The sequence below is a fragment of the Lepidochelys olivacea genome, assembly GCF_965140295.1.
Source record: "Lepidochelys olivacea isolate rLepOli2 genome assembly, chromosome: 1".
NCBI lineage: Eukaryota > Metazoa > Chordata > Testudines > Cheloniidae > Lepidochelys > Lepidochelys olivacea.
The window spans coordinates 193,949,388-194,232,824 of NC_140411.1; the positions used below are offsets into that span (position 1 = coordinate 193,949,388).

Here is a 283,437-nt window from a genome sequence, read left to right on the forward strand (position 1 = left end):
TCTTCTTGGGGAGCTGGAGTAGCGGGGTTCAGTGGAGCGCACGCTGCCATCGATTTAGCAGGTCTTTACTAGACCCATTAAATCAACACCCGCCGCATTGATTGCAGCAGCATCAATCTCCCCAGTAGTGAAGACAGACAAGCCCTTATTAGCGTCTACAACATACACATCAAAATATACTACACTAATACATACACTAATCAAAATCAGCAAGGTTCCCCATCGGAGTTTCTCTGTCAATGTCCAGAGCTCCTTTGTGTTGCTGGGACACCATTCTTAGCTCAGATAAATCTGCAGTGAAGTCAATAATCAATAAGCCCAGTAAACCTAATAAAAACTGCCAGAAGTGGAGGACATTTGAAAAAGCAGCACCTTAAACCTGGTGACCAAAACGGTAACATTTAAGATGACCAACATTGATTTTGAAGGCGAGGAAGGATAATGATTTAATTCTTAAAATTTCCTTTGGAAAGAAACTGATTCTACTCAGACAACTAGGTAATTGTAACCATTTTCACCATAAATACAGGGAATAAATTAATGATCTAAATCCTCTGTATGTCCTAGCTACAAAAAATTGGTTGTGGTCTAAATATTCCATTACTGGAGTTTTAAAACATTTCACCTGCAAATAGGAAGTTCAGATTCAGCCCAGAGTAATGGCACCTAAATGTAGATATTCTGATGACTACAAAGTGAATTTTTTGGTTTCGGTCTATTTCCTATTGAACAAGCAAACACGTTACAAAAACCCACTACCCCAAACAGTAAGTGGTAACATTGCTCGCGGGAGGAGAAAGGCCAAGGATTGAGTGGGAAACAGGATGACTCCTCATTTCGCTTTGAATATCAGATGTGTGACAAAATGTGAAACCCTGAACATTTTTAATAGGCCACAAAGCCAATTTGAAACTTTAAGTGATCCGCTGATCATCAATAATACTTAGCCCTGGTCTACACTACGAGTTTAGGTCGAATTTAGCAGCATTAAATCGATTTAACCCTGCACCCGTCCACACAACAAAGCCATTTTTGTTGACTGAATGGGCTCTTAAAATCAATTTCTGTACTCCTCCCCAACAAGGGGATTAGTGCTGAAATCAACATCGCAGGGTCGAATTTGGGTTAGTGTGGATGCAATTTGACGGTATTGGTCTCCAGGAGCTATCCCACAGTGCTCCATTGTGACAGCACTCTCAACTCGGATGCACTGGCCAGATAGACAGGAAAAGTCCCGCGAACTTTTGAATTTCATTTCCTGTTTGGCCAGCGTGGCAAACTGATCAGCACAGGTGACCATGCAGATGTCATCAGCAGAGGTGACATGGAATTGCAAAAGAGCTCCAGCATGGACCGAACAGGAGGTACTGGATCTGATCGCTATGTGGGGAGACGAATCCGTGCTATCAGAACTCCGTTCCAGAAGACGAGATGCCAAAATATTTGAAAAAAATCTCCAAGGGCATGAAGGACAGAGGCTATAACAGGGAGTAGCAGTGCCACATGAAACTTAAGGAACTTAGGAAAGCCTACCAAAAACCCCAAGAGGCAAAGGACCGCTTGGGGTCAGAGCCCCAGACATGCCGCTTCTATGATGAGCTGCATGCAATTCTAGGGGGTGCCCCTACAGCTACCCCACACCTGTACTTGGACTCCTGCAAGGGAGTCTCAAGCAACAGGGATGAGGATTTTGGGGATGAGAAAGATGATGAGGAGGGGGAGGTTGAAGATTGCTTGCTGGTGTACGCTGAGAAACCATTCTCCCCGACAGCCAGGAACTGTTCATCACCCTGAAGCCAATACCCTCCCAACCCAGGCTCCCAGACCTTGAAGGCGGAGTGAGTGTACCTTTGTAAATATAATACACGGTTTAAAGGCAAGCGTGTTTAATGATTAATTTGCCCTGAAGCCTTGGGATGCCTTCGTGGCCATTACAGCTCCTGGGAAAGTCTGTTAACATGTCTGGGGATGGAGCAGAAATCTTCCAGGGATATCTCAATGAAGCTGTCCTAGAGGTACGCCCAAAGCCTTTGCAAAAGGTTTCTGGGGAGGGCAGCCTTATTGCGTCCTCCATGGTAGGACACCTTACCATGGCAGGCCAGTAGCACGTAATCGGGAATCATTGCACAACAGAGCATGGCAGTGTTTGGTCTCAGGGTTTGCAGGCATTCAAGCAACATCCATTCTTTATCTCTCTGTGTTATCCTCAGGAGAGTGATATCATTCATGGTCACCTGGTTGAAATAGAGGAATTTTATTAAGGGGACATTCAGAGGTGGCCGTTCCTGCTGGGATGTTTGCCTGTGGCTGAAAAGAAATCCTCCCCGCCGTTAGCCATGAGGTGGGGAGGGAGGGGCGAAGCGATCATCCCAGAGAATTGGGTGTGTGGGAAAGTGAAAAAAACACTCGCAATGAAATGTTCTCTGAGCTCATGCAGTCCACTCAAACTAAAAGAGCTCAGCAGAATGCGTGGAGCAGACAAAGGCAGAGTCCAGGAAAGCACAAAATGAACGCGAGGACAGGAGGGACGCGTGAGAGGACAAGTGCGGGAGCAATAGGAGAGGCGGCAGCATGATGAAAGGAGGCAGGAAGCAATGCTGAGGCTACTGGAGGATCAAACGGATATGCTCCAGCATATAGTTGAGGTGCAGAAAAGCCACAGACTGCCACTGCAGCCCCTGTGTAATCAACCACCCTCCTCCCCAAGTTCCAAAGCCCCCTCACACAGACGCCCAAGAACGCAAGGGGTGGGGGGGAAGGAGCCTCCGGGCACCCAGCCACTTCACCCCAGAGGACTGCCCAAGCAATAGAAGGCTGGCATTCAATAAGTTTTGAAGTGCAGTGTGGCCTTGTCCTTCCCTCCTCCACCACCCCTCCCAGGCTACCTTGGCAGTTATCCCCCTATTTGTGTGACGAATTAATAAAGAATGCATGAATTTGAAACAACAATGACTTTATTGCCTCTGCAAGCGGTGATCGAAGGGCGGAGGGGAGAGCGGTTGGCTTACAGGGAAGTAGAGTGAACCAAGGGGGTAGGTTTTCATCAAGGAGAAACAAATAGAACTGTCACACCATAGCCTGGTCAGCCATGAAACTGGTTTTCAAAGCTTCTCTGATGCGCAGCACACCCTGCTGTGCTCTTCTAACCACCCTGGTGTCTGGCTACATGTAATCAGCGGCCAGGTGATTTGCCTCAACTTCCCACCCTGATATAAACATCTCCCCCTTACTCTCACAGATACTGTGGAGCACACAGCAAGCAGTAACAACAATGGGAATATTGGTTTCGCTGAGGTCTAACCGAATCAGTAAACTGCGCTAACGCACTTTTAAACGTCTAAATGCACATTCTACCACCATTCTGCAGTTGCTCAGCCTATAGTTGAACAGGTCCTGACTACTGTCCAGGGTGCCGGTGTATGGCTTTATGAGCCATGGCATTAAGGGGTAGGCTGTGTCCCAAGGATAACTATAGGCATTTCAAGATCCCCAATGGTTATTTTCTGGTCTGGAAAGTAAATCCCTTGCTGCAGCTGTTCATACAGACCAGAGTTCTTGAAGATGTGAGCATGATGTACCTTTCCCGGCCATCCCAAGCTGATGTTGGTGAAATGTCCCTTGTGATCCACCAGTGCTTGCAGCACCATTGAAAAGTACCCCTTTCAGTTCATGTACTGGCTGCCTTGGCGATCTGGTCCTAAGATAGGGATATGGGTTCTGTCTATCGCCCCACCACAGTTAGGGAATCCCATTGCAGCAAAACCATCCACTATGACCTGCACGTTTCCCAGAGTCACTACCCTTGATAGCAGCAGCAGCTCAGTGATTGTGTTGGCTACTTGGATCACAGCAGCCCCCACAGTAGATTTGCCCACTCCAATTGATTCCTGACTGACCAGTAGCTGTCTGGCGTTGCAAGCTTCCAGAGGGCTATTGCCACTCACTTGTGAACCGTGAGGGCTGCTCTCATCTTGGTATTCTTGCACTTCAGGGCAGGGGAAAGCAAGTCACAAAGTTCCATGAAAGTGCCCTTACGCATGCAAAAGTTTTGCAGCCACTGGGAATCATCCCAGACCTGCAACACTATGCGGTCCCACCAGCCTGTGTTTGTTTCACGGGCCCAGAATTGGTGTTCCATGGCATGAGCCTGCCCCATTGCCACCAGGATGGCCAAATTGCTGGGGCCTGTGCTTTGAGAGAAGTCTGTGTCCATGTCCTCATCGCTCTCGTCACCGCGCTGCTGTTGCCTCCTCGCCTGCTTTTGCAGGTTCTGGTTCTGCACATACTGCATGATAATGCGCAAGATGTTTACAATGCTCATAACTGCCACAGTGATCTGAGCGGGCTCCATGCTTGCCGTGGCATGGCGTCTGCAGAAGAGCAGGACAGCAGAGTTGCAGGGGTAGCAGTGGTTAGATGACCAGTGTTGCAGACCTACTGCACCATCTGCTGCCAGGACACAACAGCTGAGCAGGCTGCACGCTTGCCATGGTATGGCGAGACAAGAGCAGCTGAGCAGTTGCAGCAGAATCGGCCCTGCAAGACCACCAGGAGAGCAGAATGGCAGCAGAAGCGGTGGATGAGGATGGTCATATAGAGGACCTCCGAGGTGGATTCATAGCATTGGGAGAGCAGGAGAGCAGAGTGGCAGCGGAAGCGGTTGTTCGATTACGACAGTTTGCAGACCTACTACACTGTCTGCTGAAAGCAGTATGGCTCCCGCAAGGAAAAAAGGCGTAAAACGATTGTCTGCTGTTGCTTTCACAGAGGGAGAGGCGACTGATGACATGTACCCAAAGCCACCCATGACAATGTTTTTGCCCCATCAGGCAATGGTAGCTTAACCCAGCATTCCAATGGGCGGCAGAGACTGCGGGAACTGTGGCATAGCTACCCACAGTGCAATGCTCCGAAAGTCGACGCTAGCCTCGGTACTGTGGACACACTCCGCTGACTTAATGCGCTTAGTGGGGACAAACACAATCGACTGTATAAAATCGCTTTCTAAAAAATCAACTTCTATAAATTTGACCTAATTTTGTAGTGTAGACATGCCCTTAGACTAAGGAAACTTTGAATGCTTCATATAACATCATGTGAGATAGAAAGCAGAGATATGGGGGTTACTGTATGGAAAATAAGATTAACAAGTACTGGGCTGTTACACTTGAATCTGCACACAGAATTTAAATCATTAGATTTCTTGTACAGCAAGCTGGATCCAATTAGTATGCTACATGCTCTTAAGTTATACTTTGTATCTGGCAATGAATGGGACAGGGAGATTAATATAAAGAAATGACAAAGTACAAATTGAAATCATTGTGAAAGCAGGTGAATTACGTTTGATATAGAGAATAGGAAGGTACCCCCGCACCTACAATAGGTCAAATAATGATTTTTTTTTTAAACTCACTGACATCAGTTAACTTATTTTTTAAAAAATGCATAAGATTAGTGTCAGCATACAATATTTCTACAAAGATAGCAAAAATAATTTGGGCAGGTGGTCATTAAAAATATTCATTGTCTTGGTGATTATAAAGGAAGATGGAGAAACAGATGCCACAGACAAGTAGCCCATAGCATACAGAGGCATTACTCAGTGAGATTAGAATCACACCAGAACATGTGAGTGGTAAACTTCATGGTAAAACAGAGCATCCATCCAAGCCAGGAGTTTGCAGAACCCATTGAAACACATCCTTATCAGCAGCTTGTAAATCTCTCTGGTACCAGGAATCCTTCAGCAGGCAGCCTCTCTCCACAGTAATTTTTTTTCCTTTAGGCATCCCACCATTATTTTCAGTGGGATAGCCTTAGCATGAGTATCAAATATAAATAAGGTGCCAACTTTTTCTTCACCATGTCCTCCCATGCTGCTTTGACTCATCTATGCATGTGCAACTGTGGTATGTAACCTATCATTGAAACCAGCGTCTGTACCACATGGCTAGATGATAGCTAATGTAACACTTTTTTTTTTTTTTTTTAAAAAGGGTCCAGAGGCAATTCTGGCAATTACAGACTAGTAAGCTTTATTTCAGTACTAAATAAACTGGTTGAAACTCTAAGAAAGCGCAGAATTATCAGACATAGTTGAACATGATTTACTGGGGAAGAGTCAACATGGATTCTGTAAGGGGAAAATCATGCCTCATTCATCTATTAGAATTCTTTGAGGAGGTCAAACGAACAAGGGCAATCCACTGAATACACTTGGACTTTCAAAAAGCCTTTAATCAGGTCCCCCACCAAAGACTCTTAACCAAAGTAGGCAGTGATGGGATAAGAGGGAAGATCCTCCAATGGATCAGTAACTGATGGAAAGATAGGAAACAAACGGTACAAATAAAATGGTCAGTTTTCACACTGAAGAGAAATAAATAGCAGCGTCCCCCAGGAATCTGTATTGGGACCAGTGCAAGATAGAAAAAGAGGTAAACAGCGAGGTGACAATACAGAATTACTTGAGAGTTAAATCCAAAACCAACTGCGAAGAGTTACAAAGGGAATCTCACAAAATGGCAGCTAAATTCAATGTTGATGAATGTAATGCACATGGAAATCATCATCCCAACGATACAAACAATATAATAGGGTCTAAATTAGCCATTACCATTCAATAAAGTGATCTTGGAGGTATCGTGGATAGTTCTGTGAAAACATTCACTCAATGTACAGGAACAGTCAAAAAAGCTAACAATGTTAGGAAACGGATCAATAAGAGGACAGTAAATATCATGTCATTCTATAAAGCCACGGTACAACCACCCCAGGAATACCGCATGCAGTTCTGGTCGCCCCATCTCAAGAAAAGATATTAGAAATGGAAAAGGTACAGAGAAGGGCAACTGTCAAGGTTCCTCCCCCACTCTGAACTCTAGGGTACAGATGTAGGGACCTGCATGAAAAACCTCCTAAGCTTATCTTTACCAGCTTAGGTCAAAACTTCCCCAAGGTACAAAATATTCCACCCTTTGTCCTTGGATTGGCCGCTACCATCACCAAACTAATACTGGTTACTGGAGAAGAGCTGTTTGGACATGTCTTTCCCCCCAAAATACTTCCCAAAACCTTGCACCCCACTTTCTGGACAAGGTTTGGTAAAAAGCCTCACCAATTTGCCTAGGTGACTACAGACCCAGACCCTTGGATCTTAAGAACAATGAACAATCCTCCCAACACTTGCACCCCCCCTTTCCTGGGAAATGTTGGATAAAAAGCCTCACCAATTTGCATAGGTGACCACAGACCCAAACCCTTGGATCTGAGAACAATGAAAAAGCATTCAGTTTTCTTACAAGACGACTTTTAATAAAAATAGAAGTAAATAGAAATAAAGAAATCCCCCCTGTAAAATCAGGATGGTAGATACCTTACAGGGTAATTAGATTCAAAACATAGAGAACCCCTCTAGGCAAAACCTTAAGTTACAAAAAAGATACACAGACAGAAATAGTTATTCTATTCAGCACAGTTCTTTTCTCAGCCATTTAAAGAAATCATAATCTAACACATACCTAGCTAGATTACTTACTAAAAGTTCTAAGACTCCATTCCTGGTCTATCCCCGGCAAAGACAGAATATAGACAGACACACAAACCCTTTGTTTCTCTCCCTCCTCCCAGCTTTTGAAAGTATCTTGTCTCCTCACTGGTCATTTTGGTCAGGTGCCAGCGAGGTTACCTTTAGCTTCTTAACCCTTTACAAGTGAGAGGAGCTTTCCCCTGGCCAGGAGGGATTTCAAACGGGTTTACCCTTCCCTTTATATTTATGACAGCAACAAAAATTATTAGGCAACTGATGAAATAACTACCATATGAGGAAAGATTAAAGACTGGGGCTGTTCAGCTTGGATAAAAGATGGGGGGGGGTATGGGGAGATAAGATAGATGTCTATAAAACCACGAAAGGTGTGGAGTAAAAAAAAATGCATGTATCCAACCTTTTTATTTAAAGCAGTCTTTATTTCATCTCTCCTGTTCAATTTGAAATCTATAAGGCTTGTATTATTTTGTATACTGCTGAGAACAACCCACACAAACCCCACTTCACAGGAAGACATTCAGAAGTCCCTATATCCCTGCTGAAGTAATAGTAAAACCTCCATGTTAAAAATGTTAGGGATTTGATAATCAAGTGAGATTCTTCTGAATAGCTTGCCCCTGTAGTGGCTTGGGTCTCAGTTTACCATACTGGAGCAGTTTACCATTTGAATTAAATGAAACCAGTAAACGCCAAATGATTTTGCTTATGGTTGAGGTGTAACATTGCTCTAGTTTGGTAATCAATTTCAGGCTCCCATCTAGATATGCTCATCTTGTAATTCATACACATAGACAAGGGTTCATTTTTGGATCAGTAGGTCAGCAACTTGTGAAATGTAATCCACACATGATCCAGCTACTGAGGTAATTTATATTCTCAGGAGATACATCTGACTGCCCACCTTTTGGTTTCAGTTGTAAATTGTTCAGGTTTGTAATTTATCATGTAGCTTAGGTTTGCTGTCTATTGAGTTGTTCTGGTTACTAATTAAGTGTTCCATTCAAGGGCAAGAATGAGTCAGCCATGGCCTTTCTTCCCTTTTCATTTTTAAACACACATGCTAAGATACCTTCCACCCCTATGTAACAAGAAATCAAAAGGGAGAAAACCAGATAAATTGAAGTATGGTCAAAATGGTTACCTCACCCAGGGCAAATGCATCCAGCTGTCTTTTCTAGTGTTCCCACAAATGTAAATACTATGGAAAGGTAGTTACACCTAATAAAAGCCATTCCTGGAATGGATATTAGCCATACTTGTAAATGGGACAAAGTCACGGAGTTGTTGCAAAAAAAAGTCAAAAGCATCACAAACAGAGATGGGTGAACTGACTGGTTGAGTAGGCTTTCATGATACACAAATAACCTATTCTATAAATAGGAAGCTCCACAAATGTTGAAAAATAAGTATTATTTCCTGATGTGCCAAGATAAAGAAGGGCATATAGCTTTTGAAAGAAGCGTAATTGTGTATGTAAATTTCTGCAGGACATTAGGGAGAGATATTGGGCAACTCCCGCTTCCTTGCTTCACTCTGCCTTAATAGGATAAAATATATTCACAGATGCAGACATATCTAAATCTTTCAATGTAAGTGACACACAACTCTTACAGAATACAATAGTAGAGATCAACCTCAGGACCCTAGAACAATGACCATGTGATTACTTTTCATCTGGCATAATGAGCTTAGAAAGACATTTGTAGAACTGAAATTTCAGTTTTTAGTTATTCTGAGCAACTCAAAATCAGACTTGCTCATCACTATCCCAGGCACGAAGGATATGAAAATATTGTGCAGTTGTTTTATGGCTTAATATCAATACTAAAACTCCATTTTATATTTGAAGCCAGGTTTATTATGCTGCATTTTCCCCCATTCTGTTTCTAGGGGCATTAGTTTAATTGAACATTTCAGGTACATACTTGGGGTAGGAAGGCTCCGACAGAAGTTTCAGAACTCAGAAATGGAAAAATGTTAAAGCATAAAGCACAATATTTTAGGATGTCAAAAGGAATTTAAAAATTAAGTTGTACTGTACAGTTCTAATAGTAGCAAACATTAACCCTTGGCACAAATGTAAGAAAGGTAAACATATTTCAGTACAAAATAGTGTAGGAAACTTTTTAAAAAAAAAAGTCACAGGAAATCAAGGTGAGGGAAAGTTTTCCAACAAACAGCAGCATTTTCTTCACATTTTCTATCATTTGTGCAAATGCAGCATTAAGAAAACACCTTTATTTACAAAACAGAGGTAAGGAGACAGAAGTTAAAGCTCCACTTCCTTTCTTTTGTGACCTTTGCATCCTTCCAGATTCAGCAGTGTTCCATTGCCATAAAAAAAAAATGAGGTTTTGGTTAATCACAGAAGAGATCTGAGTGTTAAGCTCATGCATTAGTGCTAACATGCAACTCATGCTAGGGTTGTCAGCTTGTCAATTAAATCATCAACAGTGTACACAAGAAGTTTCATGTCATCCTTCTCACTCATTCGGTGCTGACCAACTTTGCGGAGGATCACATCCACATCTGTGCTGACAACATGATCTGCAATTTGCATGGATACCTGCCATGGGACATCTTCATCCTTCATGCCATGGATAAGTTTTATAGGGCAGGTTATAGGAATAGGATTGCTCAAGAGACAGTGGTTTTCTGCTTCTTTAATGAACTCGTACGACAAACAATAAAACCCCTCCTCGTTGTGTTTTGTTGGCAGCTTCCATTCACCCTTTTCTTCTATTTCTTTTTGGACCTATTTAGAAAAGAAAAGGCAAAAGAATATTCCAGACAAGTGCGATTCACTATTAAAGAAGGCAACCAGACCCCTTAACTCTGTTTTTAGCACATTACTAAGAGCAAAAAAACCCAAAAAACCTCAAACTCTTACAAACTTATCCTTACCAGTTGAGGTCAGAAGGAGGAAGAGGGGTGTATTTGACCCATTCCTGTAACCCCCCTGACATTTGCAGGAGGGAAACACCCACAGTGAGCCTCAGAAGCCGATCTGTATCTCCCTCCCACAAACTTCAGCTATTCAAGGCTCTCACACAGCAGGCCTCTCAGCCATTACCCAGCCAAAAGACTCAGCAGCTCCCTACAACCGGTTTTAGTCCTGGTGAAGTCAACCAAGGCTCTGAAGAGTTCACTAACTGTCAATGAGTGAAATACTCATGGGGAATAGGGGTTTTTCCACTCACTGGCCTCCAAAGGCTTGCCATGAGCTCTCTCCTCTATCACACCTCAGGAGCTCCACAGAAAGGGAGAGGTGGAAATATTACCTGATCTGCTTTCCCCCATCCGAAGACCCCTGCACCCTCCAATCTCAACTGACTTCCCCCAAGTCTCCAGAGGCTCAGGGTTTCATTCCTTTGGAACTCCCAAAGAAATCACCAAGGAAGGGGACCCAATGAAGACGGGGGGGCTACCAGTGCGGGGGAGGGGAGAGAGAGATGATCCGAGGCCTTCCTTCCTTCCTGGGGAAATTCTTTGAGCATGCAGGAGTTAAGGCTCACAAAAAGAGAGACACATTTAGGAAGCCCATCAAAACCAAACCCTCCCACCCCAAAGCTTTTTGGTGGACATTCCTTCCCTCCACCCTTGAGGTCAGGTTATATTATAAGGTATCGCTAGCAAGAGCCAAAAAGCTACTATGCTGGAGTTCTGCACTCAGATGAATACTTCAATAATTACTGTGTCAAATTTGGAGCCCAAATCCAGTTGGTTTCAAATTATGCAGAAAAATCCTACTTCAACCCCATATCTAACCTACCAAATTTAAGTCAGATTCAACTGAAAGTTCATTTGCAACCTTAAAAGTAGTTGTCACAACTGTACCTGTATTCCCACTCTGTGCTCCAGCAAGGACACACATTTTAGTCTCCCAGACCCTCAGCTGTTACCTCTCTTCCGTTGAGAGACCCGTATCTCTTGCTCCTGATAGGGGTATGTCCAGGCTGCACAGCTCCCTGCCTACACTGTGAATTCCCCAGAAAGACAGACTACTTAAACAGGCCTGTGTCTGTGCTTTGCTTTTTCAGAGGCTATAAACAGTGTAATTGCCACAGTTACAAGTTACCACACAGCTTTTTCCTAAGCATGCACATTTACTCTTAAGATGAAAGCATTACAGAAGACCTACTAAAACAATAAAACCTACACGCAGGCTAATAAGCTTACCAGAGATCACCTCCAACTCCAACGAGGGCTCTGGTAAGCTATCGGTCCTTGAAACCCCACCAGAGGGTGTGTGGTTTCAAGTTCAGACAAGCTTTTACTCTGAACAAGCACCCATAGGCATATACCTTTCTTTCACTTGTGTCTTCAGAGACCATGAATAATCAATCAGACAATGGGTCTCCCCTCAGGGCACAGCTTCAAAAAGGTTGGGATAGGAACCTGCATTCACCTCCCCGCAGGTACTTCCTAGCGAACCCATTTAACTTGGTTTGTCCCAAAAGTTCCTTTTTGTCTGGCATATCGTTTGAAATAGTCCTTTGAAGCTTATTACACTTCTCCAGGGTTTACACTGGCCCCATATTCTTCCCCAAGAGATGTCATGTACAATCCCACAATAATACATCAATTTTGCATTCATGACACAAAGGATTCCAAAGCTATTTCAACTTAACACTGTAAGATCTTCCAAAGATATTGCAGGAAATTGCCCTATCTGTCACAGTAGTGTTGGTATATGAAGTTACTTTCTAGCCTTTGACATAGAATAGCTACACTTACCTCACTCTTTCCCTCCCCAACTCTTTGCTCAATCATCCTGCCTGTCATTCAGACCCATATCCCAGAAGTCATTTGACTCAGACTTCTCTCTAGGTCCTCAGTCAGGCTCTCCCTTTAGATCTTTCTGCACAAGATCTTTAAAAAACAACCTTCGTATCCATCCACGAAACTAAGACTTATCCAAGCCCTAATCATCTCACGTCTCAATTACTACAACATTCTTCCCTTTGGCCTTGACAAATGCCATTTTTCCCCATTCATATCCACTCAGAATGCTTCTTCAAATATCATTTTCTTAGTCTGCTGCTTTGACCACATCACCACTCTATCACCACTCTTTTCCCATGCCCCTGCACCGACCTCCCAGTTCCTTTTCTCTATCAAATATGAGCTACGTCTTCACTTTCAAGGCTCTTCACTGCTTATCTCCACCCTACTTATCTCTCATTCACTATTGAAATGTCAATTCCTGCCTCTGTTCAGTCCATGTTACCAGCCTCAATGGGCCACTTGTTAAATTTTCAAACCAGCATCTTTTTGCTTTCTCCTTTGCTGCTCCTAATATATGGGAGGTGCTCCTGGTAAAAAGTGCAGAGCTACCTACCTCTTATCCCCCTTCATAACCCTCCTCAGAACTCTTTGCCGTGATGCCTACAAAATCCTGACAATAGTTAGATTGCTGGTGTGATGAGACCACTGCCTATTATGCTGACCAATACTGTCTTTGTACTCCATCCATCCGATGTCTCTTTTTCTTATACTTAGATTTTAAGTTGCTTGGGGCAGGAATTATCTTTTTGTTTTGTGTTTGTACTGTGCCTAACACAACGAGTCCCTGGTCCACAATTAAGGCTCCTATATACGGTGGTTGTAACAAGTCTTCATTTTAACTAATTCTGACAATTTCACTCAGAAATTTCACTATTTTGCAGGCTGTTCACTCATCAACTCTTACAGTCCATTTAACCATACGACACAAAATGAAAACTTCTCGTAAAGGGATTTCACACCAGCAAGTTTTCAAAATTTGCAAAAACAGAACATTTAAAGCCATTAGCATTTACCTCAAGGGGAAGTTGTTTAAAAGTTGTTACAAGATAGTCTGCAGCTACAGCTACTCCGACTAAAGCAGCCACCTTTTCTGGACGAGCTATTGCTGCATGAAGCATAAGCCATCCACCTAAGCTGGATCCCACTAGAATCTTAAAATAAAATTTGAAAAAAAAACAAGAAAAAGTCAGTGATTTTTTTAATCTAAAATTTACTGTTTTTTTTTTTAATTAAACCAAAATATTTTCAGTTTTGTTTAGCTACTTAACCCTGGGGCATAATCTTGCTGCCCTTACCCAGCAGAACTGCTGTCATTTCCAGTGGGAATTTTGCCCGAGTAAGCATCACAAGATCTGGCTTTTAACTACTGTTTTTTGTTCGGTGGGGCAAGTTATTGATTTTTCAGACTGACCCACTGTAAACAAAATGAGAACTGAAATGTAGTTGAGTGTCAAGTACTTTACTTTTTATTTTTCCAGCTGTGGAAGTGCTTTAACATTTGATGTTTCTTTCTTCTCATTAATAAAAGTCAGACAAACACCACACAAAACAAGTTTTAACACATTACAATAGTTCTAATATTCGCTCTGAGCTACATTAGAATTACTTAGTAGAACTCCCTCATTAATTTAAACTGAGCTGTATGTAGTATTTGAAAGCGACCATTGCCATGGTATCTATGCAATGGACAGCTTAACACTGACTTCTTGACTTTATTCTGTTTTGAACTAAAATGGTTTCTCCTCAAATTGTTTCATTACCTAACCTACTTTATTTTACATTTAGTGTTGTTCTACAATGTTATGTCCATTGCTATTAGCTTGTTGATCAGCACCTCCATCCCTGTGTAAGGTACTTCATGACTTACATGTTTTTGTTCCATTTGAAACAACTCAAACCAGAAATGAGTATAAAGGTAATTCTTTTTTTTTTTTTTTTATAGAAGATCATTCACAAGGACCGTTAAACTGTATTTCTGGCTATGTAATGCTTTAACTTGGGAGAACAGTTTCTGCTATATTTAAAAATAAAATATAACCTGTGGTCCATCTGTGAGTTCATCCAGTACAGACAAAACATCCTTCCTCCACTTTCCAACCGTACACTCTTGAAGATTACCATCCGAACTTCCACATCCTGTATAATCAAATCTGCAAGTTAACAGTCGAGATAAAAATTTAATATTACTTACAAAACAAGCTGCATCAGACAGTACCTACACAGAACAGGAACAATACTCTTGACTATTAATCAGAATTAAACAATTGCAATAAAGACAACATACCTCATAATCATCGAGGTTTGCAGAAATTTCAGTTGAGAGAGAAAGTTACTCTTAGACGTCAAATCATATACATAGGGATTTGCGAGCACGAGACAACTAGGAGATGCAGTGCACCCATGCACTAAACTAGCTCATTAAATCTGCAAATCCAAATTTAACCCGGACATATGGACAGGACTGTCCTTGAAGAACGAGCCAAAGACGTACATGATTTTTTCATGGCAAGCGTCTCCTTCATATACTATACATGGTTCATAAATGTGTTGTCAAGTACTGAGACTGTACATCCTTATTACATTCTGTACCTTCTTAAAACAATGTTTCATCTGTACTATGCAACTCCTTTCACTAGTATACTCCTTTAAACCCACTCAAGATACTTGACCAATAGACACTAATCAGTATTCATAAGATTTAGCAGTGGAGACATCACAAATAGCATTCTATACAAGAGCTAAAACGAGAGCTCTGTTCTAAGGCCCAAATCCCGGGGCTCCAAGCAGAAGTCCACCAACACAGGATAGAGTTTAAGCATGCAGTAATTATTTAATTTATATGTATTAACCATAATATAAGTGAAGATTTCCAATTTCAAAGATTTTTCATTTTTATTCTGATACTCTATTTCATGAAGCATATCACTCAGGTTAGAACAGAGATAATTACAATTTCAATGAGTCATGCAAGTGTGCTGAAAAATTCATTTTACTGATTTAAATAACCTCTGCATAGAAAAGATGAACATATCTCCGAAACAGATTGGCAGTGACACCATCACAAGAAGCAGATGTTCTCTTATATTGCATGCTTTCAATCAAAATCTAACAGGCTGAAGTGGGGGAAGAATTTTCAGCATCTTAGACGTATTTTCACAGAATTCCTCATTTCTGGCTGCCATACTATAATACATGCTAGTTTCTCTAACCAATCTTCTTGACTGTACCTTACAAAGGCATGACCGAGAGATTTGCAGAAGTCCTCGAGTGCAACTGCTTTCTGCCCATTCATATTTGAATTAAGGCCTGGGAGGAAGACAACACCTGGGTTCTTGCCTTTTATCTTATTATAAGCTAGATTTGGACGATCAGGTCGACTAAGGAAACTGATTGATGACTTCTGTCTGCAAGCTTTAGAAAAAACAAAAAAAAGACATTTTATAAAGAAAATCATCATCAGAAATACTTAAGTACTTGCGGTAAGATACCAGAAAACATTAGAAATCATCTTGAAACAAAATATTTTAGTTTAAGTAAAACAGTCAATCACAACACAGCTTGGCAATTATGTTCAATACTATCTATTTGGACAATTTCAAATCTTCAGGGACCCCCCAGCTATCCGGATGAAAAAAGCAAGATGATATTCAAGTCATTCAATACTAACAGTTTCACTCTAATCAGAAACGTGATTGACTAACCCTTGCCAGTTTTTAAAAGGGTTTGCACACAACTGAACGTTACTGAATCTTGATTTGTTAATGATGTTAATTTCATATTTCCTCAATAAATTTAAACTAACCGGATAACTAAAGTTATTTATTTGTGCTTCCTTTTTATTTGCCTCTCTGCTATTCTGAAGTAGGTTTTTCAAAATTAATCTTAAGAAGTGAAGTTATTATTTACATGGTACCATAGGTGTGGAACAAGCTACAATCAAAGGCAATCAATCCTCCACAGAGAACTAAAAACCCAGACCATCTCCTGCCCAGAGTCCCACTGTAATCAATGTTAAACAGAATGGGGATCGGTTGGGAGGAGGTGAGAACAATGAAACAAGCTTTGAAATTTTCCAGCATAAGAAAACCAATACATGCAAGTAACATTACTGTACGGAGAGCCCAACAGAAATTCAATAAATAAAAGGTTAGTCAAACTTTAGTAGCGCAACAAACATCATCCCAGTAATGCCAACTTAGTCTGGAGACTACTGCTAGTTATTTTGTTCCTTTTCAATTGATTCTTCAATATTAATGGGGCAATCAGAAATCTGTATGGTAAAAGCTTTTTTTCCAAGACTCATAACTCCATCCTAAATTGGTGCTACTTATACAGTCTCAACAGTATGTATCAACGAGGAAAAAAATCAAACACATTTTCCTCTTTTTTCAGCTTACTAATCAGAAAAACCTAGAAGTCTTAGAATTTCATGTATTGGAGTCTTGAACACCATGTTCTCAAGTTGCCCAATTTAAAAAAAACAAAAAAACAACAAAAACCTTAGAACTGACACTTGGTCTTCCTGTCACTTGTAGGTGTACAGACACTACTCTTTGAAACAACAGGCTTGAGAGTGGATACCAGTGGGTTTTCATTGCTGAGTAAAGCTCCTGTGAAATGTCGTTTTCTAAATTTGCTATTCAGTTCTTCATCCACATAACATAGGCTTCTATATCATATAAAAGAAGAAGCTGAAGGTGTGAAATTCTAGCATCTGAAAACAAGACACAAAATCTCTTTTACAAACGGGTAAGCATTGTTTTTAAAAAATTTTTTTTTTTAGTTTAAATTAAATACAAATTCACTTTCTAAAAATAAAGCTATTTAAAATTAAATCTGAAATTGACAACCTATATTAAGGCCTAAACTTATTAAAATAACTTAAAATCATTTAAATTAAATACAAAAAAATTGTATTCAGCAGCACATGTTTGCTGCTGAAGTTTTAAAGAAAGTCAAACCACTGAACTGGTGGAAGTCACTGGCTAAGCACCTGGAATCAGCGTTTGTTGAAGGGCTAAACCAGCTTTTGACAGCGGTAGCCTCTTCTACCACTATAGAGACAATATGTTCTTCATTTCAATATATCCAATTAGTTCAGTTCAATGACTAGTTCCTTCATATAATTTAAAATAAAATAAATAAAAAAAAATCAACTGGGAGTTGAAAAAACAGCAATGCTTGTTTTCCTCTTTCAATCTATGCATAAAACTAGTCGTAGATCTCGTTCTCTTATTAATTTTAAAATCTTGAAGGACATGTGGAGACCTGGAACAATAAGTTCCATTTCACCAAATTTAAATAACACTTGCTTTGCTTAATAAACATATTCATTTTAAATTAAAACCTGTTGTGATAAACTTTTTTCTTATCCATCGTTCATCGTTTTCTAACATCATAAAGCTAAAAATTAACAAGTTCTATATAACTGCTTAAATGAGCGCATACAGATAGTATGCAAAAAAAAATCAAGTTTAGTATAATGGTTATATTTAGGTGTAAATCAATGTGTTTGAATGGTTATCAATCAATGGAAAAAACCCAACCTTTTTATATGAAAAATAGATAAAATGTATAAATATAAAATGCTATTAAAATCAAATGACTTAAATCAAGGTTTCTTGCTTGCTGATTTAAAGAATAATTTTCTTTTTTTCTTTTAAATCACAGCTCTGCAAACTAAGATCTGTGATTTAAAATCAATCCACCCAGCTTGAAGAAAAAAAATCATGTAAAAAGTTATAGAAAGTCTTCAGGCAACATTGCTGCTTGCTCTGCTACAGTTGTATTTGATATTTGAGTCTGGCAAGGCCTAAAGCTATCCTGTGATTTATGGCTCAATCATAAAATGATTAATTTGGCAAAAGCAGCTTTTAGACGTTGCTAGAAATATGACCCCTCTGCAAAGTCTGATCAACCATGAGAGTCTGTGCTGATGAGGTAACAACTGTGATTAGGAGTTATTGTTTCATTATCTTTTCACACGTTATCTTGCTAGATACTTTTAGCAAAGGAGATCTATGGAAACTCTAGACATTCTCCTCTCTACCATCTGAGGTTCAGTAAAGGTCTTATTAAGCCAACTCACTTTTTTAAATCTCCTCTGGACTCAGTTACTTCAGTTCCAAAACCCCCTGTCACTACTAAATCATTTAATAACATCAATGGAGACACTATCTAGTTATTATACTACATGCTAAAATGACAGTCGCCTGTCTAGGCCGTTTACATAATTGATACAACAAAGATTGCCTGCATCATTTCCCGCCACTGGGCTTTTGATAGTGGCGGGTCTGCTTTGTGCGATCAGAAACCAAGTTTGGTGGACCCTTTCTATCACTATGAAAGTCTCAATGGCCAGAAAAAATGCTTGCTATGTATTAATACCACTACTTTTTAAGCTAGATCCCTGAGTTGAGGGGTTTTACTTCAATCAATGTGTATTACAACCTCATGCCTTCTCTTCTGATTCCTCATATGAATTGAGCATGCTCAATGCTGGTCATTTTTCACATTCTCCTTTGTAATTTTAATATTCTGTATCAGTAAAGAACACAATTCAGATCCTTGGACTCATTGGGAGCATTAAATTTTGAGCAGTGATAGCCAAACACCTCATTTCAAATCCTTAAACCTTTCTAGAACCAACAATGAGCTGCTTGTAATTGACTATTCCATCTCATGGCACCTTAGCTAAGTTAACTGTATCTAATGGAAATAACTGTTCAATTACGTTAATTAAGTACAAATACTGACACACAAAATGATTAATTTCAAATTTAAAAAAAGTATACCCCTCTACTAGCAACACTGTAGTTAGACAGCCAACCTCTGAAAGGCAAGTTCAAGTACATTTATTGCTGTATGATAACTTCAGTCAGAGAATGAAATCCATCACTTATTTAAGAAGTTACAACAGCAGTTTTTTCTTGATTTAATTTCAAAATTAATAAAATGAAGCTCAGAAAAGCTTCAATGAAAAGACAGAATTGCCACAAGGGCTTTCTAAAAACTAAAATCCTTTATCATAAAAATGTTTCGGTATAAAAGGCTGGCTGAATATTAGAGAATACTCAAGTGGTACAAACCGTCCCCAATGTTGAGAGATAGCACAGATGTACCAGTAAGTAAACAACAGTATGCTCCCATAAACTCACTGCCATTAGGCAATTTCAGTAAGTTGACAAAATTTGCTGACTCAAAATGAAATGGTTATTTTGGGTGAAAATTTTACCAGATTAATCACAGATTAAAAGGCAAAGTTAGTTTCTGGAGATACTGAAGAGTACATACCACTAACATCCTGAAAATATTTTGAAGTCACTGTCATACTTAGAGGAATCAACTTGTTGCCAAACAATTTTAAACTCAGACTGAAGCCAGTCTTCCCCATGAAGTCTCTTAATACAGTAGTTATCTTAATAACAATAAAACAATATTTTCAAGAGTCCCACTGCAGCTAGATAAAGCATCCTCCAAGTAATACTGTAGAAGATATTTCAATAAGCTTCTCCGTTTAGCAGAAAGAACCAATCCCAAACACAAGGAAAGTAACTGTTTGAATTGCTGTTTAGAAGATGATCAAGTTACCAGTTAAATATAAAAGGCTTATGATTAATAGGTAGGGGAAAATTTCAGAGATTTAAAGCCAAATTTTCATGTCCTGTTCACTCAAAAGTGAGTGGAAACAAAAACAAAAAAATGTCAATTTTTAAGTTCAAGAAATGCATTCTAATAAAGGGAACGCTCCCTAGGCCACAGGAATAGGTGTATTCTAAAGGAAGCAAATTTACTCCTGATGGGAGAAGCTTCCTGTGCAGCTCTAACCCCTCTGGTTATTACTGGACATGGCAATGTTGAGTGAAATGGGGCTGTAGCATGGAGACTAGGGGTAGTTGCAAGAAACTTAAGGATCCCCGCTCCAAAATGGTGATAAATCATGGACTTAACATTGCGTGTCTAGATATTGCAACAAAGATGAAAAAAGTGACAGACAGTTAAGAACGGGGATCTGGTTCTGATACCATTTTATTAAGTCATAATGACTCCATTACTAGGTATCCCAACCCTATATAATGGGAAGAATAGTTACTTTTCAGCAACTGCTGAAATACTGACACAAAGAAACTGGTTCAAGACTGAGCTTCACCCATAAAAGCAAGGAAACTGAGTGATCAGTTCCTCAATGTCATTTAAATATAGTTCTCTAGTTTCAATGCCATCTTTAGAAAGCCCTTATCATGTACCTAAGATGACATGATGGACTATAATGATTCCTTGGAGCCTTTATTTATTGTACAGAACCAGGATGAAACCAGCATTTTAGCTGGAGTTGTTAGATTGATCTTTCAGATAAAGATGACCACATTTGTCATGTCAGCTAAAAAGCCTAAGCAAAAGTATCTGGTTTTCTCTCTCCACATACCATAAGAGCAAGAAACCAGTTATCAACAAGGATATGTGACAGAGGAGATACCGAATGCTGTACGTCTGAACTGAAGGCTGCATCTGGAATAACATGTGAAAATGCATAGCACAAAAGGCTACCAAATTTACATGTCATTTCTGTCCAGTAGGATTCTGATAATTTATCATTCCTGCCCTCCTCCAAGCTTTTAAGATGAACACTACCACTATGAACAATGCTGCTTAAAATTCATGGTATGCAATGAAGAGTACTTTTAACATAAGTATCTCTCTGTTGTGGTTGTCTTTTTTCCCTGTCTGTTTTATTCTATTTCTGCTTGGAGGACTCCAGCGAGAAACTGCTGAATTGGAATTCATTTGCAAATTGGATACTATTAATTTAGGCTTAAATAGAGACTGGGAGTGGCTAAGTCATTATGCAAGGTAACTTATTTCCCCTTGTTTTTTTCTACCCCCCCCCCCGACTTTCTGGTTAAACTTGGATTTATGCTGGAAATGGCCCACCCTGATTATCATGCACATTGTAAGGAGAGTGGTCACTTTGGATAAGCTATTACCAGCAGGAGAGTGAGTTTGCGTGTGTGGTTTTTGGAGGGGGGCTGCGGGGGTGAGAAAACCTGGATTTGTGCTGGAAATGGCCCACCTTGATTATCATATGCATTTTAAAGAGAGTGGTCACTTTGGATGGGCTATTACCAGCAGGAGAGTGAGTTTGTGTGGGGGGGCGGAGGGTGAGAAAACCTGGATTTCTGCTGGAAATGGCCCAACTTGATGATCACTTTAGATAAGCTATTACCAGCAGGACAGTGGGGTGGGAGGAGGTATTGTTTCATAGTCTCTGTGTATATAATGTCTTCTGCAGTTTCCACAGTATGCATCCGATGAAGTGAGCTGTAGCTCACGAAAGCTCATGCTCAAATAAATTGGTTAGTCTCTAAGGTGCCACAAGTACTCCTTTTCTTTTTGCGAATACAGACTAACACAGCTGTTACTCTGAAACCTGATAAATTTAATCTGTCAGAAGTGCATTTGCTTGGAAAAGAGTATACGGACACAATTTCTAATGACCATCTGCTAAAGAGGTACAGATTCCTCACTGTGTGATTTGGGGGATTTTTGCCCATGCAGACACACAAGTTGTTCTTATAGTTCATGTTGTCCCACTACCCACAAGTTACTGAGGTTTGAAAATTTCCATGGTCTTGCACATATTAGAACAGTTAAATTGGAGGGCCTAGTTAGGGTAGGACAAATCATCTACATCAGGGGTTTCCTCAACCTTTTTCCTTCTGAGCCCCCGCAACATGCTATGAAAACTCCAGGGCCCAGCGGGTGGAAGGGCAGGCTTGGGGCTTTAGTGCTAGCCACTGGGCAAGGGGGCCCTCGGCATAGTTGATTTCTACTTTGGAAGGGAGCAAGACCTGCCAGGGCTTGGGCCAGCTCTGCACAGCAGGGCCTGGGGAGGGAGCATCACCTTCACTCCCAGATTCACCTCAGCCCACCTTGTCTGGGTTGTAGGGGGCATGCATCCACAAATTATAACTTGGAGGGGGAAGAGGGGGGAGCACTCAGCTCAAAAAGTTTGAAAACCAATCATGGTGCAGGGAGAGGAAAAGCTAGGGGCAGTATGCAGGCACGGGGGTAGCTCAGGGTGCATTCAGGGAGTAGCTAGGGGCTATGTGCTGGGAAGGTTGCGGTCACTGCTCCACAAGGGCTCTGGCCACCCTAGAGCCGTGTCCCCCCACCTGGGCAGCTCTTACTGGCTGCAGGAGCAGCTCCCAACCCCCTTTGACTGAGAAGCAGCCACAACCCTGGGCAGCAGCAGGAGACGACAGGGGAGCGCTGTGGCTGCCCACCCTATGGCACTGCCCCGCACTGCCTGGCTCCCCACCTCCAACCTGGCCAGGAAGCAGGGCCTGTGGGGGAGGAAGGGTGGTGGGGAGTAGAGATAGGGGTGTGGAACTGCCCCAGGACTACTCTGCTCTGGGGCTGCAGTTTGGGGGGCGGGGGGCAACATCCCTGGTACCTACCCCTCAACTCCCCTGATGGGCTTGGGGCTTATACCCCACAGGGCATCAGGACTCAGAGCTAGTAGATCCCCTGAACCTGACTCTCAGTCCCATAACGGGCCACATACCCCCAGTTGAGAACCACTGATTTCCACTACATAATTATAAACCAAGTCAGATTTTTATTGGTGTATTGAACACAATAAATAATTGTTAGTTTAGTTAGAGGAACACATACAGGCACACTAATTCAAGATGGCCACACAAGGCTTTTCACTTTTGAAAACACAGACTAGGCTGAAGGCTTCAGTGCCATTAAGCTTGATGCAAATTTATGGCTGAATTAGTTTTACACATTGGAGAGATTAAGAAAATGCTCATATACTGTATACTTCAAAAGACCTCATGGGTTTCTATAATATTTAAAATTAAATCCACTTTTTAGCAGCTTTTCAGTTGTCAACGAAGCAAAGTCATTTGGGAACATTTCCCCTCCTATATATGATCTGTGAAATGCTAAGGTGAGTCTGAACCTTTTGACATATTAGCTCAGATTCTTAAAGCTATATCATAAGCACTATATAATATTGACACATTAATAATTTCCAGTGACCAACCTTTCACTAATGAAAAACAAATGCATACCCAAATAAAATCTGCTGGGCCTCTATAATATTAATTCAAGGTTGACCTAGTGATGTAGTTCAGTAGATACAGAAATGCTAGGCATTAAAACAAGTGGACCTTGACAGTATCACACCACAGAACTGTCCTGCAGCAACTAAGATCTAGCCTCCTGTTACCCTAAAGGCTATGTTCACAACATCTCCTTTTTACTTACATGTGTGCACAATTATAACTTGCAACAGATACACTATGTTGATAAGTAAGACAGTAAATATTGACCATTGCTCTTTAAAGCTGCTATAGTACTTTGAAGCAAAAAGTTAGTCATGTTTGAAGAATTGTTTTTTTAAAAAGGTTACTATCACAATGAAAAGCAAAAAAACCTTTTATACTTTTTCAGTTCGCACAGTGCATTTAACAGCATTGTCTGTAGTCTGGTATATTATCTTGTTCTGTAGTCGAAGGGGTTGTTTGCACACCAAAGAATTAAAAAGAAGAGACAGTACAAGCTAAAAAAAAAAAAAGAAAAAAATCTAATGCTATTCTGGGCAGACAGAGAACCTAAAAGCAATGTTCCTCCCTCCATCAATTTTTTTTTAAATTGGCCCTGAACCTACAATCTGATCCACCCAAGCAGGCAGATGCCTGAAAATTTGGAAAGCTAATCTGGGTTTATCAATTTCTGTACAGCAACTTCTATGTTCTCAATAACTCATTCAACTCAGCACAAACATAGAAGAAAAAAAAAAAAGATCTTTGGGATACAAAACACTGTTCATGGTAAACAGCTTTGAATATATATAGTTACCACACCTTGAGCCCTTTTTGTCATGACTCCTCCCCTTTACTTTTCCTGACAAATAGTATGAGATGACAACACATGAACCATGTAGTTCATACTTTATATATGGCTTTTATAAGTGCTTCAAATTATACAAACCAAAGTAGAAATGACTGCAATTCAAAGGTGAAAAGTGGTAAACAGTCAGTATATAGCACAAACACTTATCTATGGGAAAGGAGTGTATAAAACAGGGGAGAGGAAAGGAAAGAATTTTGGCCAAAGGAACATTCCTGTCCTCTTCCACTCCTTGTCCATACAGTGCTGGAAAAAGTGCACCACTTTAACTATACTGGTATGGTTTAGCAGTATAAGTGGGGATGCAGTTACCTCAGTACAAAACGTGTTTGTATTGGTATTGATAGTACCATGTGGAAAGGGGAATAACTACCAGTAAAAGAAATAAATTTGTTCACAGTTACTGTACATTTTGTAGCTCCAGTTTAAGTGGTATATAACAAATTATTCAAAAATCAAAGTTCTCTACAGCCTCTATATCTAACAGACTCACAGACTGATATTGCTAAACTGGTTCAGAACTCCGATTCTGCTGAAACAATATGGCTGGATTGCACAGACTAAATTATATTTCAACCGCTTTCAGAAACAGTTATACAGGTAACACTCTACTGATGGGTTTCAGAGTAGCAACCATGTTAGTCTGTATTCGCAAAAAGAAAAGGAGTACTTAATAAATTGGTTAGTCTCTAAGGTGCCACAAGTACTCCTTTTCTTTTTACTCTACTGATGTTGTCTAGATAAATAATTGCACTTAAATGTGAGTTCTGAATTAAATTTAGCTAACTTCAGTTGAGAACAATGTAATTGGGTCTGTCTGTACAGCCTGGTGATAATACTTAAGTAGTAAATAAGCTAAGTCTGTTTCAGATAATTTTGGTGCCATTTTCCTGGAATGACAGATTTGATATATCTCAAGAAATACTATGTGAACAACTTAACATTTCCCCTTTATTGTTTTATTGCAAGGGCTTGCACACTTTGTTTCAGTGAAGGTATGGACTAAAAGCTTCCTAAGGGCTCAAGGCTGCTTTTAATATTTATTAAAGCAATCTACAGTCAGCTGTAACCAGCATACAGTGTTTTAGGGGAAGCCTACTCAGATCAAGGTGGAGCATCAAAGGCAGTGGGAAGGCATGGTAAGCCTCACCACACCATGAACAGATGACAAGGCAATGGCAGAATAGGTCAGACCCTAGCTACATGTCAAAAGAACAGGGTTTAAAAAAAAACAAACAAAATAACAAAAACACAACTAGATAAGTTCATGGAGAATATGTTCATCAATGACTATTAGCAAAGATGGGCAGGACTGGTGTCTCTAGCCTCTATTTGCCAGAAGCTTATAATGGATGACAGGGGATGGATCACTTGATGATTGCCTGTTCTGTTCATTCCCTCTGGGGCACTTGGTCTTGGTCACCGTTGGAAGACAGGATACTGGGCTAGATGAACTTTTGGTCTGACCCAGTATGGCCGCTCTTATATTCTTAAGGCAGGGTGAAGCATTGTCCAAGCTGAGACCTTCCTCATGAGCCCTCCAGCCCTGACATCCCCACTATGAAGCAGCCTGAGAAAGAGCTACACTTCTGAAAAAGGACACTACATGTATGTATGCCCCTAGAACACCCAGCACGGCGGTCCACAAAAAAGATCGAGATTAGGGTTGCCACCTCTGAGGTGCCACACGCCAGGGCACCCAGGATGACCCTGAGCCTGGAACCCGGGGCAGCTAGCGGTGTGGGCCTAGCACGCCACAGACGCCCTCAGGCAGTTACTTCGAGAAAAGAAGCGCTCCTGGGAAAAGCCCGACGGGGGGCAACCCCAGTCTTGACACCAGGGCAACAAGAACGAGTGACATCCAACCCTGGAGGGCCGAAGGGTGGTAGGGCTCCCCTCCCCCGTAAACAGCACGGGGGCGGGGGGGGGGAGGGGGTCCACAGGGATCACGTGCTGACAAAGCTCCTCCAAAGGACCCAGGCCCCCTCCCCGCCCGCGGGCGGGACCCACGTCACAGCAGAGCGCGCCCAGGCCCCGCCCCCCAGGGCCGCCTGAGCCGGGCTGGGCGCAGGTAACGGCCTGGCCGCGCGCTTACCCGCAGACCGCAGCAGCAGCGAGGCGCGGCCGGCCCCGGACCCCGCGCAGCGGGCAGCGGCCCTGCCCCAGGTCAGTCCCCGCAACCACAGCGCCCAGATCCCGCCGCCCGCCGCTGCCATGGCCCGCCCTCGTCGTTTCCCGGTAGCTTGGGGAAGAACTGAGCATGCGCCGTTGCGTTCCCAGCTGAGCGGGCGCCCTCCAACGTGATACAGACGCTGCGTCGGCGCTTAAAAACCAGACTACGAGAAAGTGCGCAGGCGCTTGCGCGTGACCAAAACAGAGGGAGGACTGCGCAGGCGCCTCCTCCTGGAGGCGGACAGGCAAGGGGGAGTACGCGTGCGCCTTGAGGCCGAGCCTGGGGAGCTGACTCATTGGTCCCCTGGGGAGGGAGGGATCCTCATTCGTCGGAGGTGCAGGCGCCAATCAGCGCCAGGGAGAGCTTGGGCCAGCCCCAAGCAGGGGGAGTCCTGCCGTGCCCGGGGCATATGCCGCGTTCCCGGCAGAACAAACCGCCTGCCCCGCCAGGTTGCCAACGTTCTAACAGCAGAAAACGGAACGCCCCTCCTCCCCCCCCCCACTTTGCAGCGGGCGGGGGAGCTGGGGCGCAGGCTCCAGCTGGGGGAATGGGCTCCGGGGTGGGGCTGAGGATGAGGGGTTTGGGAGGGGGCTCAGGACTGGGGCAGGGGGTTGGGGGGCAGGAGGGTTCCCGCTGGAGGTGCAGGTTCTGGGATGGGTCCCCAGGATGAGGCGTTTGGGGTGCAGGAGGGGGCTCTGGGCTGAGGGGATCAGAGGGCGGGAGGGGGCTCAGGACTGGGGCAGGGGGTTGGGGGGGCAGGAGGGGGGGTGAGGGTTCCCGCTGGAGGTGCAGGTTCTGGGATGGGTCCCGAGGATGAGGCGTTTAGGGTGCAGGAGGGGGCTCTGGGCTAGGGCTGAGGGGATCAGAGGGCGGGAGGGGGCTCAGGGCTGGGGTAGGGGGCTGAAGCGTGAGCGAGGGTACAGGCTGTGGGCTTCAGGAATTGCTGACATCTATGTGGCTGCGCTCCCAGGAAGCGGGGAGTAGAGGGACTACTCGAGGGGCTCCACGCGCTGCCCCTGCCTGCAAGCGCCACCTTGAGTGCCGGCTCTCCAGCTGGCCAGCTAAAGCGATGGAGCTGGCACGCAGGGCTGGGGCAGTACGGAAAGCCCCTCCGGCTGCCCCTCTGCCGAGGAGTTGGAGGAATTGCCACCGCTTCCCAGGAGCCTTGTGGAGCTGCCGGGCAGGGAGCCTGCCTGGCCAGCTGCGGGCGGCCAACTAGATTTTTAATGGCCTGGTCAGCTGTGCCGACCGGAGCTGCCAGGGTCCCTTTTCAGGATTTATATAAAATAAAGGTGGTAGTTTTAGTCCAGCTTTTAGGCGTCCGCAGTACAAAACCCACCACCCCATATTTGCAACCTTATTGGGAGTCTCAGCAGATGAATCAAGAATTACATAGGCCATAGAGACTAAACTAACATCTTTTGCCTTCAGGTCAAGATCAAGCATGGAAAAAACTTGAACTTCTGCTGTTCCTGTTCTGTGGATAAATAAAAATTAAGGGCTGGCAATTCACAATTCTCAGACTAAGGTTTATTACAAAAAGAAGGAAGGTTAATGAAAGATATGCACATGCGATGTAGGCAGGTAGTATTCTTCAAAAGATAGTTTTTAGGTACAACATAACACACTATTTTCCACAGTTCTTTTATGGAAAAAATTATTGGATCATCAGATTTCAACTACTTTTTGCATTTGTCAACAATATTAAATATATGCAATTGAAATGATTATAGTGATAAGAAAAGCAAGACTGTTTCATAATGAGAAATCAGGCCAATATTTAAAAATAAAAACAAGCATTTTTTAAAACATTTATTTAAAAGACTTAATTGCATCATGCAGGATACAAAAATCATTATTATAAAACTTGTGTAACCATACATAAAAGTAAAATTAAGGTACAATCACAGAAAAAAATATAATTATATAACTCAAAGCAACTATTTTCTGGTATTGGTTTTATGTTTTAAAATCATTAGATTACAAATTTCTTATAGCTCTAATCTGCACAGAAATTAAAGATAAAAATTATTCCTGGTGATAACAGTTCCATCTTTCCCAATTCATAATGTTAAATCTGTTGCACGTCAAAACGAATAAAATAATTCTAGAGCAATCATGTGACCTGTGCTACCACACCAAAAAAAAAATTTCATACCCATTCATGCCAGATATAGGATTTTAAAAGTGCAACATTTTCTGCAAGCATAATGTATTCTGCTTTCATATTTTCATTTGTTTAATCAAAAGCTACTTTCTTCTTTGCTTTTAGTGTGGTTTCTTTAATTAAATGAACAATATGGCACATTCAAATCCAGAATACTAAACTAAGGAACTATTTGGAGATTTGCCTGAAGTCCAGGTTTCATTCAATAATAATTTATTTGTATATAATAGTCAAGGGCTAGAAAGCAGTTTTTAAATGGGAGAACATTTACAAGGAGCATACATTAAAAAATAGGTCTTTGCCATGTTTGCTACTTAAAAGTTTTTATTTATATTACTGTTTTAATATGTGCTCTCACAACTTGCCTTTCTTTGTGCTCTACCCTATCATACGGCGAAATTCTACACCGATGTATACTTTGAACAATCTCACTGTCAGAGGTCAATGGGAGTTTTCATGCAGACTTCAATTGGGCAAGGATTTCACCCATTGATTTCAGTGGGGTGTTCAATCAGCACATGTTAACTTTAGACTAGAATCATATGTATGGCAAGACTGAACTCCATACAACAGAAATTGTTACAGGAACCAGAGAGAGAATCAGTTCAATGCTTCCTGCAGAGAGAATGTAGAAAACGTATGGCAAAGTTAAGTTTGCTCCTCTTGTCTCCATTCAGTTTTATCTTGTCAGAGAGACCATCTTTGTGAAGCTATTGCTTCTTTGTTGTGCTTTATGTAAATGACTTTATACATGCAGTTTGTACAACTGGTAATTTAAGTGTACAGAATACTGTCGCAATTGAATTATTAAAATTTAGGAAGAATTTTGGCATTATTCCATTACACAAAGCTAAATCGCAGCTCACAATTTGAGTTCATTCTTACACAGAAATCATGTAAATCTTTGGCTCTGTAGTAATATTTTAAAATACTAAGACAAGAAATACATGTATTGTAGGCTGGTGTGTTTGTTTTTTTCATATTTTTTATTTTTTTTTATAAAATGCATAAGTAAAAATTTTTAAAAGCCATCTAATTATCTATAAATGTCAAATACTGCATATTAAAAATATATGCTATTATACCTTTCTGTTCCGTTACTAAAATGTTTGCATTCCAATGAGCACACACAAACGATTCTGTAAACTGTTCAGTTTGTATTTTTGAAGACATCTTCTACATAGAATTTGTAAGAAATTACTACTGAATCAATATACCATACTTAAGTTGACTTGATTACCCATGTTAGAACACTATGACACTTTCAATAGCTTTAGTTCTTTTGCTACTATAATGATCAACTAAAAGAAACAAGTAGTCTTACTTTCACTTGTGTGTATAAAATCTTTTGATTTTGAGAGTTTGTGTGCACATCATAGGGAGAATTCTTGTGACAGTTACCAATATTGTATATGGCTTTTCAAATTCACTTGCACGTGGCTAAATTCATGAATAAGGTTATTGCAATATGCCTTGTGAATGAACTTTTGCACCATTTTATTATAACATGAAGTGGGTGTAGCCTTCTGCTCCCGTAACTATAACATCCATCCATATCCTCATGGCTTCTGGCGTTGGAGCAACCATGTAATATATTCGGTCATGAGTCTTAACACTGAAAGTGAGTAATGGGTTAGGACTCTAAAATAAAAAAGAAGCAGCAAAATCAGTTGTATGACATGAGAGCAGTTTACTGACAGTGAGTAAAATTCTGTACTTGGAGACTGTCAAGGAAAAAGCCAGTTGAGCAACGGCTACTTAACATCTCATCCTTAGTAACTCGGGATTTGCTCAACCCCATCTGCTACCTCTGCAGGAAACAGTTTGAGAGTACTCAGGCCTAATGCAGACACACTGTGTGTGACTTACTTCTAAACTGAGCAGTAATATGTGAGACCAAACATTGCTTCATCTCTAAACCACAATTTCTCCCCTGCACCTGCTGCAGCAAGTGATCAAAAGTCATTTTAATTCTTAAAGTCCACTTCTTGAGGTTGGGTTGAAGCAGCTCACAGTCCTTCCAAAGTGCAGATGCTAGTCAGGGGTACTCCTCCCAGAGCTTCAAAATCAAATCAACTCCCATCTTGGGCTAGAAACACAACTACATCCCCTGATTTAGGTCACCTGTAGCTGCAGATCTAGTAACCTAGGATGAAATCTTGGTCCATTGAAGTCAATGGCACAACACCCATTGACTTCACTGGAACCAATATTTCACCCCTAAAACACCATATTCAGGAAGAACCTCTGTGTATGTGCCAGCAGACGCATTTTCAGCATCTGGAACTGGTGGCTGATACAAAAGGCTCCATGTGGTCATCTCTCACCTGCTGAGTCCTCCCTAAACCCTAATGCTGCCAGATACTCTACCACCATCTCTGACTTTTGAGACCACATCACTTGACACGTTGACTACACAAGGTGGGTAAGGTAAGATCTGTTATTGGACCCACTTCTGTTGGTGATGGAGACAAGCTTTCAAGCTTGTACAAAGCTCCTCTTCAGGTCTGGGAAACGTACTCAACAGTGTCACTGCTAAATACAAGGTGGAACAGATAGTTTACTATAAATAGTTAACACATCTGTTCCACCTTGTATTTAGCTGAAACACTCTGAATATGTTTTCCAGACCTGAAGAACTCTGTGTAAGCTGAAAAGCTTGCCTCTCTCACCAACAGAAGTTGGCCCAAAGAAAGATAATGTCTCACTCACCTGGTCTCTCTAATATTGTGGGACTGACACGGCTACAAGAAGACTGCATATAATGCCAGTCATTGCCCTGGCCAATTCATTGATATGTTCTATGCTTTTCTATGCCTTGTGTGTGTGTGTAAGGGATTTTGGGTTTGGTTTTTTTAGCTCTTTGAAACATGAATTTTATCCTCCTATGTCTGTACAACATCTACCACATTTTGGATGCTATTATAGGATAATTAATAAAAATAACAAAAATGATAATGTTTACCTTATATGCATTCTTTAGATGATCATAATAGACTTCTTCAATGGCTTGGAAATATATTACTCCTTTTAATTTAGTTTCATGCTTGTCTGCAAATGAGAGAGAAACTGGGCTTTGAAAATTGAAACAAACAATCTACCGTAAGGGTTGAAGGGTTAATTGAATTTGCATGTTCACCACTGTATTAATCAAAGACTGCACGCTAGCACTTTTGTTTGCAAAATACCCCAGGGAATTTTCAGCCTGCCTTTTCAGTTGGGTAGCATATTTATAGTAGGTAAAATTGCACACAAAGTTAAATGCAGTGTTCACCTTAATTTTTTTTTATTAGATCATTGTTGCTAAAACATTACAAGAAAACTGGCAAGCTAACAGTGACTTTCACCCTTCCTCCCGCCCAAAGCTGCCATGAAGACCAAATCTGGCAGACAATTTGATCCGGAGTTTTACTTCAAAACCACATTGCGTGAGGTCTTTTACTATTTAAAAAAAATAGTTTTCCTGTTACGGTAAACTCTCAGAAGCTGCAAACTAAAATTTAACTTGTTACTCAACAACGGTGCAAGCGGATCTTTGGCATATTTATAATACTACTGGAGCAATGATGGCATTAAGAGACCAAGGAGAAGTTGACTCAGGGATGCCTTTAATTAGGAGACATTAAAGAGAGAAAGATTATGGACTGAATTTTCTGCACACCCTCCAACTGGCCTCCTGTTTGGGATTGATTCCTGTCATTTATGCAGACATGTTCACCATCTAAGTTCCATAACTTGTGCTTGCAGTTTCTACTTGCAAAGAGGGTAGGCTGCTTTCATCTCCCCCGCCCCTCCAAAGTCTGGCCCTATATACGCATTTCGCATTTCACTTTAGACGTGAGTAACCATTCTTATCGTTTTGGAAGAAATATTCATACCAAAATATTAATCTGATGATGTAATGTTTAGTGCTTATACAATGCTTAGTCTTTGTACAAAGAAAGTTCTATATAATTTTCAGGTCAAGAACTAACTACTTGTACATTTTAGTCTTTGTGCTACATTACAGGCTTCGGGGTCAATTCTCTTTCTGCTCAATACACCTACAATCCTAAGGACACTATACCTGTATGTTCAGTTATAGGCCATGTACTCTACATTTATAGCATCAGTACTTATCTTGGAGATTTGCTGTATTGTTAAAGTCACACTGACAGTTTCTAATAGAGGGGCGGGCAAAGATTTTGGCCTGAGGACCGCATTAGGTTTCTGAAATTGTATGGAGGACCGGTTGGGGAGGGGGTGCCTCCCCAAACAGCCAGGCATGGCCTGGCCCCTGCCCCTGCCCCCTATCCGACCCACCCACTTCTTGCCCCCGATGGCCTCCCCAGGACTCCTGCCCCATCCAACCCCCCACCTGTTCCCTGACGGCTCCCTGGGGATCCCTGCCCCATCCACCCCCCTTGCTCTCGGTCCCCTGACCGCCCCCGGACTCCCCGCCCCTAACTGCTCCCCGCCGCCCCATCCAACCCCCCCTTTCCTTCCTGACTGCCCCCCCCCCCGACTCCGGCCCCATCCATGCCCCCGGTCCCTGTCCCCTAACGCTACCTGAAGCACCGGTGGCTGGCAGTGCGGCTGCACCAGGACAGGCAGCCGCGCAGCACAGAGCACCCGGACAGGCTGGGCTCTGCAGCCCTGCTGCCCAGAGCATTGCGCCGCGCAGCAGCGTGGCTGCAGGGGACGGGGGGACAGCCTCCTGGGCCAGGAGCTCAGGGGCCGGGCAGGATGGTCCTGCGAGCCTGATGTGGCCCACGGGCCGTATTTTGCCCACCTCTGTTCTAATGCATACCAACAGCTGCATTTGTACTCAGCTGGTATGAGGTTTTCATTTAATTTTGTTTGTTGGCTTGAGTCCTCAAGACATTATGAAAAGTTTTCTTTGATAATTGACACTACATTAGAGCAGCTGTGCTGAACTCAAAACTGAAACTGGTAACTATTAAAGAAACTATCTTTTAAAAATCAGTACCAGATGGGAGCGCTATAGTATTTGTTAATAAACAAACCAGATATGCAGAACAGTAAAAATGAATGTTTCTGTTTAATTTTTCCCCCAACTAATATTGCAAACTATGCTGAAATATTATGGACATTTAGTGACTATAAGTACCAATTTTTCAAAAACATAAAATGGGTAATTTGTAATATATTCCTCTACTACCAATATTCAGCTCCATTCTGCCTGCTTCTAATGTAATGTCACGTGAGGAAATGGAACTGTTCAGTTTTTGTATCATATATGTGTTCCTTTGCTTGGTAACAGTTATCACCGAGAGTAAGCCACTACCTGATTTCTTTTACCAATGGAAGTTATATATTAATTATATTTCTGGGTCCATCCCAACTTTCACATTCAAACAACAAGCCACATATATGTATAGTAGTACTGCAGATTTTTTGTATTTGCATCCGTTTGTATATTTCCAGTATTTTTATTTAAAACTAGACTATGTAACAAAGCAATTTAAAGCCTGAGATTTGAATCTTCAAAGATGGTAGTAATCTAGATGTAGCTGTTTCTGACATTTATTTATTGGATTTCCTTAGTCTAGAAATGACAGAAGTTTGGTTGGTCTCTGTTTTAACTGCCTTTAGGAGTATGACAAGTAAAAGCAAGAATCTAGTTCACATTTATCATTAAATTATGATGATGATCTTCATCATCTCCAGACCACAAGAACATTGTTAAAATATGATGAGATATTACGTTAAAGAAAGTGGGTTACAAAGGCAAATAATTAATCTGATTTTTTTTTAAAATAAGTTAACACGAATCAAGTTTTTCTGTGAAGCCTACCAGAAATCAGGCCACTGGTGAGGACTAGGCTATACCAAAGTCAATTGTCACTGATTTTTATTTATTTAATAATTAAATAACACAAAACCATCATGCTGTACAGTAGGAACCTGACAATCTTATTGTTGTTACCCTCCTCTGCCCTTTTCCCTTCCTTTGTCTGTTGCACTCATTTGTGTCTCATCTCAGATTGCAAACTCTCCAGAACAGGAGAAAGGAAAGAGAGACTGTGGGTGGGTGGGTGGTATATGTGTGTGTATGTAAATGAAACACCCAGCATAATTGAGCCCCTTTGTGATTGAAGACTTGAAACGCCTCCACAACACCAACAATAGTAAATAAAAATGAATAATAAAGAAAATTGTGTAAATGACACAACATAACAATAGGGTCTACGTGACAAATGCTGGGATGGGTGCACATAAGAATGGTACTGCCACAGAAGGACTCAATCCTGGATGAAGAAATACAACTTACCTGCATAATAAGAAAATGTTCTCTTGCTTCTATCAAAAACAAACCACCGTTTTTTCCATGTTTTAATTTTCCCTCCCATTTTAATCAGAAAGCCTCGACAGGTCTTCTCCGTGAGTGAAATGTGGTAACAGGTCTCTATGTTGTGACCAGCTGTTTCGATGTGACCTCGTAGATCGAAGTCTTCCTTTCTGATTGGCAAGTAGCGAGTCAAGGGGCGGGCCTACCACAGAGCAAAAAGATACTCCATAAATCTTTCATCTTTTTTCTTTCTTTTTGTGGTAAGCAGATAAAAAGTACAAGTAGCAGCCATGTTCAAATTATGAAGGTAGCAAAGATTAAATTTGTGAGTTGCAGCCTTGGATTTTCTTAACAGAAAAGACAAATTTTTGCAATATGTACCTATGTAAACTGTTGAATACTGGCATAAAAAAACAGATTTTCAGCAGAGAACATAGGTTTCTTAAAATCATCCATTAAGAAACAGAGTTCAAATCACAGAAGAGTTTTTTGGGGGGTTAAAGCACAGGCGTGTGTGTCAAAATGTCTGTGGCAGCTTTGGGAAAAGAAGAACTCTGTGTGAACTTGGACAAGTCACTTAACAGCTCTGTGCCTCAGTTTCTCTATCTATGCAATGGAATGGTATACATCTAACTCGTAAATGTTTTTCAAGTGCTTTGAGACACTTAGTATCACTGCATCCTTCTACATACAGTGGTGGCCTTTTGTATTGTGTATATTTGGCACCCTCTGAAATTGTACATCGCTATACTGAACAAGCTTGGGGTAGCTTTGGTTTCTGCAGAACATGCTGCTCCTTCCACTGTTTTTGGTGTTTAAATGTCAGGAAACATTGAAAAGAAAAACCCAGAATCCTAAAATTGGGTCTTTCTGGGTAACCAAAAGAAAAACTCATAATTGAAAAAATATATATATATACACTGCTCATGAAAGATCAGTTATATCATCATGTCAATCCAATGTCTCTGCTTTGGGATCCATTCACCAAATATGAACTATTGTTTCTTTCATATAATGTTGGCAAAATAAATATTCATCACTCAGTTGGTTTGAAGAGGCTGTGTATAGGAGGGAAGGGAGGAAATAAAATTCTTCTTTTCTGTTCTTTTCAGCAAAATATTTGGAAGAGGACAACTCACAATCCAAAATGTCCCATATATAAAAGTCATCGTGTACTCTCAGAAATGTCCATTATTCAGCAGAGTTGTGATACAGACTGCACAGTTGGGCCATGAGTGGATTCAGTGACAAACCTTATAGGATTAATACAGTATATTTACAATGCCAATATAAATGGGAAGAGATACCTAAATATTTATTGATTTAGATTTAAATAACTAAAAAGACACCTATCCAAGGCCCTTAACAGACCACTGACAAAATCTTAGAAATATTAAAATAATCAATTCAACAGGCACTCAAGCAACCAGCTACCTACAGAAACTCCTTCCCTTCAACACTGTGAAAAGCTTGCTATACAGCTGTTTCAGTGTGTAGATGGTAGATAGTCAACACACCTGTGCTCTTTGTCTCTCACGTATCTTGACTTCCTTTTCAATTAATTTTTGCCGCTGGCTAGTTTCTTCTTGTAATCTTTTTTCTAGTTGCTCTCTGCGACGCTTTTCTTCTTCCAGGGCTCGTTTTTTGGCTTCCATTTCCCGTTCCTATATACCACAGTGCACACAGAGTTTCAGATATAGGCTATGTAAAACTATACCTGATAAACTTAAAAGTAACTTGATCCCACCCAGAGCTCCTATAAGCCCCTTTATAACTCTCAGGGAGCCACGAACATATGCAAAGTGGATTGGGAACAGGAATCAGAATCACATTTGAACAAGGTTGTCACAAGCACGGTTTCTCTAATAAATCTGGATAGTTTGGGGGGGGTTGTCTGGGAACCATATCACATCAGAAAACCTAGAATGCTGCAAATAGTAAAGTATCATTGGTTCATTATATAGAGTATGATGTAAGGTAACAGTGAAGTTTATAAGAGGGACCACTGTCTATTATCTGGAGCAATGGAGAACAGAAAGCATGGTAGTCTACCACACCAGTAGGCTACAAAACAGTTCTCACAATAAAATAAATAAATAAAATCCATGTGCACATTATGTCATGTTAAGTGCACTAACACTATGGTAACAGTAATGGTGTTTAAACACCGCTAGCAGGTTCCAATCCCAGAGTGATCAGGGCCATATTAAATAGAAAGCTAGAAGACAATATATTTTTATACAAAAGTACTGAGTTACATTAAAGCTGCATCTACATAATATAATCTCACCATTCCCCCCTACAAACTGGGGTGTAAACAGTTGTCCACCAACTTGAACAGGGCCTAATTGAGCTCAGTATAGCCAATCCTAGCTTTATCAGGGATTGACCCTCTGTGCCATCTAGTCTTTTAATTTGACTGATTATGAAGGAAACTCATTGTTAAAGCATTAATATTTTCTTGTAAGAAGGTCAAAATATATTCCTGAATGCAGAACAACCTAGCCACTGTAATATGAAATGAAATACTACTTCTTATCAAACATTTTGCTGACTGGGATTTAAGTGTATTTGTTAACATTAAGAGACTGAAATAGGACTGTAAATCTTTTGTGCCCAATTTAAATGTAAGCAAATATAACTAACATTCACGAATGTCAGTTCTAAAGTGCAGTATTATTTTGTTTCATAGCTAAAGCCTATTCTTCACTCATGAGTCACTTTAAAATTTGAAAATAGGGCTGATTTTATTTTAAACCATCTAAAATCATTACCTGAAGTCCAGCAATAGGGACTGGTATACATATACTAGTAGACTAGTGCCGTGCCATTTGAGAGACTTTGGTTCAGTTACAGGGGCTGGTCTCTTGCCTCCTAGGCTAGTAGACTTTAAGCAGCCCCATAAAGATGGGGGTTGTAAGCAAGTACTACTCATCAGCCATCCCTTTAGCAGATGAAGGAGCAACGTTGATTAGCTCTTAAAGGATTTCTGTCCACCTCAGCCACAGAAATGGTAGCTGATGCACAGAGTATCAGGAATGGCAGGATTCCAGTGGGACAAAGTTGGGGAAAGTGGAAAACGAATACTTCAGTGCTGTATTAGGCAATTGCAATTTAGGAATGGACAAATGAAATGTGTATTATCTGAACAAAGTATCTATTAACCTCTGTCAAACAAATCTTTAGATTACCCTGAATTCAAGCAGTCGTGTCTTTTCAGCATGAGCTTGTTTCAGAAGTCTCTCCATCTCTTCTATTCTTGCAACATTTGAAGTGCTGGCACTGTATACATTAAAAAAAATATAGTTGAAGACTGAAGCCATATTTTACAAACTAACTCTGGAAATTTTTATCAACTCTATTATAAAATTACAAGTCCAATTTAGGGCCAAATACAAATAGTATATTAAGTATAGTATACTCTCAATAAATATAGTCTCTCATCCAGAATTGTCCAAAAATGTAGATCTGAGAGTCATTAGAGTTTGTGGGTTCACTGTGGTTTGCCATCCCTATAACATGTGGGTCGAAAGAGGCCACATAGCCCAAAACATAGCACTCATTTACTTCTCCCCTGCATTGACACCAGTAACCATCTAATTGTAAAATTGAAGTCCCTCTGGCCGTGAACTGAGTGTCTTCTTTCGTGTTAGTCTGTATCCGCAAAAAGAAAAGGAGTACTTGTGGCACCTTAGAGACTAACAAATTTATTTGAGCAAAAGCTTTTGTGAGCTACAGCTCACTTCATCGGATGCATACAGTGGGGAGATTTTATATACACAGATAACATGAAACAATGGGTGTTACCATTCAGACTGTAACAAGAGTGATCAGGAAAGGTGAGCTATTCCAGCAGGAGAGCGGGGGGGGACGGGGACTGGGAACCTTTTGTAGTGATAATCAAGGTGGGCCATTTCCAGCAGTTAACAAGAACGTGTGAGGAACAGTGTGTGTGTGTGTGGGGGGGAAATAACCACCCTATACCGGAAACCTACTGACCGCTATTAACCTACATGCCTCCAGCTTTCATCCAGACCACACCACACGATCCATTGTCTACAGCCAAGCTCTACGATACAACTGCATTTGCTCCAACCCCTCAGACAGAGACAAACATCTACAAGATCTCTATCAAGCATTCTTACAACTACAATACCCACCTGCTGAAGTGAAGAAACAGATTGACAGAGCCAGAAGAGTACCCAGAAGTTACCTACTACAGGACAGGCCCAACAAAGAAAATAACAGAACACCACTAGCCATCCCCTTCAGCCCCCAACTAAAACCTCTCCAGCGCATCATCAAGGATCTACAACCTATCCTGAAGGACGACCCATCACTCTCACAGATCTTGGGAGACAGGCCAGTCCTTGCTTACAGACAGCCCCCCAACCTGAAGCAAATACTCACCAGCAACCACACACCACACAACAAAAACACTAACCCAGAAACCTATCCTTGCAACAAAGACCGTTGCCAACTGTGTCCACATATCTATTCAGGGGACACTATCATAGGGCCTAATCACATCAGCCACACTATCAGAGGCTCGTTCACCTGCACATCCACCAGTGTGATATATGCCATCATGTGCCAGCAATGCCCCTCTACCATGTACATTGGCCAAACTGGACAGTCTCTATGTAAAAGAATAAATGGACACAAATCAGACGTCAATTATAATAACATTCAAAAACCAGTCGGAGAATACTCCAATCTCTTTGGTCACTCGTTTGCAGACGTAGAAGTGGCAATTCTTCCACAAAAAACTTCAAAAACAGACTCCAACGAGAGACTGCTGAATTGGAATTAATTTGCAAACTGGATAAAATTAACTTAGGCTTGAATAAAGACTGGGAGTGGCTGTGTCATTACACAAAGTAAAACTATTTCCCCTTGTTTATTTCCCCCCCCCCGCCCGTTCCTCACACGTTCTTGTCAACTGCTGGAAATGGCCCACCTTGATTATCACTACAAAGGGCCCCCCCACCCCCCGCTCTCCTGCTGGTAATAGCTCACCTTTCCTGATCGCTCTTGTTACAGTGTGTATGGTAACACCCATTGTTTCATGTTCTCTGTGTATATAAAATCTCCCCACTGTATGCATCCGATGAAGTGAGCTGTAGCTCACAAAAGCTTATGCTCAAATAAATTTTTTTGTCTCTAAGGTGCCACAAGTACTCCTTTTCTTTTTGAGTGTCTTCTGTATCATTGAACTTGTTTTCAGAAATTACCAAATTAAATTAAATCAGAAATTACCTTGTGAACTGTAACCTCTGAACTGTATCACTGAATTTGGCATCAGAAATTACCAAATTAAAATAAAGAGCAGGCAGTAGGGAGTATCAGTAAAAAAACACTGAATGACAGGACACACAATCATATATTCTGAAAGGCTTACATCTCAGTACTGAAGAAAGGAGAAAAAGGCTGAAGGCTCTTGTAGTGGGGTGGTCACCCGTTCCCGGCCCAAAGGGGGTTAACAAGCCAGCCCTTGGAGAGGGCTGGGGCTGGGAGCCTTCGGCTGGGCTCATTGGGAGGCAGCCTCAGCTATGGCCACGCCCCAAACAGACTCAGCTGACCCCAAAAAGGGGCTGCTGGGCTGAAGCTCAAGAGACTCTCTCTGGCTTCTGAGACGGAGGACCTGGCTGTAGGGATCTAAGCAGAGTACCTAGATTGGAGCTGGGTTGGGGAAGGGCCTGAGGAGCTGGGAAGCTCCAGCCAGGAAAGCCCCAGGCTACAGCCTAGTATTAGGCCCAACAGGCACTGGGGTTGCAGGGGACAGCCCAAGGTTCGACAGAGGCAGCAGGTCCAAATCCAGCCTTGCCTGTGATGAGTGGCTTATACTGCAGTCTGCCCCAGGGCATGAGGGCTAGCTGGTGACTGGCAGTAGCCTACGACTGAGGTGAGGTAGGGATAGGGGGTGGGGGTTCCCCGGGGAGGGGAGACCCTGCAAGTGAGGGCTTACTGCCAGGGGGCAGCACCCTGACGTACAAGGGGTATTGGGCCCGGCGTTAGCGGGACATCGGCCTGCAGAGGGTGCTCCAAGGCTGGAAGTAGAGCCAATTCCTAGGACACCAGCAGGAGGTGCCACAGGGGTGAGTCCCACACACGTACACAGCCCTATTGTAATCATTGAGTCCTAGCAGGTCTAGTTTAATTGTATGCCTAACGGGTGGAAAGTGGGTAAAGATTCATGAATTTCCACAATGCCCAGTTATATAAAAGGATTTAAGAAAGAATGTAAAGAAGAGACATAAAGGCTGAATTAATTTTAGCAGGAAGGGTCTACTGATAACACAGTCGTGGGGCGGTAAGAGGAGGAGTAGGGTATTCAAAATGAATACACCAAAAATGGTGCTTTGCAAATTAGGCCTACATGGTGAACAAAATAGTAAGAGGATGACTATTGCACCCATCACCCCTTTTGAGGGCCCCTAAAAAGACAATTTAGGGAAGAAAAATAGCTTCTACTATCACTGCAGGTGCAGCAGAAAGATTTCTTATTGTGACAGCTAGACCTTGGCAAATAGTGGGGACACCGGACTGCTGCACCACCAACAAAATGGTGCTAGACTCTGGTGCAATAGAACATAACTATCCTTCTTGCCCTGTAAAGGTTTCCTTGCTCAATCTCTGCAGTAGACAAATGCTTGGACTACACTTTAAACTCACTGTGGGAGTGCACTGTTGCACATCGGACTGAGTAACCATGATCATAGCAGCTCCCTGTTCTACAATGATTCCCTATCCAAGGCAATTAACTTTGTTTGTCCCTGCTGATTTTGAAGACCCTTAAAAATGTAAGCCCTATTAGAGAGATATTTTTAGAACTTATTTTAAAGCCCAACCCAGACCTGAATCTGAGCCAAGCACAGCCAACCTGAACATGACCCGAGAGTGTCGGGTTGTTTTCAGAACTGACCTCTCCCAAACCTGACTCTTCGCCCCAAATGTTGGGGCTTGGCCTTATGGGGGCTGCCCCATGCCTGGGATCCTTCTCCAGCCACCTTAGGCCCTTGAGGTTGGTGCATCATCAGCTGCTGTCTTGCTGTGTTGTGCATGCTGCCGAGTGAGAGGCACTGCAACTCATCAGCACATTCACTCTGTAGCTGAGTCCAGCGAGATGGTGGCGGTCAGCAGGAGTGGAGCATGCAGCTACCCCGGGGCAAGAGGAGGTAATCGGAGATGACCCAATCCTCCTAAATTCAGATCTGGTTATTTTCAGGTCCCACCCGACCCAATCCCAACACGTGTAGTTGGGTCCTATCGGGTTCAGATAGGGTTGTAAAGCTCAAGGCTCTACACTCTGATACTTCAACCAGGAAAACTGAAGTTACTAATGGTTCGTGGGACCTCTTATTTTTATAGGCTAATGAACGACCTTTCAAAATTTATACTTCAGTTGTATTTTGAGAACTGTGGGACTTCAGGTATTCCAGCAATTAACCTCTCTCCTTATCCCTAAACTAGCTCTTTTGCATATTTTATGTTGTATGTGACTTAGTAAACAGCAATGTTGAATTTTCCCCTAGCGCTGGGACATGGCTGGCAATCATTTAAAAATATTCCATGAGACCACTGTAATTCAATATGCCTAATGGTCCTGGAATCTGTCAAAGAAGAGGAAGACATCTGTCAGCTATGCGCGATCAACAAAAATAAACAAATACCCACCCAAACTAACTTTATCTAGTGAGAAATCATGTGATCCACAAAAATACTGCATGCATTTGTGTGAGAGTGTTTGTGTGTAAACAACGTATTTAGAAATTAGGCTGAGATTTCCAAAAGAACCTGAAAGAATTAGATACTCAAATCCCAGTGAAATTCAACAGGAGTTAGCCACCTAACTCTTTTAGGGATCTTTGAAAATCCCAGCTTTAAGCTTCTATTTGCAAGCTTGTCTGTGGGTAGCCTAGGTGCACGATGCCTGTGTTAAAGAGAATCACAGTGCAATAAGTCAATCATAGCAAAAAGCCAGACTCAGATACCATTACCAAGCTGAACTGTACTGTACAAACCGCATCATTGAGGCGCTGCTCAGCCTGAGTAAGGATATCAGAATCTGGCCAGCAGCCATTGCTTCCCTACATCAATATACATTAGACAGAAAAGTTTAAAATTATATTTGCAACTTAGTGCAACAACACGTAATGAAAACTCTGTCACTGGATCAACATTTCCTGCTTTGAAAACACAAACTTCTGTTTGGCCTCTACATCTATCTTCTATATTACAGTTGGCTGCTCTAAACAAAACAAGAGGACTGCAGCAAATATTGATCCTGAATATCTATTTCCAACAATTAACCAACTTCTTCATTACATTTAAGTTGGTAATATAATACAGCTATAAGGAGACTATTCCTCAAATTGCTCCATAACATTAGTAAAAACTCCGAGAGCACTGCCACAATAAAAGAGGAGCGCGATGGGCGGATACTCAAGGAAACAGATGCTAGACAAAACACAATATGGCAGCCAAAAAACTTTCCTCATGTTCAGAAGAAGTGCTAATTCTGTGAGAATGGTCTATTTCATTGACAGGATTGCTTTCCCAAACTACCCAAACAGGGATTTGGCAGAAATCAAAGTGCTGTCATCACAATGGGATAGTCAGAGAAGAAAGGGTTGTCAACATGCTGTTTTCAGACCCCAGCTGCTGTGCAATTTTGTTTTTAAATAAATACAAGATATTGCTTTTATCTTTAGTGGTTAAATTGATAAGATCCTAAAATAAGAGAAGCATAGCCTAGACATTAGGGACCATGTTTGGGAACCAAGAACTCTTTTTTAAATTCTGATTTGGAGAGGGGAGACTAGATTGCTAGCATTATTGGCAAGAAATCCAAAAAGTTCAGCAATCCAAGCCCCTAATGAGGTAACATCTTAGATACAGACAGAGAGTAAACTTAGTTGCTGGATTATGGACTTGACAATGAATATCCTACGTAAGAAGTCTACAGCAATCAGAGAGGCAGTCTTATGCCAAATCCACTAAAACATGCAGAAAGTCAACTCCTCCATAGGTTTAATCCCAGCTGTGACACTGATTCTCTGTGCGACCTTCAACAAATTACTTAACCTCTCCATACTTTAATTTCCCATCTGCAAAACTCAGGGATGAGATGAGAATTAGTTACATTGATTTGAAAATGAAAAACAGTATCCAAATGCTAAATAGTATTTCTGTCCAATTCTTGCAGATTTTCTTATCCAGTTAGTAAAAGCTTCTATCTTATCTTTCTCACCTTAAAGAGAAGTAATACATTTCAATTGCCCTAGGTATATACAGCTTCAATGATTATAACTTGTTCTAACAGTTTCCATTAAGAAAAAAATATGAGAAGTTAACATTTACCTGGAAATATTATCAGGGGAGCACGCAGATATGCTGGTCTCCATACTGTCAGAACTGTCTAAGCTTAATGTATCAAATGCATAGTCCTTGTAGCTATGATCGGGGTAATGGAAACTATTCAGATATACATTAGATTCAGATGCAGTTCTGCTGTAGAATTCAGGAGATTTCTGCCTTTGTTCTTCACATATATGTTGATGATTATACCCTACAGAGTGCAATCAAAGAAAAGAAAAGTAAGCTTACCTAATTTTTACACTTAAAATTCTCTGAACTAAAAATTAAATGTTTAGAAATAGCTGCAGAAGCATTTTGAACACCATTTTAATCTAAAATTGCACTGTGACCAAAGTAGTAATGGTCTACAGAATTTAATACAATAATCATAAACATACAGAAGATTTAAGAAAATTGGATTTGCTTGTGACTGACACAAAGGAATTCACTTTCATCACTTGTGAGATTAGTTTACTGGCTAAACTTCATCAACTTTCAAATAATTTTTTTTAATATTTATTTTTTGTATGTGAATTACGGAAACAAAGATGCAAAAGCTATGCCAAAACCCTAAAACTAAGGTGTGACAGATATTGCAACTCCGTAAAATATCTTTGGGGTCTATTGTATTAAATTTATGAATGGTTATATATGACTGTGTACCGCTCCATGGAGGAGGGTTATCATAGCTCCTCCAAGAACTAAAAATAGTGGTGAATGATAAGGTGGGTTGCTGAGATTGTAAACCGCTCCAGAGAGGTACCATCCTCTGGGGTGGTTTGCATATACTGATTCAAATTGGGTTTTCCAGAGACTCAAACAAAGAAAGGGCTTGTGGCATAAAAAGTAGAGTTTAAACAGATTTGTGTCTTTCTTTTGACTCAGCAAATAGGCAGGAGGGGACAGAGGGCACCTCCAACCCTTGCTGAAGGGATTGAAAGACTTTGACCTACCAGGGCCCCGGAGGATTGATGGGCAATTTCTGGTACATTCAATAAGCAGGTAGATCTGTTTATTGTTTTTATTATGGTGTCTCTATAATGCTTTTATCATTATGAGAATAAATGTGCTTGCGTAGAAAGAGCTGTGTGATAACTTGTAATTGCTGGCAATACACAGTTTATAGTCCTCGGAGAGAAAGCAACACACGGATGCTGGCCATTAGGCAGACGGGCTTGCTGGGGTATCACCTGGTATGATGGGCTGTGAAGCCTTATAACTGCCAGTCAGAAGGGAGTGAGACATAGCTCCCCACCCAGACACTAGTGACAGATAGAGGCCTGAGAACTGACTTGGCATTCCTGGAGTGAACCACAGGCTGGGATGGGATGGGAGGGGGGGCTTTAGGGTTGCCAATTTTGGTTGGATGTATTCCTGGAGGTTCATCACATGACATAATGCTTAATTAAAGATTAATCTTTGTCCTGGACAAAGTCTCCAGGCATTAATTGTGGAGGGTTGGCAACCCTCGGGGCTATAAGCACAGTTACCCTGAAACTGTGACAAAGGGTAGCTAAAGTTAGGCATCTAAATCACCACCTAATTAAAATGCCCTGATTTTCAGGGGTGCCAAGTACCTGCAGCTCCCACTAAAGTCAAATTTTGTATTGGCCTTAATGGCAACTGAAGATCAGGCCTTTAGTTTATATGCTGAAAATAAAGAGCATATACTTTAAATAATCCTGATTCACATTACTAAGGTATCTCCCTAAAACTTACTAGTACTACTTGAGATTCCCCTTACAAGACTGAAACAGACTTTTGTAGCCCAATAGCCTCATGAAATACTTCCTTCTGTGTGCATGGTTTTTTTTTGTTTTAAATACCACTATAAAATCACAAGTAGTTCCTGCTTCCTGTGAGCATCCATCCAGCATGTACGGATGGTAAGCGTGCAAATAGAAACCTTAGTTCTTGACCGGTGTAAACACACTATTTGTAATGCTTATTTTTTAAAACAAAAAGTCCGGTTAAATGATCATGATTGTGGAAACATGGGTGGATTGGAATTATTCAGTTAAAGCATTTGCCTTCTTGGACACAGACATTTAATTTGTTTTAACCAAATAATTTTGAAAACTTTTGTAAATAAAGCTACAGCATTTATACAGAGTGCAAGGGATCATGTTCATGTGATCTAGGGGCTTGTCTACATTATACGGCAATGCACACTACAGGGGTGTGAATTCTAAAGTGCAGCAATGTGTTGCACACTAACTGGCCCCTGTAGACCCAGCTGGCATGAACTAAAAATACCCTACTACACATTAAGATAATACTTCATTACTACATTTAACACATGCTAGGGAACTTTAATGCATGCCAGGAAGATCTTCACGGAGCAGTTAAGTGCGCAGCATGTTGGTGCCCTTTAGAATTCATACCCCTCTAATGCACATAGCCGCACCATATAGATAAGCCTTTGATTTATAAGCAGGAGGTGTAAAGGAGCCTGCCAGTTTGGTGCATAAAGATATTCTATAAAATCCCTTTTAATGCTTGTACAGTATTAAGGTATTATATTTGTCCACACTGGGTCAGAGATCACATTCTGTTTGAAACAACCGAAGAACTGCTTGCACTTTGATTCTTAAATACCTCAGACTACATTGTGCATAAACCTGTGATAAAATAAGAGCATGAGTTAGAGCAGGAGATGAACAGCACCAATTGGAATATATTAAAATCTCTCCTGAATCGAGAAACAATCTACTGATTCATAATTAATCCAGATAACAATTTTTCCGAGGATTTTGTCACATCATATTTTATACATTTTTTTTTATTCGTCACCTTTATTAATGACTTGAGAAATACGAATTGGGAATATTTTCCACAGTAATTTTTAGTAACATGCCTTCTTCCTCTGGTATTGTACCTACACATGAGTTGGTTTGGTTCTGGGATAGTTTCTCTGGCATGACAGTAAGCAGAATTCCATTTTAGAGAGCAAACTATTGTCACTGGAGCGTCATCAAAAAAGAGCTATAGTATTCTCAAAAATGTATCTGAATCGTGCGTAGCTCACACTGAATCATAAATGGCATCACTTTATTAAGGAAAGCATGAACTCCACACATCTCCAAAACAACATACATTATTTCTCCATTTCAGTTAGTTACTGAATGTTTTCCTATATACAATTAAAGCTGATTTCCAAGATGCCAATAGCATTATACTTGTCATTCAAGAAGAGATTAGATTTCAACGGAAGTTCAGCTGAACTAGTTAGTAGAGGAGAACAAAGTGACACATACACACACACTTCAGCTTTGATCGATAATAATAAACACCATGTAACAGTTTCTATAACAGATGTTACTGATTTGTATGTGTAGTTTGTTTTTAATAATAATTATGACAAATGATGATATTTCCAACATTTGATAAAATTACCTTTAATACTTGTACCTTTGGAATGATTAATTGTTCCTTTAAAAGAGTTTTCGGTTATTCATTATGAAAAGAGAAGGAAACAGAAATTACTGAAAGGAGAAATATTATTCTAATGGGTATATTTTTGAGTCCTAGTTTACTAATATAAGATTGCTAAAAAAAACCCTTAATTTTACTTTTAAAATTAAACATTTCCCATATTTCACTGGAAAAAATTAACCCTATTTTTTTTATATCCTGAATCCTTTGAATCTTGTTGATCGTGAAAAGAGAGGGTTTTAAACTGTTCTTGTGAGAATGCTTTCTGTCACCGATGGTTATCTTCTACCCTCTTTACACGCAGAAAGAATGTAAGATTCATGACAGGTATGAAAACTCACAAAATTGTTTTAAAAATGCCATGCAGAAAAAAGGATAATTTACAACTTTGAATACACATTGAAATAAGCAGAGTATCATTTCCCACGAAGAAAAATTGCATTATTATAATAATTAAAAAGTATTGCTCCTTCAATTGAATTTATGCCAATATAACTCAATGGCAAACTGTATCTCTTTCTACGTACAGTATGTGTTCATCTGCAGAAAATATAATACCATGTTCTCCTTTTCTCTTTGTGCCTTAGTCAGGCAGTTTACTTTATCCCAGTACTAACATAGCTCAGCATCAGCTTTCCAATGGCACCAAAATACAACCTACCTACGTCCATTACAGCCCTTCACAGCTTATCCAGAATCTTTTTGTGAACAGATTTACTCAAGGTATATCTCCCTCTCCACCCCCAATACTGAAGTCAGGATGATAACCAAAGAAACTAAAATAGTCTCTGACAAGGGAGTAATAAGGACCTCAAGCTTATTATTTAATAACAAAATAAAATAAAAATCTGAAGATAGAGTCATGAAGGTGATATCCAGGATCGAAAGTCAAGAGAAAAATATATACTACACAGAAAGCATCCATTGCTTACAGACATTTTGGCAATTAAGTTGCTCAACCATAGAGGCTGCTACTAAAAGTAGTAAGTTCCCAGTAAGATGTCACTACAATATTCTGCCCCTTTCACATCCCTTCCTTGGGGTTTGCAAAAAAGACTGTAAAAAGCAAACTGTGATATAATAACAAAAGAACAAAATTAAGGTGTTTTTTTTAAAGTAATAAGAACAAAACAAAATAATTTTAGTAACTGCGTAGTTAAGTCAAAGAATGCATATGCAACAACAAAACTAGCTCATTAAACACACCAAGACCAACAGTTGTTAAAAATCCACAAATCTAGTAACTCTGAATAATTGTGAAGTCACAGCTATTACTCAAGTTGCTTTCAAAAGAGACACTGTCAAGTATTTTTAAAAACTGATCTTTTAAAAAACTGTTTCCTTTATCTTCTTAGAAGGTTAAAAATAACATCTCTTTTCCTGTTTTTTGTTTGTATGTATGCAACACCTCAGTCATTTTTGTATGGAGCATATACCAAAATAGCACTGTTGGCTTTACTTTCCAGTCATCAGACATAAAACAGCCCAGCTGTGTGAACCTAGTTCTGTTTTTTTGTGCTCCACTTGTTTGGTTCTCAGGCACAGAGCAAAAACATTAGGCTAATGCACAGGCAGCGTCTCTGCAGGTATGAGAACTTTTAAGCTACCCGTGATAGTCATGAGTTTATTTTGAAAAGCTATTTTTTTTTTAAAAGTGGGAATCTGTAGAAGGCTCTACACTGATTTTCAACAACTTTACAATTTACACAGATTTTGGTCCTGATCTACTTGACAGTGTCACTTTGATCAGTGACTTCAGCAAAACACCTCAGGGATCACACAGACAGATAAAAGGGTGTTCTCATACCTTTTTTGGTTTTTCCTGAGTTTGAGAAGAAGAAGAAGAAGAAGTAAAAAAAAAATCATATTGTATCCATTTAAGAGGTTTTTGGTTTTTTTTAAACAGTGCCCATTATTCTAAATTAGAATAAGTCATGTCCCAAGACCTTGCTCTTACAAGAGTGCTTAAACTATGTATCAATTGTACATACAACACAATAGAAATTAGGGATGAAAAAGACCACCTTCATTATCTTGGCAGCTGGTGATGAGTGCTCTCTACACAGCATGTTTTCCAGTGCTTTCCTTTCTTGTTTTTTTAACTCACGAGCAGTGCAGTTTCGACTACTTTCTTTAGGAGACCACTCCATAAATTGGTTAGATTTAATTACGTGGACAAGTCTCATATTCCTACTTTAATGGCCTTTTAGCCACACTACCCAATATACATAGGCTAAACTGTACAAGTGCATGGAGTCCCACTGAAGTTGCAAAGGCCCAAGGGTTCACCTTAGCCTTAGCTCCCAATTTTTCCTCAGAACAATCACTTTCTCCTTGTCTTTAGGTGGCTGAAGTTTAAAATCACCTTTACTTGTAGACATCTTAGTTTAAACAGGATATCTTATTTATCTATTGGTAGCTCTTAAATCAATACTATGTATGCCAGAGTTGTACTTCCAACACAATCCTTGAGAAATCTATCAAGAATGACAGCTAAGAAACAGTTTTTCAGTTAATAGTTTATGCCAAAGATATTTAAAATGTGACAAACAGCTCTTAACTCAGAGAATAATTAGCTAAAATAGTATTTGGAAGTCCACAGGGGTGGACTGTGACAGGGCAGGAGTGGAATGCAGCAGGTGCAGACTGGAACCAGAAGGTTGATAAGTGTGTTGGCAGTGTCTGCGGGGGATGCATGGGAAAGAGTTTTGTGACAGTGGCTTCAGTGGACGACAGGCGCGGAGCTGCTCGGTTTGCAGTCCTGGTAGCGCCTGGAGCATGTCCGTTTGGCACTCCATAATGTTTAAGAGCTGCTCTGTGGCTTCGTTCTGGTGTGCCGCGTTCTCCTTTCGGTATCTCTTTTCGCTGTCCTGCCACTCCTTCAATTCATGTTTTTCGACCACCGAGTGCATCATGACATCACACAAAAAGTCCTCTTTAGTTCTTCATGGCTGCTTTCTAATTCTGCGCAACTGTTCAGCCACTGATAATGAAGAGGGAGGCTGGGCTCCCAAGGTCATGTCTGTGAAGCCAAAATGCAACATTTTACAGAAGCAGTATTGTTTGCAACACTCAGACCACTAATTTAAAACTCAGCCACTATTCACATACCTGTCCCTAACTGGCTGACCCCAGGCAAGCACACATGAGCCACAAAACTCCCCAAATGGTGAGTAACTGCAGGGGCTGGGGAAATCAGTGTTCCAGGACTGTACTGTACATTGGGCACATGGCTCTTGGGGAGAGCCAGCCTTGTGTGTGTGTGGGGAGGGAGGGAGGGGCTTATAATCATTACTGTCCCCACATTTTCCACAGGCTGTGTTCATTACGAAAGATATTTCACTGCTGAGGGTGAGCAGGGAATCAAGGGAGGGTCTTCTTCAAGACTGCGGCTTCCGCCCTGGCCCTTATGCGGCTCGCCTGTGTGTATCAATGGTGTCCCCCTAGTGACGGCAGAGTGGCACGGGAAAATTACCCTTAATGGGGCAAGAAACAAAGCAGCTCTGCCAAAGAACCTGAGGCAGAGCATTGCCCAGTATCTCCAAAAAAGTTTCCTGGAGATCCCCATGAAGTGCGGGAGTCAATCAACAGCCTGTTCCACCGCTCAGACTAGACATGTAGTGGGAGATAAGACTGCTTTCTGCAACTCTCCTACCCTCAACAACTCACTTCAGCGATTCCCAAATCAGATCCACTTACCAGGGGCCTCCTCTCCTGTTTGCATTTTGCCAACATCCGACTGCTGTGACTGGCTAGGCTCCTCTGGGGTAGAAAAGAGCTCCTGACTGCATGCGTCTCTGATCTCCGAATCATCCTCTGCCTCTGGGTCCCCCTCCCACTCCACATCCTCATCCATATTTCCTCCTCCGGGCTCGGTCCACTCTCGACTGGCACGTGAGACACGGAATTATCCACAGTGATATCGGGTCCAGCCCTTTGTAGAACTGGCAGCTCATGGGAGTAGCACCGGAGCAGCGGTTTGCCTCCTGCACCCTGTGGTAGGCGTTCCACAACTCCTTCACTTAGACCCCATACTGCAGTGTGTCCCAGTCATGGCCCCCTTCCGTCATGCATCATGAAATCTGTCCACAGGTATCATAATTCCTATGGCTGGAGTGCAGCAGGGACTGGACAGCCTCCTCTCCCCAAATGCTGATGCGGTCCAGCAGCTTGGCATTGCTCCAAGCGCGGGCTCACCTGGTGCATGGAGCAGGAATGGTCACCTGGAAAGATGCACTAAGACCACTGCACGTGTCACCGAGCAAACAGGAAAGGGACCTTCAAAATTCCCAAGGAATTTAAGGGCTGGGGATGACGATTGGTCACCTGAGGGCAGGGTAGTAGAGTTCAAACCGATGACCAGAGAGGCGAGAACAGGCATTGTGGGACACCTCCTGGAGGCCAATCACAGCACTGTAATCGACCAGGGTGTCTACACTGGCACTGTGGCATTGTGCCCCTGCGCAGAAGGCTCTACACCTCTCGTTGGGGTGGGTTTTTTTAGAGTGCTGCAACTGCACAGTTTCTGCGCGCTAAGTAGCGTGGCAGTGTGTGCACCTTGGGAGTTACACCGCAGGAAGCTGCTTTCCTGCGCAGAAACTTGCCAGTGTAGTCAAGTCCTTAGTTATTTCCTTGTGAGGTCTAGTTTTCTAAATCAGGTTACTTGTCACTCACACTTTTGGTAGTCTTTGCAAGTAAGTCTATTTAGTATGAATAGATCTGAAAATACTTCCAAATGAAAACCATCGTCCTCTGGTCTTAAATTTATTTGCAGATGAGGCATCAACTGCCCCAGAATCAAGATATGCAAAGTTGCAGTTCCCACATTAAATTTAAGTCAGTCCCCTTGCCTATCTGTTGTGTTTTCTATTCCTGCATAAAGCCAAATAGCTTAATGAATATGCACAACATGGTCAAATTAAAGTGAATTTGAAAATGCTCCATTTCCTGACTTTGGTGAAATTAAAATATTCATCTTTAAATTTATATTTTACTTTCTTTGGATTTTCAAATTTACATTTTTTGGGTAAGTGATGTAGAAATTAGAGAGAAATAATTTTAGGACTATTTAATTTAATACTTCTTTAGAAAAACATTTCTGAATTAGCTTAGCTATCAATTCCTCCAGAGACAGCTGAATAACTTTCTACAGAATTATACATATGCACACACAGATATCTCTGGCCTAAGGATTTCAGCCCCAAGACAGCTTGTAAGCCACTGGAAACACCATTAACACCTGAGCAGCACTTCAACTCTATTTAATATTGCAGTTTATGTGACACAGTACTATATTTATGGTATATGCTCCAAGCAGCAAGGATAAAAAGGCATTCATCATACAAGACTATAATTCACCACTGGCATAAGCATATATAATGCCAATAAATTAAAAGGGATTGTGCATGCTTATGGAAGCAATAAATTGGAACTATCAGGTCACCCACAATACATCACCTTCAGCGCAGAAACCCACTGGAGTGTCAAGCCTGTACTTTTTACATATGCTGTACTAACAAAATGAGCTTTCTGGGGGAAGGGCAGGGGATATTAAAGATCAATATATAGTTTTATTGTTTTAACATGTCTAAAGAATTTTATACATGTTTTCTCTTGATCTGTCCACTTAAGCTGAACAAACAGACAATATTTATATCTATCTTTTATTTATTGGGGGGAGGGGAGAAAACAAACTACTTATCTCTGCAAAGCCACAGAATATACTGAACAAAGAATTGTGAAGTCCTCTAGCACATTGCAGGATCATGTAAACCAGGAGGGGTGACATCACTTGCCAGATCTAAAATTAGACAATAGCTATATTTTGGTTTTCACAAATGTCTATATATCACAACCTTATATACCACTATATAAACCTGCCCGCTGTGTGGGCTGTACAAGAATCTTCCCTTCTCTCAATTAATCTTTTCTGGGGTTCAGTGTTATTAAGAGAAATGGGAAAGATGTACAAGATCAACATATCAATCCCCCTACAAGAGTAGCATATAACTTTCCGAGATATTCAACAGCTGTTACTCTTTTTGGTAGCCAAAAGGGCAAGCTTATCTTTCTGATGAATTATGTTTATAAAAATAATGATTTTATTTAGGAGGAGAGCTGGCAAAGAAATAAAGGGATGGTAGTAAGGAAAGGAAATCATATAGTTGTCAGAACTTAGGAAAGAAAGCAGAATAAATTTAACTTCTGCTCACTCCTGATTTGTCTTCATTCTCAGCTATGTGTTTGTGAAGTTATGCGGAACTTGGTCCTTAGTTACACTAATCCATCTTCTATGGAATCAACTGGAGCCACATTTAAGAACAGAATTTGACCTGTCCCTAATAACAAACAAACTAAATTAAAAATTATGTTTAAATCGTAGGACATGAGTGAAAATTTTTACCCAATTTTCACTATTCTAAGGCAACACACATTCTCCATGGATACTATTAAAGAGAATGTAAGTTCTACTGAATGGACTAAATTATGCCTCTGTATTCACGGTATAGGCCTCCCCACTAAATTCTATTGGAGCCCCATTTGTGCCTGTATTCAAAGGTTTTAGCACTTGCCCCTCAGGTTTCCACACACCGAATGCTTGTTTGATGATGCATTTTTGTATTTCTTCACTGATTTGTTCAAGATATAGGAGTATTTAACAAATTGTCTAAAGAAAAGTTTCTGCAAACAATTTAGATGCCTATTTGTGAGATTAAAGAATTTTCCCCAAACCTTAAGACAATCTAGGAACAGAAAAAGCGATTATATCCTTCAAACTCCTCCCACAAAAATGAAACTGAGCAAAAAGGTAATAAACATTAAAAATATCTCTAAGGAAGGAGAGTGAAGCAGAGACCGTTCTGCATGTTTTTTGCATTTATTCCTAGATCCCCTCTGTTTTAATTAAATCTCCCACTTTTTAAAACCTGTGTGAGTGCAAGCAAAGCATCTATCAACAGCTTTAGTTCCTTATTATGTCTCAACACATCAAATTAGGCCATCAAGAAATTTCCTCTTTCCCAATGAGAATAAACCCAATCCCCTAAACCTCTTCTAATAATTTAGGGTCTTCACACCAGCTATCCTCTCTGCCACCTCTTTTAAGGCAATAATTATCTTCCTGTGATATGGCAATCACAAAAGCACATATTATTCCAGATGGCATCAAAAAAAGCACCTTGCACAGTATCAATATACCTCTTTTTTGTATTCTCCATCTGCTTGAATTAGACTATATATTTTTAGTCTACACCACTACTATACTTACTAATTTCAGTGATTCTCTTCCCCATTCTCTCAGCATTTTCCTGATCTATGTATTAGGCAATTGTTCATATGGCACATATCATAGTTTGGTTGCATGCTGACAAAAGAAATTTGATTGGCAGAGTTTGCAACATAAAAGATGGGCAAAGAATTTCAAAATTAGTGGGTCTATCCTTTCCATAATAGCCAGCATCTTCAATTTGTAAAAAAGTATTTAACAATTCACAGTTGTTTCACATCACCTACTCTAAATGCAGTCTTGAAATAACTTTGCAAAAATCATTCCTATTTTTAAGAATTGTGATCTTCTAACTTAAAAGAATTGCTTAACATTTGTCTCTTACGTTTTGTAAGCCAAAGCAAACAAATTATGTCACAAAAAATAGCAAAATCATATGGGTACAAAATATTGTATTGCAAAATACACAACAGAGAAGCTTTCCAGGCTGACAATAATTAGTCTGTTTTTGTGGCTGCTTCTGAAATACTTCAGCGTGGAAGTAACGACCAAAAAAAAATTACAGAAAGTTTGTGCAAGGCCCTCCAGATTACTGAAGCCCTAAGAGGCAAACCCAAAAGTGTGGTTCAATTCTGTAAGGCGACTACACAAAAATGGTGCAATTTTACTCAGCAAATCTGCTCCATATGTATTCAGTCACCTCTGTTGATTTGGTCGACTACAAGCATTTTCTTAGGCTATAATCATGCTTTTAACACATTAGCCCTGAATAATCAACACAGATATGGGAAACGATCATGGAAAAGTACTGTGGAAAAGTACTACGGGTTCTATTTTGGCTAATGCACAATTAAGACAATTATTAAGTAAATTTCTACAGTAGAATATTTATTTTTGGTAATGATGCATATGCCAGAAAGAACTGATATTGATTCTCAGATCCCAGAAATGGTTGAATTTGCAGAGTTAACAGAATCAAACATATTTTTACTTAAAAAAATTGAGCACGAATGAGCTCAAGCTGAGAGAAAATAAACAGAACACCAAGGCTTGCAGGGACATGTTTCAGAGCAGTACTGTACACTGGATGCAGAATGGTCATGTCCTTATTCCAGAGTTGCACCAGCACAGCTACAACCATCAATATTTTTAGGCACACACATCTATGATAGATTAAAATGAACTGTAATCTGTTATAAATCTTCATCTTTAAGGGACAATCATAAACCCTAATTACTCCACCCTGGCAAAAGTATCTGCACATGAAGAGTGATTTACAAGATCAAGGCATTAGAGAATGTTCTCACACACACACACACGTCGTATCTTTAATAAGTTGTCTCCAAAAAAAAAAAAAATCACTCAAGATATAGTAGTTGGAGTTACCCAGTTTACCCAACACATATTCTTCAATGCACCTTTCTTGTTTACTACAGCATGTGTGAAAATTATGTACTTTCAAATTGAAATGGGAAATGCCAAGGAGCCATTGCCTGTGCTCCTGCAATATAGCTTAATACCATTTATCTTATTTTGCTGAAGTCTAAAAATTGTATACGCAGCTTTTTATTTTCATATTGAAAGGAAAATTATTACTTCAAAGTCCTAATATAATCTACAGCATTTACAAGTACACTGATTTGGGATTTACTTTCCAGAAGAATGAACATTAGATACCCATGAATAGAAAGTACTGGTAAGCGTTTTAAAATAACTTTACCTTTATGCATTCTTCTTGATTCAGACTCTTTGGTTATGGTTGCCAGACAGTGAGGAAGTACACTGCCACAGCTGTTGCTCTGTCCTAGTGGCAAATGACCCTGCATAAAATTTTGTGAACAGATATTTACAAAATGCACACCTTATAACTTTGTACATCAGCAATTCCGAACAAAACAAACACCTCAGATGGATTTCATGACAAAGTATCAGCTATAAACTACTTTAGCTGTACACATTCTCAATTTCTGAAATATTTTCAAGTATCTTCTCCTCCTAAAATCACATGAAGGCTCTCGTTGCTCTACAATGATTCATGGTGCCACAATCTAGATACAATTTTCAGTTTCATCTCCACCTTCTAGTAAGACCATGAGGAAAAATCAGAACTCTAAATTTTCTTTAAAAATCAGTTCACTTTCATTTGAAATTGGAATCACTATTATATAGTAATCATAAATTAACTGTTTATGCATGCGTGCTTATTGCATGACATCACTACAGGTTTAAATTAAGGTTGTTTTGGTGCCTTTCCATATCTTAACATGTTTGGATTTCCTTTACGTTTAACTCTGAATTTATTGGTTTGTAACATCTAGGGTTTATCTACACTGAAAAGTTACATCGGCATGGTTATGTCTCTCGTGGTGCAAAAAAACTACTGTCCTGGGAGACATAGTTAAGCTGACTTAACAACCGGCGTAGACAGCGCTATGATGATGGAAAAATTCTTCAGTCAACCCAGTAAACACCTCTTGGGGGACATGGATTACCTACGCAGATGGGAGGATCCCTTCTGTTGCTGTAATAAGGACATGTCTACACTTACCTCCAGAGTGATCGATCCAGCGGGGGTCAATTTATCGCATCTAGCAAAGATGTGATAAATTGACCGCTGAGCACTCTCCCGTCGACTCCGGTACTCCACTGGCGCGAAAAGCATAGGCGGCGTCAACGGGGAGTGTCAGCAGTCGACCTACCGCAGCGAAGACACCTCAGTAAATAGATCTAAGTACGTCGACTTCAGCTACGTGAATAACGTAGCTGAAGTTGCATAACTTAGATCGGACACCCACCCCTTCCCCAGTGTAGACCAGGCCCAAGTGTCTATACTAAAGCTCTACAGCGGAACAGTTGCAGAGTGTTTTAGAGTGTAGACATAGCCTTAGTTTTGGGATAATTACAACATCCAATGAAGTGAGCTGTCGCTCATGAAAGCTTATGCTCAAATACATTTGGTAGTCTCTAAGGTGCCACAAGTACTCCTTTTCTTTTTGCGAATACAGACTAACACGGCTGCTACTCTGAAACATCCTTACGTTACTCAACCTTAACTCCTTAACTTTTCATAGGGGACAATAGAAATGGAAAAGCTATATACAGGCATATTACTTACTTTAGGAGTAACACTTCGTCCGAGAGTAGCGCTACTGAAGTGTGGCGATACAGAGGGAGTGGTTTTCTTGCGGGGTAGAGTATCACTCAAATATGTGCTCTCCTTGTGCTGTTTCTTTCTTTCTTCCAGATTTCTAAAGTGCTTAAAATATAATTTGCAACACTGTTTTGACAAAATGAACTGAACTGTTTGGTAAATTATGTTTCACACAGAATATAATGAAATCTACAGTCTTGAAATTTCACTGTAAAGAACCTGTCTTGTTTTAAAGCTAAATATTCTGTTTCACATCTTGTCCAGAATTTATTTATTTATTTTATTTTATTTTATTTTATTTTATAGGCTGCTGCAGTACTAAAAACATATCACTAGTCATAGAAATTTATATGGTGCATGGTAAAACAGTAACCAATTGTCCCCAAAGATAAAAACGATCAACTATTCTCAATTTAGAATAGCATTAAAGACTCTCTGAAGCTTGTGCAGTCCTTAAGGTTCTCATTTAAACACTTATCATTAATGAGTTCTGCCAGTTAAGACATATAAATGGCCAAATAAAAATGGTGTGATTTCCAAGATTCAATGGGACACAGAAATACGTTACAAGTTCCATTTCTTTTTATGGAGATTGTGGACCAAATTAATGACAGGGAGATGATTTTAGAAATAACAGTTTTAATTCTTCATCCTTTTAAAACTAAAAATGTGTTTCCATACAGGTGAGTTGTTAAGAGATTCATCTTAAACAAAGCTCTCAAAAGCTATCACACACATAGAATGAAAAATATTTGTAAACAGAAAGTAAAGCTTAATGTTAAATTATCACCAATTTGAAACTGAATCATACTGTACATAAAAATGGGCCTGTAATTTGACATCAGTACTGCCTGTTGATTAAGAAAACATTGTAAGAACAGGAAGACATTGCTGGCCCTGCACCCAATTATTGTTTTAAAAACACAAGGAGTCTAAGGCTCTGTCTACACAGTCAACTGAATGACAAAACTTTTGTCGTTCACAAATGCTTAAAAAAGCCCCCTCCTGAAAGACAAAAGTTTTGTCTTGGGAAATGGCAGTGTAAATGGCTCGTTACTGGAGGAGTGCACTCCTGTTAACAATACGAACCTCGCTCATAGGGGGTGGAAGCATTTTGTTGACAAAAGTGCCAACAAACAGCGTTTAGACTGTCCGACTTTTAACGACATGGACGTGTTGTTAAAAGCTGTGTAGACAAAGCCTAAGTTTACAAGTGGCATCCTATTAGGCAACAGAAAAATAAACCCCTCCAAATGCTAATGAACTGGTAGTTTAAAGGCAATATATTTTTGGAGTCCATTGTTGGACAGTATTAGAAAACTCTCCATTTAAATATGACGTTAGATCTAACCACTGACACTTTACTGTTGTAAGGAGCTTCCAACAATTAAGATAGCTCTCAAGTGTCAGCATTTTCCACTGTGTTATTCGTTTGTTTTAACAGCGAACAGACATACAATATGTACCGTACCAGGGGCTACTATGAGATCTTTTCTCATCTCATTGTGCATGTCTCTATCACTAAACACATTTACAGACCACCACAAGAAGAGACTGTTTATTCAACACCACTCAGTAATAATTCATAAACATTTCAGCAAACCCTTTAAGTACAGAACTCTGCGAGTCTGAATCAATTATGGATTCTTAGATAATCACATCACATGAAAAATTCATGTGTAAATGACTTCATTGCCACCATAAAAAAATCCAAGATGATCAGCTTTTAATTTGTTACCTGTTGTTGCCTGCGATGTTTCTTAGCTGGAAGAGGAGGTGGTGTATCAGATAAAGGAAAAGGATCTACATGTGTAACCATGACCTCAGGCCAATGGACTGATGGAAGTTGAGCAATAGAGCGAGGAGAAAGAGAGTGAGGAAACACAAATCCAGAACAGAGAGATGATCTTAGCTTTATAGGAAAGAGAGAAATTACACACAGAATTTTGTACTAGGAATTACTCAATACACATGGCACACACAAGCTGCAGTTTATAACAATATTTCATTGAGAGAGTTCTGAATGAAAAGTACACATTATACTGGAACTGGTAAGATAAATATTTAAATATTTGAAGCAATGTAAAAATGCTAAATACCAAGTTTATTGGTAAACTATAGCAGCACAAAGATAGAAATTTTTTAGTCATAAAGTTACTCCATTTTTACACAGAGTTGCTTCTCTATTTTTTAAACAATGTAAAGGTTGATATCAAAGCAAAAAGTGACAAACACAGCACAAAAAAGGCCAGAAAGAACAGATTGGAACAACAAAGAAAAGTGAAGGTATTGATCTGTACCCAAAATATTAAAGATAGATATTACTTCTGCATAGATTCACCCCACAAAAATGAGCTACAATAAGATAGGAAATAACGCTTCACCTCCATCATACAAATTATCATTATTATATGACTTGAGTCTACTTTTCCAAAGGATATGCTACCCCTTCCTATTTGAAAGGCAATGACGTCACTTATTTCTGATAGGGGCATTCTTCTTAGCCACTAAAATCCCAAATCCAAAACCAAACATTTTATAATTGGAGAATTCCTTTGGCTTTTCTGTCAGACGAACATCTGACCCTTCATCGCTAAGTCTACAGTTCGTTTTAGGGTTAAACTTATTACACTAGAAATTTAAAAAAAAAATAGCTGTGAAAGAATGATGTAAACAAAGGGAAATGTCTCTCAAACAAACCTCTTTATTTTGTGGCTGGCTCGCCAGCACAGCCGTGGAAGGCTCAGTGGCAACAGCGTCAGCATCTGTGGGGGGCTGAGTGGAAGGGGATCTATTCGTGGAATTGCCATACAGCTCACTAATTTCACTTACACTGATATAACCCTAAAAGGAGGAATTCAGAAATTAAACACGAAAAAGGAGTAAAAGCCAAAAGACATGCAAGAGTGTTAATGTATCCAGTACAATGAAGGTTAGTTTGGAGTGATACAGCCAAGTATCTGTGGTCTTATCAAATATTTCATTAAAGCAGTAATAACAATTATATTTTTAAAATACTGAATACTTCAATTTTGAAGAATGTTTTTAGTCATTCTAAACACATTTGTCATACCAAAAGGCAAATCAACTGTAAGTGAGCAAGACACTTTATCAAAGTAAAGCCATCAGTGCTTCTTGTTTTGTTTTGGTATGTTTAAATTTGAACCACTTAGCTAGAGCTAAACATAACACTAGCATTTCCTCCAAAACAAAAGTCTTATTCATGGATGCTTAATGCTTAGATTCCTCTGTTCACTTTTTTTTTAAAACCCATCCCTATTTATTTCCTGATACATCTTTCAACTAAATTTGTGGGGCCTGGATGGCTCATGGGATTGGTATTATGATGTGGTGGTTTTATTCTGTAAATTACTCTAATAATAGTCCCTTAAATTAGTAGTGTCTTAAAGTTGCTTCCCTCTGATGGCTGTTTGGAGGCTTATGTAAAATGGATATCAGTCTGGTTCCTAATGGACAAGAGTCCACATCTTAAAAGTAGCCATTGCAATTTGAATCTCTGTAAGCAATCTTAGATAAGGAGGGAGCAGGGCTGACTGAAAAAGTATGGAGGCGAGGCACAATGGCAGGATAGTTGATGTACATATTCTGATGTCAAGAGAAATTCAGTGTCTAGTGCTGTCAAATAAATTCACTTCAAAAATAAAATACAGCTTCAATGCGCTGATTATAAAATCAGTCAAATGCCACAGCTCTTGATCTGTGGGAAAAGGTCATTTTAAAGGGGGGAAGTCACTGCTGAATTAGTGTCATAAAAAGTAGACAGAAATATATTTTTTTAAAAATGAAACAGTGAACCACTTTTAAAAGGAACAGGTGGAAAGAATGGAATATGGTTATAAAACTGCACTGATTTATTAATACATGAAAAGATGTCCTATTTTGGAATTCAGATGATCAGAACAGCTACAACTTATTGCTACCGTAGTTCTGCTTTTAAAAGGGATCTTTAGGTATGAGCAAAAGAATATTTTGGCTGCAGAGAGAAGCATTGCAAAGATGCACTAGAAGATGGAGGATTTTATTCACTTAATCTCAAGCCAGATGTTATTCAGGAAACTCAAGTGTGATTCTAAGTTAAGGAAGCTGCCTTAGAGATCTGACAATTTATTCAAAATGCTAGTATTTTCTGTTTACAACAAACTGCAATCCACAGACACAGAAACTTCATTATGATGAGTTAAGATGATAAACACATTGATTCAGTGTTGCTAAGATATGCACTGGCTGAATCACTACAAAAAATAGGGACTGTAGCTCAGGTCCCTTCAGACTTCTTCCCCAGTTTAAAGGCTGTGGGTTGTGAGGACTCACAACGGTAACCTCAGAGCTTTGGAGCTTCACAAGTGCAGCAAGGTCTAGGTTTTCCTTCACATTACCCCTAACTTACTCAATACCTCATCCAAAACTTTTGAGCCTCTTCCCTTTTGACTGCCAACGATGATTAAATAAATAGAGCTACAACAGCTCAAAGTCTTCAACTCGGTGTTTAAATGATGAAAAGCTGAAATACACATTTACAATGGATTTTTTCTATCCCAAAAAAGGAGAAGTCAGTGGCAAAAAAAATGTAAAATATACGATATAAGAGCAAGAACACTAGAACTTAGTCGCACTTGCCCTTAGCTGTTTCTAGATCTCTCTTTTTTGGTGTCCGTTAGGTTCAAGCATTTATTTAGAGAAAAACAGATTCTCTAACAAATGCAAAATGGTAATATATCCAGGGCAAAAGTTTAATGAATGGGAAAAACATCTGTGAAGCAATTTTTTGGCTTAATTTGGATTTCCAGAAGTAACTCAGCTAAGTTTCCTAATCATAGCAAGAACAGAATATTGAAAACCACATGAACCATGGATTGCATATTTTACAAGATTTGCCAAACTCTAAATCACTATTGCATCCAATGTTAATAAACATTAAGCTTACCAGAGGTACAGGAAAAGCTTACCTCTTTTAGACTGCTGGGACAGACAGGAAATCCTTTTCCTCCAGAAAGTCCAGAGTATTTCTTTTCCAGATTACAAAGATTCTCTTTTTCCTGTGAGGAATAGATATTGCATTTATTTCAGAAATGAATATTTATCCACCTAAAATGAATACCAGTTATTTATTTAAAGGGTATAAGGAAACCCTCTGGTGTGGCCAGAATTGCAACAGCAGTTTCAATTTTATTTATTTATAGCAGAACTGAAACTCTCCAACAGTTCCCAACAGATTCCTTTTGGCTTAAGTGAGCTTTGGATCACATCCTATGTGTCCAATTGCAATTGCCAAAGATTGTAAAAAGCGACCAGTGATTTGGGATGTCTGAGTTTTGGGGTTTCCAAGTTGACACAGTAAAGAAGCCTGACTCTTAAGGTCTGTCTCCAGCATACAGGTGAGATCAAGGTGTTCTCAGAGAACAGAATCCAATCCCTCTTTGTGGTCTAAACCAAAATGTAGCCCCCTAGGCGAAAGATACATTTTTTCATTCTAGAATTTTATTAGCCAGAAGCTGGTCATGGCAAGTAGTCTGATTTTGTGGCCAATTACTGGCCCATTATATGCTGATGGTTTGGGAGGTGCAGAGGTTGTGCACATTCCCAGATAGCCTTTGATGGGTGAAATGTTGGCATTTTTTATATATTATATATATATAAAAAATCCTAAGACAGAGGAACAGCTTTTGTTTACTATATTTTTAATGCAGAGACTTTGTTCATTGTGAGGTAATCTTTATAAAACCTCTTATAAGACAAAACACCACTACAGTTTTTAGTTAGGAAACCGGCTGGTAATAATAAGCGTGGTTTTTTTTTTAATGCTATTGGAAAACAGAAGCCTGTTGAGATAATTTTGTTTTTCCAACTTCCATGTAACAGTTGGATTTTTTTATATTGTTGATTTTTTAAAAAACATCTTACAAAGAAAAGAAAACGCTTACTCTTTGCAGCATCATTATTAAGTTATTCTTCTCTTTTACAAAATGATCTTGTTCCCTCTGCGACTGCTGAACGATATGATTGGCTTGCTTTTTGAGAGCAGAAATCTTCTCCTAATATACAAATATAATAACCACATTTTACATATTTAAGTTTGAAAGGACAATATATGCAGCATGGATCTTGTTCAGAGAGTGCACATGCTAGCAAATATAACGTATATATTTCATCCATAAACTTGGCAAAACAGAACTGTGATAATTAATAACTATTTCTTAAAGTTAAGACTGTAACTACTGGAAAAGAATTTTTAACTATTAAAAATGTATGAATCCTTAATGTAGTACAAAGAAAACTGTTAAAGATGACAAGCTATCACTTCAATTTGTAACGCGTTTCCTGGTCCTGCTTGGAGTCTCTGTAGGGAAGAATGCGATCAATCAATCTGCAGAGAGCCAGCCCAGAGTAAGATGGGTTGAGTAGTGCCTGTTTTTTGGGTTCTTGTGTGTCATTATTCTGAATTCTAAGAAATAAAGTAGTGTTATGTTGCTACCTTCCAGCAAAAGTATTTATGCTCTAACTGCTGTGTGTGTGTGTGTATGCATATGGAACGTCCCCTATCTGTGAAAATAAATAATTGTTTTTTTCTCTTCTCCACCTTACAGTGCTATGCTATGAGGTGTTTTATCACATGAGCAGAGGACTAGGAACCAGGAAATCCTGAATTCTAATTCCTGATCTAACCTCACTTCTTCTGAAGTATTGGACTCTTAATATCTCTGCCTCCACTGGCCCCTCTGTGAAGTTAGGATAATAATAATACTTGCCTGAGGTTTAATTACTTTAAAATGTTTAAATGCTTTGAAGATGAAATGCACTAAGTGGCAAGTATCATATAGAAAGTAATACAGAACTAAAAGAAATTTCTAAATGACAGCCAATCGCTCTATTAAATGGGGGGAAGGATTCAATAGGAACCAGACACTATGGAGAGTGGCTCCTTGTAAGTGCCATAGATAGGAGAACAAGACAAGATCAGCTGGGGGGGGGGGGGGGAAACGGGGAGAGACAGACATTCTCAGTCTACTTTATTGTGTTGAAGTAGAACAAGTTATATTCTGCCATGATGCTGACATTTTACTGCATTATTTTCCATTTGTTAAAATACAGATAAGAGATGGGCAAGATTGAAGCAGCAATCAGGTTCACTTATTGAGGTTGCAACAGACAAACAAAAGCAATGATGGTTTGAAATTTTTTATCTCACTATACTCCAGGTTGTTCCACAATGAAGGGGAAAATTAAAACATAAGATCCTGAACACTACTGCCCTCATTTAAATAAATACTTGTTTCATTACCTGTGCCTTGCCACATTGTTAACTTATCCAACTCTGGTTTCATCTCCTACACTCCCTACTGCTTCTTCAATGATTCTGGCTGCTTCTGTCTCTTAGCCCATCCAGTTTTGTATGTTTGCCAAATAGCTCCATAAAACCATAAACATCTGAAGACCCACCTGGTGCAATCAAATATTTCAGCATTAAGACTGCAACCTCACTCAAATCTATTTCACCTGTTTGCGTCCCTAGGTTGGTAACTTCTTTGGCTTTTACATGCATAGGGCATTCAACTCTTTCTGAGTAGGCACTGTAGTGCACAGAGTAATAACAAACAGCAGTAACCATTAGTGGCTCTTCAGTTGGTAAGCATAAAGCTGACATGGGGAAAGAGAGTATGAATAATTTTTCTACCTTATACAGACAGAGCTGGGGAGGCCTGCATAAAAACATCAAGACAATACACAGTAGATGATCTGGGTCTTGATATATTGTGATTGCACCCCAGCATAAGGCTGGTATCAGGGGATGTGTCAGAGGGTGACTGGCCCTTTAAGGGGTGGTGGATCCAGCCCGACCTGTCTCCACAGAAGTACAAAATGAATAATGCCACATGATAGGCAGATCATGTGACTAAAGTCAGGCCTTTGGGGTGCAGATAAAAGAGAAGCCTTTAGAGAGTCAAAGGGAAGAGAAGGGAGACTCCCTGTAGGAAGCCCTGGGAGTCACTACTCGATAGAGAGCAGGGAGAGATGCAGAGGAATAGGAGGGCTACAGGAGTTGCTTTATACATAAAGACTCTCCCTAGCTCCTAGGCAGAGGGGCTGCAAGCCTGACAACATCGGGAGCCAGATAAGAAGACTGGAGCATGGAGGGCAAGTCTGCTACAGGGAAGTCTTGGCAGGGATAGGACTAAGACCATTGCACAAAGGGTCATGAGCCAGCTACGAAGGCTCTATGGGAGTTCTTGTGTTTTCCTGTGAACTTTGTTAACAAACCCAGACCCCAAGGAGGAGTGTTCATTGACACCTGAAAGTCTGTGTCGAAGTTATTGGGGAATCCAAGAGGGGAAAATGAGGTAGGAGCTAACCCAAAGCCAGACTGGGTAGGTGGTCCTGCTACAGGTAGAAATGCAACTTCTCACCTCTTAGTAAATTTATCTTTAAAGGTAAAGAGTAAAGTTAATAAAGGTGATCATGGTAAAGGTGCTGCTTCCCATCATCATATTATCAGAGAGCTTCCTATATAACGTAGCAAGAGTGAATTCCCTAGTGCAGTGGTGGGCAACCTGCGGCCTGCATGCAGCCCAGAGCAAGCTGATTGCAGGCCGTGAGACATTTTGCGGACGTTGACCGTCTGCAGGCACGGCCCCCCGCAGCTCCCAGTGACCGCGGTTTGCTGTTCCTGGCCAATGGGAGTTGTGGGAAGCATGGCCGCAGGTTGCCCACCACTATCCTAGAGGATATAATGAATATCTGGCTCTCCTACCTTTTAAGGATATAGCCTTGCTTGGGATATTTTTTGTGGTTGTGGTTATTTGTATTTTTGTTTTATTTTATTTTGGGGGTAGAGATGAGTTTGTATTATAGGACTTTGTTCTTTAGTTTAATTTAATTTTTGGAGGGCAGTGTGATTGGGAAGATGGGGTTGTCATCATTATGAGTGTCATTCTTGCTATGATGCTTTTTGAGAGAAAGGTTTTGTAATGTTTCCTATGGACAGTCTACCTCTGGATTCACCTAAATCCCTTTTATGTGCACCAGCAAAGAAACAGGTAATGGTGAAACAACAGTGCTCTGAATTTAAAAAAAAAAAACACATCAAGCAAAGAGCTGAGTTTTAATCCCTTTACCTTTCTACTGACAATGCTGCGCTGATATTCAGCTACTTCACGCAGGAGCTGCTGTGTCAGGTTCTCTTTCTCCTCATCTAACCTGCTCTCATGTTCAAGTTGCTGAAACTCCAGATCTTCAAAGTGTTTGCTTTCTACATCCAACAGATCAGCATCCTTTAAAGACAGACAAACAAACAAACACACATGCAAAAATTTTGCATTTACAGTGATCAGAGAACGGTTACTTAACAGCATTAAATCTCAGGAAAAACTTCCTAACTGTAAGAACAGTAGGACAATAGAATAGACTGCCTAGGGAGCTCCTTCACTGGAGGTTTTCCAATGGAGGCTGGATAGCCATCTGTTTTGGATGATTTTTTAGATATAACAAATTCTGCATCTTGGCAGAGTGTTAGACTAGATGACCCTTGCAGTCCCTTCTAACTTGGTTCTATGAATCAGTCTAAAATGATTATTCAATTTCATTCCACAAATCTGTCTGAACAAATACAAAGTTGATTTCTTTACTTAGCATTACCATCATCATAAACAGAAGTAAACATGGCTGATCTTTACTTTGGGGTTACTTCATCAATTACTGCCAACATCCCACTATCACACAGAATTCTATTTCACAGGAATTAAACATGAAAAGATGGAATCACCTGTGCATACACACATTTGAAAGAACTTTCTATTCAGAACAGGTTCTTATAACATGCTCATCACCAGAGTGTCTGAGTGCTTTCCAGTAGTGGATTAAACAAAGTGACTGACATCTGTCATGTTTATTCTTTCATCCTCTCCCCAAGGGAAAAAGTGTATGCAGTGGAATGTTTTGTTTTGGATTTTTTACATATAATATATATACATACACACATTGCTATCTATTTGTTTATCTTAGAGAAGGCAAGGTCAAAGAAGTGCACCTTGCACTTGGAGTGGAAGGTGGTCAGGTTTATGATGGTTCTTAGTTTTTAGGGAGTTCATTCCACAGTCTTGGACCAGCCCCAGAGAAAACTGCTTCCTGCACAGATAAGCTTTACCCTAACGGCAGAAAGTCCCATTGTCCCAGAGGAGCACAGTTGTTGGCCACAGTCTTCATCCCAGAGCCTCAGCTGATGTTTTAGATATGCTGAGCTCATGCCATGGAACTCCCTGAAGGTAAGGACTGAAACCTTGAATCTGATTTGATAGTCTATGGAAAGACAGTGTTGAGAGCAGAAGACAGGTTTGATGTGCTTGCAGTAGCCAATGCTGTTGAGGAATCATGCTGCAGCATTTTGTTCAAGTTAGAGTTTCCTAAGTGCTGAAAACTTAAAGCCCAGCTATATCACATTGCTGTAGTCCAGCTAAGAGTGAACAACTGAGGCCGAGTCAGCATCCATCAGGAGGGGGCTGAGTCTCCTAGCCCATCAAAGATGACAGAAGGACAGAACATAATGGCAGTAGTACACTAACAGCACATTGGTTCATTTTGTCTCACTAACCCTTTCAACAACCACATGTGCCCATTGAATAGAAGATGAAGAAAAACAATTTCCAAATGCTAGCCTCAGAGATCTGAGAGAAAAGAACCCCACAATGCCATTTTTACAGTCTTTTCAGTACCTAACTATACTTTAACTTAGACTGTACTTTAACTTTGTTATGTTACAGGCAATAAAGTCAAGTTAGACTGTGTAAGTGTTGAATAAAATGCAACAGTGCCGCTGCAAAGAATGAAAGAGTAACTCAGATATGTAAATCAATTGTGCAGACACACAACCTCAGGAATGACATTTTCAATGCATGATTCAGATTATAAACTAAATTATGTATTGAAGAAAATAAGTACGCACAACAGCATACAGAGACCAGTTGACAGTGTGGCAAAAAAGCAACAGATAATTGTGTCAAATGGCAATGAAAGTTAAGTGCTAATATAGTTTATCCTAATTACTGAAACCACATATTTGTCTTTGCTTGTTCAGTTACAAGGTGATGCTCTAATGTCCATCTAAACATCACAATTCTTATCAGCTTTCACATCAGCCAACAGGCGCAGGCTGTTAATTATGTGTGACTGGGCTACAGCTTTTAAAATAGTACAAAAAAAATTTTAATCCACTGATTTGCATTCTACTCAATTGTCACCATGCAACATATTAATTAAGAATGCACTGAAACAAATACTTAACCCTCACAACTAATCTGCAAAAAGTTTGCAGATGCTTCTTTGCATATGTGAGATAGAATATATTACAATTAACTTAGCCGTAAAAAAAAAAAAAAGGTTTGTGCAATCTTGAAACTTGCTACTGACCCTCTTCAGCTGCTGCTGTAACTGTTCCCTCATGGATTCAGGGCAATTATCAAGCTGGGTCTTCTGCTCGGAGTAAAGCTCCTGAAGCCTCTCTAGTTTTTCCCTTTCAGCATCAAGCTTTATTTTTTCCTGAAGTTTGAACCAGAAAATAAAGAACAGAATTACCTTAAAACCCAAGCAGTTGTTAGCAATTATGATAATGAACTCTAAAACTCTAAAAAGCCTCAGCATGTAGTTCAAAGACAGATATTCGCTGTTAGTAGAAATTGCAATGATAGGGTGTAAAGTTGACATCAAACAAAAGTTAATCATGACAGTGAAGTAATTAATTCTCTTCCTAGTCCTTGTTCTTTGTGCATAGGAGTTACATTCCTCCCACTCCCATGCTCAAAAGGCATTGGCTAGCCCTGTCCTATCTTTCTTATCTAGTAAAAAATGGTTAAGGAAGCAGCAGGCATGTTAGTCTGATAATGATAGAGTGAAGTGAAAAATGGTTTTTGCAAAGAGCAGGGTGAAATATTATATATACTCTGGTTGTACAGGAAAACTGGAACTCTCAAGGTGAGTAAACTACCTGTCTACTTCCTGAGCACAGGTTAGCAAGCAGTAAAAAGATTAAGTGATGCAGATTACGGTGAAGAAATACATTTGGGACAGGAAATTCTGTTTCAGTAGCTAAAACATATTGAATCTGTTCAATTAATCCCATAGGAAACTGTACCCTGTTCTCTAGGATGCATTTACATACTCCTCCCTGAAAACTCCAGCAGCATCCCTAGATAGATCTTCTTTTCATCTCTCCAGTGTACATAACAGTATTTAAGGTAACTAACTTCAACACTGGCAAACATAGTTGGTACATTCCCCTAAACTTTCTTGTAATGTGTCTGGAAGGAACAGTATGCCTGACATGCCATAGAAAGCGGCTGCCAGAACATGTACGTTCCAGAAAACTTGATAGGGTAAATTAGTCTCTAACAGAGGATACCCATCAAGAACCATCTTCACTTATGAAGACAGCCAGGTTTCTTAACACTATTTTTAGTCAGCTGCTGCTCACAGACTCACTCAAATATTGTTCAATCCCTGCTTCTTCTCTTCCTCTTTGAGCTACACATGGGCTTCTCATTTCCCAGCAGACCTCCATGTCTTCTTGATATTTTAGGTGCCCTAAATGTTCCAGCCTCTTTCTTTGAGCCTTCCAAGGACAGTTGAATTCTGGACTGCTACAATATCCAGTTATTTGTTCTCTTCTCCATCTTCTTTTTCTCTGTCTTCTGAAAACGAGTGCCTCTTTTCAGCAGCTCCTCACACTCAGGTTTTGCGGTCACTGTACATGATTTGAACACCTTGAATAGACACGTCTCTCGCCATACAAGATCTTCTGTTTCATGAGCACTGAATGCTCTTTCATATTTTGTTCATTATTACTAAAACAGTCCTCAAACCTTCACAGTACCATCGAGATGAGGAAGCAAAATTATTTTGTTTGATTAATCTCCTTATATTCTCCTCTCCTCTAAAACGGGGAATACCACTTTCCCAAGACAGGTTGTTGGTTTGTTTTTAATGTTTACAATCAGGTCTTATGTGAATTGAAATGCTCGTTTTGGTCATTTCTCAGGCCATGCTATCAGGCCACCGAATTGCCCAGAAAAATGGACAATTTTCACAAACTCAATAAAAACCGAGAGATTGAACCATCATATTCAGTCACCTGGACTCCACACCCTCATCCCTATTCTCAAACAACATAAGCAGAGCTCACTGACAAGTACAGAGCAGTCCCAACTTGACTGAGGTCACACAATGACACAGCAACATATAATTGAGAGTAGAACCCGGGAGACACGACTCCTAAAGCTCAATCCCTCATCTATTTATTGTCAACTGTTCTGAGATCAAACTCATTCCACACAGGACACCAAACAGTCATCAAATCACTGCTTTGTCACTACTAGCCCAGAATGAGGCAGAGAGAGTATCTGTCAGGATTTTGACAAGGACAGTCGGGACCGAGGTCAGAGGAGGGTCAAACCTGAGGTTGAGAGTAGCAGAGGAGTTTGTAGTCAAGTTCTAGGCTGGAGTTGATATCAAGGATCAGAGTCCAAATCAGGTTTCAGAGTCCGGGTCAAGAAGCGAGGTCCAAATCAAGCTGAGGTTGAAGCCAGGAGTTGAAGAACTGGGAGCAGGAAAGGTCATGACAGCAACAGGAGATCACTGCTGTTGCCCAGACACTACCCGGAATGCCTCTTGGGTTTACATAGGGTGGGGAGCCAATCAGGAGCCATGAAGCTGCTGCCTGTTAGACCCCTTGAGGCAGAACTTCCCATGGTTTGTATCCACAGTGAGTAGTGGCTTCTGGAGCATGAGCTGGTTATAGCTGCTGCTAGGTGGCAGCATGGTGGTGTCTGCTACCTGGTAGCTATGGAGGCCTGGGTTTGAGACCTGTTGGGCCTTGCAGTGTCTCACATCCTGAGTCAACCCTTCCCCCCAACACAAAAGGGAATCTAAATATTTCACAAATCAATATCCAGGTCTTCACAACCATAGCTGTCAGTTTCACATTAGTCCTAGACACAATCAGATTGCTCTTTTCTTCCTGATCCCACCCACATAGCAATCTACAGCAACAAGAATTACTGCAACCTTGAGCATAGTTTCATTACTCCAATAATAGCTTCCTGGAGATCCAGGCAACCTAACAATCACACTAGCTCATTCAATAATAGGCAAGTCAATCTAAGTGTAAACAGCTAACATCAGCAAGTATATAACTCACTGAGGACCATACCAGAAATATTATTACTTCCATCAATAAACCAGTAAGGTATTCCTTGAAGACTGAAAGAAAATGATACCCATCTCTTCTATTTATAACTCAGGAAGTTCTAACATCCCAGCAGACTGGTTCACTTGTGCAATCATAGCAGGAAATGTCACCTTAAGCATTTATAGGCATTATATGTTTTGCAGCCCTTTGGTAAATTCCACCAGCACTACTGACTTTGCATTGGTTTAGTTCACACACTGATAATCTGATGAAGAAGTGAAATGAATAATAAGTTATCTGCACTTCAATAGTATCTTCCTCCTAGGATCTGGAAAAGCTTTATAACCGTGGATTAAACCTAATGGCCCTGTGAAGTAGGTACTACGGTCCAACATACTGGATGTGATACAGACTGTTTAAGTGAGCCGTCCAACATTATAGTCAGTGACACAGCTGTCACTAGAACCCATATGTTCTGGCTCCCCGTGCTGCCACATAAACATCCTGACTCTAAAGGATTGCTGAGATTTTAAGAGAAGGTTTGGAAAACTTGTAGGAGAAAGATACAATTTAAAATGGCATTGACCTAGCTAATAAATGTTCTACTGTTATTTTATACACTGTGGTACTCCTCCCACCCTCTCTGTGCTCTACTCCAAAAAATTTATTACAGAGCAAAGTTATAAATGTGAGTTAAAGCTAGCTTCAACAACAGGGAGAGCCACAAAGTCAACTTCTGTCTGTTAAACACCTTCCCCACAATTCCAACTGCTTTCCAAACTTAAGTCTTCATTCCATAACAAAATTAGATTCCGATGAGTTGCCCTTTAATCAACACCGACTTCCGCAGAAGAAAAGGAAAACCCAGGAATAAGACGTGTTGCTCTGCCATATTTTCCACTTTGGACCATATTCCACCTTCAGATACAGGTGCTCATCTCCCATTGAATCTAACTGCAGATACATGTAAGTATCTTTGGGGGGGAATTTTGGGCATTTAGGAGCACCCTTGAAACAGATAATTTTGCCCAGTAACCAGTTATGGGATACATAGCGGGTATATTTATTACTTTGAAATGTGAAGCAACCTTGATAATTAAATCTAAAGTATTTGTGATTTGGACGCTTATTTACTGGTCTTGCAGGTCATTCAACACAACCTTTCTTAGAAAACTGACCAACAGAAACACCAACATCTGTATGCAAGCTATTACATTTTCTCTATAAATTCAAGATTTAAGATGACATTGCAATAAGGTTAGTAAGCCAGAACTTCAACCACCAGCTTTGTTTTGGATGGCCACAGCACGACACATTCTGTGCATGATGACTTTGTTCAAGTGAACCAGCAAAGTATTAATAGCACAAACAAAAAAGTGTGTTTGAATATAGGATCCTTAAACAAAAGCTAAATAGGAACAGTACAATATAACTGGCAACCCAAAATTAACCCAGCATTGTGGGTTTGTTAGGAATTGGTCATTTAGGATCACAGCCTGGATTTTGACGTAGTACAGCCTTCTGTTTTGATGATATTAGTGGGGGAAGGGTTTGATCAGTTGTCTTTCCTTGTACCTCGCAATTTGTGGGAGAGGAGAAGGACAAGCTGGGGAGAAATTTTAAAAAATAATGAGTGGAAATTATAAAAAAAATTGCTCAAGGTCATTGTGAAAGGGACTGCATGGTCTGGGTACAAAGGTCTGACTCTGCTACCTTAAAAAAAAGAAAAAAAAAAAAAGAAATGTTATTTGACATGAGAAACACAACAAAGAAGAAAGAACAAACAGGCAACTCTACATGCAATAATAAACGTACATCAAAGCTCTCCACACAGAGTCAACTCTCCTACTTGAATTACTCCAATGTGAAATACCTCAGGATCTGCATCAGTCAAGAATCCAAACCCATATCTGTTTAACACTGTTCTAAGATAGAAGACTTTATATGAGGATGTCATTCCCATCATACTTATTACCAGTGATGAGCTGCCAAAATCTTAACAACCGGTTCCCTCCTCACCCCATGAGGGGGTCATGGCCCCGTGCCCAGCCCCAGTTCACCTCACCTCTGCTCCGCCTCCTCCCCTGAACGCGCTGCCTGGCTCTGCTTCTCCGCCCTCCTCCCCCAGCTTCCTGCAAATCAGCTGTTTGTGCGGGAAGCCTGGGAGGGCTGAGAAGCAGGTGGCAGCTTCGCGCTAAGGCTCAGGTGAGCTGGGGCGGGGAGCGGTTCCCCTGCGCCCCCCCCCCCGGGGTTACCTGCTACGGTGCAGGCAGCCCTCTTCGTGCCCCCCCGCCCCAGCTCACCTCTGCCTTCCTGGGCCTGAGCACAAAGCTGCCGCTTGCTTCTCAGCCCGCCCCAGTTTCCCGCGCGAACAGCTGATTCGTGGGAAGCCGGGGGAGGCGGAGAAGCAGAGCAGGGCGGCACATTCAGGGGAGGAGGCGGAGTGGAGGTGAGCTGGGGCGGGGCGGGGAGCTGCCGGTGGGTGCTCTGCACCCATCAAATTTTCCCCGTGGGTGCTCCTAAGGCACCACTTTTGGCCGGTTGTTAAATTAATAAGCCCTTTTAGAACTGGTTGTCCCTCACGGGGAACAACAACTGGTTGTCCCTCACGGGGAACAACCGGTTCTAAAAAGGCTTCTTCATTTAACAACTGGTTCTAGTGAACCGGTGCGAACCAGCTCCAGCTCACCACTGCTTATTACCCTTTCAAATAGACTAGACTATTAAATCACCAGTACTTCCCAAACAAATTCTTCTAGAGCTTTCTGAAAAGCAAGCAAGGACCTAAATGGGTCTTCATTCTGAATAACCTCTACACACACTCCAATTGTTTCCACGTATGGCCAGACAACCGTAACCACATCCCAGAAAAGCCCTTCTAAGCCTACAGTCAGTCAGAAAGATGTCATGAGAACTGGCCAGTAAGCAAAGTGTTGGACCAATAAAATAAAAACCAGCAGGATCTTATTAAAGGGAAAAAGGCAAAATACCACATTTATTGTGAATACAGAAAGAATCATAGTAAGCAGTTAGTTATAGCTATAACATTCCATTCAATCTCATATTTATTCACACATTCATTCATACAAACACACACACACACACACATACACACCCACACACACAGGTTCTGCAAGGTTGTTATCATAGTTACCAGCCTTAGAGTTGCTCATGCCAAGCCACTGGCCAGGTGGCCTGGACATGAGGAGGGAGCAGGGCCTTGTCAGATGCTCATCTGATGCTCCTGGAAGTTGGTTTGCAGAATCAGACCCCAAAGTTCTCACTTTTTAGAGTCTATTTTTATAGGAATTTCTTCCTATGCCAGTCTATGGGAATTGTTTCATCATGCTGTTGCTGAATCAATCAGCAGATAGCACATTCCTGACGGCTCCAAGATGTTATCTTGTTCTTTGGTTCTCCCATTCTTGAGGCTGTTGGGTGGATTCCAGTCTGCCCTCCGGGTGGGGTCCTCTGGTTATTTCCACTTGACGCCTTCTTCAGCCGATGGACACTGGATTCTTAGGCTGGCACCTCCCTGATCATTCAGTTATTATCCACACCAAGCATCCATCCACATACATCCTCTATCTCTATTTTAATCACAATTGTTAATACAACAAAAGGGCGGGGAGTCTCCGGGTGCTGTTTCTGTTGTTAGAGTATTGCTTTGAGTCTCTCTCTCTGTGAATTGCTTTGAGAACAGACTCTGTCTTAGAATGTACTAACACAATTAGCAGCTTGCAAGTTTCACACATAGAGGGAGAGAAAGAGTACCAAAAACCAAGAGACCTCTTCATTAGTAATACCCTGGAATTTAAACTCTGGGGAATCAAACTCATTTGTGATTTTAATACAGAACTTCTTTAACATGATCCAACAAAAGGAGGAGAAAGACATTTCTTTCAAAAATCAGTGGCTGGCCTGTGTGAGCTGATTCTGGCTCATGGAGCTCAGGTTAAGAGGCTGTTCAATTGCAGTGTAGACATTCCAGCTTGGGCTGGAGCCTGGGCTTTAGGACCATGAGAGGTATGAGGGTCCCAGAGCTTGGGCTGCAGCCTGAGCCTGAACGTCTACATTGCAATTAAACAGCCCCTTCGCCTGAGCCCCTTAGCCAGAGTCACCTGGCATGGGCCAGCCATGGGCTTTTAACTGCAGTGTAGACATACCCACTGGTGCCAACTGGCAAAGGGTTCGCTATTTTTTACAAGCAACTCCTGTCTTAGACCTGACAAACTCACTATACCTAATAACCATTTTCATGATATTTACCCATAAAGAGTAGCATTATGAAGTCTCCCTTGAAAACTTGTAATTCAGTGATATTCATAATTATTGAGAGATGTGTTTATGGGTAATATTTAAGAAATACTGTAACTATATTGAAAACTATACCCTTATAGCCTTGGAGCGGAAGTGAGTCACCAGAGAATCAAATGCTCAGTAATGACCCATTCAGACAAGAGGGAGCTGTCAACCCTCCCTGGCTAGCTGAATATGTAATGCATTGCACCATTGCAACAACTCAGACAAACCAATGGAAACCCATCAAAGACACATTATAAACAAGGCTCTATCAAATTCATGTCCATTTGCATAAATTTCACAGTCATACCATTTTAAAAATCCTGAATTTCAGTTTCAGACAATTAAAGCTTACATTTCTTTAACAAAACAGGGCTTTAACAAAACAGGAATACATATTTTAAAATAGCAAAATATAAACATGTAAAGCCCATGATGACACCCCAAAAAGTGACAACCACCCCATACCATTGCCACCCTTACTTCCGTGCTGCTGCTGGCAGCGGTGTTGCCTTCAGAGCTGGCAGCGGGAGAACAGCAGCTTCTGGCCAGGTGCCCAGCTCTGCCAGCAGCAGCACAGGAATAAGGGTGGCAATACCATACCATTGCAGTCTTTTTTCGGCTCTGATGCTGGTGGCGGTGCTGCCTTCAGAATTGGGTGCCTGGCCAGCAGCTGCCGCTCTCCAGCTGCCCAGCTCTGAAGGCAGTGCAGAAGTAACGGTGGCAATACCGCAACCCCCTACAATAGCCTGGCAATCCCTTTTTGGGTTGGGACCCCCAGTTTGAGAAATGCTGCTATAGGGTAAAAGTACACAAAAGACTAAACTTCACGGGTGAGACCAGATTTCACCGTCTGTGACATGTTTTTCACAGCTGTGAATTTGGTGAGGCCCTAACTATAAACATCAAAACCACTTGGGAGTTAAAAGGAACAATGTGACAGCGAGGGGCCCGCCCTGGCTAAGAATAAAGACAAGAGACAGATTCGCTATATCACAGTCCGGAGAAGACACTCTGCACTCATTTACTGAGAAGGTACATCAGTGAGTAGGGGTAGCTTATGAAAGATGAGGTCCTGGTTCTGTGGGGCAGCAAATGCTGCAAAAGACTGAACTTTGGGATGAGAATTGACTCTATCAGGTAAAGAAGGTAATTATTAATAAAGTGTAGGCCTTAGTTCATGTTTTATTATTTTGTTTTGCATGCAACCATTTGTTTCCATCACTTTGCCTTGTTTCTATTTGGATCTCTATTCTTTCTTAAAGGAATTTTTTTTTTTTTTTTTTTTTTTACTATAATTGAACTCAAATGCTGTGTGTGATCCAGGAGTGGTGGGCTAAGATAAAACTTAGCAAACGGGGCTACATTCTTCCTTTGGGAATGGAGGATCTGGGATTTATCCAGGGGGACACTTTGAAGGGATTCTGGGGCTGGGGTACATCTATTGTCAACCAGCAGGACTGGTCCCAGAGGAGAGTGCCTAAGTGACTGACAGGCTGGGACACACAGGTGGCACAGGCAAGCCTCCCTCATGCAGGAGAAGGGTGTCAACAAGGTGACTGACAGCCTTGGGTGCCCCGAGAAGTGTCACATCACTATATAGACATGTATATGTTCCCAAGGGAATCCTCACCTTATCCATAAAATAAAATTCTTAGTAGCATTGCATTCTGACTACTTCAATGGAAGGAGGATGCTCTGCTTTTAGTGATTTGCTATCAGTAGAGCTGCAACATCTGTAGGGAATTTGTCAGGATATATTCCACCCCCCGAAAGTCAGCCTTAGCCCTCCAACTAGACAGCAGGTGGGGAACACACCCCTTGATGGTCAGACAGTAAAGGAGGCTAATGGAATAACTGTGAGATCGGGTTGAATGTCAACCTTTCTAGTGTTTCTAATATATTGCCAGTTTCCCAGAACTGAAAGCACTTGCAACGTTGTGGCTGGATGTCATAAAACAAAGAGGGCTGCCTGACGTTCTGAAAACAAAAAAACAAGGATGGAATGAAGCAGACAAGTTGTTTGTTCTTCCCTCTGTACTTTCCCGTTTCTTTAGGGCCTGTTTCTCACTCTTCTGTCTTACAAGAGAAGCACAGCTGTGGATGGAAGCTGGCACAATTTAATTACTAATGGTAAAGTTATGGTTGCCACTCAGACACGAGCAGTGGGGAATGATAGGTGCCTGCCAGACATGGGGAAAGGAACATGACATGTAAGGGAAAGCCATTTCCTTTTCTTTTCCCAATACTTCTTGTGGTGGAACAAGGGCAGGCTGTTTCTCATGCATACCATAACAGATGACATACATTAGGACATATCATAGGAGGGGCTCTCTCTTATGAACCAGGAGCTTTCTATCAAATGCTGCAAGCATAAAACAACTACAAAGCTAATCAATTCTGTATTAGACTAAACGATACTTCTGCTTTAAGTACAGCCCCACACTAGCAGACATCAACTTATTTTTTTTAAAAAAATCAAGTTTTTTTCTAGTTTGTCAGCATTTTAATATTCAGTACACCTTAAGAACTTCATGTCTTCCAAATGCTGCTCAATTTTAAAATAATTTAGCCTAAAATATCCTTAAAGTATTATCCCCATTTCACACATGGAGAAACCGAAAGATGTAGCAACTTGTTGACAGACACACAGCAAGGCAATGAAGAACAGGGTTTCCTAAACTCAAACTCTGAGCATGCTTCCTCACTGATTAAAAAAATCTCTCTTTCTAGAAAAGAACACCTCCAACAGCACTGCCAGAACAGAAAAAGGAGCAGTCTTTCCAGCTAACCATAATATCCCCAGCAGCACAAAATGATTTAAATAAGAAAACTTCAAAATATTGGACAATCTTAACAGATACTGGTTGATGACAAGAGGATAAAAAACGAACAGGTATCTTTCTAGCAGTACAACCCACTGTTCAATTTACTTTCTTCATAACTGTCTCAGAATGAACTTGAGGTTTCCAATTATCCATTATCATCTATAATGATCCTTTTCCTATAAGGATCCTCATTGCTGCAGGATCCTGTTCACAGCCTTTATGAACTTCAGCATGTTTATTACTTGTAGGTGGTAACCAGTACCCTGGACTTCAATGAAATTACTCAACTGCTTAAAATTATACATATACTTAAATATCTTGCTAAATTGAGGCCTTAGTAGGGAAGATGTAAAAATGTATGGAGTTATTAATCTGCCTGATTCTTTAGGCTTTGCACATTTTCACTGAAGCACAAAAACAGTAACCTGAATTTTAGATCCAGACTCAAACCATTAGAACTACCAATGTGTATAATTTTGTTTCTTGGAGTCCATTTTAAAAGATTGGCTGACTGGCATCCTTTCCTTGGCTCAATTTCCGCAATCCTTACAGTACAGATTTGGCTCCATAGAGCCAAGTTTCAAGTATCCTGGCAAGTGTGAGATGTTCTGTTTTTTATCCCCAAAATACTTTTACAAAATAAAATGTAAGGCAGGAAGGCGCATTATCCTCTGCCAACCACTGCCTGACTTCTGTATGGAATTTGCTCTTGAGGAGATGGACAGGAAACACTATGGATAAAAGACATTTCAGCAAGACATGAGAGGGGTCCTACAGAGGAAGGATAACTCTTCACTCCTAAAATTTAGGTTTAAGCCTCTGGGCCAATTATTTCCAGGCAGGTAAACCTTTCTGCCACAACTTCTATTAATCTGTGCCAAAGTTCACGAGCACTGTCCTTTTGTCATGTCCACATATTCATTATTTCATTTTCTTTTTCACGAATTTTCATCCCTATTTTTTTCAAAATGCTTTAACTTGGTTATGCGTAAACCAAGTCGATGATGGTATTCAGCTACATATGACAAAATTTATTTCCACATCTGCATATTTAACATGGATAAATATAGTTTTATACAACTTTCATAAAGACAAAAATCACTCGTGGACTGAGATAGAGTAGGGCAGGTCTCCATCTCAAAGTGTAATTCTTAGGAAGCCGTCATTGAAAATAGCACAATGGTACAGAGGTGCTAATTCAGCTGTCACAAATGTGTCACTACCACATAAGTAGAATGCATACATGGTCCTTCCAGTAAACAGCAAGTTGGGGAAGCGAGACAGGGCGGGGGGGGGGGGGGAGGCAGGAGCAGGGAATGTTTATTTTTTGTACTTGTACAGTCTGGTTCTATCCAAAGAAGGCAGATTTTGTCAAAATCTGTAGTAAAGTTCTTTCCCAGGAAGCGTGAAGCTACAACCAAGTATCAAATTGCATTAGCACTGAATTATTTCTGGTGCTGCTTCTGCCAAACTAGAGCATACAATCAATAGCTTGCTATTGAAGTCTGAGTAATTCCATAACTGAAGTGTTTATATGCTAGATTAGGCTTCAGATGGTTAGGCTTCAGAGTGTTATCATTTCCGCCGTGGATGATAACGAATATGCACAAAATGACACTGTCTTTTCAATCACATGAACACTTAAGGTAAAAATGCTTCTCGTTATTACAAGAATGGGAAGATTGCAAGCTGTGGTAAAATTGCTTTCTTCATCTACAACCTTTGTGGTAGCTTGGAGGCAAAAACAATTTCCACATATGCAAAAAAAGTCACACCTTGCTATGTAAGCTAACATGGTCTAAAATTCCACTGAACACTCAAAAAAACCCAAGTAGAAATTCTGCTCCATAGCCTGGTTACCAGAGGCTACCTAATAGCACTAGAAACAATCAACCAAAACCTCTGTAACTTTCATCTTGGGAGAATCTTGGCTCCGTTGGCCCATATACTTTCAGCAAGTTCCTACACATGTTTCAGCAATGGTGCAGTAACAGTGCCATGCACTAGTAGCAGAAAAGGTTTTCATGGCATGGCATTAAACACACTGTCTAGAGTAGTGACTTGCACTGGTGCTAGCAGAGGTGCAATCGCACCACTGTCACAATCTGGGGACACATTTTTCTAGTGTAGATCAAGGCCTAAAAGTGGATTGGTATGTACCAGATCGCAGCAATAGTGGTAGCACCAGTGCAGATCACATCCTCTCTCTCTCTAAAAATCCTTCCTGGGAAAATACCATTACACCAGTGATGAAGAATGGGGGAAATTAGATTTATTTCAGAGTGTTGCATTTTTTATAAGTTAAAATGCAAGGCACTGAAGTCTACAATAATGTTAATGACAAGGGGATGGGTTTTTTTCTTTTTTTTAGGAGGTGTGAGCAAAGAGCTTTATTTAAAAAAATACTATTTTCTCCCCCTAGCCCCACACAAAAAAATGTGAGGGAATATTTGCAAGACTAAGAGAACTGGCTGTTTAACCAACCATGAGAGAGTATATTATGCAAGATTTGTGCCCCATTGCCTTTCAATCCTGCCTTGTATTACAGTAGATTGGAGCCCTATTGTGCCAGACAATGTACAAAAACTCTGTAGGAAACAGTCCTGATTTACAGGTAAGAAACAGGAGAAGAGAGAGATTAAATCCACACAAGCAACTCCACAGCCATGCCAAGAATCAAACTCAGATTCCCCAGTCCACGTGCAGGGCCCAAATCACAATGCCATCCTTTCCTCTCTTCTCCCCTGCTCATCTAATTTCAGTCCTGGGTTTCTCCCAGGCCAAGACAGTTCCAGGTCTCTTTCTTTGTCATCGGTGGGTAATAGACATTTTACATTCTGGAGCACTAGCACTACTTGTGCCTCACAAGAAGATCGCCAAGTAGTCAGAGAGTATCTGTGTTGGCCAAATTTCTAACACATATGCTCTGGGAGGCAAAAAAAAGAAGGCACGGAATCTTTAATGATTACAAGGGGTCAACAGATGGCACCGGCAAGCACCCAACTGAGCCCTGACACTATTTAATTTAATTTAATTTAATACTGCCTCAGAGGAAATATGCTGAATCATCAGCATCATTGTAGGCAGCATTTGGGAGGAGAGGGGAGGGAAGGCAAGGGGGGGGGGGCAGAGAAGGGGAAGGGTGTTTCCCATCCTATTGCAGGATAGGCAAGAACTTGCTTAGCTCATGAGATATGCAGAAAGTATAATCTTACATAAACAGCACTATTAAACAAGATACTGAAAATTATTTCTCTCAGCTAGCTAAAGAATGATATTTATTTGCATTACATGCCCAATCTTTTTTGTTAACGTTTCCTTCCTTCTCCAGAATATTACAGCTATGATTTTATGACATTTTACTTCACAATTTGCATGATGCAATATTTTTTTTTCCTTTTTTAAAAAACTTTCTATTTTCTTTAAGCCTCCCAGGGCACTACTGGAGGAGATTTGTATTTTCTCACTTACATATTTTGTTTTAAATATAAAAAACTTCAGACTTTGGCAAAGCCATAAGTATGAGTAGTGAAAGCATTCTGAAAAGATTTTTTTTTTAAAATCCATTTATAAAGGTACACTCAAGACAAAACTAATTAAAATATTTTAACCTATATTACTAACACCATCTTGCATTGTAAAAAACAAGTATTTTAAATAAATTTACTTTTCAAATAAGAAAGGTCTCTTTAGGCAGCTTGTTTACTTTCTGCTTTGCACTCAGCTGGAAAATTAAACTAGACTTGCCATTTTCATTTGCTGATTAGCATACACAAGTGCAATGCTGCTATGTTTTGATTCACAGCTCTGTCAGGGAATATTTAAAAGTGCTCCAAAAAGTGTTAAAACATGGAAAAAAATAAGGATTAATTTCCATTTGTCATAAAGTTTGAGATTAAAATAGAACAAGTACGAGAGAGAGAAAGAAAACATCACTCAGACATTCAATTTCTATCTACTTATCCAAATATTTAAGGGGCTCACACCATACAGTCTGAGAATCTCAACTGCCTGATAGCATCCCTTTAAAGTTAAGCTATTTGCACAGCCATAACTTATCACCATTTCACCTGAAGCCTGGCCAGTGACCAGCTTTAGACTGGTCTTTGGCCAATAAGAAAAATAAAACCTATTAAACTGATTTCATGCTCAGGTTAAAAATGTGACTAAAGAATCTGCAAGTTGAGCATTATTGATAGTTGCAGCAACACTGATATATAAAGTGAATGCAGGCCTGAGGAAGGAAACAGGTAGGGAAGCCTAATAAAGTTTAAGCATATTTACATGTGTCATTTCATAGAACAAGGAGGCAACAGGACTACTCTCTGTGCAGCTTTAGTGAACATGCAGCTGGAATGTAGAGTTCAGGCTCAATACATGAGAGACAGCAATGATGTGGAAAGAGTTCAGAGAAAATCAACAAAAGTTATTAGGGGCTGTAGGCTTGACTTAGAAGGAAAGTTTACAAGAACTAAAAATGTGTCGTTTGTCTAAGCCACACAAGGGGATGGTGAAAGGTTCATGGAATAAATGCAATGAAGCCTGTTTCAGGCGACCATCCAAGGAACAAAATCTAAAACCAAAGGAACAGAACATCAGTCAAGTGACTAAAGGATGGAGAAGAATTATTTAGAGTAGTTCCAGGGAGACAGTTTTAAACCATGAGTTCTGGGATGAAATTAAGAAAAGAACAGTTATTGGCTGAATATCCAGAAAAACCTCCTGACAGTGGGATATAACAGGCTGTGGAATGGTCTTCCAAGAAAAGATATGCGGACTTAGAAACACACTAGACAATAGGTTAGAGGAAACAATTCTTCTCTGGCTTGATGGGGACTAATAGGTCTTTTCCATTTTGGGTGTCTAAAATTTGTATTCAAGTTAAGTCTGTATTTCACAGAAGTAACTGTATTAAAAAACAATTGAAAGTTATGACTACACATACTAGAGAACTAATTATTTAATTTGTACACGTTTAGAAAATTCTTTGTAGATTCCCAAAATGTAAAAAGTTAACAATTTCCAAATTGAATGAACCTGCATAATTGTATTAAAAGTGTACATTATTAATTTATTTGGACAGGTGTCTTATTTATCATTCTGCATAGTGTATGTTGTGTATTTTGTCAGTGAAGTCTCAATAAAGTCAAACTGCAGCAATCTGCTCTTACATTTCTTTGCTGAAAAGGAAAAATATCCTTGGATTTTTTGAGAGAATTAGTGAGGGTCTAATGTGAATACATTTTAAAACAAATAACTTACGATGGAAGACTGTGGAAAAGTCAAATGAATACCACCTTTTTTAACAATAGATAACATAACCACAATAGGACATTGTAGTCCAAGATACGTGTTGTGATAATTGGTCTATAGTGACTGCACACCCAGTGTTCACTCTGCTTTACTTGGCATTTAACGCACCCAAAGTATCCCACATACCTTTTCAACAAATTAGGTCTTTCTATTTTATCACTTCATGTTGCTAATCAAAGATATCTCATAAAACAAGTGCATTCTAAAGGTGAAGTTCTTGAGATAATTATTTTCTACCATATATAAATCAAGTAAACCGCCTATCGCCAGTGCATGTTACAGAACTCCTCCTTTATGTTAATTATTTGAATATATTTTGAAGATCAAGGATTAAATAGCACAAAATTAGTGAAGATAACTTTATTTACCTTTGTCTTTTCACCAATAACATTTCTCTCCAGCTCAGCTATTTTCCTGTTCAGATGATCCAATATTTCCTTCTCTTTCAGAAGTTCAGTTGTTTCAGATTTCTGTTCCCCATCCAAAAGAGCACATTCCATATCCAGCTAGAAACACAAAACATTTCTCAAAAGCAGTCCAGCTTATAAAGAAATCTTCGTACACTTTTTTTTGTTACATTTTAAAAAGCAGTGTTGATGCCACCAAGCATGAGCTTCTACATGTTACAAGGAGATCACAGATATGTAAAAAGGAAAACCTCACCATAAAATATTGTAACAAACCAACGTTTAAATATTATTTGTTTAGCACTTATTTTCTAATTCTCCTCTTCTTTACTTTCTTCTGTATGATACCATACCTACTACTTGAGCCAGCCTCTGCACTAACCACTTTTGGAACAGCTGCTTCTTTCCTGTTGTTACTAATTAGAGAAAGGACAACTTTAAGGTCCATACAGCTTGGTTTGCAAGTGTGAGATTTCAGAAACCAACAGTGCTTCATAGTCTTGCCAGCACAAGGGTGAGGAGTTTTAAAAAGAAATTATCTCACATCCTTACCCTTTAAATGGCTACATGAGATACAATACTCCCAAGTGAGACAAGATTCTCAGATGAATCCATCAACCATTCAATAATCAGGACTATTCTAATTACATTTAGGGGCATAGTAGTTAGAACTAGAAAAGGACAAATAGATCATGTTATCCAGCCTCCTGCAAGGGAAGAAAATAGTCCCCATAGTACGGAAATATCAGTTAATACGATACTGCACTTAATTTTGGCCAAAAGGCAGAGGATTTAAAGGCTATGTGGATGCATGAGACTCCTGTATAATTTCTATATATATATATGCGCACGCACACACACAAAACAAGATACATGCATATATTCAATTTTAGCTATTTAATGAGCATGACATTTAAAATCAAAACGTGAAAAGAAACAGGAGACCTCATTTCTTGATACCTCTCTTGAAGATTCATCCATCTGGTCATTTAATTCTTTGATCTTCTGTTCAAGTTCCTCTAAGTTATTTAGTGTTGCTATGTGTTCTTCCTCCAGCCGACCAAGCTCCTGCCCTCTTTGCTCATCACTTGTGCATTCTGGTGTCTGCAATTAGTCATTAGGCGGTGTTTATTAATAAAATTCCAAAGAAGTACATTTTTCTCCTTCCTCTCACTCTGTGTTCAACTACTTTACACAACTGTTGCATTGCCAAGAGTTCTGCTTGTATGCCTGCTAATTGACACTTCACTTGTAAGCATTGGGTACCGAACTTCATACTATCCAATGAAGTGAGCTGTAGCTCACAAAAGCTTATGCTCAAATAAATTGGTTAGTCTCTAAGGTGCCACAAGTCCTCCTTTTCTTTTTGCGGATACAGACTAACACAGCTGCTACTCTGAAACCATTCATACTATATCAAGTCTTTTCTCATTAACTCTTCTTGTTAGCTGTATTCTTCAGACACTTCATACGTTGTGTTATTTTGGTTGTAATAATCCATCATTCTCTCTTCCTAAGTAAAACAGATACAGGAAGATACATTTCTCCTTTTAAAAAGTATACTTCAGTTCTATATATAACAAAAACCTGGATGATACAGCATTTCATAAGCAAGTGTCAAAATGAGTGGCTTTTGTAAGATGGGTGCACAATTAGCATGGCAAACAATCTTTAAAATCCCTCTCTCCTGCCTCAATTATTTATTGGACAATTATGACAGATATAAAAAGCAATGTTAAAGATATTTTGGGAGTTTATTTTACCCAGGAAAGCCTCGTTCCAAAACAGCAGCTAGTTTTTAAAGTGTTCCTGCAAATTATCCTGTTTTCTAAAGGCTGAAGCAATAGGGTCAAATTACTTTTTAAGGTCTCTCATTCATTGTCTCCAGACAGAATTAGAATCAGATCCTGTCTCTCAGTCCCTTGCTTTAAGTGCTATACCATATGGCCCTCTTCAAAACCCAGTGAAACCGAACTACCTAATTACTATTCTGAGGGCAGACATTTTAACAAGAGATCATGTGCAAATCTGACCTTGATATTTGAGAACAATGAACTGCATTTCATTAACACTCAGGTGCCTGTTACTGCTCTTCTCTTCCTTTAACAGAACACACTTTACCATGAATGAATGGTATTCCTTACTTACTAGTGCTAGTAATCCTAGCAGGAAAGCTTCTTTTTGTCCGGTATCCTGTTTGGCTAATGCTGACATAACATCTTCAATTTCAACTTCCCAATAGAGATTAAAAATAGGAACTTTCATTTATGGAAAGAAAGTAACAGTCATGAGCATGGAAGGGTTTCAAGAGCATAATAACTTGCACATGAAGTGTTTCAATGTAAATTTCAGATAAAGAAAGGAGAGAATCAATATTTTAAGGTGTAGATACAGGGAACTGGTTTCTGCTTAAAATACGCTTATTTCTAAAGGCTCGTCAGAAAGAGTTCTAGAGGAGCAGCCATCTCTTTTTTTCTTTAAAGTAAATGATATCCCCTTTTACCCATATATGCACAAAACCAAGTCAAACAGAAGATACCCTTAAACATGAATTATATTTGAATGCAATGAAGCTAATGTAGCCCTTACTACAAAGGGGTAAGGAGAGAGATAGAAAATACATGAAAGCTACCATCAAATACTGGAGCCACCATCAAGCAGACAATGTGAAAAATCCCCTACTATGAGGTGATGACTAAGATGACAAAACTGAAGAGTTGTGCCTTGACCTCTCCTTTATTTTGAAAGTCCTTAAACGGTTAGCACTGAAATGGATTAGCTGCTGAAATAACAAAATGATTATCTAGTTATATGGTAACTGATTAGATATTTCTGTTGCAACCTGATGTAATCTATCTCAGTGTCTCTCAAACTGGGGTCCGTGGATCCATGGGGGTCTGTGAGGTTACTCCACAGGGTCCGCAAGTCATGTCCGGGCCCACTGGCCCCGCTGATCAACTCCTCCTCCTCCCTCCCAGTGCTTCCTTCATGCTGTGGAATGACTCCTTCCCCTCCCTTCCAGTGCCTCCTGCACGCTGTGCAACAGCTGTTCAGTGGCGTGCAGGAGGTGCTAGGAAGGAGGGGGAGGAGCGGGGATGGGGCGCACTGGGGAAAGGGGTGAAAAGAGGTGGGGAAGAGGAGGGGTAGGGGTGCAACGGGGAGGGAAGAGGTGGAGCGGGGATGGGGAAGGGTCGTAGCCATGGGTGGGCCGTGGCCAACCCACTTAGCATCCAGGCCCACCCCACAACCCCAGCTCTGCTCTGGCCCCAGCACTTGCCCCGCTCCATCCACCTGCCCAGAGCTCTTGCTGGGGAGTGGAGTTAGGGCATGGAGGCTTGTCCTGCTCCACCCGCCCGATGCTCCTGTCAGGCCGTGGAGTCGAGATGCGCGGGCTTGCCCTGCTCTGCCCACCCCGTGCTCCAACCGGGGCATGGGGTCAGGGTGCAGGGGATTGCCCCATTCCACCTGCCCGCCCACCTGGTGCTCCTGCTGGGGCCAGGTGGGTGGAGCAGGGTAAGTCCCCGGGCCCCAACCCGCTTAAAAATCTGAGGCCAACAGAAACATTTCCATTATGGTGGACATTTTAGGGAGGAAGGAATGAGGGACGATTCCAGTTCTTTCCTCTTCTTCTGGCCACAGACCTGATTTGCTTGAACTATGAAAACAAAGCTCACTGGGAATGTTTCCACTAAACATTTTTTGAGCAGAAAACTCTCATTCATCAAAACCAAAATGTTTCATGGAAATGTTTCAGTTTCAATGAACTTTTCTTGATAGACAGGCAGGGGTCTGACAGAACCAGGGCTCTCAGGGCTTCCAGGCTTCCTGTTCCATGGCAGAAACTCCTACAACTTCAAAGTCTGCAGGGGAGGCCCCTGGAGTCTGAGGCTGAAGGAGGATGGCACTTGTGATTTCATTTAAAAATAAAACAAACAGAAAAACATTGATTTTTCTGAAACAATTTTTTTTTTAATTTCCTTTCTGCAGGAAATTTTTCAAAATGGCGGAATTTTCCATGGAATGGAAATTCTGAATTTCAACCGGCTCTACATGAAAATTATTCTAAATTATTTGCTCATTCCATGCAAACTGGTCACAGGACCACTGAAAGTTACAACATATATTCAGTGCAAAGGAACTTACAAGTAAAACTAAACACAACACAAAAATGTAGAAGATTAGCCTATCACTGTTCCATCTGAAGGAAAGCTCCCCAAAAGGTAAACAGACATAATGAATAGCAAAATATGAATTTGATTTTTGAAGTGTTAGCTATTAATAACATCACTAAGGAATTAATTTTATTAAAAGGAGCGCTCCCTTTAACTTACAAGACTGCACTGTGAAATGAATGGGGAATATTCGGTAGCAGTTTCTTAAGGAGCAGTAGGTGTTTAATGGAGAAGATCCTTGGACAGATTTGGTGGTGTGTGAATAGGTCAACTGTCCCAGTACACTTCACAAGAGGCAGCACGTTGATTGACGCAATGGCTTTGTTCAAAATAAGAAAAAGGGATGGTGGAGTAAATTCAGCCAGGCGATTCTTTTCTGCTCCCTTTAAAACTATTCTGGTTAGCTTTCAGAAAAAATCTGGTGATCTTAGAGCAGGCAGAAATCTCAGTCAAGGGGAGGAGAAAAGTTATGTGATTTCCTCCTCTTCTGGCAACAGGCCTGAATACTTAACACGGTAAGTCTCCACCTGACAACAATTATACATTAATTTTGCTCATAAAACTCGAGCTGTCTACAGGACGTTTGAAATGCTGCTTATTTAAATCATTTTATACTATTATTTACCAAACTCCCTCCTTCTGAACTGTTTATCACTTGGGAAAGGTACGTAAAATAAATAGCTTTCATAGCAAACAAAATCACCAACATTTCAATTAATACTGGACCAAAACAGATGTACTGTCTCACTAAAACTTATCTTTAAGCCTTTTTCTTTGTGATTTCCGCCATAAAACCTGAATACAGCTGGAAGACTTCAACCAAGGGTTCCCAATATGTGATGTTCACTTCTCAAGAATCTTACCTTTGGTATGATACTTAGGTAAGAAGACTCGTTGGAACCCTTCAAGAAGGCAGAAGAAGCTAAAGCTGGAGTCTTCATATTGTCACTGAAGTGTTCATCAGCTCTAATCCCTCTAGAGGTAAGGAAAGTGGCAACACTTCGATTGAGATTGCTACACTCTGAGAAATCAGAATCACTTGTTGACGATTTCAAGTGGTTTCTAAATCTTGTTTCTGGATTCATTTGAGAATCTTCAAATACAGAATCTTCATCTGACAGCTGAAGTTTTTCCAGTTCTTTATTAATTTTTTGAACATCAGCAACAGTGGTAGCAGCAGCAGGATCGCTATCAGGTTTGGAATATTCAGCACACAGGTTGAGGATGGTCTCCAGCCGCTGTCGCTCCTAGTAATTGAAACAGACAGTGCTAAACTTAACATACAAATTTCAAGCAAAGAAAATGTCAAAGCTACACACTTTTTTTAATGTAAATTTTTAAAGTCATTAAATTTCCTTATGTGCCTTTACCAATCTAGGGATAAAGTATTATATATGTTTATACATATACATAAAATTATGGTGTGGCAGAGGAAATGAAAATTAATGAGGTAAGAAATCCTAAAAATGGGAAATAATTTCTGTAGAAAAGAGTTTAATGTAAAATTAGTGTAATAATTTAATGCTATAATATATATGAAAGTATCATATAAAAAGGGATTTATAAAGCAATTGAGTCAAAAGTGAGTTGTAAGATAGAGAACACAGAAGCTGTTCTCCATAAAAGATTATGATCCCACATTCAAGTTTCAAATTTCCCTTTTCACCACAGAAAAAAGATTATAATTATTATTTATTTCCAATAGCACCCAAACGTGAATGGTCATGCCCAACACAGCTTACCACCTAAAAGATATGTCAACCTACTTGGACTTTTGGCGATGCTCCTGGCAGAGATTAAATGATTACGCTGATTTTACACAGAACCAATTTACACAGAAATCATTCCCCTTTTTTAGGATTTCCTGTTTCATTAACTTTCATTTTCCCCCTTCTTCTCCACACTCCCCCACCAATTTTGTAAGTTGCTTTACATCTTGAGACTTCCACTTTTGATCCTTAGGAGGTTAAGATGGAAAATAATATGTCAGGACCAAAAGTTGACTAAAATGGAACAGAACCTAAAACAGGGGGTTATTGCTTTGCCAGCAAACTGTTAAGTTATAAAAGCTCACACCATTTTCTTAACATTGAGAATATGAACAACTATGACAGACTTCAAGAGGTCATGGCTCAAGCTATTGTAGAAACATTTAATTCCTCAGAAGTTTTGAACAGCTCTGCAGTATTTTTAAAAATTATTAGAAAGCAAAACCAGATTTGTTATGTTATACATAATTTCTTTTAACATAAAATTCAGAACAAAGTTATTAGATTTTTTAAAATATACTATAACTTAAGTTCATGTCCCTTTTGTTAAAAAAAAGAGAAAAAAAATTTAATTGGAAAACTGCTTACCATAAGCCTACTTAAAGATATTACTGGAAAAAACCTCATTAAGACAGCTTCATGTTTTGCATTAATACCAACACTAATGAATAAGGTTTTTGTAAATTTTTCATCTTATCTCTAGGAAACACTTCTAGACTATCACTCAGGAGATTTAAAAACAATAACAACAGCAACAACGTCTCCTCTGAACTTCTCTCCTGCCAGAACCACCACAGGCTTACTCAGTTTCCGAATTCTACCTGGCAGTAAATCCAAAATCAGATTTTGCAAGATAGCTAACTTCTTGTAATCCTATCTCACTTGAGTCAGCAGCAATTAGAAACAAGAACCAAGTAGAAGAGTTAGAGCAAGACATTCTTTCTGGTTTCCCTGAAGCAAGTCATGAGTGTAATAAAACTTAACACAAATTAACAAGTACTCAGCTTTTAGTAGGATACAGTGAAGGACTACAAAATTACATGGGTGAGAGCATCCAAAGTTATTGTTAAAGAGAACAGATGTATGTATTTTTTAAAAAAGATCTAAACCTTCCTGTTTCAGGGCATAAGCAACAGGCATGAGACAGAAATGTCCCCTTTGGGTAGCTTATTCCATGTTGTTCACAATGGAGTTTCTTGCACCGTCCTCTAAAGCCTCTGGTACTGGGACCATTGTCAGAGATAAGCTGTTGGACTATATGGTCTGCTCGCCTGATCAGATACGGTAATTTTTATCCATTCTTCCATAAAGCATATGGCAGATTTAGCAGACAGACGTCAACTCCAAACCTATGACACACACTCTCTTGCCGTTGCCACTGGGTGAGGCCTGGCCCTTTGATACTATTGTCATAAGAGATAGCAATGAGACAGACAATATTAGTACAGTCCCATCCCCCCCACTTCAGTGACAGGATATATTTCTGGTCTCCCACCTCGTCAATACAGGACATACCTGATTTTAAACCACAACTACATTTTATCTTCGTTAAAAGGCTTATGGGAGCAATGATAAACTACCACTTTGTCAGCTGATGGGAGGGAGAGTTATTTTAGGTATCTTTACAAGTCTTAGCAATGCAGAAAGCTCTTTCTAGCACAGAGGTGGGCAAACTACGGCCCGCAGGCCACATCCTGCCCATGGGACCCTCCTGCCCAGCCCCTGAGCTCCTGGCCCAGGAGGCTAGTCCCCTGCCCCTCCCCTGTTGTTCCCCCTCCCCCGCAGCCTCAGCTCACTGCGCTGCTAGCCCAATGCTCGGTGTGGTGGGGCAGCAAGCTTTTGCCGGGCAGCGCAGCTGCAGAGCCGCAGCCTGACCTGGTGCTCTGTGCTGCGCGGTGGTGTGGCTGGCTCCAGCCGGGCGGCGCGGCTGCCTGTCCTGGTGCTCTGGGTGGTGCGGCTGTAGCATCGCCAGCCACTGGTGCTCCAGGCAGCACAGTAAGGGGGCAGGGAGCAGGGGGGTTGGATATAGGGCAGGGGAGTTCGGGGTGGTCGTCAGGGGGCGGGGGTGTGGATAGGGGTCGGGGCGGTCAAAGGGTAGGGAACAGGGGGTTGAATGGGGGCAGGGGTCCCGGGGTGGCAGTCAGGAAAGAGGGGGGAGTTGGATGGGGTGGCAGGGGGCAGTCAGGGGCAGGGAGATCCGGGGCCAGTCAGGGGACAGGGAGGGGTGGATGGGGCAGGAGTCCCAGGGGGGCCGGCAGGGGACAAAAAGCAGGGGGGTCAGATAGGGGACCAGGGACGGGCCACACCTGGCTGTTTGGGGAGGCACAGTCTCCCCTAACCGGCCCTCCATACAATTTTGGAAACCCGATGTGGCCCTCAGGCCAAAAAGTTTGCCCGCCCCTGCTCTAGCACTTGGGGAAAAAACACAAATTAGGGCAAAAATCTCTCTCACTTTTCAGAAAGTTTCTGATGAACTTCTATATTTGAGGACATGTTATAGAAATGCCTATGTCCAGTACCAAAAATAGTGTCTTCTGCTGTCCTCACTACTAAGAGGGGAATAAGTTATCTCACTTCTATTTCAAAATGCGCAACAGTGTATTAAGAGGCTTACACAGAGGAAGTTCTGTCTAATGCTATTTCGTGTAGTCTATTTTCATCACTTTGTTTGCAGCCAACTTCTTCTAGTTCCAACACACCTGCATTCACCAGTTCAAGCCATAAATTTTTAAATCAACTGGCAAGCCAAGAAAATATCCCAGCAACTGATGAGATAAAGAAGGTGGTATGTGGATAAAAATATATTAAACTAAATTATGCAAGGAATGTATCATACTAATTTTCAGGTTACACGCTCCAGAAAATATAAAATATGTCAAATTGGGTTGTGCTGTTTTATGTTCGGTGCATGAGGCTTCGAATCATGACTTTTAAGCCTTTTTTCAGTATATTTTCCTTTTTAAATTTCCTTTCTACTACTGTACACCATTTGCCTGCGTTTTTAACCCCCATGCCTACAGCGCTGCGTGGATAGAAAATGTGTATCAACGGATGTGGATACCCGCGGATATAAAGCAGATACCCACAGAGTTGCAGGGCTCTAGCCACAAGGAGCAGGGCCACGGCTAGTGACTGGGCCAGGAATCACAGTGGCAGAAGCAGCAGCAGCATATTGGGCCGCCGCTCGTAGGAGCCAGCAAGCAGCAGTGCTGCTTTCACTGCTGCTGTTCTTGGCCTGGTCGCTGATCATGGCCCTGCTGGTCTTCCTCATTGTCGCTAGAGCCCTGCAACTCCATGGATATCCACAAATATAAATTTTGTACCTGCGCAGGGCTCTAACCATGTCATCTGCTGTGAAAAGTGATAGGTACAACTCTAGTGCCTACACTAACACTCACACCACTGATAGTACTGATGAAGCACTGGACAGTGGGAAGGCATGGCCTCCACTTCAACTACTCCTTTTTTCTGTGCATCTCATTTACATGCCAGGTGTATGAATTATGTAAATGCAAAATGGTGATGCTAGATCAAGATATCAGCGCAGGACTTGAAAAATCCACTTGATGAGTCATCTGTAGCAAGTAGGAAGCTTTTCAGGGAAAGAGGCATTAGGAGAACCTAAGATTCCATTAATAAAATATATGGAAATGGAGTCTCTACCCCTAATTATTGTCAAGTTAACATGAACCAGATATAATCAATGCAACAATGCCTACTGCTGTTAGCAGGCAAGATTGCTCCAATGCCTCTGATATGGCTCAGTGCTTTGCCAAGCAGCAGCAGAAGACTGAAAATTGACCAGAGTTTCCACCACTACTCTTCAGAATCTTGTGAGTAGCAAACAAACTAACAAGAAACGTATCAGCTTCATGGTGCATCAAGCAGCAACAATATGTGCACTGGAGCTACTCAAAGGGAAGAAAGACTCAAAAAGAGAGACTGAGACGGGTAGAGTAGTAGAGAGACACCCCCTCCTCCCAATCACAGATCCAGGAGTTTATGGGAAACAGAAGACAGAAAGAGCAAAGCCTTCTTTAATAGAATTCTAGAAATGTAGGGCTGGAAGGGACCTCAAGAGGTTATCTAGTCCAGCTACCTGTGCTCAGCCAAGAACAAGTAAATCTAGATTGTCCCAACAGGCGTTTTTCCCACCTGTTCTTAAAAACCTCCAATGATAGGGATTCCTCAATTGGAAGTCTATTCCAGCTATCCTTGTAGTTAGAAAATTTTCCTAATATCTAATCCCCTTGCTTCAGATTAAGCTTCTCAATTCTTGTTCTACCTTCAGTGGACATGGTGAACAACTGATCACCATCCTCTTTATAACAGCCTTTAATATATCTGAAGACTTACCAAGTCCCCTATCCCCCTCACTAATATTTTCTCAAGAGTAAGCATGCCAAGGTTTTACACCATCCCCCATAGGTCAGCTTTTACTAAACCTTTTATCCTTTTTGTTTTTCTCCTCTGGATTCTCTCCAGTTTGTCTGTATCTTTCATAAAGTGTGGCAGTCGGAACGAGATACCCTACTCCAAATGAGGCCTCACCAGTGCTGAGCAGAGCAGGGCAATTACCTCCCATGTATTACATACAATGCTCCTGTTAATATACCCCAAAGTTATATTAGCCTTTTTCACACCTGCATCATCACATTGTTGACTTACATTGAATTTGTGACCCACTATAACCCCCAGATCCTTTTCAGCAGTACTATCACCTAGCCAGTTATTCCCCATTTTGTAGCTGTGCATTTGATTTTTCCTTCCTAAGTGAAGTACTTTGCAATTGTCTTTATTGAATTTCACCTTGTTGAATTCAGACCAATTCTCTAATTTGTCAAGGTCATTTGAATTCCAATCCTGCCCTCTTAAGCGCTTGCAACCACTCCCAGCTTGGTGTCACCTTCAAATTTTATAAGCGTACTCTCCTCCCTACATTATCCAAGTAATGAATAAAAATATTGAATAGGACCAGACAGGACTGAACCTTGAGGGACCCCATTTGATAGACCTTCCCAGTCTGACAACAAACCTTTCATAACTACTCTTTTAGTATGGTTCTTTCAACCAGTGGTGCACCCACCTTATAGTAATTTCATCTAGGCCACATTTCCCTAGCTTGCTTTTCTTCCAGTATTAAAGAGAAGGAGATGTGGGCTGGGCTTCACATATACCCAAGATAATAGACAAAGGCTTGGGGGCGTTATGGGAAGGCTTCGGAGCCAGAGCTCCATACCAAGTTGTGACAGATTTTTGTTACTAATTTGCCTCGAGCCACAGTTGATTATGCTGGGGCCATAGGATCTCTTTGGGGAGGAGATGACGAGGCACACTAAGTGTTTAAATTTTAAAGCTTTATTAATAAAATAATAAAACAACAGCAGAGAGTGTTGCGAACGCTTTTATGTTACTTAGAGGAAGAAAAAGTCTTAATGCTCCAAGCCCTAACCCACTTTTATACTTCCATATGCATGACCCAGACTAGCCAAGTCTGGGTGTAACGTTAGAAGAAAGGTGGGGGGGAAGGTGGACGGGAGTGCTCTTTTGGGCCTAGGCTGTTTAAAGATTTGCTGTGCTTTTTTAATTGCTTTAGCTTTTAGGAGGGTTTTAAGTTTTGGGCTTTTTGGGGGGTGTTTTATTTTGCGACTTTTGTTTTTGGTGCTTTTTGTACCAATTTAAACCAGGTTTTTTTTGGGGGGGTGTTAACACTTTGGCTTTAGGGACGCCTAGCTTGGCTTTTTTTGTTGTTGCTCTGTGTTTTTAGATTTTGCAGCTTTGGGCTTTTTTTTTTTTCCCCTGGTTTTGCTGTTTTGAGGTGCACGTTTGTGCAGTTGGATTTTTTTTTTTTTTTTTTTTTTTATGGCTGCTTGGGCAATTTTTAAGCCCTTGGTTTTTTTTGGCTTCAGCCAAATATTGGCTGTGAGCTGCGACCTTGGGCTGGCTGGGGCCAGCGTTTTATTTTTGGATTGAGCTAGCTGAAGTATTGAATTAATTTGTTTTTTGCTTTTTTTTTTTTTGACCTCTTGTACCCTGTAAAGGAAACTTCCACTCCCAACTTGCACAGCTTTGACCCTCCTCAAAATGCTTAGCAAGCAATATACGGTGCTGATCTGCCTTCCCAGGGGACTCCCTGAGGGAGGGGGTGGCCATTGGGGTGTGACATTCCCCCCCCTTGATCCCCGAATCAACATTTTGTCACGACGGGTCACTAATTAGGGTTTTGTTATTTTTTGACACAGTGGCTAGGGTTACTGTTGGCTTTTTATATAAACAGCAATATAACATACACAAAATTGTTAGGGCAGCAACAATTGCATACATTAGCCAGTAGTGGCTTTTGGCTTTATTAGTAATATAGCATAACGTTTTTTTGTTGGCATAGATGCCCCGTCCGAATGGCGGTTGTAAATGCAGCTTTTTTTTTTTATTAAAGGTGTGCTGTAACACCGGGAAGGAGGAGGCATTAGCCTGGAACACAGTTAGTTGTTTTTGGGTGTGCGCCAAGGGCAGGAAAACATTGGGTGCAATTTATGAAATATTAAACACAACATAGTGAGAGATATTAACCATTCTTTGCATAACTGCAGGCCAATGAACTGAAAAATTTTGTGCCTGAGACTGTAATAGCAAATTAAGGGGCACCTTAAGGTTGGTGGGTTTTTAAACACATGTAGAGGTATTGGTAAACACATGGGCTTTAGAGGGGGTGTATTTTGATGCCTTTTTTTCCCAGCAGATGTGTTGATTTACCTTGTAAAAGTGGCCTGGCCTTACTTTTTTTTTTTTAATATATTATTGGTGGGGGCTTTATAGGCTGTAATTGCTAGGTGTTGCTTTTTGCAATTTGTATGTGCTGATGGTTAGTGGCCGTGGTCAGCACATAGTGGTTAATTGTGTTATTGGGGGGAGCCATTTGTTATATGTTGCGATGGATCACCCAATTTTAGATAATACGTGATGTTACATTTTTAGGATGCTCAGCCACAATTGCCCCCCTGCCAATGGATGATTGACTTTTTTTTTTTATTATAGCTAATTTGGAACAGTGGTAAAATTAACAAAGGAGGACAAAAATGTTGGACACCCGAGGATTCCCATAGATATGTGCCACCATACATACATTGTATTACATTAATAAATTTTGCAGGCCTGAAGCAGCATGCGTGGTTTTACTACTTTTGTTTGGGGTGTTTGGGGGCTTTTGCTATTACTGTCTTGTTTTGTTAACAAAGCAAGAGGGAAAGAAAGAAAACAACATAAATGCACCTACTGGGGAAATTGAGGCACAGATGAAAAACTTTTTAAATTATTAGTTGTTTTGTTACAGCTTTTTTTGGCTTTTGTTATGGATGTTGTTTGCTTGGTTTAGGAGGTTACAATAACAATATTACATTTTGAGATTAGTAATTGCTATTGATTGCTAAAGGGCTTTTTATAGGAACAGGGTTTGTTTTTATGGGATTTAGGGGAGGTCTGGGGCCACCCATCAGGTATTTTGCGGTGGCCCTGCTGTGTCTAGTCGGCCTATGCACTGTTTTTAAGACACCCCTCCTCCAGCCTCCTGCCACATTGCGGCTCTGGCCTTTTTGGCCACTTGAGCTAGGGAGAGCCTTTAGAGGTATTTTTAATTATGATTATTTAGATAATTTTATGGACAGCTGAAAACCTGGATGGTTTAGGCAGGTGGCTGGTTTATAACTGAGGCCCATGACGTCATGAAACCTAGGGGGAAGCATATGTTTTGAGCTGATTGGCATGTTCCCATTTGAATTTACCGGTAGCTGAAGCTGGTACACTACCAGGGAGATGTGGTTTACGATGCAGTACGGACCCACCCACTTGGCGTTTAGATTGTGGGTCGCCTTTCCCAGCTTTTGTAGTATTATTTTGTTTTTAATTTGCTATTTTTAGATGTTTTTAATGATTTTTTTATGCTTGGCTTTTTTTTATTTAAAGCAGTTTTTATGGCTTTGCGGGTTTTAAAAAGTTTTTTTTTATTGGTCAAAGCTGAGACTTTTGGTTGTGGCAAACAGTAAATGTGATTATTGGTAAACACAGTATTTACATTACATTTACATTTGTTTACTAGCAGGTTGCTAACATTTTAATTTTTTTTAAACTTTTTTTTAGGAATTAACACATACATATTGTCCATTATATAGTATTTTGGTTTTATTATTTAATTTATTTTACATACAAGAGTTTTAGTGAAATGTTTTTAACAGGGCTTTGCAGCAACAGGCAAGGATAAGCACACCCACTTTTGAGGAGTCCACTCAGTACAACCTCTGGTGTTTAATTGTTTTATTTGTTTTTGTTTTTTTAAGCTTACTGGCTCGAGGTCCGGAGTAGCCAGAAGGATCCCATGTGCAATATGGGGAGCGCGCTAACTTTATATATTTTTGCCTTTAGAGCTTGTTGGTGTGCGATTTTAACAATATTTTTTTTTAATTAAAAGGTTTGGCCTTACTATGCTAAAAACATACTGCATTTATTTGTATTGATAAGTATTAAAAGTGATTTTTTTTTGCTTTAGCACATGTTAAAGCCTTAGTATTTTTTGAGATTTCTTAAAACATTTTGTGTTTTAAGGTGAACAAAACAAGTATTTGCATTTTAGTACATTTTATAGATATAGCAGTATGTTTTCTTAATTTTTATTTGTTTTTGTATTTGCCTGTCCTGTAGATGGGACAGAGAGCTTAATTTATTTTTAATTATTTTTACGTTTATAGTATTTATAATTTTTGCTTTAAAACCGTTTTTTTTTTAATACGGCGTTTGCTATTTGAGGAAGTTTTTTTGCAGCATTTGGTACATAACAGTGCTAGCAATGAGACAAACAGCACCAAAAGACAAAACATAGAACATAAAAACCAATTTTTATTGTGACAGTAGTTTTATGGTATTTTGGGTTGCTTTTTAGCTGGCATTGGCTTTTTTTTTTGTTGTTTTGAAAGACAAGAAAAACATATTTTTATTTTTTGGGGGGTGGCAGATTATTGTTTAATTTTTATTTTTTATTTTTTTTTATAAATACCCTTGCTGGTTGCAGGCATAACAAAGGAATTACCCCCATATTTTTTTGTGTTTGTTTTATAGGTAGGCCAGGTTTTAATGGCTTTTACTTTTATTAGTTAGGTAATTTGCATTAACAAGGTGCTTTTTGGCTTGCTTTTGGATTCAAAGCCATTAGCTGCTTAGAGACTTTGTTTTAAAAGGGACACAATTAACTTTTACTAGAGTTTTGATTACTGTTTACTTTTAATTTTTGCTTTTAAAATATATAAAAATTTGAAAAAGAAAATACAACCTACTGTGGCTTCCTTTGGAGACCTAATAGGATTGTAATGAAGTAGCACGGTATATTTGCATTTTTTTTGTAATATATATTGCTTTGTTTTTCTATAGCCGTATATAAATTACATTTTTAAAATATATTTGGGTCAGTTAAGTTTTAATAGAACCCTTTTATATATATATATATATATATATATATATATTTAGCAAATTTGGCTAAATTGTTTATAGTTTTGTTTTGGGCATAGGTCTGTGTTGCAGTGTGGTTCGTAATTTGCGCTTTTAGTTGCTTTATTTTTACCAGCTGTTGGGTACACACTTTTTCTTTTTATAGCTGCCCCTAGATTTTTATTTTTTTGCTCTTTATACTTGGCATACAGGTTTAATAAATTCTGCCACGTATGCACACTTTTTTGTTGCTTCGCCACAGAACCCCGGGGATTGTATTTTACCTTGGTGAGAGCCCTCTCCAGCTGGGAGAGGTTTTTACCCTCCTTTGAAAGAGGCAACAGGGTCCCATCCCTCTTTGCTGCCTCCCCCGTGGCTCGGGCATCAGGTTCACCTGCCTTCCGAGACGCCAGCTGACCAGGCAGCCGGACTACCATGTTTGCGCTTCCTAATTCCCGTACGTCCGGCATTGAACCCGTTATTGATGCCATTGCCCATGACTGTGGGACTTCCGACTACTCAGCTGTACCATTTTGTTTTTTAAACATGTTTTTACAAACTGTTTGTACCATTTTTAAGGTTTTTTAAATAATTTAGGATTTTATGCTGCTTATGCCGGCACCGGGGCTTACGATGCTTACTCCCCGCTTTTTGGAGGGGCCGGAGGAAGAGACATTAAGCCTCCCTTCATATTACTTGGTCCGATTCCACCAAGGGTGCATACACCCCTGCAAGTGCCTTTTTTGGGCGAAGTGAGAAACTTCAAAGCTCTCCTCTCCAAGTGCCCCTTTTGGGCTGAGCGAGAAACTCCAAAGCTTTGTTTTTTAAGTGTCCCTCTCGGGCTGAGTGAAAAACTTTAAAGGTTTTTTTTTTTTTTAACTTAGTTATACTATGACTGGGGGTGTATGCACCGGGGATTGTTTTTGTTGCTTGGAGCGTGGATTTTTAAGTTGTTTTTTTTTTTGCCCGGTACTTTTACAAGCGGGCATAGACCTAGCTGCACCCTTCCCCTGCCAACCAGGGTGGAGAGAGGAACGCTAAACCTCCCTCTGGTTCTCTGTTATGCTATGACTGAGGGTAGGGCTTACCTTTAATTATAAAATTTTTAACATGCAATACCAACAGTGCCGGACAGAGCAAACATGATATACCAAGGGCAAAGCATTTGGTGCGCTCTGCAGGGTTCCCCCCGGCATTTCTCCATCAAAACTGTGACAGATTTTTGTTACCAATCTGCCTGGGGCCACAGTTGATTAGGCTGCGGCCACAGGATTTTTTGGGGGAGGAGATGACAAGGCACACCAAGTGTCTAAATTTTAAAGCTTTATTAATAAAATAACAGCAGAGAGTGTTGGGAACGCTTCCACATCACTTAGGGGAAGAAAGAAAGCATTAATGACCCAAACCCTAACCCACTTTCATACTCACACATGCACGACCAGACTGGCTAAGTCTGGGTGTAACATCAGAAGAAGAGGGCGGGGGGAGGGAGGTGGACGGGAGTGCTGTCCCAGGCTGTTTAAGGATCAGCTGTGCTCTCCAAATTGTTTTAGCTCTTAGGAGGGTTTTAAGTCCTGAGCTCCTTTGGTGGCGTTTCATTCCGCGACCTCTGTTCCTGGTGCTTTTTGTGCTAGTTTAAACCGGCTTTTTGTGGTCTCTTTCCCTTTCTCCAAACACCCCGGCTTCAGGGATGCCTGGCTTGGCTTCCCGTTTTGTTTGTGGTTTTAGATTTTGCAGCCCTGGGCTTTGTTGGGTTGTTGTTTTTTTGCTGGCTTTGCTGTTTTGAGGTGCATGTCTGTGCAGTTGGATTTTTTTTTTTTTTTATGGCTGCTTGGGCAACTTTTAAGCCCCCGGTTTTTTCGGCTCGCAGCCAAATGTCGGCTGTGAGCTGCGAGCTTGGGCTGGCTGGGGCCAGCGTATTATCTTCGGATTGAGCTAGCTGAAGTATTCAATTAACTTGTTTTTTGCTCTTTTCTTCTTCCCCCCCTTTTTGGCCTCTTCTACCCTGTAAAGGAAACTTCCACTCCCCACTTGCACACCTTTGACCCTCCCCAAAATGCTTTGCGATGCTTGCAACAGCATTAGCAACGTACAGTGCTGATCGGCCTTCCCAGGGGACACCCTGAGAGCGCGGGGGGCCACTGGGGTGTGACAAAGTTGCAACTTCAAAGCACTGTCTGCACAGAGTTTTTAGAGCGCTACACAAACACCACAAACAAGTCTGTTGACCTGAGCTGGGAGGCTCACTCCTCAGGATCCAAAACGCTGTGTAGACATACCCACACACACACAGACTCTCAAGGTGGAGGGGGGAAAGATTAGTTAAACAGAAGAGGGCTACATGGGGAAACCGACCAGAAGAACTATAGCAGAATAAACTATTCCAGAAGAGATCTCCATGTGGACACTATTCCAGAATAAATCACTTTATTCCAGAATAATCAGTACACTTTGTGAGCACACTATTCCAAAATAAAGTGATTTGGGGGGGAGGGATAGCTCAGTGGTTTGAGCATTGGCCTGCTAAACCCAAAGTTGTGAGTTCAATCCTTGAGGGGGCCATTTAGGGATTGGGGCAAAAATTGGGGATTGGTCCTGCTTTGAGCAGGGGGTTAGACTAGATGACCTCCTGAGGTCCCTTCCAACCCTGATATTCTATGATTTTTATTTTGGAATAGTGTATCCACATGGGGAGCTATTTGGGAAGAGCTATTGTTTATTCCATAATAGCTATTCTGGTCAATTTCCCAGTGTAGACAAACCCAGAGAGAAAGCTCGTTTTCTCTTCCAGCAGCCAGGAAAAGGGTGGGGAAATTGGGGAGCTTTGAATTGATCAAACACCAGCTTCCCAGCAAACAAAGCCCCTGAGCAGAAAGTACACTTGCTAGGAATCCTAGTAGTCTCACCCTCCCCACCTTTTTTTAAAAGCATTTTCAGGCAGGGGCTGAGGTTTTCACCAGGATATTGCATTTTGCTCAGACTGGTGCCTTCCTTCCCTAACCGTACACACACACACTTGTACTTATTTTTCATATCACACTCAGGCTAGTAGGAGTCCAAAATTATTGAAGCCCTCATATGGTTCCATATTCTGAGCTCTGTGTAAAAACAGAGTAACTCCATTGAAATTGATTTCTATTCTGGCCACCTTCTAATTAAATACAAGGCTGGAGAAATTAAGCTAAGTGTGTGTGCATGTGTATATATAAAGTTAGAGAGCAGGAAAAAATAAAGTTAACTGCTTACTTTTATTTAGGTCTGTTGGAAGAGATCTAGTTGGAAGAGATCTAAAGTAAAGTCCTCCTCAACACTTCTGATTATTAAAGATTCTACAGTGCTATTTTGCAAAAATAGGGGTGTTACCTAAGATGGAAATTCACCAGGACACCAGGGTTAATTACATCCTGTGTATCTAAAGCATCTAGCGGCTTCAACCTGATGTGTGGTATTTGTTCCTGTATTAAATTCAACTGCTCTTAAACAGCTGCCCTGTAACACCACAAAGATTGCTAAATATAAACAGTGGGAGAAATTATCTATATTTAGCCTTCAACTACCTCACAGGGCTGTTTGCAAAACTTAATTAGCTAATGTTTTTTACATAGTGCTTCGATATCCTAAGTGATAAATTTAAAAAAGTGATTGAGATTTCAAGCAGTATGGAAGACTGAGCAGACATCTTCTATAAAATTTAATTGTAAAATTAATTACAATTATTTTTAATGGATGATATGTGGGTCAATCCCCTTTACTGCTTTCAGAATCCTACCTATGTTTATTTCTTTTTAACTCACATGAACACGCCACACATAACTATGATGATGACACAAGCTTTCTATATTCAACCTAATTTTGTATTATTTCCTGCTTACAGAATAAACTTTGACCATGTTTAAATATTCAGCAAACTGAGAGAAACAAGTCTCTTAAAATATGTTCTCCTCCAAGTCCATATTCATAATACTTGTTAATTCATTGCTCATTTAAACTAAAATCTCTCATGAATACATTCCTCATTTCCAGAAAGGCTGCTTGACCGATAAAAGTATGCTTTACAGATCCATACCAAGAGATGGGCTGTGGACAATATTTTACATAATTCCAAATAGTAATTTTTAAATATGTGGCTCCACCTACAGGTAAAATATCATACTGCCTTTAAAACAGCACTAGACAATCTCCAACAAGGTTGTGACTATTTGACAGCACCTAAGTATCAACTTGCCTAGACTGGCCTTAATATTTATCCAACTTGTCTCTGTCAGCTTGTGTACAATTCCTTACCACAGTCATTATTTCAATCAATACTGCTGTTCATCCCCTTGATTTTCTTAGATTCAGATGACTAATTGTATTCGAACTTCAATATGTATTGGGGTTTATATCATACTCAAACATGTGAGGTTTAGCCAAGTATTTTATGAATGTTTATTTGTCTCATAGGTCTTCCCTTTAACTATTCATAAACTACATAGTTATAAGGGGGAGATGTGTTGAAAAACATGGGCTAAGTTCAGCCAGAATTTACAATGGCTTCTGATGGTAAAAATTCTGAAATAACCTCCCCACACTCGACTCCAAGATGCAAAGTCCAATCAGCCGATCAGCATAGCTCTTATGGAATTCTGGCCATAACCCTAAAGCTGTCTTCCCTGCCCTGCAGCTCATGACACACATACTCATACCCATTACAGAAAATCCAGAGAGGAGGACAAGATCAGGGACATATAGCCAGCGTCATGAGACAGGGAAACAGGCTGGCACAGAAACGTTTGATTGACACCTCCATGTACCAGTTTGGACTCTGGCCTATGGATATATATATTTTTTAAAAAGAGAGAAAGAACACCAAACCTTGCTCTTAAAAAGCAAATTACTTTGTCACATGAGTAACAAAATTAGAATTACATTACTGAAGCTAAAATTATTCCAGAAATTGAAATGGACAGTTCACAGTTTGTGCTGTTCGTTTACTTTGGTGTTTTACTCTCTGTGAACAGTAAAAGCAGACCAGTTAGTTTCATATTCAAGGACTAACAAAGGCTGCAGTTTCAACATTCTCCACCAGCCTGTGCAAGTTAAAAGCAAGCAAACAAACACAAAAAGCAGTTTCACAGATAAAAGAACAGGAGTACTTGTGGCACCTTAGAGACTAATAAATTTATCTGAGCATAAGCTTTCATGGGCTACAGTCCACTTCATCGGATGCTCAGAAGAGAACATATAGTAAGAAGATATAGATAGATAGATATAGATATATATACACACACACACATACAGAGAAGGTGGAAGTTGCCATACAACCTGTAAGAGGCTAATTAATTAAGATGAGCTATTATCAGCAGGAGAAAAAAAACTTTTGTAGTGATAATCAAGATGGCCCATTTAGACAGTTGACAAGAAGGTGTGAGGATACTTAACTTAGGGAAATAGATTCAATATGTGTAATGACCCAGCCACTCCCAGTCTCTACTCAAACCCAAGTTAATGGTGTCTAGTTTGCATATTAATTCAAGCTCAGCAGTTTCTCCTTGGAGTCTGTTTTTGAAGCTTTTCTGTTGCAAAATTGTCACCTTTAGATTATCACTACAAAAGTTTTTTTCTCATGCTGATAATAGCTCATCTTAATTAATTAGCCTCTTACAGTTTGTATGGCAACTTCCACCTTCTCTGTATGTGTATATATATCTTCTTACAATATGTTCCATTCTATGCATCCGATGAAGTGGGCTGTAGCCCACAAAAGCTTATGCTCTAATAAATTTGTTAGTCTCTAAGGTGCCACAAATACTCCTGTTCTTTTTGCGCATACAGAGTCACACGGCTGCTACTCTGAAACCTGTTATTATGCAAGTTTCACAGATTTTTTTTAAAAATTCATAAAGATAAAAAGAGAAGAAAATAATGGGTTAGTTCAAAGGAAAATGGTGGGCCAAACTACACTGACTCTTTAAAAGTATTATAATGCCTGAAAAGCAAGCTACTGTTTCAAAACAGATGTTTGCATTGCCAGAATCTCTCTCAACACATTCTATCTGGCTTACCTGACCTCACATTAAAAGGTCAAATATTTGGACAAAAACCAACTTCCCCAAATCATTTCTCTTCAAGCCATTCAACCCACTCTTCTACACACCACTTTGAAACCACGCATTTTTGGTTATCTATCATCTTTTCCACAGGAAACATGCTATACAAATCCACATTCCATCAAGCAGGAAGAAGGGTTAAGTACATTTAGCAGGTCTTCAAACTGAAGCTAAAAGTAAAGAAGTCCCAAGGAGCTGTGGGTTCTCAGCCCGTTCGAAAAAATCCATCTCTGAATGCATGGAGACCCAACACTGACTTTTATATACAGGGTATAAAGAAATGGTATTTTTACAAACATATACTTTCTGCCAGGGCTCAGCTAACTAATTATAGTGGTTACTCAAGCTCTCAAATCCCCGAAAAAATGCATTGTTCTAATTTCCAATCCTTAACTGGATAACTTCAAAAAGTAATACATAGCAGGATGCTGAAGAGAAGACTAAATCAAGATGGAGCAAATTCCTTCATGTGTAAGTCATACAGCACCTAAAACAGTCACTCTTTCACACATTTTAACACGTTGAGAAAACATTAGGCTAATTCTCCTTTTATAGGACCGGTACTCTGGGGAAGTATTGAGCTGGGAGAAACAAATGCTAAATAAAAGGAAAGATTTAGTCATCTCATCTAGAAACAGAATCAGAACATATCTTTAGGTTGGCATTTTACTTTCAAAAGAACAGCAGTACTAACTGTAGAAGCATTCCCCCCAAAATCCAAGTTTTTCCTCTTAAAAATACCAAACCACTATACCATACTTGGTTTGAATTTTTCAGAGACGGAGTACCTCCCTCTTGCAAGCTGGTAGCATTGTTCACTGGAATGTATTCCAGTATTAGGAGTCAATGGTTCAAACACAGTAAAAATGTTAAACCAAAATTTTCCACATTGGACACTTCAAGTCTGGCACCAAAATAAGTCACCACATTATCAGAAGCACTGATAACTCATACCTAAAGCTGGCCAAAAAATGGGAGACAATACTTATTTCAAAAAGGATTTCAGTAAAAATTTGATTAAAATGGTGATCTTCCCTCCCTCCCCAACTTGTCAATCTAACTCTATTTGCAGCACTCACTGACTTTAATGAAAATCAAAGGCCCTCAGTATCTCTGAAAATCTAGCTAGTTCCATTTAGAAATCCAACTATGGATTTAGGTACCTTACTTTAAGCACCCAACTTTGAAAATGTTTGCTTTGGTTTTTAAAATAATAATAATAGACTTTAGCTCTAAGTATACTATTACAGTATAATATGTTCAGAGTCTCTAATTAGCTAACAATGGTGAAATTAATGCCTCTCTACTGCTATGAATCTCATGTAAATGAGGTTGGGGCCAGGAGTGGGGGTGAGGAATACACAGGATTTAGGGGCAAGAATTAAACAGAATCCAGTCCTCAACCAGAGACCGCTCTCAACTTGGCCTAGATAGGGCGTCTGAAACATGCGGCCCACCGAGTTATTTCCTACAGCCCGCCATAGATAGAATGGAGATGATTCCCCTCCTCCTGCCTTGTGATCATTAGAAAGACCAACAAGTAGAGAAATCAATGCTTTGATGAAGATACTCGGGAGGCAAAGTCTTGACCAAGCAAGGCAAATGGTGCTCACTAGACATGGTGACATACAGCATCAGGTAATTTTGTTGTTTGATTCTTTGTTGCTTATTGAAGCATGACCCTGAAGTCTTATAGTGGAGACATAGATTTGTTTTTGTTTTTGTTTTTTTTTTTACCTAGTGTTTACCACAAAACAGTGCCATCAACTTGGAAAAAAAAATGAAAAGAGTGTTAGATCCCTGCCAGGCAATTTGTGGGTTTTATGTACATAGATATTTTGGCGGAACCCACAGATTGAACTACCATAATTTCTGTGAGTTTCCTACATTTTTTTCAGATGGTTGAATGATACCATCTGAGATGTTGATGCAGCATACTATATATCCATTAACTTTAGAGACTGACATAGTAAACAAGCCCCAGCGCACAAGGTCATGTATTTGAATTTCAAAACACAGGAGCAGATGTTTTGCATCGCATCTACGGTATAGTCTTAACAGTTTGCTTTGAAAAGTTAGTTTTGCAAGCATTAAACACTGGTGAAAACTAAAAGGAAAAGAAAAATTACCAGTCGTTCCATCTCCTGTTCTCTAAGCCTCTCTTCCCTTTGTCTCCTGTGATAGTCCATTAGGTCATCTCTTCCAGAAATTGAACTAATACTGTTCTTTCTCTCCCGCAAGGTAGGTGTCTGTCTGAAGCTTTCCAGGTCAGTTTCATCAAACTCCATGGAACTAGTGGAAATGTTTCTTCTGACAGAGAATGTTCTGTCAAGATCCACAGGGGGAAAAGAATTACTGGGGCTTGTCCCTGAGAGTCCAAATCTATCAAAATCATCAGAAACATGGGAGAAGGAAGATGCTAAAAGCATTTTCCTGGCCATTCGGGGACTTGCAGGAACACTAAAAGTTGAACTAACATAGGAATTACTGTCAGACACAGAATTTGTATATGGTGACACCCCTGAGCTGCAAGAAGAAAAATTAAGGTAATTATCAGCATCTAATGCACTTTGAGGTAGATCTTTTTCTCCGTGTTTTTTTCTTTTGGAATTACCAAGAGAGTTTCTTGGAGGCAAACTTAATGGCATCAGCTGGCTTTCTGTTGATTTGTACAGCCTGGGCAGAGAACGACTATAAACTCCCATATGACCCAGTGACCCACCAGAATACTTCCTAGTTCTTGAACCCAGAGTCTCAGTCATGGCCTCCTTATGCTTAACTGGTCTTGAATGAAGAGTTAGGTGGTCTTGAATATTCATCCTCCTGCCTTGTTTTGGGCTGGAGGGCATGCTTGCGGCCCCTGAACTGCTAACAGGTGAAAGAATTATTTCACTACCTGAGCTTCCATTCCACATTGCAAGAAGAGAGCCTGAGTTCTTCTTCCCATCCAGCACTGCTGGGAAGAAGACATTGTCATACGATTTATTTTTTTGACTATATTTTGAACAGTGAAACTTATCCACATGTCCAAAGAGTTTTTCATTTTCTCTGTTGGCATGAATATCAAAGTCTGTCCTTCCTAGGCTGTACCCACTGGAGGATGGAGAAGTGGAACCCATATGCTTTACGGAGACACTTTTATCTGAAAGATAAGGGCTCTCACAAGAAAAGGGTTTACATCCTTGAATTTTGGTAGCGGAGTGTATATTTTTAACACTAGATGAAGGGCTGGGTTTAGCTGGCACAGGTTGTGATAGCGTTAAATAGGAACCAGAGGAGTCCCCATTTGTTTTAAATTTAAGGCTCGATGAATATTTCTTCTGATTGAGACTATCCATAATATCCTGGAGATCATTTTCAAAGGAATTCATCACAGAGCTTTTTCCTAAACTAGTATTTTGTAATTCCAGCTGGTTTTGTATGTGGCTGTACTCTGCCATAATCTTACTGGAATCTGTGAGAGAGGAAAAAAGGGGAAAAAATTAGTTTTCAGCAAATACATGAGAAAGCCTCACCCCGCAATTAGTTAAAAATAATCGTATATACTTAATCTATCATGGAAAAATAACTTGTTTCTAATATATAATTACATATCTTAGAGCACTTTACAAAGATGGGTGGGTAAATTTTATAATCCCAATTTGACAGAGATGGAAATTGAGTCAGAGGGCAGTCAAGCGATTTCCCCAAGGTTACATAGCATATCAGTGACATAGATGGGAAAAGAATTAACATTCCTTGACACCTGTTCTGGTGCCCTACCCACTAGAAATACTGACTCTAGTTTTTCAGAACAGGTTTCAGAGTGGTAGCTGTGTTAGTCCGTATCAGCAAAAACAAGGAGTCCATGTGGAACCTTAGAGACTAACAAATGTATTTGGGCATAACCTTTCGTGGGCTAAAACCCACTTCATCACATGCATGGCTGATGAAGTGGGTTTTAGCCCACGAAAGCTTATGCCCAAATACATTTGTTAGTCTCTAAGGTGCCACAAGGACTCCTCATTGTTTAGAACAGGGTTTCTCAACCCATGGGTCAGGACCTAAAACTGGATTGTCGGAATGTTTCAAAGGATTGTGGGGCAGCTCCAGTGGCTCCTGTCCAACAGGGCGGGCTGGGCTCACCTCCCTGCTGTCTCGCAGATCCCAGAACCACTTGGTAGCAAGTGTGAAAAATTAGGACCTGAGGGGAGGGGGTGGGGGGGAGGAATAGGTGCCTACATAAGAAAAAGCCCCAAATATCAGGACTGTCCCTATAAAATTGGGACACCTGGTCACTCTAAGTACCACTCAGATTTAGCCCAGCCATTATGATGACAGGAATCTGGGTAAGCCATATTTGAGTGTCTGGCACTGCAACCCCATGAGCCAAGTCACAACTCTACTCACGCAAATTTGGTCCAGTCGGGGCTGGGGCCAAACTTGAGCGGCGCTGCAACCATGGAGATTGCAACACCCGGATTGGAGATCCAATCCCAGCCAGCCCCACAGCACAGGGGCTACAGGAGATACCACTGTGGGGTGAATGCTGGGCAGGACCCAACACTCTGGGGGTCAGTATCTGACTGAAACCACCCCAGGGCCTCCACCCCAGACTATTTACTGGGTGGAAACAGGCCACGAACATTTACAAATGGGTCCTGAGCCCAAAAAGCTGGAGAACTGGTTTACAACACATGAGAAGGAGACACAAACTCATGAATTCTAGTCCTACCCCTATCACTACAGAATCTGCGCAACTCACAATCTTTCATTTATGTATCCTCTCAAAACTCCTGTGAGGTTGGAAAGTGAAATTAATCCCATTTTACAGATATAGAACTGAGACACAGAGATACTAAGTGCAACCTATTAACTATGTGCTTGGTCCATACTCAAGTCAATGAGAGTGCTTCCATTTGCTTCAGTGGGCTCTATAAGCACTATAGTCTTTAAGATGTAAAAAAAATATGAAGTTAGCCACCTTGCCTTCATTAAAGGGGAATCCAAGGTTGTTATAAATACAGAAAGCTGTTTAAGATCCCATGTCCATGGTAGAACAATAGTTCAGAATTACAAACTATAAATACATAGATCAAGAGATGAAAAATCACTTTTTGTTCAGTTACGTATCAAGACCCAAATTTCAGCCCAAGAGTTCTGAGTTTCCCCTGTTAGAAAGCAAATCACTGGTACTTAAAGCAATGAAAGGAATGCAGTTCCTGCTCTCCTTCTGTCAGTGATAGCATCAGCCACTGCCAGAAACACACAAAATGCTGAGGGGGCTTGAACTCAGGCCTTGACTGATGTAAAACGTCTCACTAAACCTTTAAAGCAGCTCTTTGGCAGGCTAAATCAATGAATTAGCTGTGTATTTGAAGTTAAGGAAGCAATTATCCTTCAGAGCAACCAAGGTCTTGTGGTGAGAGCATGTTGGATTATATTAAAGAAGTTCTGTATTAAAATCACAAATGAGTTCGATTCCCCATAGTTTAAATTCCAGGGTATTACTAATTAAGAGGTCTCTTGGTTTTTGGTACTGTTTCTCTCCCTCTGTGTGTGAAACCTGCAAGCTGCTAATTGCGTTAGTACATTCTAAGACAGTCTGTTCTCAAAGCAATTCACACACAGAGAGACTCAAAGCAATACTCTGTAACAACAGAAACAGCACCCAGAGACTCCCTGCCCTTTTGTTGTATTAACAATTGTGATTAAAATAGAGATAGAGGATGTATGTGGATGGATGCTTGGTGTGGATAATAACTGAATGATCAGGGAGGTGCCAGCCTAAGAATCCAGTGTCCATCGGCTGAAGAAGGCGTCAAGTGGAAATAACCAGAGGACCCCCCCCACCCCGCCCCCGGAGGGCAGACTGGAATCCACCCAACAGCCTCAAGAATGGGAGAACCAAAGAACAAGATAACATCTAGCAGCACGGAGCCGTCAAGAATGTGCTATCTGCTGATTGATTCAGCAACAGCATGTTGAAGCAATTCCCATAGACTGGCATAGGAAGAAATTCCTATAAAAATGGACTCTAGAAAGTGAGAACTTTGGGGTCTGATTCTGCAAACCAACTTCCAGGAGCATCAGATGAGCATCTGAAAAGGCCCTGCTCCCTCCTCATGTCCAGGCCACCTGGCCAGTGGCTTGGCATGAGCAACTCTAAGGCTGGTAACTATAACAACCTTGCAGAACCTATGTGCGTGTGTGTGTGTGTGTGTGTGTGTGGCTTGGCATGAGCAAGTCTAAGGCTGGTAACTATGATAACAACCTTGAAGAACCTGTGTGTTTGTGTTTGTATGAATGAATGTGTGAATAAATATGAGATTGAATGGAATGTTATAGCTATAACTAACTGCTTACTATGATTTTTTCTGTATTCACAATAAATGTGGTATTTTGCCTTTTTCCCTTTAATAAGATCCTGCTGGTTTTTAATTTATTGGTATAACAAGCACAGGACTGGTCATAGGCCCAATTTTCTGAGAAATTGAGTACCTGTAGTTCCAACTGAAATCAATGAACTGGAAAGGGTTATCTCATCCCTATTCACCATGTGCACACAGTGCAGTCTGTTTTCTTATTGCTAAAGTTATGGTCTCATCTAGTGGTTAAGAACATAAGAATGGCCATACTGGGTCTGACCAATGGCCCATCTTTCCCAATACCCTGTCTCCAAGAGTGGCCAGTACCAGAGCTTCGGGGGGAGTGTACAGAATAGAGCAGTTGGAATGATCCACCCCCATTAGTCCCTCCCAGCTTCTGGCAATCAATCAGAGGCTAGGGTCCTCCCAAGCATGGGGTTGCATTCCTAACCACCTTGGTTAATAGCCATTGATGGACCTATCCTCCATGAACTTATCTAATTCTTTTTAGAACCTAGTAATACTTTTGGCCATCACAACACACCATGGCAATGAGTTCCACAGGTTAACTGTGCACTGTGTGGAAAAAGTACCTCCTCTTGTTTGTATTAAGCCTGCTGCCTATTAACTTCATTGGGTGACCCCTAGTTTTTGTATTTGGGAAAGGGTAAATAACATTTCTCCAGTCACTTTTTCCACAGCATTCGTGATTTTATAGATGTCTATCATATCCCCATCCCTAGTCAACTCTCTTCTAAGATGAATAGTCCTAATCTGTTTAGTCTCTCCTCGTATGGAAACCATTCCATACCCTTGATCATTTTTGTTGCCTTTCTCTATATAGTATCTTTTCCAAATCTAATATATCTTTTTTGAGATGGGCAGACCAGAACTGCACACAGTATTCAAGGTGTGGGCATACCATGGATTTACATGGTGGCATGATTATATTTTCAGTCATATTTTCTATCCATTTCCTAACGGTTCCTCATCTTGTTAGGCTTTTTGACCACTGCTGCTCACTGAGCTGAAGTTTTCAGAGAACTATCCATGATGACTCCAAGTAACAGCAAATGTAGAACCCATTATTATATATGTATAGCTGGGATTATTTTTTCCAATGTGCATTACTTTGCATTTATCAGTGTTGAATTTCATCTGCCATTTTGTTGCCCAATCAACCAGTTTTCTGAGATCCCCTTATAACTCTTCACAATCAGCTTTGGACTTAACTATCTTGAATAATTTTGTATCATCTGCAAACTTTGCCACTTCACCGTTCACTCCTTTTTTCAAATAATTTAAGAATATGTTGAATTGCACAGGTACCAGTACAATTCCTTGGGGGACCCCACTGTTTACCTCTCTACATTGTGATAAATGACCATTAATTCCTACCATTTGTTACCTATCTTTTAACCATTTACTGATCCATGAAAGGATCTTCCCTGCTATGCCAGTTGAAAACTCTATCTGCAGCTTCAGACCTGAACCCAAGAGTATGACATCACATACCCTTTCATGCTGTAACATGTAGGTCCCTGGAAAGAAGACAACACCACCAACTCATTTCACAGGGTCAATCAGCATTGAATGTTAATGACTTTTAAATACTAATTAAACTCGGCTGGATTTGAGGCAGTGAGTTTAGTGATGAAAGGCTTCATATCTCACTGCTGGTACTTTAAAATTTCACATTATAAGGAACTGTGTGGCTCAGTTAGAAAACTTCAACAGGACTTCTACAAGTTTTATTTAGTGGTGACAATCAAGTTCAAATTGACAAAAAGAAAAAAAAGCCATTCGTGTTCTGGTAAAACCAAACAAAACCAGCTGAAAAAGATAAAGCGCTTGTATGAGTGGTGTTTAGAAGTTCAGAACCCAAAGACCAAAAACGTGAAAGTTATTTGTGATTGTGAGAGCTTATTCTTCATATCCACCCCTCCATTCTTAATAGTACTTAACAACCCCCCTCACCCTCCCCATTCCAAATCTCTCTCTCACACACTTTCAATTAATCTCGCATCAAATACTAACTATTCAAAACAAGATCATGATGCAACTAGACTAAATTAGCATCAAAAGTTACCCTATTTTTGGCATAATTTCCACTGACTCCTGTATAGAAATATGTTTAGGCACAGTAATGTAATGTTAGGGACTGTTTCATTACTACCCTTCAACACTGAAGGGGCACATTTAATCTTATGAAAAATAAAGCCTTTTGCCAAAGAACAAGTAAACTCATGAAAATTATCACACTTGTTCATCAGAGCAAAGAAGGGTTCATTGTACTTCATATGTCAAAAAGCAAAACAAACAAAAGTCAGAAATACTTCTATGCAGCCGCTTGAATTTAACTGTTCCATACTTTACCTTATGTCAATTCCTCAGCACATCAGCCTCAAAGAAGCAAAGCACTTAAATCAAGAGGGCTTCTGCACATGCTTAACTGAATCTAGCTGACTGTCCACAAACCAGATCTTTGGTGGAGTTTTTTAAAGTTATTGTTTCAGTAATGACTCTCCGAATGTATCATGACTCCTTAGATACTCTTGCTGGCACTCCATACACATGAAGACTAGAGGCAGGGTGTGCTTGGTAATGTGTAAGGAATTCATTCCTTCTGGAGGTCAGCCAGAGCTCTAATTGGTTAACCTTCGGTGCACAGTGCAAGGATCATCTTTTAAGCCAAGTATTTGCTGGAGAGAGTTATAAAGAGGCAGCATCTTCTCTTTTCTTCCTTGTCTGGTTTCTCTGTCTAGGTAGTTAATCAGAGGGTCAGTTCTGCTACTCACTGAGGACAGACATAAAACTGAAATTTGTTCTTGTTTGTGATGCACCCAGATGCTATGGCAATAGGTCCTTCTCAGTTAGTAAACTAAATTATGATGATAACAAGAGCAGAGAACTAACAATTTACAGAGCAAACAAAATTATAGCACCAAAATCAATGAAGTCTTCAGTAAAGTTACAAAACGTGCTTTCTGCATTTTATACCTGATGCAATGCTCTGGAAGGAGGAAAGGTTACCTCTGTTTGGCATCATGTTTTTTCTTCTATAGCATGGTTAAGACAAAGTTAGTTTGAATCAGCCAGGTAAATTTTGACCTGCAAGTAACAGAAGAAAAAAATATTTTAATAATGCAGAAACTTTTTTAAAAGGCATTTCTTAAAATGCACAACTAAAATGAGTTTTTCCACAATATTCTCCTGATTGACAGGAACACTACCAACAGCTGGAACAGAAATGGTACAAAGATGTTTGAATGGATATATCAAATATACAAAATAGGGCTCATCAACATTTTGGTTTATTGTTAGGCTTCTTTTGTCAATCTGAAAGTCCATGTAACTTCTTTATGGTTTTCTCCTGTTCACACAAAAAAATTGTTAACCTCTCTTTTTCCTTTAAAAGAGAGAATATGCCTAGTCAGTAGACGGGACTCCTGGGTTCTATTTGCAGCCCTGTCTATCTTTCCTTTAGAAATCGTAAAAATTGTGAATACTTACCTCACCAAGGCTCTTTTGAAACATTTAATGCATGAGTCTTCATAAAACTCTCAGACAGATGGGAAAAGTGCTATAACAGCATTATCAGTTGTGACGGGACAAGGCCAGATGGCTATAGAAAAGTAGTGGGAGATAGATATATTAGCTCCAGGCTAAACAAATCCCTGGTACCAGGTTAAGTGAAATGGAAGCTGCTCCCGGTCACTTAAGACACCTGGGGCCAATTAAGAACTTTCCAGAAGGCAGGGAGAATGCTAGGTTGATTGGGACACCTGAAGCCAATCAGGGGCTGGCTGAAATTAGTTAAAAGCCTCCCAGTTAGTCAGGTGGGTGTGCCTGTCAGGAGTTGTGGAAGGAAGTTGTGCTGTTGGAGAGGCTGAGCAGTACACACCATACCAGGCACAAGGAAGGGTGAAGTGGAGCTTGAGGAAGTGAGGGCTGCTGTGGGGGAAGTAGCCCAGGGAATTGCACATGTCATGTTTCTAAAAGGTCAGCTACCACAGATGATACTATTAGGGTCCCTGGGCTGGAGCCTGGAGTAGAGGGTGGGCCTGGGGTTCCACCCAACCACCTTTGCCCCCTGATTAATCACTGAGACTGGGAGACAACAGACCCTGTGCAATGAAGGATAACTTCTCCTCACCTCCCTCGCTGGCTTATGATGAAAATGGCTCAGTAGACTGTGACCCTTGTCCCTAGAGAAAGAAGGGTTACGTGGAGGGTCACAGTGAGCCTCTGAGGCTAGCGAAATCTACCAGGAAATGCGGGACCCACGGAGGCAAGGGCAGAGCTTTGTCACACAGTATAAAAATAAACTTGAACAGACTTTTATGCCAGCAGCCCTGCAATCACACACAAACATATATCAAAACAGGGTGCACAAGCCAAGATATAGAAAATATTTTAGGAAGGACAAATTTCCATCTCAAGCTTCTAAAGGAATTAAACCATAGGGGAACAACAAAGACTGTTTCATTTTTATTAAAAAATAAAAATCTCTGGATATGGTTAGGGTGACCATATGTCCCATTCTGGCCAGGACAGTCCTGTTTTTAAGCTCTGTCCTGGCAAATCCTGACTTTTTTGAGAAAAATGGGCATTTGCCCCATTTGCTCTTCCCAACTGATCAGCTGGCAAGAGCAAACAAAGAAATGCCCAGTTTACCTAAAAAGTTTGACGCAGCCCTCCCCCCCCCCCCAGTGGGGTCATGGAGGAACATTGAGGGAGGGTAGCAATGCGAGGTGCTGGGCATGAAGCTCTGGGGGAGGGGAGGGTGTCAGTCCCAGTCACTGGTGGTGCGGAGCTCGGGGGCATCAGCCACTACTGCGGGCAGCAGGGGGCTCGGCCCCAGCCGCGGGTGGCAGGGGCACAGAGCTCAAGGGAGGTCAGTCCCAGTGGCTGACGGTGCGGAGCTTGGGGGGGGATCAGCCGCTACCATGGGCGGTACGGAGCTCAGAGGCACAGAGCAGTGGCATGGGGCACAGAGCAGTGGGGGGTGGCTCTGGCTAGCCCTGCAGGTGGGGGTACGGGGGGCAGCTTGGGCCTGGCTGTCCCATTTTTACTTTAGAAAGTATGGTCACCCTAGATATGGTTACAAAAAACCCACAAAACCCCCAGCTTTTAACAGGAGATTTCCAGTGTGCAATCCTTGCCATTAATTAGAGATCTAAAAATAAACCAAAATTAATATGGGAAGTGTCAAGTAGGCCCTTGTGTAATAAGGAAATGATAATAAAATGTCTTTTTTTAATTAATGCAACTGTGATTACAAATGAGTGAAATAAAATCCTTTAAAATACTTAAGAACATAAGAATGGCCCTACTGGGTCAGACCAAAGGTCCATCTTGCCCACTATCCTGTCTTCCGACAGTGGCCAGTGCCAGGCGCCCCAGAGGGAATGAACAGAACAAGTAATCATCAAGTGATCCATCCCCTGTTGCTCATTCCCAGCTTCTGGCAAACAGAGACTAGGGACACCATTTATGCCCATTAAATGACAATATGAATGTTGATTGGTTTTACGTTTCTGCCATTTAAAAAAAAAAAAAAGGGTTGCAGGAGACAAGCAAAGAATAGAGGCAGCTGTGTAATGTTCTCTATAGACAGGCAACCTGTCCAACTTTAATAGTCACAAAATATGGTGTCTCAGTTGTCTTTGTACAGTATTTGCTTGTCATTCTTTCGTACATTATCTTCCTGGCAGTGAAGCACAGCAAGCAATCCATGGCCTTCCACAGAGGCCTTTGTCTTCTCCTACCTTCTATCATGTTGCCCCATACAACTTGGAATATTCTCTCCCTTCTTGTACACCCAGTCCCCTTCCCTCTCCTCTGTCATAGCCCCTTTTCTAAAACTCACTTCTGTGACTCATTCCTGTGCTGACCCCACTGATGATGCTTTTTCTTTAGTGAGTCACCTCCCACCCCTTCTGCGGGTGGAGAGTTTTTGCTCCATCATAGATCTCTCACTGTGCTGAGGAGGGAGCTGCCATCCTGCTGTTTTCTTGAAAAAACTACCAGCTTTGTTGCTTCAGGGATCAAATGATGGAAGAGATAGCCAGCAGGACAGTGGGGTGGGAGGAGGTATTTTTTCATATTCTCTGTGTATAAATAAAGTCTGCTGCAGTTTCCACGGCATGCATCCGATGAAGTGAGCTGTAGCTCACGAAAGCTCATGCTCAAATAAACTGGTTAGTCTCTAAGGTGCCACAAGTACTCCTTTTCTTTTTGTGAACACAGACTAACACGGCTGTTACTCTGAAACCTTGTACCCCCGTAAATGAGTGCCCTCCCGAGTCTTCCAGAGAGCGCTTAAGCCTGGGTTTTAAACTTAATACATTAGTTTAGTGTTATTGTGCCACTGAGAGTTTACTGTCACATTCACCCCCCGTGACCTCTCCAGGGGTTCTTAAAGGAACAGAAAGGATTTTTCTCTATTGCCTCTATCTCCCAGCTCCCTCAGCATCCCCCTTCCGTTAACTGTCCTTACTCAAAGTGTCCATGTTGCAGACGCTCACGAGCAGGAAAAGGGTTGACCTTGCTACATCTGCACCCCATCAATCTTTCAGTCCCTCGGGGAGCTAATAGAGTATCATGTGCAGTGCTCCCAAGCCCCTACCAACTGCCTGAGAACAAAGCAGAAGACTAAGCATTCAGTCCCATTCTCCATGGCAACATGTAATCACTGTTGATTTTTAGCTGGCTAGGTTTCTAGTTAAGAGATAGGGTCAATTTTTAACTATTACTAAAACATACTGTAAGCCAATTAGTCTCCACACAGTTCTCCTTACAGTGCAAGAACTTTCCCTGCTGCTGCTCCTACAGCCTTCAGTATCACTCTCCATTTCCTTAAGCATCTCAGCCGAAAACTTGTCTTAACCCTTGCCCCAACGTTTAAATCCTATTTAGCTCTGTAATTGCATTAATATCTTGGGGCACTGTTTGTAGGAAAGGCAGTATTAACAAAACTTTATTCCACTGTAAATATACTTTCTGTAAAGAAACAAGTTCTCTCAGCATATACAAGCTAACCACATTTTAAGAACCTGTGGCATGGGCAATAGTCCTTTCTTTTCCAATGGCCATACAAATTACAAGCATATCACAAGCCAAGGAGAACTGGCAGTGATGGAAAACTCAAAACTCACATATGGTGCACATCTGATGCTCACACAACAGTGAAAGCAATAGGTATTTTAACTTCCCCGTATGTGTTCAATTTCTTATCAAAGAGCAGAATTACATACATTTATGACAATATTTTACCACCCCAAAAATATAATTTATATTTACCAATCAGTGAAAGGAAAAGATGGAAAACTAATAGTGGAGTAGGGGACAGAAGCACTACAGTTGGGGAGCGGGTGTTGGGTTTTTTTGGGGGAGGGTTAAGAAAGATTTTTAAGTCACAACTGCTTATACATTCTAAAATATCTGTAGTGCAGAATTTAAAAGGTAAACTGAAAAGGAAAACAACATAAGTGAGCTTGTTCCTATTTTAGCTGCATTGTGATGTATGAAATCAGCTGATAAGACTTTTGTTAAAAACACAGAAAAATCTGCTTGTTTTTATATTTGAAGTTCAGGTCTTACTTCCCATGAAGACTCTATGACAATCTTGTAACCAATAAAAATTGTATATGACAAGAGATTGAACACTGAGCAACCAAGAGGGGAAGTGTTTTCAACTGTTTGAATGAAACAGTTGAAAACATTTTTTGTTTATTTTTGTGAATACCTAATTTATTTCCATTGCCTAATAAACAAGCAAGAGAAAGAATGTAATGTCTTTGTTAAAAATTACGTGTCACACTATCTCAATTCAGGTTTGAGAGTTCTCAACACACATCTGTGTTATCACCTCCCTCAAGAAGACCTCTAACAAAATCAGATAACCCAAACTTGACATTTCTGCTATTTCTAGTGTAAAAGCACAAACTAGAAAAATTAAAAACAAAACTCTTCAGGCCTGCTTAATAAAAAAGAAAAAAAAAAAAAGCACAATTATAAAAAAATCTTTTGCATGTCATCTTTAAGGATTTCATTGTGTTTACTGTTTGTATATAGAAATTACAACGGAGAATAAAATAAAAATTCACTTTTTAGAGATAGTATTAGTATATATATAGCTATCACCTGATTAAACCTGTCTTTTTCAAACGTACTTTATGTTACAAATCAGGTAATGCTGCGAAATATAAACTTTTGGGAAAATAATTAAATGAATAGGTCAAGAAGCATAGTTTATTGAATACAGTCATCCACACATACTCAGATTAGTTATTTACAGCCTGATCCAACTTCCATATAAGTCAATGGGAGTCCAACTACCATTAATGAGCATACAGTGCACTCTGCCTTGTTTGTTAGGAGACAAAGTGATTTCATCTGGGACTTACAAAGTCATCTGAAGTGCACAGAATCAGCTTTAGGACTGAACTCTCATCTTTACGTTGCCCAAGCCAAACTTTTAAGTTTTGTTTTATTAACAACCATCAAACGCAATGATTCACTACTCAAACAGGCTCTTACTCTAACAAAACAGTCCAGTTATAATTAGGGTGACCAGATGTCCTGATTTTATAGGGACAGTCCTGATATTTGGTGCTTTGTCTTATATAAGTTTCTATTACCCCTGCCCCCACCCCGATTTTTCACCCTTGCTATCTGGTCATCCTAGTTATAATACAAGTATTACTTCACATTTAAAAACTAGTTTATAAATTGTATACCAATATTCCTGCACACCAATTCCACCAATCCACAGAAATGGCTTTATCCCACCCTCAGTTTACAAAACACAGAAATTTGGATGGTTTCTTCTCTCCACATGTGCTGTTCTTCCTCTCATTTACACTGACTGTTTAGCCTCGGAGCAGCTTGTCATGGCTATGACACAGTCTGCTTTTCCAGAGAGTGGAAAGTTTAGTCTTTTATTAACAAATGAATCACAAAGACAAGTCCAAATAAATCTGACAGGGATATCCGATACCATAGATGCACATTTACTAAGCAAGTAATCTTATGAAACAAAGCCCTCAAATTTGACTATCTACTCCAGAGGTGGGCAAACTACGGCCCACAGGCCACATCTGGCCTGCGGGACCGTCCTGCCCAGCCCCTGAGCTCCTGGCCAGGGAGGCTAGTCCCCGGCCCCTCCCCTGCTGTTCCCCCTCTCCCGCAGCCTCAGCGTGCTACGCCACCAGCTCTCTGGCCCACCACTCCTGCCTGGCTGCATGGAGGCGTGGCTGGCTCCAGCATGGTAAGAAGGCAGGAAGCGGGGGGTTCTGGCGGGCAGTCAGGGGACAGGGAGCAGTTGGATGGGGCGGAGGTTCTGGTGGGGGGGGGCAGTGGTGTGGATGGGGGCGGGGCAGTCAGGGGACAGGGAGCAGTGGGGGTTGGATGGGGGTGGGAGTCCCAGGGGGTTTGTCAGAGTGCGGGAGTGTGGATAGGGGTTGGGGCAGGCAGGGGACAGGGTGGGTTGGATGGGCGTAGGAGTCCCAGGGGGCCTGTAAGGGGTCTGGGGTCTGGATAGAGGTCAAGGCAGTCAGGGGACAGGGAGAAGGGGCGGTTGAATAGGTGGTGGGGTCCCGGGTAGCGGTTAGGGACGGGGGTCCCGGGAGGGGGCAGTTAGGGGAGAAGGTGCAGGGAGGGTTGGATGGGTCGGGGTTCTAAGTGGGGCAGTCAGGGAGCAGGAAGTGTGGGGGGCTGATAGGGGTTGGGAGCCAGGCTGTTTGTGGAGACACAGCCTTCCCTACCCGGCCCTCCATATAGTTTTGCAACCCCGATGTGGTCCTCGGTTCAAAAAGTTTGCTCATCCATGACCTACTCTAAGACTTTGCTGAATTCAATTACTTTCTCACAAAGTATAGTAACTCTCTGGAAAAGATATGTACCCCACTTTCTTCTCATCCAAGTGCTCAGTGTAGCTTGAAAGAGTCTCTTTTATCAGCAGAAGATGGTCCAATAAAAGACATTACCTTACCCACCTTGTTTCTCTCAAGATTCCAGACCAGCTTACATTAAAGCCATGGTCTGCTGTAAGCAAAGACAAAAACTTTAGCTTTTCTATCCCTGCCTTCTAAGATAGCCACACATCATCAATGCAGTTCAACATGTTCTAACATGTATGGGTTTCTGAATTATTAGACCCATCTCATGGAGAAGATTCTGATTCAAGGTGACAAAGAAGAACTTTCCTGTCTTATAAACATGAAGGATAACTCAGCTAGAAGTCTGGCTACATCGTGAGCAGAGAATATGACTGTCTTGGTTGCAGGGCTTGTTGAAGCACACTCTCTCTCTCTGTGCAACCTCTCAGGTGTCAAGCTTCAAGATTTCATATCTCATAGAATTCCACAGTCCTCCCACTCTGAGACTGGGCCCTGGTCTACAGCACCCTGTGTATCAATTATGCTTTCCCAGAAAGTCTAACTGGATCTGTACATCTGTGTTTTTTCCCTTTGGGACTCAGTCATAGAAGCATAGCACTGGAAGGGACCTTATGATGGGGCGGCCGCCCCTCACTGGGATGTAAGGGGTTAAAGCAACCCAGGGGGCGGGCGCTGGGCGCTGCATGGGACACAGCAAATAAGGAAAAGGCTTGTAGTGCCAGCCAACTAGAGGAAGGTTTATTGGAGGAGCCAATCAGGGCCAAGTTGGCCCATATAAGAAGGGACTGCTGAGCAGAGGGGGAAGCAGTAACTCCCTGGAGTTTGAGGGAGGAGGGCTGGCTGGCTGGCTGGCTGGCTGGCTGAGAGGGTTAGAGCACCATGGACTGGGCAGGGTCAGCAGAGTAGGAGAAAGCTCCAGGCTGATGGCTGCCAAACTGAGGTCCTGATACAAGGGCAGAGACAGTGCTGGGACCATGGGAGAAGTGGCCCAGGAAAGAGATGGTGGAGTTGGAGGAGGGACAGTAACTGGCTGCTGGCAATAGGGACCTGGGTCAGGGCCCGGAGTAGTGGGTGGGCCCAGGCTCCCCCCACCTCTCCCTTGCCTGCACTGGCCACTTGAGGGAAGTGGCCTGTGCGTAGACTGCAGTCTGCCACTGAGACAAGTGGCTAGAACCTGGACTTCAGATTGCCATTGAGGCAAGTGGTTGGACGGAGAACTGTCAGTCCCCTGGAAGTGGAGAAAGAACCCGAGTGGGGCACAGCCGAAGGGCTGTGTCCAGAAGAGGATGACCCTGTCTGGGGTGCGACATGGGTCCTGGATGTGAGACAGGAGTGAAAACAGGTGAGACTCCACCTGAGGAGGGTGCACTGGCAACCTAAGTGAATTCCTGTGATGGCCAGCAGGAGGCGCCACGGTAGTGAGTGACGTGCCCAGTTACAAACTTTGAGAATTCATCTAGTCCAGTCCCCTGTTTGTGATCAGTAGAGAATATAGTGACCAAACAGCTTCTTTAAAGTATTATTTATTTTAACAGTAAGAATAACAGTCTGCATACATCTACCTTGATCACATTTATAATGTGCAAACAGAATAAAGTCTAGATCAAGAATATATATAATTGGTGCTCTAAAGGGGCCACTTTCAGAAAGCTGAAAACAATTATAAGCCATATCAGCTGGGAGGTACAATTTAATCACAAACATGTGAACAATAATTGGGAATTGTTTAAGACTAATCTACTAGATGCCCAAAAAGCCACAACTGAGGAAGGCCATATTGGTTAAAAAATAACTTGGTTTACAGAAGCGAAAGCAACTCTAAAAAATATAACAAATGGAAGAAAGGGGAAGTTGATAGTAATGAATATAAATCAGAAGCTAGGAATTGCAGAAAATTGATAAGTGAAGCAAAGGGACACAAGAGAACTTCATGGCCAGTAAAAACAACGAGGAGTCCTTGTGGCACCTTAGAGACTACTAAATTTATTTGGGCATAAGCTTTCATGGACTAAAACCCTCTTTATCAGATGCATGGAGTGAAAAATACAGTAAGCAGTATATATATTACAGCACATGAAAAGATGGGAGTTGCCTTACCAAGTGGGCGGGGGGGGCTCAGTGCTAACGCGGCCAATTCAATTAAGGTGGAAGTGGTCTATTCTCAACAATTGACAAGCAGGGGTGAATATCAGTGGGAAAATTACCTTTGTAGTGACCCATCCACTCCCAGTCTTTATTCAGGCCTAATTTGATGGTGTCCAGTTTGCAAATTAATTCCAGTTCTGCAGTTTCTTGTTGGAGTCTGCTTTTTGAAGTTTTTTTGTTGAATGGCGACTTTTAAGTCTGTTATTGAGTATCCGGGAAGACTAAAGTGCTCTCCTTCTGGTTTTTTAATGTTACAATTCTTGCTGTGTGATTTGTGTCCATTTATTCTTTTGCGTAGAGACTGTCCAGTTTGGCCAGTGTAATTAAAGACAATAAGGAGTCTTTCAAGTATATTAGGAACAAAACAAAATCGTAACAATGGTATTGGTCCATTATTAGATTAAAATGGTAGAATTATCAATAATAATGCAGAAAAGCATATTTACAATGAATATTTGTGTTATATATTTGGGGGGAGAAACAGATATAGTGCTTTAATAAGTGGGCCTAATTGTGAGCTCAACCATGGAAAATGAATGAAAGTTCATAAAACGTCACAATAACCTATGATTACAAGTGTTGAACAGAAAAGATGCAGAAGGGTGACAGGAAAACTGAATTAGTCAAAACAAAAAGGCCTCGTGATTTAATTCAAAGACTGTGTTAGTCATAGCTAGTAAATAAGAGAAATGTGGGACCAAATATCAATGGACCAAACTTGGTATGTCAGAAGTTAGATGGTGAACAATATAAGGAGGGGATGAGCTATTCTACACATCATTCTCTTTGGGGGGGGTCTTTTTTAAAAAACAAAACAAAACACCACAACAACTTTGTCGGGAAAATATGGATGAACAGATAGGAGATTAGGAAGGAGAGAGTTTCACCGTGATGGCTGCCACCCTAACTATCTCCTGAGACCCTCGTATCTACCATAACACCAGTGGGCCTTTGTTATCCTGATCCCAAGGGATGTCCTTAGCCGACTGGGCCAGAGACAATGATCCAGATAACACTGGCACTCCACAGGCTCTGGCCAAATCCTGAACACCGACTGGGATGTGAGACTTCATCATACCACCTTCCCCTTTGTGTCCTTTCCCTTTCCCCTTTATTTCTTCTTTCCTATCCCTCTCCTTTTTCCTTCTGTCTAAGAAAGAGTTTGGCTTAGCCAGCCAAGACTGTATATTTTACAACACTGCCATAAGCCTGTGACAATAGAGGCAGCTAAATACAATGCCTTAAATAGCAACACTGGAACAAGTTTACCAGGTCTCAAAGTGGCTAATAAGACCACGTGCCAGGCCTGTGTTTTTCCAGCAAGATTCTTGCAAGTGAGCATCAACACCAGAGACACAAGATGCATTTTCTTATCTTTACTGTTCTTTTCATTCTCTCTGTGTTTGTCTTGTTTTGTCTTCTAGGAAATATAATGGGATTTTAACAGCAAAAACAGCTCCAGCCAATCTCAACTAACGTCTCTTCTCCCCAAAAGGACAGTAATTACTATCTTTACCCTCTAAGACTGTCAAAGAGGGGTGGGAAGGGTGTCTTCTAATGACTCTTTCCAGCTAAAGGGATAGGGAATAAAGAATGATCTTAAAATGAAAGCCTTGCTTAACATTTTACATTTCAAATACTATAAATGTTGTCCCCTTTTTTCTGTATCTTTCATAAAAGGTTAAGAAGGATTTTTGGTAATGTATGGTACTGACCAGGCTGAGGTTTCTGCATACCAAACCCCAATCCTTGTTTAATATTGGACAGCGACAGGGTCATATTAACACATTTAACTCTTTGGGCCCATTTATGCCATCTACATTAATCAATAGTAGTGATAGCTGATGATGATACTTTTTCCATTCTATTAGTACCTTAGGAGGATATTCAACAGCAGCTACTAAAGTTAGATATTTTTAAATCCGCAGTTCCGGATAACTTGCATCTAAGAGATTTTGATTACAAAACTAGAATGGTATAAAATTAACATGACACACATTAAATGGACTAAAAACTAGCTAATGGATAGGTCTCAATGTAATTGTCAAATGGGAAATCATCATCAAATGGGTGTGTTTCTATTGGAGTCCCACTGGGATCAGTTCTTGGCCCAATGCAGTTCAACATTTTTATCAAAGACCTAGAAGAAAACACAAAATCATTGCTAATAAAGTTTTTCAAATGACACAAAAGTGGGGAAGAGATAAATAACAGAGGACAGCTCACTGGTACAGAGCTATGTGAATCACTCCTTGAACTGAGTGCAAGCAAACAATATGTGTTTTACTATCGGTAAATTTATACATCTGTAAATATGGCCTACATTCTTTGTTCCTAAAGTGGGAGGCTCTGTCCTGGGAAGGAGTGACTCTGAAAAAAGATTTTGGGGTCATGGTGGATAATCAGCTGAACACAAACTCCCAGACAGTGCAATGCTGTGGTCAAAAGGGATAAATAGATCCTTGGACACATAAATGGAGGAATCTTGAGGAGGAGAGAAGTTATTTGACCTCTGTATTTGGCCCTAGTGTGACCGCAGCTGGAACACTATGTCCAGTTCAGCATCCACCCTTCAAGAAGGCTGTCGATAAACGGCAGAGTGTTCAGAGAAGAGCCCCAAGAATGATAAAAGGTTTAGATAACAGCCCTTATAGTGACAGACTCAGGGGGCTCAATCTATTTAGCTTAACAAAGTGAAGGTCAAGGGGTGACTTGATTGCAATCTATATGCAGTTACATGTGGAAGAAATATTTGATAATGGGCTCTTCAATCTAGCAGAGAAAGGGGTAACATGATGCAATCACTGGAAGTTGAAGCTAGACAAATTCAGACTGGAAATAAGTCATATTTTTTAACAGTGAGGATAATTAAGCAACAGAACAATTTATCAAATTTCCATCACTGATTTGTTTCCCCCCACCCCCAAAAGATATGCTTTAGGAATTATTTTGGGGAAGTTCTATGGCCTGTGTTATATAAGAGGTCAGACTACATGATCACGTTGGTTCCTTCAAGCCTTGAACTCTATTAATCTTACCAAACAGCTTACGCTGATGGTAGCTAGAAAGGCCTACTTTCTTCAGACATACTTGCAGGTCCCATATGTCAGACTGGTCCCCCCGTCCCCAAACAGCTTCCCAAAAATTACTTCCTCTATTGAGGGTTCCTCTTTAAACCAATCAAAGTTCCTCTGTTCTTGTCAGTTCCTAGGCTTTGGATCTTCTGCACAAAACCAGTCCGATTGGCTCAGCAGAAAGTGAGGCCAGCCTCCTTGGAACCAATAGCCCTGCCATTGTTCTATAGCAACCCTCATGTGTTTGCTCAGGGGTAGCTTATTTTGAGCTATTCTTCTTCCTCTTCCTGCTTGTTTTTCCTTACAGTCTGGTATGAAACTAAACCAATATACTCATATAGTAAACATCCAAAAAATCAGGTAAACATACAGTAATCCATATATTGTTAAAAGCTGCAACTATGGCTACCACTTGAACAGAGAACATGACCACCCCTTTAGAAGAAAACTGCAAGGCTGGTACCTAAAAATCCATCCAAACTCTTCTCCACTCCCCTTTTCCCCCTTCACACTCCCACAAAAAAAACCCCCACAATAGACTAGAACCTTGAGCGACATCAAATGCCCAGATACAATCAGAAGTTTCCTGGAAATGCTCAATGCTTTCTAGGATACAGACTGATCTTTTACATCTGCCTCTGTGGTGCTAATGAGCACAAAGTCTAATTATGTGAGGAGAGAGGTTTTTGGTCTCCAAACCTGGCAATCTGGCACCTTTTGCAAACCCTCAATTAATTCAAAGTATTTTTCAAACCGTAAAGTCAAGCATCCATTTGGTTTTGTGTTAATCAGCTTTGCCACTGTAGAGTCCTTCCCTGGCAATCCTACAGGTTTCCTGATGTGGAACAGGGAGTGGCAGAGGAAGCACCCTTTTTCCTCTAAGGAAATGGCATGTGAGATATGGGAGAAGGCGCCTTGTAGAGACAAAAAGGAACAGCACAATTTTTCACCCAGCTAAGCTTGTCTGCCTGAAGAAACCACTTTTGGATCACATCTGTTTTATCAGAAGTATGGCTTTAGCCATTCCAAAAAGGTGCCCCCAAATTAGGCTTTTTATTTTTCTCTTTATTTTTATGAAAGAAATTGTGCACAAGCATCACACTTTTTGCCAGAAAAAAAAAAAAATTAGAGCACACTACTTCATAAGAATTGGTGGTGTCGTGTCAGTTGGTTCTGCTATTTCTGGTACACTGAAGAAATACAAACCACATATTAAATTTAATCAGTTCCATGAAAGATGACCATTTTAAATGTGTTTTGGAAAAGGAGTACGTGAATTTCCTGTGGATATTATGGTTCGGTGACTATAAAATTGGATGTTTAAACGTTGACATAAGAGAAATCTTTGTCTGCTGAGGGTGTCCGATTGAAAATTGTTTGTGGCAAAAAGCTAAAGATTTACTAAATAATTAGTAAAAAGAAAAGGAGGACTTGTAGCACCTTAGAGACTAACAAATTTATTTGAGCATAAGCTTTCGTGAGCTACAGCTGTCTCTAAGGTGCCACAAGTACTCCTGTTTTTTTGCGGAGACTAACACGGCTGCTACTCTGAAACCTGTCAATAAATAATTAGTGGGATGCATAGGATAAAGTTAGAATTTAAGGATTTTCTAACTAATATATTCCAAGGGCTCCCAATCTCAACCTTCTTAAGGATTCCATACACCTTGAATATGAAAGCAATAGATTGTATTATTTAATATTTTAATGTGTATGCAAATAACAGATTTCATTTCCTCCCTAATTTGAAGTCATATAAGCCATTGTTTCCCCTGTGCTACTTTAGGTGATTGAGGCCATATGGAGACTTTACATCTCCAGCTGGATATAGTTAATTCATTTTGCACAAGCACAAAACTACCACTAACAAAAATAATACCTTTTAAAAAAACCACAAGTCAAATCCAACTTTTCATGGAGCAAAATGGGGGTGAAAGAGAAGGGCAAGGAATCCCCCAAGTTAAGTTTTATCATCTTCTCCATTTTGGAAGGATTAGTTCCCCATCAGGTAATTGAAATTAAGAATCCACAATTATCACTATGACTTGCACAACTCACCCCAACAATAATATGCTCCCACTGTATTCCTGTGACACTGTTCCATTACATATTTTCCTGTTAAAACTTTGGGTACAGTGGAAAAGCTTGTAAATCAAGGCTTCAGAAATACATTTACCAGTGGCAAGTGGAAGGCTTTTTGTGTTGACTATACGCCTAAGTCCATTTCTGCCAAGTTCCCACAAAAAAAGAAAATGTACACCTCTAGTCCTGATGGTTGTGAAAGAACAAAAATAGACTGAACCTATTTGATTCTTATTCCTTACTCCTCTGGAAGATATACTAGAAAAAGACAGGGAAGCCAACGCTAGATAGATATTCATAATACTTTTAAGGTAAACTACAGAGGGAAAGGAGGGGGACTTTTGGAAAACAAAATAAATTGTGAATCCAACTTTATACATCATAAAATAAAAAAATAAAAGTTTATCCCTTTACATCCTATCTTAACTGACACCAATAAAGACATTTAAATTCTCCTTTAGGAGTTATATGCATGTGCCTACCAGGTTTAATGAGAGTTTGCCACACAAAGGAGTTGAATAAACCCCAGAATGTATACGCTAATCACAACAGCTCCAAGGGTTTTCTGCTCTTATATTATTATTTTTTTATCCTCAGATGTTCTTGACAATTTCCCCCATCTATTACATTTTCCTCTTCCCACTGTCTCTTATGCACTTTTTATCCTTAATCTAGTTTTCTTTGATCCTATGTCTTTTACTGCCTCTTTGCATCTGTCAGTTTCTTTTCATTGATCAGTTTCCTTCAGCCTCCACTTATCCTAAGAAAATTTCCTTCTTTTATTTTCTTTACCCATTCTCCTAATTTTGTCTCTTTTTTTATTATTCTTGTCCCATATATCTGAGTGCCCCCTCTAGTTTTTATTCCTTATTAATTTTCCAGCATTTTTAGAGCAGCTTACACAGTCCCCCATTAAATGCTTCTCATCAAAAGAGCTTTACAAGCCAGATTACTATAGTTACAGTGATAATGGCTTGAAATTGACAAAATGCACTTTAGCTATTGTGCTCCTTAACTGTGATACAGGTCAATCTTAATGAATACAGCTACATTTTACAAAGGGCTCAGGAGGTTGTTCTGTTAACACACATCCAGCAGGGCAGATGACCATCATGCCAGTAATTACACCATTTGAAATATTTATTGCAGGTAAGAAAACAGTTCAATGCAAATCTCATTCCACCTACAAAGGACGTTTGGGCAGGAAAAAAAGGAGTTCAGCTCGACCAAGTTTACATTTTAAGGCTCCAATCCTGCTTTGCAGTCCATGTGGGCAGAAAACAGTGTGGTTTCAGAGGGAATGACACCCTTCGTTTTGAGGGGACTTTGTGTGGGCACATCTATCCAGATCAGAACTCAGGATCAGGGCTCTCAAACAGCACCTGGCCTGAATCCCACTGTACAGGGTATCAATTTAGAGCTCTTTATTTAAGACTAAGGGAATCATAGTTGGTTTGAAGGCAGGTATGCTGTAAGTGTTGCCAGTGCACAGCAGAAGTAACTGCTTGTACTGACAAATTAAAATGGAACAAACAAGTATATTGTACTTGCATTAAACACAATAGTGAGTCTTACACCATCACTAGCACATTTTCCACACCTCTTTTCTTGGGATCCTCAAGTGGAAAAGAAACAGACATGCTCTGTGAAGTGACTTGTACTCCCCACCCTACATTCTTTGCTTTATTATCCCAGTCTCTGATTTCAAGGTGGACTCCCTATATACATCTGACCCACCCTCTGTTTCTCTCCCCCTAAAACCCCATTTCCCAACTCCTCCTGGTGGACTTTGCTCCTTCCCTTCAGTGTCCAAGCAGTATCTTGTATTCCCTTGTCCTTAAAAAAACAAAACAAAACACCTTGACCTTTTCAGCTACTGTTGTTTCTCCTTACTCTATTTTCCCTCTAAGCTCCTTGATAATACTCCTCCTCTAACCACTCCCACTATTTCTTCTCATATTTCCTTAAGATTCACTTGTAGCTTAGATTTTACCTTCTTTCTATTAAAACAAGGGACTCCTCACAAAAATCCCTGGGCATTTCTTTGTAATTAAGTCTAAGGCCCTCTTCATCTTCATCCTCCTTTATTCTTCTGTCACCTTTCCCACAATCCATCATTCCACTGCTCTTGATTTGCTTTTCTCACTTGATTTCTAGGACCCTTATTTCCATGGCAGTTCCTCCACCTCGTGTCCTTCAGGTTCCCCCATCAATGGGCAACCTCAACTAATGATTTCAGCTGTAATTCACCTCACCACTTCCATTATCATAATTTGTATTTATATTACAGTAACTCTTAGAGGAACCAACCAACCATTCCGAGGCATTGTACAAACATAGTGAGAGACAGCCCCCACCTCCAACGAACTTGCAATCTAACTAGAAAAGACAGACAAATAGCGGGAAGGGAACCAGCAGTGAAGTGATTTGCTCAAGTTCACACAACATGCCACTGACAGAACTGGGAATAGAAACTTAGGTCTCCTGACTCCTCGTCCACTGGAGTATCCATTAGGACAAATTGCCTCTCTAGCCACTATCACGCTTACCTTTCTGATGTGTATCTCGGATGTTTCACCAACTCAACAGGGCAAAAACTGAGCTCATCTTTACTTTACCGTAACATCACCCTCTCTGCCTCCTCTTTCAGAGTTATTGACAAGACCACAATATTCAGTCACTCAACTTTGTAATCTTGTTATTATTTTCAACCCCTCCTCCTGTTCCCACATAGGCAGGTGGTCACCAGATCCTGTTACTTCTTTCTCCATAACATTTTGAAAATATCCATCCATTCTTCTCTCTCTCACCCCAACCTACCCCCAGCTAGAATACTTGCCTTGGTTACCTCCTCCTTTTTTATCTCCCTGGTTCCCTTGTCACTCTCTTTCAGTGTACCCATAACCTAAAAGCTGAAAGACATCTTCCTTGTCTGCCATTCCACATTGCTTTGCCAGTGCCCTTTAATTAACACCAACAAGACACTATTGTTTTAAGAAGTACCAATTGTGAGGAATTGGACCATGATCAGTGGTCATAAGAGCATGGAGAAGAAGAAACTGGAGTAAGATCTTAAAGTCCATGTTCACCTGTGACACATCAACATTTTTACTCCAGCCTTCAAAATTAAAAGCTCTACAAACTCATTGCATCATCTGACTGCCCCCACTTTCTCCGCATATACCACTTTAAATAATTGGGGCTTTCAGCTAATATTGGTTTAAACTATGATAACTACCTCTTGCACATATGTCCCTCGCCTAGTCCTCATAAGGATCATTTTTAATTTCAAGATGTATTTACACAGTAGAGCATAATACTATCAGGTAGGTAGCTTTTTATCAAGTGTGAAATTACTTAAATGCACATTTACTAAACATATAGCCCTGAAAGCTTTCACTGCAATCCTCAGTACATAAGGTTTACATCCTCCAAGTAGCTTCGAATACCAGTAGGACATCCTCCTATTTCTTTCATGTGGCTGGCAAAACAGAAACATATTGTGCTAAAAAGAAATGTGCAGTATACAGATATACACTGCACTTCAGAAAGGACAGTCTGTCAGTCAGTCAGCATCAAGCTGGATACAGAGCATTTCTCCTTGCCATTCCTTCTCCCCCCCAATCATCACCATGCTGAAGCATGGATGGGGACCTAAACAGAGAAGCAAGTAAGGGCCAAGTTTGGAAACAGGTAAAATTGTCTGCCTCCTACCCCTCTCCCCCTGAAATAGAGCATACACGTGCCAAAAGCGGATCATTACATGTTCACCCACGTTCTGAATGGCAATATTACACAGCTGCCCTTGAAGCGGAATAATATATTTGTGTAAGGGGTTCTGTTTCAAAACCATTGCTAAGTCAGAGAGTGTAAGTGCAGTCCACACCTCTGACACTCCACAGCACCTGCCACAAAGAAATTTCTCAGAGCATGTTAGAGTAGCATCCTGTGCTTCTTTTGCTAGTGGGTAGTCTTATAGAAGGAGGCTGGGCTACAAACATAATCTCTGAGGCTGCATCTCCATGGGGACAGTTTAGAACTCAGCGCAGCCTTCACCATTACCACTAGCAGAGGTACAACAATGGTGAATTGGGAGTCCGAAATTTGACAGTAAAGATCCAGTTTAAAAGTCATGATTAATTCAAGACGATCAGATTTCATGCTGGATTCACATTCTTTTACTATAACTGTGCCTAAGTAGAACTGCTCACCAACTGAAACCCCCTGCCACGGCCATAAACAGCAGAATGACTTTGAAGGGTTACTGCCACACTGGAGGAAACTTGAAAAAACCAACAGTAAAAAACCAAAGAGTCATTGACTTAGTCTTGCTCTCTGCTATCCCTGCTAATAGGTATGGTACGATATCAGTGATTGAATAAGAGCCTATTTCCTTCCTTCACATCCCAGCTTTGCGTTTCTGCTGGATTGTACAATCAAGACTCCAGCCTCGGTTTATAGCATCCGAGTCTGTTGCTGATAGCACAGATGTAACCCACACGCTAGGATGAGATGGGGGAAAGCGAGAGGGGAAGCTTTGTTTAGTAAAAGGAAAGTCGCAACAATTTGTATTATCCAACAGAAGAGGAAAAACACACAAACAAGAGAGGAAAAATTACTTCAGTTTAAAGGGCCAATGAGAGGGAAAGGAAGCTACTTTTTATTTATAGTATTGTCATAAACATTTATAAAACCAGAACCTATCACACAATCTCTAAACAACAGGGGTCATCCCCCCCCCCAACCAAAGTACCAGCGAAAGATCCTGTTCAGCTCAGTCACTAGTCCTCAGAGCACAGGCAGAAAGCGAACCTTAGTCCATATTCATAGCTGAGGCACTGCCCACAATTTAATGGGTCCCTTTGAGGGCACATGTGACCTTTAAATCAACTGCACCACAAATTATGAGAGGAAAAAGTGGGGACCAGACAGCAGAAAGAGACAAGAGCCTCCCTAAGGACAAACTCCTCAAATCCAGTGGCAGGGGGGCATTTGGAAAGATCTGAGTTTTTAAGGAGGTTGTTTCCCCCCAACAGGAAATCTCCCCTTAGCACCCCTTCCCCAACCCCCTACTCCCAAAAAACCTTAAAAGGCCGCTTGGAGTCTCCTCACTTTGTTTTGGGCGAAGCCCCTTGGGGGGTGTTCGAATGTATGGGGGGGGGGGTGAAAACTACTGAACTGGCAACACTGCGAAACTAGTTGTCCACCGGGGGGGTGGGGGATGACGGAGTTTTAGGGGGTAGGGAAATCCCTGACCCAAACACAAGTATCTCCCTCTGCCCTATAGTCTCTGCTCCCCCCAACCTCTCACCCCCCACCCCCACCCTTTCGTCCCCAGTTCCCCCGCCACACACACACACACACACACAGAGCCCCCAGCCACCCCAGCTCCTCAGACCCACCGGCAGCAGCAGCAGCAGCGCACCCCGGGGTGACCGTGCCACACTCACCTCCTCCTCCTCCTGCAGCGGCTGCCCCCGGCGCATCCCTCTCCCTCTCCCTCTCCTTCCCCCGCCTCGCCGCCAAGCCCCAGCCGCCGGGGATCCGCCTCCCAGCCCTGCGGCCAGCAGCGCCCGGCCCCCAGCGCGGCAGCGAGCCCGGCCTCCCCCGAGCTCGGGGGCTGCCTCATGCCCGCCCCCCGCCCGCCCGCGCCCGGGCCGGAGGGGCTGGGCTCCCCGTCTGCCCAGCCCTGAAGCCGCCTGCGAGCTGGGGCTGGCGCACGGGAGACGGTGGGAGGGGAGGGAGGGATTGGGAAAGAAATCAAGGCAGAGAGGGAAATGAGGGAAGGAAAAGAAGAAAAGGGAGGCCAGTAAAAGAGGCGACGAGGCAAACAAAGGAGGGAAGGAAAGGGGAGGGGGGTTCTGCTGCTGAAATAATGGCTCCCGTATCAAGCCCCGAGGGCGCAGTGCTTTGGGACACCGAGAAACTTCTCGCTGAGGGCATTGCACTCGCGTGAGCCAAGAGGCGGGCTGCAATTTGGGCGGGGATGCGCCGCTTTGTGCCCGCCAGCTGTTGGGCTCCTGGCGCCCAGTGACATTAGAGGGGACACAACATGAACCCTTACACTCCCCCCTCCCCCCAGGAAAGTTTGAGGACGCTGCCTATGGAAGTAGCTCCCCGGGGGCTGGGGGGGGGGGGGTGAGGTGGGGGCGATTTGGAGGTTGTGCAATTTGACCATGAGACATGCTTCATCAAACTTCCAGCGAGATTCAGCCGAGAGCCGCCTGTCGGCGCTTAAATCACAAACAATAAAAATGAGTCAGTTTCCTATCTGAGAGTTGATTGCTGTGAAAACGCATGGCAGATTTTCTCTGAATTGGGAGTGGAGTCAGACCTACAGGAAAAGGATGTATGCGCGGCAGCCCGGATTGCACAGGAACCCGGCTTGTGTTTATCTGCCCTGCTTTCCACAGTAACTTGAGGACACTGAGTCAGTCTGTTTTGCATACACTAAGGCTTCAGAAAAAAGCAGCTTTCCCGATGCTTCAAGAGGCACAGCACTGCTGTAACAGCTGTATAGTCTGCTGCTGCTAGGTTTGGCCAGCTAGGCTACTAACTGGTGGAAAGCTCAGTTGCTTGAACTACTAGCTGGAGAAAACACAAGCCAGGGTCCCAAGTTGAGGCCTCCCCTAAGGTAACATGTACACAAAGTGAGGCTAGTGACTGGATTGTGGCCATTGCCAAAGAAAACTCAGTTGGTACATTGTCAGGTTCACAAGTATCCTAAATTCTGATCTTGGTCCTTGCTGTGCGGCCTTGGCACTTAGCCTTTCACTGTTTGTTCCCCAATGAATAAAGAGGGGATAGTCATATTACCTACCACACATTTTGGCGGGGGGTGGGGGGAGCGGGTAAGGAAAGACTGTGAAGATTAGTGGATTTTTATACAGTATTTTGCAGATGTAAAACAGTGTATAAAAGTGCTCACCATTACTATCATTTGCTGGGAATAGTGTTAGTTATGATCTAGCTCATGCCTTGCAATGTACAAAGGATATTTTATTTGGCTAAGACCATTACTATACCATAATATAAACTTTAAAAATCACTCCTAATGCCTTGAGTCTAGACTATGTACAATAGGAATGCCCAACGCACAATCCAAGGAGTCCTAAATGTGGCCCACAGCCATGCTGAAGTTCACTGGAGTTTATATAAAATGTAAGCCTTTTGAGATTGATTTCAACGAGCCAGAGCCCAAATCTGCTATTCCTCTCTGAGGTTTCTGTGAATGCCTGCTGGGTGGTTTTTTTTCCCCCATTGGTGTTGAACTTGGCCAACAGTTTTTGCTTATCTGTCAAACAAGAAAGTAGTATAAGTGATTAAAATAATAAAAACATGCTGTAAGCGGTGCTGCACACTCCATTGTACCCCCTTGTGTCAGGGCATGGCACTGCCTCAGGGCAGAGCAGCCTATGCTGTGAACTCAGTGTACAAATGTGTAAATGGTTGAAAATTAACCAACTCAGAATCCGGCCATTCACATCTTTGAACAAACAAACATAAAAGGCAGCTGTGCTTTAAGCCCAGGCCATAGCCTGGCCCTGGGTTAGCACTGAGTCACAGACTCTCACCCAGCACGATTTTCTCTTGAAAAGCAGGCAAGGCTTCTTAACTGGCCTGTTGGATCCCTACTGGTCAGTGTCATTTCCTGTCCCTTCCAGGCCTCTGGCAGACTAAATTGTGCTCGTATCCCAGCGTGAGTGGGTTTTCCTTAAGCAAGGAATGTGCCAATGTCTTCAGCAGGGGGCTAAGATGGCCTGATAGACCCTATCATCATGTAATATGGACAAGGGCATGCAGTCTGCTAGAATCAATACGAATATTAATGTTGTCACATTCACAGGCTAATGCACCTATAGGCTTTCTTTCATTCTCACAAATTGGTTCTTTTTAAAAAAAAAAAAAAAAAGAACCAGAAGTCTGTTTCTCGGTGGCAGAAGAGGGAGACAGTGAAAAATGTATGTTTTTTAAAGTAATGGCTAGTGCTCAGCTACTGTAGCGGAAAAGGCCATCAAAGTGGACAGATAGGTTTTAGGGTCCAGGGGTACATTTTAAAATCAATATTTATTTGGACTTTTTAAAAAAAAATCAATAATGAATAAACTAACATAAGTAACAGAGCTTCAAATATTTAATCTAGTTTGAAAAGTGAACCCAAAGTACTGCTGTTTTGAGGAGGGGGAGGAAGGCTTGAATCAGAACTATACATTTAAAGTTCTAAATGGACCCAAGAGTCACTCCAGCTCCTTGTTAATCTCTTACCTGCTTTTGTTTCAGTTGTGATTTGGAAAGTTCTGTCTCGGTGCTGTGTCAACAGCAACATCCTATTCATTACCATGTGCACTCCCACTGTGAGTGCCCGCACACAGGTATTTAAAATTCACTATCCCTGCGTATGCAACTGTTCCCAGTAAAAGTTTACTTTCCATTATAATTCATGCAAGTAAAACTTAAGGGGCTGCAATGTTTGCAGAAAGTGTACACTACAGGGGAGCAAGTATAGCCCAAGTGAGTTTATAGTGAACATTCATGAAAGATGTTTTATTCAGTCATTTCTAACATTCTAGCTCATCTTTCTTCCAAGCATTAAGGAAACTTCTTGATACCTTTGTTGTAAATAAGGGTAATAGAGGGATCACTTACAACCATCTCTGGAGTGAAACACAGCAGCTGTTAACCAATGGAGATTAATAACATACAAGCGCTTAGTTCATGAAACAATGAAAACTGTATATAATGGATACTTCAGGTGGAACTTTGAGGCAAAATATGATTCTTTTATTGGAATTTATCCAAGACACTTGTCTACACTGCCCTGCCATTGGACAATGGAAGTGTGATTATCAGTGTGGACCTAAGTCTTCTCTATAACTCTCCCATGTGAACCCTGCGGCCGCGAACTAAAATGTCTGTACTCCATGTTAATGGTGTGTTCCTCACACAGGACTATATTAAGGCAAAGTAGGAACCTTTTCATTCTTGCCCACAGCATCCACACTGGAGAGTTGTAGTGCAGCACTGCTAATCACACCAAGATAGTTAGAACTGCGGAGCAGTTTAGACACAGCCTGAGTGCTTGTCTTTGGAGGGACACAACCAGAGATGTGACTGCAGCATGTGTATATTACCTGAGGTAGCTTTGATCTAGCTTGTTACCAGATGGGCCTGTTACTTTGGGGTATGCTCATTTATTCGGGTTACTCTTCGGAAGGGTGCTGTAATTCTATTAATGTGCTGCTTACGTCACTTGTGTGTTCATATGGAGTTCTACTCCTTCCTTCTGCAAGTCCCCTCCCAATGGAGCTATCCTGCAGGCCCTAGGTTCCCCGGGGCTGGGTCCCTCCAGCCCTAGAACTAGATGAACCTACGCATGCACACACCACAAGTCTGAGCAGACTGGGTCAATCAGCACTCTTCAGCTGATCCCCTCATATGTCCTTGTGCTCAGTGAGCTGTGTTAAGCAGCACTTTTCAAGCTGATACCCTTATGTGCTCCTGGTCTCAATGGGCTGAGTTGAGCAGCACTCTCAGCTGCCCCCCCACTTATTGCTCCAATTTTAGCATGTCCCTATCCCACTTTCATGTTATAATTGTACTGATAGTAACCAACTTGATGAGCAAACGCCACAGTATTTTTGGGCACTACAGGGATCTTTTAGCTTAAGTAAAAGAAGCGTTGCTGAAGAGTAAACGGGAGAAGCTAAAGACACAAATGAGTAAAATTCAGAGAGCGAGAGAGAGAGAAACACCCAAATTAACCATAAGGGTTATTTATTGAATAATAATGATAACCATACAGGGAGAGACTAAACCAACATAACATCCATTATTAAAGGGTAATACCTGAGGCAGAAAGGAAAATGGGGTGGTGGGGGGGGAGATCTCATCACTCCATGAAGCGTGAACTGGTCGGGGTTCCCAGGTGATGGTAGCAGCTCAGGGTCCTGAAGATAGGAGACTGGCAGAGACCCCAGCACGATCAGTCAGGTGATGATGGAGTCCCAGTGGAACAGATGCAGAGTTTGAGTCAGAACCCTGACTGGAGGGTGAGTAGGGATTTTTGTAGAGAAAATACAATGGTTCCAGGGAGAACACTAGATTTGTTTATAGGTAAACTGATGACTCAAGGGTTTTCTTTAGGCTAGACAAAAGGAGCAGATTACTCTTGGCTCTGGGTGTTTTCTTCCAGAGAGCTCACAATGCAACTAGGCTGCTTCAGTATTTTGGATATCAGTTGGGTGTGTGCAGGCATAGGTTCATTAACATCTGGAGCAGAGATTCTCATGATGCAGTGCGTCCTTGCTTTTCTGGTCCAAGAGTTCAGTGCGGTTCTCCGTTCTGAATGCAAATTGAGATGTCTCCCTGTCCCATCTTTCATGCAGATGAGGCTAGGGGAGTTGTCTCTGTTTTCCATTCTGTATGCTAATGGAGATGTCTTAATCTTGTCACCCGTGTCAGGAGAGGTCTAGGTCTGTCTCCCATCCGCTCCTCCTTGCTCTCTGCAAGCTTTTTCTCTGATGGGTTTTGGTTTAAACAGAAGCTGGGGGTGGGGGTGTTTTTCATGAGTCAGACAGGCTGGATACTGCACCCTGGTTCCCCAAGAACACAGAGCTGACTGGTATCAAGCTAGCTCAAGTAACAAATGCCATGAGTGAAGTCATGGCAAGCCAGTCTGGGACCATGGGTATACAGCTTGTCTTGTGTGGTTTCACTGCTATTGTTAGTCGAACTAGCTAGGTCAAAGCTAGCTCAAGCTGCAGTCACACCTCCGATTACAGTGCAGACATATCTGGAAAGTTAAGGTGAATCAACTAAAGGAGTGGTTCTTAAACTATATGGCGGACCTCCTAAGGGAGGGGCAGGAGGAAATGTGTCAAGGGAGGTCCAAGCTGTGTGCTTTTATTAAGATCTGTGGCTGTGAGCCATGGGTGGCTGGGGTTCATGCAGAAGGGCTACATACACCCAGGAGGTGGGGATAAAAGGGAGAGCCAGAGCCTTGCCACCTGGGCTCAGGTTCTCCACGCACACCCACACTCCCTCATGGGGAAGTAGCAGGCTCCAGCTGTCAGCCCCAGGCTAGCAGCAGCAGTGCAAAAGGGTGGCACTCTGCCTTCAGAGCTGGTGGCAGTATAGGTACTTGTAGGGTGGGGGCTTAAATGACTACAAAGAAGGGGCAGGGGCGGGGGGCAGGATCAAATAAGTTTGAGCACCACTGAGCTAAAGTTATGAAGTAAATGCACATAAATAAAAGAGCGTTAACACCACCCCGGATATTTCACACGTGGATGTTTTCATTCAAGAGTAAAGTGGCCTTAGTTCATTGTAACTTAATCCATCTCCAAGGCACAGACTGATAGAGTGACTTGCTGCCTCACAGTCCCCTGCTCACACTCTTAGACAACACGCACACATAGCAAAGCAAAAATCATCCCTAGGACTGCCGTTTTGAAATAGAATTTACACACAGAGAAAGGAAATAAGTGAGTGCATTTACTTGATATTGTAGATCTAAGTAGGGCATCATGTATAGTCAGTCAGAAAAAAAATCTAGCTGTCAACTACTCTCAGATTAGACACCGTATAAGTATTCCAGAATGAGAATGTCCACACATGGAATCAATCAGGAATATTTAAATCAGGAATAATTCCTTGTGAAAACAAGCTTTAAGAATCTACTTTTCTTGAAGCATCAAATACCATCAGTCTCTCACCTTTGTAGCTTTTTGCGTCCCATCCTCAGGGTCTCTACACTATGCAGTCAGTCCCATGTAACACTGATGACAAATTCACAAAGTCATGACCCCTTCAGTTAGCACCACACAGGACAGCTGGATTGGAGAGCAAACACTCACTATATACTCTTAGTTACTGAAACACGTTAGAATATTTTACGGCTCTTCATGACTGTTTGCTGAGAAAAAGTCCGCATTCCTTCTCCAGTACTTCAAGTTTGGAGTACCACTGTATTTAATAGGACCTTTCTGCGGACAAAAGCACTCACAAATTACACTGGTCATGGCGAGCTTAATAAAAACACCCAATAATTTATGTCATAATACAACAAAGTTCTACCAAGGAACAAGAAAAACAATCTAAATTTAAGTTCAAATCAATAGATGTGCCCCTGTAACTTGGGCTGAATCTTCCTCAATTTGTTACAAGAAAGCTACTGAAGTAAGTTAAGGGTAATCAAATATCATGCTGCAGGAGTCGAGAAAGGAATTCCATCCACCTCTTCTGGTGCACAGCTTTACACCATTAACTAGGTCTAGGTCCATTCCTGCAAGGTAGGGAGGTGGTATTGTTTTACATTCTGTGAATCATCAGATGTTGGCCACTTCTGGAGATGAATTCTGAACTTGAAGGCCAGTGTGTGGTCGGTTAGGGCAAATCCTACCTTCCACTCACATGAAGTTTTGTTCAGCTTCACAAAGCAATTATAGTGTCAATTCTTCTTCTACCAACTGCTCAGCTGGTAAAGTTTAGCTTTATTACGGAATCATTCTGATAGAGATTTGATTAGTTAACCAGTTAATTCACTTTCTGTCAATACTAAGTGGTTACATCAAAGTGTCTCCATCAAGATAAATAACTCAATTATTTACCACAATGAAATGGTGCCTTTCAGTGATCAAAGGAATTTCTGCTAACATTTAGGCTGGACATTGGTCCTCTTGAGTCACCAGATAGTTGATCCATTAATTTGGATATGGGTATCAGGGTCTCTTAATCAGATTAAGAACTCCATCCCACACCCTCCAGAATGAGCATGCTTCCATGTATGGGAGTGGGCAGATCTTAGGGCTAAGATTTTGTTATGGATATTTTTAGTAAAAGTCATGGACAGGTCACAGGCAATAAAGAAAAATGAATGGAAGCCCGGGACCTGTCCCTCACTTTTACCAAAAATATCCATTACAAAATGGGAAGCCTTTGGGCTGCTGTAGGGTGGCTGGGAGCTTCAGGGTCCCCCCTCCACCCAGATTGGGAGCTCTGGGGGTCCCCCTGCCCCCGACGGAGGGGGTGGGGGAACTGCAGCAATCCTCCTGCTGCCCATGGTGGTGGGGAGCTGCAAGGATCCCCCTGCCGCCTGTGGCAAAGGAGAGCAGCAGGGAGCTGTGGGGGTCCCGTTGCTGCCGTGGCGGCAGGGAGCTACCAGGTACCCATGCAGCCTGCAGGCGGCAAGGAGTTGCAGGGGTCCCCCTGCCTGTCATGGAGCCAGGAGCTGCGGGGTACCCTTGCCGCCACAGCTCCCTGCCGCCACAGAGGGCAGAAGGACCCTGAAACTCCCAGCCGCCATGGAGGTCTTCCGCATCCTTCCTGACAAAATTGGAGCCTTACTGATGGTTCAATTAATCAAGCTTTGATACTGTACCTAACCTCACTGCAGGGTGTCACTAAGTTTTGTTGTACATGAATATCTTTTAGATATTTGGTAGCATGAACTGCCAGCTTGTAGGCACTCCAGTGACTGGGCTCCACAAACAGGTCTTTGGTCAACAATCACTCATGTCTAGGAAGTATGAATTTTCTTTGCTAGGACCAGCAGAAAAAGAAGTGGTTCAAATGTAGTAATTGGCTCAGAAAGATTAACTCAGTTATTCTTAATTCCAAATCTAATATATGGGCACAAGGTCAACCTTCGTCCCATTGGTAATCTTCTAGTCCATCAATCTACAAGAGTGCAATGAAATATAGGTCCACAGGTCTCACCAGGCCACGTTCAGCCATGTCAGTGGTCTTATTGGAGGTCCCTCTGTACTGTATGTCTGTCCAGCTGTGGCAGTTTTCTGGACCCCTGGCTTGTAACTATCACTATAGTATCAAAGTGCATCACAATCTTTAATGTATTTTATCATCACACTAGGTAGAGAAACACTCCTACGGAGTATCCGAGGCACAGATTAAGTGATTTGCCCAAGGTCACACATGAAGTCTAAGGAGAGCTAGGAGTTGAACCCAGGTGTTTTGAGGATAGGCTACTGTCCTAACCATTTGACCATCATTCCTTTATCAGTTTTGCAACCAGCTCCCAGGTGGCTGCCTCCTCTTCCCCATTCTCTCCCTGTGCCTCATTTTCTCTGGTCCCAAGATAACACTTCTATTTTCTAACCATTTTATGTAACACAGAGCCCTGTATTAGGTTAGATACTGATCTGCATTCCTGCCTATGCAGAAATTACTTGTGACTCATTCCTTTCCCTCCCTCCAACTCATTCAGGTGAAATTGGGAGTAAGTTAATCAGTAAGGAGCCAAGAGGCATGACACAATATGCAACATGCCTCCATTGGGAAGCAGAAAAGATCATCACTAAACACTTCATCCTCTTTGTTTTGAGCGTTTTGTGTTTTAATTGAAGTGAAAATAAAAGTCCTCCAGAATGTCTATTGATGATGTGCACCATCCTACAGATCAGCTGAGGTGCTTTTGCTGACAGCCTTTAAATGTGCACTCATGAGGGAGGGTGGGAGATGGTCCCCCAAAGTGAAATTTGTTCCCTCTGGTAATTCAGATTGGTTCACTTTCAGAACATTTTGCAAGATTCTTATTTCAGAAACCCTGAAGTCTGGCAGCATCTAAACCTTGGTGTCATGTTCCAATCTTAGGCATCTTGTTTTTTCCCTGATAGCGGTCATTAAAAACAAAAACAAATACATAAATCAATCACTCACCTCCACCACTCTTGGTGCTTTCACAAACATCCAATGTATTAAAAAGCCAAGGACAAACACCCAGAATACACACAAGTGTCCCATGTAAAACTAAGACTAAAACAACACTCGGCCAAGGTAATAACCACCCACCATCTAATTACCTCACAGGTCTCAGCCCACCTCCTCAACAAAAGCCTGAAACAAATGCAGGCTCTGCCAGACCATATGGGGGAAGAGAGAAAGGAGCAGGAGCATTTCCTGTCAGCTTTCTAACTAGTTAGGGCTGGGGGCGGGGGACGGAGAAGCCAGCTTCTAACCTCTGCCCATTCTTTAACCAATTGAAGGACAAGGCCAACTTCTACAACTGGCATCCTGCTGGCATGTGAAGGGAAGACAATGCATGTAAAGCTCCTTTCCTGAACATACCTGGTCACCAGAGAAACCTAGTGCCAGGCTCAGATGGATCCTGTTCTTCTCTTCCTCTGTTCAGGGCCCTTCCTGCTCTGAGCATGGGGGACACTGAGACCCATTCCAGGTATAATGGGGTTACATAAGAGCCATTTATTTCACTGTTGTGGTTCCCACAATAACCGTGGGAATACAATGCAGTTTCCCATTCAACACTATTATATAAAACACCTTTGTAACATTGTCATGGATGCACCCTGGCTAACTGGTCCTTCCTTTAGCACTACTGCATCACTTGGTTATTGGGAACCCCCATCTGTGAGAGCAACAGGGTGTTCCTAGATACTCATCTTGCACCCACAAGGACGAGGTCTGTTATCAAAGGGGAATCAGCGCTTACTGCAGGGTGTGTCAGCTTATTACTAGTGAATATTCTAAGGTACTTACCTCTTACAGACTTACAGAGACTAGCTTTTCTTGCTCTCCACTTTGTTCAATAGTTGAAGCTTTAAGTGGCAACATGTCAGCACACTCTAGTGAATGATCTTCTAGGGTCTACTTGCAGGCTGTGCAGATTGTGTACACAGAAAGTCAGTATATTCTTTCTGATCCAGTTCATACCAAGGGCCATGATTCTACACACTGTAAATGAAATTCTCACCGCCTAACATAGAATTCAGCCTAAAGGAAGCAATAAAATAATCCAGAATATCACAAGAAATTAAGACATGGCAACTTTTAACCAATAAGATTTTTTAATATACACAATGTTGTACAATTTTTACTTTAAAGGACACCGAAACCTGAAAAGGGAAGCGATGAATGGCTTCTCTTCCTTTCTTCGGACCTGGTTGCAAAATTGCATGTATATTTTTCCTAACCTGACGAGTTTTTGTTCCTCGAAACATTAACTCAGCACTCGTGAGCAACCTTACAACACCACAGCCGAGCACCAAGCGTGTGTGCATGCCGGGGGGGGGGGGGGGGGAAGAGGGGAGAGAGCGCAGGGGAGAGAACCATTTCAAACTCCCTGAGGTTTATTCTAAGCAGTGAAAAAACAATTCCTTTGAAAATGATGAGAAATAAATTATCTTCGCAATGCTAAAAGTGTATATATTTTCAGCAGCTATGTGAAATCAGCCCACTAAAAGTAGTAGTTGCCAGTGTAAGCCAAATGATTAGGAAATATAAAAAGGAAAAAGGTCAGTAGTGGATCCATATGGTAACTTTACCTCTGAATTATTTAATTGTTAACTTGCTTTGAGGACTTACAAGTTTAATGGAGGAAAAAAGTGTACATGTACGTCGAATGCCTCAGCTTTACAGCTCTCTTCTTCTCCAAGTGGAAGCTCCAGCCCCCACACACCTCCTTCACTTCTAGATACACTGCCAAGTTTTCTGAAAGTTAAAATGCAGCAAGTTTCTGTTAAACATTACTTCATGCGTCTGGCATTAATGTAATAGAGGTCTGCATTGGGACAAGAGAGAGAAGGAATGAAAGCTGACTTCCTGGCATGCAGTGGAAATCCTGAGAAAATTGAGATCTGCCACTAATTTTAACAGCTGCATGACTGCTTCGCTCTATATAAATACATAGTTATACAGCTCTTTATTATACCAAGAGGAAAACACAGACACTTCAAGAGGCAAAAAAACCTAATTCCTCCAAAGGTTGCTGCTGTAAAGATCCCAGTTTACTACATGGTCCAACTGATGTGGATGCAGTGGCAAAATGAGGCCAGTCACATACATGAAATTAAGCAGCAGGGGGCTGCAACTTTTATTAAACTTTAGCACAGGGGAGAGGGTGCTACTTACCCATCACCCATCCTGTCCTATACCAAGCATTTAATTGGTTCCAGTGCAGGGGTTACAGGGCTCCATGCCAGGGGTGCTGGAACAATTTTTTAGTGGGGGTGTTGAGAGCCATTGAACCAAACTGTAAACCCTGTATATCAGTGATTCTCAAACTTTTGTACTAGTGACCCCTTTTACATAGCAAGTCTGAGTGCGACCCTCCTTATGAATTGAAAACACTTTTTAATGTATTTAACACCATTATAAATGCTGGAGGCAAAGCGGGGTTTGGGGTGGAAGGTGGCAGCTCGCGACCCCCCCATGTAATAACCTCATCACCCCTTGAGGGGTCCCAATCCCCAGTTTGAGAACCTCTGCTGTTTATAATGGGAACCACTTCAAGCCAGCTGGTGCAGCAGCATCCCAAGTTCCAGCACCTATGCTCCTTGCCATACAACCCTTAATTCAGCATGGGTTATTCTCAGTCTACCCCCAGGACTCAGCACTTTCTGAGTCTTAGCAACCTCCCCATATTCCCCCCGCAAGGGGGACAGAGGGTGCTGAGAAGTGAGGACCTTGGCCTGCGACGGCCACAGGATCTGACCTCAACTTGCAAAGGCCACAAGGTCTCACCCTATCCTGTTGGATCATATTAAAGACGTTCTGTATTAAAATCACAAATGAGTTTGATTCCCCATAGTTTAAATTCCAGGGTATGACTAATTAAGAGGTCTCTTGGTTTTCAGTACCATTTCTCTCCCTCTGTGTGTGAAACTTGCAAGCTGCTAATTGTGTGAGTACATTCTACGACAGAGTCTGTTCTCAAAGCAATTCTTTGTAACAACAACTACTCACACAGAGAGAGACTCAAAGCAATACTCTGTAACAACAGAAACAGCACCCAGAGACTCCCCACCCTTTTGTTGTATTCATCTCGCTTTGTTAACAATTGTGATTAAAATAGAGATAGAGGATGTATGTGGACGGATACTTGGTGTGGATAATAACTGAATGATCAGGGAGGTGCCAGCCTAAAAATCCAGTGTCCATCGGCTGAAGAAGGCATCAAGTGGAAATAACCAGAGGACCCCCGGAGGGCAGACTGGAATCCATCCAACAGCCTCAAGGATGGGAGAACCAAAGAACAAGATAACTCCTGGCAGCATGGAGCCATCAGGAATGTGCCGTCTGCTGATTGATTCAGCAACAGCATGATGAAGCAATTCCCATAGACTGGCATAGGAAGAAATTCCTATAAAAATGGACTCTAGAAAGTGAGAACTTTGGGGTCTGATTCTGCGAACCAACTTCCAGGAGCATCAGACAAGGCCCTGCTCCCTCCTCATGTCCAGGCCACCTGGCCAGTGGCTTGGCATGAGCAACTCTAAAGGCTGGTAACTATGATAACAACCTTGCAGAACCTATGTGTGTGTGTATGTGTGTGAATAAATATGAAATTGAATGGAATATTATAGCTATAACTAACTGCTTACTATGATTCTTTCTGTATTCACAAAAAATGTGGCATTTTGCCTTTTCTCCTTTAATAAGTTCCTGCTGGTTTTTATTTTATTGGTATAACAATCCTCGGTGCCCAAGGCCCATCACCAAAATCCCAGGTCTTTTACCTCTGGTAACTGTTCATTTTACCCTTTTAACTGCACGGGCAACTGGCCACAAGTTGTGATGAATTAACAACTCAACCCAAGTACCCCAGTTAGGTACAAAGCACGTTCCTACTTAACCCACTGTGACTCAAAGGTGCTGCAAGGAAGATGTAAAACGCCCTGGTCCTCTGCCAATTGGACTATGAAAGAAAAAAAAATCCTTCCTGACCCCACCACAACAGGCTATTGGTTAGACCCACAGCATCTGTCAGGCCAGGTTCTCATTCCTAGTTCAGGGTGGGGCTTCTGGAATGGAGCCGAAAGAGGCTCCACCTGGTTCCCACTGCAGTTTAAATCCTGGGAGCTGGGGAACACTGGCCAATCAGCACCCCCTTCCCCCTAGCTAGTCAATGGGTACCAGAGACTCTGGTGAGAGAGGAGCTACCTGGTGTTCCTCAGTGAGTGTCTCCTTCTCTTGCTGCTGGGACTGTTCCCTTTCATCACTGGCCTAATCAAGTTCCGCCACCTGTTGAGGCATGTGGGTGGCATTTAGCAAAGCTGGAGATGTCAGTACAGGTCATAAGGTTGGGTAAATACCTAAACAAACTATACTGTATACTCAGTTAAATAAAGCCAAAAAGCCTCTTTCGCACAATTTGCAACCTCTTGTATTCAATTTCTGCGAATGTCATTTGTAGTAATGTTCATGGAAACAGAAAGCAAATATGTATGTGAACAAATATTTACTAAGGAAGTGATACAGTAACCTCTCTGAAAGCTCTAAGTGAGCATGGGAATCATGCAATCAGGGAACAGAAATGATAGTATGTGATTTAGGTCAGGGGTTCTCAACCTTTCCAGAGTACTGTGCCCATTTCAGGAGTCTGATTTGTCTTCACCTTTCTTTCACCTCCACTTAAAAACTACTTGCTTACAAAATCAGACATAAAAATACAAATGTGTCACAGCAGACTAGTACTAAAAAATTGCTTACTTTCTCATTCTCTCTGTATGAAATTTACGTTTTACTGACTTCGCTAGTGTTTTTTATATAGCCTGTTGTGTAAAACTAGGCAAATATCTAGATGAGTTGATGTACCCCCCTGGAAGAGCTCTGTGTACCTTGACGGGTATGCATACCCCTGGTTGAGAACCAGTGATTTAGATGACAACTCATAGCACAAATGACAGATAGTGAATACTTGGAAGTCCCTATGATAGCAAATAGTTCTTTAGCATTTAATAAGAAAATATGGTTCCATAAACCATACATTGAATAATTATCAGTAACACATTTGTAAAGAGCAGAGTCTGTTTGTGAATAAACAAACATTTTAAAAGGCTACATTCACTGAGTGAATTGTTCACTGTGAATAGTTTGCCCAGCACTGCTGCTGACAATGGCTGGTATGACAATGTTCACATACGTCGTTCTTTACTCTAAACGTTAAAAAACAAAACAAACAAAAAAAAACAATTGTTCATTGTTCCCCTCTTTTCTCATTTTATGCCAATCTGTGTTCCCCCTGGTTCTCAGACACCATATGGCCCAAATCAGAAGTCATGTTGCAGTAGCCAAGATTCTTACGTATTGATGCAAAGGAAGGGGAAAATGGTGCTTGTACTTTAGCTTGAACCCTGTTTTTCTGTATAATAGATTATTGGCTGATGTTTCCATAGGGTAACCAATAGGTGCTAGGAAACTCATTTTGGAACCCCAAATTCCGATATTTCTATTTTGGCAAATCATCTGAGTCTCCAGAGAGTCTTTCCCAGTCTCAAGGATTGATTGCCTATTGGTGCATTGGACCAACAGAGCGAAGACAGCAGCTTATTTTCTGTCATGTTATCTTCAGTGAACTATTAGCGGATGTGTTATGCCGGAAAGTGTGAATGGTTGCCATCAGTCACAGACCTGGTTAAAGTAGATACGTGTATTAAGTTCCTTTAATTCAGGCTAAATGGAAGGAGCAATTAAATGCCCTTTTATGTCACAATAGCTTAAACAATGGAAGCCACCATCCCTGAAGGCACTAGCCAGCATGGTCAGGCCTCAGCAGAATCTAAGGTATGTGGACTGAAAGGTTTCCCTGGGCACTGACTGCAAATACAGAGACTGGAGCATTGATTGATTACACCTCTGTGTGTCTGTGTGAGAGAAAGAAAGCAACCAGAAAGCAAGGAGAATGCTTCCAGACAGGAAGAGAAACAATTATGAACAAGTCCTTGGAAGGAAAATGAAAGCCAGAGCTACTTCTGGGCACAGTACTCACTGGAAAGGCAGACTTGGATTTCTGGACAAGGAAACTGCTTCCTATGTTTTACGTCTGAGTTCAGGGAAAGGGACTATTTATATGTAAATATAAATGTATATGTAAATTAATGGGATTGCACCAAAAAGAAGACCTGACACCTATCATGAATTTCTCCTCCTAATGGAAACAACCCAGCAGGGCCTTAAATATTGGAGAACTATTTGGGACAAAAAGGGACAATAATATAATTAACTACACTTTTGGCCACACAGTGATTTGCTGCTTTTTAATTACAAAGCCAGGGCCTTTCTTCTATCAGTTATCTCCCACTACTAAGTTCTGCACTTTTTCTACATTTAGTATTAACTTCAATAGGATCAGAGGCTCTGCTTTCAGCTTCTCCTAATTTTCCATTGTAATTGGCTAGACAGGATGTGTATGTATTTAGAATTACAGGAATATAGATTTTAGCATCTTGCATAGATTTTTGAATAAAGCGTGAGCTTCAAGATAGCCAGGTACTGGATGGCTGTGGGGAAAGACCGGTCTTCCCCCTTTGAGAGAATCTCCTTTTTAAAAACAATGGTGTCCCACGATTTTTAGAATATTGACAAATGCTACCAACTTTTTTTCCATATGCCTGACTACATGGAAGCGGAGAGGGGGCTGTGGTTAGGTGTATCTGGACTGGCAAAAAGCCTCAGGAACTGGTTAAGAAAACCGCAAAGCAGTAAATCCAGAGAAGCGTCCTCACATTTTATAATCTTCCTGTCACAAGGCATCTGAGAGGCTGCTACTAGAGAGGCCTCTAATTTCAGTTGTTTACAGATTGAATTTTTACTTACTCCATTTCTTACCTTTTTGTGGTCTTTTGTAATTAACCCATCTATACCAATCCTGGTGTGGCCCAAGAACTTCTTAATGCCAATTTACAAGCTGATGTGGAGCTGTACAGGTATCTTCGGATTCTGTTATGTACATTCTGGTTCACCAGAGACTGGCCTGTGAGGTCTCAAATGAAAGCCAGTGTAACACAGGTCATCAATATCATTGTGAAATGTATGTACAGGTAGTATGTAAGAAGTTATGTATCTGTACCAAAAAATGTTGTTCTTGAGCATATAAGGTAAAAGCAGGTCATCAGAAGATGATAGGACTTAGACCAGCTCCTCCAGAACAGAGGTCTGAAAATTCTCTCTCTTGTTGGCATGTATATTAATCATTGTAAGCTAACACAATGGTTGCCCAAGGACTTGGGGGTTGGTGTATGCTTGTCGCTACCTACACAGAGAGAGCAAGGCCTGTGGAGGCCTGGAAGGCAGCGTTTTTCCTGCTAGAGGCTGGTGGTTTCAGGCAGCTAAGCCACAGCAGGCAAGACAAGACTCCTTCATGCTAAGGGCAAGTAGTGTTGAGGTGCCTCACAATGCTGGGTACCCCTCGGGAGCATCTCACATGGTCAGTAGCAGCCTGGTGCTTTTGTGCAGAAATTGAGACCTGGCGGAAGCTTATTTAACATCTGGGGCCTGATTCTGGTCTCACATCAATTAATGGATTTTGTGACAAAGTTCCTCCTCTGCATTGGTGGGTCCTGCACTTATTGGTGGATTTGCTTGCCTCAGAGATTCACCGCCGCCGCCCTCAGTTTGGCTGCTTTTGCTAGTGGCTCAAACCTGCCATTCACTCAGCTAACCTCATCACTGGCCAGCATGGGGAAAGGGAGGAGAACAATCCCCACAGTCTCTGCTGACCCAACGAGTGGGTTGTGGGATAGGCCAGGGACCTTCCCCTCTGATGTGACCCAGGTCACCTCCTCTTGTCTCAAATAGGGAGTTGAGGGGGATGGGGGGAACCCGGGCCCGCCCTCTACTCCGGGTTCCAGCCCAGGGCCCTGTGGATTGCAACTGTCTACAGTGTCTTTTGTAACAGCTGCGTGACAGCTACAACTCCCTGGGCTACTTCCCCATGGCCTCCTCCCAACACCTTCTTTACCCTCACCGCAGGCGCTTCTTCCTGAAGCCTGATCATGTTTGTACTCCTCAGTCCTCCAGCAGCATGCCTTCTCACTCCTTGCACACCCTCCCCTAACTGATGGGAGGTCCTTTTTAAACCAGGTGTCCTGATTAGTCTGCCTGCCATAATTGATTCTAGTATATTCTTAATTGGCTCCAGGTGTCTTAATTAGCTTGCCTGTCTTAATTGGTTCTAGCAGGTTCTTGATTGCTGTAGTGCAGCCCCTGCTCTGGTCACTCAGGGAACAGAAAACTGTTCATCCAGTGGCCAGTATATTTGCCTTCCAACAGACTCCTGTAGGCGCTGTCCGGGGTTCTCTGCTCGGTGTCCCCGTCCGGTTCCCTTCGTTTGACCCTTTGACCGCACTCCCGTCCCTGTTTTTCATTAGTTGTCCCCCGTAATTAGTTGGTTCTCCAGGCCCTGTGGATCTCCCCCTTAGGCTGGGGGGGGATCCTTTTGTAGTGGACGAGCTCTGCCCGCCCACGTCCTGGATTCCCAATAGGACCAGACTCCTGTACCCCACTAGTCTGCGTCTGTCACACAACCTAAAGGACAAAGTTGAGATTGGTGTGTTTGAAATGTATTAATGTATACAAATCCATATGGTACACTAAGTGATGTTGGACCAATTAAAACTACGCAATGTTCTGGTCTATATATTTACAGTCGATCACATTATTTCATCTAAGTACAGAAACTTGCATCCTGTTGTTTGCACATTTAATTATAAATGCATTAAAAAGGGATTTTTAAAGGCACACTGTCATGCTTTATAGAGTGAGAAATTAACATAATTGTAGTTTATCACTATGGTTGCAAATAACATCCCTCTCTTCTGGAATACTTTGTGTCCCTTGGTACTGGTTATTCTATCACAACTACTTAATTTTTAAACAGTGTTTATTGTTAATTTAACAATGAATGAACTTGTGTACACAGCTTGGAAGAGAGGAACTGATAGGCACTTTGAATGACTATGAATGTATTTATTTTCCAGCTTATAATATGCCATATAAATACTATATTAATGTGAAAAAAGAAAAAAAAAAAAAAAAAAACAGACTCCTGTAGGTGCTGTCCGGGGTTCTCTGCTCGGTGTCCCCGTCCGGTTCCCTTCGTTTGACCCTTTGACCGCACTCCCGTCCCTGTTTTTCATTAGTTGTCCCCCGTAATTAGTTGGTTCTCCAGGCCCTGTGGATCTCCCCCTTAGGCTGGGGGGGGATCCTTTTGTAGTGGACGAGCTCTGCCCGCCCACGTCCTGGATTCCCAATAGAACAGACTCCTGTAGGCGCTGTCCGGGGTTCTCTGCTCGGTGTCCCCGTCCGGTTCCCTTCGTTTGACCCTTTGACCGCACTCCCGTCCCTGTTTTTCATTAGTTGTCCCCCGTAATTAGTTGGTTCTCCAGGCCCTGTGGATCTCCCCCTTAGGCTGTGGGGGGATCCTTTTGTAGTGGACGAGCTCTGCCCGCCCACGTCCTGGATTCCCAATAGGACCAGACACCTGTAGGCGCTGTCCGGGGTTCTCTGCTCGGTGTCCCCGTCCGGTTCCCTTCGTTTGACCCTTTGACCGCACTCCCGTCCCTGTTTTTCATTAGTTGTCCCCCGTAATTAGTTGGCTCTGCAGGCCCTGTGGATCTCCCCCTTAGGCTGGGGGGGGATCCTTTTGTAGTGGACGAGCTCTGCCCGCCCACGTCCTGGATTCCCAATAGGACCAGACTCCTGTAGGCGCTGTCCGGGGTTCTCTGCTCGGTGTCCCCGTCCGGTTCCCTTCGTTTGACCCTTTGACCGCACTCCCGTCCCTGTTTTTCATTAGTTGTCCCCCGTAATTAGTTGGCTCTCCAGGCCCTGTGGATCTCCCCCTTAGGCTGCGGGGGGGGATCCTTTTGTAGTGGACGAGCTCTGCCCGCCCACGTCCTGGATTCCCAATAGGACCAGACTCCTGTAGGCGCTGTCCGGGGTTCTCTGCTCGGTGTCCCCGTCCGGTTCCCTTCGTTTGACCCTTTGACCGCACTCCCGTCCCTGTTTTTCATTAAGTTGTCCCCCGTAAAAAGAAACAGACTCCTGTAGGCGCTGTCCGGGGTTCTCTGCTCGGTGTCCCCGTCCGGTTCCCTTCGTTTGACCCTTTGACCGCACTCCCGTCCCTGTTTTTCATTAGTTGTCCCCCGTAATTAGTTGGTTCTCCAGGCCCTGTGGATCTCCCCCTTAGGCTGGGGGGGGATCCTTTTGTAGTGGACGAGCTCTGCCCGCCCACGTCCTGGATTCCCAATAGGACCAGACTCCTGTACCCCACTAGTCTGCGTCTGTCACACAACCTAAAGGACAAAGTTGAGATTGGTGTGTTTGAAATGTATTAATGTATACAAATCCATATGGTACACTAAGTGATGTTGGACCAATTAAAACTACGCAATGTTCTGGTCTATATATTTACAGTCGATCACATTATTTCATCTAAGTACAGAAACTTGCATCCTGTTGTTTGCACATTTAATTATAAATGCATTAAAAAGGGATTTTTAAAGGCACACTGTCATGCTTTATAGAGTGAGAAATTAACATAATTGTAGTTTATCACTATGGTTGCAAATAACATCCCTCTCTTCTGGAATACTTTGTGTCCCTTGGTACTGGTTATTCTATCACAACTACTTAATTTTTAAACAGTGTTTATTGTTAATTTAACAATGAATGAACTTGTGTACACAGCTTGGAAGAGAGGAACTGATAGGCACTTTGAATGACTATGAATGTATTTATTTTCCAGCTTATAATATGCCATATAAATACTATATTAATGTGAAAAAAGAAAAAAAAAAAAAAAAAAACAGACTCCTGTAGGTGCTGTCCGGGGTTCTCTGCTCGGTGTCCCCGTCCGGTTCCCTTCGTTTGACCCTTTGACCGCACTCCCGTCCCTGTTTTTCATTAGTTGTCCCCCGTAATTAGTTGGTTCTCCAGGCCCTGTGGATCTCCCCCTTAGGCTGGGGGGGGATCCTTTTGTAGTGGACGAGCTCTGCCCGCCCACGTCCTGGATTCCCAATAGAACAGACTCCTGTAGGCGCTGTCCGGGGTTCTCTGCTCGGTGTCCCCGTCCGGTTCCCTTCGTTTGACCCTTTGACCGCACTCCCGTCCCTGTTTTTCATTAGTTGTCCCCCGTAATTAGTTGGTTCTCCAGGCCCTGTGGATCTCCCCCTTAGGCTGTGGGGGGATCCTTTTGTAGTGGACGAGCTCTGCCCGCCCACGTCCTGGATTCCCAATAGGACCAGACACCTGTAGGCGCTGTCCGGGGTTCTCTGCTCGGTGTCCCCGTCCGGTTCCCTTCGTTTGACCCTTTGACCGCACTCCCGTCCCTGTTTTTCATTAGTTGTCCCCCGTAATTAGTTGGCTCTGCAGGCCCTGTGGATCTCCCCCTTAGGCTGGGGGGGGATCCTTTTGTAGTGGACGAGCTCTGCCCGCCCACGTCCTGGATTCCCAATAGGACCAGACTCCTGTAGGCGCTGTCCGGGGTTCTCTGCTCGGTGTCCCCGTCCGGTTCCCTTCGTTTGACCCTTTGACCGCACTCCCGTCCCTGTTTTTCATTAGTTGTCCCCCGTAATTAGTTGGCTCTCCAGGCCCTGTGGATCTCCCCCTTAGGCTGCGGGGGGGGATCCTTTTGTAGTGGACGAGCTCTGCCCGCCCACGTCCTGGATTCCCAATAGGACCAGACTCCTGTAGGCGCTGTCCGGGGTTCTCTGCTCGGTGTCCCCGTCCGGTTCCCTTCGTTTGACCCTTTGACCGCACTCCCGTCCCTGTTTTTCATTAGTTGTCCCCCGTAATTAGTTGGCTCTCCAGGCCCTGTGGATCTCCCCCTTAGGCTGTGGGGGGATCCTTTTGTAGTGGACGAGCTCTGCCCGCCCACGTCCTGGATTCCCAATAGGACCAGACTCCTGTAGGCGCTGTCCGGGGTTCTCTGCTCGGTGTCCCCGTCCGGTTCCCTTCGTTTGACCCTTTGACCGCACTCCCGTCCCTGTTTTTCATTAGTTGTCCCCTGTAATTAGTTGGTTCTCCAGGCACTGTGGATCTCCCCCTTAGGCTGGGGGGGATCCTTTTGTAGTGGACGAGCTCTGCCCGCCCACGTCCTGGATTCCCAATAGGACCAGACTCCTGTAGGCGCTGTCCGGGGTTCTCTGCTCGGTGTCCCCGTCCGGTTCCCTTCGTTTGACCCTTTGACTGCACTCCCGTCCCTGTTTTTCATTAGTTGTCCCCCGTAATTAGTTGGCTCTCCAGGCCCTGTGGATCTCCCCCTTAGGCTGGGGGGGGATCCTTTTGTAGTGGACGAGCTCTGCCCGCCCACGTCCTGGATTCCCAATAGGACCAGACTCCTGTAGGCGCTGTCCGGGGTTCTCTGCTCGGTGTCCCCGTCCGGTTCCCTTCGTTTGACCCTTTGACCGCACTCCCGTCCCTGTTTTTCATTAGCTGTCCCCTGTAATTAGTTGGTTCTCCAGGCACTGTGGATCTCCCCCTTAGGCTGGGGGGGGATCCTTTTGTAGTGGACGAGCTCTGCCCGCCCACGTCCTGGATCCCAATAGACCAGACTCCTGTATCCCACTGGTCTGGGTCTGTCACAATTTACACTACCCTATAACTAGGTTGTGTGGTAAGAGAATCAAGTCCCTGTTGCTAAACTGAGCCCACAATTGCATCACTGAGTATTTACCAAGATTGATTCCAAGATCAAATGAACAAGACCTGGAATGATAAATGTTTCAAATAATTATCAGGTTTACTTTGACTTGAAATCAAAGAAACAGTAGCCACAAAGCCATGAACACATTTAAGGGCCCTAAAGCAATTTAACACTTATTCTGGCTGCCTGACATACAAAACTTCTAATTATGATTGTTATGTTTATTTTGAGGAGCAGTGCTCAGTATTTTAAAAAATGAAGAACAGTAATGACATTCAACAGGAGACATAACATTAAGTACTATGATTATGTAGCTGAAAATGGGGCTCATTCAATAACTGGACAGGAGTGTGCTGTATTTTAAAACATAACATTTATATTTGTGGCAGGGTTCCCAGGGTGCAACGTGAACTGTGGGACCACTGAGCCTTCCAAACTCACCAGCCTGGGTTGTCCCTCACATTGTGATGCTAATGTAAAGCTACAAGCCCCTGACAAGCACTTACACAGCCATCCACAGGCAGGGACACACCCAACTGAGTTACACAAATGATCTCCCCGCCATGCATGAACCAACAATAGAAAGGCTCCAGCCAGTTCCCTCAAGCTTCAGCCATACACTCCAGAACTGTACCATCTTACCTTGCTCAAGGTTCCCTTGGGCAGCGCAAGTTCATTAATTAGTTCACCACTCCCTCAGTGTGGAATGGACACACACTAGCTTTTGAAACCTGAGCTGAGATTTCCCAAGCACTTCAACTGAAACCACACTGTTTTAGGTAAAATATCAAAACAGATTTATTAACTACAGAAAGATAGATTCTAAGTGATTATAAGTAGCAGGCATAGAGATCAGAGTTGGTTACCTAAGAAATAAAAATAAATTAGCAGTCTAAACTCTTACTTAAACAGACTAAGCAAGATTTGAATCAAACAAACAGTCTTCCACCTTAATACATGGAACAAGCAGTTTACAGTTCCTTAATACAAAGACCGGACCTCACTCCAGCCTGGGACCAAACTCCCTCATTCAAAGGTTTTGTCTTCCAGAAGATCTTCCAGGTGTTGAGGTGGGGGGAGGGAGGCAACTGATGATGTCACTGTCTCTTTTTTTTATACCTTCTTCCAGCTGCTAGACAGACCCTTGCTGTGGTGTGGAGGTCAGGCAGTCCACCCGTTGGTCAAGCAGTCTCCATTGCATATGTGCCTTCTCTAAGGAGCCTCTGGGTTAGTGGATTCTTTCTGTTAAGCCATCAATGCCTTTCAGGCCCTCCTTTTTGCAAATGAAAGGCTGGCTGTGAGCATCTTCCAACCTCACAACATATTTCAATAGCACATAAAGCTCTACTTCATTACTTCATATACAATGATAGCACATACAATTCAACAGGAAATTAATGTTCAGCAGATCAAGACTTTTAAAATGATACCTCACAAGGCATTGCATCGTACAAAACACATCATAATCATAGGACAGTGGTGAATATGGGGATTTCAGGGTGCTATTCTGAGGTACAGAATGCCACAATATTCATCTTATTTCTCGTGGCAAATCTCTTCCCTAGCATGAAAATAGGACAATGTAAAGCAAGAGGAAGCTCCTCTTTCTGCTTCTTTTTTAAAATCAGTTCTATGAGGATTTACCTCTTCTCATTTTGGATTTCCTGCCTTGTACTCTGGGGAAGCAATAAGCCATGAGAAATAGCAGATGCTTCCTTGCTAACTTGTTTTCATATCAATAGGCCACATTCAGTCCTGGTGTAACACTGTTTAAGTCAATGTCTCATTCACCTGCCCTCAGCAAGATGTAGTTTTAGACTTGTCACAAGACATTTAATACTCACCCCATTAGTGTAAGTGAAACCCCTTTCATCTGATATTACCGTTCTGGAACAAATTAAAGAGGGTTAGATTAGCCCACGTTTTATTATGGAACTCTTTTTCTAGTTTCTTTAGCCAGGACCCTTGCATCGGGTTTTTCTTTTCAGCGTGACTGGGAAAAGGAGTCAAGAAGTGAAGGGAAGTGGATGACTGTGTTCAGAAAAAATAGGAACTGAGTTGAAACTTTTCCTCAAATTAAAACCAAATCCAAAACATTTTTAGACATTTGAAAACATCTCTCTTTTAAATGTGTTTTTGCACATCCTGCAAGCCAAGACTGGAATAAGAAACAGCACAGTCCACCTTCAGTGACCATTCATGGGACCATCCAAAATCAGTTGCTTAGTAGCTAGGACCATTAACTAAAGGTGGAATGAAATTGTGCTGGAAACCACATTATACCAAGGGGATACGTTAATGTGAGAGGAGCTGTCTATGGAAGGCATGGTTTGATTGTCTTTGTTGAGTTGGAATATTTGGTCAAAAAATGTTACTGCAATTATTGAGACCTAGTCAGCTACTACTGGAACTCCGTTGAGATCCTCTTTTTAACAAGCTGTACAGAACCTACCTCTCAAATACGTCCAGATTCTGCCCTGACTTATAGTTTAACAACCCTGCTGATCAGGTGAAAGTTAAGGCAGAATTTAGCTAACTGGGGGGAACACTTGTGCCACAATCTGTTGATTTTCTCATGTAAAGAGAGAAAGTGGTGGTAGCATTTAATGAGATAGGGCTCAGTGTAGTGATAAGAGTGTGCAGGAAACTTTGTGAAAAGTAGCTCCCTGGTAATCTAAGAGCGGGGCCGGGATTAGTGGTAGTCAAATTGACTGAGCAACCTGAAAAAAAGGCAAACCTCCAAACCAAAGTATCAAGACTGGCTGTCCCAAATTCAGCCAAGAGAGTAGCACCCACTTCTTGCAAGGCTGGATTGTAGTATTGGGTTTTATCCTGACTAGGCCATTGCATTTAGTTGAAATCAATTTTCCTTTACCTCTTCTGGTGTGAAAAAACTCTGCCTGTGGAAGGCTCACTTGTTGGAATGTGGGTGGAAACAGAAATGCTACCATTACAGCATTGGGGAGAACGATAATATTGTTATCCCTGAGCAGTTAGCAGATGTTCAAGGCCTTGCGGGTCGTTTCTGTTCAGAGGAGAAATTGATGGATGGAGTCAGGTAATTCTTTAATACAATTCAGTTTATTTGGAAAGAATGTACAAAGTACTGTTTTGCTGAACACAGTAGGAATCAAACAACTGGGCACTCTTCCTTTGCTTAAAGTTCAAAGGCTCTTTTTAGCCCGTTCCTTATCCAAAAGCTTGTGCTCTCAACTTTTTCTCAAGGTCACACTACAAGTGCTTCTCTGCCTGTCCTTGAGGTTTCCTTGCTGTTTTACCTAGCCTCCCTGTGTTTGCATTCAGCCACAGTTAAACCCTTCCACTCACATGCCTCACATATCTATCCTGCCTTGCATGTGGCCTGTAGTTTGGGCGGTGGCTTCTAATGTTTCTGCTATCTATTCCATAAAGGGGTTTAATAGCTTTTTACATTCATCTTAAATGAAGGGTGGCTATTGCGCTTTCCATCTTCAACAAGTTTTCATTCAACGTGCAGCATGATGTTTAACAAAAATCTATTCCAGACATGCATTTTGGTGTCCAGACAAACAAGTGTGATTATGTACCTTAAAACTGCTTTAACAATGAAGAAACTAACTAATGTCCACAGATTAACAAATTTCCCCCCAAACACAGAAACTGATTCCATATAGTTGATAGCACAACAGAAGAAGTCCATCTGGAGTTGTGACCCCTCCCCCTCTACCTTCATGGAAGAAAGAGGCCCTGCATTGAAAAGCTCCAGGGCCCCGCTTCTTCTGACAGATTTCCTTTTAAATAGTCCTCTTTTCCTTAAATCTGCTAACAGCCTCTTCTCTCAAATGCCTGACTAGTCCAGGTCCAAACCCCATGTTACACAATCAGCCCAGACTGATACCTAAAATGGTTTGGGGGAAATGGGCTAACAGCTCTCACAAAAACATCCTCCTATTTTGTATTTTTCCTGTGCCGTTTCCAGGCCACAGGGTTTTGGATAAACTTCAGATAAGCAGTTGAACTTTTTGATGCTTATCTGAACTACAGCCAACCCTCCCACAAGTGCTAAGGTTCTCTCATTGTCACTACTTTTCAGGCAGAAAATTAAATGGGGTTCAAGGTGGAACATTGTCCTTTGTGGAGGTAAGCAACAGTTATTCTGAGCACATTAAGAAAAGTGGTTTGCCTGGGTTTGTTTATGGACAGGAAACATCTGCTCTTTAATGGATGGCTCCCCACGAACATTCTGCTCTTTCTGGCAGTCTCACTTCGTTCAGCTTTTCCTGATGCTGCAGAATCTTTATACATATATAGATTTATCATCGTATGATCTAGTTTCAAGATCACTGAGCAATCCTTGTTTACACAAAGATCTGCAAGGAACAATTACAGATATCAGCCTGAACTGGAACAGGGATGACCTTTCATTGACCCATGTGGCATGGCAAACTTGTGGGTTTCTCTACACTTTGAACCATGCATTTGGCAAGCCAGCTGGGGCTTTGCCATGCAAAATAAGGACAGAGACTTGTTTTAATGCTCTCGGCCAAGACTGCTTGTGTGACGGAACAAGTTGTCATTCGATTACATGATGGGGACAGCATCCTCCTGCTTGATGGACTTGCTCCTGTTCTCTGTTGACAGGACATCTCTGCTGTAACCAACTTGGTAATACTGGTTACCCTGTGGCACCACAGGATCTCACAGTTCAGGAGAACTGCACCTGTATTTCCTTGCAGTGGTCCAGCAAGGGCACCTGCTCTCAAGCTTCTAGCTCTTCAGTCGTTGCCTCTCTTTGGTGGAGACCTGTGTCTCACTCAACTCTGACTATGGTATGTCCAGGCTGCACAGTAACTTCTCTTCACTGTGTATTTCCCAGCACAGACTGGCTGCCTAAATCTCTTCATAGATTGATAACAGAGTGATTGCTACAGATATAAGTTACCACACCGTTCTTTCTAAGCAAGCCCATTTTTATTCCTAGGGTAAAAGCACAACAGAGAAAGCATGTTTAAAACAATAAAAGAAACTACATGCAGGCTAATAAGCTTACCAAGCTCACCTCCTTCCCATGAGTGTCTTTGTAGTTGAAAGTTCATCAGAGCTTCAGCTTAGAAGGAGCATCCAGTCTTATGAGGCCTCAGGAAGTCAAGTCCTTCTAATCCCCCCCTAAGGAAAGTGGCCCTCTGTGGACCAGGGAGTCCTGTCCATTTCCTGGATCAGAAAGAAGGCCCTGAGTTAGTGTAATCCCTGGTTATTTATCCCAAAGTCCTTTCTTTGTCTCTTGGACCCTGGAGAGCCCAGTCTGAACTAATATATGCAAACATTTCCAGGGGGTAGTTTCAAAGGTTGGCTTTGGAAGGTGAGAATTAGCATTCCTCTGACCACAAGTATTTCCTAAGGAAATCCACTTCACACATATTGTTCCAATAAAACCTTTGAAATTCCCCATAGCTTAGAGAGATTACATTAATCTTGTCTTCCTGCTAAATAAATTCCATGGAATCTCACAATAGTACATAAACATTTGCATTTTCAATACAGTGAACTCCAAAGATGCAGAATTTAATTCAGTAACATTTAACTTAAATCAGTGAGATTTTTCCAGGATGTCACAAAATAGAGTCAGTCTGTCACACAGCGTTTCCAACAGACCTAGGTCAACTGTCCACCCTAGAAAGGAAAATATTGGGGGATTTCAGTACACATGGAGATTGAAACTCTGAAACACAAGACGTGGATCTGTGTCATAATGCATATGCACAAGGGGGCTAAATGAAGCTTGCACAGGCACCTTAATTCTGGCATTTCCTAACTTTTGATTGCTTGACTTTACAACTTTAACTTTCTTCTAACAAGGTTTATTATAATATAATTTACTATTATTTCTTTTTAAAAGAAGTTGAAAAATCAGAAATTTTATCATGTGGAACCATATTGACATGCCACATCAATCATCAAAGTACTCCACTTAGGAAGGAACAATCAGTTGTACACATATCAAATGGGAAATGACTGCCTAGGAAGAAGTATTGCGGAAAGGGATCTGGAGGTCAAAGTGGACAACAAGCTAAATATGAGTCAAGAGTGTAAACACTGGTGCAAAAAAAGTGAACATCATTCTGGGATGTATTAGCAGGAGTATTGTAAGCAAGAAACGAGAAGTAATTCGTCCACTCTATTCCACACTGATTAGGCCTCATCTGGAGTATTGTGTCCAGTTCTGGGTGCCACATTTCAGGAAAGATGTGGACATATTGGAGAAGGTCCAGAGAAGAGCAACAAACATGATTAAAGGTCTAGAAAACATGACCTATGAGGGAAGATAGAAAAAACTGGGTTTGTTTAGTCTAGAAAAGAGAAGACTGAGAGGGGACAGGACAACAATTTTCAAGTACATAAAAGGTGGTTACAAGGAGGAGGGAGAAAAAATGTGTTTCTTAACCTCTGAGGATAGGACAAGCAATGGGCTTAAATTGCAGCAAGGGTGGTTTAGGTTGGACATTAGGAAAAACTTCTTGTCATGGTGGTTAAGCACTGGAATAAATTGCCTAGGGAGGTTGTGGAATCTCTGTCATTGGAGATTTTTAAGAGCAGGTGTTCCTCCTCTGCCTTGGTGGGTCCTGCGCTTATTGGCGGATTTGCTCGCCTCAGAGATTCACAGCATCCCTCAGTCTGACCACTTTTGCTAGTGGCTCAAACCTGCCGTCCACTCAGCTAACCTCATCACTGGCCAGCATGGGAAAAAGGAAGGAGAACAATCTCAGCTGTCTCTGCTGGCCCACCTAGTGGGTCGGGAGACAGGCCAGGGACCTTCCCCTCTGGTAGGACCCACAGTCCAGGTCAACTCCTCCTGTATCCAATAGGGAGTTGGGGGGATGGGGGTTCCAGCCCAGGGCCCTGTGGATCACAGCTGTCTACAGTGTTTCTTGTAACAGCTGTGTGACAGCTACAACTCCCTGGACTACTTCCACATGGCCTCCTCCCAACACCTTCTTTATCCTAACCACAGGACCCTCCTCCTGATGTCTGATAATGCTTGTACTCCTCAGTCCTCCAGCGGTACGCCTTCTTGCTCCCAGTTCCTCGCACGCGCCTAACTGAAGAGAGGTCCTTTTTAAACCAGGTGCCCTGATAAGCCTGCCTGTCCTAATTGATTCTAGTAGCTTCTTAATTGGTTCCAGGTGTCCTAATTAGCCTGCCTGCCATAACTGGTTCCAGTAACTTCCTGATTGTTCTGGAACAGCCCATTATCTTACTCAGGGAAAAGGGACCTGCTTAATCTAGGGCTAATGTATCTTCCTTCTAGCACTCTCCTGTAGCCATCTGGCCTGACCCTGTCACACAGGTTAGACAAATACCTGTCAGGAATGGTCTAGATAATACTTAGTCCTGCCATGAGTGAAGGTAGGCCTGGACTAGATGACCTCTCGAGGTCCCTTCCAGTCCTATGATTCTGTGATCATCAGGGTTGGAACCTTTAGATCATAGCACAGACCGCTACCCACTTGAGCTAATGGAGTAACAGATACCAGTAGCAGGCTGTTATCTTTGACATAGACAACCCACTTGGGGTGATGGTGGTGGAACATACATATTGCTAATGGGTTTCACAGCTACTTTCTAGACAGCAGAGCAATGTTAAGATGCAGAAATCAGAACTCTGTTCCAGATTCTGTCTACTCTTGTTGTTACAACCTGCCAAACCCCCCTCCCCCACCAGTCTGTTTCTGCTCCCAAAACCCTCAAACCCTGCAGTCTGTTTCTCCCTCACCCTACCACCTTACTCCTCATCCCATTGCATTCCAATAAAGCTATTTCCTGAATCTTTAGCACATCTGGCACATAAATATCTTGCAATGCCAGTGCCATGCGAACGCCTGTTCTCACTTTCAGGTGACACTGTAAACAAGAAGCAGACAGCATTATCTCCTGCAAATGTAAACAAACTTGTTTGTCTGAACAATTGTCTGTACATCAAGTAAGACTGAGTGGACTTGCAGGCTCTAAAGTTTTACATTGTTTTATTTTTGAATGCAGTATTTTTTGTACCTAATTCTACATTTGTAGTTTCAACTTTCATGATAAAGAGATTGCACTACAGTACTTGTAATGGGGGAATTGAAAAATACTATTTCTTTTTTTACAGTGCAAATATTTGTAATAAAAAAATAAATCTAAAGTACATTTTGTATTCTATGTTGTAACTGAAATCAATATATTTGAAAATGTAGAAAACACCCAAAAATATTTAAATAAATGGTATTCTATTATTGTTTAACAGTGCAATTAATTGCAATTAATTTTTTTTAATTGCTTGACAGCCCTAATATGAACTCACCTCCCTGTGGGTTATATAGATTCATAGACTTTAAGGCCAGAAGGGACCATCGTGATCATGTAGTCTGACCTCCTGCACATTGAAGGCCACAAAACCTCACCCACCAGCTCTGGTAATAGACCCATAACCTCTGGCTGAGTTACTAAAGTCCTCAAACCATGCTTTAAAGATTTCAAGTTTCAAAAGAATCCACAATTTACTCTAGTTTAAACCAGCATCAAGTAACCCTTTATCAAGAATCCCTGTCCTCAAAATTAACTATTATTTTGTTAGGCCTGACATCAGAGAACCAAAGACTTTATCAATAGAGGTGTCAAGACTGCTTAAGTTCTGGAGTCAAAGCAGAAACTGAAGCCATTGGAAGGTGGAATGATTATACACCAAGTTCCAAGTCACACTGTGGTGGCATGAGTGTATTTGGATGCTTGGCCTCCATCAGCATATAAATGAAACAGTGCTCAAGTCCTAAAAAAAAGAAGTACTAGAACACAGTTCTGGTACTATAAGCAAAAGTACCAGATGTACTGGGACGGTGCTCTAGCTCCCCAGCAAAATGCTGGAATGTCATTCTGGCCCCTCCAAAAGCTGCTGGCACAATTCAAGGCCTGAAATTAAGAGTTACACACAGTTGTGACAATTGCCAGAAAATAAGGCAGAACAGTCTCTCTGGCTTGACTGTTCTTGGGTGCACATTGTATGTGAATTAAGAGCTAGGTGCTCCTCTCAAGCTAAGGTGGCTCATTGACAACGCACAGCCAATTGACTTTACATTGGCCACAGGTCTTGAAAAGCAGCAAGCCAAGCCAGCACTTTTACCAACTGTTATATTTAGTTTCTATTGAGGAATAGTGACTTTAAATACTGATTATAAATTCCTATAGAAATGTAGCATTTCAACTATTATATAATCAGTACATGACAAGAACTGTATGATATGTCCAATAAATTTTTTTTTTCTTAACATAGTGCTTAATTTTATGCAGAGCAAAAGAAAGGGAGATGAAGTTTTTAGGGAGAAATAGCTTGGGCGGGGGGAGAGATGAGGCTGGCTCCTCTGTATGTTTGTATTCCGAAGTTTTCCTATACTATAGATGTTCGTTAGGGTATAAATAAATCAAGGATTTTTTTAAAAAATCAGTGCACAAAAATGTACAGAAGAAAGTCCTTGCATCTGTTTGCATAGTGTTTGTCAAGGTTCCTTCCCCACTCTGAACTCTAGGGTACAGATGTGGGGACCTGCATGAAAAACCCCTAAGCTTATTTTTACCAGCTTAGGTTAAAACTTCCCCAAGGTACAAACTATTTTACTTTTTGCCCTTGGACTTTTTTTGCTGCCACCACCAAGTGTCTAACAAATATATAACAGGAAAAGAACTTGCTTGGAAAGGTTTCCAGCCCCCCCCAAAATCCTCCCCAAACCCTACACCTCCTTTCCTGGGGAACGCTTGATAAATCCTCACCAATTTGCATAGGTGAACACAGACCCAAACCCTTGGATCTTAAGAACAATGAAAAAGCAATCAGATTCTTAAAAGAAGAATTTTAATAGAAGAAAAGGTAAAAGAATCACCTCTGTAAAATCAGGATGGTGAATACCTTACAGGGTAATCAGATTCAAAACATAGAGAATCCCCCTAGGCAAAACCTGAAGATACAAAAAGACACAAAAACAGGAATATAAATTCCATTCAGCACAGCTTATTTTATCAGACATTTAAACAAAACAGAATCTAACGCATATCTAGCTAGATTACTTACTAAGTTCTAAGACTCCATTCCTTTTCTGTTCCCAGCAAAAGCATCACACAGACAGAGAGAACCTTTGTTTCTCCCCCCTCCAGCTTTGAAAGTATCTTGTCTCCTCATTGGTCATTTTGGTTAGGTGCCAGCGAGGTTATCCTAGCTTCTTAACCCTTTACAGGTGAAAGAGCTTTTCCTCTGGCCAGGAGGGATTTTAAAGGTGTTTACCCTTCCCTTTATATTTATGACAGTGTTGCAATCCATTTAAGATATTATTTCAATCAAGAGAGAAAAGGAGCCCTAAGTTTTTATGCAAGTGCTTTTAATGTCTACCGCCCTCCCCATACACATACAAACTTTCCTCTTTAAATATTTTTCTTAGTGTCAGGTACTTGACAGACTCATAGAAATCTAAGCACTAAGACAAGGAACTTTTCCCACGAGCATGACATTTGGACAAGGGTCAATTCTGTGGGATGGGGGAAAAAATATCAAGATTTAAGCACAGGTAAAAGGAAAATGACAAAAACTGTGCCAGACTCAAATGATCTAATAATTCCCTTCAAACAATTTAACACTGTTTAAATCTATTGACTTGAAGGGAGTCAGTCCTTATTTACATCAGTGTAACAGATCAGCATCTGGGTCAAGGCTGAATATAGTTGCATCTTCAGCTGCTTATCTTGGGCCAACTGCATCTCTAAAGTAACAAACCCTATTGAAACTACATTAGAGATTAACCTGCTTTCCTGATTCCATGAAAGATTCTGTAGGGTAATGATATTAGCACCTGATCTCTTGACCTCAAACCAATTCAAAAATTTTGTCCCAGAAAATAAAGACATCCATGATGCACTGATTAAAAGAAAATATATTTTATTAAATGCTTCTTAGCCAGAAGAGATGCCCAGCACGGAATGTCCCTGGACACTGAACTCTGCTCTGCTATCCCCAGACCAAGGCTGAGGTGGTGTGTGGGAAGCTTGCACTGCTGTGTTATTTCTAGGGAAGAATTAATAGCTTTCAGTCACAAGAGATCTCAGTCCATTAACTTTGAACTGCATTAATTTCAGTCTAAAAATAAAATATATTCAGGAACAGTGGAAAACCAGTTTGAGGCAATTCATGCTCATGGAAGTCACAGTGTTTTGCAGAAATAGACTCCATTTATTGTTCAGAAAAGGAATTCACAGAAGCTGAATTCTAAACGTTTTAAAATGAGCTGTGCTATATGAACATGAGTTTAAGAAATGTTGGGAGGAAGTTAAAAAAGTGACAAAGATTCAAAGGCATAGGATAAATGTAGTGAGAGAAAGAGGATGGAATTGGAAGAGAAACTTTTTAAACCTGCCAAATCACTCATTTGGGATTAGTTTTAGAGCAGGTTTTTTTTTTTTAAATCATCCCAATGTACTGCCCATTCAAATACTACTCCTAAATGTACCTGGGCTTGTTGTTTTCACTGTGTAATCTTTTCTTTGTCCTTCCACTGGCTCCTGCTTCATCTGTGCATCAAACAAATGTCTTGCTTTTTCTTGTAAGATCTAATCTAGCCCTGCCATACCAGGCCCTAGAATGCTGCACTGTATAGCCCTATCACCTACTGCCTTCTCTCTGCCAAAGCTCCAGTCCCAGCCTGTATTGCTTGCCAGTCATTTCCTCCCTCCAGCACCTCCAAACTTTGCATGAGAAAAGCTCCCAAAATTGTTTTATAAAGCTAATACCTTGACCGCCAGACAATACTTCCTCAAGACCCACCTCTGCTGTGAAACCTGCAAAATCCTGCTTGGCTAGGCTAGTGAAAGGCTCTGACTGTCCCTATTCTCCTTCCTTCCTCTTACTAACGTCCCCACTCTTGTAAATCCTTCTCACCAATACAAAAACCTAACAAAATCCTTATCAATGACTCAACTGTGCCAGTTCATCACCGTACTCATTTGCTTATAACATTATATCCCCATGCCCAACACTTCGTTTGTTTACCTCTGTTAGGTTGTAAACCTCTAGGGGCTGGATTGTCTCTTATCTGTGTTTGTACAGCATCCAGGCATAAAAGAAAGCTGACTCTTATGTCGAGTGGCTCATTTTGCAGGCATCCCTTCTCTTCCAGAAGAAAGCATACCCAGCACTCTCCTCAGTCAATCCTCTTCAGCAAACAGCATCTTGCTAAGTGCTGCAGTGTTGATACAGTATCTTCAAACTTTCGAGCATCAGAGTGGTCCACTAGCAGGATGGTCAGTTTGATTTGGACAATCAAGGAATGCATGGACAGTCCATGCCGTAACATTGAGACAAAAGGAAGCCTTTTGAGTCCTGCTTAAGTTTCAACCACGTGAAGGGACACACTTCAGCCTTAGTAAGCGGGTTAGGCTGTATGGGATACACAATTTTTAGCCCCCCTCCTCAGATTGAGGTCTGCTGTGCTGTCCCTGAATAGAGCAGCCAAGTCGGTCAAGATACTGCTGAACTACAGTGTCACCCCAAGTCAACACAGAGCTACCAAAGTCTTGACTCACCTACACATAGATTAATGACTATGAATCCTAGCAGTGTCCATCTCCTGTCATTTTTGCCATTCCCCAATCACCACAGCACTTAGTGGATCATCAAAGGCTGTGCGGGAATTCATTTAAAGTCAACAAGCAGTTGCGCATCAACATGCACACGCTCTCAGACAGCAAAATTTCAAATGGCAGGGTAAAACCAAGACCACTGAAGGACTTGCTGACTGCAGGTTTGTTTCTGTAGTGACCGTCTGTCATAAATATAAAGGGAAGGGTAAACACCTCTAAAATCCCTCCTGGCCAGAGGAAAAACACTTTCACCTGTAAAGGATTAAAAAGCTAGGATAACCTCGCTGGCACCTGACCAAAATGACCAATGAGGAGACAAGATACTTTCAAAAGCTGGGGGGAGGGAGAAACAAAGCCTCTCTCTCTCTCTCTGTGTGTGATGCTTTTGCCGGGAACAGAACAGGAATGGAGTTTTAGAACTTAATAAGTAATCTAGCTAGATATGCGTTAGATTCTGTTTTGTTTAAATGGCGGATAAAATAAGCTGTGCTGAATGGAATTTATATTCCTGTTTTTGTGTCTTTTTGTAACTTAAGGTTTTGCCTAGGGGGATTCTCTATGTTCTGAATCTGATTACCCTGTAAGGTATTTACCATCCTGATTTTACAGAGGTGATTCTTTTACTTTTTCTTCTATTAAAATTCTTCTTTTAAGAATCTGATTGCTTTTTCATTGTTCTTAAGATCCAAGGGTTTGGGTCTGTGTTCACCTATGCAAATTGGTGAGGATTTTTATCAGACCTTCCCCAGGAAAGGGGGTATAGGGTTTGGGAGGATTTGGGGGGGAAAGACGTTTCCAAACAGGCTCTTTCCTGGTTATATATCTGTTAGACGTTTGGTGGTGTCAGCGATAAAGTACAAGAGCAAAAGGTAAAATAGTTTGTACCTTAGGGAAGTTTTAACCTAAGCTGGTAAAAGTAAGCTTAGGGGGTTTTCATGCAGGTCCCCACATCTGTACCCTAGAGTTCACAGTGGGGAAGGAACCTTGACACCATCTCTTACACCAGTTGCCCTATTACTAGGCTAACAAACCTGGTCTGTCCAGCGAGAGCCCAGTAGCCAGGGTGTTTCAGACAAGATCCCTTCTATAGCAGCCTGAAGAGAATAGCTCACCAAATATACTACATCCTAAAATTTCTCTGCCTCCCACAAGTCCAACCCTCCTCCACATGGTGAGATGGTGGAAACAGGGTGAGTAGCTGATTGCCTTGTAACACCCAGCAAAATGGGTCCGTAAATACTAACTGAGGCCTTTGGGCACTACCATATAAATTACAAACAAGAAAACCTATGTTAGTAGTAGAGATGAACAAACAGTGGATTTTTTAGTTCAGAGGCTGAACAGAAAAATCCAAAAGAAAAGTCTTGTTCAATCTGAAATGAGTTTTTCAGTAAAGTTTTAGGTATTTTTCATCTCAAATTTTAAATTTGGCTACATTTTGAAAAGTAATAGCATTTACTTTCAAAATGTTGAAACATTGCATGTTGAAATTGTTGAAACAAAATTGAAAAATTTAATTTACAACATGCTCAGTAGAGACCTACCAGAGTTGAACAGCTAAAATCCCTGAAACTTCTGTCCTCACTGACCATGCTGCATCCCACAACGCTCCTGCTTGTGACTGTACTACACACGCTCTATCCCTACAGAGCAACTGAGCTCCAGCACAGGATTATGGAGACATACTAGGACTATAATTGCTGCTCCAGGCTGGGGTGGGTCTGGCCACCAGAACTGAGAGCAGGGAGCCTCTCTCTTCTGTGCTCCCCATGCTCCCACCTGTTGGGAGGAAGAAGCCAGACTCAAATGCAAAGGGGGCGAAAGCAGAAGCAGAAGGGAGGAAAAGGAGTAGCCTGGGTGAGGAGCCTGGTGATACCCATGAAGGGATGCGTATGAGAGAGAGAAACCATGCAACTGGCTGGGCAAGGAGACTGGGACAAAGAGCCCACAGGAGAAGGGGACACTGGGATGGAGAGCTGGGGGAGTAGAGAAAGGATGCCTGTACTGGTTAGGCTAGATTCCAGTAAAGACTGGGGGGGGGTAAGGGGGGAGAACGACTTTGACTTATTTGGCTTTGAAGGTAAACAGTGAGATTGGGCAAGGAGCTGCAGGGAGGTGGGAGACTGGAACTAGCTGGAAGTGGCAGCCTGGACTAGGAGCTAGAGGGGGAAACAGATCTGACAAGGAGCTTAGTTGCAGGAAGAGACTTGGGACTGGCTAGGAAAAGAGACTAGGACAAGGAAACGGGGTGGTGGGGAGAAACTGTGGTTGGATGAGGAGCCCAGGGAAAAAGATGAGAAGTCTAAGCTAGTGCTGGCAGAAGGAAGAGACGGGTCAGATGAGGAGCTGGAGGGGAAACTGGGACTGGCTGGGCAAGGAGAGTAGTACTGGGATTAGAGGCCAAAGTAAGAACTGGGACTGTGTAGACAAAGAGATTGGGAGTGAGACAAGGAGCCAGGAGCGGGACAGGTACAGGTTGGAGGGGAGGGGGCAGAAGGACTCAAGCTTGAGGGAATGGGCAGAACTGACTGTGGCCTCTAGTGTCTGAAATGGAGGCCAAGATTCTTGAATGTCACCACTCCTCTGGTGTCAGCAAATATCTGACTGTCCATCCTGCACACTGAAAGAGGCCTGGCCCTACGGCAAAAATAGTAAGTCATCATGTAATTAAAGACTGGCTCACAATGCATATGCACACAGGGGACTGAATTAAGGTTGCACAAGCAACCTAACTTCTGGCATTTCTTAACTTTGCAACTTTAATAATATTCTTTTAACTTGAGGTGGGCAATTTTTTATTTTTTTTTTTGGCAAATAGTAAAAATTGCCAAAAAAAAAAAAGTTTCTGGACAGCAAAACAATTTGTGGATGTGGCTGAAAACTCTCTGGAAATGTCAAAACCTGATGTTCAACATTACATGTAAGGGATATAACTTACATGTAACTAACATGGATGAACTTCCATGAAGAACGGCAAAAGGCATACACCTGACACAAAGGACACCCCTCACTACACCAAATTTCAAGCCCCTGCTCCAAAGGTAGCTGGTGCTAGAGCTGTTCAAAAGAAAGGCTGCCAAAATTTTTAACATGGGTCAAAACAGCATATTTTTATTAGCCTGGTACTTGGAAATGGCTGGGCTGTTTTGGCTGAAGTTTTAATAAAATAATAAAGCATGAGGCAGATACCTGGCATGGAACATTTCAGCCTAAACAATTACAGTTTGGTGAAGTATAAACAACTATAAACAAGGTCTTATAAAAGCAAGTGTCGGGTTCCCCTAATATTAACAAATGCAATATAGTGCAGCGAAACATTCAGAATCTCAGTTCAGTCTGAAGGCTTTGTACGAATGTTTACAAGAAGCTCAGAAATAGATAATCCTTGACAAGTGTCACTTGTCTATTTTCCTTGACGTTACCCTGGCACCATTCCGGCTGTTGCCCTTGTTAGCTGGGTTCGACAAAGCCAGAATTTTGAGGGTGGATTTTGATTTTGTGCTCTGGAAAACGTCCAGTTCAACTTTCAACAGAAAAAAAAAGTATTTTATTGGGAGGTTGGTGTTCCCAGCTCCCTCACAAAAATGGCTCAAGGACAATGAAGCCAACACAGAATGAAATAATTTGAACACAAAGGGTTGAACTGGAGTTATGTCAATTTATCAGTGCCTCCAAGGTTACCTCTGTTCAAAGTAGAGGACAGGAACAGCTCTGATCTTGTTAGATCTTGAATAATCCAACAATGAGGCCTGAACTGTAGCAGTGACATGATTCTGCATGTGTCTCCAAGGTAACCTTTGTTGCAACCAGAGCCCATGAGCGGTTCTGACAAAAAAACCCTATAGGGATCATGAAATAAAGCCAAGTGGCTCTGTCCTTTTTTCAGACCTCTGAATGAGGCATCGTTCAATTTAAACAAGGGTGAGCCACACTGACAAATATAAATTTATCATGAAGCATGAGAATCTAACAAAAGAGGTCCAGAAAGATTACCTCTATTTAAACGGAGTGTAACTCCCTCCCACTGAAATTGAACTCAGTGAAGCAGTGCCCTGCTTGTAATAATGACAATTATGCAGGAGCTTTTGTATGGTTTTTATTACCTCAGCAGTGCAAGGCCCCCAGCTCTATTCACAGTTTATGCAATAGGAATGTTCAGTTGATCTCCTGCTCTGTTTGGCTGAGCACTTCTCAGTGCTCTATAATAAAGCTAGACCAAGCAAAACAAACATTCCCTTATGGGCATAAGCTACCTGTTTTGAAAGTATTATGTAATAAGCTACAACAGGAAGAGTGTTACTGAGCTATAGGTCCATTATAGAATGTGTGACCAAGGACCTGCATACAGAAATGACCCAGGAATAAACATCCTGCCAGGGTTCATTGCTATTACATTATGGCCATACTCCACGCTAGCGTCTCCCTTCTCTTTCGCTCTCTCCTCCCACCCCCTTCATTCCTTTCTTCACCCTACCCCATGAACTGGGAACAGCCTCTAAGTGGGCAAAAGTTGAAGTGAGCTGTTTGCAAACAACCTATAATGTGGAAACTACTTGTCCAAACTATTCATTGGGTTATAATGTATAATAATTACAGTAAGATCATGGGAATGAGTCACTAACCAGAGCAGAGCCCAAATTTTCATTGAATATTAATTTATAATTTTTGAGAAGTTATTCTTGTATACATTGTTTGTGAAAATACTTTGTCAGATTTCAGCATGAAAGGCATAGAAAAGTCCATAAAAGTACAGATAAAGTCCCTTTCTGATTCAACAAGGACCCAATATACAAGACCTGGTTATGGATTTCAAACAAATCAAACATCATGATGTTCAGATCTTGCATTACAAATCTAGGGGGCCAGTTGCAAAATTAAGATCAGGATTAAGGTTACAAATACAATAACTCCTCGCTTAACGTAGTTATGTTCCTGAAAAATGCTACTTTAAGAGAAATGATGTTAAGCGAATCCAATTTCCCCATAAGAATTCATGTAAATGGAGGGGTTAGGTTCCAGGAACATTTTTTTTGTCAGACAAAAGACTGCACGCAAACACACACAGTATAAGTTTTAACCAATATAATACTGTACACAGCAGTGATGATTGTCAAGCTTGGTTGAGATGAAGTCAGAGGGTGGGATATTTCCCAGGGAATGTCTTACTGCTAAATGATGAACTAGCACTTGGCTGAGCCCTCAAGGGTTAACACAATTGTTGTTAATGTAGCCTCACATTCTACAAGGCAGCATGAATGGAGGGAGGGGAGACAGCATGGCAGAGAGTGACAGAGACACACACCATATGTGTGTGAGAGACGCGCATTTCCCCTTTAAGTATGCTGACCCCACTCCAAGTACATTGCCTTTTTAAGTACATCAGCAAGTTGAGACAGCTGCTGCTGCCAGCAAGTTCCCTCTATCCTGAGCCCTGTCCCGTCTCCACAGCTGCTCTGTGGATGGGGTAAAGGAGCGGGGCGGGGAGGGGTGGGGAGGGACACCCTGACATTAGCACCCCTTCCCCCCACCTTGCACAGCAAGCAGGAGGCTCCCAGGAGCAGCTCCAAGGCAGAGGGCAGGAGCAGCACGGGGCAGCGGGGGGCAGGGACAGCTGAACTGCCAGCAATTGATAGCCTGCTGGGCGGCTGCCGCACAGGGAACTTAAAAAGAAAAGGAGTACTTGTGGCACCTTAGAGACTAACCAATTTATTTGAGCATAAGCTTTCGTGAACTACAGCTCACTTCATCGGATGCATACTGTGGAAAGTGTAGAAGATCTTTTTATACACATAAAGCATGAAAAAAATACCTCCTCCCACCCCACTCTCCTGCTGGTAATAGCTTATCTAAAGTGACCACTCTCCTTACAATGTGTATGATAATCAAGGTGGGCCATTTCCAGCACAAATCCAGGGTTTAACAAGAACGTCTGGGGGCGGGGGGGTAGGCAAAAACAAGGGGAAATAGGTTACCTTGCATAATGACTTAGCCACTCTCAGTCTTTATTCAAGTCTAAGTTAATTGTATCCAATTTGCAAATGAATTCCAATTCAACAGTTTCTCGCTGGAGTTTGGATATGAAGTTTTTTTTATTGTAATATATCAACTTTCATGTCTGTAATCGCGTGACCAGAGAGATTGAAGTGTTCTCCGACTGGTTTATGAATGTTATAATTCTTGACATCTGATTTGTGTCCATTTATTCTTTTACGTAGAGACTGTCCAGTTTGACCAATGTACATGGCAGAGGGGCATTGCTGGCACATGATGGCATATATCACATTGGTGGAAGTGCAGGTGAACGAGCCTCTGATAGTGTGGCTGATGTTATTAAGCCCTGTGATGGTGTCCCCTGAATAGATATGTGGGCACAGTTGGCAAAGGGCTTTGTTGCAAGGATAGGTTCCTGGGTTAGTGGTTCTGTTGTGTGGTATGTGGTTGCTGGTGAGTATTTGCTTCAGGTTGGGGGGCTGTCTGTAGGCAAGGACTGGCCTGTCTCCCAAGATTTGTGAGAGTGTTGGGTCATCCTTCAGGATAGGTTGTAGATCCTTAATAATGCGTTGGAGGGGTTTTAGTTGGGGGCTGAAGGTGACAGCTAGTGGCGTTCTGTTATTTTCTTTGTTAGGCCTGTCCTGTAGTAGGTGACTTCTGGGAACTCTTCTGGCTCTATCAATCTGTTTCTTCACTTCCGCAGGTGGGTATTGTAGTTGTAAGAATGCTTGATAGAGATCTTGTAGGTCTCTGTCTGAGGGGTTGGAGCAAATGCGGTTGTATCGCAGTGCTTGGCTGTAGACGATGGATCGTGTGGTGTGGTCAGGGTGAAAGCTTCAAAAGAAGCTACAGCATTTGCTCAAGAAACTCCCCGAAAAAGCACAAGATCAAATCTGCACAGACACACCCCTGGAACCCCGACCTGGGATATTCTATCTACTACCCAAGATCCATAAACCTGGAAACCCTGGGCGCCCCATCATCTCAGGCATTGGCACCCTGACAGCAGGATTGTCTGGCTATGTAGACTCCCTCCTCAGGCCCTACGCTACCAGGACTCCCAGCTACCTTCGAGACACCACTGACTTCCTGAGGAAACTACAATCCATCGGTGATCTTCCTGATAACACCATCCTGGCCACTATGGATATAGAAGCCCTCTACACCAACATTCCACACAAAGATGGACTACAAGCAGTTAAGAACACTATCCCCGATAATGTCACAGCTAACCTGGTGACTTTGTGACTTTGTCCTTACCCATAACTATTTTACATTTGGGGACAATGTATACCTTCAGATCAGCGGCACTGCTATGGGTACCCGCATGGCCCCACAGTATGCCAACATTTTTATGGCTGACTTAGAACAATGCTTCCTCAGCTCTCGTCCCCTAATGCTCCTACTCTACTTGCGCTACATTGATGACATATTCATCATCTGGACCCATGGAAAAGAAGCCCTTGAGGAATTCCACCATGATTTCAATAATTTCCATCCCACCATCAACCTCAGCCTAGACTAATCCACACAAGCAGTCCATTTCCTGGACACTACTGTGCTAATAAGCGATGGTCACATAAACACTACCCTATACCGGAAACCTACTGACCGCTATTCCTACCTACATGCCTCCAGCTTTCACCCTGACCACACCACACGATCCATCATCTACAGCCAAGCTCTGCGATACAACTGCAGTTGCTCCAACCCCTCAGACAGAGAAGTGAAGTGAGCTGTAGCTCACAAAAGCTTATGCTCAAATAAATTGGTTAGTCTCTAAGGTGCCACAAGTACTCCTTTTCTTTTTGCGAATACAGACTAACACGGCTGTTACTCTGAAATAGGGAACTTAGGGGAGCTAAGAAGGGGGCTGCCGGTCCACCCTGGTTCCAAGCCTCCCACAGCTAGCTCAACCGGCTGCTCTTCCTGCAAGCAGTGGACAAAGCAGGCAGCTGCCAAACAACATTATAAGGGAGCATCGCACAACTTTACTGATCTATTAGAGAACATGCTTGTTTAATGTAACAATGAAACAAGGTTAACCGGGACGACTTTAAGTGAGCGTTACTGTACCCCAAATTTCCAGACAAGCTGATTTCTATTTCAGTCAAGTTATTTACTCTGCTGGGAAAATGCTATTTCTGAAGCATAAGAAGTGAAGAAGGAAGTCCAATTCATGCTGTCTGGAGAAGCCTCACTTCTGAACTCAGGGCAGTCTGTAAAATTAACATTCCACAACCCCACAATCCTGGAGTGCCTCCAAGGAGCCACACATTTTAACAAAAGATCACATAATTCAACCATAAGAATATGTTCATCTGGTTATTTCAAGTTATTTTCCTGTCCTTAAATGAACACTCCATCTGTTTTTCATTTCCTGACTGGGGGTGGGGAAAAAACACAAAGGTCTAGAAGCTACTGACCAAGGTAAACAGGGTGTTCTATATTTAGCAATAAAATAATAACAACAAAAGGTATAGAGAAAGAGAAAGGAAAAATACTCTCCAGGCTGGAGGAGGCACTGAGCATTAAGAGCTGGAGAACAGATTATTTATAGTGGTAGGGATTAAGAAGGGGTAATTTACTTGCAGCTGTAATTCCTGTGAAGCTTCAGCACAAGGGTTCATATATTAAATTGAAACATTTCCCTTTGCTGCTTGCTGTAGGTGGTGAAAGTGCATAGTGAAGTGAGGGCAGCTCTAATCATAGCAGGCATCTAAATGAAAATATGTGGTATTGATCAGTTTTATCCAGGGCAGAATTTGACGGTTTCTGCCATTCAATGTGACATTGTTGTGAAAACTGGCAAACCTGTGAATTTTATACACATTGGCCTCAATCTGCTATTTGATGAAAAAAATTGCCATTTATTTATTTCAAACAGTTTTGTCTCCCAACAAAGACTAGTTTCACATGAGAATTTGTCTTTCATATTCAGTTGATGTCCCCTCTCTCCCCCACAAAAAATTGTAGGCAAGAACAAAAAAGTTTTTTTTTTTTTGGGGGGGGGGGAGGTGGGGGGAGAGAAGGGGCATTAACTGTTTTTCATTAAACTCTCCAGCATATAGTTATTAATTGAATGGTCTGGAAATTAGACTTTTATCCAAATGTGAAGAGGTATCTACAGGTTTTACTGACTAGGAGAACATTCAAATAATTCTCAAACACTCATGGCTCTGAATACAAGCAGATCAAATGATTCCCACACGTCACAACAGTATGGCACAGTTAGGGGTATAATAGAGGTTTTACTCCTTCCTTTATTGGCCCCTTCTGTAGACAAGATCCTGAGCTATATGGGGCACTGGTCTGTGATATTGGACTACATGGACATTAACATGGCAGTTTTTAGGCAATGAAGGCCAGTTCCAGGGTCTTTTTTTTCTTCTTTGTCTTACTAGATGCAGCGGTAAAATAAAATAATAATAGTAATAATTAAATGGAACAACTGCTTTGGATAAACATTTTCTGTAAGTCATTCTGAACTCCAGCCATTTCAAAAGCTAGCCAGGAAAGCAGGCCTAGCCTGCGAATAAACCTGCATTTCTTGTTCAGAAAGCTGCTGGGAGTCATCACACTGTAAATTCTGTGGACGATAGCTAAAATGAAAACTGAAGTTATAAAACTATCAGCAAATACTGGACCTGACAACTCAAAGTGCTGGCCACCCTCTGACCATATTGTAATCTGTTGACTGGGCCCCTACTAATCAAAATGAGGAGGGCTAAAAGGCACTTCCTCCTTTAGTAGCAGCTAGAAGATATTTTGTATTTTAATTCTATTATTTTATTTGCTCTGGACATACTTTGTTTTAAGTAGCATGTTTCTGCTTCTCAGGACCCTATAATGATCTATCAATAAAAGTAAGACTGCTCTAAATAGCCTTATTTTAAAGAACATTCACCTCTCATTGCTGCTGAGAGCAGCAAGCTTTTCTCTCACACAGGAATGTCTGATGTAAATCAGGTCTGCAAAAGCCTTCGACTTTGTATGTTCCAGTATCCAGTATCATTGGCAGAAGAGGTCAAAACACAAACTAAGAGTCCAGATGTCCTGGGGTTTTAAATGACTGTATAAGTGCTGACAAACCTCACTGGGCCATGAAAAAAATCTCTGTTTTTGCTTCCTGACCACCATTCCTTCTTCTGCATTGTTAGGTGATTATTTCAAAAGCCAGATTATCCTCTGACGTGTTTTCCTTCTCTGAAACAAACATGCATAAAGCCACACAGAAGTAATCACACAGATTTATTACTATCGTTACTAAGTTAGAGAATGCAGAACAAGGATCCTTAACATAATTCCTAGCAAGATAATTTGTTACTACTTTGTCACTTTGATCATGTTGTGATTTAGCAGATTCCTTTAAAATTGGATCAAGCTAATATTTAAACCCTAATCTTTTCTCCCCGTGCCTGTGCTTCTTGATTTCTCTCTTTCCCTTGTATGTTATTAGCCTCATGACTGAGTACATTAATCTATTCACCATACAGTTACTTTATCTTCCTGTTTCTGTAATTTATACCATACCACATTGAATCTCCATGTAGACAAGCCCTAAGAAAGATTTTGTTAGATTAAATATTCTCCTCAGGTCTTTCTACCTCAGGACTAGAGCTGACAGATTTTTTTTCCAAGCAAAAAGTAAATGAACTGAAAAACAAATTTTCTGGGGAACCAGAAATATTTGCCAAACCCAATATCTCAGTTATTTGCTCAGTCCTGCTTGAGACGGCTTGGCCCCAACACAAGATCTCCTTTCCCCAGAAAGCCTCTCCCATCTCCCTACTAACCAGATAAGATAATGTTCTATCTGCCCCAATGAATCCACAAAATCCACTTAATCCTTTCCAAGCAGAATCAACAGCTAATCACAAGATGGATTGTTTCAAACAAACACTGCCAGCCTATTATAAGTGGATAAATAAATAATAATCAACTATGAGGGCATTAGGGAAGACTGAGATGGAGATATAATTACCTGTGGACACTAATTACTCCATGATGCATGAATGTGTTTTCCGGTCACAATGTTTTCTTGCTTGTTAACCACATCATACAATACTACTCGAAGATCATGACTTCTTTTATAATCCATTGATTTATTTACCACCCAGGGTTTCAGAAATGGAGCAGACTAAAATAAGGGCACTTTAAAACTAGTCTTCTATGGGGTTGTTATATTTTGTTCCTGAAATGATCTATTAAGTTAAACTATTGCTTTAGAGGAAGAGCAGTTGCATGCATCATCACCAACCCTGAATTTAACGAAGAAGCCTTTAAGGCCGTTATGGCTGGCTATGTAACAGCCTACTCACACACAGCCCCAAAAGTAGAATTCATCCTGAAATGTCTGTCATATGGGGCTAAACAAAGCAACTACTGCATGGTTAGTGGCATTTTTCTTACATGGGAAGATGCTTCAAGTAGTGCTGACCCTCCAAGAAGAACAGAGAGAATCTCCGAGGGGTAAATGAGGAAGAAATCAAGCTGAACACTGTCATACTATAGCAGAAAGAAAAGGGAGTACTTGTGGCACCTTAGAGACTAACCAATTTATTTCAGCATAAGCTGTCATGAGCTACAGCTCACTTCATCGGATGCATACTGTGGAAAGTACTCCACAGTATGCATCCGATGAAGTGAGCTGTAGCTCATGACAGCTTATGCTGAAATAAATTGGTTAGTCTCTAAGGTGCCACAAGTACTCCTTTTCTTTTTGCGAATACAGACTAACATGGCTGTTACTCTGAATACTATAGCAGGGAAGAGTTAAGGTATATAATTATCTGCCTAACTGTACAATTTGTTCCTTAAATGTAGCAAACCTTTTCCCTGCACTATCTGGGGGGAGAGAGAGAGAGAGAGATCCATCTGCTTAGATTATACATTCCATTCTAGATTCAGCATGAGATATATTATGCTCTTCTACATCAGACATTTCCAAAAGACTGTGAAAGCTGTATAAATATCCAAAAGGCTTGGGCAGGGTAAAGTTGCATTTTATTGGCAAATACTCTGAGGCTGAGTTTTCATTCTCGGGTCAGAACAGGGTAGGATCCAGCTGCATCACCCAAAGTATAATTGCTATGGGCTATTAAAAGGTTTAAGCTTGATTAAGAATGCTGTTTGGTTGGAATTTCAAATATTTAACCTTCAATTTTCAAAGCACGGCACAAGCACCAAGTCAACGTTACAGGAAGTTAAGTGACTAAAATCCATGCCCAATGTTGAACCTGTATCTCTCCTTGTCTCCACTCTTAAAAAGTTCCACTTGACTGTTCATTAAGGTTCACTGCCTCCCACCCCAAGAAGTAATGCTGTAAACAAGGAGTTCTCTTATACCTTAGCTCTTGTGAGAATTTAAGAGCTGTCAATTCCTTGAGGCTGAATAAGAGGTTGAGGGCCACATTCCAGCTGCAGGGCTATAATCCAGTATGGCCAGCTGGAGATCTAGAGCTGTGTTGCAGGATCCAAGAGGGTCCAGCTAAAGATCCAAACACCAAAATCCGGAGTTAAGAGATTCAGAGCTGGGGAAGTTCAGCCAGAGTTGCAGCATTAAAAGGCAGGTGTTATGTTACAAGGTGTTAATGGTTGCCATCAAGTGTGTCTATGGGCAATCACAGACCTTATTCAAGCTGAGGAGTGTGCTAGCTCTGACCCTAAGCACCCCTGCATTCACTCCCTACACAGTGTTGTAATCACCTTTGTACACAAAATTGCCTCATGAGGTATCATTTGAAAATTCATACCTTGCTGATCATGATGTGTATATTAATAGTTATAGATATAAGCTGGAATTATGACAAAAATGTGTTTAAACCAGGCATGTCAGGGAGAGTTGGTAAACAGATCTGCCTTGGACAAAGGAATGTGTATTTGATTCTCTGTCCAGCCTGGTCTTCAGGCAAAGACAGTGAAGGTCCATTTTTATGTATTAGGTAAACAAAGCTATTAAGCTATCAAGGGGGAAGAAAAAGCATGGAGCTTCCTTCACCATCAGATTCCATGTCACCTTCCTCACAGCTTGAATAAACTTTACGTCGAGGGCAAACTTGAGAAGAATCCATTCAAAGATTCACTGGACTATAAAAAGAAAGGGGAAGAAAGAACACAAAGAAATCAATACTTTGGGCTCCTGAAGGAGATCCTGCCTGAAGGGAAAGTAAACCATTTTGCTGGAAGACTGTGGGGGATAAAAAGTGTCTTGAACAAAGGCTGTATGTTGCTAGTTTAAGTTTTAGTTGCTAGAAGGCATTTCACTTTAATTTGCTAATAACCATTCTAACTTTATCTCTTATACTTGAACTCACTTAAAATCCTACCTTCTTTGGTTAATAAACCTGTTTCACCTTTCATCAAACAATGTTGTGTTTGAATTAAAGTGAATGTTAACTCCAGTTAATGTGGCAAATTGTTGGGTTTTGTCTCTTTAAAGGCACGAACCGACTGTATTATTTCTCTGAACATTTCAGGAGAGGACATTACAGAGCAGATAGGTTTGGGATGGTTCAGGACTGGGGGTGTGTTGGGGTCACCTAACATTAATCAAGTCTGGGAAAGATAAGAGTGGGTCTGTGATAACTGCTGGCAGGCTACTGTATTTAAAGGGATTGAGTCAGAGCTGTACAGAATACAGAACGTGAGTGCATGCTGGTTGCTGGCTGTGTATGTGTGTGTCCCCAGTTGGGAGCCAGAGCAGCAGAAGCATTTTGAGGCACTCAGAGTTATAATACAAGCAGTGACACAACCTCTTACTGGTCTGAATCGCACCGTGAAGTGTGACACTAACCATCTTCACTCAGACTCAATGGAAGAAATAGTTAAGTTCCTTTGTGGAGTAAGATAGCTGGAGATAACCAAGACCACCATCCAAGACACTGGACTGCATGCTAGGCCAATCAGTAGCTAAGCCACATGGGCTGAGGGTTTCCCCAGGGACTAGGGTTGCAAGTTTTGGTTGGATGTATTTCTGGAATTTTCATCACATGACAATCTTAAATTAAAGATTAATCTTTAATTCATGGGGACTCCAGGACAGTCCTGGAGGGTTGGCAAACCTCCAAGGACTGATTATAAATGGAGGTGCTGGGACATTGATTTGGCTGTAGATGAATGTGAAAAGAAACAGAAAGGAAGAGAAAGCTAAAAAAAGCCAGAGGAGCAGTCATGAGCATGGCCCTGAGAGGGAGCAGAGACAGAACTCCTCAGGGCATGTGACTAGCTGGAAAAGCAGGCTTGGAAACTGTAAGCAAGGCAGAAGAAAATTGCCTTATGTTTGTTCCTACTATTTTCAGAGAAATGGGACTTTGTGTATATTCCTAGTAAATAAACATGATTGCACCAAAGAAATACCTAAAAAACTAAATCAAAGTGGGAAAGGGGAGAGACAATCCCTCACAGCAGGGATTACTTCCTATTCCCAACAGAGTAGCAGACAAGCAAATGAAAAATAATTCACTATACATATTATCAAGCAAAACAAATTGGAAATTTGTCTCCCTCCCCTCCTCCCACTGTCACTGTGGCAGGGACTGTTTAGAGGAGGTGGAAGAGGAAAATATTTGTCTTTATATTCCAAGCACATGCAACAATTGCTGCCAGACCCTTCTACCCATAGTCCTATATTAAACATTAGAACATCATCTTTATGTTAAGGGGAAAATATCTCCACTCAGTCGCTACCACTAATGTTTAAAGGGACACTGCCAAGGTTGACATACTTCAGATATGCACACAAATTCATTAGAGTGTAAAGGGACCTGTACGCTATCTAATCCATCCTTCATTTATTACTGGACATTATTCATACTGCAGTACTGAGTCACTCCAGGTAGGTGGAGTCCCATTGTGCTAGGTGCTGCACACCTGCAACGTAGAAGACAGCCCCTGCTCCGAAGAGCTCACAGTCTTGTTGAATAACACTTTCAACTTATGATTTAATATAAATGAAACTCTCTAGAGAAAGTAAGTCACTTGGTATAGTTGTGATTGTAGTGCGGGAATTTAGAGACTGTCTATAAGTTAATTGTGATATTTTAAAAAATGAAAGCATCTCATTGGGTTTGAATTCATTTGTAGGATCATATATTTAGTTATTTGCAAATATTTGGACAGCTGCCAGATATTCAGGGAAATGGTTGGGCACCTCAAAAGGTTAAGAACTTTATGCGAAAATTTGTTAAAGTGCATTTTTCACTATCCTCTAATGTTCGTTTTAAAGTATTTGAATAATAGAGTTAGGGAATAGAAACTCCAGAACATAAATACAAAGCAGTTAAAAGAGAGGCCTTTTCAAACAATCCAAAGGATAAAAATTATTCATCCAAATGATTAAACAACAAATACTTCTGAAGACAATGAAGGTCAGTTTGCAATAATTTGCAAACCAAAACAGGGCTAACTTCATAATGAACATTATTTGTGATAATGAGCTGTAAGAGCACTCAAAAGAGATGACTGTTTTTGAATGATAATTTGTTAGCTGTCGCTGCAGCTCTGCATAATTATTTCCATTATTTCTCTGCATCACATTCCCAAGTCTTACAGAGACATTGCCTAATATGTAAATATAAATTGCTGCTTTTCTTACTGTCTCTTCCTTTTCCAAACCACATATATCTCCTGTACGCAGCATATTATTAAACCTTCTAGGAAGGCAAAAGTTAATAACTAGTTTCTCTATAGGAATACATTTTATTGTACCAGGGGATTTATTATCTGAAGTCAGACAGGCTGCAAAGTTGCGGATGAGAAATAACCCTTCTGTTATAGTAAACTGTTTTGCCAACTGTTAGGCACATGTGACTATAGATTTGAAATAATTTGCACAAAAACCAAATAGTTTTCAAATTAAAAGCTTTATTGGGCTAAAGCCTGCTTTAAATCCCATTAGAGTCAATGCTAAAACTGCCATTAACCTTTGTCATGATTCTCACTGAATTGATGTTTAAAACCATTTTGTTCCTATCTGTGCTTATGATTTAACACTCCCCCCCCCTTTATAAACATTTCTCCTATTAAAAAGATGACTAATAGGTAATGCAATACTAAGCCTCCACACCACCAGTTTAAAAGCAGCATAGGACACTAATGACTTGCAGTTGTTGACACCAGATGGCTGGCCATTATGAAATGACTTCATTGTTTCAGTCCTCGTGGACACTTTGGTGATCACTACCATAACTAGCAGGCTCAGCAGAGAGGGTAGGGATTCAGTTGGTCCTGAAAAGACGATTGTGCTCACTCCTAGAGCAAGTCCTTGCAGGCCACAGTTGAGAACATTTTGGAGCAAGCACATTCTGTGTATGTTTGGAAATCAATTGAGGATTTCAGTCTTTGCTGCTGGCAAACCAGTTCTAAGACAGATTTGACATTCATCATTTTTAAAAGCTTTAATGAAATCTCACTAGTTAGCCAAGTGTTTGTCCAACTGTCAAGTGCTCAAAGGGATTGGGGGGGGGGGGGGAAGAGAAGTTTATGTGTCACCCAATTTTGATTGTGAACTCTATTCCTGCTGAAAGAAGTGCCATTATACAATACAGTACATGAAAAAGTATCAAAAACAAAAACCCAACACAATTTTTAGAGGCTAATTTTTGGTAAGTCCCTGGAGAGGAAAAAATGAAAGGTTTATGCTTTAACGCCGTTGTTTTGTTCCAACTTTATGGCTAGGTGGACAATGTGACAGACTGACAACATCCTGGACAAACCTTATGGAATTAAATATTACTGAATTCAGATTAATACCTTTGGGGTCCATTGTATTAAAAATGCAACTGTGTATGGATTATTGTGAAATTGTATGTAACTCCTCTAGGAAGAGGGAGATGCTAATGTAATTGCTCTGGTTACCAGACCTTGGAAGCCACCCCCTGGAAAGTTTTGCATACATTAGTTCAAATGGGATTCCCCAGGGACCAAAAGACAAAAAGGATTTTTTTGAATAAATAGCCTGATTTGAAATAGGCTCATTCTTCTTCCTGGTCCAGCAAATGGACAGGATCCTTGGTCCATGGAGGGCCACAGTCCTTAGGGAAGCTTTGGAACGACTGGGCGTACTGAGACCCATAAGAATGGGTACTTATTCTGAGTTGAAGCTGTGATGAACTTGAAACCACAAGGCAGCTCTTGGGTGAAGTTTTAATGGATTGCCAGAGCCTACGTTAAAGTTGGGGTGACCTCTGGTAAGGTTATTAGCATGTATGTAGATTCTTTTATTGTTTTAAATGTTTTCTCTGTAGTGCTTTTACCTTAGGAATAAAATAGGCTTGCATAGGAAATGCTGTCTGTACCTTATAACTGTGGGAAATTACCCTGTTATTGGTCTCTGAAGAGAAAGTAAGCAGGCCTGCTTAGGCAGAGTCACTTGCTGGGATATTACAGTATACTCAGAGGACTGTGCGGCCTGGAAGTAAGTCCGGTCAGAAGGGTGTTAGACGCATGTCTCCACTCAAGAGAAGTGACAGCTAGGGGAGACTGAAGCCGAGAAGCCCTGGCTGGACCACACAGAGTACAGGCTCATTTACCCTCAACCATGACACACAGAAACATCATTTTGTGCTCAGCTAGGCAAAAGGAGATCCACACTGAAGGCTAAATCCTAGATTTCTTCCTATGTGAGTTTCCTTGAGCACAGACTGTGTGTAGTGTGACTACAAGTCTCCAAGGTTTGGCCTCCTCTCTGGATTTAATTTGTATGACCTGGCTTGTCGGTGCTTTGTGTGCTGCAGTGTCTACCCATGTCTAGAGGGTGAATTATTAAGCAAGCAGGGTCATAGATTAGTTGGTTTGTTTCCATGAGTTGTCTCTCCCTAATTTTCTGAAGCTGTTGGCACCGCACATAACTTTGCAATGATTCTTTTGATCCAGCAGAGCAACTATACCACCACCTGTAAGAAGCTGTAGTGCACAGCCATGAAATTAAGTGAAAGCTTGATGGCACCCCCTAGACTTCAGCTGGCTTTGTTTACATGTATCAACCTGAAACAAATCAAATCAAGTTTGGCATGGTTTGGGGTTTCTTTGTACAATGCTCGCACCGCTCAAATGACCATACTGAATCCAAGAAAAGAGTTACAGATCTTGCCAGCAATGATCTGAGTTTCACAACTGCTTAGATGTCAGTTGTCCATGTTAGGAGAACAACAAAGCCAGCCACATTTTCTATTAACTGCCACTGGAATTGTTTCTTGATAAGAGAGCCAGATTTTGCAAGCCAACCCAGAGCTAGCACACACTTGTGTACTTATTTTTGCCTGCACAGTTGTTGCCATTTCATTCAGAAATGGTTTAAAAGAGAGAAGCATTGTGGTCTAGCCAATACGTTACTCTCCCTCTGACCTTTGTCTGTTTAGAACAGGGTCTCTTACAATTTATTTGGATAAACCTAGCACAAAGGGGCTTCTAGGCATACTGTTACACAAATAATACTTATTTTCATGCACCAATTCCTAATGTGAACCTACAGGCCTGCTAAATACTTATGCCAAAGTAGGCACATTTTAAATGTACAAAGACATCAGGCCTCACTATAAAATAATCTTACCTGCTGAATTAAACAGTAGATAAAGGACTTGGCACTGGTCTCCTTGGAGTGTAAGCTGTAGGCACAATCAGGAAGTTAGACATTTGAGGGTTAAAAAGACCTGCAAATGCAAAAATGCCCCTACAGTTATTCACACCTATAATGTTGTACCCACAAATAGCTGAGCTACCCAGTAATGCTGGACTGAAAGTTAGACCTAAAGTATCTGAGGGATTTTACCAATAATGTCTTGGCTCTATATGAAGCCTGACAGCATGTAAGTTAAACATTCATTTTCAGGGTTGTTTTCATCCAAGAATTATTTGACTTCTGGTTTAAGGAAAGTACCGGCGCATCACTCAGTTGGCCTCCATTACAAAGAACTTTGTCCATCCTAGACCTATACTAATCTCTGCTCAATAGAACCCTAGTGTTTTTAACTACTAACATTTAATTTCGGGGGGGAAGAGAGAGGGTTGAAAGAAAGCTGTATTTATGCATATATACATGCAAAAGAAACTTTTTGTGTTTGTGTGTGTGTCCATCTGTCCATCCCTCCTATTGCAGTTTTGTCCCTCATCCGAGCTGCAGCACTGAGTCTTTCCTCAGTGCTCCCTAATTCAAACATTGGACAAGGCTAATCACATTTCATGCTTCATGGTGTAATCCGATCAACAGAGGGGTTGGTAAAGAAACTCTTTCCCCTCTTCCACATGTACAACATCAAGCCATGGGATGGATTCATTAGAGGAGTTTTTCCACTGTTCTCTAAAGATTTGACTGTTAACCACCCCTGGAGGCAGGATTCTGGACTTAGACTCATGTCTAATGTGGTTCAGCAAAGCCTATGTTACTTTATTTCCCCTAGATTTAAGCTGACACAAAAGTACAAACCAATAGGAGAGTTACATTGTCTTGCCTTAAGCTGAACTTGCTCAGCCAGAAGTGTATTTAAACTAACAGTTCAGTTCTTTAAAAGAGTGTCTGCTGGTTTTTTGAAAATTAATGACCTCTTGTCACAGATCTAGTTGTGCTCCCCCTCTTGGGCTCTCACCAGACTGCTGTGAGGGGATCCAAACACTGAATTCCCCATGAGCTTCAAGCATTCAGAGTCTGAACAGAGCCCAGGCACTGCACGTGGCTTCCGGTGAAAATGGCAAAAGACCCCACATAGATCCAGGGCCGGCTCCAGCATTTTTGCCGCCGAGCGTGACATGCCGCTACCTTCCTGCTGCCCCAGGCACCTGCTTGGTTCACTGGTGCCTGGAGCCAGCCCTGCATAGATCAGCTCCTGACATTTTATAAACTTCCGGTCCCTCTGTCATGTGACTCCTAGATCAACCTCTGCAGGTGATTCCAGACCCTTGGAAGATGACATCATTGCTATGTGACCTCTTCTTTGCAATCCAGTTCCCCCAGGTGGGAGCCAACCTATTCTCTAGGATGTTTTTATTTGAATGGAGGACCATTCAGATTTAATGATTCTGCTAGCTGTGGATCTCTACCCTCTGAAAGAATATCAATCCAACACCGGAGGTAAAAGGAGAACAGAGAAGGCAAAAGGCTGCATATTCAAAATGAGGCCTGTGATCGACACAAAAAGAGATTTAATAATCTCACATACAATTCAGAAGTTATACGGACAGATTCCCCAAACTGTCTCACCTCCATTGGCCAGAATGCACTAGGAGAGACACTTTGACCACCCTAGGAACTCTTGAAAATGCTTTTCTTGTACATGGATTTTAGAGCATTTCAGATTATGATTTGGCAATCCTTTTAGGACATTTTAGCCTTTGCCCTGTGCTTTTGGATTCAAGTTCCTTCAGCCATTGGCTTTTGACAGATGCACTGTAACATTTTCTCTCCAGAGGCCATTCCACCTCCACCTCCTGCTCCTTTTCTATCACAAGAGTGATTTAGATGCTTTTAAAATTGTTATTGTGGAAACAGAAAGTTCTGTTTTTAGAAACATGACTGTAAAGTGTCCTATACCACCCAAAATACCTGCCATAGCTGCTGGCCCTCGACAGCTCTGACAGACTCTGTGGGTCAGCAGCTCGGGAAGCTCTCTGTTCTGAGGGAGTACTTCCCCATCAATACAGTGTGGAATGTCTCCATGGCTTTAGGAGACTGTGCAACACCCATTCAAAATGGCAATAGCTCTTCAGCTGTTGCCGGTTAGGCTGCAGTTGTAACAATAGCAAAGCATTCTATTAATATGGCAGCTGATGTGAATAATCATATAACATATGCTCATCTATGCCGACATGGAGGGAAGGATTTGGCAGGAAAGTTCAAGCTTAGGCAATTCCTATGTTAGTGCATCACAGAATTGGAAGATGGGAAAGGCCTGTTATGTCATCTAGTCCACCCACCCTGACAGTGCATTATTGGTTCCTGTAATGTAGTCTTCACTGCTCCATCTAGTCCAGTTTTAAATGGTCTCTGACAACAAAGCTGACATAATTTCCCTTGAGCGACCACTCCACAGCCTAGGGCATTCTTCCTGATATCCTACCTAAATAATCTTTTGCTCACTTTCATCCCATTATTGCGAATTATCTCACCTTGAGACTTCCACAAGAACTTCTCTCCAGCTTGTCCTATTCACCCTTCATACCTTCCTCTCCTTCAGTCATAGTTGGTGTTGTGTTTGTTGCTCTTCTCTCACTTTGTTGCAGTTTTTGCCATCTTTCTGTTACCTTTGGAGATAGCACATAAATTCCACACAATAGGATTACCAGGATTCATTCTCCATGAAATTTATGTGCTGCCTCCACAGAGCATATCTAATTTTGCTACTTAAATCCTAGCACATAATTGATTTTCATGCCAAAGTTTCTTGGCCTCAGTGAGCACTTATGCTCTGGAGAGCCCTTTATAACCAAATAACTAAACAAATCACTTCAGATTGCTCTAGTCTGAACAGTCCATTGTTACCACTATTATTCTTTATCTTGAGGTGGCACCCAAAGGCTCCAGTCACGATCAGATTCCCATTGTGATAGATGCTATATGAACACACAGGTAGCTGTGGTCCTGCCCCAATACAGTTTACAATCTAATAAGCCATGACAACAAGTAGACACAACAAACAATAGGAGGGAGGGGAGATGAAGGGGAGGGATGAGGGAGATGTGAAGCAAGTATTAGTGGGAAGATCACATTTGCATTGGCTAGGTACTTCCACAACTTGATGGTTCCAAGTCAACTGAAAGGTGTGTTGCTTGCTGCTCTTTCATAAAAACAAGTGAATACATACACGCTGGCTTCTACCTTCAAGGCGGATGTAAACTACTCAAGTATTGAGAAGAAATGCCCAGTGCTGCCCTGCCAGTAGCAACAACAGAGAGTGGGCATGCTGTAGCATCCTCAGCTAAAGATATTGGGCTTAACAGGCCAGGAATCCTCAGCATGGATAAGGGAGGTGCACTTTGCTGCTCCTCTAAAGAAGAACAAATATGACTCTGTCTGGTTCTTTTGGCTGGTGGCAGATATGGTCTCTAGGTCACCATTAAGTGGACACCCTACCTCACTCACACCTCATGCTCACAGTGTGTCTGATGCACAGGCTGGTCTGTTAGCCGCCAACCATCTAACCTAGAATTCAATATCCTGCCCTACAGGTTGTGTAACTGCTATGCAATTAACTGCCTGGTGGGCAACACTTGACCATGGTGGAAAGAAGTGGTTTATATTCTCCATCCCTCTGCCTTGTGTACCAGGGCAGGATTTAGTCCATAAATTTAAAATAAAGAGCATCCATTTAGATTAAACAGAGTTCTACCTCCTACCGGACAGGCTCAGGTATCTAGCACTCTGCTTGCTTAAGCTCTAAGGAGCCATAATGTTCGTTGTGTTTGTCCTGCACACACTGCATAGGGACCCCCGACAAGAGGGGGCTGAGTTCCGTGCACAGTCTTAGTGGTGACCTCAGCCTATTCCAGCTCCTCCCCAATGTGGCAAAAGTGATGCTATCAGGATGGGGGAATCTCTAGAAGTACAGAGGTGAAAGCTAGATTTTCCCCATAATTCCTAAAAAGGACACAGAATATAAAAGTCATATATATAATTCGTCTCCCCCACCAACCAAGCTGCAGGTACGGCGAGTACCTGGAGAAATGGAAATTGAAACTAAATGTTCTTTTGAGGGTGGGACCACCGGTTACAAAATGCATGGGAGGCAGGTACAGTAGCATATGAGGACTTTGACTGCATTCAAGTGTGTTGGATTTTTTTTTTTTTTAACTGTGTGGTCTCAGCTCACTCCTTCACTGATGCTACCACCTGTTTATATAGCAATCCCCTAGTTTACTAAAAACTCTGATTAAAAATTCATTTTTGTCATTATTGATGGTGTTTGTTTACTTTTTGTATTTCACAGGCAATGAAACCAGGCTAGTCCTTTTGACTCTTGCTTACAGTCTTTTTCACTTTGTGGGTGTGCTGTACAAAGTCAATGTTGATTTGTTTAGGTATCCAGTGTTAAAGGGGTATGTTCAAAAAAGCGGGGGTGGGGCGTGGGAAATGAATAGAAAACCATTTCTAGTCATATGAAGGTTCATAACCCCAAGTCTCCCTTTTTCAAATTAAGCCTCAGTTTTGGACCTATACAGTAATAACTAATGCAAAAACAGAAAGCTGGCACATGTGAAATATGCAATATTGTCTGGCATTCAAGTGGCCAGAGATTGGCTCCAATTCAAGCATTTTTACGCAAGATGAGAATAGAGGGAGGAAAGTAGCTCTCAAACTCCATTGGAGAAATATGCCCTCTCTCAGGCCCTAATGTTTTTTCTCCACACTCATAATCCCAGAATATTTTTCTAGTCTCCTGGGGGCTGATCCACTGGCAGTTGTGGGTGCTCAGCACCTCTCAGGAACTGGCTCCTAGTGATTATAAAATTAGGTATGTAGTTCAATGAGCTCTGATTCCCACTTCAATTCTCATCTCTCACTATTAATTTCCCAGCAGAAATATGTTAATTATTTAATCTTCTAATCTCCTGATTTTTCCATCCATTAAGACATTCCTCCGGCACCAGTTCACTCATGTTCTACTTGTATTTTAAGCAAGTTGAGCATAAACTGAGGAGGATTGTGAATTAGAAGGAACCATTAATAAAAAAAAAAAAAGATTACATCCATTTTGCCATGGTGCTAATTATTTACTGTTTAAAGGCCAGAGCTTGGAAAATGCCAGTACATGCGTATATGCCACACCAACACCTCTCCATAGCTATTTTTGTTCTCTAGAGTCTCAGCTATCATTTTAAAAAAGTCTCTAGCTGTTAAAGTTGCAAAGAAACACACTCCCTCCCCCATCAAAAAAGGTGAACCAGGTGTCACCAATGTACAGCGGAGCCTGAAGAAACAAGAACTCCGAGAAGAGTGAACTGTTGCCTTTTTCTCAGAGAAAAGTTTATTCCGAGGCCCAGTGATGATTATTTAAATGTTAACATGGCTAACCATTTCATTCCTCATATAGGAAGGGAGGGGGAGGGTCACAGCTCTGCACAATTCACTGTGAGGGACATCTCCATTTGGTTCTGCAAGAGGGTGGTGTGTGTAAGATACCGCCACTTATTTCCTCCCCACCCCAATTCAGAGGTGAAACAAACCTAAGGAGTCTAGAAGAGTCCTTGGGCATATGAATCTCCACTGAGGTGGAACAGAGCCCAAGGAGCCTAGGAGAACCAAGCATCAAGACAGTCCTGTTTTAAATATTGGCACAAGATACAGTGAGCAGCATCAAATTTTCATCACTCAGATGGGCAGAGCACATTCAGTGGGTGGAACTTGGGTAAGTCCCACCGCTATCGCCCACCCCACCTGACCCCATCAAAGGCTAAAAGTGCTTTATCATAAGATTAACGTCACTATCCTTGTCTTCAGACATCTTCTCTGGCTCCCTTAGTATTGCATTTTTTCATGTTTCTTTAGGCAAAATTGCCATGTCTGACCCTTACAATTAAAAAAACCCCAAGACACTGAATGAACTTCTTATATTAGACACCGAGATTCCCTCATAACTAGAGCTGGCCAGAAACCTGTATTTTCATAGAATCATAGAATACCAGGGTTGAAAGGGACCTCAGGAGGTCATCTAGTCCAACCCCCTGCTCAAAACAGGACCAATCCCCAATTTTTGCCCCAGATCCCAAATGAATTGAACTCGCAACCCTGGGTTTAGCAGGCCAATGCTCAAACCACTGAGCTATCCCTCCCCCCATTTGCTTTGGTCCTATCAAAACATCTTGAGTAGATAATGTCAAATAATTTCATTTCAATAAAAATGATGTCATTTTGATAAAGCAAAACATTGTTTCAACATCATTTTGGCTTTTCTGTGATATTCAAATACTATTAAATTTTTTGTTTTAATATAGTAAAAGTCAAGAAATTGACACGACAAAGTCAAAATGAAAGGTTTTACTTTATCAAAATGACATTATTGAAATTAAATATTTTTATCTTAACAAAACAAATTGATCTGACATTATCAAGAAGAATTGAGACCGTGTAAATGAATCATTCTCTTTTCCCATAAAATATTTCACTGGAAGAGACACTGTCCCATGAACTATTTCAATTTTGACACAACTACACTTTTTTGGACAAATCTGCTCCATCAAACTTTTTTCCGTCAGCTGTAGTTGTAACCATAGTTAATGTGCCATCATTAACTTGGTGTTGCTCCAGTGCCGTATTCATAGTTGCCACTTGAGGCCAATGGAGTTGAAGCCAGGTTTGTTTCAGAACCTCAAGCATTGTGAGTTTTGTCCCTTACACTGTAGCTATGTCTACATTACACAGCTTTTAGTGACTTGACTGCATTGCCAGAGCCGGGCTGCTAGAAGTCACGCAGTGTAGCTGCTGTTTGTTGGCTCTCCTGCCGACAAAAAACTTCTACCCCCTGACGAGCAGCGTTTGTGTTGTCGGCAGGAGCGCTCTCCTGCCGACAATGCGCTGTTCACGCTGGCACTTGTTGCTGCAAAACTTTTGTCTTTCGGGGGGGTTCTTTTTTAACACCTCTGAAACACAAAAGTTTTATTGTTCAATTGCCAGTGTAGACATTAGACTATGAGTACAGCTGACTGATGGCTATTGTGTCTGACTAAATATAGCCACAGTCTGATATTCCTAAACCTGTATTATTGTTTCCAAGGAGAAAGCATGTTTCCCCCTCCTTCTGCTCATTTCCTGTGTCCATCTCTCTCAATTTCAAAAATCCCTATAAGGCATTGTCCACATGAAACTATTCTAGAAAAGCTATTCCACTTTAAATTCACACTCTACCATTAATCTGAACTAACTTTTATGCGTAGACAAGCCCTAATTCCCTTCCCTCAATCTACTTCCCACCCTGTAAGACCCCACACTGTAGCAATCCTCCTTCCATCAGATAATTCCTTCAGATTCATTCCAATTGTTTCTCCCATTGTGGTGCTTTCTGCTGTCGCTCTCTGAGGAGCATACTGATAACTCAATCTGGATTGCTTTCTCTCCAGTGTCATCCTTTGGCTGATATCAAGTGGCACTGATGGGCTGTGGGGATGGAACTGCTCCCATCACTCCATTAGATGGAGGGCATGTAGAAGGATAATAGATACAGGATACCTATTAAGACTGCCTATGATTAGCAGCAGTGCTGCTAGAACAAAACACTGAGACTTGACTTGAAGGGATTTGAACCAGGGCTCAGCAAGGATATTTATGTCCAATGATTTTGTATGAAAGCTTCAGTGTTTTTTTGCTAATAAATATATTAAATGACAGCAAAGAAGCTTGCATGTTATAAAGGAACATTGACAAGGTATCATACAAAACCTCTGGGCTATAGATGAACACCCTTTCCCATTTTCTCCTAAAACAAATGCTTCAAACATAGCTTCTCATCATAGGTCAAATGTTAAAGGGAGGCACATTCCACCCCATAAATATTTTAGCTGTTAAGGCACACGTTTATCAGAGGCAGAGAGGCACTTTGGTCTGCAAGTGCTTTCTCCAAACAAATTCAGAGGAGGAGTGGGTTTGATGGCATGCCTTAAACATTCCAGAAATGAATCCAAGCATTGTCTCACTGCATCTCAATATGTGGGCACAGCCAGGCTGCATGGAGAAAGCCTGGCTAAGTGTCTCCAGATACTGAGAATGTGGGTTGTGCTCACAAACAGAAAAGAGGCAGCACATATGGAGAAACTGAAATTCCAGAGAGCTGATAACTGAAGTTCACTAAAAGCCCACTGGGATTACAGAGGTGGTTTCATTTCTGATGCACAGTTTGACCCTGTGTGAAGTAATGTATGTGCCACATCCCAGTTGCTTTCCCACTTGTCAGGGTTCCCTCCCTGCTCTGAACTCTAGGGTACAGATGTGGAGACCCACATGAAAGACCCCCTAAAGCTTATTTCTACCAGCTTAGGTAAAAACTTCCCCAAGGCACAAATTCTTTGCCCTTGGATGGTATGCTGCCACCACCAAGTGATTTATCAAAGAATCAGGAAAAGGACCACTTGGCGTTCCTATTCCCCAAAATATCCTCCCAAGCCCTTACATCCCCTTTCCTGGGGAGGCTTGAGAACAATATCCTAACCAATTGGTTACAAAGTGGTCACAGACCCAAACCCCTGGGTCTTAGGACAATAGAGAAATTAGTCAGGTTCTTAAAAGAAGGATTTTATTTTTTAAAAAAAGGTAAAAATCACCTTTGTACAATCAGGTTGGAAAATAACTTTACAGGGTAACAAAGATTCAAAAACAGAGCAGAACTTCCTCTAGGCTTAGTTTCAAAGTTACAAAAAAACCCAGGAATAAACCTCCCTCTAGCAAAGGAAAAATTCACAAACAAAACAAAAGATAATCTAACATGCCTTGCCTGGCTTTTACTTACAATTTTTGTAATATGAGAGACTTTTAGGATGGTTTATGGGAGAAGGAGTTTTTGGACCTGATGCTTCTCTGCTTCCCAAGAGAACACACACAACAAAGCCTCCCCACAAGATTTGAAAGTATCTTCTTTCCCCATTGGTCCTTTTGGTCAGGTGCCAACCAGGTTATTTGAGCTTCTTAACTCCTTACAGGTAAGAAGGAATTCTAGGCTACCCTTAGGTGTATGGTTATGACACGACCCCTGCAAACATATACACCCCAGAAAGCGTGAGAAGATGTAGAATCGGCCTAAAACGTAAGGTTGTCTCTGGATGGAATGGGTAGTTGGGGGACCAAAAAAAAAGTGAACTTCACAACAGCAGGAGGAAGCCTTTCAGTACTGGATGCATGATGAAAGTTTTAAAGACGAAAATCCAAGGCTCTTTCAAACTGCACACTTAGGGCATTCTCACCTTCAACCATCCAATGCTCTTATCTAAATCTGACACAGGCTAGAACACATATTTCAAGTTAGAAATTGCTGTGGTGTATGGTGACACCTGTCCTAAGCAGCTACCCATTTGTAATAGCAATTTGCCTTCAGATGACAAAAAGAATAATGGGAGCACCAGACACGCCTAAATTTCATGGCAAAAATTTCCAAAAGCAGTCATTGATTCTACATGCACAACTTAAAATGCCTGGAGTATCATTTTTAGCAAGAGCTGAACCATGCATAATTCAATTTGAAATCATTTAGAACTTCAGATGTTCAGCAACCCCTGAAAATAAAGATGTGGCAAAGTGGGGCACCTAAAATCAGTGGCCACTTCTGAAAATGTCTCATTTGCCTGCCAAAGTCAACATATTAGTAATAGAATCATAGAACTGGAAGGGACCTCGAGAGGTCATCTAGTCCAGTCCCCTGCACACATGGCAAGACTAAGTATTATCTAGACCATCCCTGGCAGGTGTTTGTCTAACCTGCTCTTAAAAATCCCCAGTGATGGAGATTCCACAACCTCCCTAGGCAATTTATTCCAGAGTGGTTAAGCACTGGAATAAATTGCCTAGGGAGGTTGTGGAATCTCCATCACTGGGGATTTTTAAGAGCAGGTTAGACAAACACCTCTCAGGTATGGTCTAGATAATACTTAGTCCTGCCTTGAGTGCTGGGGACTGGACTAGATGACCTCTCGAGGTCTCTTCCAGTTCTGTGATTCTATTACTAATTGGTCTCATTTGCATGCCAAAGTCAAAATAGATATTATACAGAGCTTTTCATCTGTATATCTCAAAGCAATTTATAAAGGAGGCTTAGTACCATTAACAGTCAAAATAATAACATCTTTGTAATGCTTTATATTTTCAAAAAAATTTGACATATTTGAATTTAAAAAAGTTCATTTCAAAATGAATTTTTCATTTGGTTTCATTTCTGTTCTTGGAAATATGGGTTCTCTGCCCCAACCCTTTATTTGTTTTTCCTCCCCTTCCTTTTTTCAAAGGAAAAGGTGGGGAAATAATTTTTTAAATGAGAAAGTGAGGAAAAACAAACATTTGATTTGCAAAAATTTCAGAGCTCTCTGTGGAAACTCACTGTTTCCCTCAACTTCTATTTTTCAAACTTAAGTTAGCTGTTTACATTTTAAACATTTAAAAAGTAATATGATCAAAGTAACCAGTTAATAATAAAAGCTTGATTATTTGGTTTGTCCAGTCTAGCTTTAAATCTTCCTTTTATATAATTGTATCAGTCTTAGGCCCAAACCTGGTCTCACTGAAGTCAACCAGAGCTTTGCCATTGATGTGAACGGCATAGTCCCCCCATTTTGATATAATTGCTCTCTGGTTACCTAGTTTGACACAGAAGAGCTGCTGCCTTTCTTAACTTACGAGACATTGGAAAACTGTATGCACCTCTGCCAGAAAAGTGATTCATTTGTTATTAACGCAGCCCATATTTAGCAATGTGTCTAAGACATAGAAAGCATTTACTTTCTTCTCAACACAGCTCAACCCCAGTACAGCTGAATCCCCGGGGATGCTGGATTCCATTTTGTATGTCCAAATAAGGGAAAGCAAGAATTTTAAAAATGCAAACCTGGCCTGAAACGCCCCCAGCTCCAAGAAGCTATTTTTAGATTTTGAAAAACCTTTTGTTGTACATATGAGGATGCTGCAAACCTTTGATTTTATTACTCTCCCCTGCATACCCAACCTCCAATATATACTGTAGCATGTGTGTGAATTTTATCCAGTCTATTGGGATAACAGGGATGGGGATAGGGAACAATAATGAAAATTGTAAGATCATACAAATCAGTGGTGCAACCACCGTACTTGTAACTCAGTTACCATGTTGCATTCTGGTCTCCCTATATTAAAAAATAAATAAATAAATAAATTCAGAGGGACTGGTTCACAGGCAGGTGTTGAGTGATTTGAGGCATAACATCTTTCATATGGAAATAGCTTGAGATAATTAGGAGTGCTTAGCTTAGAAAAAGAGTCAAATCAGAGGGGGACACGACAAAATGTTTATCAGTTGTGTTATCATAGTACCTAGGCACCCCAGTCATGGACCAGGCCACATTGTGCTAGGAGCTGTACAAACAGAACAAAAAGATGGTCCCTACCCCAGGGGACTAACATCCATTTCAGAATTTTATGCTGCTGCCCATCCTAGTATCTTCAGCGCCTCCATGTAAAAATAAATAGCAATTGCCAAGTTCCTAGTGGTCTCCACGGAGTATCCCTTTTGGGGGTAAAAACTCTGTTTGGGATTGGGCTTTTGATTTTTGAGATTTTATTTCATTCTTTTGGTGTGTGGTTATTGGCTAGAAGGCATGATGGGAAGGCTTTCTGGAAGAGAAAGGTTTTGCAGCACTTCCTAAAGACGGTCAGACATTGGATTCACCTGATCTCCTTGGGAAGTTTGTTCCATACCTGGATCCCCTCAACCAAGAGTGGCTTATCCCTAGTTCTGAGGCACTTTGTCCTGGGCTCTGTGATCAGCATTGTCCCAGAGGAGCACAGCTGTCGCAGTGGGTCATAGATCAAAATTTGGTCTTTAATGTAGCTGGGGCTTGAGTCATTTATTGCTTTGAAAATTAGAACCAAGTCCTTAAAATGGCATCAGAAACTCCCTGGCAGCCAATGAAGGGACTCCTGAGCACAAGCCTGATGTGCTCACAGAGGCCCGAGACATGGATGAAGTGAGCAGCTATATTCTATATGAACTGGAGCCTCTGCATTGCCTTGACGTTCAGCTTTAGACACAGTAAATTGCAGTAATCCAGCCTGATGGCGATGAATGTATTGTGACTGTGCCCACGTCTTCATCTGTGAAGAAGGGACCAAGTTTCCAGCAAGCTGGAGGTGAAAGGCACTTTTAGAAACCAGTGCTACCTGGTGGATCTCAAAGCTTCCCACCACTTTCATGGATGGGGGCTATACACTTTCAGTGGGAGAGGGACATAAGGTCTCAACCAATCCTTCAAAGGGTTTCCCCTTTCCAGCCAGCACAACTTGAGTCTTGGGTTCAGTATGAGCCAGCTTTGAGCCACTCTTCATCCAGGATCTAATTTGCTGTACACGTTCTGACATTTTAGTTGTCTCACTTTCTTTCTCTGACTGGTCTCATGTAGTTATTGAAAAGAAGCAGGAATAGTACTGATCCCTGCAGGACCTGGCAGGTGAGGACCTTTGGAGAGAAAGAAAAATTACCCATCTCTGCAATCTCAGTTATGCTGAAAAGGAATAATTGCAGCCATTCTGTAGCATTGGGCCATCCTCTCCTGCTGTGTCCTGGTAGCAGACATGTTAGCCGTACCTTGTGATCCACTTGGTCAATGTGGATGGTACAGGGAAAGAGCATGAGCACTTCTTTTCGACTCTCAAAATAAAGAACAAGTTCAAGTTCAGTGAAAAAGAAGGGTAACAAATTTAAATATGACAGGGAAACAGTCCTTTCCACATAATGCACAATTAGCCTGTGGAACTGTTTGTCACAAGGTATCATTGAGGCCAAGAGTTTAGAAAGCAGTTGGCTAAGTATATGGACAAATTAGAACATCCAGTGTTACAGGGATTCAAAACCCAAACTGAAAAAACTTCAGCCAAAGCCATGAAAGGAACTACACGTTGCTGCTTCATGGCATACGTTCTAACTAATGGGAGTTAGGAAGAAACTTCCCATGTGTGTTCTCTACGGACTCCTGAATTCTGTGGTCTCCCAAATCCAAACATAGTTTTGGATTTGAATGGTGCCAGTGGCACTATAATGAACACAAGAGCTGCCATTCTGAGTCAGACTATGGTCCGCTTGCCCGGTATCCTGTCTGCAGCAGTGGTCCATTTAGGGAAGTGTATTGAACAAGGCAGTTGATTCAACGGGAAGATAGAGGTGGATCACTTCAAGCCGAGTTTTGCACCACCTTCCTGAACTTGGGGAGTGTGATGGGGACTCACATTGCTTGTAGTCATTTCCAAACTCCCACTACTTGCTTTGGTGTGGGGTTCCATCTGACAGACTTTGGGGAGGTAGGAATTCATCCAGAAATCATTCCTTTTTCTGTGAAGAAGTGAGAGCAGTGTTGTGTCCTTGCAGCATCAGCACCAAATGCCCTTTCTGGCAGCCTGCAGTCCCTTCTTGAATTGCAAACCCATTGTCCAGTAGGGAGAACTGGCAGCAGGAAATAGGGGCAGGATTTCCTGTTTGCTTTCTGGCCATCCAGGGATTTAGACAAGTAGAGAGGCCAACTTCTCCTGTCTGCCCATCCCCAGACATTCTCAGGTCTGCTGCTGATCTGTGGAGTGGGAGCTGCACAGGGCAGGTTAAAATACATACCTCCGTGCATGGTTTGTGTCCATTTTTAGCCAAAGGCATAGAAAACATGAGTATTTCATGTAAATTAAAATGCGCAAAACTTAATGTGAAAGGAACAGAACAAGAGGCATCTCCTCCCTTCTGTCCCAAAGCATGTGGATGTGGGGGTGTGTTACTAAAGCTGTGATCAGTGTTTGTTTGAAACTAAACTTGAAACTGCACAAAACTCCCCTGGGTTTTGTTACAAAATTTTGAACTCTCATCAAGGTCATGTGAAGATTCATAAGCAGCCTGGTACAATGTATGCCTTTGTATCAAACCTACATGAAACTTAAGGCTTGAATGAAGTTTTGCTTTGTGATTTTAGGTTTGTGTAAGCCCTAACTCAAAGCAAAACTCAGGGGCTGAATTGAAACAGACATTGCTGTGAAATGGGTTTTACACAGCTTTAGTCATTCCAGCCACTGTTATCTGAGTTGTTCTCTTGGTTTTTGAAATTGGGTTGTCTGGGAAGTAGTAAGTCATGCCAATAAGTCTAGCCCACGACTTAAAATTGCCCTGTGTGGCAATTCTGGTCTATATTTAGATTTGATGTGTGAGAACCAGAAGAATTGTAGGGTCCCATCTGTGACCAGCAGGCTCCTCAGCTTCAAAGACCTAAACAGGGTTGGCCCAGGTTACCTGAGGTACCACTTCACCACATGTGATCATGACCTCCCACAGCAGCTGCTTCCTGCATAACAATGCAACTGCTAGTGTAGAGAGAAACCGGCATGGACAGCAGATAGAGCTCTCTCTTCAACTGGCCCAATCTGGAACAGGTAAAGGCAACAGTGACCCTCAGCTCCTTCACAGCAAATTACAAAACCCCTTCTTTGACCTAGATTTCTCATGAGAACACCACAGAACAACATGAATGAACCTCCAAGGAAACCAAACCAAACCCAAAATACAAGAACAACAACAAACCAAACCTAACCCTGCTGGCTGGAGAAAAAGCAGATAAATATATCTTTGTGCACACTTTATAATTTTGGGAGGTGCTCAGATACTACAGTGACACTGGCTATGTCAAAACTTAGAAACAAATAAACCTTTTAAAAACTTGTTATGGCAGAGCCCTAGTCTCGTCGCCCCATGAAGGCCACGAGTGGCAATATTGGTTTATTGGTTTGCAGCCAACAGCTTAAATATGTGTTTAACAGTAAGCAGATGCTTAGGTGCTTCACTGAGTAGGGGTAGGATTAGGTTCCAGTTGAGCATGTGCTGAAGTACCTGAGCATAAAGTGCTTTGACTTTTTGTGAAGTATCACAGTCTGGCAGAGATCTGGCCTTCCTCCAATCACTCATTATATTCAAAAGCAGCACGACATGCTCTTCAGCCATGTCACCAGGGTGAACCAAAACCCCCAGCACATCCCGCTCTCAAATTCTTCATGGATGCACAAAGGGATGCATGCCCTTATCCAGCTTGGCACCATCCATGGGGCTGCCTCAGAGATTAATGGATTCTCAGGACAGAGCCAGAGCTGGAAACTTCATTACATAATGTCTAAGGCAACACCATCAACCATGGTCACTCTGGCTGGCACAATGGCAGCCAATAGACTATGTGTGTTCGATGATGAAGTACTTAGCTAAATCAGAGCCTTGACAAAATTCCCCTCATTAAAATGGCTTATATGCTTGTGCCATCTGTATTCAACTAGGGCCTAAACACAGAATCCAATCCAGCTCTTAAGTTACCCAGAGTCAGAGAGTGATCAGATGTAGGTTTTTGGTTTGAACATTACAGAGGAGATAGTGTCCAAGGTGAACCTCAATATGTTGGAATTGATGACGTTGCTATGGGCCCCTCTCTACTTTGCACATATTTAATGGAGGCTAGTCATCCCCTATCTCTAGACTTGATTCCCTCTAGCTCCTCCCATTCCTTCTCTGCCATATTAAGCCTTCTAGTTTGGAATTTTCACTGGACACTGGGGTAACCTTCCCATTGCTTCCCTTCCCTTGTAGCATAGTCACTATCAGATTCCAGTTCTTAAAAAGAGACAGGGCGTGAGATGAAAGTATCAGTGGAAACCGCTAAAAAAGCATGTAACGTGGGAAAATTCCAACTATATAACATTGTAGTCAAGACACACCAAGAGAAAGGAAATCAGTGAGAGAAACAGGAAAGAAAGAATAGAATAAAACCTAAAGGAGACTGATGTTTAGTTTTATAAAAGGTTTGTTTTTAATGACTTAATGAACGTTTAGTTGTTCCTGGCAAAGAACAGCTCAGAGCTTTTCTAGCTTTGGATTTGGAGGAGATAATAACCCTCTCTCCAAACCTGTATGCCATGGGATGTTACAGATAGATCACACTTGTTCTCTTTTTGAAAAGCTGACAGGTATACTCATCTGCTTCTGTTTACTGAGCCTCCCAGCTTGCTTGCAGCTTAATCAGTACACACTAGCTGTTTGCAAAACATATATATACACACATTTTTATAGTTTCCAACAAAGCTATGACACTTTCAAAAGAACATTTCTGCAGTTTCAACCCATAAAGAATTTTTTTTAAAGTTGCAATTGAGAGCTTCCTCATCCAAGTGTGGTCACTTCTGCCAAGTCAACACAAAATATACAATTTACATTTAAGATATTTTGCACCATAGCTTTGGTTTCAGAATTTTAAAATGAAATGCTGGAGGTTGGATTCAAAATAAGAAAACAAAGCACATTTTCATGGTTAGCTGCAAAGATGAAGGAGAATATTACTTTGCATCTTACCTGAAACTGCCCTACAAAATCATCGGACAGGCATTTTATCAACCACTGAGCAATCTGTTCTCATGGCTTTGGAATGTGCATGAGGGTTGTTGAAATCATTTGTTTGTTCTTACTGCTATATTGAACACTGTAGCACTCTCTTCTGGGATTTGCTGAGATTATGTATAACATTTGTTAGTTTTTCATTCTCAGGATAAATACCACAGTTAAGGAAAAACAAAATTTGAAACAAAGTAGTAATAAATAATGGCATTTACTGAGCTCTCCTAAATGTTTGTAAGGGGAAACTCATTAGTCAAATAAAAATAAAAACACTATATAGCTGGCAAGTGCTGTTATTTATATTCAAACTGCTTTGTGAAGCCTCATCACACCCCTGTGAGGTAAGTACGTACTAAACCCACTTTGAAAATGGCAAACACACAGGTGAAATGACTTGCCCATGACCCCACAGTGAGCCATTGCCAGAGCAGGGATCAGAATCCAAGCTGTCCGGAATCTCTGTGTTCCAACCATTAGATCACATTGACAGTCTCCTAACTCTTTTAGGAGGTATACATTCAAGGGCAGGTGAAAGAAAGGATAACCAGCTAGATCTTGTAAATATCTTCTGGACATACTGATAAAATTCAATGAACTGTGTTACACACAGGGTCAGAGTCTCTAATCATAATGACCCTTCCTGGCCTTAACAACTATCCATCAGTCTTTGACTCTAAGGTCATAATACCAACAAGCACAATGGCCCAAATAACAAAGCCACTTGTAGTTTCTCTATCTCCCCCAGGTGCTTGTCCAGACAATATGGGAGAAGCTTCAGCCTCTAAGATGCAATCAGCCACCTGTCACCAACCGGCACTTAAATCTCTTAACAAAACACCCATTTCCCAAAGCTGTATTTTTTGAAGATGTATGTTTGGATCCCGTTTCAATTAGTTTTTATCCCCTCTATTTTCCCCTCTAAAAGGTTTTATTGGGGCAGATGTAGCCTCCCTATTCAATGGGTGCACTACACACTAAACACTTCTTAAACATGATTTTAAGTTGTCGTCAAGCGGGACACAAACCACCTACAACAGCAACCTCTGCTCCAGCACCGAAACCCTAATCCTGGCCCATGAGGAGGAGAGGCCTTGGGAGGTAGCCCACTACTCACTCATCCCGCCTTGGCAGCTCCTGCCCGATTTGGCTGGTCCCAACTGCCTGCTCTGGGAGCTGCGACTTGGCACATGGAGTTGAAGCACCACTCAAGTTTGGCACCTTTTGTTTCATGATTTCTGCAGGTGAAACTGAATCCATGAGAAAGCCACTTCTGGGTTTTGTGAACCTTTTCTATCCAATTCAGTGCTTAGAAGTTCTTTGGGTCAATACCTGAGTCCCCAACAGCTGTCTGTCTGCTGAGCTACTCTAGAAAATGGCTAACAATGGGCTCCACTGCACCCTTAGGATCAACACATGAAGGGTACCCTCTCTGCAGAATCGTTCTTCTCCATTCTTAGAAGTGGTCACTCTCCACACTCATCAGCAAGCTGTCTAGGGGTCTGGATACCTCCACTGGGAACTGGGTGGGAGGAGTATTCATCTTTCCATCCAGGAGCCAAAAGTTGGTCCAGGTGTAACAGAGGGAAAAATCTGAAGAAAACAAGCGTCATGGGGCTAATTTGGGTGATGGGAACACTATTACTGATAAGAATGCATGGGACAGGAATAACCCAGTGGAAGGCCAGCTTGAATTAGCAGGGTTTGCAGTCAATAGATATACACACATTATAAATGTATATCCCTTAAACTAAGCACATTGTACTGAAATCATGGAAAACCCATGAGATTGATTTTTTTTTTTTTACTGACCCTTTTCTGAACTTCATGAGTTTGTTTTTAATTGGAAAAAGCCTTTCTGCCCATAAGTGGAACAAGTTACTCCATACTGCTCCACACCCTGCCCAGCTTTGACCAGGAGAGAACAGTTTTGATGGTGAGAAGAGAATTCTGTCACAATGGGCTTTATAATCCTTGGCTTCCCTGTTTACCCCAACAACAGGGGTGTCTATTATTATGATTAGCACCATTTGTTAAGTTGCTTAGGCATTAAACACTGACTAAGCAAGCCATTCTGCTTTAGGCTGTTGTATAGGAAGCATTATTTTTTTTTAAATGAGCTCATCTTTTAAAGCTTTATAAACTGTCCCAGCTGATCCACTCCTCAAGTGGAGCAAATCCAAGATGGTGGCTTGATTTCAGCCTTCTAAAACCCTTCAAATATGCTCCACTTAGTGGCCCGGCTGCTTCTAAAGCAATCGCACTGAAGTCAACGTGCGGGTGGCAGGGGGATAGTGAACCTCCCACGTGTAACAGAGGGTGCCTCAATGTTCGAAGACATCCTCAGCTTTTCCAAATTGGGTTCAACCAGGCCTCAAAATTACCATCCAAGGCTCAGTTCCTTGCAAAACCTTAACCGCTGCTGCTGCCGCTAAGCCAACACGCTTCAAGTTACTCATCACAAGGAGCATTTAAAATGGAGGATGCTTTTTGTTCCCTGTGCCTGCAATCTTGAATAGCGCTTCAGTGTGCAGGCCAGCTAAGGTATGTCCAAACAAGATAAGCTAATAGCCTAGGGTCACAAATGGAATTTAACAAATATCAACTCTTTTTTTTTTTTTATAACAGATTGGAAGATAATGAAAGTCTGGAATATCTGACCTAGGATTGCTAGCAAACCAAATAAGTGAATGTTTGCCCCTCAGGGAAAGTATACTATGAACGGAAAAGTTGTTCAGATGCTGCCTTTTCACTCCCAGGTACTTGTAATAAAAGTAGCATGAGTCTTTGCATTTTCTACCGCCACCCCCCTTTTAAACTGAATTTTAGTGCTGATGAAAGGTGATGGCTTGACATCCCAAGAGACTGAGGTACTCTATCCATAGAAAAGCACAGGGAGCAACAGTGCATATTATGCCCCCAGGTACTCCACCAATGTGCCCCATCTCTAGGAGGAAGCGCCTTAACTTCTGTGAAGCTGCAAAATGGCATCTGAAGTGAACAATCAACAAAACCAAAAATTGGGGGTGGGGTAGGGGGGAGAGAGAGAGAATCTGAAAGTCTGTGGATTCAAATTAAATTCACCTATGCTGTGTCCTGACAAGGCTAATTATTTAGTGGGCTGGTAGAAATGCTTTTGGAACTAATAAACCATTTTATCCATTGGTCCTGGACCAGTGAACAATGAAAAAATAATCAGCCCCTGAAAGATTGTCTCAGTCTGGAGGCCGAACATGTAACTGACTTTATTAGAATGTTCCAGGGAATGTGTCCACACATGCCAGCTTCCCCTGAGATGGGAAAACATCAAGAGCAAAGCAATAATGACCGCCACTGGGCAAAGGAATAGGTAGACACCTCCGGGCTGGTGCTGAGAGACCATCAGCCAGAAACTAAAGGAAAAGGCTAAAGTCCAGCAATTGCTCTGGAATGGGATTATGAACAAGGAAAACCTCCTTCTAGTAAACTTCCTTCTGTCATATCAGGGACAGAATTAGTTTAAACATTCTAGCAAAAAAGAATTAGGTGGGCTGCCTTTGAATGTCGTACATGGCAATAACTCCCAGCAGACAGCATCTTTAACTTACACCTAGGATGCAACGTTCCCCAGCGTGACAATCAGGGTCCAGGCACCTCAAAAGTTTACTGGACTATAAGGAGGGGAAGAGAAACCCTTAGTTATCCATCTGTAACGGGGTCCCTGCAGGGTCCTCCTGGCTCCTGCCCCCACTGGGCTCAAAAAGTCACATAGAGACCTTCTGGTACAGTGCTCACCTAATGCTTTTATTTACAGGGTGTGTTCCCACCACCTTTCCACCACACACATAGTCCCCTTCTTACATGTAGTCCACTGGCCCGAGAGAGGGGGCCAGCTATCTCTCTCTGCTTCTCCTCACTGCCTTTCCTCTACTGCAGCATCCCTCTTTCCAGCTCCTTCCCCTGGGGCTCTTATCCAGCCCCAGCCTGATGAGACAGCAGCTGTTCCAACTTCCCCAGTCAGTGCCAGGTGATCTACCCAGCTCCATTTCACCTCCCTTAATTGGAGCTGGAGTGACAGATGGTTGGCTAAGCAGTTTTCTGCTTAGCACCTTGTCACAGCATCACTGAGGGGCAGAGGGGAAAGCACCCTTTGAGCCTGTGAAAGTTGGATTCCCTATTCTGGAGGGCTAGAGATACTATAACCTGATGTAAATAAGAAAAGTGCTTAGGCAAAAGGTTGTCACTTGCTAAGATTAAGTTTTAGTCACTGGCAATAGTTTCTAACCATCAGAGGAGTGAAGTTTTGGAATAGCCTTCCAAGGGAAGCAGTGGGGGCAAAAGACCTATCTGGCTTTAAGATTAAACTCGATAAGTTTATGGAGGAGATGGTATGATGGGATAACATGATTTTGGCAATTAATTAATCTTTAAATATTCATTGTAAATAGTCCCAATGGCCTGTGATGGGATGGTAGATGGGGTGGGATCTGAGTTACTACAGAGAATTCTTTCCTGGGTATCTGGCTGGTGAATCTTGCCCATATGCTCAGGGTTTAGCTGATCACCATATCTGGGGTCAGAGGAAATTTTTCGCCTTCCTCTGTAGCATGGGGCATGGGTCACTTGCTGGAGGATTCTCTGCTCCTTGAAGTCTTTAAACTAAGATTTGAGGACTTCAATAGCTCAGACATAGGTGAGAGGTTTTTCGCTGGAGTGGGTGGATGAGATTCTGTGGCCTGTGTTCTGCAGGAGGTCGAACCTTAAATCTATGAAGAGTGTTCTGGTTTGTTTTTGAGTTTTTTTGGTAACCATAACTGTCTCTTTTTCTTTTGCTTATTATCACTTAAATCTCCATGATTTATTAATAATAATAATTTTCATTTATTTATTATTTAACAATAATTATTTGTTTTATTACAAAACCATCTCAGTGCTGTGTCTTAAAATGAAGTGTGAATCTTCAGCTACCCTAGCAGTCTGATCAAATCCACACAGACACACCCCTAGAACCCTGAGCAGAGGTATTCTATCTGCTACCCTAGATCCATAAATCTGGAAATCCTGGATGCCTCATCATCTCAGGCATTGGCACCCTGACAGCAGGATTGTCTGGCTATGTACACTCCCTCCTCAGGCCCTATGCTACCAGCACTCCCAGCTTTCTTCGAGAAACCACTGATTTCCTGAGGAAACTATGATCCATCAGTAATCTTCCTGAAAACACCATCCTAGCCACTATGGATGTAGAAGCCCTCTACACCAGCATTCCACACAAAGATGGACTACAAGCCATCAGGAACAGTATGCCCGATAATGTCATGGCAAACCTGGTGGCTGAACTTTGTGACTTTGTCCTCACCCATAACTATTTCACATTTGGGGACAATGTATACCTTCAAATCAGCGGCACTGCTATGGATACCCGTATGGCCCCACAGTATGCCAACATTTTTATGGCTGACTTAGAACAATGCTTCCTCAGCTCTCGTCCCCTAACGCCCCTACTCTACTTGCGCTACATTGATGACATCTTCATCATCTGGACCCATGGAAAAGAAGCCCTTGAGGAATTCCACCATGATTTCAACAATTTCCATCCCACCATCAACCTCAGCCTGGACCAGTCCACACAAGAGATCCACTTCCTGGACACTACAGTGCTAATAAACGATGGTCACATAAACACCACCCTATACCAGAAACCTACTGACCGCTATGCCTACCTGCATGCCTCCAGCTTTCACCCTGACCACACCACACGATCCATTGTCTACAGCCAAGCCCTACGATACAACCGCATTTGCTCCAACCCCTCAGACAGAGACAAACACCTACAAGATCTCTATCAAACGTTCTTACAACCACAGTACCCACCTGCCGAAGTGAAGAAACAGACTGACAGAGCCAGAAGAGTACCCAGAAGTTACCTACTACAGGACAGGCCCAACAAAGAAAATAACAGAACGCCACTAGCCATCACCTTCAGCCCCCAACTAAAACCTCTCCAGCGCATCATCAAGGATCTACAACCTATCCTGAAGGATGACCCATCACTCTCACAGATCTTGGGAGACAGGCCAGTCCTTGCTTACGGACAGCCCCCCAACCTGAAGCAAATACTCACCAGCAACCACACACCACACACCAAAAACACTAACCCAGGAACCTATCTTTGCAACAAAGCCTGTTGCCAACTGTGTCCACATATCTATTCAGGGGACACCATCATAGGGCCTAATCACATCAGCCACACTATCAGAGGCTCATTCACCTGCGCATCTACCAGTGTGATATATGTCCTCATGTGCCAGCAATGCCCCTCTGCCATGTACATTGGCCAAACTGGACAGTCTCTATGTAAAAGAATAAATGGACACAAATCAGACGTCAATTATAACAACATTCAAAAACCAGTTGGAGAACACTTCAGTCTCTTTGGTCACTTGATTGCAGACCTAAAAGTGGCAATTCTTCAACAAAAAACTTCAAAAACAGACTCCAAGGAGAGACTGCTGAATTGGAATTAATTTGCAAACTGGATAAAATTAACTTAGGCTTGAATAAAGACTTGGAGTGGATGTGTCATTACACAAAGTAAAACTATTTCCCCTTGTTTATTTCTCCCCCTACTGTTCCTCACAGGTTCTTGTCAACTGCTGGAAATGGCCCATCTTGATTATCACTACAAAACGTTTTCCTCCTCCCGCTCCGGGCTCTCCTGCTGGTAACAGCTCACCTTACCTGATCACTCTTGTTACATTGTGTATTGTAACACCCATTGTTTCATGTTCTCTGTGTATATAAAATCTCCCCACTGTATTTTCTACTGCATGAATCTGATGAAGTGAGCTATAGCTCACGAAAGCTTATGCTCAAATAAATTTGTTAGTCTCTAAGGTGCCACTCGTACTCCTTTTCTTTTTGATCTAGGCTCTGTCTCATTTGGAGGTAGCAAACTTGGTGATTCTTTGAGTGTCCAGTGAGAGGGACTTGACACTGCAGGGAGATGTCTCTGGGGAACTTGGGAACTAGGTTCACTGATTGTTACCTGCAAGACAAGGTTTGGACTGTCAGTCTTGAAGAGTTTGCTGGCAAGACAGATGAGCAAGACAGATTAGCAGCAGAAAAGCTCTCATCTAGTGAGGCTGAGTGGGGTAACATGGTGGCTCACGATTTTGGGTACCCCAGGCAGGACGTCACACCCAGAGAGGTGTGTTCCATTTGCATACAGAGAAAGGGTGTGGCAGTGGAAGACCAGACAGCTAAATATTCCTATACCCCTCATCACCATAGTATCTGAGCATCTGTCAAGCATTAACGAACAATAGCCTGGTGAGCTGGGCAAGTAAGTTATCCCCATTTTGTTTTTAACAGACAGGGACCGGGTCAGATGTACCTCTAAACATGACGACACCCTATCTAGCTCAGTTTACAGCGTCAAAATCTTTGCATGGCTGCACATCTCCTCCTCCTTGTCCTTCTCCTGGAAAGAGCAAATCCTGCCTGCCAACTCCACAGGCACAACTAATGTGGTTCCACTGAACTGGTATGAGGGAGGCAGGATGCTGGGAGCACAGGTGGGGGCCTGCACCTTCTGGGACCTTCAGACCATAGGGCTCCTTCTACACCATGCAGGAGTGTAAAGGGCCTAGGGCAGTGCATCTGTGAGCATGTAGATCCACTGGCCTGAAGAGGATGAGCACAGCATAGCAGACTAGCGGAGGGAAGAGGATTTCACGCCCTTCCAGCCTGTGTCTCCTATAGAGCATGCTGCAAACAGCCAGCACTGGGGGCTGAAGTCTTCAGGCTCATCTCTTATGAGCTATCTACATTAGCACTATTTGCAAAAACTTAACACTGGTGTTGCCACTGATTTGGGGCCGTATACCCAATACAAGGCTCTGGCAGCTGCTTGTCAGAAGGTTTAACTAACTCTATGTTAAATAATCACTGGAAGCCAGCGAAGCCTTCTTTGCACAAAGACTCCCATCCACTCTAGAACCAGTGGGAATTTTTGTCTCAGCCTGAGCAGAGTAAATGTCCACTTAGCTGCACGGAATACATTTAGACTTTCACATCACTTCTCAGTAAGCAGAGTTTCGCTATAACAGAGTTCACTATCAACTGGTTTCATGGTGCATAAAGATAATATATTTAACCCACATACATTATCCTTCAACCTTGGAATGGAAACAATCAGCCCCAAGCCAAGTGAAGGAGATAAATGACAGCAAAAAAACAAAAACAAAACAAAACAAAAAAAACAAAGACAGACTGAAAAACATAAGATGAGAATCAGTACTGGAGATCATTCCCCTTTTGTATTTAAAGTCTCTAACAAGTACTTTTGAATTGTCTGAATTCCAGAATAAGTTTCCAGATATCCCAAATCACTGTACATGGAATCCTAATTTTACCAAAAATACTCCTTTCAGACACAGTATTGCTAAAGCTATTTCCTGGTGACAGTTTTTTGAATCTGTAAAACCATATCGAATATTGTTAGAGCTCAGTATTGCTTTCACGTGCCTTTTAAAGAGCTGGGGAGAACAGTGAGGAAGGAACCCAGGGCATATTGTGGAAATAGTCAGCTATGCGTGTGGAGTGAGGAGAATAGTTTTCCATCTGATCAGAAATGCAGTGGAACTAAAAGGATGTTTTCAGCACACTTAAGCTCAGTTCTGTTTTCACTCTGAAACTTGAAGCTGGGCAAGATTTGCCTGTTTCCAGGTTTGGTTGTCAACATTTCTCACAGCTCTCCAGTGATTATATCCACATGTGCTTATTTGTCCAGCACACCAGGATGAAGGCATCTTCAGAAATAGAAAAACCTGTCACTGCATAAATATGCTTGTGGTGTGATGTTGCAGCTAGTGTGGTGGAAGAGTATGTTTCATTCATTCTCAGACAATCTTGTTACTAATAACTAACTAATCATTTTCTTCCACAATTACTTTTGGAGGCCAAACATGTCAAGTTTTAGCCTACAAGGAATTTATCTTATAGTTGAGAGGCATAAAGTGGCCATTTGAAATCCAAAGTTAGTAGGGCCAGGATAAGTGAGATGGGTCATCCAGTTTGTCTTTTAATTACAGATTGTGCAGAGCAACCCAAAAGCTCATTCCCACTAACCTAGCCTTAGAGCTTCTACTTGAGTCTAACAAAAATTGAAGCTAAATAAATTTACAGCTGTGTGTCTGTGAGTGGTGGCTGAGCAAACTGGATACAATTAACTTAGGCTTGAATAAAGACTGGGAGTGGGTGGGTCATTACACAAAGTAAAACTATTTCCCCATGTTTATTCCCTCCCCCACCCCCACTGTTCCTCACACGTTCTTGTGAACTGCTGGAAATGGCCCACCTTGATTATCACTACAAAAGGTTCTAACCCCCCCCCCCCCCTTGCTGGTAATAGCTCACCTTACCTGATCACTCTTGTTACAGTCTGTATGGTAACACCCATTGTTTCATGTTTTCTGTGTAAATAAAATCTCCCCACTGTATTTTCCACTGCATGCATCCGATGAAGTGAGCTGTAGCTCACGAAAGCTTATGCTCAGATAAATTGGTTAGTCTCTAAGGTGCCACAAGTACTCCTTTTCTTTTTGCGAATACAGACTAAGACGGCTGCTATTCTGAAACCTGCTAATTAAACAGTGGTCACTCATACTGACCAATGTATATTCATAGATTCCAAGGTCCAAAGGGATCATTGTGATCATCTAGTCTGACCTCCTGTTTAACACAGGCCATAGAAATTGCCCCATATCATTCCTCGAGTCTGTGTAGAAGACACCAAGCATGTTTCATATGTATTACTTGAATTTTAAATGTCATGTCAGCGACAGTTGCAAGTCTTTGCACGTACACCTTACCTCTGTACACTAACTCATTCCATGTAGACTTTCTGACTCACTAGACCTGAATCAAAAGGTATGTGCAGTATGTGGCAACAAAGGCACTGGACTCACATATAAGATGAGCCTGTAAATTGGTGTTGTGTTATACAGCAGCCTCTCTTTCACAATCATCTGACTAACCACAATCGTCATAAAAGTTCTTAAGGTGTGTTCATCATTTCTCTTCTTTCACGTACAGACTTCTTGCCTAAGGACAGAAAATAAAAAACAGCCCCAGAGTAGCAATGGAAGAGACACCCTGTATCAGTTCTGTGTTTAAATAGGGTCGAATATTATTTCATTTCATAACAATGTTATTTCAAAACAGTAAGTCAACCAGGCTGGTTGTGTTATTCATCTAATATTTGTTTCATAAAAAGTACTACTGGGTATTAATTCAACATTCAAGTTGATAAATCATGCTCTGAATTTTTAGCAAATGCCCAAGTGTGGTTGAAATTTCCTCCTAATTTAGGAGACCTGGATTCTACTCACAAGTCTTCTATGTGAGTCCATGTGGACAACTCTCCACCTCTCTTCCTCATCTAATAATGGGGATAACAATAATGCCAACACATTTGTGTTAAGTTCTCTTAACTCTATGGATGTAAATGTATAAATACTAATATACCTAGGTATTTACCCAATAATTCATTCTCTCTCACCTGAACACCTTGCATTGTGCTATTGTGCTTCTATCAAGTATCTCCATGTGCTTTATAAGCATTATTCAATTAAACATCATGATACCTTTGGCAGGTACGTACCATTATCCCCACTTTCAGATGGAGAAAATAAAGTACAGAGAGGGGAAATGACTTGTTTAGGTTACCTAACAAGTGGCAGGTCAGGGGTCAGAAGCCAGGAGTCCTGACTCCCAGTTCTCTGCTCTAACCACACTAACACACAGCTTTACATATAAAGTAAACCTTTTTAATTTCAGAGCATGGGGTAATTAAATTTAAAATCAACCTTTTTTTAGAACAAGTCTGTGAGCCAGTAACTTTTTGACTATCCTGATCATTCTTCTCAACTGTTCCTGAATATAGATACAAGTTCACCTGCACTTGATGCAGACACACTTTGTTACACATAGTGTGGAGCAGAAATGCATGTTCATGAAACTCAGGTAACTGATAAGCATATGCAGGCTTAGATTAGGTAACTAATCCCACATAGTAACATGTAACTAAATCCCATGTGCTTTAATTTTTTTTTTTCTTGTGCTGCCCTTCGTTTTGGACCTTGGCAAAATGAGATGTCTGCTCCCAATTACTCCATTTCAGCTCTCGGTTAGGTTTCAATCAAAAAGCACAGTCTCATGTGAATGGTTGACCTCTCACCTGACAGCAACTGGAAGAATCACTAACAGTAAGTGTTACTCAACTTCAGAGATTTCCAATATTTTCCTTACCTCCAGGCTACATGTGGAATGAGAACAGCTGGCAATCACACCCCAGGTTTCAAGTTGGCTTTCCTTCAGACAATGTGAAGTGTGTACCCGCCCCAGCTAAGGCCTGTGTGCTGCAACCTATCTTAAGTGGCAAGTATTTCAGCCATGTGTAATTCAGGAATGTGGTCTTGTTTAAACAGCCAACCACAGGTTTATGGCAACAGCAAAACCTTTTTCCTCAAGGTAAATATAATTTCTTACAGAACAAACAACTTTTTTGTAGATTGGTTATATTTTTAGTAAAGTTTATCTATATTTTTCTGACATGTGTGTGAATTTAGAGCTGCTGAACTGTGTCAATCTGACAGGCACAGAAAGCCATGTCTACTGTCCATCCACAGAAGAAATACAGGCATCTGCAGGGCAAGTTCTTCCCCCCAGTGTGCCTCAAAAACCCATTCTGGAGGAACACCTTTAGGAGTGAAAAGATAATTAGGTTGCCATGGGCTATTCAGTGACTGACCTCTCTGCTTAGAAGTGGCTAATGCGATACATGGCGATCTCACTTGACATGGGCACCCATTCACTGAAAATTAGATTAAGAATGCCCCTCCCCACCAATTTCATTTCAGACAGGCCTCTGTAGCAATCTATTCAGTCACTATTAACCCATCCTGGACTGTAACCACTTACCACAAGGTAATAATGACAGGTTTCAGAGTAACAGCTGTGTTAGTCTGTATTCGCAAAAAGAAAAGGAGTACTTGTGGCACCTTAGAGACTAACCAATTTATTAGAGCATAAGCTTTCGTGAGCTACAGCTCACTTCATCAGATGCATATCGTGGAAACTGCAGCAGACTTTATATATACACAGAGAATATGAAACAATACCTCCTCCCACCCCACTGTCCTGCTGTAATAGCTTATCTAAAGTGATCATCAGGTGGGCCATTTCCAGCACAAATCCAGGTTTTCTCACCCTCCACCCCCCCCCCCCACAAATTCACTCTCCTGCTGGTGATAGCCCATCCAAAGTGACAACTCTTTACACAATGTGCATGACAATCAAGTTGGGCTATTTCCTGCACAAATCCAGGTTTTCTCACATCCCCCCCACCCCCATACACACACAAACTCACTCTCCTGCTGGTAATAGCTCATCCAAACTGACCACTCTTCAAGTTTAAATCCCCAAGTTAAACCAGAACATCTGGGGGAGGGGGGGTAGGAAAAAACAAGAGGAAACAGGCTACCTTGCATAATGACTTAGCCACTCCCAGTCTCTATTTAAGCCTAAATTAATAGTATCCAATTTGCAAATGAATTCCAATTCAGCAGTTTCTTGCTGGAGTCTGGATTTGAAGTTTTTTTGTTTTAAGATAGCGACCTTCATGTCTGTGATTGCGTGACCAGAGAGATTGAAGTGTTCTCCGACTGGTTTATGAATGTTATAATTCTTGACATCTGATTTGTGTCCATTTATTCTTTTACGTAGAGACTGTCCAGTTTGACCAATGTACATGGCAGAGGGGCATTGCTGGCACATGATGGCATATATCACATTGGTGGATGTGCAGGTGAACGAGCCTCTGATAGTGTGGCTGATGTTATTAGGCCCTGTGATGGTGTCCCCTGAATAGATATGTGGGCACAATTGGCAACGGGCTTTGTTGCAAGGATAAGTTCCTGGGTTAGTGGTTCTGTTGTGTGGTATGTGGTTGTTGGTGAGTATTTGCTTCAGGTTGCGGGGCTGTCTGTAGGCAAGGACTGGCCTGTCTCCCAAGATTTGTGAGAGTGTTGGGTCATCCTTTAGGATAGGTTGTAGATCCTTAATAATGCGTTGGAGGGGTTTTAGTTGGGGGCTGAAGGTGACGGCTAGTGGCGTTCTGTTATTTTCTTTGTTAGGCCTGTCCTGTAGCAGGTAACTTCTGGGAACTCTTCTGGCTCTATCAATCTGTTTCTTTACTTCTGCAGGTGGGTATTGTAGTTGTAAGAAAGCTTGACAGAGATCTTGTAGGTGTTTGTCTCTGTCTGAGGGGTTGGAGCAAATGCGGTTGTATCGCAGAGCTTGGCTGTAGACGATGGATCGTGTGGTGTGGTCAGGGTGAAAGCTGGAGGCATGCAGGTAGGAATAGCGGTCAGTAGGTTTCCGGTATAGGGTGGTGTTTATGTGACCATTGTTTATTAGCACTGTAGTGTCCAGGAAGTGAATCTCTTGTGTGGACTGGACCAGGCTGAGGTTGGTGGTGGGATGGAAATTGTTGAAATCATGGTGGAATTCCTCAAGGGCTAGACAAGCCATTTACAACACACACTTTGCTTCTCTACAAAAGAAAAAGGACACTAAACTTTCTAAACTACTACATGCTACAAGGGGCCACAGCAATGGTTCCCTCAACCCACCTAGCAATATTGTTAACCTATCCAACTATACTCAGCCCAGCAGAAGCACTCTATGTAGAAGTCCAGTCTGCTGTTTCGACCTTCAGGAGGAGTCCACCTAGAATCCCTCTTTCTGTAGTGTTGGTAGGGAGACCTCTGTGGATTAGTATGCTGTTCAAAGGTATTTTGGAAATATTCCTTGAGTCGGAGACGTCGAAAATAGGATTCTAGGTCACCACAGAACTGTATCATGTTCGTGGGGGTGGAGGGGCAGAAGGAGAGGCCCCGAGATAGAACAGCTGCTTCTGCTGGGCTGAGTATAGTTGGATAGGTTAACAATTTAACCAGTCATTTAATCCCTTCCCCGCTCTCCATCTTCTGTATACTCAGTTTTATTAAAATCCGGAAACTGCAAGCTACTGGTAAAGTACCTAGAACAGGGGTGGGCAAAATTTTTGGCCTGAGGGCCACATCTGGGTATGGAAATTGTATGGCAGAACATGAATGCTCATGAAATTGGGGGTTGGGGTACAGGAGGGGGTGAGGGCTCCGGCTGGGGGTGTGGGTTCTGGCTTGGGGCTGGAGATGAAGGGTTGGGGGTGCAGGAGGGTGCTCTGGGCTGGGACTAAGGGGTTCAGAGGGCGGGAGGGGTTGGGGCACAGGAGGGGGTCAGGGGTGCAGGTTCTAGGTGGTGCTTACCTCAAGCACCTCCCAGAAGCAGTGGCATGTCCTCACTCTGGCTCCTACATGGAGGCGCAGCCAGGCATGGCCAATGGGAGCTGTGGGGGCAGGGGCAGCATGCGGAGCCCCTTGGCTGCCCCTATGCGTAGGAGCTGGAGGGGGGACATACCACTGCTTCTGGGAGCCATGCAGAATGGGGCAAGGCCCCGACCCCACTTCCCAGCTGGAGCACCAGAATGGGGCAAGCCCTGGACCCCGCTCCCCGGCGGGAGGTCGAGAGCCGAATTAAAACATCTGGAGGGCCGGATGCGGCTCCCGTGACGTAGTTTGCCCACCCCTGACCTAGAACAAAAGAACAGCCATACTGGGTCAGACCAGCAGTCCATCTAGCCCAGTATCCTGTCTTTCAGTAGTGGCCAATGCCAGGTGCTTCAGAAGGAATGAATGGAACAAGCAATCATCAAGTGATCCATCCCATCGTCCACTCCCAGTTCCTGGCAGACACCTGCAGACACTGAAAACAGACTTGTGGGGAAGCTGGCTTATTCCACACACTGAATACCTCCCACAAGTTCAGAATGAGTGAGCAGAATCTAGATCACTAAGGGCTAGTCTACACTGGCAATGCCTGAAGCGCTGCCGTGACAGCTCTTTGACGTGGCTTGTGCAATCATGGCAGAGCTCTCCCAGCGCGCCAAAGAAACCCACCTCCACGAGGGGCGTAGCTCTCAGCGCTGGGGCACTATTTACACTGGCACTTTACAGCGCTGAAACTTGCTGCGCTCAGGGGAGTGTTTTTTCACACCCCTGAGCGAGAAAGTGGCAGCGCTGTAAAGTACCAGCGTAGACAAGCCCTAAGACTATCATGGAGGGTACCAGTAGGGGGCTCCTTCAGATCAACCAGGGCCCAAGTTTCAGAGTCATTATCGTTTCATTTTCAACTGGCGTATGAGCATGGTGTTTTCTTACCCGTGCTCCAGCAGCTGAAGCTACCTGAATCTTCAACCAAGAAGCCGAATGGGAAAAATGATCCTGCTTCAATTCCAAACAGTACCTGGAGTTCATGCATTGGCACACAGTTCTTCCTAAGACCCAAGTTTAATTGAAAATGGTTATTATAAATGTAAGCACATGTTAACTGAAGATTGAGCAGATAAATGCTCACACACCACCCGCAGGCCAGAAGGTATTGGGTTTTCAATAATGACCAGCTAATTACTGGTAGATAATGTGGTACAGCACATCTAATACACAGGCCTCTGAAATCACTTGGGTTGTTTTCTGCTTATCTTACATGAATATTTTATATAAAAGGAAGCTAGGAAACTAAAATCTTTATATCATTTCGTGCAAAAAAAAAAAAAGCAACCCCAAACAAAACACACCAAACAAAGCAATCAAAACTCAGAAAATTGATTCAAAGCTTGATCTCTTGTGGGTCAACATAATAAACTACACTGGCCACACAGTAAGATTAACAACAAGATGAAGTTGCCAAAGTTTATTTTCAGGGTAAAACCTCCAATCCAACAATGATAATTTTTGAGTAAAATTTAAAAAAAAAAACAAAAATAGCTGTCAGCCCAAAATTTATTTGCTCAGTTAAAATGAGGCATTAGTGGTTTTACAACACACACGATTGAATTAGGCAGATGGGTAAGGTCCATGGTGCCAAAATAGAAGGAGAAGAGAAATTGCATAAAACAGTCACAGAAGAAAAGAATGAAATAATTATTTTTTTCTTGGAAGATTTAAACAAAATATATTTACAAAAAATGACTAGAAAATGCATTTTACACCAAGCAGAATCCAGGCTCTGCCAAAAGTATCCCTGTTAGACACAAACAATACTTGAATGTTCCATAATATATTGTTTTTAATAAGACAGAAAATGTAGCAGTTCAATTTCAGAGAGATGCAGACAGCAAAGAAATATATCAGAAGGCTGACAATAAATAAGAGAAGCACAATGACAATGGATAAAATACAGTACACAATTTCACTAGATTGTTCTGAAGTTTGTTACTGGTCTGGTCCCTAAGGTCTATCTATATTTTCTGTCAAAATATGTGAATATGTGTGGATAGCTGAATATGTGTGGATAGCTTAATACGTGTACTTCTCCCTCCCCTCCCCCCCAAATCTCTTCTTTCTCAGCGTGGTAGGGAGTTAAAATAGGGAGCTAATAGGGAGCTAAAACAGGGAGCTAATAGTCCTAGGGCATCACTGAAAGGTATTAAAGTACACAATTCTGTATACTATGCTCTAGATTTATGAGGAAAACCTTCATTTCTGTTTGACTAATCGTATAGCATGTATCATGTTCTGCCGTTTTTTTAAAGTAAATCAGAATTTGCAGGCAGGCCCAGTTGCTCAGTGAATATAGCTGCCCACTTCCTTGACCCTTCATACAGCATCACAGATGCCAGGCTCAGTCTCTGAAGAGAAATACATTTTTCATTGCTCTTACATGCCCCCTAGTGATAACTAATTTGAGACAGAAGTTAACACAACCCTCTTGTCAACAGCCAAATTCTGTAAATAACGACCATGCAACAGAAGGGGGCTTAAATAAGGGGAAATGGAGGCCTGGAAGGAGGCAGGACTAAGTGGTGTAAGCATTTAATAGTCTTATGCACATTTCATTTGTCTGAAAATAGGGCTGGGAATCTCACAAGCACAAAAGTTTCTCAGATTTCCAACACTTTCAGGTTTAGATTGTCAGATTACTGAACAAAGAAAAGGAGGACTTGTGGCACCTTAGAGACTAACAAATTTATTTGAGCATAAGCTTTCGTGAGCTACAGCTCACTTCATTGAATGCTGCAAGTCCTCCTTTTCTTTTTGCGGATACAGACTAATACGGCTGCTATTCTGAAACCAGATTACTGTACAGTATTTCACTTCTCACCCAAACCAGAAAAGACAGAAACGAGAATTTCCTTCTTCTTCTTCCCCTCCCAAAAAAACCCCAACCAAACAAGTTTTAACTGAGTTCAAATTTTGGGTAAAGTTTTAGGTTATTTCTTATTTTGTCCAAATCAGTTCATCTGTTCCTGCTAAAAACTCCACTCAAAATTGCCCTAACTTTTGCCTCGGGGACTGATCCCTTGGTAAAAGTTTTTGGTTGAATTAGGACAAGAAAGAGTAAACTCATATTTCGATACCTGAGGCTCAGTAAAAATAAATAGAAATATACATTCTGTATAGCAAGGTGACAAGTCTGATTCTAATACACCACACAACACACTCTCCTATCAATTTTCATTTGTAGTCTATTACCAAACTAAGTCCTATAGTTACACACTAACAAAAGTGTCTCCTGTTTGTTACAACATGTATAGGCTATCCCTACCTGTAACACACATATGTATAGAAAATAAATACATGACAACACTAGACAGGAAGAAAATCCAACTTTGGATCTTGGCCCAGATCCAGTCTCTATTATGGGCCAAACCAAAATCCTGGATCCAAAACATCCTTTAGCTTTGCTACTCAGGCCCATCTCTAATATGTACACACTCTGACACATTAATAAAGTGCCTGAGGTGTGACATCCCAGGTGCCTATTGTCTGTGACTAACATTGCATCTGTCTTTATGAGTAACCCCTGAGTGACACAGCCACGAATGATTTAGGGCAGTTGTTCCCAAACTGTGGGCCATGGAACATTGGTGGGTCTGCAAGAGCTAGTTAATCCCATGGCGCTAACTCTCCTTGTTTCCACTTGTGGACCCCCTTTCAGAAGAATCTAAAATATATACTTTCATAATATTTCTTTTCCTTATATGTAAATGCTGTCAATGCTTCAGGCATGTTAATAGGGAGGTGGTCTGCGCCATCAGGAAATGCCAGGAGAGAGGTGACCTATGTCTTAAACAAGTTAATAAACTTTGACTTAATAAGTCTCACCTCATGAAGACAGTGATAATAATATGTCTATCTATGTTCAAGTGCATTGCTTTTGATGGTTTTGTTACACAGATTCTTATTCTTTAAAAACTGCATTTCATTGAAATATTATACCCCGCACAGCTGCCAGTAACATTCTATGAAACTTTTTATACATAGTTCTGAACAGAAGAATAAGTCAAACACAAAACACTATTCAGTCCCTTTGTGCCGCTGCCTCTCCATTGTTTGCAATGAACATTCACAACCCAGTTCAGGGCATGAAGTGATTGAAATAATAAGGTAGTTAATGGAAGACTTATGCACAAACATGCACACACAGCCTTGTGGAGCTTCTTTTCTGCGCTCGGCTGCTCCCTGAGCACCCACACTGTCGTCATGGTGGCAGCTTTCGCAGCAGTTCTCTTGTGATCATGCTGATGTTTTACCTTTTTACAAGTGAATGTTAGTGCTTTGTAAAGATGCAGGATTAGAAAAGATGCAGCCCTGTACTTGACAGCTATATACCCACTAAAACACATACACAACACGGGCAACGGGGGTGCAGGCTTCCCTCACACTGCCCCACCAGCATGCCTCAACCCACTTCCAGAGAGGCAGTCTCAGTGTTCAGCCAAGGGTTTACTGTCAGCTGTGATAGTGGGTTTTACCACATGAAGACCTATCCCCTGGAAACCACCCAATCCCTCCACACAGGGCCAAACATCAGCCAGATATTAGTGACATTTCTATCACCATGGATTCAAATAATTTTCCATTTAAAGTTTCTTTTTGCCATGCTACCATCCTTATGCCTACACTCTCAGTAGTGCTTCGTACCCTGTATGTCAACACAGAGCAGCCAATAGCACATAAATCCAAAAGTTTCTTGAATACATTAAAAACAAACAAACAGAACCTTTGGTTCCCACCATCCACTTTTCTATTTAAATAAATACATTAGGAGGGCTAACAACACAGATCCATTACTTTGAATACTCTATAAAAATATTACCTATCTAAGCCTGATAATTCTCTTTTGAGGTAGTTACATACAGTACAACAGATTAGCAGATTAAGAACTAACACAAATACAAGGTTATACATATGCTTGTGTGCAGTGCTTAAATTCAGCCAGAGCTGTCCAGACCAGAGCTCTGGTAAGTATTTTGAAACCCCCTTGGAGTTTTTATAGCATGTGGGGAGGGGAATGGGAGTTGGGAAGAGGGGGTGGGGGAGGGGGGGGAGAAGAGCCTCTGGGAAATACTCTGAGAATTTAAACGCTGCCTATATGTAATTCAGTCATTTAGTGATCATGCAAATATTTTCTTCATTCCTGTTTCATTTGCATTCACCCTGCATGAGTTTTGCTTTGAGTTCTGTGCTCAGACAATCTCTATATCTAGAAGTGGGCATAAGCCACAAAGTATAGACCCCAAAGTTTGCTCTGATTGTGGGGTTTTGACTTGATCTACAAGAGAATTTGGGCTAGCTGCAAAATTCAAATCTCTAAGTGAAACTCAGTTGAAGCCATCATTCTGCACATGACTTGGCATTAAAAATAGGGCTGGTCAAAAGACATATTTTCTACAAAACACTTAAAGGAAACAAAATATTTATTTTGTTTGAACTATTTGTGCAATTGTTTTAGCTAAACAAAACCTTAAATTTGTGGATTTTGTTTTAAAAAAAATATTTACGCCATCTTCTCTCACTTTTTTTCCCACTAGAAAATGAGGAAAAAGACATGGTGATAGTGGGCGGCGGGGGAAGACACAAAAAGTCAACCTTTCAGTTTTTCATAAGAAAGGTTTAGCTGGAAAAAACATTTTGAACAGCACTAATTAAAACCATGCAACACAAACAGATAAATCATATTAAAGCTTGTTAAGAACTTGACCAAAGTTCCCATGTGGAAGGTTTGCAAACCTCTAGGTGAACCCAACTCTATGTGGTTTAGGGCATTAAGTATAGAGCCACCACCATGGGAGAAACAGCATGGAAAAAGCTGCAGCTACTATCCGACTGGGTGAGGGAGCCAGAGGTTGAGGGGATGGTCAGGTTGATAATTTTTTCCTAAACTGTTTGTAAAAACAATCACTTTTCTTATAAACAAAATAAACTTAAGTCTTAACACTCGGAAAGACTGTAAGAGTGCATCAGCTTCATGGGATAATCAAAGTGCTGAATTTATTTTGGACATCAGTGCTGCAAAAGAGTAACCTCCTCATGCTATGATGTAACATAATTACACAATGTTTTGAACTGTAGATCAGAGGCTTGAGTCTTAAGCTTTCCAGACTACTGTACCTCTTTCAGGAGTCTGATTTGTCTTGCGTACCCCCAAGTTACACCTCACTTAAAAACTACTTGCTTACAAAATCAGACATAAAAATACAAAAGTGTCACACAGCACACTGCTACTGAAGAATTGCTTGCTTTCTCATTTTTACCATATAATTATAAAATAAATCAATTGGGATATAAATATTGTATTTACATTTCAGGGTATAGTATATAGAGCAGTATAAACAAATCATTGTCTGTATGAAATTTTAGTCTGTACTGACATTGATAGTGCTTTTTATGTAGCCGGTTGTAACACTAGGCAAATATCTAGATGAGTTGATGTGGCCCCTGAAAGACCTCTGTGTACCCCTAGCGGTACATGTACCCCTGTTGAGAACCACTGCTGTAGATTAACATGCCCTGACAATGCAACAATGTGAAGATACAAACTTTGCGATGTACCATCATAGAATCACCCAACCCTCCAGCTGTTTTATTTGTCTGGATTTGTCTTGAAAGCAGCACGTTTTTGTGCATAAGTAGAGTACTACTGTGGCCATAATGAAAGCTTTGCCCGTTGCTACTTAATGCCCAAACCTCAGGGTTTCTAGTCTACTGCCAATGGAAAGTCGTTACTCTTAACATGAAGTGTGCTAACAGAGCCCTCAATGTTCAGTTGAATTGTTCAAAGTTTTCATTACAGAGTGAGCTCGTGAGCCAACACATTTCCCTGTTGCTCTAGAATCTAATCCTTCATTTTCAAATGTCTCTAGCCCTCATGGCTCAAAAGATAACCTTTACATTATGAGCTGAGTGCGAATTTATCCAGTGATGTCTGCCTGACTCAACAGAGGGCCTGAGATGTCTCCTCTCAAATCTGTTAACTTTCCCTAATTCATCAGTGGAGTGTCAATGCTGAAACATAATTTAAAAATAAATATTGGCAACATTTTGCTGCCGATCAAAACAAACAATTAAAAAAACATGTATGATCGTGTAATGAGGATCAGCACAATTTGTGAGTGGCATCTTATTCTGCCATCACAAGTGGGTACAGCTTGAGAGAATTCTATCAGTTATTCCCACCTCTCCACTCCCTGCATCCCAATTTGCCTCGCAGAGGAAACGCAGGTTAGGAACTCAATGTCTCAAGTAAGTTACAAACCTCACAGTGACTTTAGGGTGCATTTTGAGCAAACTTGGGTAGGTTCAAGTTTTTGGGCACAAAATGATGTGAAAAACGACCAGATGCCAAACAAAAAATAGCAATTTTTGCGGCCCCCCCTACCCCCCAATGAAGCCTAGGGAATGAAAAACCAAGTGAATTGAAATTGAGGTAGGAGGTAAGGTCCACACGAATGAAACCACCGAAGTTTTGACTAAACTTCATTTTACAGTTTGCTACACTGTGTCTCAAAGCTACATACAATGAACAAAGCCTGCTGTGTAACTAATGTGCACATAGCAGCCTTTTGTGCAGAGCTTCCTCCCACCCACAACCTTTCAAGAAAACTCAACAGATTTTTTTTCCCCAAACTTAAGTAAAGTGCATCTGCATCCTGCTCTAATGGAAGTCCCTTAAAATAAGAGAGAGACTGAAAACAAAATTTTGGAGTCAAAAGCCCCTGAGAGTTATAAGTTTAAATCCAATCTCCGCACCTCGGGCTCATCTCTATTTAAACCACTGAACACAGTGTAAAAGCTTCCCTCTGAGGTAGCTTCCAGTACGGCATAAGAGATACAATAGCAACTGGTAGCTGAGACCAGCACAGCTCTGAGTTATGTAGCAAAGTGGAGGATCGTTTTTGGCTGGTCTGGTAGAACTGCTCCCGAGGATCAACACCAATTCTTAGCCTGACGCACAAGATGAACACCCACAGGGAGTCTAGTTGCCGGGGGAGACACCGCTGCCAGTTGGTTACATCTGATGTAGCGTCCGGCCTCCTACTGCCAGGCAGACAACAACTTGCTGTACTGCAGCAGATGTGTGCATAACAGAGTCAGCGGCACTCGGACACTGCTTAGTGTTCAGGTCAGATCAATGCAGCAATGGATCCTGATGTGAATGATTTTCAGCACGTTTTCCTCAGAAACTGGGTTTTGTTTTTTAAGAAACAAAACCTAAAACACCTAAATTGAAAGCTGTTGACATGGATGAAAGACTCTAAATCCTCCTCTCAGTGGATGAGCGCTGATCTTAGAGTGATAGAACAGTCAGGATTTAGTCACAACTCGGTGCCCTTCTAAAAGGAGGTCATTTAATGCAATAACAGTGGCAGCAAAGTCAACCAGCTCCACAAAGTCTGATGTAATTATGTTAACGCCCATAACGCCTGGCTTCTGTCTCTTTACCCAGTTCAAAATCATAGGCAGGTTCCTAAAGAAAAAAGAGGGATAAATAAATATAACACACTGGTATGGAAGCACCTTGATTTTGCTCTACATGTAACATTTTGTCTATGAATAGCATGTTTGCACAGTATCTTTTAACCCCAAAGTAGCAAACTAAATATATACTGCATCCTTAAAATGCAACCACCTCTGGGGAGAAGGGTGGCAGAAAACAGCACATTGCACAACCATTTTGGGGCAAATGGTGGGGAATAGAAATATTGGCCAAAATCACCCATGCAAACCACTGCTCTTACAAGACATACTATAGGATTCTTAAAAAGAAAAGGAGTACTTGTGGCACCTTAGAGACTAACAAATTTATTAGAGCATAAGCTTTCGTGAGCTACAGCTCACTTCATCTTATGCGCTAATAAAAATGTTAGTCTCTAAGGTGCCACAAGTACTCCTTTTCTTTTTACGGATACAGACTGACACGGCTGCTACTCTGAAACCTGTCATTATGTATAGGATTCTTCATGACTTCATTGAACAATTAGGACCTCAGAATTTAAGGTCCTGCAATGGTTTCTTTGTTCTTGTTTTGTCTGAGTATATACCAATCTGGAGGCTTAATTCATAGCAATAGGTTTTGCGTTATTACTTAAATCATAATAATTAGAGATGAATGAAATGATTTGGATTACTAAGAAGTGAAAATATTTCCAGTCATTCCTTGAAAAGAACTTGAACCAAGGGTTTGCAGAAGTTTTTGTTCTCCTCTAACGCTACAGCAATGAGGTTTCCACAGGCAAAAGACAGAAGTAACTAATCCTATGAGGGCCATAGTGTGCCTGTTGTTTTACAAGCAGATAGAAAGACAAGCTGTCTGCCCCTTGGCGCTAGCAATCCCGAGAATAAAAATAACAACCCACAAAGGAAGTTATCAGTAAAAAAAAAAAGAAAGAGATAAAGGCAAAAGAGTAGTTATTCTCATGAAAAGCCAGTCATTTGTAAATCATTATTGATTAATTTCAAATGTTTCTTCCCCATTAGTTAGAACTTAATGGTTTAATACTCATGTTTAGGGCCAGCATTATCAGAATCAGAAGGCAGAGGTCCATACAAAGTTGTACAGCCAAATTGAATGTACAGAATAGGCAGTTCCCATTCAACTGTGTCTAAACACTGTGCATGTGGCTGCAAGCAAGCTTTAACTTGTGAAGTATCTGGACTCTGTTTTTAACTGTATATCATTTCAAGCCTTCAGTGTTTAAGCAGAACGTCTCAGTGACTTCCTTAGAAAGTTGTGCTTAAAACCTGATGACACGTTATGGATCTATTTTTGAATTATTGTTGGAACAGATTTTAATATTTGAATTATTGTTGGAAGGCCTCAGGGAAGTAACTAGTTTTAAGGAGGGATTTGCTCCACATGAAACAGACATTATTAAAGCTCCTGGAAATGATTTGAAAATTAACTTACTGATGTTTGTGAAGTGTTTTGAGGATGAGAAGGGTCATGTGAGTTTTGAGACATTCTTATAATATGCACATTTAATATATACTATAGAAGAACCACATTGTATCCATGCGAATTAAACACTCTATTAAGTATCTTCAGTTAAGATTAAGAAACAATTTTAAATTTGTAGAGCTTTATTCCTTAAAACACATGCCTCTCTTAAAAAAGCAAGGTGGGTGAGGTGATATCTTTTCTTGGACCAACTTCTGTTGGTGGGAAAGACAAGCTTTCGCGCTTACACAGAGGGCTTGTCTTGACATACAGCGCTGCAGTGGTGCAGATGTACGGATGCAGCTGCACGGCTGTAGCACGGAGGTTGTCTACACTGTGCACCTTACAATGGCAGCAAAATAAAACCACCTCCGGTCTGCACTGGCACTTTTAGTCGTTAAAACGTTTTACCATTCAGGGCATGTTTTTCCACACCCCTGAGCAACGAAAGTTTTAACGACAAAAGTGCCAGTGTAGACCGGAGGTGGTTTTATTTTGTTGCCTTAGTGAAGACACTACCTATGATGAGGGTGGGGGGTTTTCTCCCATCAGCGCACGTACTCCACCTCCCTGAGAGGTGGCAGCTATGTCACCGGGAGAAGCTCTCATGTTGACATCATTCAATTGAACTGGTGGAGACAGCACGATGTCAACGTGAGAGGGGGACAGTTATACCAACTTTAGTCTGTAGTGTAGACTAAGCCAGAGGTCTTCTTCAGGTCTGGGAAACGTACTCAGAATGTCACAGCTAAATAGAAGATGGAACAGATTGTTTAGCACAAGTAGTTGACGCTCAAGGGACCACTCAAGGTGAAGTGGCTTGTTACCCCTCTAGTCATAGGGAGGCAAAGGAAGGAGAAACAGCTGGGGTGGCGGTGTTTGTTGGTGGGTTATAGGTTGTTGTGATATGATTTTTAGTGTCAAGCAAAGTTATGAATTTAAGCTCCCAGGCTCGTCCTTTTTGTGAAAAGTGTTCACCCATAGGTGATGTGATGTTTTTGTCTTTTATCATTTTCCTGTGTGAGTTCATTCAAGAGACAACACACCTTTCAAGATCCATGGGTCCTACACGTGCCTATCACAATACATGGTGTACCTCATCCAGTGCATGAAATGCCACAGTAGCAAGTACGTGGGTGAAACCTGACAATCACTATGCTCTCATATGTTCCACCTTGTATGTACTTGCGACACTCTGAGTAAGTTTCCCAGACCTGAAGAAGAGCTCTGTGTAAGCTCGAAAACTTTTCTCTCTCACCAACAAAGGTTGGTCCAAGAAAAGATATCACTCACCCAACTTGTTTTTTTAAGTGTCATGTGTTTTCAGGAGTAAAGCTATACAAATTTCAAATTGTTTCTTAATCTTAAAGATATTATCTCACCCACCTTGTCTCTCTAATATCCTGGGTCTGACAGTGCTACACATACTCTTAAAGAAAGCATTTTAGCACCATCTAGTGTTTAATGTACAAAAACCAAACTGCAATCTTGGAAAACAGAGGAGGTTCAAAATATTTGGATCAGATTACTTGTATACTAACATTATTTCATTATTTGGCTTTAGACATTATTCCGTCAGACTAAATTCTGTGGAGAGGCAAGAGACTGGAACTCCACGTCCTAACTTCAACCAAAGGAACTTCAGAATTTCTATTATGTGGATGTTTTAGATTCCACATAATAGAGGAGGGTTTTTAAGAAAAAGCCTTTGAGGAGGGTTTTTAAGAAATAGAATCACAGAATTGTAGGACTGGAAGGGGCCTCAAGAGGTTTTCTAGTCCAGTCCCTTGCACTCAAGGCAGGACTAAGTATTATCTAGACCAGGAGTGGGCAAACTACTTTTTAAGCCAGCCCACAAGCTCCTGCACCCCCAGAGCCCACACCCTCAGACGGAACCTTCACCCCTTCCCGCACCCCTACCCTAGCCCTGATTCCCCTCCCACCCTCTGAACCCCTCGGTCCTAGCCCACAGCACCCTCCTACACCCCAAACTCCTCTTCCCCAACCCCACCCCAGAGCCTGCACCCCCAACCAGAGCCCTTACCCCATCCTGCACCCCAACCCCAATTTTGTGAACATTCATGGCCCACCATACAATTTCTATTCCCCAATGTGGCCTTCAGGCCAAAAAGTTTGCCCACCCCTGATCTAGACCATCCCTGACAGGTGTTTGTCTAACCTATTCTAAAATACTTATAATTATGGAGATTCCACAACCTCCCTGGGCAATTTATTCCAGTGCTTAACCACCCTGACAGCTAGGAAGTTTTTCCTAATGTGCAACCTAAACTTCCCTTGCTGCAATTTAAGCCCATTGCTTCTTGTCCTATCCACAGAGATTAACTAGAATAATTTTTTTCTCTCTCCTCTTTCGAACCACCTTTTATGTACTTGAAAACTGTTAAGTCCCCCTGCAGTCTTCTCTTCCCCAGACTGAACAAAGCCAATTTTTTCAATCTTTCCCGATAGGTCATGTTTTCTAGACCGTTAATCATTTTTGTTGCTCTCCTCTGGACTTTCTCCAATTTGTCCACCTCTTTCCTGAAATGTGGCGTGCAGAACTGGGCACAATACTCCAGTTAAGGCTGTATCAGTGTGGAGTAGAGCAGAGGAATTACTTCCCATGTCTTGCTTACAACACTCCTGCTAATCCATCACAGAATTATGTTTACCTTTTTTTTTCCCCCAACAATGTTACACTGTTGACTATATTTAGTTTGTGATCCATTATGACCCCCAGATCCCTTTCCACAGTACTCCTTCCTAGCAGTCATTTCCCATTTTGTAGGTGCGCAATTGATTGTTCCTTCCCAGGCGGAGTACTTTGCATTTGTCCTTACTGAATTTCACCCTATTTACTTCAGACCATTTCTCCAGTTTGTCCAGAGCATTTTGAATTTTAATCCTATCTTCCAAAGCAGTTGCAATCCCACCCAGTTTGGTATCATCTCCGAACTTCATAAGTGTACTCTCAATGTCATTATCTAAATCAGCATTTCTCAAACAGGTCCGCGAGGGCACTCCAGGGGGTACATGGGCCCTGCTGATCAATATAGGCTACACAATGTTAATATCACACAGCAGAATCATTTGGGTCTGATCCTGGGAGATGAGGGGCCCGGTACCCGCCGTTTAAGTTATTATGAGTTACAAGGGTGCAGCAATTTTCAAGAACAGGCCCTTTATTAGTTATCTTATTTATGGATAAACCATGTAGCCACAATTAAAACTGTATTCATCTCCCTCCTATTATTCATCTCCCTCTTTTTTTTTTGGTCTGGAGAAGCAAGACACATTTAAGGCCAAATCTTGTCCTATGAGTGTGCAAGTGTTATGGAAATCACTGAGGTTGGTATGCATATAACCCAGAGCAGATTTTAGTCCACAGAAAATGAAATCTGATTTTCATGTTAGAGATAAGCTTGTTTTTCCTTCTCACTTTAAATCAAGAAGAGTTGAGGGTACTTATTTTCTCTAGAGACACCACTTCAAATTGCTCTCTGCTCACAAAAGAACATGAATTTGGTCTTGCATTTTGTCAGCCAAATGAATAAAAAGCTTTGCACTTATGCTTGATATATAAATCATGAACCGTTTCCCCAGCATCCTTTGTACTTATGCTAAAATAAATTGTATTAGTAGTGTGTATGAACTCTGTCCTTGGGTGTATGTAGGAGCTGTCAGGAATCAGATGCATGTTTTGTTAAGGCCTACCAAGTTGCACCAGGTGCTGGTACTGAGGAATAAGGATGGTTGATATGAGGTCTGAAAACTAAGTTCAAAACAAGATAAGAAACTGGTCAGAACTGGGTGTACCCTACTTTTGTCATAAACAAGGGCATTATATGAGCGAAGTGAGTCCATACTTCCGGAGCAGATTGACTGCTGTGAGACACTGCTTCCCAGATTGGATTGGTAAAGTATTAACCCCTTCCCTGGTGTGTTGTGCTGTATGGTCTTCGACTAATAAAGCTGGCTGAGCCTTATTTGATATCTCATCAATCCTCTAAATTTGAACCCTAACAACATGTTCTCTGTGGGTATTTACACATAAAGGGATGGTTTATGTTTTAGCTTAACTGCAGGGAGTGAGATGCTTGCAGTCATCAAATATAAGTAACAATATATCCTGAAAAATCAGCTATTGGTATGGTGTTAATAATTCAAGCACAGGCCTGGTAGTTACTTGCTTATTCATTGTAACTTCAAGGTAAAAGTTTCAAACAACGAGCTGTGGAACCAAGACAACTCCTTACCTGTGAACAAGCGTATTTTTTAGGCCACGGATTAGGTGCCGTGCAATAGTTTTGACCCTGGGTGTGAGAATAGCTTGAGAAACATGAAAAGTTCCATGTTCAGCCCGCTCCCCAAGAGTGGTCTCTAAGAACTGTAATAGCTTGTGCACGTTCGTTGTGTTTGCCCAAGGTGCTGGCATTTTATTCCCTGGCCACAGGAAGGGATATTCCTGATACAGAGGGTAGTGGTAGAAAATGAGAACCTAAATAATGGAGAGAAAGATAGAAAAGGATGCAAATTAAACTGAATCACGATGTTTTGGAACCAAATTTTGCACTTACGTATACCTATGCAGTCCCTTTGAAATCTGAATACACCTGTGTATAATCTGGTGAGAATATGGTCTCCTGTCTTTAAACTAGTACACTAAATACAATTAATTCACTGGAGTGTTGCCATAAAGGATAAAGTCATTTTGATTAGTTGCAAATTCAGGACTGTGTAGCGTTTCAAGTGTCACTAGAGAAAAAGGAGAATTTCCAGTATGAAACTGAAATCACATTCCAAAATGTTTTACTTAAACAACATTCCTCTAATCTTACTCTTAATATTTGTCAGACAGCATTGCCAGAATTACTTTTATCTCAGGAAAAGGATGGTGGCAAGTTAGGAACTAAAATACTGTGTAACTCAATTCAAATTAACTTGCTGTGATATACTGGGCTGGCTCATATACTGGCGTTCCACTGCCATTTACTGGATGGAACACCAAAGACAAAGACCAATCTCATTGTCTGCTATAACCTGCACTGTGCCTTCTGGAGCTGAGATATGTTTTATTCCTGGTGTCATATGAAGTAGCAGTTTATGAGAGTCCTGTGAATATCTGGGAAAGGTCTTCAGATCCAGAGTTAAAAATTACGTTTGGATTCTGCATTCTAGTTCAGGCCAGAAGGGAGTTTCAAGGCAGATACATGCTGTTTGTTTCTATATCTGGATCTGAACATCCTAGAAGTTTATAAAGAAAATGGATCTAGAGCCACCTCTAGCAAATCTGGATACCGAGTGTTACATCCCAGTCTGTTTGTTTCAAAGTGTCACATGATTTATTGAGAGCTAAAACAGAACACCTTTCATTATCTGATTTGATAAGGGGTTCTTTGCCTTAATCAGGTAGAATCCTGGAAGCAGACTGAAGAGGACTTGCCCAGAGGAATTCCTCAAAGCATGACTGCACACACATGACTTTATAGTTTTGGAATTAAATGGAAGCCCTGGGAGCCTTTTGCTTCAAGACTGCACATTAGAGAGCTGCAATTAACAGACACCATAGTCACCAACTAAAGCTCACTCATGCACTAACATGGATAGAACCCAGACTGGTTGCTCCTAAAACACAGATGAGATAAGAGACTATGCATTAGCTTTCTACAGAATTAAAGTTTTTATTGTTTGTGTGGGCTAGTTACTGGAGGACAATGTGTCCTCACAAACACCAAGCCAACACTTTACAAAAGATCAACTACCATATGCAAGCTTGTATCTTTGTTGCTTATTTGTGAATTCCTGCATAATAGAGCCCTGACCACTAGATGCCACCATAATATAAAAAATAAAATACAATAAAATAAATAATAATAATAATATGCTTGGAACCCTAGTCAGACACTCTTTATAATTCAAATTGTAACATTTTGGGCTTAGACTCATTACATGTCCTTTCCCCACCTGCTGACTCTTCTCCCAAAGATATTGCAAGGTCACATTTTCTACATATTCCATTGTGCAAAGTTTTGATCCAAATGCTTCCCGGATCCTGCTAATCAGGTATATGTGGTGCTGGTCTTCCATGGCATAGAAGTGATTGAAATCCAAGAAGATGGCTTCTTTGGGGTGCTGTGTGAGGAAGGTGTTTATCTCCATCAGTCCATCCCATACTTTGATGCCAAACAAGCCATGTATGAAGTAGATCTCCTGTCCCACTTCTCCTGGTTTGGAAGATACGCGCAGATCAAAGTAGCGGATCCCACCTTCCAGCTGCTCTTTGAAGGTCAGGTTTTGAGTCACTGACCATTTTTTCATTAGCTTTTTCACCAAAGAAATTTTAGCCAAACGTTTGATTGCCATGGCTTGATCAGGTCCCACAGGAGATTTCTCATCAACCCAGTAGCTGAAAGAATCATGTGATCCTAGAGATAAAAAAAAAAAAAATTAGTCATTTTAACGTTATAGCATTGAAAATAATATTTCATGTGGCCTATATGGAAAAAAGGTCTGGACAGGGATTCAGGAGATTTGGGGTCATCTCTTGGCTCTGACACAGGACTTCTTGTGTTACCTTGGGCAAGCCACTTCATGTTTAAGTCTCAGTTTCCCCCATCCGTAAAATGGGAAGACCACTTCTTTTATCTTATCTATTCATGTCTGGGAGTTTATGGTTACAACTGTCTCTTAAGATGTGTTTGTACAGTTCCTAGCATAATGCAGTTTAGATGCTAATAGAATGTAAATAATAAATAGCCATAGTAAGGAGACTCCTCTGTCCCATTATCCTCTCCTGTGTTCACACTCCTCTGCCCATCAAAGGAACAAGCAAGCTACCTTCACAATGCTTCCACTGTGCTGGCACAGGGGTTTGAATCTGGTCTTGTGCTTGTTGAAGACAGCACTGAGCACTAGAATGAACCGAGATTCTCTTTTTATTCTCTATTTATTCCTTGCCTTACTATCATAACTCTCTACAGTTACTTAAAATTACACTTGACTGTGGGGAAACAAGCTAAGACACCAGAGCTCTTGGTTAACCTATGGGACAGAGACCTCAGACTGTGGCTGGGTGAAAATCCTTGCAATACACTGCCAATGAGTCTTCGCTCTGACCATGATGAGTCGTTTCCAGGCATCAGATGACTGAACTGTCTCCATGCTCAGCTAGTCCTTGGCCTTTCTGCTAACACTGACAGGGACCAGGTCGTGTCAGTTGTAATGATATTGTTTTGTGTGTGTGGATACCTCTATTCCAGGAACAGGACTGAGAGTAAGTTAATTTCAAACAGGCCACTACACAGGCTTTCTATTAGCAATGACTTTGGGTCACTACTGACCTTGTAATGCAGGAAGGTGACTAAGAAATGAAAGAGTCCCTCTCTCATCATCAATCACCTGACCACCTGAGCCATCATCCTGCTGCCCCGCCCAGTATCTGCCCGAGAGATGGTAATGTGCCTGTGACACAGGATGTCAGCCTTATGGACACATGACGGAACCTGGTAGGGAAGTCATGCACAAAATAATGCTCATGAATAAAGCTCCACCTGTCTAATAAAAAGGTACCAAAAAAGAAGTAGTAAGGAAGAATCAAGAAAAGCCCATTGTGGATTATGTCTCCCTAGTTACTGCTTGCAGGACATACAAGAGAAGAGTAGCTGGGAGCCCCTGAAGAAGTCCTGACTTGATGGCAGTGTGAAGCACCCAAGGGCAGGAAGGATGATCTTAATTGGAGCAGTAACTTTGAGGGGAGGTGGGGCCAAGAATGTAGTCCTTAGAGGAGACCCTGGAGTCCCCAGTCAGAGGCAACATTAAGCAGAACTGGGGATAGAAGTCTGTCTGCTCAGACTCCAGGTTTAGCTAGATTTCCAACATCCATCCCAGGGAGCTCTATCCTGGCCAACATGCTAGAGATTTGCAGACACAATCTTTCCTCGGTAGTCCCATTCCGGAAAACAACTAAGGGGCTCTAGCCTCTCCTCTCCCTGGCTCCTTCTACTTTCCCAATTAACAGCTTGTAGCTTCTCTGCTGGGCTTCACCCACTAGCCATTTTCCTGGAGGAGACAGAAATTCCTACTCTTAGGGCAGGAATTGAAGGAGCAAGCTACATCCAAATAGCCCTGCTCCGACTGCCAGTCTGAATCTCAGGAGATGCTGCCCTACAGTGCTAGCTCCGTCAGCTCCTGCTGTCCATTTTGCTGAAATATAGGGAGCATACGCTGACTCCACCAGACTACATAATATTCTAGCATATTACAGCCAACATCCCCTTACCTCCCATCTCTCCCCTCCCTGAAAATCCAGAAATTCCCCTGCCATCTCCCTGAATACTCCTACACAATCTCCTTGTCTGATTCTTTTTTTCCTTCCTCTCTACCTGTACTCTGTAAAAATTGAATTAAGGTTCGAAATTTGTTTTTACAAAGACCCCTCATGTGCCCTATTTATTAGATAAGCATCCCTTGTGTGTGTGCGTGTACTTACTTGAAGACTAATAGGTTTCCTGTCATGCTGCAGCATCAGAGCTGTAAATGAGATTATGATCTCAACAGGATTACCTTGTTAGGGTTATTAAATCCATGTGGAAGCACATACTGTTCACAAGTCAAACATCAGTTTGCAAGATTCCAATGCACGCCAACAGTAATAAGCGTGAGAGGTTCCCCTGCATTATGTAACTCCACACACAGGTGTGTGTGCAAGAGGGGGAGGAATCTCTCCTCCCCCATCAGCGTGGTGGAATAAGGGAGAAGAGAGGCACGTCATAATTTTGCAGTTTCAAGAAAACAAAGCTATTTTGCTTTGCATCCCCTGAAGAGTGAAAGGTTGTTCCCCACAAGTCTAATCATATATTTTATAGTTACAACACCCTTATCCCATTGCAGATTGCAGTACTTAACAGGATAAATGCAACTAGTGCAAGACAAAGGGGTGTTTCTCATAACTGGAGATAAGTAATGGCATCAGAATTATGTGTTTTTCAGTCTACCTCCATGCATGATGGAGGTGTAAACATGGAGTTGCCTCATGTTTCATAAAGCACAGGAGCATCTAATCCAACCCAATCCAATCCAGTGCAAGCACTCATATACACCTACAAAAACATTACTAAACAAGGAAATTCTGTTGAAGGCTGGCAAGTATGTTCACAATTAAAAAAAATCAGTATAGGAAATATTGAAAACTTTTTTATGATTTTTCCATACGTGCTTCAGAGACTGGATTCTCCCAACAGCTAAGATGGGGAACTGGAGAAGATTTCCCTATAGTAAGAGAAGTTCTTTCATGTCGCTACGTTAAAAGTTCCTATGTCTATGACTTAATGAATGCTAGTAAATGCTTTGAGACTGGATAAAAGACCCTCAAGTATAAATTATTTTATACATAAAAAAATTAAATAGGATAATAATACCTAACCTCAACCTATAGATCTCAAAGTGCTGTACTAAGGAGCTAAGTATTATTATGATCCCCATTTTACAGATGGGAAAAATGAGGCACAAAAAGGACAAGAGACTTGCCCAAAGTCTTTCTGCAGACCAGAAGCATAGTAGAGAACAGAACCCAGGCCTCCTGAAACTCAAATCACTACCCCTCCCCTGTACTGTACTGGAGAAATACTCTCCTTGTGAGGCATTTTGTGACACCAGATGTTGTTAGTTAGTATTCCGATTACAACAATATTATAACTGCTTTGGTGCTGCAGCTTTAATGAGAGCCTCATTGCCAAATACCCCTAGATGTCAAGACTTAATTTGGAATCATAGGAATGCATAGGTTATGAAATACAATACTGGAACAAACCATTTAATCATCTTTCTAGTCCAGATTCCCGTCTCTCCACAATCAAAGGTTAGATACGTCAGGGAAAACTATACACCCTCCCCTGTCTGCCTGGGCATTCAAATTCCTTCCTGACACCAGATTGTTACTCTGATAGATAGATAGCACTTGTAATTTTATCCTAGCAAGTGCAACTGTAGAGTCATGAACACTTTTTCACTTCGACTATGCCAATTCCCAAGTTAATTGTGTGTTAAATCTATTGCCTTTATTATCTTTCATTATTCAAGAATGTTTTTGTTCTATTTTCTTTGTTTCAGTTGTTAAGAAGCAGCTTTTTCGCTTCACATCTGGAACTTTTTTCCTTACATTTTTCATGTTCCTTAAAATCGTGGGGTCAAATTACTTAGTCAAATCAAGCGAATGCAGTAACGTTACAAAAATTTGGCATTTTGTCTTGGACTTAATTTTTATTTTCACTGTTTTGTGTGGGTTATCAAGAACTGGACTTTAATTATTCATTTTTCTTGTTACTGCATAAGAGTGATAAGAAGAGAATATTGTAGAACGGTTAGAACGTGGTCTCTGGAAGCAAGAATTCTGGGTCCTATTCTATTAATGACTTCCTGTGTGACCTCAAGCATGTCATTTAACTAATCTGTACTTTACCCTAACAGGGATGTTGTGAAGATTACTGTGTGTGCAAAAGCCTTTGAAATCTTCCAATGTAAAAGTACAAAATATATTGTCTACAAACTGAAAGAGATATAAAATACCCTTCCCTAGACAAAAGCATATCTAACGTCATCCCTACTAATCTAGTTTTCCCGGCAGTGAGATATGTTAGGCTGTGGACCAGTCTAAATAAGTGATGGAAACCCCTTTTCTCAGGACTTTTAGAACTAGGCTGGACTTAAACACCAGACAATACTGAAGGGGAACAGTGCTGCATTTTCAGGTGAGTGGACTGGATCAGCAGAAGGATTTTTCTCATTGCTGACATACAAGGTATGAAAATTAAAGAACTTTATGTGTAACATTTCAATGTGTAGCTGGCTGGGTCCACAAATGGGTCCACCGGCATATTAACAGCATTAAAATGTCAATTGTGGACTCTGGCGTTACACTCCAGGATTACCTTAGCTGCAATGACGCCAAACTTCTTAGAGCAAGATTTTTCTCTCCACCTAAACTACATTTGCCATTTATAATCAAGAAAATATAGATTCAGCACAAAACACAATAAAAAACAAAAGCATCTGGAAATACACCAATCAGGCTTAAAAAGTAACAGGTCTGGGAGCATCATGGAAAAGCTATTCTAGAAGCAGCCAAGGAAAGAACAATATTCCGCTATTTTGCAAGGGCCAGCTCTGCTTTGTGCCGGCCATCACGTATATTGAATGAGACAGAAGCACCCCTGACAAACCCCAAAGGCTTCTGGATACAGGTCATTAACAATCCAGATTTTCTAATCAAAAGATTAGCATCTTAAAACATCTTTACTAATCCACACTGAATAGCACATTTGACTTGCTTATTACCTCCCTCCCCTTCTCTTGCCTGGTAACAACTGCCATCGCCATGATATGATCCATATGAACTATCTAGATAAGCATGTCTGTTTTTGAATAGTATTCTAACAAATTCCTTAGTTAATTGTAATACAGCAATTAAACGGGGAACATACAGTCTAGTAACTTAAAGCTTCCTAGAAATGTGTAATTTCAGTATCAGGCATAAGGTATTATAATTAGGGGGGGGGGAAAGTTGTTGAAGAAATAGTTGTCCAAGACACAATACTGTACGTTAGCTTTCTTTTCTACCACACCAGCTCAAATCCAGTCCATTGTTATTGGCTGTCAGCTGTTGGATGGCCTGTGCCAAATTGATTTGGTGATCCTGGTCTAGTACTTAGTGTATTGCTGTAGCATCACAAAAACCACCACCACAACTGGCTGTCTCAGCAGAGCAGAGCAGGACATGGAGGCTACATGACCTTAAACATGGACTGAGGTTCAGTAGGGAAGTGGTTTGCAAAAAACCACTGTTGTACCCGTTTGGTGAGTGAACAGAGGACTTGAATCTTGGAGTATTTTTGGCCCTGGATTCTCCTTGGAAAACACAGTATCTGTGTCTTGTTAGCCTAGGCCAGAGTTTGAAAAAACTCCACTTGCCTCTCCAGCGTATCAGCTCTTTTCATTGCAAGAGGAGAAAATGGAATATTTGGTACCTGTGCGGTTAATATCTTCCCCTGTTCGTGAACTCTGGGCAGTGCCTTTGCCTGCATGGAACTCAGAAAAAGCTCAGCTTTGTTGCTAGGGAATATTAGGGTCAAGCCATGTCCCTCACTTGTGCCCACCAGCCCAGTTCATTCTATGATTTAGAAATACTTCAGCCAAGCACTAGTAACTTTTAACTCACAACTTTGTCTGTGGGCAGATTGTCTCACAGGTGAAGTTAAGTGAGAAATCCAATAACGTCCTGACTCCCAGTTAGAATAGCGGAAACAGAAATGCCAGGAAACTACAGGATTTCCACACCGGATCGTAACATCTCTCCACACTCCGTGGTGGGAAATAATGAACAGTAAGCACTGAAGTTGGAATGAAAAAGAAGGCGGGGAAGATTAATTTGTGATAGAATTAACCCTTCTCCCTAGGAAATCATCTGATATACTAAAAAATTTGCTAGGGAACCACCAGGTAAAGCACTTTCTTACTAAACGGACCCTCCGGGAACAGTCTGCAGTGGTCAGTAACTATGCCGATAGGGGATTAGTTGGCTGCTTTACGTCTTCTGCTTCCTGTAGTCAGAGCTCTTTGTGCCCAAGATGCTTCTCAGCAGTGTGTGGTGCTGGGTTCTTATTCTCTCCAGAGCTTGCTTGTTACATACTTTGGTTATACAGCTTTTTATTTACCGGGTCAGGAATACCTTATGCTGCAAGGTCTGGACCCTACTGAAAAGAAACCAAGATGAATGCTGACTCTCTTTGTTTCAGTGTGTTTCACATAGCATTTAAGGTGCTGTGTGCCCATTTACCTTGCAGTTAAGTCTCTTTTTGAGGTCCTGAGATGCTGAACACAAGGAAGTATTATTTCCAGAGAGACATAGGGAAAGTAGAATTTACTTTCATGAGGAAAGCCTGTAATGTTCTGGGGACAACCTTGTCTTTATATAAATTGCAACAGGACATCTGTACTGAAAGAGCCACCAACTTCTGACACTTGCTTTTGGGATTCCTGAGTGGCACCATCACCAGGAGTCAGCCAATGGCTCTTGTGACCCATGTTGCCAGCAGAGATTTTGGGCTGGTCGGTTTTTCTGCTTCTGACTACTTATTAAGAGGTGTTAGGTCTTAGAGCAAGGGACCTGATTTTCATCCTAAGACAATGGGTGACCGTGCAATATGTGACCTGCATTTCTATAGAGGCTAAGACACAGTTAAGACCTATTGGGGGTGTGGCCGGGGGGTGGTGGGGAGGGGAGAAGAAACACTGGACTACTTGGAAGAGGTGTTTTTGCACAGGGGAGATTTTTCAAAGACTTACTTCTGAGCTGGTTGAGGTAGGTTTTCATCCTCTTGTGAGACCCTTTGGTCTGTATTAATTTTGTCCACTGAGTCACCACACTGTTCAGTGGAAAGGGACATGTATGAAGAGATACTGCACTGATCCAACTTTGTGCTCTGACACAGTGAGGGCCAGCAGGCTATGATCAGGCATGGCAGAGTCTGCCCTACCTCAGATACATAACAACACTAAGAAGTTCCACAGTTCCTTCCAGGCAGTTCTGCCACTTTGTGGTAGCCTACAAGGGAGGTACTACACCCCAGGGCCCAGGGAAAACAGCCTCTCCTTGTTTTGATGCTCCACAGAAAGAGAGGAAGAGCTAGTATAACATCTTACCATTGCCCTCCAAAAAGAATAAAGGCAGAGTTGAAAAGTAAGGTGGGAGAAAGCAGAAGCATTGAACTTTTTTTTTTTTGGATTATTATTTCTAGCAGGGGGACTTCTTACACCTGGTGTTTCCTAATAGCAACAATGCTGTCCTCCTGCCTCAGACTTCCAATTAGACCCAAGCAGTGTCCATCACTGACAAGCTGGAGGTGATGTTATGATCCAGAGATCCTCGCTTTCACTGACTACTTTCTCATGAGCACGCATTTTTTGTCAGTTTTTCTATCCTATTTTTCAAGCTTCATGTAATCTGTGTAGCTTAACACACTAATTTATACTCAGTCAGAAAGAGAAAAGGAGTACTTGTGGCACCTTAGAGACTAACCAATTTATTTGAGCATAAGCTTTCGTGGGCTACAGCTCAAGCTTATGCTCAAATAAATTGGTTAGTCTCTAAGGTGCCACAAGTACTCCTTTTCTCTTCGCGAAAACAGACTAACACGGCTGCTACTCTGAAATCAGTCAGAAAGGTCTCATCAGCATGGGAATTGACACACTGGATCAGACTAATAGCCCCGTTAGTCCAATAACCTGTCTCCAACTGCAGCCAATATTAGCTGCTAATAGAGAAAAGTGCAAGAAACCCCACAGTAAGCAGTTATGGAATACCCTGGCTACTAGGAAAGGCTCTTTTTAAGACCTACTAATCAGAAGCTGGTGTCCAGCATTTCATATCAGGTTTTCATCACTGCTGCGAGATTATTTTCTTCTAATGGATGATGCATCATTGCTTGGTGAATGTCCACTGAGTTGGGCAGGAAGCCAAGGAATGGGGATTTAAGAAGTTAGCCTTACATCCGCTATTTTTAAGTTTTTTTTCGATCTCATATGCTTCACCTGTCACACGAGTCCAAACTTTAACCCAACAGGTGGCCAGCTCAGCTGTCTATGCACTGATTCAATGACATGATCCCCTCAGTCAGCAGCCTATTCCATGAGGACTCCTATAGAGACCCGCTGCAGTTTCAAGTTGCTCCCTCCTTGCATGGGGCCACAAAGTGAAGGCCACCCACTTCTCTTTGGGCGCCAAATTTTCATGGGGCATGAAAGGTCTCATAAATGAAATAGGGAAACTGACAGAGAAAGTGACTTGCCCCAGGTCACAAAGACAGAACCCAAATCACCTGTCTCCAAGTTTTCACCCTAAAAATTTAACCTGGCTTCCTCTTAACTAACACTTTCATTTCACTTAGCCAGTTAAGACACAAGTCACCCAGGCAACTTTTGGTCAGCAATTACACAGGCATCAAAATAATCTTGGCTACACCCACCTTTGGGAGGTGCTGAAATAGTTGTGCACAGTTGCACCCATTTAAGGTATGTCATGCACATCTCATTCTGTGAGCAGCATATGAAACTGTGACCTCTTTTTCATGATTTCATACATTCAGAATTTGAAACTATTTCTCCTTAGCAGCTTCTTGTGTATTCAATAAACCAAAGTACAGCCCTTCATGTTCTGTGTAATAGATACTCACTTTATTATATGTGGGGCTGGTAATATTGCCTATTAAGGTTGCTTGACACTTTCCCCATTGTAAGACCGTTCATAATATTGCCACACTTTAATTGTTGGGGCTCGGTTGTCTATATCAGGTTGAACATTTTTTGGAAAATTTCAGCCAAAATTGTTCAGCCACTTCTAAGAATGCAGCTAGGGAAAAATACATAGTTTTGCGCATGTTAAAAGATTCCAGAAACTTTTTCTTTTAACTTGGGTGCCTCCATGCTTTAGAGTGGGGCCTTGAAATTTGGCAGGAGATGGCCTTTTTGACAGGGATGCGCCTTTTGCCCTCCTTGTGAAAAATCTCCTGAAACTGGGCCAAGTTATAAGCCTTTTAAAAAAAAAATCACATGCTTATTAGAGACAGATTCTAGCAGCTAAAATCTCTCACTGAACATGCTCCATCAGCTCACAACTCCATTGTGTGGGTGGACTGAGCTTGTGCTATTCCCGCAGAACGATTGAGCATGCTTCTTCCAATCCAGGGCTAGTATAGGGGTGGAGTCAGACTGTCCATGTAATGGCTGCTCTAAGTTTGGCCCAGGCACTGGACCTAAGAGCAGGGACCTCTCTCTCTGGTATTCTCAATGATCTCCCTGCAGATATCCAGGCAGCATGGAGGAGGAAATCACATGATTAGAATGCAGAGGAGGCAGGGAGAGTTGGACAGTCTGGTGAGATTGGAATTGGAGATGGGGAGAGAGAGAAACTGACTGAGTAGCTGGGCAAAGAGCCTGGAAATAGGAGCCTGGAGAACAGGGGAGGCTAGAAACTGGTAGGGGATGGACAGAAGGGCTGGGACTGGGTGGGCAAAGAAACTGGCACTTAAAGGCTATCAGAAAGCATACATACACATGAAGGAAGGAGTGCTGGCAAAATAAGGTTGCATAAGCGACCTTAATTCGGCCATCTCCTACCTTTTGAGTGCTTCAGTTTGCAATCTTAGGAATGTTCTTTTAATGTATTTTTGTATGTGTAATTATTTATGTAATGGCGTCTCTCTAAAGATTCCAACCCTGCCTATGGTTCCTAATCAGGAATTGAGATCCGAGTGTGTTAGGTTCTATCCTTGCCCGCTAACCTTAACCTGGCCTCCCACAATACACCTGAAATAAAATTTGGAGGCTACCTTCAGCAATCAAGTTTGACTAAAAGTATTGCTTCTTAGGATCTGTCTCTCTCAGCCCTTTGAACAGCATTCTTTACCAGTCTCCAGGTGCTGCATAAATCCTAGCATCAGTCTTTGGAACAACCCAGTCTGCCACTATGATTAGCACTGAGCCATGTTATGGTTATTTTACACGCTTAGAACCAGGATCTTGCTCCTCTGGTTATCCCTGAATGCATGTACAAGGTAGAGAGGATTGAGACAGGAGGCACACAGTCTTTTCTCCTCCTAACACAGCGGAAAAACAAAATCCTCATGCTTCTTCACTTCAAGGAGCAGGAGAGTCATAGTGAAGTCCAAGGCGTTACACATACCAAACACTAAATACATGGCTGAGGCACATCGAAGCCTTGCACACCTCCAGCCCATGCACCAGCCATGGCAGGACCATGGCACACCTTCAAAACCAGTAACTGAAGAGCTGCCTTCTCATCTCTAAACACAATGCCTGCCTCAGCATTCTGCAAGCACAATGCCTCCAGCGAGTACTACGTTTAGTTCAATTTACTAATGAGTAGTTTTGGCACGGTAAAGAAAGAAAAGCATGCAGTAGCACTAGAAGTGTGTCAAAATTACAAGACTTAATATTTCCTCTGGGTGGACGAGCCACACCAGGCAGGAGATACACCTCCCAAGACATGGTGCTTGCAGACGTTACATCTTTCCTGGTAGAGATCACGAGAAGTTACTACGTCTGTGAATTCCATGTAGCCAGTGCATTCCAAGCACAGCCCTTCTAGCCAATCCTCTTTCTGCAGCACAATCATGACTACTCCATGCACTTATATGGGAAAGGCTTTGATTTCCCTCTAATACCCCAGTGCATCTGTAATGGGGTGTATTCAGCCTTTGTGAATCCCTGATAAGGCCCTCACAGTCCTACTATACCCCACTGGAAGAAGCAGTGAGGAAAAGAGCAGTAAAGGTCGGTCCTCCAAGTTTGCTGAGAGAGGACTCTCTGGAGAAACCATTTTGGAAGGTAGAGAGACCTGGCCTGCCAAGGGCTAGAGGGACTAGCAACAGCCAATCAGGGCTCTGCTGGCCCAAATAAAAGGAGTTGCCAAGTCTTAGCCACGCAGTTCTTAGCTGGGATCAGGGGCATGAAGAAGAAAGCTCTGGCCAAAGGAGACCAACCATTAGACAGAGTTAATGGTTCGCTGAATTTACACAGCTGTGATTGCAAAGAGACAAGGACCTGAGGAGTCAGCCCTGAGCTAGGGTTGGCGCTAGAAGCACTTGGGAGGAAGAAGCCCATGGAAATAGCAATGAAGGCTTGAGGTGGCTGCCTTGTGCAGAGTCCCTGAGTTGGAACCTGGGAAGTAGGCAGGTCTGGGTTTTGCCCTGCCACAGGTGAAGTGGCAAAAACCCCTAAAAGGGGATAGAGTTTATTTGGGCACCTGAACAAAGGGCCTGAAGACCCTAGCGAGGGAAAATAGCTTGTTTATTTATTGGACTCTTTAATAGCCTGGAAGGGGTTCACTTGGACTTTGTGAGTTGGCCAGAAGGCCAAGCCACTGAAGACCCACAAAGGTTGATCGGCAGCCTGCAGGGAGTACCAGGGGCGAGAGGATGACTGTGGTACTGTCCCCCGTTGCTAGGAGGCACTCAAGAGCATCCCTGCTAGAGAAGCCATAATTTGATTTAGAAAGCAGGTAAATAATTATCAGGAATGTAATTTTTAGGTTAAAATTCTACCAGTGCAATAGAAAAAGATACTGCAGTTAATGATCACAGTGGCATTGGGCTAAGGGCACAGTAGGTCTTTCCCATTTGTAATTTCTATGAAACCAAGTCTACCTGCTAAGAATGTCACTTTTCTGAGCCAAAGCATACTAGCTGGAACACAGTTAATGCCCTAGTGCCTCATTCTCTAGTCTAAGGTATCACTCAAACTCAATGAATCTCCCAATCTAAGGAACGAAACAGTCATCACTTTTGCTCATTACCATGATCCAATGTGTGGAAGGCTGGACGAACCAACTAATCAATAATATTTCAAGTGAAGATCTGCCAGCTTGCTTTGCTGGCTCCTTGAACAATGGGGACAGCAGTTTATCATGATATGAATGAGTGTTTAGGATGGCAGGGGAAGAGAGTAGTGAGCGTCAGGGAATAAACAGAAAGTTCAGCCTGTCCTAATAAAAAGAATTGGGTCAGTCTGATGAAACTGGGAAGCAATGCTATAGCCAGCTAAACCAGGGGTGGGCAAACTGTGGTCCGCGGGCCGGATCCGGCCTCTCAGGGCTTTGGATCCGACCCGCAGGATTGCCCCCCGGGGTGCCGCAGGCCCCGCGTCGCTCTCAAAGGTGGCCGGCACCACATCCCTGTGCCCAAGGGGTGGGGGTTGCAGAGGGTTCCATGCATTGCCCTTGTCTCCAGGCACTGCCCCCCGCAGCTCCCATTGACCAGGAACAGGGAACTGTGGCCAATGTGAGCTTCGGGGGAGGTACCTGGAGGCACAGCAAGGGCAGCACGCGGAGCCCCGTACCCCCCCAGGGGCCACGCAGGGACGTGATGCCAGCCACTTCCCGGAGCAGAGCGGCACGGGGCCAGGGCAGGCAAGGAGCTGCAACCCCTCCTGCACCCTGCCTCCCAACTCCCTGCCTGCACCTTGCACCCCTCCTACACCCCAACTCCCTGCCCTGAGCCCCCTGCCGCACCTCTCCTGCACCCCAACCCCCTGCTCTGAGCCCCGTCCTATACTCCGCACCCCTCCAGCACCCCAACCCCCTCTCCTGAGCCCCCTCATAGACCCCGCACCCTTCCTCTGCTCCAATCCCTTGCCCTGAGCCCGTTCCTGCACACTGAACCCCTCCCACACCCTGCACTCCCTCCCGCACCCCAACCCCATGCCCCGGCCCTGCATACAATTTCCCCACCCAGATGTGGCCTCTGGCCCAAAAAGTTTGCCCACTGCTGAGCTAAACCATTCCACTTATGCCCTGAAGCAACATGGTTAATCCACCTTAAACCTCTTCTATTTTTAAAGATAGTATTTATTGTTAAAACTCCGGATATTTTGTGTTCTGTATAAATGTCTAATCCTTTTTTGAATACTGTCAAGTATCTGAGAATTGAGCTCCACTGTTTAACTGTGTGTAAAAGTATTTATTTTTATACATTCTGAATGTTCCAGTTATCAGTTTAATTAAACATTCCTTTGTTCTTGTCAAAAATTTCCATCTACCTTCTCTAAAACGCTGAATACAAGCAGTCCCAAAAGCTAGGGTGTTGGGGGGGAAGGAGCAAATGCACTCAAATTAGGTACCCCCTTGATTAAAAAAAAAAAAAAATCAATGAATTTCTGGTAGCACGTACTCCATGAAGAGACCTGGACTTTACTGTTTGGCTTGATTTCTTTCTAGAAGTATGCTTGTGAATGTAAATATGACATAACTGGAATATGTTTTATGCTAGATATGCCACGTAACATATCTTTGCAAAGGTTATGATCTACTGAATATATTCATCCTATTTGTATGCACGTATCATTTTTATATCTGAAGTTATGAGCGTTGGCTCTCTGATTATATTTAAAGCGTTTACTGTAGGAAGCACATAAGACAGATTTGATCACCATCGTCAGAAGGGGTTATTCAAGTAATTGAGAGTACTTAACTAACAATGGACTTTGAGAGACGCCAATCCAAATCTGAGCTTTCCTGGGAACTTTCAAACTAACATGTAAACAATAACATCGGCCTGCAAAAAGCTGAATCATTCATAGACATGTGACTTACCCAGGTGGCTAGAGGCCCCATCTTGTGGCTGTGATGTTGCACAAGAGAAAGACTATATAAGGCCCTAGAAGCCTCTCCATGTTGTCTTCAGCTGACTCAAAAGATAGCCTCTCCACACCAAAGAGATGCCCGAAAGAAACTGGAACATAGAACAGTAACTATGGGGGTGTGAGTGATTGCTGGACCCAGACTAGGAGGAAGTGTAGTCTGTAAAAGAAGCTTATTGGAACATCTCTGAGGGTGAGATTTAACTGCATTTAGTTTCCTACTGTATTAGGCTTGGACTTGCGTGTTTTATTTTATTTTGCTTGGTAACTTACTTTGTTCTGTCTGTTATTACTTGGAACCACTTAAATACTACTTTTTTATATTTAATAAAATCACATTTACTTATTAATTAACCCAGAGCAAGTAATTTATTCCTGGGGGAGAAAACAGCTGTGCATCTGTCATAAATATAAAGGGAAGGGTAAACCCCTTTGAAATCCCTCCTGGCCAGGTGAAAGCTCCTCTCACCTGTAAAGGGTTAAGAAGCTAAAGGTAACCTCGCTGGCACCTGACCAAAATGACCAATGAGGAGACAAGATACTTTCAAAAGCTGGGAGGAGGGAGAGAAACAAAGGGTTTGTGTCTGTCTGTAGTCGTCTTGGCCGGGGACAGAACAGGAATGGAGTCTTAGAACTTTTAGTAAGTAATCTAGCTAGGTATGTGTTAGATTATGATTTCTTTAAATGGCTGAGAAAAGAATTGTGCTGAATAGAATAACTATTTCTGTCTGTGTATCTTTTTTGTAACTTAAGGTTTTGCCTAGAGGGGTTCTCTATGTTTTTGAATCTAATTACCCTGTAAGATATACCATCCTGATTTTACAGGGGGGATTTCTTTATTTCTATTTACTTCTATTTTTTTATTAAAAGTCTTCTTGTAAAACACTGAATGCTTTTTCATTGTTCTCAGATCCAAGGGTTTGGGTTTGTGGTCACCTATGCAAATTGGTGAGGCTTTTTATCCAACATTTCCCAGGAAAGGGGGGGTGCAAGTGTTGGGAGGATTGTTCATTGTTCTTAAGATCCAAGGGTCTGGGTCTGTAGTCACCTAGACAAATTGGTGAGGCTTTTTACCAAACCTTGTCCAGGAAGTGGGGTGCAAGGTTTTGGGAAGTATTTTGGGGGGAAGGACGCGTCCAAACAGCTCTTCCCCAGTAACCAGTATTAGTTTGGTGGTGGTAGCGGCCATTCCAAGGATAACGGGGGTAATATTTTGTACCTTGGGGAAGTTTTGACCTAAGCTGGTAAAGATAAGCTTAGGAGGGTTTTCATTCAGGTCCCCACATCTGTACCCTAGAGTTCAGAGTGGGGGAGGAACCTTGACATGGTGGCACAGTGGTGGGATTAACCTGAAATCATTTTGAGATCCAGTTGAGATTTTTTGAACTAGAAATACAGATTTTAAAAAGGAATTTTTAGGAAGTCCAGAAGGCAGCTTTGAAACTGAAAGCAGCTTGGTTTCTCTCTGCTTTGTGGCCAAGCAGAGACAAAAGGGGATTATCTTGTGAATTGCAGGTTTTCTTTGCCTGGAGGCAGGGTACTTAACTCCTGCAGGGAAATTCACAGTCTTCCAACCCAGAGGTTTTTTTTTTTTTCTTTTCTTCCTAAAAGTAAATAGGGGGTGTGTGCTCTACCCATTTGCCTGGAGACAAAAGTGGCAGGGTTTTTTTAGAATTTTGATTTTTTTTTTGTTTTACAAGGAGCACAGGTTTGAAAAGAAATTTTTTTTTTCTTTGGGCTGGGTAAGCAGTTTTCCAAGTAGTTGGAGGTTTTTTGCTTTAATTTGGGCCCAGAGCAGAGACAAGGGAATTGTCTTTTTCTGTAGGCTGACAATCACTATCAGAGAATAGGTATTCTATTCCAGCACAGCAAAATTTTACAGCCAAGTTTTGTTTGTTTATTTCTAAACCTCGGGTGTAAAGTTAGTTAAAAACAGAGAGGTTAGAATGGCCAAATCCTCAGCTCGACTACAGCTGGAATTAGCCAAATTGCAGGCTGAGGAAAAACAAAGGGAACATGAAAGACAGATAGAACTCATGCGGCTGAAGGAGGAGGAGAAGGAAAAAGAGAGGAAGCATGTGGAGGAGATGGAGAGGATAAAGGCCCAGCAGAATATACCAACAAACCCTAGCAATCCTTCTCCAGGTACCACTTCCCATCCCAGAAAGTTCCCCACCTACAAGGCAGGTGATGATACTGAGGCCTTCTTAGAAAACTTCGAAAGGGCCTGCCTTGGGTACAACATCTCTACTGACCAATACATGGTAGAGCTGAGGCCGCAGCTCAGTGGACCCTTAGCTGAGGTGGCAGCTGAAATGCCTAAAGAACACATGAACAAGTATGAACTGTTTAAATCCAAGGCGAGAGTCAGAATGGGGATAACACCCGAGCAGTCTCGTCGGAGGTTCAGAGCCCTAAGGTGGAAACCAGACATGTCATTTACCCGACATGCCTACCACATTGTAAAACATTGGGATGCCTGGATATCAGGAGCAAGTGTTGAATCTCCAGTAAATTTGCCCTTCCTAATGCAAATGGAACAATTCTTAGAGGGTGTTCCTGAGGAAATAGAAAGATACATCCTAGATGGGAAACCCAAAACTGTAATTGAGGCAGGAGAGATTGGAGCCAGATGGGTGGAGGTGGCAGAGAAGAAGAAAACTGGTCGCAGTTGGAGCGGAGACCAGAAGGGACCACCCCAGACCACACCCTATTACCGGGGGCCGCCCAAAGCCCCACCTACCTCCCAAAGAACCCTCCAGACCCCTTATCGTCCCACCACCCCGTTCTCCAGCAACCCTCCTCGCCCCAGTGACCCGTCAGCTGGACGATGTTTTAAGTGTAACGAGCTGGGGCATGTAAAGGCCAACTGCCCCAAGAACCCCAACAGATTACAGTTCATTGCACCGGAATCACACCAGAGGTCCACAGGCCCAGATACCTCCCAGATACCCTTGGAGCGGAGGGAAACTGTGAGTGTGGGCGGGAAGAAGGTCACCGCGTGGAGGGACACCGGAGCACAAGTGTCAGCTATCCATGCTTCCTTAGTGGACCCCAATTTAATCAACCCAGAGATCCAAGTGACGATTCAACCCTTCAAGTCCAACTCTTTCAATTTGCCTACAGCCAAGTTGCCTGTCCAGTACAAGGGCTGGTCAGGAATGTGGACTTTTGCAGTCTATGATGATTATCCCATCCCCATGCTGTTGGGGGAAGACTTGGCCAATCATGTGAAGCAGGCCAAGAGGGTGGGAATGGTCACCCGCAACCAGGCTAAACAAGCCGTGAGGCCTAGCTCTGTTCCGGAAACTTCTATCAGGACCCAGTCAGAGGTGATGGACCTGGACCCCAGGCCAATGTCTGCAACAGCAGTAGTGGATCCAGTCCCAGAGACCCAGACGGAACCAGTCCCAGAACCGGAACCAGCCGAACAACTAACACCAGACCCCGTGTCAGCACTGAATCCAGTACTTGCAACCTCAACACCAGAGGGCCCCACCGAACCTGAACTGGCAGCAGCCGATAACCCTACACAAGAGGCTCAGCCGGAGCCTGAATCCCAACATAGTGCACCAGCGGAGAGCGGTTCACAGTCAACAGAAACAGCTCCATCCCCTATATCGCTTCCAGAGGGACCAAGCCTAGGTCCACAATCCCATGAGGAACTGATGTCTCCAGCATCAAGGGAACAGTTCCAGACCGAACAGGAAGCAGATGAAAGCCTCCAGAGAGCTTGGACGGCGGCACGGAGCAACCCACCGCCTCTCAGCTCTTCTAATCGATCCAGGTTTGTTGTAGAAAGAGAACTTTTATACAAGGAAACTCTTTCTGGGGGACACCAGGAAGACTGGCATCCTCAGAGACAGTTGGTAGTTCCAACTAAATACCGGGCCAAGCTCTTGAGCTTAGCCCATGATCACCCTAGTGGCCATGCTGGGGTGAACAGGACCAAAGACCGTTTGGGGGGGTCATTCCACTGGGAGGGAATGGGCAAGAATGTTTCTACCTATGTCCAGTCTTGTGAGGTGTGCCAAAGAGTGGGAAAACCCCAAGACCAGGTCAAAGCTCCTCTCCAGCCACTCCCCATCATTGAAGTTCCATTTCAGCGAGTAGCTGTGGATATTCTGGGTCCTTTTCCGAAAAAGACACCCAGAGGAAAGCAGTACATACTGACTTTCATGGATTTTGCCACCCGATGGCCGGAAGCAGTAGCTCTAAGCAACACCAGGGCTAAAAGTGTGTGCCAGGCACTAGCAGACATTTTTGCCAGGGTAGGTTGGCCCTCCGACATCCTCACAGATGCAGGGACTAATTTCCTGGCAGGAACTATGAAAAACCTTTGGGAAGCTCATGGGGTAAATCACTTGGTTGCCACTCCTTACCATCATCAAACAAATGGCATGGTGGAGAAGTTTAATGGAACTTTGGGGGCCATGATACGTAAATTCGTAAATGAGCACTCCAATGATTGGGACCTAGTATTGCAGCAGTTGCTCTTTGCCTACAGAGCTGTACCACATCCCAGTTTAGGGTTTTCCCCATTTGAACTTGTATATGGCCGTGAGGTTAAGGGGCCATTGCAGTTGGTGAAGCAGCAATGGGAGGGATTTACACCTTCTCCAGGAACTAACATTCTGGACTTTGTAACCAACCTACAAAACACCCTCCGAACCTCTTTAGCCCTTGCTAGAGAAAACTTACAGGATGCTCAAAAAGAGCAAAAAGCCTGGTATGATAAACATGCCAGAGAGCGTTCCTTCAAAGTAGGAGACCAGGTCATGGTCTTAAAGGCGCTCCAGGCCCATAAAATGGAAGCATCGTGGGAAGGGCCATTCGTGGTCCAGGAGCGCCTGGGAGCTGTTAATTATCTCATAGCATTCCCCACCTCCAACCGAAAGCCTAAGGTGTATCATATTAATTCTCTAAAGCCCTTTTATTCCAGAGAATTAAAGGTTTGTCAGTTTACAGCCCAGGGAGGAGACGACGCTGAGTGGCCTGAAGGTGTTTACTATGAAGGGAAATGTGCTGGTGGTGTGGAAGAGGTGAACCTCTCCATGACCCTTGGGCGTATGCAGCGACAGCAGATCCAGGAGCTGTGCACTAGCTACGCGCCAACGTTCTCAGCCACCCCAGGACTGACTGAACGGGCATACCACTCCATTGACACAGGTAATGCTCACCCAATTAGGGTCCAACCTTACCGGGTGTCTCCTCAAGCTAAAACTGCTATAGAACGGGAGATCCAGGATATGTTACAGATGGGGGTAATCCGCCCCTCTGAAAGTGCATGGGCATCTCCAGTGGTTCTAGTTCCCAAACCAGATGGGGAAATACGTTTTTGCGTGGACGACCGTAAGCTAAATGCTGTAACTCGCCCAGACAACTATCCCATGCCACGCACAGATGAACTATTAGAGAAACTGGGAAGGGCCCAGTTCATCTCTACCTTGGACTTAACCAAGGGGTACTGGCAGGTACCGCTAGATGAATCTGCCAAGGGAAGGTCAGCCTTCATCACACATCTCGGGCTGTATGAATTTAATGTACTCCCTTTCGGGCTGCGAAATACACCCGCCACTTTCCAAAGACTTGTAGATGGTCTCCTAGCGGGATTAGGAGAATATGCAGTCGCCTACCTTGACGATGTGGCCATATTTTCGGATTCCTGGGCAGACCACCTGGAACATCTACAAAAAGTCCTTGAGCGCATAAGGGAGGCAGGACTAACTGTTAAGGCTAAGAAGTGTCAAATAGGCCTAAACAGAGTGACTTACCTTGGACACCAGGTGGGTCAAGGAACTATCAGCCCCCTACAGGCCAAAGTGGATGCTATCCAAAAGTGGCCTGTCCCAAAGTCAAAGAAACAGGTTCAATCCTTCTTAGGCTTGGCCGGTTATTACAGACGATTTGTACCGCACTACAGCCAAATCGCCGCCCCACTGACAGACCTAACCAAAAAGAAACAGCCAAATGCTGTTCAGTGGACCGGAAAGTGTCAGAAGGCCTTTAACAAGCTTAAAGCGACACTCATGTCTGACCCTGTACTAAGGGCCCCAGACTTTGACAAACCGTTCCTAGTAACCACAGATGCATCAGAGCGTGGTGTGGGAGCAGTTTTAATGCAGAAAGGACCTGATCAAGAATTCCACCCTGTAGTGTTTCTCAGCAAAAAACTGTCTGAGAGGGAAAGCAACTGGTCAGTCACTGAAAAAGAATGTTATGCCATTGTCTACGCTCTGGAAAAGCTACGCCCATATGTTTGGGGACGGCGTTTCCACCTGCAAACCGACCATGCTGCACTAAAGTGGCTTCACACCGTCAAAGAAACTAACAGAAAACTTCTTCGGTGGAGTTTAGCTCTCCAAGATTTTGATTTCGACATCCAACACATCTCAGGAGCTTCTAACAAAGTGGCTGATGCACTCTCCCGTGAAAGTTTCCCAGAATCAACTGGTTAAAATCGTCCTTGAGATGTGGAAAATATTGTTAGTCTTTATGTACTTGGTAGTATATTTAGAGATGCATGTGTCTTATTAACTCGGTTTTCCTAGAGCTCCAGGAAGAAATCCCAGCCAGTGTTTCACCCTAGCTGAGATTTGGGGGGCGTGTCATAAATATAAAGGGAAGGGTAAACCCCTTTGAAATCCCTCCTGGCCAGGTGAAAGCTCCTCTCACCTGTAAAGGGTTAAGAAGCTAAAGGTAACCTCGCTGGCACCTGACCAAAATGACCAATGAGGAGACAAGATACTTTCAAAAGCTGGGAGGAGGGAGAGAAACAAAGGGTTTGTGTCTGTCTGTAGTCGTCTTGGCCGGGGACAGAACAGGAATGGAGTCTTAGAACTTTTAGTAAGTAATCTAGCTAGGTATGTGTTAGATTATGATTTCTTTAAATGGCTGAGAAAAGAATTGTGCTGAATAGAATAACTATTTCTGTCTGTGTATCTTTTTTGTAACTTAAGGTTTTGCCTAGAGGGGTTCTCTATGTTTTTGAATCTAATTACCCTGTAAGATATACCATCCTGATTTTACAGGGGGGATTTCTTTATTTCTATTTACTTCTATTTTTTTATTAAAAGTCTTCTTGTAAAACACTGAATGCTTTTTCATTGTTCTCAGATCCAAGGGTTTGGGTTTGTGGTCACCTATGCAAATTGGTGAGGCTTTTTATCCAACATTTCCCAGGAAAGGGGGGGTGCAAGTGTTGGGAGGATTGTTCATTGTTCTTAAGATCCAAGGGTCTGGGTCTGTAGTCACCTAGACAAATTGGTGAGGCTTTTTACCAAACCTTGTCCAGGAAGTGGGGTGCAAGGTTTTGGGAAGTATTTTGGGGGGAAGGACGCGTCCAAACAGCTCTTCCCCAGTAACCAGTATTAGTTTGGTGGTGGTAGCGGCCATTCCAAGGATAACGGGGGTAATATTTTGTACCTTGGGGAAGTTTTGACCTAAGCTGGTAAAGATAAGCTTAGGAGGGTTTTCATGCAGGTCCCCACATCTGTACCCTAGAGTTCAGAGTGGGGGAGGAACCTTGACAGCATCTCTCTCTATCAGCGTTATACAGAGCAAACAATTTATGAGTTTACCCTGTATAAGCTTTATACAGAGTAAAATGGATTTATTTGGGGTTTGGATCCCATTGGGAACTGGGTATCTGGGTGCTGGAGACAGGAGCACTTCTTAAGCTGTTTTCAGTTAAGCCTGCAGCTTCTGGGGGACGTGGTTCGGACCTGGGCCTGTGTTTGTAGCAGGCTAGTGTGTCTGGCTCAACAAGGCAAGATACTGAAGTCCCAAACTGCCATGGAAAATGGGCTCAGAGGTAGTCCCAGCACATCAGGTGGCAGTTCACAAGGGGATCTTTATGACCCAACCTGTCACACCCTGTCCCCATCTCTCCAAAAAGAGGAATGGGCAACTGATTTTTCCAGTCAAAGGGGAGTTACTCTTCCAAGGCAGCTATTCCTCAGCAGCAGCACATGGAGCAGAAATATGTATTTCTCATTTAGATTAATAAAGCCCCCCTCAATGTCAATATTAGTCAATATTCCTTAATGAACCCAGTCGTTGCTGTCAACTGCAGGAATGTTGATCCATGAAGTGATCCTTTTCTTACATGCTGCTGTTGACTTGCCTTGGCTCCTTTAAAGATGATTACACCAAAACTCTATTTCACACAAAAGTTTGGTAGGATGGAAATGGAAACAAGCATTTGTCAAGTGTTGCTGTCCATTTGCATTTTCAACTCTTCCCTTCCCTTCACACTCCTTCCCAGTCTTCTATATTCACAGGGTACATAACAGGCGACTGTGTCTGTCTATTGACTTTTGCCATCACGAAATCTACAGTGTGAAGGTTGCAAGAAAGATAGAGAGTCTTTCTTATGATCAGGAAACGTACAGCGTGTTGGGATTTCCAAGCTTACCATCATTAACTTTTCTGGTTCCTCTGCTGCAACTACCATGCTGCCAATATCCATTCACTACACTTGACTGAAATTAATAGACAGTTATGACGTATCCGATACACTGATTAGCGCAGCACGTGCACATTCTGCCTGCAACCTTTGGCAGGCACATGTGCCAAACACATCAAAGCAGCATCTTCATTGTCGTTAGTATTATTATCGTGTATTACCACTGCTACAGCTGGTTAAAAATTAGAGTTTCTGTCTCCTGAGAAATTTCTAAATTTGTTTTTGTCACATACTGGGGTGAAAATTTTGGGGAAAAGATTTGTGGAATGGAAAATTCCAGAGAATATGGATTTGGAAGTGTCAAAATATTTTGTTTGGAGGTTTTTGGTAAAATGACACATTTTGGTTCTTGATTGTCACAATGTTTTGTTTTGGGTCAGTTCATCAGTGAACTGCATCTATCTGAGCTGCTCTGGTGCTTCATGGGAGTTGCAGTTAGGTGCCGCATGTCCAAGTGGCTTGAGACTTCATGGGTTTGCATCTCCCAGAGCATACACCAAGGGCTTCCCACGAAAATGTCTAGAACTTCAATGAATTTGCCACAATATACATACTGGAGAAATTATAATAGCTTTACAAGACTATTGCAAGGAACTTGACAGTGCTGCACTTGAGCAGAGTCCAAAAATGAAATATCGTAAGGAAAACCTATACCACTAAAATCTTCACAGCAGATGTTTGCAGGTAATAAATGTGGCTGAAAGGCTCTCCATACTCAGTGCAGCCTAGTGGATAGAGCACTGGACTGTGTCTTAGGGGACTTGGGCTCAATTCCTGGCTCTGCCATTGGCCTGCTGTGTGACCTTGGACAAGTCACTTTCCTTCCTTGAACCTCAGTTTCTCCCTCTGTAAAATGGGGAAATTGATTCTGACCTGCTTTGTAAAGTGCTGTGGCATCTACAGATGAAAGGTGCGATATAAGAGCTGGATTATTAAGTACAATGAGACTGTGCAATTGTAAAATAGGAATAAGAGACGATATTTTAATGGCAACCATTATACTTGAGTCTGCTGAATATAAAAATTGAGCTGACTTACAATTACATTGTGACCTTTGCTCTACAGAACAACATAAGCAGTCTCTACTATAAAGCATTCATATTGAATGACTAATTAATATATGCAGTAGGGATGATTTTTACATTACTCATCAGTATTGCCCATGGCTAAGCACAGCATAAGCATTAATAATTAAGTATCACCCCAGCCTGCTTCCAGCCCTATTTAGTAACATGAGAAATATCTTTCAAAAGTAACATTAAAGGTAAGGGTATGGGAGCAGTAAGGGCAGGCAGTACAGATAAATACCAGTTCTTCCAGAGCTTGTATCTCTGTTTGAAATTCACACCTGTTCCCATATCTGAAACAGATATCAATACTAGAATTCACCTTTACAAAACCTGACTTGATTAAATATTTGGACTCCATTTTAGACATTGCCAGTACTATAAAGGTTTAGTTCCTGAATGTGTTGTTTACTATTATTTCTTTCTCGATTTTTTCCCATCTGTTTTACAAACAGAATCCATCTACAACATCTCTCGCTTGGACTAGAGAAGATGACTAGCTTGGCTAGGAAGATGACAGATGCACTGTTTACATAAACGTCTAAGCATTAGTTCGCTGTGACAGATGGGGTTATATTACTTGTCATTCAGAGGTATTTGCACAGCCACCAAGCATCACTGAAAATATTTTTCAACTCCAGGTTTCATTATTTTTAGCATGAATGATTAATTCATTTGAAAAATACTTCACAAAAGTAAATTATTAGTTGTTCTCTGTTTTAAAAGCTTTCAGATCATTCGGGAACAGAAATACTAACTTGTGACTTGGGCAGCCAAACACACAATATGAATAGTGGAAGCAAATGTTGTATGACCTCACATGTAAGCCTAAAGTTATTTGGACCAAGTGTCTGGCCAGTACTTATGAATGACTGATAAATTTGAAGAAACCCAGGATTGACTAATGAACTCTTCACAAAACCAGAAGGGACTAAGTTCAGACTGAGATTTCTGAAACAGTTTAAGGGAGCTTGCCCCTGCCAAATCTCACTGAATTTCCACAGGATCCGAGCACCCAACCAGAGCGCTGCACAGGACTATTTCTTTAAAATCCCATTCCCATCCCGCCCTGCAATACTCACTCCCACCCATACCCACATTGTTCCTTGCATTTTTATCCTGCACCCTCCTGCAAAAACCTTAGATCCCGCATATCCCACCAGACAGACAGATTCCCCCATGCTACTTTTTAAAAAGTCAGTTAGTGTGTGTGTGTGTATATATATACACAAAAAAACCCACAGGAATTCAGACACAATTTTACAACCAAAAGAAAAAAAATCTTGCTTAAACCATGTAAAAATATAACTCCTGTTATAATAGACATCAAATCTCTTTCTATCCCTTGTTTAAATTTAAGTATTAAAACCTTTATTTAAAACAGAAAAACTTGCTTTACATTGCTGAAATTCTATTTCTGAAAACTGAGGAGAGATTTAGTGTTTTCCTGCAAATTACTGCAGGTTTCCCCCTCAAGCCCACCTGCACATAGTACATTTTACTTGGATAACGAGAACATCCCAGAATTGTCATAATAAATATCAGAACAACAAATGATGTTGCAAGTGATACAAACTCATGCTTCAGGGCATAAACCAACTTCTACCTATTGGGGGGATTGGAGTAAACTTTCTGTGAGGGCATGTTACTATATGATAATCCTCTGAAGCAGGTGGTACTGGCTATGGTCAGCAATAAGTACTAGACTTGATGGCACAGTGGTCTCAACAATTCCTATATAGCGTTCAATCGAAAGACTTAAGTGCTAGACTGCTTCATTCCTGTTTTACTACCTATAGATGAGAAGTAGATCCCAAATTGAATGTTAATTGATCGCAGAGATTAAAGGTTCCTCAGTTCCGGAAGGTGTTCAGACACAGGCATTACCCGAGCAGAACAATGATTCATCTAGTCTAGCACCCTGGCTCCACCAGCGCTGGATGCTTCCCAGGGAAGGTCACTCCCTCTTCAATAATTTACCCTCTTGTGTAATAATACACCATAGAGGTGCGTGGGAGGAGAGAATGTTTCTTGACCTCAGCTGGTGATCAGCTGACCCCGCCTCCCAGCAGAAGATGGTAAATAACCCCGGAAATTAAATTTTACCCTAGCTAATCACACACCTTGCAGTCAGTGGCAACCAACGCTGGCAATGGTTGTTTCAAACCAAACAAAATAAAATAAAATAAAAAAAACCCCAACAAACAGAAACAACCCCAGCCCAGCCTAGGGAAGGTAATTTGGGGGTACTACTCAGATCTCCTAGAGCTGGGTGATGAAAGCAGTGTCACTCGCACAGGGGTTTTGTCTTGGGGTGAGCCCCCCAAAAGAATCGGCTGCCCTCCCGCAACCCGCAGGTGCGTTCACACCGCCCCCTCCCAGCGCCCAGAGGTTTGGAAAATGTTTCTTTTTAACCAAGCAGTGCAGGCGCCCAAACTTGTCCCGAGAGGAACAGCAAACCCCCCGACCCGGAACCCCGTGCGCTGAGCAGTTCCCAGCCAGTCCCGGGCAGGGCACAGCGGGAGGCGAAGAGCCGCTGGCGGGGCGGGGAAGGGGCGCCCCCCTGTGCAGCACCGAGCGCGCCCCAGGGCCGACATCCCTGTCCAAGGGCAGCATCTCCCCCGCAATGCCCCCGGCCCGGGCACGCGTGGCGGGCTGGCTAGCGCGGGACATTGGCACCACACTGACCCGGGGGGGCTTAACCCGCGCCCTGTCCCGTCCCCCCCCCCGGGGCACCTCACGCCCCCGGCTGCAGCGGGGGGCGGCTCATCCCCACGCCGAGCTGCCCTGGCTCCCGGCGGCGGCGGCGCGCAGAGAGGACGCGTTACCTGGGATGGCCAGATGGGCCAGCGGGAAGGTGCTGAGGGCGGGGGCGAGGGAGCCCATCCAGTCCGCGTTGCTGCCCTCTGCCCTCCTCCCGCCGCTTCGCTGGGGCTGCGAGCTCGCCGCCAGCCCGCTGCCCGCCATCAGCGCCCGCCGTGCCGCCCACCCTTCGCCTCTCCCGGGGCGGCCCCCGGCTCCTGCCGCCGCCGCCGCGCTGGCTGCGCGCAACTTCGCCCCGCCCGGCCCCGGAGGAGCCCGGGGACATGCCCTGCCCGCGCCTCCCCGCCGGCAGAGGAATCACGCGGCCGAGGGGCCGGCTCCCGGCTTGTGGGACAGGTGCTCTGCCCCGCGCCGGGGCCAAGTAGAAAGCCGCCGGGCCCGCGGGCAAACATCCTCCAGCTCGGCCCCGCCCCAGCGAGAAGGCGGGAGCAGCCTCGCTGCCCTCGCCCAGATCAGCGTTGCGGGACAAGTTGGCCGGCGATTTGTCAAGGTCGGACTGAACGCCAGGGGGGAGGTTTGCCTCCGCCCCGCGGCTGGAGGGCCTGAGGCGTGGCGGCGGGTCCCCCTGTCTTTTTAAAAGCACCAACCGGTTGTCGATCAACCACCAAGTACAAGCGCGGGCTTTAAGGAAGAAAGGGGGGGGAAAGTGGCTCTGACAGCACAACTTCACATCTAATAAAAACATCTTGGTAAGAAATCTCCAAACCTAGGAGAGAGAACCTGCCCAGGGGAAGACATGAGCAGAGCGGTCCTGGGGGTGGGCGCCAGAAAAATGCTTTATTGGTCAGTGCTGCAACCAGGGGTGTCTGAATGTCTCAATTTCAATCAATCTTTTTCGTTTCTAGGCGGGAGGAAAGGGGAAAAGTTTCTCAGGTAGAGGCTGGCATTTCTGGGAAAAAGAAAGAACCAAAAAAAAACCCCCTCCCTTCCACACCCCCCAAGAATGAAGAACACCATTTTGCTCTCAGAAATAGTAGGGATTACTCCACTGGTCAATACCCAGTGATGAGAGCACTCACAGGGGGTAGTAGGAGGAAGGATAGAGACTCAAACTCAGTTCTCTGGTGTGAAGCAGGGATTTGAGCCTGGATCTCTAACCTCCCAAATGAGTGGCCTAACCCCTGAGTGATTGGCTATTCAGGGATGGGTTGATTCTTTCTCCCTCCCTCCCTCATTTTTTTCATTACAAACTTCAAGAGGGCTTTCTTTCATCCCATTGCAGAAAGAAAAAATATTTGGAATCTCAGATTTTTGCAGGATAGGAAATCTTGCCCAGCTCTCCTCATAACAAGGGAAAAGAAATGACATGGTCCCATGTCAAATTGTACTTTCACTGCACAGTTTCAAATAATAAAGTATTAATCCTTCTTTTAAATAGTGAAATAGATGCAGACACATTCAAGGTACAAACTGAAGTGAGCATATCCATCTAGCTCATGGAAGAGCATCTGATACAACTTCACATTCCTTTTGGAATTAAACTTCCCAATCCACAGTGGGCATAGCCACAAGCTGCCATAATGCAAATACCTATTGATACTGACATTAGGATCAGAATCACTTACACGTACTATATGCCAAGGGCCTTTGGTCCATCATTTACCAAAAGCTTCATCCTTTTATTGTCATTCCCCCCCAGGGCAGTAATTATTCTCTGAATATTCAACCGTGAAACCCACTCAACTGTCTGAGGAGTCCAAATACCTAATACAGATGGAATAAATGTGCATAGATCAACGTACAAGGGAGGAAATAGTACATCTAATATAAAATTCAAATGTACTTGTCATAAATATAAAGGGAAGGGTAAACCCCTTTGAAATCCCTCCTGGCCAGGGGAAAGCTCCTCTCACCTGTAAAGGGTTAAGAAGCTAAAGGTAACCTCGCTGGCACCTGACCAAAATGACCAATGAGGAGACAAGATACTTTCAAAAGCTGGGAGGAGGGAGAGGAACAAAGGGTCTGTCTGTAGTAGTCTTGGCCAGGGACAGAACAGGAATGGAGTCTTAGAACTTTTAGTAAGTAATCTAGCTAGGTATGTGTTAGATTATGATTTCTTTAAATGGCTGAGAAAAGAATTGTGCTGAATAGAATAACTATTTCTGTCTGTGTATCTTTTTTGTAACTTAAGGTTTTGCCTAGAGGGGTTCTCTATGTTTTTGAATCTAATTACCCTGTAAGATATATACCATCCTGATTTTACAGGGGGGATTTCTTTATTTCTATTTACTTCTATTTTTTATTAAAAGTCTTCTTGTAAAACACTGAATGCTTTTTCATTGTTCTCAGATCCAAGGGTTTGGGTCTGTGGTCACCTATGCAAATTGGTGAGGCTTTTTATCCAACATTTCCCAGGAAAGGGGGGGTGCAAGTGTTGGGAGGATTGTTCATTGTTCTTAAGATCCAAGGGTCTGGGTCTGTAGTCACCTAGGCAAATTGGTGAGGCTTTTTACCAAACCTTGTCCAGGAAGTGGGGTGCAAGGTTTTGGGAAGTATTTTGGGGGGAAGGACGCGTCCAAACAGCTCTTCCCCAGTAACCAGTATTAGTTTGGTGGTGGTAGCGGCCATTCCAAGGATAACGGGGGTAATATTTTGTACCTTGGGGAAGTTTTGACCTAAGCTGGTAAAGATAAGCTTAGGAGGTTTTTCATGCAGGTCCCCACATCTGTACCCTAGAGTTCAGAGTGGGGGAGGAACCTTGACATGGTGGCACAGTGGTGGGATTAACCTGAAATCATTTTGAGATCCAGTTGAGATTTTTTGAACTAGAAATACAGATTTTAAAAAGGAATTTTTAGGAAGTCCAGAAGGCAGCTTTGAAACTGAAAGCAGCTTGGTTTCTCTCTGCTTTGTGGCCAAGCAGAGACAAAAGGGGATTATCTTGTGAATTGCAGGTTTTCTTGCCTGGAGGCAGGGTACTTAACTCCTGCAGGGAAATTCACAGTCTTCCAACCCAGAGGTTTTTTTTTTTTCTTTTCTTCCTAAAAGTAAATAGGGGGTGTGTGCTCTACCCATTTGCCTGGAGACAAAAGTGGCAGGGTTTTTTTTTAGGATTTTGATTTTTTTTTTTTGTTTTACAAGGAGCACAGGTTTGAAAAGAAATTTTTTTTTTTCTTTGGGCTGGGTAAGCAGTTTTCCAAGTAGTTGGAGGTTTTTTGCTTTAATTTGGGCCCAGAGCAGAGACAAGGGAATTGTCTTTTTCTGTAGGCTGACAATCACTATCAGAGAATAGGTACTCTATTCCAGCACAGCAAAAGTTTACAGCCAAGTTTTGTTTGTTTATTTCTAAACCTCGGGTGTAAAGTTAGTTAAAAACAGAGAGGTTAGAATGGCCAAATCCTCAGCTCGACTACAGCTGGAATTAGCCAAATTTCAGGCTGAGGAAAAACAAAGGGAACATGAAAGACAGATAGAACTCATGCGGCTGGAGAAGGAGGTACAGGAGGCTGCCCACAAGAGGGAAATGGAGGCAAGGAAGCATGTGGAGGAGATGGAGAGGATAAAGGCCCAGCAGAATATACCAACAAACCCTAGCAATCCTTCTCCAGGTACCACTTCCCATCCCAGAAAGTTCCCCACCTACAAGGCAGGTGATGATACTGAGGCCTTCTTAGAAAACTTCGAAAGGGCCTGCCTTGGGTACAACATCTCTACTGACCAATACATGGTAGAGCTGAGGCCGCAGCTCAGTGGACCCTTAGCTGAGGTGGCAGCTGAAATGCCTAAAGAACACATGAACAAGTATGAACTGTTTAAATCCAAGGCGAGAGTCAGAATGGGGATAACACCCGAGCAGTCTCGTCGGAGGTTCAGAGCCCTAAGGTGGAAACCAGACATGTCATTTACCCGACATGCCTACCACATTGTAAAACATTGGGATGCCTGGATATCAGGAGCAAGTGTTGAATCTCCAGTAAATTTGCCCTTCCTAATGCAAATGGAACAATTCTTAGAGGGTGTTCCTGAGGAAATAGAAAGATACATCCTAGATGGGAAACCCAAAACTGTAATTGAGGCAGGAGAGATTGGAGCCAGATGGGTGGAGGTGGCAGAGAAGAAGAAAACTGGTCGCAGTTGGAGCGGAGACCAGAAGGGACCACCCCAGACCACACCCTATTACCGGGGGCCGCCCAAAGCCCCACCTACCTCCCAAAGAACCCTCCAGACCCCTTATCGTCCCACCACCCCGTTCTCCAGCAACCCTCCTCGCCCCAGTGACCCGTCAGCTGGACGATGTTTTAAATGTAACGAGCTGGGGCATGTAAAGGCCAACTGCCCCAAGAACCCCAACAGATTACAGTTCATTGCACCGGAATCACACCAGAGGTCCACAGGCCCAGATACCTCCCAGATACCCTTGGAGCGGAGGGAAACTGTGAGTGTGGGTGGGAAGAAGGTCACCGCGTGGAGGGACACCGGAGCACAAGTGTCAGCTATCCATGCTTCCTTAGTGGACCCCAATTTAATCAACCCAGAGATCCAAGTGACGATTCAACCCTTCAAGTCCAACTCTTTCAATTTGCCTACAGCCAAGTTGCCTGTCCAGTACAAGGGCTGGTCAGGAATGTGGACTTTTGCAGTCTATGATGATTATCCCATCCCCATGCTGTTGGGGGAAGACTTGGCCAATCATGTGAAGCAGGCCAAGAGGGTGGGAATGGTCACCCGCAACCAGGCTAAACAAGCCGTGAGGCCTAGCTCTGTTCCGGAAACTTCTATCAGGACCCAGTCAGAGGTGATGGACCTGGACCCCAGGCCAATGTCTGCAACAGCAGTAGTGGATCCAGTCCCAGAGACCCAGACGGAACCAGTCCCAGAACCGGAACCAGCCAAACAACCAACACCAGACCCCGTGCCAGCACTGAATCCAGTACTTGCAACCTCAACACCAGAGGGCCCCACCGAACCTGAACTGGCAGCAGCCGATAACCCTACACAAGAGGCTCAGCCGGAGCCTGAATCCCAACATAGTGCACCAGCGGAGAGCGGTTCACAGTCAACAGAAACAGCTCCATCCCCTATATCGCTTCCAGAGGGACCAAGCCTATGTCCCCAATCCAATGAGGAACTGATGTCTCCAGCATCAAGGGAACAGTTCCAGACCGAACAGGAAGCAGATGAAAGCCTCCAGAGAGCTTGGACGGCGGCACGGAGCAACCCACCGCCTCTCAGCTCTTCTAATCGATCCAGGTTTGTTGTAGAAAGAGGACTTTTATACAAGGAAACTCTTTCTGGGGGACACCAGGAAGACTGGCATCCTCAGAGACAGTTGGTAGTTCCAACTAAATACCGGGCCAAGCTCTTGAGCTTAGCCCATGATCACCCTAGTGGCCATGCTGGGGTGAACAGGACCAAAGACCGTTTGGGGGGGTCATTCCACTGGGAGGGAATGGGCAAGGATGTTTCTACCTATGTCCAGTCTTGTGAGGTGTGCCAAAGAGTGGGAAAACCCCAAGACCAGGTCAAAGCTCCTCTCCAGCCACTCCCCATCATTGAAGTTCCATTTCAGCGAGTAGCTGTGGATATTCTGGGTCCTTTTCCGAAAAAGACACCCAGAGGAAAGCAGTACATACTGACTTTCATGGATTTTGCCACCCGATGGCCGGAAGCAGTAGCTCTAAGCAACACCAGGGCTAAAAGTGTGTGCCAGGCACTAGCAGACATTTTTGCCAGGGTAGGTTGGCCCTCCGACATCCTCACAGATGCAGGGACTAATTTCCTGGCAGGAACTATGAAAAACCTTTGGGAAGCTCATGGGGTAAATCACTTGGTTGCCACTCCTTACCATCATCAAACAAATGGCATGGTGGAGAAGTTTAATGGAACTTTGGGGGCCATGATACGTAAATTCGTAAATGAGCACTCCAATGATTGGGACCTAGTATTGCAGCAGTTGCTCTTTGCCTACAGAGCTGTACCACATCCCAGTTTAGGGTTTTCTCCATTTGAACTTGTATATGGCCGTGAGGTTAAGGGGCCATTGCAGTTGGTGAAGCAGCAATGGGAGGGATTTACACCTTCTCCAGGAACTAACATTCTGGACTTTGTAACCAACCTACAAAACACCCTCCGAACCTCTTTAGCCCTTGCTAGAGAAAACTTACAGGATGCTCAAAAAGAGCAAAAAGCCTGGTATGATAAACATGCCAGAGAGCGTTCCTTCAAAGTAGGAGACCAGGTCATGGTCTTAAAGGTGCTCCAGGCCCATAAAATGGAAGCATCGTGGGAAGGGCCATTCGTGGTCCAGGAGCGCCTGGGAGCTGTTAATTATCTCATAGCATTCCCCACCTCCAACCGAAAGCCTAAGGTGTATCATATTAATTCTCTAAAGCCCTTTTATTCCAGAGAATTAAAGGTTTGTCAGTTTACAGCCCAGGGAGGAGACGACGCTGAGTGGCCTGAAGGTGTCTACTACGAAGGGAAATGTGCTGGTGGTGTGGAAGAGGTGAACCTCTCCATGACCCTTGGGCGTATGCAGCGACAGCAGATCCAGGAGCTGTGCACTAGCTACGCGCCAACGTTCTCAGCCACCCCAGGACTGACTGAACGGGCATACCACTCCATTGACACAGGTAATGCTCACCCAATTAGGGTCCAACCTTACCGGGTGTCTCCTCAAGCTAAAACTGCTATAGAACGGGAGATCCAGGATATGTTACAGATGGGTGTAATCCGCCCCTCTGAAAGTGCATGGGCATCTCCAGTGGTTCTAGTTCCCAAACCAGATGGGGAAATACGTTTTTGCGTGGACTACCGTAAGCTAAATGCTGTAACTCGCCCAGACAATTATCCAATGCCACGCACTGATGAACTATTAGAGAAACTGGGACGGGCCCAGTTCATCTCTACCTTGGACTTAACCAAGGGGTACTGGCAGGTACCGCTAGATGAATCTGCCAAGGAAAGGTCAGCCTTCATCACACATCTCGGGCTGTATGAATTTAATGTACTCCCTTTCGGGCTGCGAAATGCACCCGCCACTTTCCAAAGACTTGTAGATGGTCTCCTAGCGGGATTAGGAGAATATGCAGTTGCCTACCTTGACGATGTGGCCATATTTTCGGATTCCTGGGCAGACCACCTGGAACATCTACAAAAAGTCCTTGAGCGCATAAGGAAGGCAGGACTAACTGTTAAGGCTAAGAAGTGTCAAATAGGCCTAAACAGAGTGACTTACCTTGGACACCAGGTGGGTCAAGGAACTATCAGCCCCCTACAGGCCAAAGTGGATGCTATCCAAAAGTGGCCTGTCCCAAAGTCAAAGAAACAGGTTCAATCCTTCTTAGGCTTGGCCGGTTATTACAGACGATTTGTACCGCACTACAGCCAAATCGCTGCCCCACTGACAGACCTAACCAAAAAGAAACAGCCAAATGCTGTTCAGTGGACCGGAAAGTGTCAGAAGGCCTTTAACAAGCTTAAAGCGACACTCATGTCTGACCCTGTACTAAGGGCCCCAGACTTTGACAAACCGTTCCTAGTAACCACAGATGCATCCGAGCGTGGTGTGGGAGCAGTTTTAATGCAGAAAGGACCTGATCAAGAATTCCACCCTGTAGTGTTTCTCAGCAAAAAACTGTCTGAGAGGGAAAGCAACTGGTCAGTCACTGAAAAAGAATGTTATGCCATTGTCTACGCTCTGGAAAAGCTACGCCCATATGTTTGGGGACGGCGTTTCCACCTGCAAACCGACCATGCTGCACTAAAGTGGCTTCACACCGTCAAAGAAACTAACAGAAAACTTCTTCGGTGGAGTTTAGCTCTCCAAGATTTTGATTTCGACATCCAACACATCTCAGGAGCTTCTAACAAAGTGGCTGATGCACTCTCCCGTGAAAGTTTCCCAGAATCAACTGGTTAAAATCGTTCTTGAGATGTGGAAAATATTGTTAGTCTTTATGTACTTGGTAGTATATTTAGAGATGCATGTGTCTTATTAACTCTGTTTTCCTAGAGCTCCAGGAAGAAATCCCAGCCAGTGTTTCACCCTAGCTGAGATTTGGGGGGCGTGTCATAAATATAAAGGGAAGGGTAAACCCCTTTGAAATCCCTCCTGGCCAGGGGAAAGCTCCTCTCACCTGTAAAGGGTTAAGAAGCTAAAGGTAACCTCGCTGGCACCTGACCAAAATGACCAATGAGGAGACAAGATACTTTCAAAAGCTGGGAGGAGGGAGAGGAACAAAGGGTCTGTCTGTAGTCGTCTTGGCCAGGGACAGAACAGGAATGGAGTCTTAGAACTTTTAGTAAGTAATCTAGCTAGGTATGTGTTAGATTATGATTTCTTTAAATGGCTGAGAAAAGAATTGTGCTGAATAGAATAACTATTTCTGTCTGTGTATCTTTTTTGTAACTTAAGGTTTTGCCTAGAGGGGTTCTCTATGTTTTTGAATCTAATTACCCTGTAAGATATATACCATCCTGATTTTACAGGGGGGATTTCTTTATTTCTATTTACTTCTATTTTTTATTAAAAGTCTTCTTGTAAAACACTGAATGCTTTTTCATTGTTCTCAGATCCAAGGGTTTGGGTCTGTGGTCACCTATGCAAATTGGTGAGGCTTTTTATCCAACATTTCCCAGGAAAGGGGGGGTGCAAGTGTTGGGAGGATTGTTCATTGTTCTTAAGATCCAAGGGTCTGGGTCTGTAGTCACCTAGGCAAATTGGTGAGGCTTTTTACCAAACCTTGTCCAGGAAGTGGGGTGCAAGGTTTGGGAAGTATTTTGGGGGGAAGGACGCGTCCAAACAGCTCTTCCCCAGTAACCAGTATTAGTTTGGTGGTGGTAGCGGCCATTCCAAGGATAACGGGGGTAATATTTTGTACCTTGGGGAAGTTTTGACCTAAGCTGGTAAAGATAAGCTTAGGAGGTTTTTCATGCAGGTCCCCACATCTGTACCCTAGAGTTCAGAGTGGGGGAGGAACCTTGACAGTACTATATTCAGATATCAAACAGGTACATTGGTACATATGTGCAGTAATAGGGCTATTTGGTCTATCATTTTGTAGCTTCAGGAGAATGGGAATGAATGAGGCAAGACCACCCTGTCTTACACACAACAGTTATTTAATGCAGCCATAGCCCTCACACAGCAGTACCTGCATCCTCGAGATCAGAGTTGGCTACAGGCAGCCCCACACTCAATAACATTGCCTTCCACACTTTCCATTTGCAGAGCCTCTCTCAAACCACACTCACCTGCTACACAGCTGGGTGGGGAATGGGAAACCTATAAGAGAAAGCACATAGCAAATCATTTTATAGAATTTCTATAGGCTTGTCCTCAGTACAAAATTTTATATGGTTACAACACAACTGTGCAAAGTTGAATCAACTTGCATGATACTGATCAGGACTCTGATCAGCATAGAGTAGACTAACCTGTGTTTAGTATGATGCAGCACAACTAGCTAACAACACTGTCTACAGTGCCAAAGTCATGGTCAGCATTGTGTTGGCTAACTCAACTCTTCATAATTGTTTACTAACAGCATACATTTTTAATAATGAAAACAAGGCTTATATGGTCACAAAGGCCTCCATGTCCATTTCAAGCCCCACCTCAGCCTCAATAAATCTTTTCAGACTTCAAGAAAGCCTTCATTTCTGTGGGCACAGTAAAACATACCTCCAGAATAACTCGTATCATAGTGGAATCAGTTAAAGCACTGCTAAATTTAAATCCTTAGCAATTTTCTTAGCAGCTGTTAATATGAGTCTGTGTTAAAGAGTATTGTGCTGTATAAGCTGGGTAACAAAGAAATATCTTTCTTGTTAGCCATCCTGCTTGGCTTTCTCATTTTCAGATCCAACTGAGTTATTGCAACATGTCTTAGATACCCTTCCTGGCTGTCCTCCCAGATCATCTTCCAGAGCCTCTCTTGGGCCTGTGATAAAGCAAACTATTTCCAAAACAAGAGGCAAATCCTAAATATTGTATTATTCCTCAATATCCAGGGCATCTAAGTAGACTCTTGCTCTCCCCTCAAGAACTTATCCTTTAGTCAAATTGGAAGCAGCATAGCCTCCAGGGAACAAGCACAGTCTAGAATTCACCAATTGTTGACCCTAATGCCTTTTCTACCATCTCACCGCTGTGTGACCTCAGGCAAGTCACAGTTTTCTGCGCCTGTATCATTGATATAGTGCGTACCTAGCCATTATCATGGGATGGAGTTGAGGTTCACTTAAAAATACTTACATAATGTTTCACATTCTCTATATACCAGACACTCGGCCAATCCTGCAGTTCCTCCACTTAATACGTGTAACTTTTGAGATCTGTCACCATTTCTTCTTCGTAGTCTCTCATGTTGCCACAGAGGCTCCTAAAAAGCCTCATGTAGCCTGAATTCTGAAATCTGATCCCCAAGGATTACATTTTTTTCATTGGTGCTGGTCATGGCATCTTGGAGGTCAGCCAGGTGCCTGTTTTCTGTAGAGTACTTGCACTCTGCTTCATCATCTCTGCCTTTTTATTTATTTATTTATTGCTGTATGCATATTTGGCAAATCTGCGTAGAGATGCACATTTGGCATATCTGACAGATTTAACTCCTCATACAGCAGGACCCAGACGCTCGATCAAGTATGTTGTAGGACTTCTTTTTCTGAAGGGCACTGTGCAAACAGCAGGAACAAATAGAAGTCAGATCCCACAGTTCAGAGTCCCAAACTCTTCTCCTGCAAAGATGGCTTGTAAAAATGGGCCTAATCAGGCAGCAGTAGAAAGCAGGACCTTTACTTTCTGGATCGAAGTTGCGTTTTGCACAACTTAAACTTGTTTTATATAAGTTTTACAGTGATTGTTACTATTATTTGGTCTCTTAGTAAAGTAGTGCACAACATGCCTGCTTCTCCTTACTGTTTGATTCCTCCTCCCGTCCCAGTGGTAGCGGAGGCCTAAATAAAAAGAAGTCATTCTTCTGTAGTACATTTTAACATCTGCATGTTTTTCTGACCATCCAGCTATTGCAATGTCAATCAGCAAGGGGAACAGTTGCATGCGAAAAAAAGCTGACCCCACACAGCGTTGCCCCACGACTGGTCAAATAATGCCCGGATAGTATAGCAATAGGAATAAGCAACACTTTGGTTCCTCTTTTGCATCGGCTCAGCAACAGAACTGGAACAAGAACCATCATTATCTGGGCATTGGCTGGGCCAAAGAGGGAGTGGTGATCAAATCAGGGAGGATGTCAGCAGAGTCAGATGTAATCTTACCCCAATTGGCACCAAATAAGAATTCTAGATTTGCACTGCCATTAAATTTAAAATCTACTGAGCCAACTGTGAACTTCTGCATGCTCCCAAGGCCTGCAATTATCACATTACAGCTTCTTGTATGCTTGCTTATACACCACATACACTGGATTCCATCTGTATCCACAAAAAAGCAATGGCCCTGAATCAGATCTTACTCACACTGTTGTAATTCTATTCAATGGAGTTACCCCAACATACAGCAGAATGACAGCAGAATCAGTCCTTACATTACTGCTGCATTAAGGTTGTGTAGTTAAGCATTTATAAATCAGGAAATGTGAACAGTAAGATTGCAGCTGTCAAGATTGCAGCTGCCCCCTTGTCCACAGACATTATGATGCAGGGTAAAATTTAGGGTACAGCTACATTTCAAGCTAGGTGTATAATTCCCAGCTCAAGGAGAGACATACTCATACTAGCATGATAAAAATAGAGTGTAGCTGTATCAGTGCAAGCAGCAGGAGGGGCTAGCTGCCCCGAGTACAGGCCTAAAGTCTCAGATAGGTATGCAGCCAGGGTGGCTAGCTTCTCACGCTGCTACGACTGCACTCTGTTTCTGGTGTCCTAGCTTGACCAGAGCTAGCACAGGTATTTCTCCTCAAGTTGGAAATCACATCTCCAGGTGTCAGCTAGTCAGTACAACTGTGTAGAAATTGGTGCAGTTTCCACACCAAGGGAGAGTAAAGGAATAACAGTATAAACCAACTAACATGAGAGGCTAAAGAGTAAGGGCATGTCTACACTGGCAGAACTACAGCACTGGGAGTTACCGCGCCGCTCAGAGAGTGCTGATTGGGAACCACTGTTGTGTGTTCACGCTGTCAGCTGCCTGAGCAATAGCATGTTCACACTTGCGACACTTGCAGTGATATTTGGAGTGGTGCACTCTGGGCAGCTATCCCGCAGAGCACCTCTTTCTCTTCTGCTGCTAAGAGTTGTGGGAAGACTGAAGAGGTAGTGGGCCATCCTGGGTCCTGTCCCAATGCCCCGTGATGTATTGCTTCGCATCCCAGCAATCCCTCTGCTTCCATCCGCATTTGGCACCATCTTTCAACATTGCGCGCCCTGCCTCTTCAGGCTGCAGGAATAGATCCCGAACTGTTGTTCAGTATGCTGCTCGCTCTGACCAACACGTCACGAGTGGCAGCGGAGTTATTCCTTAAACTACAAAGGCAAGAGGAGTGTGACATTGATCTCGCCATGCGTAGTAACTATGGCACGAGATTGCTTGTGGCATTCACAGAGGTGCTGACCACTGTGGAATGTCGCTTTTGGGCTTGGGAAACAAGCACTGAGTGGTGGGATCACATCGTCATGCATGTCTGGGTTGATGAGCAGTGGCTGCAAAACTTTCGGATGAGGAAAGCCACATTCATGGGACTGTGTGATGAGCTTGCCCCAGCCCTGCGGCGCAAGGACATGAGCATGAAAGCTGCCCTGCCGTTGGAGAAGTGTGTGGTGATTGCACTGGGGAAGCTGGCTACTCCAGACTGCTATCAATCAGTCGCTATTCAGTTCGGAGTGGGAAAGTCGACCGTTGGACTCATGTTGACAGAAGTCTGCAGGGCCATTAATTGCATCTTGTGCCGAAAGACTGACTCTGGGCAACATGTGTGCTTAACATTGTGGATGGCTTTGCACAAATGGGGTTCCCTAACTGCGGAGGGGCGATAGATGGCATGCACATTCCAATTCTGGCACCAGACCACCTAGCCACCGAGTACATTAATCGCAAGGGGTGTTTCTCAATGGTTCTCCAGGCGCTAGTAGATCACTGTGGGTGTTTCACAGACATTAACGCAGACTGGTCCAGAAAGGTGCATGACACACGCACCTTTCAGAACACGGGTCTGTTTAGGAAGCTGCAAGCAGGGATTTTCTTCCCGACCAGAAGATCACTGTAAGGGAAGTCGAAATGCTCATTGTGATCCTGGGAGACCCCGCCTACCCCTTAATGCCGTGGCTTATGAAGCCATACATGGGGCAACTTGACAGCAGCAAGGAGCGGCTCAACAACAGGCTGAGCAACTGTAGAATGACTGTGGAGTGTGCTTTTGGCCTTTTAAAAGCTCGCTGGCACTGCCTCTATGAGAAGCTGGACCTGGCCGATGACAATATTCCTATGCTTATAGCCACATGCTGTACGCTTCATATTTCTGAAGGGAAGGGTGAAAGTTTCACTCAGGGCTGGACCGCAGAGGCTGAGTTTGACCAGGGCTATTAGAGGGGCACAGCACGGGGCCATAAGGATCAGGGATGCCTTGGGGCAGCAATTTGAAGTTGAAAGCCTCTAATATTTGTTGCTATGCTCGGGAGGTGCAGTGCTTGTAATGCTAGGAGGTGACTGGTGCAGACGATGCAATACGTGGGTTTAACATAATTGTGTGCTGCTTTACAGGGCTCTTTTTGCTTTCAGTTAATAGAATAAAGATTGCTTTCAAACCAACACAATTCTTTTATTCAAAAAGAACAACTGGAGGAGAGAGTCAAACAAACAAACAAACCAACCAGTAGTGAGGGGGATGGGGGAAGGGAAGGTCCCGGGAGGAGGAGGAGTTCCAGGACAACTAAAGATTTGTGTATGTCCAGGGATCATATCCAGCCTTTTCCTTTGGAGTACAATGCAGCAGATATTGTGCTTCACCAGGACCAAACTGCAGAGGGATGGGTGTTGAGTGCAGTGGGTAGTGGGAGTCCGCAGGGCTGGACTGTGACAGGGCAGGAGTGGAATGCAACAAGTATAGACTGGAGCCAAGAGGTTGATAAGAGTGTGTTGGCAGTGTCTGGGGGGAGCATGGGAAAGAGTTTTGCGACAGCGGCTGCAGGGGAGGGAAGGCATGGAGCTGCTTGGTTTGAAGAGCTAGTACAGTATTGCCTGGAGCTTGTCTGCTTGGCGCTTCATAATGTTTAAGAGCCGCTCCGTGGCTTTGTTCTGGTGCACTGCATTCTCCTTTTGGTCCCTCTTCTCGCTGTCCCGACACTCCTTCAATTCTTGTTTTTCGGCTGCAGAAAGCATCATGACATCTCACAGACAGTCCTCCTTAGTTCTTCTTGGCCGCTTTCTAATTCTGCGCAGCTGTTCAGCTGGCGATAACAAAGAGGGAAGCTGGGCTCCCAAGGTCATCTCTGTGAAGTTTAAATGCAACATTTTAAAGAAGCAGTATTGTTTGCAAACACAGAGAACACTGATTCAGTGATTTAAAAACACAGCCAGTAGTCTCACACCTGTCACTAACTGGCTGACCCCAGTCAAGCACAAATGAGCCACAAGACCCCCAAAATGGTGAATAGCTGCAGGGGCAGGGGAAATCACTCTTCCCAGTCTCTGCTGTTCACTGGGCATGTGGCTCTTGGGGAGAGCCAGCACTGGGTGGGTGGGTTGGGCGGGTGGATGATAATTATTCCTGTCCCTCCAGTTTTCACAGGATGTGATCATTATGGAAGATATCTTGCTGCTGAGGGTGAGCAGGGAATCAAGGGAGGGTCTTCTCTAAGACTGCGGCTTCCACCCTGGCCTTTATGTGGCTCATCTGTGTGCAGCAATCACCCCCTCTGCCCGCACGATGGCACAGTGGTGTGGGAAAGTTTCCGTTAATGGGGCAAAAAACAAAGGAGCTCTGCCGAAGAACCTGCGGCAGAGCATTGCCCAGTATCTTCACAAGATTTTTTTGGAGATCTCGGAGGGAGATTCCCATGAACTGAAGGAGTCAATCAACTGCCTGTTCCACCGCTCAGACTAGGCACGCAGTGGGAGACGAGCCGGCTTTCTGCTACCCTCCTGCCCCCCACCAACTAGCTTCAGCGATTCCCCAAATCAAATCCACTTACCAGGGGCCTTCTCTCCTGATTGTGTGTCGCCAACTTCCGACACCTGTGACGGGCTAGGCTCCTCCAGGGTCCAGAAGATCAGCTGCATGCATCTCTGACCTCCGAGTCATCCTCTGCCTCTGGGTCCCCCTCCCCCTCCACATCCTCATCCAAGATTTCCTCCTCCGGGCTCGGTCCACTCTCGACTGGCATGGGAGCCCCCGAAGTATCCACAGGGGTCTTCGTAGTGGAGGTGGGGTCACCTCTGAGTATCGCGTCCAGCTCTTTGTAGAACTGGCAGCTGGTGGGCGCAGCACCGGAGTGGCGGTTTGCCGCCTGCACCCTGTGGTAGGCGTTCTGCAGCTCCTTCACTTTGACCCTGCACTCCAGTGTGTCATGGCCCCTTTCTGTCATGCATTGTGAAATTTGTCCACAGGTATCATAATTCCTATGGCTGGAGTGCAGCTGGGACAGGACAGCCTCCACTCCCCCAATGCTGATGAGGTCCAGCAGCTCAGCATTGCTCCAAGTAGGGGATCTCCTGGTGCGTGGAGCAGGCATGGCCACCTGGAAAGATGCACTGAGACCACTGCACGCATCACCAAGCAAACAGGAAAGGGACTTTCAAAATTCCCAAGGAATTTAAGGGGTGGGGATGACGGTTGGTCATATGAATGCAGGGCAGTAGAGTTCAAGCCAATGACCAGAGAGGCGAGATCAGGCATTGTGGGACACCTCCTGGAGGCCAGTTGCAGTGCTGTAATCGACCAAGGTGTCCACACCTGCACCGCAGCGCTGTAGCCCCTGTGCAGAAAGCTGTACACCTCTCGGCGTGGTTTTTTTTTTTTTTTTTTTTTTACAGTGCTACAGCTGCGCAGTTTCAGCACACTAAGTGGCTTGGCAGTTTGAACACCTCGGGAGTTACAGCACAGAAAGCTGCTTCACTGTGCAGAAATTTGCCAGTGTAGCCAGGACCTAAGATAGACCACTTTATTTTATCTCTGCATAGTCTGTGGCACTTGCAACATCTTGCCCCTTCCACTTGCTCAAGATGCAAGATTACCAACCTATGTTCACTCATTACTTTAGCACTTACTTCACCTTTGTCTTTGGCTCTAAGAATATGTCTACACTATAGAGACAATAGCAGCATAGCTAGGTCACTGTAGTTACGCCAGCATTGGCCTGTGAAGTAGACTTAACCTATACGAATGGAAGGGGTTTTTCCATTGGTGTTGGAACACCACCTCCCCAAATGACTCATACTTCCATTGTACCATGTAGATATGGTGGTTATGGCTGATGGTATAGACACCACCGACGATGGCAAAGTAGAAGTAAGACTGTGTCAAGTGTCTTCCACTTAGACCATGCACAAGTGGGCAGAGAGATGACCATAGTTCTCAATGGTCAGCGAATAAAGTATGAGTTACACTCGAGCTATCTAGGCCTCATATTGGATGGAACTCTCACCCTCTTACAAAGATAGTGACTAAGGTCAAAACGCGCAACAACCTGCTCGGAAGACTGGCCAGAATGACATGGGGCACCAATGCCCAAATGTTACATACTTCAGCTTTGGCACTCTGTTTTTCAGCAGAGTATCGCACCCCAATATGGGCTCACTTGTATCACATAAAGATGATCAACATACAACTTAATTCCACCATGCTTATTATTTTAGGTACAATTAAATCAACTCCTTTACCATGGTTACCAGGTCTCTGCAATATTGCTCTGCTCAGAGTTCAGAGAGAGGTAAGTATAGCAAAACTGATGGCGAAATTGCATGATATGCCACATCTACCGTTAATTAAAGACTTGTTTAATCCCTCATGTCGCCCGTTGTGGTTGTTTACCAGTTGAGGGATTTATGGTAAAGGATGCATGGCAAGTAGGTCAATGTGGGCAGCCACAAACATGACACATATTGTTGAGGACTGCAAAATGACTCAACTTCCTGGAGATCTTTGTACCTTAAACATCATTGATAAGAATTCTGTGGCTTCGCTTGACAAGATTGCATATGCCAAATAAATTAATTTTTCAAGTAGATTGACAAAAATATGATCATTTCTAGGTGTTAAGTATTTAATTGTGTGAAAAAATAATTTACAGCTGTATGTATTCACACAGCAAACTGATCTAAGACTCTCCTGCATCCAGGAGACAACAGAAAGCATGGGTTTAGGATCTAGCTAACTGTGTATTGCAGCCCAGCTTCCCCTCCAGTTGAGGTCAATTAGTATATTTGTCATTGACTTTAAAAGGAGCAAAAGCAGGCCCCAATATCTCAGCACAACCCCTATGCTATTCCAATCACCAATATTTTTCACTGAATTAAGGCCATAGAATTGCAGATGCTATCAAAGCTCTGAACACAGAGAAGATTTTCATGTGGCTGCATCAGCTTGTCCAGTACTTTTCTTGGTAGTTCCGTTCATTTAATTTGAGTTTGTCTTCTGTAATTCATCACTGCCGTTCACCCTCCCATGCCCCTCACTCTTTGGTTTAGCATCTATTTGGCTATCAAATGCAGCTATTTGTTTAAAGTAAATCATTAACTGTGTAACCTGTTTTTTTTTTTTTTCATGACGGAAAGGCTTTCTGGCACCAGAACGGTCTCTTCATGTATCTGTATAGCACTTAGCATAACACAGCTCTCATTCTTATTGGGACATTTGGATGCTACCATAATATCTATACGATTAAAATAAATAAAAATGGAAAAACGAAATGTGGGTTCCCATGGATTCCACAACTCCATCCTTTGCTGAATAGTTCTGCTCCAGAACCTGTGTTTTCCTTTGTCCAAAAAGGTTGTTTCCAGAACTTACTGTGGCAAAAAATCATTTTATAAATATGAATGAAGTGTAACTGGTGCAGAATCATATCTTTGAGTTTAACAGCCTGAAACAACAGTATTGAGAGGCATGGACTGTCCCATTCATCTCACTAGCATATTCATTTTGAAACCTAAAAGGTGAGACTTTAATGGTCAGCACTAACTGCTTCACTGGTTATCCTTAGCAGAAACACCAAGTGTCATTCTCCCACATCTAAATCACCTCCCGTACGTACCAGATGTCAGAACCCAACGTGACCTATTCCCTTGCCAAAATCGCTAGCTCCCTCTGGCCCAGAAGACTTCTACAATTTATTTGTGTGCGCTCAACACAGAAACTTGCAGCAGTGACATTTATAAATTTAGGCCAGAGTTGAAAAAACTACTCATTATCATCATCTTCCAAGGACCAGTCCCGCAAACACACTTACACATGCTCAACTTGAAGTCAGTGAGACTAAGTATTTAAAGTTAAACTCATGTTTAAGTGTTGGCAGGATTGATGCCTAAACAAACATTACTAGGGATATTGTACTGATTTACACTAGCCATTTTTGCAGAAAGTTCAGTAAAAACTTGTATTTTTTCTTTTTTCTGTAGCTGCTATGGAATTTTCGTTCAGCTGCAGTGTGTGCAACAGAAACCAGGGTGGCCTCCTGACAGAATTTATATCCAGTGTGCCACAGATTATCAGGACTTCAGTGCTTGAATTTAGATGTACACAAAAGGTAAAAAAGGATACCTATCCCCATTGAGCTGGCGACCCTAGACGTAGGTTAGTGCCCTCAAAGGGCAGCAGTACAACTCTACATTATCAGCAAGCCAGGCAACTTAAAAACTTAAATCTCCATTCCTCTCTCCTGCTGACAATTCCCCCCAAATGCTTGGTACAAAGATTAGTTTTGCAGCATACCCTGAAGGTCATCAGGCTGGGGCTATTTCAGAGTAAGGGGAATGTATGTTTTTCACCATTGCCTAAACAAAAAAAAGTGAATGGTTTCTATTCAAGTTTTCAGAAATAAAAAAAATAAAATAAAATGAAGTAAAATTCACTCCCAGGTTGACACCAAGTATGAAAAATTTAAGCCAAAATTATGAAAAATTCAAAGTCTATGAGCTACTGAAAATAGAGGTTTCTAATGGAAGATCTGCTGCAACCCTATCCTCGTTGTTTTCTGTCACACTGACATTATAACACGCATCCCATTACTCAACGAGATGAATAGCTGTTATTAGGGCTTTCAGTCAAAGTGTTTCAAGATGTACATGTTAGTCCTAAATCCACAGCACCATGCTAATTCCAAATCTTTACATGCATTTATCATCAGATAATAGATCAAAATGATTATTCAACTGGCTTCTGCATCATCCCAGTGTTTTAAAGGGACACTGCTACCCTTAAAAAGAAAAAAAAGCAGGATTCAGCAATTTATGTAAGTATACTGAACTCTTCTAAATTGTTCATTACCATTTTCACCACTGAGTGCGATGCAATGGAATTATTATTTCATACTGAAGTATCAGACACCGTCCTTTTTAATGCATAGCAGACACCATTGATTTTTTTAAAATTTGATTCTTCAGTTATAGTAGACCAAGTTACTGTGTTCAGTCCCTTTACATATCAAAACGGAAAAATACTGTGACTATCACAGAAACTCAATTATTTGCAAAGGCAATTGTGAATGACAATGTTTTTTGTATTGGCACTTTTTATTTATTTTTTTGCATTCATGCTCTTCACTTCTATTTATTGCATTGTATAAAGTGCACATCCTTTATTTTCCTTTCTTTCAACCAAAACCTAATGTTTGGGACTCAACTACATGACAGTGCTGTCCCTTTAAATACAGTATTTACGCCAGATGAGAATGTTTCCAGTTATGCTTCATGCTGTGATCAGTTTGCATGGAGAAAGAACTCCCACCAAAAATTAGTAAACCAACAAGACACAAAGAGGATTTTTTTCCACTGGTTAAAATCTTATTAGGATGAGTCTGCCTCGGAGAATCAACAACCAGAGAGAGACACCAGATGATGAGGACTTGTGATTAAAGGGCCTAATCCTATGTTCTTTAAATCAACATAAAGATTGGCATTGGCTTTCAAAGGCTTTGGATCAGTCCCTAAAGGAATAATTTTAAATATGGTGTGATTTAAAAAAAAACTATATTAGAACATATTTCTATAGGATTAAGCTAACAATATTCCTCTGCAGAACTCATAGGCAAACCTGTTCTTGGGTCACTGCCCATAAGACTCTTGGGAGTGCCAAACCTCAATGAGTGAGTCACAGTCCACATTAACTTAAGTATTTTCCCTGACCAAACAACAATTTGATTTCTCTTTTCAATGCCCCTCCTCCTGTGCTTTCTCTACACCTGACTCTTTCTAACGTCTGCTTGCTCGCTCTGATAAATGAAGGCTTAAATTCTGGAAAAGGCCTCATAAGAGACCTAGTACAATGGGCTCTTTAGGATTTGTTTCGCAAAAGCAACTTCTAAACAAGGGCTTAAAGACACTATTGGAACAAGAAAGTGTTAGCTAAAATAGAAAGTTACTTTCTAACTCTGTGTTAAGATGAGCTATTTCTTCAGAAGTTGATGTTCATTAGCAGCAACCATTACACTTATTAATCCAACCCTGGGATTCTTGACCAGACTGCATTCTCCCACAACCTGCTTCCAGGATGTGGGAGAAAAAACACAAGTTACAAGACAGAGAACATGGTACAAATAATAGAGGTGCCTTTTAAAGGAACAATCCAAGTCTAATCTACCTACAGTACAAAAAAGTGCCTTTTAGATGTCACACTGAAAGCCATTTGAGAGGCATATAATTTAGAGTGATACAGAAGGTATTAACAGAGGATTAACACTTGTTGGGATCATTTGAATGTAAAACAATAACCAGATTGTCCTCTAAGCTCTCAGCTGTCTCACATAAAAGCCCCTCTCTGATCTGTGGAAACAACTGAAAGGTTTGGGAAATACATATTTTGTGTGCTCTAAATGACAGAAGGCGGGAAGGCTTGGCTACAGGTGGCTTCCAGTAATTTAATGTGATCAGGGAAAAAAATATCTAGTCTTGATAAGCACAGCAATGAGCAATGAGATACAATGGCAGTGGCAACTCTAATGAAGGTCTAGCCGAACCCCAGTAAAGTCTGGAAAGACTCCCACTGGCTTTAGAAGATGCTGGCTGAGGCCCTAAATACTGAAGATAGAATCATCATAGAACCATAGAAATGTAGGACTGTGGGACTTTGAGAGGTCTTGAAGTCCAGCCCCCTGAGTTGAGGCAGGACCAAGTAAACCTAGACCATCCATGACAGGCATTTGTCCCACCTGTTCTCAAAAGAACCTCCAA

The 283,437-nt window shown here is 42.2% G+C and overlaps 3 protein-coding genes across 10 annotated transcripts; all 3 read right to left on the reverse strand.

Annotated features, from left to right (window-relative positions):
* Nucleotides 1–7,456: 7,456 nt before the first annotated feature.
* Nucleotides 7,457–26,591, reverse strand: ABHD10 (abhydrolase domain containing 10, depalmitoylase). The gene is made up of 5 exons (XM_084629935.1): nt 26,358–26,591; nt 15,568–15,751; nt 14,379–14,490; nt 13,354–13,491; nt 7,457–10,307 (listed from the first exon to the last, which is right to left on the reverse strand). The coding sequence occupies exons 1-5, from the start codon at nt 26,476–26,478 to the stop codon at nt 9,966–9,968; spliced, it is 897 nt and encodes a 298-aa protein (XP_084486061.1). The 5' UTR covers nt 26,479–26,591; the 3' UTR covers nt 7,457–9,965.
* Nucleotides 26,592–29,675: 3,084 nt separating this feature from the next.
* PHLDB2 (pleckstrin homology like domain family B member 2) lies at nt 29,676–135,715 on the reverse strand. 8 transcript variants are annotated; one of them, XM_084629861.1, is made up of 20 exons: nt 135,611–135,714; nt 115,988–116,065; nt 108,737–110,061; nt 90,142–90,525; nt 86,067–86,210; nt 85,068–85,205; nt 69,484–69,612; nt 67,197–67,352; nt 64,008–64,118; nt 63,033–63,122; nt 60,766–60,909; nt 58,030–58,170; nt 56,635–56,734; nt 47,651–47,686; nt 44,258–44,465; nt 38,086–38,176; nt 36,412–36,558; nt 34,877–35,096; nt 31,568–31,653; nt 29,677–30,243 (listed from the first exon to the last, which is right to left on the reverse strand). In XM_084629861.1, the coding sequence occupies exons 2-20, from the start codon at nt 116,001–116,003 to the stop codon at nt 30,103–30,105; spliced, it is 3,807 nt and encodes a 1,268-aa protein (XP_084485987.1). In that variant the 5' UTR covers nt 116,004–116,065; nt 135,611–135,714; the 3' UTR covers nt 29,677–30,102. The 8 variants fall into 8 exon arrangements, with proteins under 8 accessions (XP_084485990.1, XP_084485987.1, XP_084485985.1 ...); XM_084629859.1 differs by having other exon boundaries at nt 115,955–116,065; XM_084629860.1 differs by having other exon boundaries at nt 115,955–116,065; nt 135,563–135,628.
* An 89,909-nt stretch (nt 135,716–225,624) lies between these two features.
* PLCXD2 (phosphatidylinositol specific phospholipase C X domain containing 2) lies at nt 225,625–262,708 on the reverse strand. The gene is made up of 4 exons (XM_084637751.1): nt 262,160–262,708; nt 235,557–236,017; nt 233,849–234,090; nt 225,625–228,122 (listed from the first exon to the last, which is right to left on the reverse strand). Exons 1-4 carry the CDS (start codon nt 262,296–262,298, stop codon nt 227,960–227,962), a joined length of 1,005 nt encoding a protein of 334 aa, XP_084493877.1. The 5' UTR covers nt 262,299–262,708; the 3' UTR covers nt 225,625–227,959.
* Between the last annotated feature and the right edge of the window lie 20,729 nt (nt 262,709–283,437).

Bases quoted from the DNA above. Each gene is read 5' to 3' on its own strand.
- PLCXD2 (XM_084637751.1), bottom strand. From the start codon at position 262,298: ATGGCGGGCAGCGGGCTGGCGGCGAGCTCGCAGCCCCAGCGAAGCGGC. The intron at 236,018-262,159 runs GTAACGCGTCCT...TTTTATCTCTAG, and splicing joins GGCCCATCTGGCCATCCCAG to GATCACATGATTCTTTCAGC. The intron at 228,123-233,848 runs GTAAGGAGTTGT...TTTTTTCTTTAG, and splicing joins AAAAATACGCTTGTTCACAG to GAACCTGCCTATGATTTTGA.
- ABHD10 (XM_084629935.1), bottom strand. From the start codon at position 26,478: ATGGCAGCGGCGGGCGGCGGGATCTGGGCGCTGTGGTTGCGGGGACTG. The intron at 15,752-26,357 runs GTAAGCGCGCGG...TTTTTTCTAAAG, and splicing joins GCTGCTGCTGCGGTCTGCGG to CTTGCAGACAGAAGTCATCA. The intron at 10,308-13,353 runs GTAAATGCTAAT...TTTTCTAAATAG, and splicing joins TTAAACAACTTCCCCTTGAG to GTCCAAAAAGAAATAGAAGA.
- PHLDB2 (XM_084629859.1), bottom strand. From the start codon at position 116,003: ATGATGCCAAACAGAGGTAACCTTTCCTCCTTCCAGAGCATTGCATCA. The intron at 63,123-64,007 runs GTAAGCGTTTTC...TATTCCTCACAG, and splicing joins TAATAATGATGCTGCAAAGA to GAAAAAGAGAATCTTTGTAA. The intron at 36,559-38,085 runs GTAATCTAAAGA...TGTGGTATATAG, and splicing joins CACGACTGCTTGAATTCAGG to GAACGGGAAATGGAAGCCAA.